Source organism: Electrona antarctica (genome assembly GCF_951216825.1).
Source record: "Electrona antarctica genome assembly, chromosome: 3".
NCBI lineage: Eukaryota > Metazoa > Chordata > Actinopteri > Myctophiformes > Myctophidae > Electrona > Electrona antarctica.
Genome location: NC_136808.1, coordinates 41060513 through 41348870, shown reverse-complemented (window position 1 = coordinate 41348870; position 288358 = coordinate 41060513). Strand labels below are relative to the sequence as shown.

The 288358-nt window shown below is 43.0% G+C and overlaps 1 protein-coding gene across 1 annotated transcript; it reads left to right on the top strand.

Annotated features, from left to right (window-relative positions):
- Positions 1 to 62713: 62713 nt before the first annotated feature.
- On the top strand, positions 62714 to 286565 carry chst8 (carbohydrate (N-acetylgalactosamine 4-0) sulfotransferase 8; the record flags this gene model as incomplete). The annotated part of the gene is made up of 3 exons (XM_079496470.1): positions 62714 to 62873; positions 282623 to 282660; positions 285414 to 286565. The coding sequence occupies 3 exons, from the start codon at positions 62714 to 62716 to the stop codon at positions 286563 to 286565; spliced, it is 1350 nt and encodes a 449-aa protein (XP_079352596.1).
- Between the last annotated feature and the right edge of the window lie 1793 nt (positions 286566 to 288358).

Here is a 288358-nt window from a genome sequence, read left to right as displayed (position 1 = left end):
CTGGCCCAAATATGTCTAAAAAAAACACTTAACCACTTAAACTCATTATACTAGCTTGAATGGGGTCCCCCAGGGCTCTGTAACAGGCCACTTGCTTTTCCCTCTCTACACACCAAATGTTTGTTATTGTGACATGTTTATATGAGTTTTAAATTGCCCCAAAGGTTTAAAATTATGATGATCTAATCTGTCAATTCAGGAGATACAGAAGAACAATGAAATGCGTGCAACTGCTTTTCTTTTTTTGATGCTTGTCCTTTTCCTCCCTTTTTCTGCCTGATTTTAGTCGTTATGCCAATTACTTCCTGCACACACACACACACACACACACACACACACACACACACACACCCACACACACACACACACACACACACACACACACACACACACACACACACACACACACACACACACACACACACACACACACACACACACACACACACACACACACACACACACACATTTCTGTGTTCTTACCTAACAGTGAGGAGCCCCCACCGGGAAGACTTAGAGCCTTCGTTCTGCTCATCCTGCCCAACACTCCCTTAATTCTAACTCTAGGTGCTGCCCCAGCTCGTAGGAGTCATGCAGAGACACCCTCCCCGCCCGGCTTCCCTCACCTGAACACGGATCAATTTTGTTCATATATTTTGTTCGTATAGACAAGCACCGCGGTGTGGATTCGAACCCACAAGCTCCGCAGTGGTGGGTGGGTGCAAATGCTTTTCATCCCACAAACAGCAGTGATAGACTATAGCGTGTTTGGTGGCGAATAATATGAACTGTCTGTTTTGCTTGGAGCAGGCATCAGAGCCCATTATTGATTGTGACTGACACCAGATGCCAGAAGTTGATGAGCGATGAGCAGTGAGAGGATGGTATTGATGAATGTGCCTGGAGGGGATAGTCTGTCTTTAGGCCAACGAAATGGTGTCAGGATTCTGAAACCCTGACATCCATCAGAATCAAGTTGGCCAACAGAGTACATGTTCATTAACACACATTAGAAGCTGTGGGCACTTTCCCTCGAGAGGGCTGGTCAAATATCTGGTCGATCGAGGTGTTTGCTGCCGAGTAAAGTTTGCTGTCCGTCTCAAAAACAAGTTGAAATGGAAAACAACAATATTTCTAATGATGCAGTTTACCGACCCGCATCTGGAAACCTAAGGGATCCCCAAAAGCAAAGATTTCCGTTAAAAATGTTCACTTAAAAAACAAAAAAGAAATGAAAAGATTTGCACAAAAAAAATTGCAGATCTACAAGCTTATTACGGCACAAAGTGATCGACGCGGTATGCGCTTGTAGATCTAGAAGCTAGAAGTATAAAATATGGTTAAAGTGGTTAAAATGATTGAATACATTCATACATTAACCAATTTAGCTAGGGACCCCCTGGAACCCCCCCAAGGACCCCTGGGGGTCCCCAGAACACACTTTGAGAACTTATGATCTCAAGAGAATGAGTGAGCTATAGTCAGCTAGTCATGCTCAAGAACATTGACAGGACCCATGATGACGACCGGTGTTGCTAAGTGTGGCAGTGTTTTCTTTTTACAGCGTTTGCGGCAATTGTAGAGGAAAATGTAAAAATAATAATAATAATAATAACTGCTTGGGGGTCCTTGACATGCAAAGGTTTAGGAATCTCTGTAGTACTGGTATGGTACGTCATGGTATCAATATTCAACTTGGTATCTTGGTCATAACAAAACCCTGTGAATAACAGAAATATTGACCCAACGTATTACTTCTGTCTATGTGGTGCTGAACATGAGAAAATTACACATTGTTTTTTCGTACAATTTTAGGACAAGTCCTAAGTCGGGCCATCAAGGAGTTATCCAGACTGGCAGAGTGGAGTAGCCAGTGGTTCTGGCTGAAAAGGAAAGACCCTAGCTGGTCTCCCAAATAAGCAGGCTGGGCAGATTCTGGGATGCCAGAATGCACTGCTGAGCCTACTGGAGATGTCGTGGGGTTTAATCAGCGAAACGTTGGTGAAAGTAGGACCCCACTTGACAACCCCTGTGAAGTGTCTTTCCAGCTGTCTCGACATCACAGTGCTCAAGTCTTCGATCCTTCTTAGGTATGCGGTCAAGTGCAAGCCTGGCTCAGGGAGTAGGACGCCCCTGCCTTGCAGAGTCCCTATAGGCACTTTGGACTTAACATCATGTCCTGTGTTTTCAAAATCATGAAAGTCCTGCTTCATCTGTGACATCATCAAATTCTCACATAGTCATGCAAGTGAAAGAAAACTGCTTACAAAGGTTCCCTCTTAGCTCACTGATGCAAAAACAGGCACTGCCTGGCTGGTATTTTTAGCATGATTTTCCCACTCCTTACGCTGGTTAAGAGTAGATACTGCACACACATGCACTGTCCATGGTCCCTTCAGAGACACTGCAGCTGCTGCTCCATTAGTGTGTGTAAGCTGTTCAGCACTTGGGCTATGTTTTGCCCCAGTTACAGAACAGCCTTGTGGAAAAAAAGGGAGACAAAAAAAACTCCTCTGCACAATAACACACGTCCCATGCATGTGGTGCTGCTGCTATAGCATACTGTAACACTAAAGCTTCCACATGCAGGCACTTAATGAGCATGACTGAGAGTTGGCGTTGAACCTGCCTGCTGCCAAACAGTACTGTCTCAAACCAGTAGAGGGTGTGAGAGAGTAGGGCTCAAGTGTGGATGGAAGCCTAGCTGTTTCCTGTCAACCACACCCCGAGGAGACGCTATAGGGGCTTATTAACCATTTTGTATCAGCAATCAAGCAATCCCATTAATATAAACATTACATAATACCAACATCATATAATACATCTAGCCTAGTCCTAGTCCAGGGTATTGCATTTAGCGTGTTTGTCATAATTTCTTTTTCAATGAGATAGAGAGGAACAGAAGAACAGAAGGTTTTTATGTTCTCAGTAAGTATAGACCATCACCAGTCCATTCTGAAGTCTAGTGGCTTCACATCATAGTTCCACAAAGAAATGCTGCAGCCCAGAAAACCACTTAGAACATAATAGACACATTGCCTTATATTAGCTGCAATTGAGCAGCCTCTCTCATATTCATTTATTATATCTTTTTGGTTCTTTTTATCACAAAATGTTAATAATGTGTACTTTCAGACATTTAACAACTTAAACCCTACTGTAAAAGTATAGTAAATAATGTCCATATCATACAAAGATTTGGCAACCCGCCTGCAATATCTCTGAGGACCGCCCCGGACCCCTATGTTGAAGGCTCCGTATTTGACCCCTACCTATATATTTACCCAGCTGTGTATTTATTTCTTGGGAGACAGTGACCGGGTCAAAATCCCTTTCAAATCATTGCAAGCGCACACATAGCTTAAAGTGCAGGCTTATATGTGGAACAAAAATAAGGCCTATAGGAAGTGCTCACAGCCAGGGTCATGGATGAATAACTGCAGCATAACATTGGCAGTCTCCCAAGAGACACCTTGGGAGACACCTGTCTCCCGAGCAGTGAACCACGACCATAAATAGGGAGCGAGGTGGTTTTTAATAGGGTTATGAAACAAAAATAACTTGAATGATACTTTAAATGAATCAGGCTACTTAATTTGCTGATATAGCAGGTCCTATATATGGAAGCCAACCTATAGAAGAAGCACTTCAGTTTAATTAATTAAACACTAAAACAAGAGCAGACATGTGTTTCTGCAAACAAACTGTTAATACGTTATGCAATCAATCAATCAATCAATCAATCAATCAATCAATCAACCAATCAACCAATCAATCAACCAATCAATCAATCAATCAATCAATCAATCAAACAATCAATCAATCAATCAAAAAACATATTTATTTTTATACTTATTTTGCAAACTGTTTAGTTCTTAATTATACCTGCAATGTAGGCTAGTTAACGCTATATTAATGGGCCAATCCAAATATGATATAAACTATAGAGACATGCGATGCAGCCTGCAAATAGCATCAGCAGCAAGGTGCACACAGCCTACTGTACTTGCATTCTGTAAGACTAATAATAACGCGCAGGCAGCGCGAGTGTGCTCTCGCAGTTTGGAAGAAGAAGCAGTTTGTTTCCGTGAGGAGAGACACGGTAATCTGATCTCATTCCCATTTGAGTCCTTTAATTAACTTAGAAACGGCACTCCCGGTGTGCACCGAATCAGCATAATACATTTGCTTATCTATCTTGGTGATCGCTTGGTGATCTCCCCCCGTAGCCTATGCACTGTACCACGCGTGGATCTCGGTTTAATAGCGTCGGGAATTCACACGCCTCGTCTTATCGCGAGCCAAATCGCCTGCTACAAGACAAGGACTGCAAATAAGATGGTCCCAAATGTAGTGAGTATAGCAGCAGCAAAAAGGTTTACCAAAAGAGGTACAGCGTGTGAGTGAGAGGGACACACACGCACCACACCTTCCTTGGAGTTTTCGGAATGCAAGGCACAATGCACAATATGCGCGAGTGAAGGAGGACTCTTGCCGGACATATCTGCATTACTCTATAATACATTTGTATCATACAGCCTCAGCCAGGATCATCACAGAGATATCAAACTTGGGAGAGACCTTCCCTTCTCGGTTGCGGTCCGTTCATTCCAAGAGCCGTATCATCTTCCCAAAGAGGCGGACACGCTTTCCGTGGTGCTGAAAATAAGAAGACTTGGCTGTACTGATCAACTAGTGAAGACACAGAGCCCGCACAGAGGTTTGTGTTGTATGTGCTGTACTGTAGTATGTATTGTCAATTGCACAGGGAGGTTAGATTCCTGAAGCTTTCTGCTTTTGTGCTATAGCTCAAATGTGGAGTGGGGGGAACTCCGCATTTATACCTTAAACAGTCATTATAAATAATAATGCTTTAATATTCTGAGGAAACGGCTGTTTTGCTGACATTTGTAGTTGAACAGTAAGCTGTAATGACTAATTTATTGTTAGGACTACAATCTAAAATCCTGCGTAAATGTATCCATTTGTTTCTGGGAGTTTAAAAACGTAAATGGAGGGTCATTACAGGATCATCACAGGGTCATACCAGTACAGGATCAGTACAGGGTGCATCATTCTGTAGACACTCTCACACAGTTGTAGTGTGTTAACATGTTGCTGTCACACAGGTTTGGTGATTAGTGCCATTAAGTTATATGCTTATTTCCATATGCTCCCTGTGTGATGACAATAATGGGAAAGTATGCCTACTATTGTGCTGAATGGCACACTTTGGCTTTTTAAGTCCCTCTGTGGCCCCTTTGTTTGTCTGTAGCTGGTGTTAATTCTCAACAGATTTAAAAGTTGTTTTTACGGTCTTCCTTTCATTAGCACCATAGGATTTAATGGGAAACCAAAAAAGGGTTATCTTGGTCTTTAAGCTTTCCACTCACTGGCACTACATGTTCTGCTTGGTTTTTATTCAGTTTGCTTTGTTGGACATTAAGATTATAGCACTGCTCTTCCCTCACCATGGAGTCAACCTTGTAGAATCAGAGGAAGTTTGAGTGGGCCACTCATTTGAATACATTAGGCTACATCTCAGTTTTTAGCTTTTTTCCAGCGGGACTTAATTAGTGTGATTGTAGAATATTTGCTGAAATAGGCTATATACGAAAAGGTAGCCTGCAAGCATTCTCAGCCTCGTGATCCAATAGACTAATGTTTTATCAACTTAAACGGCTGAGTATTCAGAACGCCAAAGTTATTATATATTTAGACTGAGTTGTTAAGTGGCTTATGGGAATTTAGGTTTTATGTGATGAGAAATAAATCCTCACAATTATATTTCTATTCAGTTTGTAGTGTTTTATTTATTTTTATTTTCTTGTGCCAAAAAATGCAAACGGACATGCAAACAATACGCAGACTCTTACTAAATGAGTAAAGTAATTAAATGTCACTTCAGCATTTTAAACAAAACGTATGCAAATTAAAAACTTAACGAAGGGAAGTATGTTAAGTTATACAGTTCATATTATGCACAGTATTTGTGTATAGGCTATATTTGTTTCTGTGCCTCTTAACATGCAATTCCATGCCCGCACAACAAACTGATGATAGATTTGTGTGGCATTCAGTACTTTTTTCTGTTAGTTTTTTCTGTACCCACATATATCTAAACCAGAAGAGAACATAATAAGCTTACACATCCTTCTTGAGGAGGGTGGCGCTGCAGTGGTCGTGTGTGCTTTGATGGGGAGACTGGATGGATGAGGCTGGAGACCTTCATATTGTCTCTGTCGGGTGGAAACCTCATTATGCCCAAAAGTAGTGAGATTCAAATAAAACAACAGCAGATCTACAATCTCAAAACGAGCTTTCGACATCTGCTACTTTTGATGCGTTTGTGTGACGCTGTAGTATGATCAAGTATTAATTTATGGGGGAAAAAACACACAAAAACCTATTATATAGAATATGGAGATAAGAGGTTTCTCCCCGACGGCAATGATATTGCAAATGATTGCCGTTTTCTTACAGAAGTGTCTGGCACTCATTCGCTGGCCTTGTAGCCTCTTGTGCGAGATGTCATTTTTATCGTCATCACAGTACAGGTTTCTGCAGGAGCTAGAACTCAAAACACATGTTCTTCCACTCCAGTGGTATTCAGCAGGTTTCAATAGTATAGCGTGGATGCCAATTAAGCCTGATATACTCGTTGCTCAACTGTGTTTCTCACCGAAAATGAGCGTTGTACCGTTGTGAAACAAAATGTGACATTAGACCTGAGCTTGTGTGCCATGTCATTTACTTGCTCTCTGCAATTTCCTTAATAAAGAAGACAAGGAGGAAATGTTATTTTAAATGTTAAAAATGAATTTGTCTCAAATCCACCCTCCAAAAAAACGATGGTCTTTTTTTCGTAACTATTGTTGCATTACAGTAGTTGTGAAGTAAAACTTCAGGAGGTAATGATACCATGATTATTTTATAAAATATTTTTTGGAACAGTTTAATGATCACACTTTTGCATCTAGTCTATACAGACTGCTCTGCAGATTTTTCTACTATGCCCCTGAATGATGACATTACTGTAGCTGGATAGCCATACATGATCGGCATATATGGAGCCGGCCAGCAACTCTATATCTGACCCCAAACCTCAAACCCTTAGATCTCCATATAATCATTCCATATGTTGATCATTCCCCACCCGTCCTTCCTCTTCGATGTCTCCCCTTTGACTGATACCTGTCCATTCAAACTCTAGACGGGCCTGACAATTTGCCCTAATGGGCAAATTACTGGTATAATACCAAAACAGAAATATTATATTGTGTATTATTTTTATTTTTATTTACATCATACATCATGCATTTTGGTGGTTAATATGGTTTTAATCAATTATACCTAACTGTCACCCTCCATTCGGTGGGAGCAAGCGCAGGTGTTATCAAAGCAGAGCAAAGTCTCCTTTGAGGTGGAAGCCATGTGCCAGTGAATGGCTTCACTCAGCTGGGTCATTGGACACAGTGGAGCTTTGACGGCGTACAAATCGTGCTTGAAGAAGCTGTGTTCACCCCGGGAGTCTTAACGGCTGGCACAGGACCAGTGGAGCAGGGACATGGCATGGGCAGATGGCCCCAGAGAGTCCCTCGGTTCCAGGGAACTGAGGAAGAGAGCTGGCCAAGGCCAGCTGGGAGTCAGGGAAGCTGGACTGCCGTTAGCAGAGTGTGATGGTGCACCGCACATGGATAGTGCGAGAAAGGAGAGAACGAAACTAGTGGTATAGTGGTCCTGTATGCCAGGATTTGATTCTCGCTGCTAAAAGTCTACACCTTCATTTAATTGTTAAGCATTTGGAAAAGTTGACAACAGCCTTAAGCAACAGCATGTATGTTGTTTGAGTACCACCACCTGCCAGCATTATTCTATTATAGCTATGGGCTGGTAAAGTAGACAATCGATAGACTATCATTTTTTTATCAACAGTATTGCTTTACAACTGCGGCCGCCACAGTGTGAAATAAGTATTTCCACCCGATCCCCGCCATATACAGTCTTGTATGAGAGCCATGGGAGGTGCTTGATGTTCTGTATGTTCTTCATGGTGCAGTGGCTTATAGTTACATGATACCCTGCTGTGAGCAGAGATCCTTTTTTGATATTCACTCCTTGCTTTGATTGAAAGGACTGTGGTATGCCAGAGAGACCATGGTGGCTTATGTGACATCAATGGTCTCTCTCTCTCTCTCTCTCTCTCTCTCTCTCTCTCTCTCTCTCTCTCTCTCTCTCTCTCTCTCTCTCTCTCAAGAAGGAGCAAGCCACCTGAGAGCCTAATGTAGAACCCATGACGACAAACACACTGTGGCTTCAAAAAGATAACCTTTGCCTCACTCGTTTCCATTTGGGAAGCCACCAGAGACCAAAAACGAAGTGAGGGAGAAACAGAGACTTGGAGACTAAAGAGAAGTGAGTGAGAGGAAGAGCAAAGAGCAAAGGGCAGAGAGAGAGAGAGAGAGAGAGAGAGAGAGAGAGAGAGAGAGAGAGAGAGAGAGAGAGAGCAAGGGTATAGGTACATGTTAGAGACAGAGAGATGGGGGGGGGGGAACATTTCATTCCACCACATCTGGTCTGTGATGGAATGGAGCTTGATCTGCACTCTGATCACAATAAATTATTCCTTTCCTGGCAATAAATATGGCATGTGCTCTCTCTCTCTCTCTCTCTCTCTCTCTCTCTCTCTCTCTCTCTCTCTCTCTCTCTCTCTCTCTCTCTCTCTCTCTCTCTCTCGTCTGTGACTTCATCCATCATCTGTGTAATTTTGGGTTAATCCCCAAGCGACAATTGTAGGTCTCACCAGATTGAGGTGACAGAGAGAGAGAGAGAGAGAGAGAGTGGCTCCAGCCTGTAGTCAGAGGTAGCGTTGTAGCTTCTATTTTGCATGAGAGCCAATCCCAGCAAATGTGTGGATCGAAGTTGGCATTGCAATGTCAAATAGATAGAGAGGAAATACCCCATCACAGTGGTCCTCAAACATTGTCATGTCAATAACCCACAAATTGATAGGTATTAGGCCATATACATTAGTGCCCCCCCACCCATGACAAAACAGATTGATAGGTATTAGGCCATATACATTAGTGCCCCCCACCCATGACAAAACAGATTGATAGGTATTAGGCCATATACATTAGTGCCCCCCCACCCATGACAAAACAGATTGATAGGTATTAGGCCATATACATGAGTGCCCCCCCCACCCATGACAAAACAGATTGATAGGTATTAGGCCATATATAATAGTGCCCCCCACCCATGACAAAACAGATTGATAGGTATTAGGCCATATATATTAGTTCCCCCCACCCATGACAAAACAGATTGATAGGTATTAGGCCATATATAATAGTGCCCCCCACCCATGACAAAACAGATTGATAGGTATTAGGCCATATATATTAGTTCCCCCCACCCATGACAAAACAGATTGATAGGTATTAGGCCATATATATTAGTGCCCCCCACCCATGACAAAACGTTCCTGGGGAGCACAAAAACTGATCCTATAGTTGCAGGCATAGGCCTGAATACATCGTCCCTGCGCAAGCACCACCAAGGGTTAATCCGGCCCTGTTCACCGCCCTACCTCACATCATTAAGACTAAGCTGACCACTAAAAGCTGTTTGCAGAGAAGACAGTGACCCCACATGACCAACACCCATTTCATATTCAATCCAGTGCACTGAGGACATTGAATCGTAGATGCTTATGTGTTCTTGCTCAAATGTGAATCTCGATTTTCCTTTTCTCCATTGCAAATCTCGATTTGCAAATCTCGATTTGCAGCACTAATGCTTATTGTAATGCAAAAGAGAGGAATTTAATACAAATAAGGTGTAGTGGAGGATGCATTCAACAGAGCAACGATGCCTTTCCTTCACAGAAATCACTGCCAGGTGCCGGACTGAGAGTTTAGTGGTGATTTCAGAGGACTTATGCCTATTCGTGCGCCGTATATATGTATTTTGTCGTCGTCGAACATAATATGAATACAAATTACATTTCTGCTTGGCTTTTAGGCTTTGAAGTTACAGTTCAGATATGGCAAATAACAAAGAAATGACTGACATATGATATTAAATTGTATACAAAACAAATTCACAGTGGAAATAGCCAATCTTTAAGCTCACAAAGTGTCAAATCGTGACACGCTGTGAGCTTGTAGATCTGCTATTTCCACTATTTAATAACATGGAAAAGATTATGACAATTATACAAAATAATTGCGATGATCGCGATGATCTCAAATAATTGCGTTTAGGCGATCATGTAATCCTTGTGGGTGTGACAGGTCTAATCACATGTCACATCCCGCAATGTGTTGTGATCGTGCGCTTGTGGATCAGCTATTTCCGGCATGCAACGCCATCGTACGATGAAGTATATAAATCAGGCTTTAATGTGCTCTGTGACGGCTCCACACGTTCGTTCCTTCGTTCGAGCCTCACCCAGGAAGAATCAGCTAGCGCTATCAGCCTACATCCCCTCTAATGGGTACAAAAGGTCACCCCTTAATTATTCATCAGGGATGTCAAACAATCCTCCGCCGTCTGTTATTTAGGGGCTGGAGGAGATCCGTTGAATAATTCAGAGCGGGGATTCTCTTTCCTCCGAAAGCGGCAGGGTGGTTCAGATGTACCTGTGGCCCCCTATCTGCACGCTCACAGCCCCTCTGTCACCAGCGCCTGACCTTGGCTGTCATCATCGTCACTAAGTTGGACAGGGCAGGAGGTGGCCGGGATGCTTGTGTTGCATGTATTTCTCTCCTGGGAGCACACACACACACACACACACACACACACACACACACACACACACACACACGCACACACACACACACACATGCACCCACGCACACTGGGCCATCTCCCCAGGTATCTGTTTACTGGTACAGTATGCGCCACGCTGTGCGGAGCCAAGTGCCAAAGTGGAAAACATAAAAAGCATATAATTATATTCACACACACACACACGCACGCACGCACGCACGCACGCACGCACGCAAGCTCGCACGCAAGCTCGCACGCACGCACGCACGCACGCACGCACGCACGCACGCACGCACGCACGCACGCACGCACGCACGCACGCACACACGCACACACTCACACACTCACACACTCACACACACACACACACACACACACACACACACACACACACACACACACACACAATTCCTCCTTTTCACCCGAGGTATGGTTCTGCTTTGGTGGACTAGTCATGTCAATTGCTCTTAAACAGCTTTCTCGAGATGTATCGGGTGTTTATTGCGGCTGAGGAGGCAAAAATAAGATAATAATGTTATTAAAGTGTATTAAACTGAAGAATGCTGTAATGTGAGTCACTTCAGTGGGAGGATTAGAGGGAGCGAGCAAGGAGCATTCTAAAGAGAGAGAGAGAGAGAGAGAGAGAGAGAGCGAGAGAGAGAGAGAGAAGGAGAGAGAGAGAGAGAGAGAGAGAGAGACTGAAAATGTTCCCTTTGTTGTTCGAGTCAGGATGGGAGAGAGAGGGAGGAGTGAGAAGGAGGGACGTGGGAAGAGAGTCTGTGTACGTGCGTGCATTCATACTGTACGTGCATGTGTGCGTACGTGCGGACTAATAATATAATACTATTAATGGATTTTATTTATAATGCAATTTACATTCAGGAAAATCTCAAAGTGCGCAAAGTGGGCATAGAGCCTAGAGTACCAGTAAAGAACCAGTGTAGCAAAAAATAAATGCTTTGTTAAAAAGGTAGGTCCTTAGTCCTCTCTTAAGAGTCTTAAAAAGAGCGTATTGTACATGTGTGCATGCGCACTGTACATGTGTGTGTGTGCATACTGTACGTGCGTGTGTGCATGAGTTCATGGGTGTGCCTGCCTGCCATGTCTATCATCTGATGTGAACAATAAAAGAGAGACCAAGGCAGAGATATGTGACTTATCGGGGAACACAGGAAATGGGCCTGCCTGAGCAGCATAGAGGAATGAAGAGGGCGAGGCATCTTTGTCATTGTAAATGTAATCAATAGAGGAGCCCTACTTTCTTGCACAGCTATAGAATCATACTGGCCTTTGTACTATATTGAATCCATGATGGTAATCTAATATCTGTGCAAGAAGCAATACTGGGGCGGGGGACAGAGTCAGAACATCCCATTGCTTTAAGATGGCAGACAAATAACAGCGATCAGTGATTCTGCATTAGGCTACTATCTATCAATAAGGCCTTTAAAACAGGGTTGTACCGATCGGATCTGGTGATCGGAAAAAGGGGCCGATCACGACATTTTCAAATGATCGGAATCGGATCGGGAGCCAAAAAACGTGATCGGAACATCCCTACTCATTATTATATCCATATCATGATATTAGACTGGATATTGTCTGTGATTTGGGATATTATTATATTGGCATAAATGTGTTCTATAAAACATAAATATCGGATCAGGAAAAATCGGTATCGGCAGATGCTCAAAATCAAATTATCGGAATTGGATCAGGAGCAAAAAAACGTGATCGGGACATCCCTAATTTAAATCTTTAATAGGAATGCGTTATGACTGCATTAACAGGGACTTCTGTTGAGTCTGATCTTGGGGTTGTGTGCAGCTGTCATCCAACCGAACTAATCTTATCGAGCACCATTATAACAGGGCGTGCTCCCTGGGGGCAGATTGAAATCATAATAGGGACAGTGGTTTGCTTATATGTTTACTTCTGCAATGTCTGCTTTACTTCATCGTGTCAGAGCACATGTCTGTTTGTGTTGTATCAATGTTAGGTGCACAATAAAAGATCCAAAATTACCCCCCATTGCTTTTCTGAAAATATACGTTTTACACCTCCTTTTATTGATGATTTCTTGTATAGTATTGTATGTCTCTATGTCTAGATAGAATACACAAGAACACAATGAAAACAAGCCCTTAGGGCTTTTTGTGTTATCCTTTTATCATTATTGTAATATTGTATAAGTACCTCTGTACTTTGCAAACTGATAAGTATTCAATTAGTAAACTAATTGCATTATAATCTAACAAGTCCATACCTGGGGATGCACAAACCCAAACTATGTGCATACTTGGGGGGGCAACCGTGCCTATTGATCCTACAACCCGTGGCTAATAAACATGCAGCTTAAATCAGTGGCTGCCAACAACCCCATCTGGTGTCTGAAAAAGGTACTCCAGGGCCGCCAACCAGTCTATTAATACGGTGAAAGAGTTTGAAAGCCGAGAGTCAGGAAGTGAATTGTCAGTATGTAACGGGTGCTTCGATTGTTATTTAAATCACCCAAAACATACATTTTGTACCCGAGCCTGAGGATCAGCCGCAGGTCTAGCTTGTTGTATGCCAAAAATAATTATCCGAAATGTTACGATAATAAAAACTGCGTCCCCATAGACAGCATAAGCCATCGGTTTCATCGTACCGCTACCGTAGTGTTATGAGCGGGCACAGGACACAGTGACAGTTGTGAACGTAATCAAAAGGTGAACTCGGCGCAGAGGGCGTTTGGCCCGGGAGGCGTCAAAAGGCGAATACGGCACCGAATTAGTTAAATGTGTGACAACTTCCCTGCATTTGTCAGCCTTCTGATTGGTCCCTGACTGACTAACCAGCAGCCTCTTTCTGCCTTGTTTATGTTGAATTTGCTAAAACACCATTTTTGGAAAAAACTAGAAACAAACATGATATGCCCAGTCACCATGCTGCACCTGTGATGTTCCTTTTTACTGACACCAAGTTTAAAATAACAATTGAATGTACAGCATATCAATATGAAGCAACTGAAAAACCTGTTATATCAATGGTAATGGATGAAGAGAAAGGATTTTCGTCCAATCACGAAACGGCAACCAATGGGTGCGAAGAGGGGCACAGCCATGGGCGGGACTTGACAAAAGGTGAGAAGCTTAATAAATCCCCATCTGCCGATTGGAGTTATGCCACTGTTGCGTAATGCTGAGTGCTATTGTGGTTTCTTGCAAACACAATTGACGAAACAGTTATATTAAAGCGTATGTACTTTATTGACTACACACACACACACACACACACACACACACACACACACACACACACACACACACACACACACACACACACACACACACACACACACACACACACACACACACACACACCTCTACATGATTGAACAACTATAGCTTGCCAGCTCTGCTATATACTTGCATTTAAAACAACGTCCATTATAACTTTGCACCATTGAGCCAGCCCTCGTGAGTACAAAAACTGCTTCCTGACTCCCTGCATATACCAATGCCCATATGCAAGTTCAGATCAACTGTTCAACCCACAGCGGAGGAAAAGTGGACAGCCAGAAGGACATTGTTTTCATAGTACAGTAGGACAGTATTCTAGGATATCCAAGGTCTATGGTGTTCAATAAGTTGTCCCAAGCAATTGGGGCATTGCTGGGAAGAGAAGTGGCACAGTGATTTAATTTGTTGCACATGATGCAAGAACAAGATGCTGCATACATAGTGTGGTGTACAGAGAGTGCATGCAGGCCATGTCACATCTACATATAAACACTGATGCTGTTAAGCCGCGTTCAGACCTGAATATACAGTATATACAGTATATTCGCCTTGGTAACCATCCAAGTCTGAACGCATCTTAAGAGCAGCCTGGCATACTGTGTGTAGTGGTCTATGGCTGCAGCAGTAAAGCCAAAGCAGCAGTGGCCTACAGACCTGGCGAAAGGCCCCAGTGCAGATATTTTGTTTAAGGCCCCCCAGGGTCTTGATGCGGTGCATCTCGCATCTTATCATTGTACCAAAACGTGGAAGATAGTTGTTATGACATTGGCATTATAACAACAACGATAGGATGATTACAAATGTTATGTCTGTAGGAGTGCAGGGCTGCAGTCTGCAGGCTATCAGAAATGAGTTTGGATAGATGGAAAACACTTTAGTTAAACTTGTGACGGATTACTTTACCTGGCCATCTTCTGATAGTTGTATACTTGAATGTTGACGTGAAATAATAATCCTGCCTTTCAGATTAGCGCAAACGCAGAACGCCATAACAAAATAGGCTACAGCTGAGCGTTGATCATCTAGACACACGGGTTGAAACAGACTTGAAGTTACCAGTAAGACGCCTGAGGGCGAGAAGCGACCTCGACCTAAAGGACAAGGTCGTGTGCAAGCATCCGTCTGGGTAACAGCAGACGGCTGGGCTTGGGTTTGATGAGGTCAGATCAACATTATGGAATGTCAGAACAGGTCAGCTCCATATATGGAGATCTAAGGGTGGCAGCTGGGTCAGTATCTTGAGTGTACAGGGTTTGATGAGGGCCCGGTAGGGCTGGGCCTTAATTTTAAGGCCTGTTTGAAAACTCTAGTTTTCGCCGACTGTCGGGCGTGGCTGCACTAATAATTTTGGGGCAGGCCTGTCTAGAGTTTAAATGGACAGGTATCAGTCAAAAGGGAGACATCGAAGAGGAATGATGTATGGGTCAGCTCCATGATATATGGATATCTAAGGGTTTGAGGTTTGAGGTGCACTGCTGCACCTTGCTGGCCAATATTGATGACATCAGGGATCTCCATATATGGGCTTAATATTGATGACATCACGTGATGTCATATAATGGCATGACCATATACTGTATGGGGGCGTGACTGAATGACTGGCGGGAAATGCACGATTTCATAGTTAACCTGTGGTCGCAATAAACGCAATAAACGAGTCAGTCATGTTAAAAACGTGAGGTTTGTTTTGTATTGTATTTTATGTTGTGTAATCCCTGCTTGTTGTTTCCTTGGTCTAGTAAAAAAACAAAAGAAGATGTGCATCTGAATGGGACTCAGTGACCCACCTAGTTAACACGATGGACGCCAGATCGCCTCGCAACCCGTCAGATGATGGGTTAAGATTTAACCCTAGAGGTCGCCAAACCCTTCAGATGGCGTGTAGTAAGGGTTATATTAGTACCATGCAGCCGAAGCTCAACACTAACCTTCCGTGCTGCCCAGGCTGCTAGACAGCGCCCACGTTCTTCCCATCGTGAGGAACAATGAGCACGCCTCCCATAAGGATCCACTCATTGTCGTTTCTTTGTTGCTTGTTTTCTCCAAAAAATACTCCAAAGTTGTTGTTTTAGTCCAAACCGCCCCGCATTCAGATGTAAACAGTGATTTCTGATCGCATCGCGCCAGCCATGTTACTGCTTGTGGTGAAACCTGAGACATGTCGGTTGCTGCTCGAAAAGGTTTTTGCGCCTCTACTCGTTGTATAGAGCACCGAAGTCCTGACGTCACTGTCAGTAGAGGGCGCCAGTCCACAGGTTTGTGTACTTTTTATTTGCATTGAAATCCCCATAGCAACCAATCACCTTTTCACTCATATGGATATGAAGCATCGACTGAAGGTGGAAATGTACAAATATACCCAAAGAGAAGCATTGGAGACCCAGACGTTTTTATTTCCAAGGAGGAAAAAAAAAGTCTGGGACCAAGTCCACTTCAATTCGGCATAGAGTAGGGCAAACGTCGATCACTCTGCTGAATTCTGATCGTCTGCACCTTTGTTAAATTGACGCACACACGCACACCCGTACACACACACACTCCTCTTTCTCTCTGTCGCTCTAATGAATTAGTCTCATGTCGCGCAGGTGCGTCTAGATTCTCCCGGCGGATCCTGCCGGGAGCTGCCTATGCCATAGAAAGCATAGGTGGACCCCATGATGCTACCCAAAGAGTAACACAATAAGCGCTAGAAACAAGTCAAACAACCCAGAGACTACATTTCCGGGTAGGCGGGGTGGCTGCAGCTGCCCGTCGCACAACAGAAACTGACATGTTAAATAAAAGGTGAAATAACAAACCAATAGCCCCCCCAAAAAGGCTGCGTCTCCTGAGAACAGCTGTTTGGAATTAATAGGCAATTCCTTTCCTGGAAGAAGGACTTTGGGACCTGTGACTGATGAATTGGGGGAATGAAAGCTGGATTTTATTTGGGGACACTGATGCTCAGAGGTTGGTTTGTGGTGTCAGTATTTCTTTGAAAGATACTGCCCTTATTGCCACTGTTTGAGTTGCCATGTGCTCAGCGGTGACATTGCTCATTTATCTTGGAGCTGAAATAAAGGTGAGGGATAGTGGGTTGCATAGGGAGTATAGCTCTAAAGAACTATAGGGTGGAATGTGGATGGTGCCAAAGAAAATGACTGTGTTGTCAGGGGTGGGTAGTTGGGGTGGCCAGGGTTCATCTTCAGACCAGGCCAGGTCATACCTTTGGAGGCTCACAACAACTATGGCGCTGTGCCTTGAGCCTCTGACTAATAGACATCAAATGGGGGAAATTTGTCAACACTGTTCTTTGCAATTGATCAGATCAGATTTGTTATTCAGGCAACTGTTTGCCCTGCCCTGCTTTTGGTGTTACCGGCTTTTACTTCCTTATACAGAGTTTAGACATTGTTTTCCTCTGGCACTGCACCCATCAACTTCTTAAACACCTTCCTCCCATACTTACTTATACTTACTCCTCTTTGTCCCCTATGGGACATAAGGCTTCAATGAGCGCTCTCCATTGCATCCGATCCCTGGCAGCATGGTGCGCCCCTCCCCAGGACAGGTTCATCTGTCCTTCCTCCCATGCTGTGAGATATATGCTGGTTCCTGTAGAATCTTTTAAGCTTTGTCTGTATTGAGACATGTAAAATACCCAGTACCCAGACGTGTAATTTATCACGAGAATCCTTCTCACTGACACTTTCTGGATTTGACATTGTTGTGTGTCACATTGCGAGTGATGTATAGCAAGGGGTTTTCAACCTTTGTCAATCATCATTACAACCTTTCAGGGCCTGAGGTCGTTTATAAACTTGCTTGGCTTCTATTGTCTCATTTACTAATTTATGAAGTGCTAAAACCCAGTACGTACTTAATTGATTTAACTTAAACCTAATCTTAATGATTATTCAATCACTGGTGCTTGTTTTGTAAATGCCCCCTCTCTAGGGTTTAAATGCCTCCCATAATTGTGGGATTATGCTTTCAGACAACTTTTGTCTTTTTATGAGGAACAGTATTGTTGTTTGTTTTATTCTATATACTACTTCTCCATATCACCACAAACTTGAATAGTTGAACAATCTCCCTGCAGCTTCGTGTCCTGATGGCTTTACCTCATGGCTGAAACAGCCCTGGCTAGGCAACCAAGCCTGGCGAAGATCTATACACTCCAAAGCATGCACTTTTCTAGATTTTCTATTCAAATTTGATAAAAGCAAAGCCAAAAAATGAACATAGACTTAGCACCGTGAGCAGGTATATCTTTGTTCAATTTCTGCTCCATACAGAAATAGAACATACATGCCCACTCAGTCTCCGACTCTCCCCAGCAGGGCTCTTAAAACTTTAACTCCATGTGTTGGGGGACTCCACATGCCACTGTGCCAGAGTGTTGATCAATTAGGCCACAGTGTTGTGGCCTTCAGTAAATTACACTCATTTATTTTGCCACTGCTTGACAGTAGCTGGCAAAGCATTCAGGTCTTAAATTCTGGGCATTCAGTATAGCTTTGGCATTCAGTCATACCCCAGCTGAGGAGGCTAGTTCCTTGATAGAGCCATCAGAAGTGTTTTAGTAGCTCCTAAGACCAATTAGAAGGTAAATATTCAAGGGTTTAAGACAAGAGCTGCTAATTATATCGCTTGAACATATTTGAATTGCCATCATTGTTGCAATGGGAAATGTATACAAACCATATTAGTGTGGCTGTGTGTCTTGGAAGGCATTTGCGGTGAGGTATTCAAAGTTCGGTATTCAAAGTACCACAAATAAAATCTAAATCTCTCTAGGTCTACTTTGACATAGAGGCTTCATTCAGACTTCATACTTTTCGTGGATTTAAATGTTTACAATTTAAACGTTTTAGGTTATGATGTCCGTCATGATGCTACTGTATGTCGTCCGCCGCAAAAATGGACTTTGGATTGGCTTGGATTTATCCAATAGATGATGTCATCAGTTTTTACACGGAACATCCTGTGTCAGACTGACTGTGTCAGACACAGATCATCCTGTTTCTCCATGGAACAGTAAACAGTGTAGTTAATTATGTTTTATCACTTTTTCGCCCACAGTTAAGTTTAAATTCATGTCCAATTTCACGTGGGAATCAATACAAACTCAGCACCAAGAAAGCACAAAAATCCAAGGACAGATCACGACGATTCTTTATGAAACATAGATGGTTAACTGATCAATATCCCACCTTGCCCCAATTAAAGCTCAGCAGTCCCCATCCATCCAAGAGCATTAATTCCTTCTCTCTGCTGTGATTAAACAGTGACTAGAGGCTCATTAAATTAGCACTTCATTCAGTAGATTTAATTACCGCCAATCCCTGCCCTCTGTGACTCCACAGACGGCAACATACCGTATGACTGCATGAGGAGTGAGGAGGAGTAAGCTACACATACCTGATATTAACCCTGGCCCGGAAACAATGGAGGGGATTGACTGTCATCACATATCCACTCATTTCAAAACAATCTATAGTGAAGATTAAAGCTTCTACTAAGAGATGGGTGTGTGCATCGACCTCAGCCTCAGTCCACTCTCTACTAAAGGCCCCTGTGATGCATGCTGCCAGCTGCCCACCTCCATACTCACGTGGGCCTCTTTGATGTGCCGGTAGCCTAGACACACCCTCCTGTCTGTTGTATGCCCCTATAACACCCTTGGAGACAGATGCTGTTCTACCTCACTTGGAGTAAAACAAAGCTTGAACTGTACAGAGGTCAGAGACAGCGAGAACTCACGAGAGACTTCGCATACTGGACCAATCAAATTAAGTCAATATTGCTAAAGTTCTTTCTTTTTTCTTTTTCCTTCTTTTTGACAGAGCAAGGTTACCGCAAAAAAGAACCAACCAAACAAACAAACAAATTCCCCTTTCTGTATCGTGAAAGGACTTTCACACATTTTCAACCGGTTTTCGTATAAATGGATCTCACTAATGCTCATTATAATATGGTACCATTTTTGTCTGTGTCTCATATCCGTGTGGTGACATCATCAATGGGGGGAATTCAAGCTAATAGAAGCTACAAGCTTTTTATTACCGGAAAGTTAGCATGCTATATAAGCCATTCTTCTTTCGTGTATCATCATCGCATGTCCAGATCAATATGTTGTGCAGCCACGCCCTCGTCAGGTCCCACATCAAAGAGGCCGGCCTCCGATGGTGGTGTATAGAGGACAGGTGTGGATTATGTGATCGAAGCCATTGTTATCGCATTAATACAACATAAAATAAAACATGTGAAATTTGATATGACCAAACCTGCCTTCACTGTCACTGTATAAATGACGCATCACCAAATTCTCTAAAGCCCTAACCACACCAAAGGGTCACCATGCAACTCCTTGGGTCAAAACGGTAGCAAGGAGTTAAGGCTAAAACCGTCTTGACCCTTTGGTGTGGTTTGTGCCAATGAATTCCATGCGTTGAATCACTAGGGTCAACGTGGGTCAACATGCAACAAGACATATCACACCGCAGGGACAATGTTAAAACCACATTGACCCTTTCTTTGGTGTGGTTAGGGCTTAAGTTTTATGTGAAATAATCACATAAAACGTTATCATATCATTTATTCGCATGACCTTGTGTGCAGCTACACCTTTATGGATGTGACTTTTAGACTTTACAATGTTTCTATTCAAAATGTCATGATCATTCGCTGACCTGAGACTCCCGCATAGGCTACATGAGGACAAAAGGAGGGAAGAAAGTGCTTGAATCTAGAGGGTAATTAACGGCTCTTGGTTTTGTGCTAAATAAGGATGTTTTTGTTCCATCAAATAATCTGTTTGGCTTTAGCATTAAGTTAGTTTTTTTGCTCTTTATTTCTGTTACCAAGTAACCAAACCCAGCAGTTCAATTTCTGTAGGACCGTGGCACTCTCAGGCATAGATATCATTTGACCTTTCAATTGTGTGAATGTGTTGCTTTAGTATAAACAATAGTTTCTTGGGGAAGGTAGCCAGCCACCTGAATTAATCTCTTGTGTCTTGTTATGATATGGACAAACAGTTTAGTGCATTATTCACAAGAATTTTTCCCCTTGAGTAGGTGCCTTGCATTCAAATTTAATGAAGGATGACTATTAATATTTAAAATCAACTATTCAACCATTTATGTCAAATGTAAGCTTGACGCTAATACCTTCAAAGAGAGAGAGAGAGAGAGAGAGAGAGAGAGAGAGAGAGAGAGAGAGAGAGAGAGAGAGAGAGAGAGAGAGAGAGAGAGAGAGAGAATCAGACTCTGTGAGACAGTATAGGGGAAATAACATTATCCCCTGAATGTAGCCATAATTCATATCTTGCTAAAGTAAAGCATGACCACTCGTGCACCAGGTATATATCTACTGTATATCTGGTTTATTGCGAAACAGTGCAGGATTTTTAGGAGTCTGCATGTTTTATTTTGACAGCCTGTTCCCGACCGCAGGCATTTAAATACCACCCGCGGCCTTTCATAGAGATTTCATGTGCAGGGATCTTATTAGTACCATCCTACCCCCCCACCGCCCACGTTGACCAAAAACTGTCCTGAGGACACCAAACCTGGTTGTAATAAAGTGTTGACCCGGCCCATGTACAGTATTGATGTGCAGGCCGACCTGTACCTGAGGGACGGGATGAATCGAGTCAAGACATTTTCACTTTATTGGCGAGGCGGGTTGGTTGCGGGTCAAATAATGGAATGGAATTTTTACAAATGATTGTTGTTGCCACTTGTCCTCCGAGGAAGTTTGGTAAACATAATGACGATAAAGAACACCCTTGAGTGTAATATTGCAATTATACTATATAATGACAGATTTATCCACTGCGACTACAAATGTCCCAAGAAACTCGCTAGCCTAGCCAGTAGCCAGTCTGCTGCATTCTGGGAGAACAGAGCAGCTGATTTCTTTGTTTTGATTAGGTGTTCCTATACTGTCGTTTAAGCACGGCTAGAATGCTGTTTCAACCAATCAGATTGCTTCCTTGAAACAACCTGTTGTATAATGACTAATTGACTATATCCTATTAAGACCGTTTACAAGTGCACCTTAAAGAATAAAAGCCGTATTCAAAGACATATGTTGACGTGTATTTAATGTTGGCGGGTTAAGGCGGGGTGGTGGTGCGGTGGTGCGGGGCTGGCTGGCCGGGGCCAAGTCAAATTATTAATACATGCGGGACCCTGGGTCATAAAAAACCCTGACCATGGGTCATCACTACTGCACAGGCCGCACATGCCACCAGCAGGACTGGTTACCAGAGAGGAGGGAGAAAAGTGCTGATGACTCTTTTTTTTTTCTTTTTTTTGCTTTTGCCTTTATTTTATATTTTTTTATGGAGGGACAGACAGTAGGCTGACATGAAATGGGGAGAGAGATGGGGGGATGACATGCAGTAAAGGCCGTCGGGATCGGGAGTCGAACCCACGGCACACTGCCAGACTGGATTGCCAGCCAAGGTGCCTGGACCGCTGAGCCACGGCCCAGGCCGTGCTGATGACTCTTGATGCCTCATCTAATTTTAAATGCTCCTTAAAGTGGCAGCAAGTGTGTCTGTTTCATTCATAAATAAACCAGTTGCTTGCACTATACGCACACAGTGTTTTGTTGTGCCCCCAGTGTTTGGCTGGCCCAGGAGGCTGCCTGTATGCCAGAGCAGTTTGAGAGGGAACAGTGCTGGGCTGAAAGATGGAGTTTACCCAGGTCCACTGTCAAATCGTGATTGTTACTTTACAATTTACTGTTTAGGGTAACCACATACAGTACATCAAATGCTATTATAGGTGCTAAGGCGGAGTTTGAAGATGTGAGTCTTCAGATTACGGGGAGTAAGTCTGCAGTTCTAACTGCACTGGGGAGTTTGTTCCACAGTTTGGGAGCCAGAAGGGAGACGTTTTGTCATGTGGAGCGTTGTCCCACATGTTTTAGGCAGTGGTGGAAGAAGTACTCACATTTTGTACTTAAGTATGGTAACATTGGCGGAACAAGTCAATACCGCGCCGGTGCGGCAGAGTGCACGATCGGGCCCCCTGAACCGGCATCGCCCCATGCTTGAGTAACAGTATTTGCATTCAAAAATACTTAACCGGCGAATTAATGAATTATGCTGGCAGAGAAGGTGGTTAAGTACTGAAAGTAAATTTGTTAATTAAATCTGTTTCTAGCTCAACAACGCAACTTTGGCACGTCCTGTTGGTACCCTAAACATAGGGACATACTGTACAGACATAGGGAGGGACATATGAGGGATGGACATTGTTATTCCTTGGAGTGGCTGCACCACTCAAAAACATGAAACATGAAAAATGGTGCAGGAAAAGATCAAAACCTAAAAGTTTTCTCGCCTCTGATCAAAGTCAGGCACCCTATTGCATCAAAGTGGCTGTGAAACTGCATTCCTTTGAAATCCTGTCATGCCTGTAATCGATCACTCATCATACGTATCCGTTTTGACTCTCAAGGGTATTAATATTTGTCCATTGTTCCATTTAATTGGCATACCTTTAATCACACCTACGCATGGTCTAGGACTCATCAACATCGAATAGAGGGTATGCGCATGCATAAAGTGAATGGAAAATCGAGTGGCAAAGTGAATTTAATGTCGTTTAACATCATTTAATGCAATCAGATCTTTTCTGCTTGGACAGAAAGTATTTTTTTTGCCATTAAGTAGCTGTTCCCGCATAACTTCCGGGTATGATGATAATGTCACGCGCATACCCTATATAGCCTACCTATTCACATTAATGGAAACCACAACTATGGACTATATGAACACGGCTGCCATCTGCCAGCAAGGTGCTAACTATAGGTGCAACTTCCCATTGACAGCCTATTCATCCAAACAGAAAATTCCTATCTAATTGTATTAAACAACGTCAAACTCACCAACATTGCAGCTGTACAAAAAGCTTGGATTATCCTCTTTCAGTCTGTAACGTTTTTGTTTCATAAAAATCCACCATGTTATGTGCTACTTCCTGTCAAGAAATTCATTGCAGGTGATTTCTTTTTCAAAGTGTTTGGAAGTGCTCGTTGTACAGTACAGCTCATCACTCAACAGCCCTCCGTACCACCTGTTTTGAATTTGCACATAATGCAGGAGGCAGCACGAGGTTGCTTTACTGATAGCGGGCGCTTCCAAGCGGACGCTTCCAAACACAGACACTTTTCTGACAGGAAGTAGCTCATAACATGTCTACGGTGTTTTCTTACATTTTCTCTGGGGAGTTGTTAACCCATGTAGACTTTCAAGCACCAAACTGAATGTGTCCATATTTGTATATTATTTTTGTATTTTATTTTTTGGTTCGATGTAGGGTATATGTATATGTGGGTATAACTGGGTATAGTGTGTATAACTGTGTCCTTTGTTCCACAACACTTCTGAGCTGAGCTGTCTGTGTTTTTTCTTTTTTTTCTTCTGTCTTGTCTTTGTCATAAAATGTCTACGGTGGATCTTTATGAAACAAACACTTTTCAGATAGAAAGCGGATAATTCAAGCTTTTCGTACAGCTGCAATGTTGGTGATTTTGATGTTGTTTAATACAATTAGATAAGACTTCTGTTTGGATGAATGGGCTGTCAATGGGAAGTTGCACCTAGTTAGCACCTTGCTGGCAAGATGGCAGCCGTGTGCATAAGGTCAATTGAACATAAGTACTTAGTTTGTTTTATTTAAGTACAATTATCAGTATTACAATGTAGAAATCTGACTAAAAAAAGCCTTGTCAAATTCAAACTCATGGTCCCATTGACCATGACTTCCATGAGAGCATTTCAGGCGACGTGCTCTGTGCTGAGTGCTTATTGCTGCAGCGCAGCAGGCCACAAAACCTACAGCTCTATGGCAGGAAGGTTTAAGAACAGTGATTGCTGAAAACCCTGGGTGGGAAGCTGAGAAGCAGCAGCCTGGCTTTGAGGTGGTGATTTAAATGTCCCAGTCTTTGCATAGCTTTTGGCAGACACAATCTTCATAACTTAAAAGGTTATTTATTTATTTATTGTTTCCATCTCTTTTCTCTTTTTTTAAACAGCAGGAGGAGAAATAGGCGATGATTGATTTAAATTATCGCAAACCTGGAGTTGCTGCAGTCTCTGCATGAATCAAATATTCACACTGGTGTGTGTGTGTGTGTGTGTATGTGTGTGTGTGTGTGTGTGTGTGTGTGTGTGCGCGTGCGTGCGTGCGTGCGTTCGTGCGTGCGTGCGTGCGTGCTACTGTATACCCCACAAGTATAGTAGAATTTGAGAAATAGACATTGTGAGGACCATTTTCCTGCTTACTGGACAACTAAATGAAATGCTTCAACGGTCCCCACTTCAAATCAGATTATTTTGTGAGGTCGTAGCCTGAAATTGAGAACCACTGTTTTAGTAGGCTGCCTGTTTGCCAGGCTACAGTAGCAGGACATTCTTGCTTCAGGAAAGGAGGGGTTGTGTGTGGCCGTGTATATGTAGCTATACTGTTGATTCTGTATGTTTGGTGACTCTGGTCACAGACGTTGGTAGTAGCAGATATGTCACTGCCAGTTGTATTGATATTGATCTGCTGCTTATAGGTTGGATTGTGCACACCTAACCTAAGTCAAGCTATCAAACTGGGCGTGTGTAGCCGGGGGGTTATTATCAGTGCCTAACAGGTTTTCAAGAGAGACGGAATTTTGCAGGGGACTTTTAACACTTAAAAATCAGGTGATTTGCAGAGCGGGGCCTGTCCAGTTGGCCAATTTGGCTTATTACTCCAGTTCTAACCTGTGAGTCTAGGCTCTAGACCACTGCCCTAAACTCTAGGGCAGTGCTTCTCAACTTGTGGGTCTCGGCCAAATTGTCACATTATTTAAGAATGAGGCAAACTATTGCGAAAATAACCGATCTACAAGTTTGTGAGCTTGTAGAGCATGTAGATCAACTATTTTTGGTGTAAAGTATACTGCTAAAAATGAATTGTCACAGTATAACACCAAGTCCCAGGTATACATCAGGGGTATATAATTTGTCCAATGTAGGAAGCACAAATGCATCAATCAATGCACAATCCATTTAATCTGCTTTGGTGGAAATTAAAATGACAACATGTCAGAGCGAGGTCAAACAGAAACGCAAAAGAAAAACAACAATATTACAAATCCAAAATCCCAGTCAGACTATATTATATCTAGTCTCACACTGTATCCTGATTGATATATATCGCCCAGCTCTACACTATGGAATCTGAACTGACAGGAGATGAAAGGCATGAATAACGATGAGGCAAAAAGAGGGAAAGTGTTCATTTTGACTTCTGATTAAAGCCCTCGATATTTCCACTCAATAATTCATCTAATGTGGTGAGCTGAATTCCGAGACGGGTTCGTGCCGAACCTACAGAGCATCTGTAGGCTGGAGCAGTGTTGATTTCGTCAACTAAAGCTACGACGAAAAATGTTCATCGACTACCTTTTTTCACAGACGAAAGCTAAATAAAAACTAAGCTACGATGACTAAAACTAAGACTATAGACGCCTTAACAGACGACGTCACACTGATAAGCAACAGCATGTGCGGATTGTGCGCGCATACCGGCAGCACAAGAACCCTGCCTCTCATAAGATGCAATGGAAAAGTTCTAACTGCACTCATGTGTAAAAAAGAATGATTATTTATTGTGATCTCTCGCCCTTGAAATATATAATCCTTGGTTTCTGTTGTGTTTGAACAATAATAGCAATTCAAAGCAGTTGTCCTCAAGACCACACCTCCAGTCGCTGTCATAAGAACGGGAGGTGCGCTCATGATCACGGCAGCAGAGCCTATTTGTGCACGGCTGCACGCGCACCTGCAGCCCATCAAGTATAATTTATGCTTCGTCCCGCGATGGTGTCGCGCACGCAGACCTCTACGCTCACAACAGTCGCATCCGCGATGCGATGTGAGCTTGTATATCAGCTGTTCTCTGTGTGCAACACTGTTGCGCTTTGAAGTATAAATGTTTCCTAGGCCCTAGGGTGCACCTTACTAACCTCACTAACCTAACACACAAGAGGAGGTTGAATGGACTGAAACCAGTGGTCCCCAAAACAACAGGTTTGGAGATCTGTTGGGAATTGATTACATGAAATAGTCACCCGTGCGGCGTGCGCCCAGTCCCAATGTTTGTAAACAAATAATTGGTCTATAGGCCTACTGACAATTTCGTCAACAAATATAACCTAGACTAAAATGTTAGGGAAACTAGCAGAGAAGAGATCCAGCAGAACTAATAAAAGAAAAAAGACAAGTCATTTTATGCTTGGTCGTTTTGTCTAAAGTGGCAAAGACCTTTAAGACCTATTTAATACCTCTAAAATGCCAATGACCATTACTGCGTAAAAAGTAAACAACAAACTACTCAAATTGTTGTCATGTACATTAGATCGGCTATTTTCTCAGTTTTTGCCAGGTGTTAAACCTGGCCTACAGTCACTAGTGGTTCTAGTAGAGACCTAGCAGACATTTTTTCATGATTGGCTGCCTGATCCTCTAATTCAATGGGAGACTTACCTATAGGGTTACCATATTCTGAATTATACCATGTGCACGTGCACATTGTGCGTGCATGTGTCCAAGTACAAATGGAACCAAATGGACCATTTTATAACTTTTAACTCTGATACTGTACAAATGGAATCAAATGGGACTCTTTATGGGTCCATATGGTTTTACTCTCAGAGTTATGGGGTCCTTGAAATTAAAAGGTTTGAGAATCTGTATGCAATGGCTTATCTCTTATAAAAAGAGAGACCAGACTATTCTCCAAACCATCATATCCTATGCTTTGCTAGGTTTTACAAAATAATATGCGGTCAATTTAATTTGCAGAAGGAAAACTCACCTCGCGCACAGCTGCCTTGTCTGTGTTGTTGACATGGGCGTGCACGCCGTGCAGGACAGAACTTTTATTTATGACAGATACATAGTTCCTTTGCAGACAATACAATCTGCTTCTCATTGGTCAGTCACAAAGCTAAGAAAACAGTATCCTACTTTTTCTGCATATCAATGGTTAGATAGTTCTTTGGCATTTCAAGCGCTCCTCGCGGAGAGCAAGAGGAGACAACAGTCTATCTGCAGACAGCGGCCGCAGCGAGCCTTTCTGAGTGCATGCAGAGTTATGAATAATACACATTCCGGTCTGCCTATCACAGTGTTTTTCCACTACGAACCATTGAACGTGCATTGTAATACACATTCTTGAATGGTCTGTGAGCGTACAGATACGTGTAAAACCCCGGACATTCGAAGGAATTTATAAAAAAAACCCGGACAGCCCCCCCAAAGAGGACTTGTCCGGGCAAAAGAGGACGTATGGTAACCCTAAGTCTTACCCATAGTCTGAACACCACAACGTGAAGCCGTATTGGCGTAAGGGTAGGCCTAACACCAGTGACGTTTGCCAGCGAATGGCAACAGAAGTGTTAACACAGGACGTATGGTAACCCTAAGTCTTACCCATAGTCTGAACACCACAACGTGAAGCCGTATTGGCGTAAGGGTAGGCCTAACACCAGTGACGTTTGCCAGCGAATGGCAACAGAAGTGTTAACACATTCTCTCCCATTAACATAGGCAGTAACATGAGGCTAGTGCCAGAGAAATGCGCAACATAAGCAAAGAAGAAGAGCCCTCATCCGGCCATCCTGGAAGTGATTGCCCTCCATTGTCGTGCCAGGCTCGCTCACGGCCATAATCTGCCGATCGAACTATTATTATGCATAGCGTGATCTCGAATTAATGTTTTATTAAGCTCTAAACATTGTTCTTTATCTCAATCTGAGCCCTAAAATGCTTTAGATCGTGTGCACGAGGAGATTTGGGATATTCGATGACTACACACCATGGGAGCAAAGGGAGGCTAACGATGGTTAGGGGGGTACCCAGATTAATATCTCAAAAACAGAAAGAAAGAAAAGAAAAGAAAAAGAAAGACCATTCCTGCATGGCTGCATCAAAAGTAATCAAAAAACTATGCTATAAAAATGGGTCAAACATTGGCCAAATTGTAAAATTCTATAAGAATGCAAGAACTGCAAACAATTGTGAGCTTGTAGAGGTTGTAGGCTACCTCATCTTTGAATTCTCCATGAAATTAAGCATTGCATGCATAGCCAACTTGCATTCAAATCGTAATATCTACTATGATATTAAATATTAAAATAAGAATTAGAACATACATTTATTCTACATTCCTGAGATAAAAGTAGAAGTCTATTTGTGTGTGGAGAACCACAGATCATAAATCTCATAAGACGCTGCGTATATCCACCCAAGCCCTGGTCTTCTCGGCAGCGGAATACTGCGCCCCAGTCTGGAGCAGAAGCCCCCATGCAAGAAAGGTCGATGTGGCAATCAACAACGCCCTCCGGATCATAACGGGATGCCTGAAGCCCACCCCTGTGTCTCACTTGCCAGTCCTTGCTGGAATAGCTCCGGCCGGCCTCCGACGGGAGGCTGCCACCCTCGTCCTGGCCAGGAAAGCCCAAAAGTAGGACTGGCACATCCTGCATGGCACCACCACAACTCCAGCGCCTCCAAGCAGACTCAGGTCTCGTCACCCCTACAACAGGGCAGCACAGGAGATGCTCAACTCCACCTCTGAGGACATCTCCAGAGATGCATGGCTGGCAGCAGCGTGGAAGCAGGAGTGGGAGTCAGCCGGGCCCTCCCGCATGCATCGGTACATCTGGGAACCAGGAGATGGTGCCATAGGAGGAGATGACCTACCTCGCCGGCAATGGACCACACTAAACCGCTTAAGAACTGGGGTTGGGCGCTTCAATGCATCAATGCAGAAGTGGGGATTGGCGGACAGTGCAGCATGCGAGTGCGGTGACCCTGAGCAGACCGCCGACCATATCATATACACCTGGCCCTTATACAGACCACCCTCGGAAGCCAGCCTCTTTGACCTGGGACCAGAGATGCGGGCGTGGCTCCACGACACCGAGTTGGACCTCTGACGTTAATAAATCTCACACAGGATATCATTGGTGGTTTATCAGATAAGAGTAATAAACCAAAGAAACTATCCAAAGCTATATTCTGCTCCCAAAAGGTTGCAGTGGACTAGTTCCAAGAGGTGTGTATTTTATGTTAAACCACACACATAATGTCTGATGATCCGAGAGAGAGGGAGAGAGAGAGAGAGAGATCATCCAAAAGCCATGTCCTCAAGTGGCATATATATACATAATATATCAATAAATCACACCCGTGTGAAGTAAGTGGATGCAACTCCGTGTGGGGGGGGGGGAGCCGCCCCGCGTCCGAAACGGTTGAGAAATGACAGAGTTACCGTGTGGGGGTCCCTCTACTGTACCCTTCACTGTACTGTACTGTACTGTCACTGTACTGTACTGGCACACCTGAAATCACCATATATACAGTTAATATGTGCGTGTGTGTTTGTGTGTGTGTGTTAGGTTGCGCACAGGTGGTGAAAAACAACCATGCTGTTTTCGTGCTCAGACGCACCCACCCAGCCAGCCACCCACCCAGCCAGCCACACACTTGAGGAAGTGGTTGCACCACTTACAAAACACGTATGTGTGTGTGTGTGTGTGTGTGTGTGTGTGTGTGTGTGTGTGTGTGTGTGTGTGTGTGTGTGTGTGTGTGCGTGCGTGCGTGCGTGCGTGCGTGCGTGCGTGCGTGCGTGCGTGCATGCAAACCTACACATGACACAAACCTAGCCTTTCACAAACGGGTATAAATTGTCTGTTTTGTTTCTCTTTTCCTCCGTGTCCTCTATGTTCCTGTTTTTTCTTTTATATTTTTGGGGCTTTTTCTTCCTTTATTGATAGATTGATAGTAGACTGACAGAAAATGGGGAGAGAGATGGGGGAAGACACGCGGCAAAGGCTGTCGGGATTGGGAGTCGAACCCGCGGCACGCCGTCAGGCTGGCTCAGCAGCCTAGGTGCCTAGATTGAGCTAACCGCCAACTGCGCCCAGGCCACCTCTATGTTCCTGTTTGTGCTGCATTGAACTAAACATTTAAACAAACTGTAGGTGAAACAGAATTCCATTTGATCCTGCTCTTTACTGGATTACCCAAATGTGTCTGGACACATTTACCTGTCTGTTCCACCAAGCAATAAAGCATAGTAAGAAAATATGGTCAACGACAATATGTCACTCAAGTAATAAAACCTTAGCAATTTTATTGAATCCTGCATGTTCTCTCAGAAAACGCTGTTCCAAATGCTTCATACAATGGCTGGTGCAGTGAGTGACATGCAAAAAATTACCTTCATATTTGACCAACTAATTAGCATGAAAGAAAGAAAGAAAGAAAGAAAGAAAGAAAGAAAGAAAGGAGGCTACCCTACATTACAAGACATTAATTCATGCTTTGGCCCCGCCTCGCTCAATAACTTAAAAATGAAAAATGTAATCAGTGTATGCAAGTTCATTATAGACATGCTAACCTCAGAAGGCATGGTCATGAAACAGAAGTGAAGTAATTAAATCGAGAAAAGAATAATTTACAGCTCTTGCAGATGAGATTTTCAAACAATCAATCGGTTAGCACGCTACCATAATGTATTACCATTGTTACAAGATACCTTTCAGGGGGTTTCAGTTTATGCATTTTTACTCGAACCAATCATATACTGCCACAGTGTCACCTGTTGCTATGATGTCTTTCTTCAGAAGAGAAGATGTGAATTTACTAGTTTCCAATCTGGTGATTTTTTTGTTCCAGTCACACTATTAATCCCGTGTTTAATACAACCCACTGCAACTCCCCAAGCTAGGGAGAAGAAATTGCTTTGTGAAAAATGCTCATCACCACTCCTTTGAAAAAAAGGTGAAAAAAATCAGAACACGTATGCTCCAGTAAACAACCCACAATCCCTGATTTGTTTCTGGGTATTTTCATCTGTTGAGCAGAAATAGGATATCGGCTGAGAAAGTTATTGTGCAATTCAAGAAGAACAAGAACAAAAAAATAATAATAATAAAAAGAAAGAAAAGCTGTGGCACCCAGTAGGCATTATATGGGCATGGTTAGAAATTATGCCTACTGTACACTAATTAATAAACAAAGAGAGACACAGATAAATAAGCAGACACATTTTCAGTGCAAGTTGAGGGAGCAGGTTATGGGAGTCGGGAGTGTGATTACAAAGCTTCAGACTTCCATGAAAACCAATTCCCACTTTGTAGTAGTTTCTGTAACCATAGTGCGCACCGAGTCACAGTCTTGAAAAACAAGCCTGAAGCCCAAATATTTAACAATTAATTATGTATCATTTATATATTGCATGGTGACACGTGAGTTTGTAGATCAAATTTAATTTCGGGGACCCGACTCCGTATAAATCAGTTAATCATAAGTATAAATCAGGCTTAGCGCTTTTAACATCAACTTCTCCAAACGGTATGGAATGACTAGCTGACATTGAACTGAGCTAGCTATATATAACTATCTGTAAAAGATGCCCCGAAAAATCTTAAGACACAAGTATTACATGGAGATTCAGCAAATGATTAACAATGGGGAATGTACTGTAAATTAAATTATAATTTTAAGATCAGAAATGGTTCACTCATGTAAACCTTAGACTTCACACTATGATCTTGAGTTCCATCGAGTTGATGATTGATGTAGTTGTGGTTGCTTTGAGCAGAGGGTACATTTCTGTCAGCATGTCAATTAAAAGCATAGGGGCTCAGTACAATACAATAAAATATGAGCCCTTTCAGCAAGGTATAAAATGCAGATTTATCGACTGCCCTTTCCACTAAGAATATCAATGTCCATTAATCCAGCATTAAGTAATCCCAGGTGGTTTTGAGTTTTTAATGTCAGATGAGTAACTAATTCACAGCCGGCAGTTTAGCAGTGAAATAAATTAAATAATAGTGGTTACAGACATTCTCCATCTCACATGGGCAACACCTCAAGGTTTCTGGCAAACGTTGTGAATGTCTCTGACTGACTGACCAAGTCACTGAGTGATGAAGTAAGTTACACCATTGGTCTAACACCAAAATCAACCCTCTATCTGCTAGAGGGTTGATGCCCTAGGTGGGCCCCAACTGGGCGTTTTTATGTGGGACCTGGGCTTGCCCATGTGGGTTTTAAGTGGGTTCTACCTGGGCCCTAGGTGGGCCCAACGTGGGCGTTTTTATGTGGGACCTGGGCTTGCCCATGTGGGTTTTAAGTGGGTTCTACCTGGGTCCTAGGTGGGCCCAATGTGGAAAATTTCTGTGGGGCTTACATGGGTCCCATATGGTTTCAAGATGGGCTGAACTATATGGGCCTCAAGTTGGTCCCATATGGTTTAGAGGTGGGCTAACTATATATATATATCACACACACACACACACACACACACACACACACACACACACACACACACACACACACACACACACACACACACACACACACACACACACACACACACACACACACACACATGGTTATAGCAGTGACTGAGGCAGCGTGAGCACGCGTTGTGCCCACATAAAGTGACCTTTTGACCAATGTGGCCCTCACCCCAAGTTGAGTTCGACAGGCCTGCTCTAGCAGCAATACCCAGAAAGGATGATTGCTGGGTAATGTTGTTCAATATAGTGTCTCAGACAAGTGACACAGCATGCATGCATGAGCCGTATACAGTTCCTGTACCTAGAGCCTGTAAACTGCTTATTTACTAGTGTGTCGTTGCGTGTGGAAGGTAATACAAATGTCCTACATTTAATGTTTGTTTTAGAAGTGTACTGGTTTTAAATAGCTGACAGTAATGTGAGGTATTTTATCATGTGTTTTATCAAGTACACGTGTGCAATCTACAGTCCGTTTGCTATTTACTGCTGTGCTCTATAAGCACCACTGAAAGTTTTGTGATGTGTTGAGTGCAGTTCTTGGTTTCGGAGCAGAGGACGGCCAGTGGAGTGCTATAGTGTTTGATTTCAGCCATTCCAGCAATCGACGCTGGCTGGCTTCTACCCATTTTGTAGCTCTCAATCACATTTAGCATGGCCTGTCAGGAGAATTCTGTCACTTTTTAGCTGGTTCGCTATCTTGTTTCCTGTGTCAAGCAGCATTTAGTCAGTGTTGTCTCTTTTACTGAACAGAACCGTGAACATATAACCAAGGGCTAAATTATGAAAATGATTGATACAAATGTTTTGCTTGTGTGATTAGTAGGGCCATCCTGGGATGTGTGAGTGAATAGTCGAGACAGTGCACGACAGAGAGGAAATGGGCTAAAAGATAACGGAGAATGTATAAAAATAACTCAAGAAATAAACGAGGACAGGGATAGGCCCATTAATGGACCATTTGAGTGATAAAATGCTGTAAACGAGCTGGGTTTTCATTTCCCCTTTCCATGGTGTGAATAATGAATATGTATCATTTTAATTTGGAGAGAGACTTACTGTACTGCTTTTCTGTTATGCACATGATCACCTCGTTTTGGTTTGAACAAGTTATTCAAATCATTATTTGATACACGTTTCTCATTCATTCTCAGAATTATTCACTGACATCATTGACTCCCCCTTCTCCCAGACCTATGTAACGTCATTTCATCATTATTATTATACCCTCTGCCTGCCGACAGCCATTCCCGGAGGCATTATGTTTTCGGGTTGTCCCTCTGTCCGTCCCTCCATAATGTACTTAATGTACATATGTACGTACAGTATGTACGCACGTCTGTCACAACCAATTGTGAAGGCCTTGAGAGAATTCACCCTTTGTCAGCCTTCTGATTGGTCCCTGACTGACTAACCAGCAGGCTCTTTCTGCCTTGTTCCACCCTGGTTCCGCCTTGTTTATGTTGAATTTGCTAAAACATATTTTTTGGATAAAACTAAAAACAAACCCAGTCACAATGCTGCATCTGTGATGTTCCCTTTTTACTGACAACAAGTTTAAAATAAGAATTGAGTGCACAGAATATCAATATGAAGCAACTGAAAAACATGTTATTTCAATGGTAGTGGATGGAGAGAGAGGATTTTTGTCCAACCACGAAACGGCAACCAATGGGTGCGAAGAGGGGCACAACCACGGGTGGGACATGACAAAGGGTGAATTACATGACATTTGTCACAAAGCGTCCACTTGGACTCAAGGTTGAACTGATTGGATGTAATGATCAAAGGTCAAAGGGCAAGGTGGTCACTGTGATGTCACAAACATGTAGAATATGTAGATTCCTTCTAGTCTTCACTATGTACAGTATGACTCTGAACTGACACCAAACATGGCATTCAAAGAAGAATGGAAAGAGCTCTATATGCACTCATTCTACCCCGTTTCAGTGGTGGAAAAAGTAAAAAATAAAATAAAAAATGCTAGTAAAAAAAGTACTAGTATATCAATACTGCAATGTAGAAATAATCTGTTACAAGTCAAAGTTTGGAATAACATTTTTACTTCAGTAAAAGTACAAAAGTATTGGTATGAAAATGTACTTAAAGTACCAAAAGTTGAAAGTACTCATTACGGGTTTTCACAAGTTTTCAAATGTATGAAATGTATTAAAATATTTTGAAAATAGCAGATCTACAATTTCACAATGTGTCGAATGACAATGAGCTTGTAGATCAGCTAATTTCAAATGGCCGAAATTTATATAGAGCTGAAGTGGTTAATACATGTTTTGTAATAATCAAAATCTACAAAGTAACTATAGTAACTATTAACAAAAGTTTTCATATAATTGTAGTGGAGCAAAAGTACAATTTGCTTCTGAGATGTAGTGGAGTAAAAAAACAATAACTTTACACCCCTGCCTGGTTTCATTAATGTAAAAGCCATTGTAACTTATCTGTCCACAGTCTATCTATTGATTGCCACTATGAGGTAATAATAATCACGCACTGTAACCTCTTTCCCCAATCTATTATTATCCCTTCTCTAATCTCTCATTTTGACTCATTTTTCGAGTCGAACCCACGGCACACTGCCAGACTGGATTACCAGCCAAGGTGCCTGGACCGCTGAGCCACGACCCAGGCAATCAGATGCTATTTTCTTGTTGCTCTATATGTCTATGGCTATTATTATAGGTCTACAATTTATTGCCCAGTATTTGTTGTTTCCGGAGGTTCGATAACCAAGAATGCCCGCTTATATTCTATTCGATATCACACTCAGACTGAGGATAAGTAAATTATATTGCACAAATATTAGGCTTTGAGTAAAACATATTACAGTAAGCCTCTGTATGTCTCTTTCTTTCCTCTATTCTCAGTGGTTCACATTTGGCAGTAGAAGACATATTTCATTTTATTTCATTACTCCCTTGCTCATATCTGTGGCATTCCTGCTCCATTCACCATCTTAGTCTCACCACATTTGTATAATACGGTACTTCGCACAAGCCCTATCTGCCAAACCAATCTCAGGGAATTCTCTCATCCAAATTTTGTCAGTGAGGTGCACGCTGTCCTGCCTCTAGTATGAGTAATGGCAGCACAAATGCATCTGGCAATGAGATTGGCAGACGTCCAGCCTGTTTTTATTAAGGCAAAGGTTGTCTACTCTTCCCTAAGTGGCACTCCAGAACCTTGGGTTTACAGCTCCTCTTGTTCATTTAACTTAAATTGAGGCAGCCATTGAGACATGAATATTACCAACATTGAACGGTCGTCACAAAAATTTCTGAGCTGACAGGAAAATTAATGTGTTTTAGTCAATGGGATTCAGACGCTATTTCTATGTGTCTAGTCCTCAATGAGGGGGGTGTGCGTGTGCGTGTGCGTGTGCGCGTGCGTGTAAACTGGAAACACATTTACTGAAGTACAGTACTTGAGTAAATGTACTTACTTTACAACACTGTGTGGGTGTGTGTGTGTGTGTGTGTGTGTGTGTGTGTGTGTGTGTGTGTGTGTGTGTGTGTGTGTGCGTGCGCGTGTGCGCCTGCGTGCGTATATTTCAATGCAGGTACTGACAATATATTGTATGCACATGTCATATTTTCTGGGTCCTATCCTGTCTTATATCTGACGCAGGTGCGTGTGTGGAAATACCCCATTGGTTTTCACTCAGTAAGCCTCTTACAGTATACCTAGATCTCTGCTGAATATAATAGAAATACTGTATCAAATATCACTTCTGTCTTTTTTCATCTTCCTGATGGGTGGTGTCATTTGTTGTCTGTCTGGGTGAGCTACTGCAAGTCACAGCATTTTGTTTCAGTTTGCAGCAGAAATGGGATGTCTGACTGGGCTGCAAGTGGCAAGGTGTTTTATTTATGACATAAAAAGTCTGTCCGCTGTCTAACTGATGTGAACATTTTGAGAAAAGAGCACATTACCTCTTGCCTTGGACACAGGCCCATGTTAAACTGGGCACAGTGTGGCTGTATAGAAATGATAATTATAGTCAAAGAATACAGTATAATTCCCACACATAGTACTGTATGCCATACTTTATGGGAATTAGAAAGATGCAATCATGCGGAATTGTGAGTGCGGTTGGCGGTTGCCTATCTCTATAGGAATATTGTTAAATTATAAGAGTTGAGTTGGGTATGTCACCGTATACTGTCCAATCAGATGAGGGCAAAGCTCACAAATGCCTTGGGAAGAGTTCCGAATCGCTGGCCAATCAGAGGGGAGAATAGCAAGTTAGTTATTGCAAAAATAACTGCTGCATTTTTATCAATTTAAGCACTAGTAACAATAGTCTGCTTGCCTATAGGCAATCTATCACCTATCCAATCAGCCTGATTGGAATGTAATTTTGACTGCCTTGAACTACTCGTTGTATAATAAAACAATAGTATGTTAAGGATTTTGTATACATATACAGTACACTGTAAACTGAGGTTGAATAGTTATTTGAATAAGACCACCAAATCTCTGCACCTGAAATAGTTGATCTACAAGCTCAAACATGAACCCTAGTGCCCCCAGAACAAGGATGCTAGGGTTCATGTTGTTAATAATCCTGTATTATTAATACAGGATCAATGGCGGATCAATAAATGAAGGGGGTAGTTTACAATGGCTACCACCGTAGGGTTACTGTCCAAGGACACAATGACAGGGACGGGCACAGGCTTTTTTCAGGGACCTTTCTAGAATGACGTGACTGCTCGTCTCTCCCAGGACATTATGAGTGACATCTAGAGAATACAGCCGTTTTATACAGTATAGTACTCACATATTATTGTGAATTTGTGACCCTTGCCAATCATGTCACGTTTACAGGAGAGGAGAGCAGAAATTGCTTTGCCAAATAATCACCTTTTGTATAGTGCACTGTGCCAACCAATCTACCAATCCCAATATCACTGAAAACAACAAAGTAGCCACATACACATTTAGCTATGCAGGTCGCCGCCCCATGTGGCTTTATCTTTCTTTGCGTCTAATATTGGCACTTAAGCCATGGGTGCTATGCGGTCACTTTAAAAAAAAAATGTTACAGTACTTAAACCCAGATTAAGTAGAGGGTATGCGCATGCATAAAGTGAGTGGCAAATCGTCAAGGCCAGAAAGTAGTAATTTGTCACTCAGTAGGTGTTCCACGAATAACTTCCGAGTATGTTGAGGATGTCACACGCATACCCTCTATAAAGTCAGAGCTGAAATTGGTGTATAAATATAATGTAAAAAATATATAAATATAAAAAATAAATATATAAAAATGAATGTATTAATATTATATAAATTAATGTATTAATATCAACTCATGTAAGTCGCCCATTATTATATTGCATGGCCGTGTAAAAGGCTGTCTTTCATACTTCCCGAAATACCTCTAATTGAGACTCATCCTTGTGACTGAGTATGATTAAATACTAGATTTCTCTTTTTCCCCTGAAAATATCAATTTCAAATTCATGCAGACCTCGGATTAATTGGTTTCAGTTTCATCATGACAAAGTCAGATTGGTGTATGGCAAGTTAAGAACTATGACTGAAATCATCACTCTAGAATCTAAAGTTTTAGTCAGAGTACCAAATATAGGGGAGCTATACGAGGAGCTCGATCGGCTCACCTGAAAGAGACTTGAGTTTCTCAGGAAGACTCAGGAAGACTCATTTGAGAAATCTAGGCTGAGAAAGTAGGCCGATTTTGGTCTTGTTGTTTTGTGTCTTGACAAAAGAAATCTCCTGTGTATTCAGGATAAAAAACTAATAGTATAGCACTTTATTCACATATAGCAATTTGCAATAAGCTATGTTTAATAAAGAAATATGTTTATACGGTATATGTGACATACAGTACAGCTCAAACTAAAGTTTGCTGACAACACCACCATCACTAGCCTGATTATGGATGAGGACGTGTGATTCCTGCAGACATCATGGTGTCAGGATAACAACATCCATCTTAACGTCAGCAAAACAAAAAAAGATGAAGTCCTGTTTACATCCTCAGGAATGCAGTGGAGAAAGTCAGCAGCCTCAGCCAGGTTACTCATGGTTCACAGGCCTGGTTACATCATGTGGGTGTTAACACCTAGGATTTGAACCCAGGTGTCCCGTGTGGAAAGCCAACATCTTATCCACTAGCCTAAAGGGGAATTCCGCTCTTGGTCATCAGGCAGAGCCTCTAAGCATAGTTGCTACATTCACTCTCCCGTTTTGATCTCCCCCCACCGGGAAACCTGATCCAGGTCACGGCACCGATATAGTGCCCAGGATTTGAACCCAGGTCTCCCGCGTGGAAAGCCGATATCTTATCCACTAGCCTAAAGGAGAATTCCCCCTTGGCCGGGGGAGATATTAGGCTTTTGGTCATCAGGCAGAGGCTCTGAGCCAATACGCCAGAGCCAATACGCCAGTCGCCACATGGGCAACAACAGCGTCATGGTGGCAGTGGCTTTGCAGCTTCATGCAGGCTGAAGAGGTTGGACTCACTGCAACTTCTACAGCAAAACTTGTAGAGAACATGCAGGACCTCTACACCAGCGGTTCCCAAATGTTTTGCTCGAGAAAGAGAAATGCATGTGATGTCTCCCTGGGACACTCAAACTGGTGACAATTAGGCTCGCAATGCCACACGTAGGGAGCTTGTAGATCTGTTTTTTAGTTTTTTTTTCTTAGGGTTAGGGTTTTAATTTAATTTTTGGAAAATCTTTTGAAATATATATACTTTTATTTGTAGGAAACAGAAAAAAGGGATTTACTCGCAACCCATGGATTCACGAACCAATAATAGGTCCTTGATCCATTGCTTGCGGAAATAAATCACACTTGTGTGAAGTGAGGGGCGCTCTTATCATCATACTTCATCACATCATATTCCGTGCTCAGCCAATCAAATCATTTCAAATTTGGCACACACAAAGCTGGGCATTGGAAGGGCCAGCGCCCCTCAAAAACCACACCCCAGTATGAAGTGAGCGGTGCCTTTGAGTTGCTCTTGTGCACCAAGTATTTAATGATGACGTATGATGATGATGTCTGATGATGATGCAATGGCCACATTGCATCATCATCACATGATAGACGTCTATATGATAGTTTATTTTGCCATTGACTTAAATGGGAATTGGGGGCGGAACACATACACAAAGACATGATGTTGGAGTGGTAGGCACCACTCCAAAACTAAAAAAACAACTGCACTAAACCCAGAGGAGCAGGTTGAAGACCCAGACTATCATTATGCCAAGGATCGTAGTCAACACAGCAGTGGACTGTTCCCTCCATCTGACTAACAGTAGCAGAACAACAGGTCTTTACAGTTTATCCAGCAGGCTCAGGCTCCCTTTCTATCCTCAGGCCATAAAACGTTTGAACTCAAAACAGCAACTGAATTCACAACTGAGACTCGCATATCCCCATGCACGCGCACACGCATGAACGCATGCACGTACGCACACACACAATTTCCCCCCAAAACACACACCCCCACACAGTATTCATGCAGCTGTTGTGATGCAATATTCACTTGAATTCCTGATGATTAGGATGCAGAGTCAGACACTGTGTGCCTTCACACACACACACACACACACACACACACACACACACACACACACACACACACACACACACACACACACACACACACACACACACACACACACACACACACACACACACACACACACACACACACACACACACAATAATACAGGTTAATATAACCAAGCTTGACAATCTTATGCAAAGGTACTGTAGGTAGGTTCATTTGTAGACCTGGCATAATCTATAACTATATGTACAGATTAATTCGTTTTGGATATTATACTGTTTAGACTGATGCTATAGGTTCTTGGTTTACCTATTATCCTAGTTTGCTGAAGCACTAACACTCTCTCTGCATTTGATGTAGCTTCTTCATTACTGTCTGTAAGTCGCTCTGAATAAACCTAAATTGTAAAATGTTCAGAGATTCTCTGACCTACTTTTATTCCTGATTATCCCCCCCCCCCCCCCCCCCCCCCAATGTATTTATTTATTTATTTGTGGTTTCATGTCTCCTCCAATACACACCAGCTGTCTCTTTTCATCTGACAGCGATGCGTTTCACTGCCGTGTATAGTGTAGAGGTACATCTCCATCAGCTCCGCTCGCTGTTGAAGAGGCGCCCCAGCCGCCAGTTTGATGTGTAAGCTTAAGGGTCCATATTAGTTCAAAAGCTTCCATATTAAATGTACAGATCATATTTAGATACTCTAGGGGCATGTGGTAAACAAGACTACAGTACACATAATTAGCTGGGCCGTGTACAGTAGCAAACACAATTTGAAACGATGGATACGGCAAACGGTGACACTCATCAGTGTTATCATAGCTTAGTCCTGTAACTTAATCAGTCAGTGATGTACTATATCCAATAATTTGTTTACAAACATTGGGACTGGGCACACGGGTGACTGTTTCATGTAATCAATTCCCAAAAGATCTCCAAACCGGTTGTTTTGAGGAGCGCTGGTTTCAGTCTATTCAACCTCCTCTTGTGTGTCGGCTAGTGAGGTGCACCCTAGGAGACATTTATACTTCATTGCGCAACAGTATTGCGCACAGAGAACAGCTGATATACAAGCTCACATCGCGTCGCGGACATGACTGTTATGAGTTTAGAGGTCTTCGTGCGCAACACCATCGCGGGACGGAGTATAAATTATACTTGATGGGCTGCAGGTGCGCATGCACAAACAGGCTCTGCTGCCACACCTCCCGTTCTTGTGACAGCGACTGGAGGTGTGGTTTTGAGGACAACTGTTTTGAATTGCTATTATTCTTCACACACAACAGAAACCAAGGATTATAAATTTCAAGGGCGAGAGATCACAATAAAAATCCTAATCATTCTTCCTCCACACTGGGAGAAAAACAGCATCTGAAAGTTTTTTTTTTTTTTTTTACACGTGAGTGCAGTGAGAACTTTTCCATTGCATCTTATGAGAGGCAGGGTTCTTGTGCGGCCTGCGAGCGCATGCTGGTGCTTATCAGTGTGACGTTGTCTGTTAAGGCGTCTATAGTAAAGGTTTTTGTTCCATCCCCGTAGAGGTATTTGGACATGCCGGCCAGCTCCAGGCTGACTGGAACTAAGGGTTGGAGATTATTGACCATGTCCATGCTAGCAGCACAATCCCGCCAACAAAATGATAAGAAAACCATATTAGAAATTTCCAGTCCAGCCACAATCTAATACTACCAATCCACCAAATACCAGCCCAAACATACATGATCTTGCCATAAAACAGACAAACTGTTGCAATGTTTCCATTGTTGCGGCCTCAATGTCTGTCTGTCTGTCTGTCTTTCTGTGACACACACACACACACACACGCACGCACGCACGTGACAAGACAGTTCTTGTCTAAAATGTGGCACATGGACAGACTTGAATACAACTGCATTTTGAATTTACTTTCCCCATCTCATCTTGTAAGATATCAGACAAATCATATAGCCCTACTGCATGCATCGATTGCAAGTTGCAATCGATGCATGCATTAGGGCTATATGATTTGTCTGATATCTTGCAACACAGCTGTTGTCAGCGGTACAGCACAACTTTGTATGCTTGATACACGTATAGTATGGAAGCATAAAGCTGCCAAAATTCAAATGAAATGCGTTAATGACTTGAAAATGAAAAAGCATTTCTCTTATTTCAATTGACTTTTCGTATTTGCCATTTAATTAGAATTTTGGCAGCATTATGCTTCCATAGTACAGCAGGACTTGCAGGACTCACTACATATTTTTGCACTGGCCTCACTCAAGCATGGTGAATAATGTTATTTACTGACTGTCCAATGCAACTAACAGTAACAGTGTGGTAGCTTAGGGCAAAATTGCTAAAACCACACCAACAATACCTGATAGGCCATGACAGCAAATCAAATGCATTATGAATGATAGACTATATCCCTTAGCCTAGTGGGACAATTGCTCTCCAATCGGCTACAGTAGTTAATTATTAGGCCAGCCGGTTGACCAACACTAACAGTGTTGCCATGTCTGCTTAGAAACGACTTTTGGCTAATGTAAAGTCACTTTTAAATATTGGTATTTGTGGGTTGTGTTTTTTTGGGGCTGGTTACTTAAGTGTAGTTGTTAATTTGGTCTTCCTTCTTAATGCTGTTTAAACCATGCAGTGGTTGTGAAACATTGTTATCTCAAGGACCATTTGTCTGCATACCCTCAACTGAAAATAATAATAATAATTTTGTGCCAGGGACGTAGATCTATATGAGCTCTTGTAGATCGGCTCTTTTCAAATAGCCAATGTATATAGGTTCAAAAGTGCTCTTGGTGTATAGGGTTGCTTCTTTTGGGCTTGTTTTCATAGACCTGCTTGCTTATTTCTCTCACAAAATCTGGCAACACTGCTGACCAATGGCGTCTACATCCCATAGCCTGTGGTGATGACCCGCTCGTCAAAGTGCAAAGTTACGGTTTTACGTAATCACTAGCAATAAATTGCATCACTCTATCATCACCAGCTCATGCATGAGCAGCTGTGTTGTATGTCGACAAGTCGCGGTGTAGCTGTCTCTCACATGGGCATGCTTTAACTTTTAGCTGTCGCCTGTGGGCATTGCTGTCTGTCGGTTACCATTATGACTCTGGAATAATGACTCAAATAGTTGTTCACTTATTTTACATGAATTTGCATAATTACATTTGGATATCATTTGGATATGTCAAATATGACAGGAAAATGTCAGCGTCCCGTGTTTCCTCTTTATGGATGACAAAAAACACCACAGACACATGACAGTGCTGGACAGCAGTGAAGCTCCATCCAGCTTTGACAGGCACAAACGCCTTCGCCCAGTAAAGCAAAATACCTCTAACATGTTTTGAGTGCAGTGTTTCATAGTTCTATGTTTCCATTCTACTGTATAGCTACTGTACAACACAAACAAGTGTTCTAGTTTTTTTTTCTTTCTTTTTTATGAAAAAGGCAGTGGAGGCCTGGGCCATGGCTCAGCGGTCCAGGCACCTTGGCTGTTAATCCAGTCTGGCAATGTGCCGCGGGTTCGACTCCCGATCCCGACGGCCCCCACTGCACATCCACAAAATCCTTTCAAATGGGGGTCTGTGGCCAAAAACATATCAATTTGGAGGTCCTTCGCGTGAAAATGTTTGAGAACCACAGCATTCCAATAAACATGTTGGCAGTGGGCGCGGGTGGGAAGCCAGCAGGGGATTGTGGTCTTTGTTGCTGCACTAGCAGCGTCTCCTATACTGGCTGGTCGGGGTACTGTACTGGGAGTGGAACCGGAGAGTGCCACACCACAGGCTATCCTGATGAAGCTCCTCACTGTCAGGTGAAAAGAAGCAGCAGGCAACTCCATGTGTATGAGGAGAGGCATGTTCCTTCCCTAGGAACTGGCGGTTGGTAGTGACAGGGACCACAGTGCACACATGTGGAATTGGCAGTGACTTAATTGGGAAGAAAACCAAAACAATGAAACCGGTTAGACCGTACGACGTGTGGGAACTAATCCAACCGACGGGTTGCTAGGACGTGTACACACGTGTATGTGTACACACGTCCTAGCGCATTTTCATTGATATCAAACGATAGAAAAATATTCTTATTTTTTATTTTTTTTACCATACTCCTGTGCTCTTCGCACATCTGCGGTCCCGTTCACCGCTGCAGAAAGAATCCCTCGTATCTCCTCGTATCTCCTAACCTATCGTAACGATAGCAAGGTAAGCAAGCAAAAATATGTCTCCCGATTTTTGTCCGGAACGGAAGGGGGGGGGGGGGGGGGGGGCTTTACAGAGTAAAAGTGGCCATATCTTCCCGGCACCCCGAGCTTCCATTTTGAAAGAAATCCCGGTGCTGATTGTGTTAACATGGAAAAGAAGGTGTTCCACCCGACAGAGACGATATCTTTTTTGCGATAACGTATGAAATGTAAGTCGTCAAAATTCATTGCGTATAGCAGCTAGCAGTCAAAACAGTTTTTTCCAACATTATCATACAAATGTCATCTATGGACGGGGACACAATTAATGACCAGAAAATTCCCGATGTTGGCTAAACTTCCCGATGTTGGCTGGAATTTTCTCATGGCCTGACCATGCTGGTCAATAACAGAAAAAACAGAAGGAAATGGATATTGGCACAGTGGATTACAGCTCCTGCCAATACTTTATTGATTAGTACGTTTCAACTCAATAGGGTCTCCATCTCTTCACATCTACTTTTATCCTACACCTGGCTGGCTTAAACAGGCTGGATGTGCAGTGCACTACAGCTACTGTACTGTGTAGAAACAACACACCATCTGTGGCTGATCCAGATAGGATTAATATCCCTAAGTAGCACCGTAAATAATGTAATTACAGAACCTCACATACCCTGGAGAAATTAATCCTGTCCAAACAGAGCTTTTATTTCAGATTACATTGTAGAGGGTATAAGGAACTAGTTTTATGGTGGTACTGTAGTATATACAGTACCAGCCAGGTCATTACACAGTCAAATCTAGTTGAGTGCATGGCAGCGAGTGGTCACACACAGGACAACTAGTTAACTAGTTGAATTCATGGCGATCTCCCCATGTTTACAGTACAGGTTTGTGCTCTCTACCGTAGGTAGTTTTCCCTAAGGTATAGTTTTTCGTCACTGTCGGGTGGAATGTCCAAACCTGTTTCAGGATTCTGATTTAAAAATAGCAAAGATGTCACAGAAATTGCTTTCTCAGGGTGGGACAATGTCGATCTGTGCTCTAAAGTGTATCGAGACAACTTGTTGTGGTTTGGCACTTTAATACAATGGAAATGGAGTGACACCGTTGTACGACAAAGTATAAATAAGGCTTTAAAGAAACATGTTTGAGCTGGAGTGAGTGAAAAATGCTGCTTTGTGCAGTTTCAGCAGTTTCAACATTCATATTCATATTTGGTTTTGTGGTTATTCTGTAGTATGTTAATGATTCCCCGGTGATTTATCTTATACAAGTAACTTTTGCTACATCAAACAAACACCATTCCACAAGATTTCTGTTTTTAGCTGTGGTTGTTAATAGATGTGTGCCCCTCTGTTTGCTAATGAATACAGTGTAGAAATTAAACACAATTCATATAAATGCAGCGCAGCTATAGTTTATTATGACATGGAAGGCAGGATACTTCTTTTTTATATTTTTCCCCCACGATTTTGCAAACAATTTTTTCACCCAGTGTCAATTATCTACACTTCCTCTGCCAACCTGGGGAGAGCAACGGACTGACCTCATGCTTCCTTCTATGCATGAGGAGTTCAAGCCGCTTCTCTTCAAGGGGAATTTCACCCGGTCGGACGTAAACGGCCTTAAATTGTGCAGAGAAAGCAGGTAGGGATGTAGCTCTGGTCCATAGCCTTACTCATGGACCAGAGTTACATCCCTACCTGCTTTCTCTGCACCATTTAAGGCCGTTTTTTTAACATGTAATGTCGTCACGTCAACACCATTAGCTCAGAAAAGGGGGCGGGGAAGGGCTGTGAGATAGGCCTATACTGTACCGTACTGTACTATACTGTGCCACACTGTACCATACTGTGCTGTACTGCTGTGCCCTGCGTGCGTGCGTGCGTGCGTGCGTGCGTGCGTGAGTTCCGGCTCTGAGGCGCGTGTCACAATTGAAGGCACAATTTTCCCGAGATTCCTTGCAAAGCATTTGCCTTCAATGAGCAGCTTCCGCGTGCATAGCATAAGTCCCTGAAAAGACGCGCTGTGATTGGCCAGTAGTCACTTGAGTGACAGCGAGAGACATGGAGGAGTCGCATGAGTGACGTCACTTGGGCAGCGACGCAGCGTGCCTTCAGCAAATGCCTTCAGCACTTCTAAATAAGAAAGCTGCGGAGAACTGTTGCTTTGTGTTCACTCTTTAATGTTTTCTGTTAGTAATCTAATCCCAACTGGCTCTGACACTGCACTTGGGATATACGTCGCTCCAATGAACTGCAAGGCATCTATAGATGCCTCTGTGAGGCATCTATTTTTTACATGTTCTAAACTACATTTCTGTCACTCATGATTCCCCTCCCCTCTCGGTTGAGGCCGAGAGGGGAGGGGAAGATCTGTGCCAAAAGTACTTTGAAACTTTTTGGCACCTGAAAGTGAGCAAAGTGAGAAGCGAAAAAAACCCCACCTGAAACCAAAAAAATATGATTTGAATCTGTAAAAATAGGATCTGAATGAAAAAAAAAAGATCTGAATGAAAAAAATAAAATCTGAAACTGAAAAAAATAATATATGCTATACATATATATTAAATGTATACGCATATGTATATTCAAGTTAAAAATTAAACTGAACTTTTGAATAAAAAGCAACGTTTGAATACATTTTCAAGTTCAAGAAAAGAAATAAGAGACATTCAGGTTACATTTTTACTTTTCAACTTCAATTAATTCTTTTTTCGATGGAACTGTTTCTGTAAAATGATCAAACGTTTGGCACGATTCTGCCCCCATACACATGACTATAGAGATACTGTGTACAACGATTTGCGGGATTTTTGGACAGAATCTGGAGGAGTAATATCAAAAAATCTGTTTTACAAAAGTCAGCCTCCTGGCCGTTCTGGAAAATGTGGGGCAGAGGTTCATTGTTGGCATCCAGGGAGTGTGTGTGCAAAATTTGGCATCGACCGCGTTAACGGTGCCGGAGATTAGCTGTTAACAGACGGACGGACACACACACACACACACGCACACACACTCACACACGGACGGAGTGCAAAACATACTCTCTCCCCATGCCTTCGGCCTGGTGGAGACAGTAATATATCTTTTGCATTTTCAACATTAGCAGTCCCACCCCCCCTCCCCCCTATTCTGCAGTGTTTATTTAACTCTGCAAAGTGTACTGTATAGTGTACACATGCTGATGGGTCCATTTGTATACACTCATTTGAATTAAATGAACACTATGGTCCTCATTCACAACGAAAATGTACGCCTCTGTGTAAAGGAGATGCGTAATGATATCGTATTTATCCGTCCGATCAAGCTGCGACAATCTCCCGTGTCATTCAAAGGTGGTGTAATGAGTTAATTTGTGCGGTTCGCCCGGTTTACCTTTTCCGCCTCTTTCCCAAGCGATTCGCCTGGTGTCGCCTGGTTTAATGGAACATCCATGCCCATTCCACACCATAGGCTATAAGGCAACAGGAAATATCGAAATACGTCATCATAGCCTGCACAGATCCGGGATTCCCATGTGCAAGCTTTAAGTTATACACAACAGTGAACCGCGATGAGCTAGAGCTGTTCATTTTGACAGGCAGGTCTCTGCACGGACAGATCTTCAAGCAAACAGCGAGAGTTATGTATATAATTATAAACGAAACTTGTCAACTTGGCACACATTGCTTCACTCCTTGTTAAATGTCAGAACGTTAATAAGTTAACTGATGTTACAGTTACTTTCACATAATGCGAAAGAAGTTAGTTCACCACACGACCAAATGCTATATTAAAACTCTGCAATGATAAAAGCCTTTACTGATGAATTGCCATGCACTGCAGGGGTTATAAAATCTGATTCATTGATTACTGGGGTGATTAATTCCCTGCCCTGCACTGTCGGATTTGGAAAGCAAATATATGGACATGCATGGCCATGGACACAGGACATATTTAATCCACCGGACCATGCGGTTTTGCATGCTTTTCTTTTCTTCCTTTTTTTCTTGTGGGATTAATCAGTTTTTGGACTCGAAAAGGCTATATTTAATCCGATCCAAATACATTGTATGTTTCCTCATCAAGCCTGATCAAGGTAAGAGTTGGCTATTCTGTGTGTGGGGTCCGCATGTGATCAATATACATTATAAATTAAATTAATACCACGACGCAAATGGAGGCAGATAGGTGCTTGCAGCACAGGCATTAGGCCTACGTGAAACTTTAATTGGCTGAGTCTCTGTCAACATACTGATCAGCGAGTTACAGTAGGTAGTAATGATCATCATCAACTGCCTTTTTTATGTCTGTCTGTCCGTCATGTTTGTGAACAAGCGCGAGTGGAGGTGAGCTGGCTTAAAACTACTGGCCGACTTTCAAACACGCTGCCATTCAGTAATGTGGTCTTCTATTTTGTATATACTGTAGCCGACGGCCGCAGTAACCCTCGATTTTGCTTGCAGGGGGGAGATGGGGGAGATGCCCGGCACCTCCAGTCAGCCCGCCGACATGTCCACCTTGTCCAAGCACAATCGTGCATGCTAGAAATATCCTAATAAATAAATAAAAAGGTGTCGGGCTTGCGGGGGCAGTTTCTGTATGGGACTCTAGGCTAACTTGACCAATGCTGCCTCTAGAATGCATGCATATAGGCATACAAGTGATACTCTGCTTTTATATGGGCTATAATTTTTTTATGTGCTGACCAATGTTGGGGACACATGCCTACATATTTTATCTGAGGTTTGGGAACTATTTATTGATTCAGCATGAAGACTAAAGCCTTGTAAATAAATATACGCAAGCCGTATGCCCTATACACCACCCTGGAGCAGAGGTCGTATGAGCGGAGTTTACGACCAAGGGCCGTCAAAGTCAAGTTCAAGTTCATGTCCATGAATTCCCATGTAATGTGGGAATCCTCGTAAATGCCCGTCCGCTCACGCTCCGCTCACGATATGAGCGTAAACGCTGTTGTGAATGAGGTCCATGACTTTTACTATATGAATTCATAAATTACAGACTAAATGAAAAGCACACCTGGGCTCAAAATCATAATGAAACGCAATATTTGAACAACTTCTGTTGTTTATTAAAGCAAACAAAGTGCTATAGCTGCTTTTTTTTGGTGCTGGTGTCTCCTCCACCTCCATGTTTAGTTTGTTTACTTCTCTTGCAGTCTACCACGAGTCACACACTAATTTGTTGTTCCGCGTTCCGGACAGGTTAAGGCCCGCCCTTCTGCATCCGATACTTCACACGTACTAGTCTCACGAGGTCGCTTCTCGCCCTCAGGCGTCTTACTGGTGTTAAGTAGTCTATAAAACCAACACATCTCACTTGAATAATGTTGATAAAACCGTGTCGGAATCTACATTGCAGCGCAAACATTTGGACAATGTCTGTGTGTGCAGCACGCGCGTGTGTATGTGTGTGCGCGCGTGCACGTGCACACGTGCGTGCGTGTGCACATACGGAGAGAGAGATGCAGAGAGACAGAGAATTTATTTTATGAAAATCAAGATTTTGCCGTTAAATCAGACAGGAGCAAAATGTTTGCGTCCTGTCTGCTCTACATTTTGCCCTGTGTATTGTGTGTGCGCGCAGAGAGCCTAACGGGTCTAGATCACATCTTGGCATATTGTTGTTGTTATGCGGCGTTTGCTCCCACCGCTGCCCCAGCACCGCCGGTGGGTGGTTAATGCGAATGCAGTGATTGCGAATGCAATGATTGCGAATGCAATGAGCCATTACTATGTAACCCAGGCAGAACTGTCTGTCTGTCTGTCACGCTGTGACACCACCCGCCCGCCACCAGAGGGCGCAGCTGTATCACACACAAAAAACACACACACAGTAGAAACTTTAAAAAAATATATTAAAAAATAATTTAAAAAAAAATCTTAAAAAAATAATTATAATAAGAGTACGTAATTTATTCTAATTGTTGTTATTGCAATTTACGAGCTGCGTTCGCTTCCCGCGTTTGCGTGTCTTACTTGTTACTAGTTCTGTTCCCCATGGGGGGGTTGTTATTGTATCTACTATCCCTGCTCTTAATGTTTAATGATGACTGATAATTGTGCTGAGCAGGAAGATAAAATGTAGCAGGGCTGAACACCAAGATGAAATATTATATTCTCATTCTATAATAAATATTGGTTCAATCTATTCGTGAGTTATCTGACTGAACTCAAATAGCCGTACCTGTGAATGGAGGTGCTAATGAAACATATATCAATCATTCTGTATGGTTAATCACAATCATACTGATTTAAATGCAGCGGTTAAAAGCAGATTAAAAAAATAATTTTTAGTTCTGCAATTATATCATTTGAGACTGAGAGCAGAGAGCACAAAAAATTGAACAATGGCGCAGCGCTTGATACCTCCGTGCTAAAGAATTAATAGTTGGCCAGCAGAGACTAGGCTGTAAGAACAGAATATCCTCAAAGAAAAAGATCAAGTCACAAAGTGTAGATTCCTGCTGTCTGTACCCGTTTCCTTCAATATAACAAAAACGAAAAACAAGAAATGTACCAGATGCTTAAAATGTAAATGGCAGCTACGTGCTGACAATTTCTAGTGTCACACAAACATTTCAAAGACAGTTAACAGAAAGCCTTTTGTAATAGTTGTTTGCATGTTCTTTGAAATGGATTACTTGCTGTGCTTCCTAATGGTTCCTCCACAGTGCTGGAGCAAAGAATTTCAACTACAAATAAACGATGGATGATAGTGACAGACAGCAGGTATGGATAATACTGAGCTTCCATAATTAATAAATAATAATCAACCCCATATACTGTAGGTGTATTGAATCTTAATTAAAAATATACTATCTTATTTAGCAATTTACCAAGATTTTACCAGGCATTATTGGGAGTTTCCAGTTAAAATAAATACTTTATTCAAAGACCTAGTGTTCCTAATATTTTGCACAACTTATATCATGTTATAAAACTATAGCATTCAAGCTTTCTGTGGCATCTGAATTTAGTTCACCTGGAGAGACAAAATCAGATACAATACACAGCCGGCTGTGCTGTGCTGCGGTGAATACAAGGACTTTAATAGAATCCAGCTGAATGATGTGTGAGCTCACCACTCTGCCCGCATTGAGCACACAGGGTCGTCATGAAAGAAGGCAGTGAAAAGTGATAATGATTCATGGGGCCTGAGGCTGCATGGGTGGCCCCAGTATTAAAGTCATCATCAGTATATGTTTTATACTGCAAGGCGCCCGCCGCCTTATCGGTCATGAGCCCCTAGAATTCCTGGCAATTCCCCTGATGGTGGTGGAGACAGCCGTCGGCGATTTAGAACACGGAGAGAGAACATGAGTGGGGTCAGTCAGTGCAGTTGCAGCGTTATTGCTGTGTTTTTGTGCTCGACAGTGGGTCTGGTGTTTGGCAGTGATGGGAGAAGTACTCACCTTTCTTTACTTAAGTAAAAGTATCAATGCCCTGTTGGAGAAATAGTATGTTACTATTAAGTACAAGTTCGGTATTAAAAATGTACTTGAGTAAAAGTACAAAAGCATTGGTGTCAAAATGTATACTTAAAGTAAAAGTAAAAGTACTCATGCAGAAGCTAATCTCACCTAGCGACACGTTTTTCTAATTTGTACGGTAATAAGTAGGCTACCACAAGATTTTACTAAAGTACAGTACTTGAGTAAATGCACTAGTTATTTTCCACCACTGGTGGGTGGGTGAGTAGGTACAGTAGACAGAGATGACATCTGGATATCTAGAGCAGTCGCGAACGACTCATTCCCAAACTGTGTGCCACTGCCTCGGCACACAGCGGAGTGCCGCGAGACAAGTCCGTGCTTTGGGATTCGGTGACAACCACTTTTCTCCTCAATACGTACTTTGCTCAGCCAACCAAATCATCAAAAATGCTTAATTGGGGAGCCAGGCAGTTTAATACCTGGTACAACAGGACAGTAGGACTGAAAGAAGTTTAGGGTTCTCCGGAACGGAACTGAAGTCAACAACCAGTGTCAGACATATTCCTGTTAGATTTTTTTTTTCTCCAAAAATCTGTATGGCATACTCACTCAGCACCTCCACTGCATGACAAAACTTGATTATGGGAGTGTAATCCTAATCCACAGGCAGGCAGGCATGTGTGGACACAATTGTGCTACTGCCCCACTCAGGGGTACATATGTAACATTCATGATCCAATCATGTACCCCCCTGTGGTGTCTGCCAGCAGGGAATATCACACCTTCCTAGTGAGCACGAGAAGTAGCCTACATTTTGATTGTTTAGTTTGTACACCCCTCCAGTATTGACTTAGGTCAGTCATGCACCGAGCTGGAATGCTTCATTACACACCAGCAGTGTCGATGTTTACAGTGCAAACATTGGCAAAAATGCAAAAAATTGTGCATGATCGAGATTATGACACCCGCAGAAATTACACACACACACACACACACACACACACACACACACACACACACACACACACACACACACACACACACACACACACACACACACACACACACACACACACACACACACACACTTATTTGTACACTCTTCCATCTTCCAAATGGACAAATTAACTGAACTGCTCATTTTACTTTAACAAGCTCATAGCGCCATCTGAGCTTGTAGATCTGCTATTTGACAAATCGTGAACATTTTTGCAAATCTTTGAATACCTATGTTTTTTAAAGATTATGGGGGTCCCCGGAACAACATATTTTGAGATGGGGGTCCGCTGCAAAGTACATGTAGTTTTGGGGGTCCTTGTCATGAAAAGGGTTTGCGCACTACTGAATTATAGTAGGTTTTTTTTAGAAAAAAAAGGGGTAAAACCTATAGTTTCTTCTTAAATACATGAGTGCTGCTGCTGTAGTGAGAAAACAGTTAGCAAATGAGCATTCATTTTGTTGACCTGCTTCCACAATAAATGTGGAACAATGTTGCCTAGACACAGTCTAGACAAGAGAGAAAGCAAACATTGCTTTCATTGTTGTTTTTGTTCACACTATGCTAAAAAGAAAAACTAAAAATAGCAGTGATCAAGTACACCATGAGACTGAAAGAAATGGATGACAGTGACACTGTTACTGGAACTGAGGAGAATTCATGACATGGCTGTCGTGCAGAAATTATTTGTGCAAAACAGGAAAACAGGAAATGATCCTATGGATCCGATGTAGTTATTATTTCACAAGCCCTATATTGGTAAAATATTTATAAAACCCACTTAACCACTTTACTTCCCCCTTAGGGGACATATTGGGTAGATATTTTTCAGGGGTAGGTAAAAAAAAAAAAAACAGTGGGTAGAACGATAGGTAAAACGAATATGTGGGTATATATTTTTTCAAGGGTAGGAAAAAAAAGGGGGGGGGTGAAATTATGTTTTCAGGGGATGACATTTTTGTTTGTCTTGGACTTCAGTACAGAACAGATGAGGGTAGAGAGGAGGGAGGACGTGCAACACCGCTGGAATCAATGGGGCAGCTATGTTGTTGAAGGGCACACAAGGTCGAGCAGTGTGCCTTTCTTTATCAATCCATAGGTAAACTGCTCTCATAAATTCTCAAATAAATAGATAAGTAAGTAAGTAAGTAAAAGTAACGTAAGTAAGCAACAAGAATGCTTCAGTATACAGTGGGCAGTCTATAGGCACAAACAAACATTGTTCGATCTAAATATCAACATGAACAATCCTGAAATAATGTGTGCCAAAGGAGCTCATTTTAAAGTAACAAGAGGGGTAAAGGTTATGCTGATTATACCTGAGAAATGCAGAACAGCATCTGTACACACAGTGCTCCTGTGGAAGTGTGTGTGTGTGTGTGTGTGTGTGTGTGTGTGTGTGTGTGTGTGTGTGTGTGTGTGTGTGTGTGTGTCTCACCTGTCTCAGAGCTCACATTGCACTTTTCCCACAGAAGCTGGTTTGCTCCCCTTAATCCTCGACTTCCTGGCCGGTAATCCCCCCTCCCCCCACCAACCCCAACCCCATGCTCTCTCATCATCATAGTCAATTATCCAACTCTCGCAGACACCGAGTGCATCAAATATTTAAGACCGCCATGCTAATATTGACTTTGCTCTTCATTACTCCTTCAATGAAGAGAATTGATTTAATAACGGAAACCAATAGGTGATCATAGCCTTGGCCTTGAGTTCACCTGGTCAGTCTGTGTCTTGGGATAAGAGCAGGTGGTCCAATAATGGTTTACACACACAAACACACGAAGCATCCTGCAGGAGTGAGCCAAACTGCACGGTTGGTATCAGGGCCACGCAGTACTACAATGAGCTCATTAAATATAATTATGGTTATTTAGCCTTTTAAGATATTCAGCAGCCAATCTGTATTCATAGTGCAATCTAAATTGTTTTCCCGGCGGATCATTTGTCTGACATATAAGGGCCATGTACTATAAAAGGATTTACTTCATTATATTTCAACTAGCCAGTCCAGGTTTCTTTCAGGTTCAGAGTTTCATCAAGGGTTTCTCTGGTAAATTTAGAGCTGTTTTGTGAGGACAGACAGACGACAGACAGACAGACAGACAGACAGACAGACAGACAGACAGACAGACAGACAGACAGACAGACAGACAGACAGACAGACAGACAGACAGACAGACAGACAGACAGACAGACAGACAGACAGACAGACAGACAGACCTGTGTGTATGCCTGTCTGTCTGTGTGCGTGCCTACGTGCGTGTGAGTCTGTGTCTTTATTGATCATAAAATGCCCTCACACAAACGGCTGGCTCTTTTCCAAAGTGCTGTCTTCTAAAACTAAAGGTAAGTAAATACATGCTTCAGGATATCAAAGGAGAACATGACCCAGGTTGTACCCCAGTTATCATTGTTCTAATATAAACATGAAAAAACCCTGACATAATTCATGCAAGAGAGGCAATTTTTAATCCTGAGGTCGTTTCTACAAACAGGTCTACAAATATCAGCACTTGCACAGAAGCCTGGAGGAAGAACTTTTTCCAAAAAGTGTACAGTATTTGTTAAAATCATGCTTTTATGTGGACACGCCCACCAGTTCATTAAGTATGCCTGGTTTGCCTGGTGGGTGGTGATGGGTGGTGATCCACCTGAACTGAAGCCACACCCACAGCTGTAGTTGTATGATAAAGGTGGAGGGGTTATAGGAGGGGCTGATAGTGTGATATTACTGTTTATTTAATTTGACTGTCAAGGGTACAGCCTCCAGGAAGAAACCCTAAATACAAAGTGAATACACCATTGCACATAAAAACGACTTGAGGGTGTCTAATGAAGTACTGTCACCTCATAGACACTGGAAAAAATACAAAAATTGTGGCACTCCCTCTTTAATGCTGCACTATATGTAACTTTTATTTTGTTTGCTTTTAAAATATATATTCAAAGATTTGCATACGATGTATTTTTAAATAGCAGATCTACAAGCATAGCACACCACTTAGTGCCGTGCTATGACCTTATAGCCAACCAATGTGCTGTAGAGCTGGGGCGGCAGTGGCTCAGAGGTAGAGTGGCTGGATGGTAACCGCAAGGTTGCCTGTTCAAACCCAGGCTCCCCCAGAGTCAGTGTCGAAGTGTCCTTGAGCAAGACACTGAACCCCAAATTGCTCCTGATGTGCTGGCTAGTGCCTTGCATGGTTTCTGCCACCATCGGTGTATGAATGTGTGTGTGAATGGGTGAATTGATGCACAATCTATGTAAAGCGCCTTGGATAAAGGCACTATATAAATGCACCATTTACCAGAGCTAAAATTAAAAATATTACATAGATGCTTTCCCGGGTTTAAGGAAAAATAATAGAAACTAGAAAAAGTGGCCCTCGGGGCACAGGATAATAGCGTTTGTGTTGTTTGGACAAAATGTGTAGGAGTAATATATGAAAAATCTAACAGATCTGTGTTGAACACATGTCTATAGACATAGACAGATTTGCATGATGTATGGATAAAATCTGTACGAGTAATATAAAGCAATGTGTGGAAAATGCAGGGCAAAGGTTTTTCCTTGGCCTCTGGGGAGTGTGCATACACAGATCGGTGCAGTTAGGTGAAAACATGATTTGGCCTGTTATAGCGCCACCATGAGGCTGATTTGAATTTGTGTCATGTCATTTCTTCCTCAGCCTAATGGGAATGTGTGTGCATAATGTCACGGAAATTGCACGTTGCCTGCAAACTTTGGAAGGCAATCTTAGCTAATCGGGATGGAATATGCAAAAGCAGAAAAACAGATCCGTGTTGATTCACACTATGGGAGATACGGTATACCGATTTGCATAATGTATGGATAAAATGTGTACGAGTAACATACAGGATTGGCGTCATGGTGGCACTATAACAGGCCGTGAAATTGGGGCAGAGGTTCGTCGTTGGCATCCAGGGAGTGTTTGTGCACAGTTTGGCATCGACCGGGCCAATGGTGCTGGAGATTAGCTGTACGCAGACGAACGGACGGGGACACACCCAGACGGACAGAGTGCAAAACATACTCCCCCCATGCCTTCGGCCTGGTGGAGACAAAAAGGAAGAAAACGTCATCAATGGAAAAAAATGCTGAGAAAAAGTCTGTCATTGGCAGAAACTAAGGCTCTGTCGATGGCCTTTGTAGTTTGTACACTGTTGTCACTGCACTTGGCTACCTCAAACCGTTTGATTTCTGTCCCTTTAATGAATGGATTTTCTATCCATGCCATCTGTAAATATTAGTATGACGTCATGTTACGAACTGTTAAAGTCTAGGCGTTTTACTGCCCGTAACAAGTATGAAAGAACAACATGGCTCATAAAAGAGTATCTGCTTTAATACTCAGTTCAACAAATTACCACACAGTGGCTTTAGTGCATGACGAAATGATAGACAGAATGGCTCTGTGAGCCCAAAATGAGTAGTATGACTTACATGACTGAAGGAACAAACGACACAACCTAACACACAGACAAATGGAACTAAACCTGACACACATTTGTAGTCGGCTGGAGGGAAGGCCACACGCAGCAGTGTCCCCACACCACACGCAGCAGTGTTCCCACCCCGAAGTCCAAGCAGAGAGTGAGCTTTATAGTCCAGGTAGCAAGGCCTGAGCTGCCACAGGACCAATCCGAGGGCTGATCAGGCTCCAAGCCAGGCCCTCCTCAGGACGGCAACACATTAGGGACACAATGCTCAGCACCTGCAGGGGACAGAAGCAACAACCAGTACCAGGCAACATAATAGGCGCTCCTCCATAACCTAGTACCTGCTAAACAAGCCTACTAATAAATACATGGTATAATATATAAAAAGTATAATAGCATTAGTCCCATATATATTCATCACCACTAATCAAAACATAATAAAAAAACAGCCAACGGCTGTTACATGTGAACTGACAGTTTATCTGTTTGCCGCCATAACGTCGCAGGACAAGAAAATCTTAAATATTGACTAAGTACTTGATGGCATTAGTGATTTATTCAGCCACATTTAAAACTGGTTGCTATGGCTGACGACGATCAATGTGGAGCTGAATAATAAACATACATTTCTCTCTTTAAACGTAAGGAAGGATGTATTACCGTGTATTGTTGGCTGATCATGGAACCGCTGTGACAGGCCTAAGTGTATAAATAGAATACACTAGAAATAGATATGGCAGACATGTGCTGTCGTGCACGGGAGAGGAAAGCACTTGGCAGGTACTGTATTGGGGGCTGATGTGATATGATGCGGCCCTGGACCTATTGTATTAATTGAAGCATGTCTGAGCATGTGTTCAAGAGCTGTTGTTCCATCTGCCTGAGCTGGTAATGTCACTGTTCTGACGACACAATCAGGCTTACTGATCGACCGACTATACATGGTTTTTCAGTGGCCGATATATAAAATAAATACAACATTAATAATATGAAACAGTAGCTAACAACCAACACATAAGTGAAAACAACAAGGTGAGTGAGCCACGGGTGAGTTTTAACCAGCAATGCATACCGGGAGCCACAGGTGAGTCTTACCATGCAGCCAAGCATTTGTCGGACTAATTCCTGATCGGACCAACGTATGCACCCACTTCTAAATCAGTAGTTCTCACACTTTCAAGATTTTTCCAAAATGTTCAAAAATAGCAGATGTAAAGTACAAGCTTACACACGGCATGAATTGACATGTAGTGCCAACGCAAAAATTACACAGATGCTTTCCCGTTTTTTATGAGTTAACAGTAATTCACAAAGGACTGCTTTTGCAAAATGATTGCATATCTAAAATCCTCAGAAGATTTAATAGGACAAAATAATAATGCATGGTTTTGTATGTCCTACATGAAAAATCAACGTTGAATCCCATAATAAATTATTGAACATCTCTGAGCATTTATTTTATGCCGTGTGAGCATTTCTGAAGATCATTCGGCTCATCTTGAACTGCTAAAGTGATCTGCAGGACTAGTCAGGGCTAGTAATGGTAAAACGGTAAATGGTCTGCATTTCTATGGCGCCTTCATCCAAATACAACGTGCGTTTCACCCATTCGCACACAGATGTTGAAGGAAACCACTGAAGATACCACCATCGTTGGTAGCAGTTAGGGGTTCATTGTCTTGCACAAGGATACAGTACATACATTGTTGATATAAAATCACATCAAAATAGGCAAACCTTTGGCACAAATAGGTGATCTACGATACAAAATCACAACTGAGCTTGTACACTATTTTCAACAAAGAAGGCTAATAAATTGACAGGGACCAAGACTAGACCTGGAAGACTCCATCAATGAAGTAAAAATGTATTGACTGTTACATTTTGAATTTAACGTAAAAAACAACATACTTCTATCCCTCTGACCGTATAAGAAACCAAGCTTTAGCTGATAACAGGGCGGTGATTCTATCTCCCTCTCACGGCTAGTCTCCATCCCAGCGCTCGGAAGAGCACATTAATTCAGATAGGGGAGATGGGCATATAAATAAATAAATAAATAAAGACAATTAGCTGCGCTTTGAACACAATTTTACTGGCTCCCACTTCACCCGCTGTCAAATTCCGCTCTCATAGGTAATTATTAATTAATGAAACAAGCCCACCAATGGTGCCGGCATCTCTTTGTTTATCAGCCAGTGTTGTTCCTTTCCAACTAGGATTCAAGGAGCAGTAGATATGCATGATATTCATAAAATCTGCCTCATCTTTCTAGGGCACCTGTTCTCAGCAGTTTGTTGTTAAGGGAAGAAGCCGCTGATTGCATATGCAGTGAGATAATGAAGAGGGTTTTTATGCATTCTGTGCCATAAGGGGCGAGCTCCAAAAGTGGTCTTTGGTATACCTCTCTACAAAAAGTGTTATACCACTTTTAAAAGTGATACCACTTTTAAAAAGTGCTATACCGTTTTGAAAAAGTGGTATACCACTTTTAAAAGTGGTGTAAAAGTGACAGGGTATTAAGCTGTCTCTGATGTCTTGGTATAGTGGGCAGGTGGGCAGAAAGTGTAGCTCTATTTCAACTGCATTTTATGTGCAGTGGGTTCATAGTCTGTCTTCCCTTGGGAGCGGGGTCTGTCTGTGGTGGCCTCTCTCTATTGCAAAGCTGTGTTCACTGAGCCTGTACCTAGTCATGGCTTTCCTTAGTTTTAGGTCAGGTATTCTGACAATATATTCTCTATTTAGGGCTAGGTAGCATTCCATTTTGCTTTGGTTTTAGGTTGTCTCTTTTCAGTATGTCAGGTAGCTTTTTTGTTTTCTTATAATACATTAACATTACTAGCAACAATGAATGCCCCTAGTGAAATAAATCGTATAGTCCCATCGAAATTCAATAGAATGTGGTGAGAGACTGAGAGTTGGCTCATCTTGTCCAAACAATTGGGCCTGGATAAACTCCTGTGTTTTGTCACCTGTGAATTCTATACTAAATTATTCGGTTTGGTTGAAGTGGTAAATGTCTGTTCTTTTCATACTGGATTGGACAAAGAATGTATGAGAGAATGAGTTCAAGTATTCTAGTATACTATTTCTCATATTAAAATATTATGACCTTCAGAATACTGCAGGACTCTTATTGCACTCTATGTGCGTTTGTCGTGGATTGCCTTTGTGAGTTCCAGCACATGTAATTGTAAATGATTCTGCAATGTGGAACAAAGCCTCTGAGGACTGTCTTATTGAGTTCAAACTCCTGTGTATTCATTCCAATGTATGTGAGTTATAATAATTCATTAGCATTTTGTATTCAAATTAGTGGGATAAAATGGGGTCATCCCTGATTCCCTATGTTCCCCGGCCGGGTTCCTTGATTAGGGTTTAGGGTTAGGCCGGGATTAGGTTTTAGGGTTAGGTTTATTGTTGTAAGCGGGGAACACAGAACATTTTTAGCCGGGGTAAGTGGGGAACATATAGGTACGGTCCCAATAAAACCCTACCCATGGGGACACAGAAGTATGCTGACAGCCTACCTATTCAGTTGCTGTCAGGCAGAAACCTCTTATCTCCATATTCAAACTTTTTGCTCAAATTTACATTCCTCATGTTGGACTAAAGGTATAGCTCTCCACCAAACAGACTAGGCCTAATTCAGACTGGCAGTGGAATAAAGTCAGGAGATCAGTCGGTTGGAACTTGGAAGGTGTATACCGGTATATATTTTTTTGCTGAATGCACCTGAGAGGCGACAACTGACAGAGATTTCGATGGTGCTAAAAATAGCCTATGGATTGATGTCTTTTTCAACAACAAGCCTGCTTCTATGCAATGGTCGAAAAACCTTCAGTGCTTTTCTACAACTTTCGACCCAACATGACAGTTCGACCCAACGTGACAGTGTACCCACTACCCAGCGCCCATTGAACCGCAGATATTCGGCAACAGGCACACTTACCGACGACGGTGAGGTGGAGAGCTACCTTTAAGGAAATAAAGTTGTGCACCTCAACTTCAATTATCAATACCATAAGAACCCGCCCCTAAGCCCCCCAGTCCCCCCCCGTGCGTGTGCGTGCAACTAATAACTATGCATGATCTGCGGCTTTTATAAAGGTTACACACACCGGGACATTCTGGGAGCGGTGACAACATTTCGCGGTGGACCTTTATTTACCAGTATTTATTAAACTCTAAAACATATATATATGGCATCTTTTAGTGTTGTTGTCAGGCCTGGCTCCAGATGTATCACTTCACTCCATTCACTATCAGCGTCATCTGTATAGTATCAGTCAAGCTAATGTCCGTCTGACTGCAAGGTGTCATTCTCACTCTGATCTTCTGCTATTGTATCGCCATTGGTAGCGCCATTGCTCACCCTGGCCCTCATTCATGAAGTCATCACAATTTATCAAAAGTAAAAGATTCAAAATGTCACTTGAGTAACATTTTGAATCTTTTACTTTTATAGCATAATAGCATCAAATATACTTAAAGAAATAGCCTATTGTTGTTTATTCTAGGCTACTCTAAAAGGTCAGTACAAAAAAATATGTGGATAAAACATTATTATGAACACTTCTCTACCCCCCTCATTCCCCTCTCAGATCTTCCCGTGTTGGTCCTGTACTGTACTGTGCTGCACCATGCTGTGGATGGAGTGGAGGGTGGTGGTGGACTCCCTGCGCGGGCGGAGGAGGATGCTGCCCTGCACCTTCTGGTTCCTGTTGCTGTTCGCCGCTGGCGGCCTGGTTCTCTTCATCCACCTGCAGGACCTGTCTGAGATGGTCCAGCAACAAGGACCAGGTTGGTGTGTCTGCCTGCATTCTACATAATACTAGCAAAGATGGTTCATTTATGAGCCTCCTATTGGAGTCGCTATAGAGGCTATATAAATGGTCTCCTAAGTGGGCAATAGCACCCAGATCTCGTGAAAGTCCGATGTTTACTGGTGCTAGATCTCGCGAGAGTGTGTTTGCTGAGACAGAAGAATTGATTGTCTCCTGATTTATCGCTCTGAAAAAAGTCATTTTTAGTGTGACAATCTTGGGAAGGTTGTGTGGCTTGTGACGATCAGTTCCGATATTTGGTTTAGTGACCATGATGGGGCTGAAGTATATAGTTCAGAAGCTGTGTTCACGTTCACTCTTCCATTGGAAATAATAGACTCCAACCTGCTTCCGGTCTTGTGAAAAGGCAGCCACCTACGTCATGCGGATATGGGAAGAAAACCTAGTAGCAACCTAGACCATATTCACACGGCAGCCATCTTGCCATTAACTCATTCCCTCTCAATGTGGTCACCCCCTCATTAGAGTCACATCTTGTTGTGCCTCTGAAGTTACATTGCTACGCTTGAGTTGGCTGCTCCGTTTAATACACCTTCATGTCTGCTTTTCACCTTTTAGACACTGAGCTGACACTCAATCCAAGCGCAACGAAGAGTCAGAAGTTAGCAATAGTAACACGTGCAAAGGGTCAGAGCCTAGTGGTTCTCAAACTTCTTCATGTCATCTACTTGGCCACGGACCCCCAAATCAAAATATTTTGACTATACTGTCCAAAGCGAAGAGTTGTCAAAAATGTTCGCTTGATTTTTTATTTAACTAAAAAATATACAAGATTTTTGGTAAAATAGCCGACCTACAAGCTCAAAGTGCCTGACAAAGTGACACTCTGTGAGCTTGTAGATCTGCTATTTTTGAATCACTAATTGCGTACACAATTATCACCCCACACAAGCACAGAAATGGGCAACAAAATCTAAGGCATCCATGGAGACAGTGGCGTAGTGATGCAAATGCACACATGGATGCATACAAGCACACATGGCACTCCAGAGAAGCTGGCTAATGGACTCCAAACCACACACATGCACTCAAGTGCACTAATACATGCATATTCACACACACACACACACACACACACACACACACACACACACACACACACACACACACACACACACACACACACACACACACACACACACACACACACACACACACACACACACACACACACACACACACACACACACACACACACACACACACACCATTACAGTAGGATTGGAAAAACAGTCGCCCCTCCCGTGAAACTATAGAAATGGTGTCTCGGAGGTACCGAGACTTGGAGGGGGATTCTGTCCCTATCGATACATAACTCGGAGGACGAGTCGACTTAAGGTTATACTTCCCAATGGCCTAAGCTCGCTCGGCAGTGCCTCACGTGGCTCAAGTCACGCTACGCCTCCGAGTGCTCACAACGCCACTGGGTGGTAGAGCGGCTGACTCATGGGAGCCTTGTGCGTCTTCTTGTCGTCGTGTCCTTGAGCAACAAACTGAACCCATAACTGCTCCCTGCCGATGAGCAGGCTGGTGTCTTGCATAATGGTTTCTCCTGCGTGTGTGAATGTGTGCGTGAATGAATGTAATGGCACATAGTAAAGTGCTTCGGATAAAAGGCACTATAGGAAAGCCAGCTCCATTTATTTACTTTATTGATCCCTGTGGGGAAATGTATTCTCGTTTGACCTGATCCTACTTATTAGGAGCCATTGAAGCAACCACTGAGCAGTGCCTGGGGACCAGAACAGGTGTGAGGCCAGGAGTACAGTACCGGTATGTCCCCAAACGTACATGCATTGTGTTGGAGGAAAGCCACATGTAAGTACAGCTCATGAGCCTAGTTAGTGGTGGGTGAACTAGGCAACTTTAGCACGGGTGCCAACATTGGCACAGTGGAGGGTAGCCTTATACTGGCACATGCAGGTAGCCTAAGTGTGAGAGAGAGGATTTTTATTTTAAAATAAAATATTCTTTTAAAATGTGGTCTATTAAATTAAGTCCCCTGGCTCCCACATCTGTAGGAAAATTAAACCCTGCACATAATTCTACATTCATAGAAACTTTGAACGCTGACTGGGGAGAGAGTCTGAGAGATGGGTAATTGCTCTGAATCTAATGGTCATTACAATGTCCTGATATGAAAGAAAATAATGGAAATCAAGGCAGTGGTAAAGTCCCACTGCCGTTGTGGGTTCAAATCTACCTTTCTTCCCCTTGGCTTGTATACAGTAACCAATAACCATACAACCTTATCATTGCCACCAGAGGAAACAATCCGTTTTCACATTTTTAAGTAGAACTACTTTACTGAAAGTGAGCTAGTTTCATGGGCTTGGGCTCCTTTCAGCTGCAGTGATAGACTTGTTCTTTTACATCCCTTAAAATAGAACTTTTTGGACATGCATTGGTTTTAACCTGTAGCAAACATTCAACTTCAACAAGAGATATTGCTTAGAGGTTCTACTTTAAAATTCCTCGCTGTCAATTTGAAAGCAGAAATGTTGCGTGTCTTCGCGTCGCCCGTCTATAATTCTCTGCAGGTCCTCCTCTCTGACCTGTCAGATTTGGCTTCCCCCATTACCAGACTCAAATTGTTTCCCTCCTTTATCGCTTCCTCCATGCTGTAGTTAACTGTCACGCTGAGAAGCAGGAGTAATTGGCCGTGAACTGTGGCGAGTGTGAAACAGTTGGGAGTCAGTGAGTCTGAAATGAACTCCTGCACACCTGCTGCTCTCGGAGGACAGACAGACACTAACGAAACGCCTCAATCAGAATAATCAGAAGCAATGACACAATCACAGCAGGTATCGATTCGTATCGTGTATATACGTAACTAATAACGTTCATTGGCCATGTTGTAATTCAAGGAATTTGGTGTTGCTGTTGCTCACATTAAACATTAATCTGAACATGGCAACATTAAATAAATGAATTGGGAGGGATACAAATTACTGTAGGCAGCTGGGATTTGGATCTCCTCTGCATATTATGCACATAATCTTGGTAAAAACTAGACTGATTATACTGATTATTTATGCAAAATATTTACAAACGATGTACGCTACTGCAGCACACTGAGACTGAAAGCTCTACATGGGAGGGAGGGAAAGAGAGGAAGACAGAGACAGATAAGCCTGAGTAATATTTAGTTGCGTGGGTGAAAATAGGAAATCTACTACTAAGATCTGTGATTTTCGTTGTGTTACACCAGCATGCAACCGTGTATAAATCAGGAGAGTTATTTATTTTATTTTTTTTACAGTGGGTAACATCACAACGCGTTTTTTTTATTTATTATTTATTTAAATTATTATTTTTCATTTTAAATACTTGACATTGGATATTCTTCATCGGCCACTACTTCTGTACCTTTAATCAAGTAAACTTTGAATACAAAACTTTTACTTGTAAACAGAGCATTTCCACATTGTGGTATTGGTACAGTAGCCTACTTTTACTTAAGTAAAAAAAAAAAGGTTTTAGGGCCATTGAGGCTCCGGCCTTGTCCACTGCTGAGTGTCACAGGCAGCTGTGCTATGAGTCCTCATTTCTATTGGCACCGTGTTGGCCTCTCTGCCAATAAGAGCCACTCCGCCATAGAGTACAGACTCTCCGCAGGCCTACAATTATACTGATTGTCAAGATACGTTTTCTAATCGTCTCACCCAACAATCTGTTTTCACAGGCAGGCATCCAACACACACACACACACACACACACACACACACACACACACACACACACACACACACACACACACACACACACACACACGTGGGGCACACCTACTTTCTGCTACGAAGGCACATCCTTTCATCCAGTTTGCTGTACTGCAGCTGATAAGTGTATTGAGGTAAATGTGGCAGTACTGAATCATGTAAGAGAGTGAGAGACACAAGAGAGAGAGAGAGAGAGAGAGAGAGAGAGAGAGTGCTGTGTGCAGAAAACAGTTGCTATTAGTACCATGAAGGCACCAGGCACAGTGAGAGAGTAAATTTGCCTTAAGCTATGGCGCTTCAGCCCAACAAAAGCTCATATCTAATAGAGTTGAGGTTTAATACATTGTGTGTCAGCTTTGATCTGCCTCTCTCTCATTCTCCTCCTCTTTATTTGCGCTATAGCAGTGCAACAAAGCGATCCAGAACCCCGACGTGGTTGAAGACAGCATCACATACAGTGAAAATGGCCTGCAGTTTAGCCGACAACAGACTTTGGCCCCCTTGATCTCAGTCACACACTTACAGGAGTAATTGCTTAAGAACATTTTGAGAGTCAACCCAAAGAGCCAGTAGTTCAGATAAATTGCCGGCACAAATGTTCATCCCCGGAGCAGCACTCTTCTGATACTAATGTGACTGAGCTGCAGGTGATGACTGCAAGGTCTGGTTTTGTGTCACCTCACTGAAGCTTAAAAAGTGGGTGGAAAGTGTCTCCCACTCTGGCTCCAGAATGCTATACTGTACCAGTGATTCTCAAACGTTTTCGTGCCAAGGACCCCCAAATGGAGCATAGAGTTGTCACAATGGGGACTGCAGTGCCAATAAGTCGAACATCCCGTTAGTCAGACCTGCGTGGCCGCACTGGCCGGTTAAGACTCATGCGTGCTGCGGGTTAAAAATCACCAGTGGCTTCCTGTGAGGTTATAGGGTTTACAGTGTATTTTAACAGTGGGCGAGCATCGGCCGACACATCGCCCAATCGCCTGAAAAGATTAATTATTTATTTATTTATTATCTTTTCGGGCGACGTTCCTCCGCCCACCTTTCGACCATCGCCTGTTCACCTGCTATTAGGGGTGTGCTGAAATATCGATATTGTGATATATATCGATACGTCCTCCCGCGATAAATAATCGATATTGATTATTAAAATATCCATATAAAAAAAATATATAATAGTAATAATAATAATTTTAAATAAAATAATGTTGTTCATAATGAAGTGATGAACAACATGTTTAGAAAAGGAGGAAATGACAGCTAAAATAAAGCAAATCCCACTATCACATTCCACAGCAACCAGAAGTACTGAATTACTGGATGGTGATTTGTCCAAACAGCTTTGTGGGAATACAAAATGCAGAGTGCCATTATCACTGACACCAGTGATAATGGTCAGTTGGTGGTGTTTGTGAGGTATTATGATGATACCAGTGATAATGGTCAGTTGGTGGTGTTTGTGAGGCATTATGATGATACCAGTGATAATGGTCAGTTGGTGGTGTTTGTGAGGCATTATGATGATACCAGTGATAATGGTCAGTTGGTAGTGTTTGTGAGGTATTATGATGAGGGTATGAGTCAAAGGGGGAGTTCATTGAGTATTAATTTAGTGTTTGAGTGGTGCAACCACTCCTATAGACAGCATGTGTGTGTCCCTCCCTGTGTCCGAGCACGAAAATAGAGTTTTTTTGTATGTATTTTGTAGTTGCAGATATCGTGATATATCGTTGATGAAATTTCATACAATATATCGATATATCACAAATATCGCAATATATCGAATATCGTGATATTATCGTTATCGAGGGCCTAATATCGCGATATATATCGTATCGTGAGGTACCCATATCGTCCCACCCCTACCTGCTATCGCCGGTAGTCGCCGGGTCCCATAGACAAATAATGCACTTCCGGAAAATCCACCTGGCTGTCGCCCGCTGTTAAAACGTGCTGTTAGGGTTAGGTTAGTAATGGTCTGACTAACGGGAGGCCGGACCAATGACATGTTACCGTCACGACGGTCACGATTACAAATTTAAGTTAACGATTATCTTAGAAATAATTGCGATTAACAATTTAATTGTGTTTTTGGCGTTGAAAATTGGACAACATAATGAATAAAAATGTAATTTCAGATTAAGGCTTTGTAATAGAAAAATTGCACAGGGTAGATATGACAAATAACTTAGATATATAAGAAATTACTGACATATTTAATCCTTTTATACTAAACAAATGTAAAAATGTTGGAACTAGCTTATCTACAAGCTTACAATGCGTCACTTTAAGCTTGTAGATCTGCTATTTCTTCTTTTTTTATTCATTCAAATCACTTCCAGCTAGATAGCTTTAAAAGCGAACAGCAGCACACAATTGAAAATATGCTTCAGGTACATTTCATTGCACTTTCTCCTGATTAGCTTAATGCTGCCACGCCCACTGGCGGCAGACATTTTAACCATGAATCATTTTCATTTTGATTACATTTTATGCCTGTGTTTTTTTTGAGAAATGCTTTTGTGTGTAATTCAATAAATGTATTATGCACCAGGACACACACACACACACACACACACACACACACACACACACACACACACACACACACACACACACACACACACACACACACACACACACACACACACACACACACACACACACACACACACACACACACACACACACACTTCTTATTCAGAGGCTTTTCCCATGTATTAGATACAGTTAACGAACTCAGCTGGAGGAATTTGTTATAAAAAGGAGCATTTGCTCCTCATAATAATGAACTGGAAAATTTGCCTATTATGTGGCGAGACATAACATTCTTTTAGCGTTTTGGTTCTATATAGTTCACCAGTTCAGTAGTTCATGGCACACAAAACACTGCCTGGAGATTATATTCCCTGTGAAGGGCAGTGGTTAGTAGTAGTACACATCATCTGGACAATGCTTTTTAATTTAATTTTTTCAACCAAGGTTCATGTTTTAGGTTATTAGAGATTGTAAAAGATGAGTTCATTTTTTTTTCATTTGCTGCTTTCTTTTGTTTTAGCGATTTTCACAATTTCTTGACAGGCAGCGGGGGAATTCAGACTTTAGTCCTGTTTTCTGTGTGTCTCAACGGACAACTGGATAATAGGGGTCTGCCATACTGTGTGTTGTAGGCTCCTCAGTTTGTCACCTCCCCCTTCACATTCAATAGATCCCGTATCTTTTGTGGCCAGATTATATACTTTCCTGGGGACTATAGTAGGCTATATAAAAATAAAGAAATCGCCATACAATTTTGTAAAAAACGAAATACATATTTAGCCACTTTCAATCGCGAAAATCGCTAAAACGAAAGCAAGCAGTAAATGAAAAAAAAAAAACATTAAATATTTTACTTTCTCTTATAACAACCTAAAACATGGACCTTGGTTGAAAGAAACAAAGTTGTCCTTTAAAGGGATATTTGTTTTTTGAAAATGAAAAAAACACATCCCCTCACATATTAGAAGGACAATATCAGTCATCAGAACCAAGGACGGGCGTTTTCATTGAATCTAATATGGTTAAAAAAGTGTTTGACAGAGTTGACGGGTTTGTAGCTGACGTGGGGATATTAGCTGAACCGACGATTAGATTGAAGATCAGAGGTGACCGCGCCTTCTCTGTCGCTGCCCCCAAGCTGTACAACAGCATTCCCTTCTCCATTCTGTGCCCTCCGTTGAATCTTTTAAATTTGTTGTTTCCATATTATAGCACTTCTTCTGGCCAAGCAGGGATCATGTCTCGACAAAGTGGTTAAGGTTAAAATCCCCGGTAAGACATTACGGATTGCAGCTTTAAGGGGGAAAAAAGGCATTACTATTACTAACTGTGGAATGTAAGACCATGTTAAAACGTCTCTAGTAGACGTCGTCGGCATGCCATCGGTGCAGTCAATTTCAGAGTAAACATGCCACAGGCTTTCACAAATGAAATGGCTGATGTGTACTTTTCCACCCGTTACACTTGTAGGATTATGAATGTTCTTGTTGTGGGGTGAACATTCATTCTAACTCCTCTTTCACTTTGCATCTCGTCTCAGGATATCATCTGATTATCGTGATTATTCACTGCACAGTATACTACCTCTGCATGTACTATGCCTAATTTCCACGCGCCAAAAACAGATGATCTACAAGTTCATAATGCTTTGCATTAAGCCCTATTTTCCACGTTGTTGTGTGATGGTGTCGCACATGCAGGCAAAAATAAATCCAGTGCAGCTTGTAGATGCAACATTTTCACACAAAAATGTTTCAAAATGTCTACCTATAATGGCAAATTGAATGCATTGCTTTGAAAGGAAAAATACATACAGCAACAACAACAAAATTCTCATTCTACTGCTCTGCCACCAAGATGTGGAATGCTCTGACACCATCCATTAAAGGAGGACTTTCTGTCAACATTGGTCTGAAAAAAGGCCAATCAGGAGACCACAAGGGGAGGTAAATGCATGTTCCCATGCATCCAAAGGAGGTGTCATTCACCGCTGCCGTTTTTCCTTTTTCTCCTTTGCACATAGTGTTTTTGTATTCATTGATGACATGTACAGTATCTTTCGTTACCGTTTTAATGCTTCGTTGATTAATTAAATACATACACACAATGGAATGTCTGACTACCATGTTCCATTTGCATTTCTGACTATTAAAGTATTCAATCAACCAATCCTCAGCCGTGATATCACCAATATTTTTCAAATCAACTCTCATCTTGGCTTTTCCATGAGCAGACTCCCTCCCTCCATCCATCCCTGCCAGGGACTGCGTGGGCATATTGTTTCTCTCTGGAGGTAGAATTTGATCTCCCAGCCAGAGGTCCCGTAATCCCCCTAAGCCCTGTCTGTTTGCAGAGTCTAATTTAGCTGTCTCCTAATGTAATTAAATTGTGCCGATGACCCCTGGAGTGGGGTGGGGTGGGGTGGGGTGGGGTGGGGGGGCTGCACAATATTTCTATGCAAATCCCACCATTGGATGATAGTCGTAGTGATGGAGGTGGAGGTGGTGGCAGCAGGGTGGAGTGACAGGATGTTATTTTACCCTTTTTATTTTTTTCATCCTCTTTGACTGTGACCACAAAGCTGCTTTAAACAAAGCCGTCTTTCTTGTGTAGTGCTGGCACTGTCCCCTGCATTGGGCACAAGGCACAAGGGAGAGCATTGGAAAGCAATACTTGGCACGGCTCACTCCATCGCAGTCATTTTACACAACCCCTTAAGTGCAAAACAAGGGAGAGCTTGTGTCTCGGGGGAACCGGTTACGATAACAGACCTTGATTGGAATGTTGCGAACAGCATTGGTGGTGGGGAGTATTAGGGGGTCCGCTCTGCTATATAGCCTGCTTCTGTGTTCGGCTTGGATGACCACCTGGACCGGTATCCCCGGCAACTGGGCACCTCGGGGAGCAAGGGCGACTGAGGATACCTTAGCTCTAGGGAGGCTTCTGGGATCTCCTGAAAAGAAGGAGGGGAAGAAATGGATTGCCAACGGGGAAGTAAAACCCTGTATTCTTCCTCCGTGCAGGCAGTGTGCTGTGTGGGTATCAGATGGCTACATCACACTGCCTTAGTGCCATTTCCAGACCGGGGCTATCAGGAATTGGATTTGAGAACAACTCATGGCAAATGTGAGATCACCCATGTGGTGTTCCATTTACATTAAATCCGTGGGTTATTCCATGGGCTCTCCCAGCGTAATAAGATTTTCCCTGCAATCTGATCTTCCCATCAGTGGCACATATCACAGTAAAATCCTCACCGCTAATTTAATACTGAGAGCGTACAAATGTAACCATAATGGACCCCATTTGTACTGTTGTACACGCACTTCTGGTTGCATTTGCAGACTCAGTCACTCACAGACACAAAAGTGGATGAATAAACATGGAGGATTTTATAGTGTATAATACGCTGTCAAATAATGGGTTTGTATTTGCCTTCTGCATCTCTACTACGAGCAAGTCTATCATGGAAAAATAAAAAATATCTAAAATGTAAAACAGTGAGGCAACAAAAAAAAGTAGTTAAAGATATGTTTGATAGAATAATCCCACCAAACCAAGGATTTATATGGTTTCTGTCGAGTGGACGTTCTGTCCAAAACTGTGGATTCAAATTTGTGTGTACTGTATATGTATGATCAAGCAGTGTATTATTATTTTTTCAAGCAGCGACAAGGCAGGACCAAGCAGGAAGGCAATAAGCAATAAGAATAATATGCACAATAAGAAACATGGAAGAGTGAACAAAGACCATGTAATTGTGACAGGGTCAGTTTTAATCGTGTGTGTGCTGTCTGCTACACTCACCTCCCTTTTGACCTCCTCCTACGGGGAAACCCGACCCGGGTCACAGCACCAATGTAACGCCACATTGCCCAGGATTCGAACTCGGGCCTCCCGCGTGAAAGTCCAACATCTTAACCACTAGACCATGTGGTCTACACGACATTGTTCTATTGTTAACAGCAGCATCATTCAGTGTTTGTGATGACAATTATGTGTGTCCTGGTCCATTATTCATTACTACAGTGTGTTCGCTTTTCATGTTTTTTTAAGGCTGGTTTCAGTGCTATTTGGCATGACCCTCTACCATACTGTAAAGTTGCAAAAGCATATGACGCTGCATGTATTAGGGACAAAAGAAGAATTTTCACAAAACGGCAATTTTCATTGGCTCATAAAACTTAAAAAAACGTACTATACTTTCCCATGTCCGTATAGGTCCAAAGTTCACGTGTAGAACTTTTCGTGCATTTTGATCAAAGATCCTGGGAGGAGATGTATTTTAATTGATTTTCATATAATTCAAAATGGCGGGTGATCTAGAGGTCAGAGGTCAAAAGTAAGAGCACGTTACTTGTTCAGCATGAGGAGACGCATATGTGTATCGAAGTTTCATTGCCGCCGGTCAAACGGTTCATGAGCTATGCGTGGTCAAAGTTAGCATTTTCAATTGAGTGCTATAGCGCCACCCTTTGGCCACTGGTTGTGTTTGGCATGGCCCTCTATCTCCAAATTTCGCGAAAACCAACTGCACGGTTCAGCCAGAACTGCTATTTTTTGGCGGAAGGAGAAGGAGAAGAAGAAAAAAAATAGCAATAACAATAAAGGACCAAGTCCTTTCAGGACTGCTTGGACGTTTAATTAATAAGAGGTTTATTCTGCCTTAATTCATGCCACGTTGAAAACAGTTGGCCGCAACTCAGGAAGCTACATTAGAATCAGAACTGGAAGAAATAATTTCACCTGACAGGAAATGCCGTACTGTTTTACAGTAACTATTTATCAAATATATTACATATGTGTGAAACTTGTGGATAGTGCAGGTTTTTTTAAGGGAAAGATTTATGGATATAAATAAGTAAACACTGTGATTATCTGGCAAATAGATGGACATTGTAGGCCTACCGGTATTTGAACACATATGGACAAACCCACACCCGACATGAACACAGAGAATACACACATTTTTTGATAAACCAATAGCTATATGGAATGGAAAAGTAATTAAACCCATCTTTTTATTTTTTATTTCTAAAGTACTTATATTGATTATTTCCATTGCAAAACGATACGATACAAAGTCAAACGATACGATACTTGCTGTTTACATCGATATACTTCGATTTTCTCGATATTCGATAGTTACTATATCGTTACACCCCTAATATATACTGTGTGTTGTGTGTATAGTATATATATATATATATATATATATATATATATATATATACGCGCGCACACACACACACACACACACACACACACACACACACACACACACACACACACACACACACACACACACACACTGTAGGAGAGTCCAAAGGGAATCATGGGTCACAGCCACAAATCACATTAGTGTGGAGCTGAAGCTTGGGCATTATACTCTTTCTCAACTATTCTTCACTTCTCTGACATGAAAGAAACCTTTAAAAGAGCTGATGGGGGTAATAGAGAGAGCCAGGAAGCATCAAATTCAGCACAGAAAATAAATGCGTACACGGTGTGTACGCATTTCTTTTCTCTGCTGAAAGAAGCTACATTTGTGATTTTCAACCGAGCACAGACTAGAGGCAGCAAGCAGGGAGTGATGTACATGTAGGCTACTCAAGTACTGTACTTAAGTACAATTTTAAGGTGTGTGTTTTTTCTTTTTTTAACTTTACTGGAGTATTTCAAATTTCAAATACTTTTACTTCTACTCTAACTTTAGTTAGGCCTACTAGTTATTTTGATTATTATTACAAAACATACATTAACCAATTCAGTATACATTTTGGCCATTTGAGACGTGTTGTGAGCTTGTAGTTCTGCTATTTTTAAAGATGGAGTGCCATGATTTTTTTCCACCCTAAAACATGCTCATCAGGTATTATTATAATATAAAGAGGTATAGTATAGGTATAGAGGTACAGTATTTGTTAAAATCATGCTTTTATGTGGACAAGCCCACCAGTTAATTAAGTATGCCTGGTTTGCCTGGTGGGTGGTGATGGGTGGTGATCCATCTGAACTGAAGCCGCACGCACAGCTGTAGTCCAGGGTGTCTAATGAAGTACTGTCACCTGCATAGACACATGAAAAACTGGAAAAATACAAAAATTGTGGCACTCCATCTTTAAAGAATTTGTATGCATTTTAAAACGTGTGAAATGGGACGTTCTGCAATAATGAGTATAAGTAGATTTTGATACAAACACTCTTGTACTTTCTTGAATACCGAGTACTTCTTCCGCCAATGGGGAGGGGTATAGGACACCCCGCTGACGCAGGGAGCAGTAGAGTAGAGAGGGACCTGGGTGGATGGTTGGGTGGGTGGTTGGTCGTGGTATAGTGGGACTGTGAGGTTTGCCCTTTTCACTAACACCATGCTGGGCTGCATTAAAAAACTCCAAAGGAAATCAAAACAGGATAGTGGAGGGGGGGGGCATGCAGGTGGAAACGCAATAGAGAGGCTGCCCCCCTTTTTATTTTTTAGATGAAAGTCTTTGAAGGCTGTAATCAGGGGAGTGTGCCACTCAGCTGCTCCCAAGCCTAACCCCCCATGCAGGTCACTGAGTGGTGTAGCTGCTGGAACAGTACAGTGGCCTTTACTGCAGCAACAAAGGGAGAGAACACCTTCATGGATAGACCCAATCGAAATGCAAAGTCTGACGACCTCTGTCTGTCAGTCTATCAGTCAGTCTATCAGTCAGTCAGTCAGTCAGTCAGTCAGTCAGTCAGTCAGTCAGTCAGTCGGAGCAGGACAAGTCAAGCATGAAACAAAATAAAACATTGATTAAAAAATTAAATAAAAAATAACATATTTTGAGGACATGATCCAATAGCCAGCAAAATGTGCACAATATACATTTAGCTTGCTCATTTTCATATAATTGGTGAGGATCTTATGTTTTGTTCCTTTGCTTTTCATTTGTTCATTTAAAGCACAGAATAAATGTAGAATAGGCTAAATGTTACACACACCCACACACGCCCCTGCTCTCTCTGCTTTCCTGCCCCTCATCATGCACCATCAGTTGTTCACTTGCTTGGGTGTGGTATAAGCGTTAATCATGCAGGCTCCCTCTGGGGAATCAAACTCTCATTTCCACCATGTTCGCCATGAATGAACACGTATGAACATACGTAACATGCTTTTAAAGGTTATTATGGCAGACAGACACTCAAATGAGAAATTACCCATGGCTACAAGCATCTCTCACATGCAGCGTGCTCTCCTCTTGAGAGAGAGAGAGAGAGAGAGAGAGAGAGAGAGAGAGAGAGAGAGAGAGAGAGAGAGAGAGAGAGAGAGAGGGAGAGAGGGAGAGAGGGGGAGAGAGAAAGAGAAAGAGAAAAAAAGAAAGAGAGAGAGAGAAAAGAGAGAGAGAGAGAGAGAGAGAGAGAGAGAGAGAGAGAGAGGGGGAGGGAGGGAGGGAGGGAGAGAGGAGAGAGAGAGAGAGAGAGAGAGAGAGAGAGGGAGGGAGGGAGGGAGGGAGGGAGAGGGAGAACAGTATTGATCAGAACAAAGTTTCTGATAGATTTGGAAAGATTATATTTTATTTGTAGGCTTGGTGCAGTGGGGGATTTGTAAATAGAAGAAGTACAACTTTCCAAATTGATTTCTTTCATAATAAATATGCCAAATTCCATTTCAAAAACTATAATGTTCTACTGGAACTGCAGTTATTTTGCGAATGCTGCTTGCCTTGGGAATCCAATAAACAAAGTTGTTTATTACTTGTATCAGCACTATTTTCCTATTGCATAATAGTCAAGGTAGAGTTTGTACTGTTTTACTATAATATGACTGACGTTCACAATTTTACCTATATCGTGGTTATAGGGTTGTGTATATTATTTTCAAGTAGGTAAAGGCAAGCTGTGCGTGCCCTCTGTGGGTGGTGGTGGCCCTCTCTCTGGCTGGCTGGGGTTCGGAGTGTTGAGAGCCCCACGTACGAGGCCAGGGTGTAGCATGGCCCCGACTGGGCTTTTCCCACCGGATCGTATACTGTAGTAACTTTGGCGATGCCCCCTTCTATCACTGATGCGGAACTGCTTTTCCCCTAGTAGTAGTCATGCATGCGTCACATTCCAGGAGGACTGGACAGCACTGCACCGCACTGCCCGGCTTCCTCCGTGGTGCCTATTCCCATTTATGACCTGAGGGTGATTCTACAAAATGCCTTTTAAATCAGTGGTTTTCAAACTTTTTCGTGCTAAGGATGCCCATGTAGATTAGCCAGGAGCCCACAGAAGAAAAGATTTGTGTTAAAAAATTCTAAATTATTTGAGATTTACTTAGCCAATGCTAAAATCTAAAATGGCACATGCTTTACCAGTTTTAATGGGTTAAAAGACGGCCCAAAAGATGACATGGTCAGTGTGTTCCTCTGTATTCTTGCATCTGATCTTCACAGTTGATGAGCTCCCATTTTGTCATTAGCTTGTATCACTTCACAATAGTGACACATCTTTTGAACGTATCCTAGGTGATGAACATGGGCTAGCCAACAACAGAGTGCTGCATTGCCTAGGCGACACTTATTAAAGTTGACACGCTTCTTTCTTATTGGCTATGACAGATATGGACCCTGATCAGTGCACCAATCATACTCATACACCATCTGTACAACGCTGTCCAACAACAAATCCTCATCTTTCTCTGGGAAAACAAATCTGTCTGCACCGCAGGTTCACCAATAAATCAAGTCTGGATCGGTTTTCAAAGGGCCTTTAATTAGCCGCAACATGGCTGTAATGTAACGTGTTTCTCAGAGTCAAAACTGACGTCTCTGCAATGTCTTCAACGAAATTGTTTCTCTTAACCAGAAATTGGAGAGTTTCAAGGAGAATAATAAACATTGCACTATATATTATATCCCCTATTTGTTTTGTTCCTCGTTCTTGCTTTTGAAAGCTTGGTAAAAAAAAAAAAAAAAAGTAATCAAAGCTGAGAACAGCAGAGTGATTTTGAGACAGGGCGTAACTAGCCTGGGATCAATACCATTTCCAGGTTTCTGGAACGGAAATAACTTCACGTCATCAGGTGGCCAGAACACACAACCTTCTAACTGGTGGTGCGATGACTATAAAGGGGCGATTCACACTATGGTCCCAGGTGCGCACTCGGGACCACTTGGCAGATGTTGTGGTAGTGTGAATAATGCGTACCGTTCCCAGGAGCGGATTGCCCAACCGTCCCCGGGACCGCATGGGGGGCGGGTCTCTGGACCGTTGAAGTGTATTCGGATACGGATCGTTCCAATGTGAATGCATGCGTACCTAAAGAAGGAAGTGGACTTTTTTTTAAGAACGTGACATAATCTCTAGTCGACGAGCCAAGCGTCAACAAAAAAAACACACAGACTCTGCACAACGCGTAACACTAGCACATTTCTCAACGCCGCCCGTCTCAAAAAATAAATAATAATAATGCTAAAGTAGAATCCATAGCAAACTAAACACTGGAGCACAGAACTGACTGACACAGTGAATAGCAGGCAGGCTGACAGTGAAGTAGTATAACGGCAAAGAGCCAAAGAGGCAATGCAATGCAGTGTGTCTGGATTTATTGGAGACAATGTCGCAGAGTTGATGGTCAGTGTCCGAGTGCGCCAGCCATCAAGCACACCGCCACCTGTAGGATCAAAGTGTGTTATGCAAGTGTACCCGGGTGAGCTGTTGAATCTCGGGCAATGTGAATCATGGCCAGCGGGGACCAGGCCACCGTATTCGGAAACGGTTCGAATGAAACAGACTCAGTCCGTCTCAGTGTGAATCCCCTATTAGACTATAAACTCATTGATTTGTGCATTATATGGGTTGAACAAAAACAATGAACACACCACCGGAACACAACTCTTTCCCCCTTATTTCTAAACCGGATCACATTCACATGGCTCAGTTTTAGAATAAATACCAGGCTTTCCTCCGTGGTGGCGCAAGGTTAGGGCATGGCAGATGGTTTCCTGGTATCCCTGTCACCCTATATGAGCCTGCCTGCCCATCCTTATCAAACGTTGGTCCCTGTCAGAGCACTTGTCTTTGCTGTCGCACACACTTCAAAAAGTAAGCTCTGTTGCCAACTTTTAGCACATCACGATTCGCGCTACATGGTTGACACGACACATGGATGATATTCATTAATTTATATAGCGATACGATACAATGATTTAAAATCGATACATGAGCCAAAAATGATTACGTTGGTTCTTTGCAAGTCACACAATACAATATTTTAATGTTTACTAATCAATATAGTTGATCATTGATTCGTTGGGCAGGAGGAGTAGGACGAAGGCTCTACTGTACGTCCTAATGGGTGCTCCTCACTGGCAGGTGAGTCAAGTCAGTAGGATACAACAGCAGTGAAAGCTTATAGAAATGTGTGTGGGGAGGAATCAATTAAATTGGGGAGAAAAGAGGGTAAAAAGCAAAAAAAAACGAAATGGAAAAATACAGAGATAGAGACGGACTGACAAACCCTGTTCTAGGCGGCTGAACTTTTCTACGCCACTATGTGAAAATAGCTTGCTAGATGCAGGGCAATGTAGGGCAAGTTGACATAGTAACCAAAGCATTTTGATGTTTTTCTTTGTGGGAACCATGGAGTCTGTTGACTATCGATAAACTGTGTACACTGTTCTATTCTCCCTATAGTTCCCTAGGTCATTTCAGAAAAAAACTCACCCCCTCGTCTGGGAAAACCGAGAATAGCATAGTATCTGATTTCTTGTACAGTCTCAGAACAAAGACTGAGCCCCTCCATCTGCCAACAACCCCCCCCCCCCCACCCCCAAAATCTCATTATAGTCACAGAGACCCATTTTTGACTGAGATTCCAAAATGCGCAATAAAGTTATACAATATTGCTCCCTGGAGACGAGAAACCTGACCATGTGATATACGTCACCGGCAGACAGGAAGCCAGAGAAGGACGCTGCTCATCACTGATCTCCCCCCGTCTGCGAGGTGAGCCATGCAGAATGTGAGATCACTGTGCTCCGCTGAGGTTTCCATCACTGTAATCCCTCCACAAAGTGGCCGGGTCCGGTCTTAAGACGGGAGATGAAAAGAGAGGAGAGAGGGAGCCCTATTCACTGAGTTGTGTGTCGCCACAGAGGGATTAAAAAAGAAAAAGGAAAAACAGAGTAGATTGTCGCACGCACACCACACACACACACACACACACACACACACACACACACACACACACACACACACACACACACACACACACACACACACACACACACACACACACACACACACACACACACACACACACACACACCTCCCACAAGAAAAGAACAAAAGATAAAGCCGTCCTGCCATCCACAGTGATAACAAGCTGTCAACTTCTAAAATGTAATCGGCTGACTCTGGGAGGAAGTGTCAGTGTCAGTGGAGAGGGTCGCCACAGGATGATGCTTATCACCTGAATGGCACACTGTGATGGAGATGGAGAGGGGGGGGGGGGGGGATACACAGACCCACTGTCTGTCTGTCCTCCCTCCTCTCCTCATGGAAGATGGACCACAGAAATACATCAAACGCCACAACTGCTGGTTGGATCCTTTTCTTTTATGTAAAGTGACTTTGGGTATTTAGAAGAGCTATATAAATAATAATAATAATAATAATAAACATATTATTATATAATAATAAATATAAACATAAATAAACAACAACAATAATAATCATTATTATTATAGTTATAATTATTATAGTTATTATTATTATAATTATAATTATTATTATTTGCATTTCATTCAATCTGACCAGAAGAAAACATATCCCCACCAGCTATAATAAAATAAAGACCAGAAGTGGAATATTAAAAGCAAAGTCAAGCAAATCGAACCCTGCATAATTATACTGTACATACCTCCCTCCTAACACGCCCACTTCAGACCTGCAGATACAAAACATGAATGGCCAATAGAGTGAGGGGACAGTAAGCCATCACCCCTGACAATGCTGACAAGTGATGGGAGGCTCTCTTCTGTCAATGTCGCTCCTTCGCTTCCACCGGACCATTCCCATCGGAGTCCTCCTGATTGTTAAATGTGAAAAAAACATTATTGCTGCTCACACAGAGAATCTAATGTGCAGGTTGCAGTATGGGAGTTGTCACAAGCCTGTAGCCCAGTAAATCAATCCAACATGGGTATTATTGCAGGTCTTTAACAAGGATCCCAATGGAGTATAATTGACCCTATACCTGCCTCGAGAAGAACTTACCTCAAGCTCTCAGCTTTTCTCTCAACTGTCAAAACATTGCTTGAAAGTACCCAATGCAGTGGCAGCTGATAAAGTACGCCTTTCATCGTTGAGTGTAACAGCCATGAACATTGACAAGCCATATAATCTCTGTGGTGTTGCGTCTCTAAAAAGGTGAGTCCATTTACAATACCGCGTGGCAGCGGCACAAAGGCATGTTAGTCACAGCGAGGCCATTTGAGGCCGGGGGTGTTTATTTCAGACTGGAGTCAATGGGGGGTGGGGTTGGGAATCCAAAGTGGATACGGGAGCTATTGGTCCTGTTCATGCGATACGAAATTGATACGCTTAGTTATGTAGAGCCCGCTGCGACAGAAATGGATGGCTGAAACTCTGGGTGTCCGAGAGTTACCTCGTACAATACAAGACGTAACTGGTTCTAAATAGACAGATAAAGCCCCGAACTCAACGCTAGACACCATGCTCATGTAAAGGTATTGGCTGGGTTTCCCAAACGCATATGGTGTAAGACTTGTAGTGCTGCACATGCTCAGATGCCCTCTAGGCCGCACACAGAAGCCTGTGAACATAGACATTCCGTGCATAGATGTGCCACGCAATGGTAGGCCTCAGGCCTCAGGCCTGGTATGGTAGGCCTCAGGTCTACCATTCTGAAATTTAATTTAATAATATTTGGACTGCTGGACAGCTGACAGTAGGCTCTCTTTACTCTTAAATAATAATAATAATAATAATAATATATATATACACACACACACACACACACACACACACACACACACACACACACACACACACACACACACACACACACACACACACACATAAATAGACCTGAGGCCTACCATTGCGTAAAAAATATGGCTTTATGCTGCATTGTATTAATGAATCGTTAATTTCATGTCAGAATTCATTTCATGGCTGTGTACAATAGGCTGCAGGGGAATGTGATGTAATATCATGATCATTTATCATCCTATTATAAATGTGTGAAATCTCTGTCCGGCCTTCCATCTGTCCATCTCTCTGTGCATCGGTAGTTCACGTATCTCGAGAACAGTCCGACTGGATGATTTCAAACTTGTCGCGTGTGTCGCCGACAACCAGAGGGAACGCTGTGCCTGGCATCGAGCCGGTCGTCCAGAACCGTCGATCCAACCGCTATATGCCTGAGTGACAGGGACAAACCAACAAGACATCAGATAATTTCGGGGTCGGTGCAAGAGATTCTTTGTTTTCCTGGTTCACAACAAGTGATTGTAAACTTCTCCGGTAAACACTGAAATACAACAGTTTGTTGTATTTCCCTTGAGATCCAACTATTGGTGCTGAGTGACGTGGCAGCACACCCACCACTGGCAGGCCAACAGAGTGCATGAATACTAGTAATAAAAGCAATGACTGCCAAGTCTAGTGGGAAATTAACAGCAGGCACAAGCTGACTGCTGGTATATTAGGTAGTGGTATGGCATGGTAGTCTATTCTAGGCACAAAAACAGCCAATGTCTTGACGTTCTCTCCTCCATTGCTATTGACAATTTTACAAATTGGGTATTTACTGGACACTCTTCCGACTTCCAAAGTGCAATTTGAGAGCATGCATGCTCCACGAACACTATATAGTCTTCCAACACTCCACAGAAAGGAATTAGAATACTAAAATAGGTATGTGCTACGTAAGGAGAGCCGTAATCAGAATCAGAATCAACTGGGTGAAATTGTGCATAGTTCCCATTGTGTAGGCCTATGTTAAGAAAAAAAGAAAGGAAGAGAAGAAGATGGGTGGGGGTGGGGGTTAGGGGGGCAAGGAGATCAAAGCAGGAAGAAAAAGTTAAGTTTGAAGCTTTTTCCACAAGTCGTACAAAAAAAGGCTTCCCCAAAGAGTTTAAGTTCTGACTGCAGACTCCAATGTCCGAGGAACTGAATAAAAATTATTTGTACTACGTCCTGCCTGGTACCAAGGACTGTCTAAGAAGGACGAGACGCGAAGACAACATGGCGTCGCCATGTTGCTCCATGGAAGGAAAGAAACATGCGCAATGGGCTATATGCAGCCAACACTTCCGCGTTCAGCTTCCTTGGTCTCAACTGCGCATGTTTCTTTCCTTCCATGGAGCACTATTAGCAACATGGCGTCGCCCGTACGGTCTTCGCGTCTCGTCCTTCTTAGACAGTCCTTGCCTGGTACACGGGACTTAGGGCTGGGCGATATGACTTCAAATCAAGATCGCTATTTCTGCACACTACCATTGTACAACAAATTATAAAACGGGTAGGCATTGGCACGGGTGCCAACATTGGTACATGGGAGTGTGTTCTCTGGCATCCTGGCATAAGTGTGAGAGAAAATTAAACATTTTAAAACATTTAGTATAGATTCAATGACATCTGTATGCAAATTACATCCTGCACATAATTCTACATACATTCAAACTTTGAACTCTGACTGGGGAGGGTGTTTGGGAGATAGGTGGATTATTGCGTGGATTATTGCGTCTAATGATCATTCCAATGTCCAAATTCCAATGTGAAAGAAATTATTTCGAAAGAAGAAAAATAAGTCAAAATCTGTTGGAAATGTTTTTTTCATGATGTGTCATAATTAAACATAATATGGAACACTGACCATCAAGAAAATAAAAACATGGCAATTCATGTCAAAAAGGTTGCAGACCCCTTGATATACGTAGGTTAGTCTTCTTCTAGTGTTCTAGTCTTCTTTGTCTTGTCCTATATGTTTTTTTCTTTTTTCTCTCAGTCTTATAGCGCACTACACATACTGTACCAAACCTATGAACCTAATCAGACTAATCAATTTAGATTGGATTATTCGATGAATCTACATGAGCAAGATTAAGTCGATTATTGGTTCTAAATTTCAGTCAATTGCCCAGTCCAGTACAAAACATAACAAAGAATCTTGAAACATGAACCTTGAACCTTGAGTATTGACTGTGGGGGGAGCGGAGGACATTCCACATCCACTTTGGATCCAGGAGGGAGAAGAATCTCCCTGGAGCCCTGGCCAGGGTGTCGTAGGGAAGGGAGGCATCGTGTGTTTGCTGATCGTAGTGTGTAGGAAGGGCAGGTAACCATGCATGGTGCATGGTAACCATCAAGAGCCACTGTGTATGAAATAGTAACTTTCCTGGCCTGTTGCGAGGGAATTGGCAAGGTGCTGCCTGGCTGTTATAATAAGGTGTTGTTCAATAATAAGTGAGACAGACATGAACAGGGGGGGGTGACTGACATAGACCCAGACTCCTGCAGTTTCTTCTTTCTCTGCAGATGAGGATGATGATGCATGGTGATGATGGCAGGAATTCAGCAGAATGAACCCTGCTGGCCTGTCAGGCACATATTCACAATTAAGTAGAGAAATGAGAACTATGCTATGTACTGTACTGTATGTACAGTGATCTGGATGTCACATCCCGAACCTTGATGGTTTCAATGTGTGTGTCTTCACTACCTCATTCTCACTAGCCCTCTCTCTCTGTCATCCTTTTGGAACTGGAAAGGCAACCGCCTGCCATAAACGCATTCAAGTGCAACTTTGCAATTAGAGAACATATGTTTTACATCAATTACTATCTCGCACAGATGCATCAAAGCACACACAGGACGGCACTTCTTATCCTCTGCATCTCCCCACCCTGTCTCAGCTAGCTGTCTAAAGCCACTTCCGTTTTGGCTTAATGACATTGAGCCTCTCTCTGTGGGAAGCCATTAGTATAGCATTGGGGTTGCTGCCAGTGTTGCCAGATTCTGCAAGAAAAGAAGACTATATAGGCCACATGAGAGCCACAAACCTATATTCATCGGCTATTTGAAAATAGCCAATCTGCAAGCTCACAAACAAACAAGCCCCCCCAAAAAACGCAACCTGCAACTACCACTGAATTTACGAGCAACTTTACAGAAAAAGATCAGCCCAAAGTTGCTCATACAGTTGGAGGCCATCGATATTGTCCTTTTCTTTTTGCTGAGGTTTGCGTGATCTGCGCAAAAGGACAGTTAACCCATTTTGGGCGGGAACCCCTTTGTGTTTTAAACATTGTTATAATTTAGCTATTGAAAAATAGCAGATCTACAAGCTCATAGCGCGCCACCAAGTGGCGCGCTACGAGCTTGTAGGTCTGCTATTTTTGAAAAATCATGAAAATATTTATTTCAGAAAACTGGAGGATTTAGAAGGATTTTTTAAAATGTTGAGGTCAGGCCTAAATGGGTCAAATGATAAGGGACAATATCGGTGGCACCCAACTGTATAATAAGTAGACATGGCAACACTGGTTGCTGCTAAATCTTTATAAGCATGTATCACATATGCATTTAAGCACATATTTATTTTCCATCCCCTCTCCATCACTGAAAGCATGAACTCATACATTACAATAAGTTTGCAAGTTTGCAGGCATCACGAGACTCACTAATAGTCACAGTCACATGGTTTTCTTTGACAGCAATGTCTTTTGTTAGACATACTGTACGTGTGGGTCCTTTTAACGTCACATGCAGTTAAAATTGAAAAGCTGTTAGACATCTGCCATGGAGGGAGTTGTAGATGTTTTCCTCATACGAATCATACGCATGTATTTGTTGTTATTCCTCCCCAACTCCCCCCCTCCCCCACTCCCCCGCATTAGACTGATCAGCACAAGCCATTCATACAGCAACATCCCATTTAAAATCTGAAATCTGCAGGATTTGTTTCAGCCTCTACCATAAAACAGCCACTGTTTTATATGATAAGAATTGATTTAGTGAGGCAGAGGAATGAATGGCTTAACTTACAAGGCACGGGACTGTCCTTCATTTCTCAACTTAGTTGTCACTGGTGTTGCTAGATAATTGCTACACGGTACTGTACTCTATATGTCCCATGGCCTTTTGGCTTATCGGGATCTTCAGAAATAAAAGCCATGGCAGAAAATAACATAATCCACACACCCATGCTCGCTCGCACGCACGCACACACAAACACTCATCCCCTCATCTATCGATTGTGAATATGATTTCATGATGAGAGCTGGATAATGTTATGATTTCACCAGATGGACCAGGGGTTGTGATTATTGGTGTAGTGATGAAAGTAGCGGTGGTTTGTCATACCAAACAGCCTAACAGGCAAGGCATTTCAATAATGGAGAGATCAAGTTGTTGCAAACAAATGTATGTGAAGCATCCCCGCAAAAAAGTCAAATTAAATTAAATTGAGAGAGAGAGAACTTCACGTCTAGAGCTACATGAGAGTTGCTGGCAAGGTGCAAAAACATTTGGGCTTTTATTGTTTTTTTGAGTGGTGCAACCACTCCTATAGAGGGTATGCGCATGACATCATCGTACCTGAGTGGCAAAAAACTACTTTCTGGCCTTGACAGCCCATTCATCCAAACAGAAAAGTCCTGTCTGATTGCATTAAACAATGTTAAACTCGCCAACATTGCAGCTGAACGAAAAGCTTGAATTATCCTCTTTCTATCTGCAAAGTTTTTGTTTCATGAAAATCCATCATAGAAACGTTATGCGCTACTTTCTGTCAAGAAATGCCCTGCATTTGATTATCTACTGGTACTGTAGATCGTAATCTACCTTTTGGGCACCCCCTGCGTCTACTTTCTATTTGAAGATCTGGATTCGGATCCATGGATCCAGTCCGGGGTTTCTTCCTAATAAAAATGGCAAAATGGCAAAATCAACAGGAAGTTAATTTTTAGAAAAATAAATAGAAGTTCGAGTTTTGGTGATGTTCTATTGTCTGAATCAACTTTGTGTTTGTTTCCGGTCTAAAAGAGTGACTTTGAGAGCGTACAATGTAAGTCAATGAGGAGCATATTTTGAATTATCAATTTCTAATCACTGGAGCAATTATTTTCTTTTTCTTGTCCACATTTGGAGTTACATCATGGCAAGGTAACTACATCAACCCCGACCTCTACCAAAGTGGCCTTGCCCTTGGAGACCACCCCCTGGCCTCAAGGACCGGACCACTGGTTGAGAACCACTGGTGTAGACGCAGACAAAGATGGTTGCATAACAGTGGATTTGAACAACCTCTGTGGTGGTGGGCAGGGATTTTACCACTGCACCACCCGAGCACCTATAGGATCTGCTACTTTTGATACTTTTGTGTGACACTGTAGTATGATCAAGTAGTAGGGCGTTCATTTACGACAAAACACAAAAAGCTAAAATATGGAGTTTCTGCCCAACAGTACCCATTATCACCGTGGCCTTCTGGAGGTCAGTCTGTCATCAGTATACCTTAGTGTCATATTGCTGACATCAGAGGTGGTCATAATGGACACGTAATGATACCAGATCACATTACGTTCATGTTTGTGATTGACAGCTCATTTGTTTCATTGTTTTATTTATTATTCTCTTTTTCTTTTGTTGAATTGTTTTGATGTAATGCAATGGCTTGCAAAAGAGTTTCTGTTTTTCATTACATATTCAAAATAATCAACCAAATAAAAAAAGTACAAGGTAATGAAGGCTGCTGTGCAACTGCTCAGGCAGCACTCATGCTGAACGACACCCAAACCATTAGTGCAGACAATTCCAAAATGAATTAGCCAATTTGGATAACAGGACCAGATTGGAGCGGGCTCTTGATATCCGGCCCTATTCATGATGCAACGTGTCTTATTTTTATGGGAGAACTTCATTGTGGGCGTTTATGTGAAAAGAGGATTCCAGGGGATCCATGAGAAATGGTAGAATCGCTGTTAAGAAATAAGCCCACTTCAATGGAGGGATTTGCCAGGCCCACTCAGACAGTGGGAGGGAGCCCTTTCAAAGCTGCCCCTGTTCCAAGGCTGTTTCAAATTGGAACTGTCCACACACAGTGACTGGCACAACTCAGCATGTTTCTGAGTCTTTCCACCACTAATGGTGGAAGTGATTTAGTTTTCAAATATAAAAAAATATAATATTTGCATCTGAGATGTAGTGGAATAGCATTTTGTTTTTTAAATCTTAGAAATAGTCCAATACAGTAAATTTTTTACAGTATTTGAGTAGATGTTACTTTACACCACTGCTCTCCACCAGCTCAGAAATGTAATTGGCTCTTCAGCACAGTAAACAGTGTTAATTTAACTCCAAGAGTGTACAGATACCAAATTGAATCCTATGTGTCAATTTAGCAAATTTGTACACTCAGAGATACAAATTAACACTGTAGAGTTTACTATGAAAGCTCTGTCATACCCTGCACTATTAGATCGCAATCTTCTTCAATGACCAGTACCATTATTTGTAGTATTGAGTATTCTATTCAAAGGTATTGTATCTTATCAAAATGGATACACAAATCACTACGGCGTTCAACATGTTCATTGTCATTTGAAATCCTCTTAAAGTTTCCAGTTTTACCTTTGGTCATCCACAAGTTCAGCTTGACAGCGGCTTTCAATATTTCTGAGAACGTGACTAGCTTGTAATTCCACCAACAGATCAATGTAGGCTTAGAACTGACAAATATGTGCATGCCGCTGTCTGCTGCCTGTCCCCGTCATAGTGCCACTGACCCCTAAATGGCAAATCTATCAATTGTGTGTCAAGCTCCCCACCCTCCCCATGAGAGGGAGTGAGGCAGCATTAATTATGAGCCTTTGAGCTACAAGGGACAGTTAATCTTTGTCATTTTGCTCCAGGAGACATTTGGATCTGCCACCGAGATTGGAGCCAGGTCGCAGCTCTTGACCCCTACTAGCTGGTGATCTGAATTCTGTTCACGATCCTGTCAGAGACTAGTGATCATTTGCCTTATCCCCGGCCTACATGGTTTCAAGGCTTTTAAAAGTCTGTGGATTAATGTGTGGCCCCACCACTTTCCAGGGGAAAGTTTTGAATCACCTTAAGCAAGTTCTTCTAGTGGGTAAAAAAGATCTTCATCAGATTAAGAGCCCATGGAGTGTGAGAAATACTGGAAACTGCACTTTTTAGTTGGGTCGTTTACGCAGTTCAGTGACCGTGGAGAGCAAAGGTCTGTTTCTCAATGGATTTGTCATCTAGGAGGGTTATTAAACAGTTATTAAACACGTAAATCGCAAAAATGCAGGGAAATTTGATGAGAGCCCCAAATCCATAGCCACCTTGGGCTAAAAACGGCCATAGCCACTTTTGTGATGACGGCTATGGCTGTTTTTAGCCCAAGGAGTGTTTTTCGTGCAAAACTAATGCTTGGAATGGATTCAGAATCATGAAAACCCCCTAGTTTGACACGTCACAGGCTACTGAAAGCAGAATGAATTTTAAGTAATTTTGCCTTATTGTGCCTTAACAGGTTTTTGATGGTGGCCATATGGATTTGGGGCTCTCATGAATTTTCCCCGCATTTTTGCGATTTACATGGGGGCTCAATTTGTTTAATAACCCTCCTAGATGACAAATCCATTGAGAAACGGACCTTTGCTCTCCGCGGTCACAGAACTCCTGAACGCATTTGGTATTTGGTAAACTGTAAAATCCTTTGTGGGCTTTCAGAGTTAAACTCGTATTGTTTGCATCAGTGTATCATCGAACTGGTTATCACCCAAAGCTATAGGAGACATTTTAAAATTGGTTGCTTTTCATTTTCAAATGTTTTTACTTTAATTATCCAACATGCAAAAAATGTTTTAGAGCCATATTTACATCAACATAATATGTTGATGTAAATATGCATCATAAATATTCTCTTGGACATACTCAACACATTGTTTCCAGCATTTCTAAAGAAATTGGGAGACGTGCTTTTAGGTTCAAAGCACCATATCAGACAGGAACAACCTGCCCTTGTCACTTAGATCAATTTCTTCTTTTAATGCTTTACAATTCTTCTTTGCTGGTTCACCTTACATCTAAGCTGTTCCTGTTTCTGATTGTATTTATTTACTACTTTAGTAGTAAATAAAAAAAGGGCTATCTACTTTATTTTTAAGATGATCCAATATTGCCATCATGTTTGTTTATTTGCATTTAAATTGTTGTTAATTTACATTAACAATACTGATGTAGCTGGGTTTGAGATGGTGGAAGAGGCTTTTTGTGTATAGACAAATCCATGGAGTGGTGCCCTGTAGGCCAGGTGTATGCAATCAATGCTGAGGTGTCAAGCTGCACTTAATGGTACACCTGACCTCAGCTATGGCTGTGCCCAGGGCACTATCCTTGATTTGTTTTTGTTCTGTGTGGACTGTTTTCTTGTTTTGTTTTGTGTTGTGTTGTGCTCTGAGGACCCCCCAAAAAACTAGAAGCTGAACCTCAAGGGGCTTATTTATCCTCTAGTGAAATGTCTATAATAAATTGTGTACTATTTGTCCATTAGAAAACTCTTACAGCATCAGCTTTTAAAATATGGTTATTTGACCAACAAGGCCAACATTAGCATTTGTTTTCAATCCTGATAAACATTTTTGAGCACACGTCAGATCATGCATTATACATTTGGAAAAAGCTCTTTACATAATGAGCTCTCGCCATTATAAAGGGACCGTTCATGCTCGATCGTGTCTAGTCTGCGAGGCTCATTGTTTGGCTTATTATCATTTGCAGATTGACATTGAAGAGACAGAGCATTCAAGTCAAGCAGCCATCTTGAGTAGGTAAAAGACTCGAGGAAGTTATCATAAACCAGGTGTAGATAATTAACCGATTGATTCACATGGGCAAACCAGACAACAATGCAATAGAGAGAAACAGAAAACTGTGGGAACATTTTGAAAGAATTGGGGCATCTTCTATCTACATTCTTGGTGCAGTGCCCCTTTTGTATGTGCTTAATATCTTCAGAAGCGGGGCAGGTCTCACGTCAATACAGAAAGATGATACTAATAAATACCTCTATATTCACCACAGGCATGTGGTGAATAGTCCAGATAGTCGCATGGGGCTAAGCCTCATGTGCATGCATACATTATAGTCTGGCAGTAATTGGCAGGCTGAGAGGATGCAAACTCACTGCCTCGTGAGTGTATAAGCACAGCAGTAGTATGCAGGGCCATGGGCGCAGGTGTTCATGGCAATAAAAAAGAGGTGTGCTGCTTAAGCTGTTAATTCCACGAATGCAAAATTGGTTGGTTTTAATTCAAACACACGTCCTTATTTGCCTTTCAGCTGCTCCCTGCCATGACACACAGCACAAATCATTGCTGTCTTCATATACCGTCTCCATGTTTCAAATGTTCATGTTGTTTTTCCTGTGAATTAACGCCCTACTTCATCCTAAGAGTGTGTCACACAAAAGTATTGACAATTTCACTTATTATTCAAAAATATATATTCTAATAACCAATAAAGTATTACAAGAGCTTGTGACTAAATCATAACTACATTGGATCCATTGGAGTGCAGGTTATTTTTTCCCGTCCTGAAAAGTAACACTTTTGAACAAATACGTGGTTTCTGCCCAGCAGCAATGAAATGTTGAGTAGCATCCTCCAGAGAATATGCCACCCAATAAGATGGGCAGGCACACGCAGAGCAAGGCAACTCTTTGACTCCTGGTGCTATGAAGATTAATGTGACACTGGGTGTTGTGTCAGTTTTAGGCCACTGCCACCTGAAAGAGGAGCGTGGCTTCTTTGCAGAAAGAGACCCCGCTGTGGCACATGTGTCCCGCCTTGAGTGCACGCGTCCTTCTTATCTGGGACAGAATGGGGGGGCTGGTCTAGGGGGGCTTGATGGAGCGACACAGTGGGGGGGATGGGACAAGAATGCCTCAGCTGTGTAAAGCAGTGTGTTTCTCAAAGTGGCGTCTGATCGATGGAGAATCTTTGAGTGGATTCGAAGGGGTCCCCTGGCAAAATAAGGGAGAGTTCAAACACTATATTATTTTTCAGTTATTCGAAAAAAGCTCTTCTACAACTTACAACTTGGACATTTGGCACAGTGGTTCTCAAACGTTTTTGTGCCAAGGACTGAAGGACCCCCGAATTGGTATATTGGCCAAGGACGCCCATCTGAAAAAGTGTTGTGCCAGCCACCCCCAGAAGAGAATATTTATGTTTTTAAAAAAAATCTAAATGACGATGCGATATTTTTCAAAAGTGGTAAAGTGATTGTGATGCTGCATTAACTACTTTTGCTGGGGTACCTGGCCGGGTACCCCCTCGGTACAACATCAAATGCATAGAAACAGCTAGTGTAGTGCCTTAGTAATCTAGGATCATACAGTTTAAATTACATCGTAAACTAAGAACATAGCATCAGTCTAAACAGTATAATATCACAAAATAATTATATGTACATTGAAACTTTAGAAACTATATTGAATGCCAGGTCTACAAATTAACCTGGCATCTGTCTAAATAACATGCTATCTAAATTGCATTTTTAACCTTTGCATGAGACTGATATGGCCGTCAAGGCTATAGTCAAGTGCTACGCGTTGAAGTGTCAAGAGGTGCAGTCTGCAGATTACGGTGAAAGTGTTTTCACAAACTTCTCTTATGGGGGTCCCTGGCGCAAAATCCTTTTCAGATGGGGGTTCGTGGCCAAAATCCTTGACATGATGAACATGTTTGAGAACCACTGGTGTATAGAGTTAAAAGACGTCATTGCCTTCATCAGAGGCATGAAGCTGCCCCGCCCTCCCACCCCCCACCAGCTGTTCCATCTGGATGCCCAGCATCCCACCTTCAGCGTCTCCACATTAACGCCCTGGGAGTGGCATGGCCTGGCGTTTGACAGATGAGGTTGATGGATGATGGATGCCCCCCAACCAGCTAACACAATCACGCGCACACACACACACACACACACACACACACACACACACACACACACACACACACACACACACACACACACACACACACACACACACACACACACACACACACACACACACACACACACACACAGGAGGAGTTTAGAGTTAGGGGTCCTTTAGCTTTGCGGCAGGCACGTTCATGTTGGTATAATCCGATCCTTGATTAGCAGATTCTCGGGCAACTGGTGCACTTGAACCCCTGTCCTGATGCGGCTGCGGTAGAGGTCTGGGTGGGTTGGTCACCGTTTCGGCGAGCACGTTTGTGCATTGCAGCTGTCTGCCTGATGTTGCTGAGCTTCACAGCAGCTACGTTTACAGCAGAGCGCCAAGAGTTTTTGTCAGTGGCAGTGGACTCCCACGTTTTCGCTTGTAAGCCTGCTACCGTAAGTTGGTATTTGAGCTGGTCTTTGAAACGTTTACAAGGTCCGCTTCTGTCCCGCTTCCCCTAACACAGCTCACTGTAAAGGACTGCTTTTGGCAGCCTGGTGTCCTCCATGCGTGAGACGTGCCCAGTCCAGCGCAGCTGACGAACCAGCAGTGTGGCTTCTATGCTGGGTAACTGAGCTCTCTCCAGGACTTCAATGTTGGTAATGCGATCCTGCCATCTGATGTTTAAGATAGAACGCAGGCAACGTTGATGGAAGCACTCAAGCAGCCTCAGCTGCTTCCTGTAGAGGACCTATGATTCTGAGCCATACAGTAGCATACAACAGCCCTGTAAACTTGAATTGTGGTGGTCAGACGCAGTGAGTGGTTGTCCCACACCCGTTTGCGGAGCCTACCAAATGCACAGTTTGCTTTGGAGAGTCTATTGTCAATGTCTTTTGTGATTGAAGCATCATTTGAAATGACACTGCCCAAGTATGTGAACTGCTTCACTGCACTTAGACAGTTAGTATCAATGGTGATGGATGGTGGGTTGTACTCTCCACGGGGTGGGGACTGGTAGAGTACTTCTGTTTTCTTGAGGCTTATAGTGAGTTCATATGCCTTTGCTGCTGCAGAGAAGCGGTTCACGATGAGCTGCAGTGCCTCCTCTGTGTGTGCTAAGAGGGCACAATCGTCTGCAAAGAGTAGTTCTGTGATGTGTAAGTCAGTGGTTTTCGCCTTTGCCTGTAGACGGCGTAGATTGAAAATACCACCATCAGTTCGGTATCTAATGTAGAGGCCTTCTGTTGCATCTGCTGTGGCCTCTTGAAGCATCATGCTAAAAAATATAGCAAATAGGGTTGGTGCAAGCATGCACCCTTGCTTCACCCCGTTGTTTACGGGAAAGGACTCTGAGATGCTGCCAGAGTGTTTGACCTGGCCTTTCTGCCCTAGCCTGGCTAATAAGCCAGACTCAAATCACACTGTCGTGTGGTATTTGAGTCTGGAGATGCTGTGTATGGATCTTGTTTCCCGGTGGGCGGGTTCAAACATTTTCTCTTTGACGCAATTGGTCAGAGCTATACTGTCAGTCAAAGGTCTCAAGCATTGAACGTCACTGTACCAAATCCCGCCCATATTGCATACCGTGTCCCGATTGGCCACACCAGTTCTCTGGTGTAGGAAATGGGCGTACAATTGAGCCTCTCCAGACCGTAATCCGCCGGCAGGCAATTTTTTTTTTGCCAACGGCTGATTCGGTCTGGCTTATTAGCCAGGCTATTTCTGCCCTACATGGAGTTGTTGAAGAATGGTGAGGAATTTGGGGGACAGCCGAGTTTAACACACACACACACACACACACACACACACACACAGACACACACACACACACACACACACACACACACACACACACACACACACACACACACACACACACACACACACACACACACACACACACACACACACACACATGTTATTCTTTCCCCTTAATGCACCATGCCACCGTCCAATTAGATTACCATAGTTTCCAGTGCCTTCCACTGGATGCATGCTCATGGATTATAGTGGTGGAAAGTAACCAAGTACATTTACCCAAACACTGTACAAGTGTCATGTTGAGGTACATTTGACTTTACTGGAGTACTTGGAGTACGTGTCGCAAAGCGACTCGTTGTGAGCTTGTAAATCGACTATTGAAACGGGACATTCTGCACAATGAGTATTCACTTTTGGTACTTTACTTTGTCTGTGAGGTCTTTCTGACCCATTTTGAGATTTTTAAGTTGATTATCTTTCCCTGTGAATTGATTGATTGAATATTTTATTAGACAACAAACAAATGCAAACAGCACAATGTACAGTCAAGCATCTTGTCCAAAAGGACTTCCCCGAAGAAAGACTTTGCGGTCTTGTTTACATTCGGGTCCCATACACTCACACACAATCATGACATGAACAACAATCCAGAACAGCAACAACAATAAATAATAACAATCACAAAACAATAACACCATATGAAATTTCTCTAAACATGAGATATATGGCATGTACAGGTTGGGAAGGAAGTACAGTAAAGGGGAAGGGGATAATCAGGATAAGGTGGTGGGGGCGATCACCTCCTCTCCCTTTGACCTGCTGACAGGTGAATTTTTAGGTCTGTCTTGAAGGAAGCCAGTGATTTGCTTGTTTTGAGGGAAGGGGGGATGGCATTCCACGCCTGAGTAGCAGTGCTGTGGAAGGTGAATTTTCCCATATTTGTTTTATATTTGGGTGCATGGCACCAGATCGTTGTTCACGCTCCCTCTAGTATCGTGGCTGTGGGTGTTGCTCACCTTTTTTAAGTAATTTGTCAAGTAAGTGGGTACTGAGGGCATGGAGGATAAAGTTGCATTTACAATTTTGAATTTCAGGCCCATCTTCAATTGCTTGACTCTATCTTCTACTCTGAGCCAGCCTATGCTGTCAAAATGCTCTGCATAGAGGTGGTTCATGGGCCCTAGGTGTAGAAGAAGTCGGTTTAGTTTGTTTTGGGAAGTTTGGAGCTTAGTTTTCTATGCCATTGATATGTTTGAGAACCAGGACATACAAGCATAATACAAAATGGGCAGTATGAGGGCTCCAGCTAAGGTCCTGAGGGCCCTTTTGTTAACAAAGGAGGAGATTCTGCCCAAGAATCTTGTCCTTTGATTTACTTTTTTGATCACCCTTGTTGCCATGCCCTCACCCGTCAGTTTATTGTCAAGGATACATCCTAGATATGTGACCTCTTCTTAGCTGGAGATTACTATGTCATCAACTCTGTCCTGTTCAAAAATGAAATAACTAAAGTCTTGGTGTGTGCGACCCACTACCGTTATTTTGATCGACTCAGACCTTTAAATCATTTACATTTGTCCTACTGAGGGAATGGTTGGACCCAAAAATAATTGATTCCGTTCTGTACTGAGAGCCTCCTCAACCTGTGTTTTGTTTTCTCCCAATATCAGGAGTGCTGAGTCGTCAGCAAACAAGAACAATTTGCAATTACATGCAGTTTCTGGAGACAGTAGTCAATAACATCACAGGAAAAATAATATCTTTGACATGAATTCAGCTTGTGCGGTAGGTGGCTTTCTTCAGTGTTAACTATACCTTTTGATGCCAATATTTGGTACATTTTGAATACTGAACTTGTACTTGTGAGTACTTGTGAGTACTTCTTCCATCACTGATTATCCATTCCCTCCAGAAATAGATTAAGCGTGGGTGGTGGTTGGTGTGGCGGCCGGGTGGACGGGTTCTTGCAATGATTTTCTTTATGTTGTCAGCAGCACAGAAGTGTTAATGGTATTTCTTATCTGCGATTGATGAAATGATGCATTCAGGGATAAGGTATCATTATTATTAGTATTCACAGATTAGGTCTATCGACTGTATGGAATACTTTTTCTTCCCCTCAGCAGCGTAAATAATAAATAAATAAATAAATTAGGCCATCAGGTGTGAACACACACACACACACACACACACACACACACACACACACACACACACACACACACCAGCACACGCCACACAGACGCACGTGTACGCGCATTGCGTGATGATCTCATTCATTATGACTTAGTGCATTCGATGCGTATGACAGTGCGTAAAATGAGCTGCATGCAGCCAGGTGCCATTAGAGCTTCCTAATTTGCATTCTCTAATATTTGAAGAGGGTTCCGTCAATATGGAAAGAAGTATTTGCCTAGAGTGGCAATACATTAGGTTCGGGGGTGGTTCAAACAGAGATTGCCTCACATTAACTTTGCAGATGCATGGTCTCATGGTCATGGCGCGGATGATTCCTTACCCATTCCCAGCATCATTGAGGTCATTACCATGTCCATATTTAAACAGGTTGATGAGGCACATTTTTCTGTTTACGACGATCTAGAGGCAAAGGACACAGTGTCTCCTTCCAATTCTTAGCTGTTGATTATCGTATATACAATAAGTAAGGATTTTGAATGTACAGTGAAAAGTTACAAAGGTCATGGAATCATCGAATGCTGCCGAAAAAAGAACAGTCAGTCTGCTTGGTGTAGATACAAATTGCACCCGCTGGCCATGCATGCAGGAGGATCCATGGCACTATAGAGCACTTCATGGTGAACGCCCCAACAGTTTTCTGAATAACTTGCATTGCTATGTCATTGGTTCTTCTCACGTATTAGACCCCCATCTCAAAATATTTTGTCCCAGGAACCCAGAAGCAAAGATTTGAGTAAAAGATGTTTGCTTTAAAAAAAATCACACCCGTGTGAACTGAGTGGTGTAAGGTCTTATATAGACTGATCAGCTGTGGTCTGACGTAATAAAATCATGTCTGACGTAATGAAATCACACCCGGATGAACTGGGTGAACATAGCAACCATGCTCATTTTTTCAGCACAGACAGACAGACAGACAGACAGACAGACAGACAAACAAAGCCAGTCGTAGGAGTGGTTTACACCACTCAAAAATATATATAGATTTATAGATAGATAGCAGATAGCTCATAGCGCTGCACAAAGTGACCTGCCATGAGCTAATATATCTGCTTTTTTTGAATACCCAAAGTATAAAATAATGGTTAAAGTGGTTAAATTCTAAAATGACACAGATGCTGGATGTTTCTAAATCTAAACCAATAATGAAACATCGTGCAATGCATCAGAGATATGCATGACATTGATGGCACCCAGCAGGTATATTTAGCATTCCCTGAGCTTTGCAACTCAGTGCTGCACTAAAATACTGAGAAGACAGCCCACCATATCAATCAGAATGCAGAGGAAAGGGTGTGTGACAGAGAGTGATTACATAAGGAAACATGCTGCATGGGAAGCATTTAAGAGTTTAGTGTTATATTCTTATATTCTTGTGTCTGTTGATAAAATGAGTTGTAGACCTGGGTTGTAGATATGGATGGAGCGTGCTCACAATCATATATTTTTGAAGATTGACTGCAAAATCATTTTACCACAGATTCCTGGAGGGAGGTAGTCTGTGACCATTATTTATTGCATTTATTTGCTTAAAGTTAATAAGCAAATATTATATTTTGTGGATATTCCACAACACATTAAAAGTATGTTGAAGAAGAAAAAAAATATTCCAAAAATCATGGCATAATGTATAGTTCTGCTGCAAAGTTGATTGCCTCTAAATCCTATTAAATTTGGAGGGCTTAAAATCAGCTGCCAGAGTCGCCTATGTGTAAAATACAAAAGAAAAAAGAAAAATAAGTTGCTGTGAATCAATCAGGTCCAATCAGATATTTAATCATGTCAGTTCAGTGCCATCTAAGAAATACAACACGTTATATTACTGAGGCTCACCTCATCCTATTTGTCACTGTCCTTGGGGAGACAAAGTTATCTGCGGGAGAAGATTAATCTCTCTTTTCACTTGGCTTTTCTCTCTTTCAGTGTGAACCTACCCGGAGTGAGATCTTTTATTTCAACCCATTTCAAATTAAGACCCCTGGGTCTGCCACCACCTGCACCCCTGCTGGCCTGCATGGACAAATCACGTCAGTGGCCTCTACTGTCTCCCCTCCGACGTGTCCCTCTCAGGGTTAACTTCTCCTAACGAATTGCGTACATTCCCAAAGGTTTGAACTACGTGCCCATGTACCATCCTTGGGAAAAATGAGAAAATCTCATTTTGAGCAGGTTGGAGAGGATAGGGGAAGAGGGATCTGGTCTCCCTGCATGGCCAAGCTCAACTAATGAATCTTCTTAGCATATATTTGGCCCCTGTGCTGGGTCTCTTACTGGTCCCCTGTTAAAAAAAGGCCAGAGGGGTCGATGTGCTCAATATCCCTCCTGTTTAATTACTCACCTCATTACCACACAGCTGTGCAGATTGACGATCAGCACCTCTGCCCAGTGTGGCGTGCACTGCACCGGCCATATAGTGACTAGCCACTCAAAATACAACCCCAATCGATTGGTCTCTCTTGTTACAGCTGTTAACAGTATTGACACCATCAAAAAACAAGATGACCAGGTTGAGCCAGACAGGGTTTCCACAGAAAACATTTGACAGGGCAATTTGCGAGTTGAGTATGACTGAAGGGTTTCATTCCTTTTGAAAAATGAGACCTCATAGATTTGATAGTGGAAAACAAGATATAGATATGTTTTGAAGGACTGTAGGTAACTTAAGCCTTCGGTTGACCACAACATCGTACTCGGTATAGAGCTAAGATCTGCCAAGGTAGCAGTTATGTATATTCCCCACTGACACGCCCCCGCCCAATTAGCATAACCACTTTCAACCTGGCGTCCATACTTTGGGCATTAAGAATGTAAAAATAGCACTCGTGGAAAGTGAGGGGCTGGAAATTAACTAATTATTTCTCTGTTGGTCTTCTTCCGTAAACAAGGTAACGAATGTCTACATCTGCAGAGTAAAACGACCTGAAAGTCAATTTCGGTGTAATTCCTTATCCTTGAGAAAAATAATCAACTTTAACATGCGTTGCCAACTTGCCACCGACTTCCCAAACAGTCACATTCTGTGCCATGTCAGATATTCAAACTAAATGAAACATCTGAGTAGAGGGTCGTTTCACTTGGACCTTTGCAGACGAAGCGGAGCCCTTAAGCGTTTCCCCATGCCTCCCAATCCTAAACAGGCAGATTAAAAAGGGTTTGAATAATGCATGGGCACAAACTCCATTCAGGGTTCAGCAGCCTCTCGGCTGACCAGCGATAAATCACGCTCGTATTATCACCCCTGCAAAAGTTAAGAAAACGATAAGCAAGGTCCCAGTGACACAATGATAAATTCTCATTCTTTCCCATGGAGATGGAGATGGAGGGGATTTTCGGATCCGCTAGGCCCTATCCTGAGATTTGGGGTTATTGATTCTCTTTCTTTTTAGCACTGCCTTTGCTTAACCCATTAAAACTGGAGAGTCGTTTTTCATAATTTTACATCACAATCTTTTAACCACTTTCTTTAACCATATTTTATACCTTGGCTATTCAAAAATAGTAGACATGCAAGTTCCTAGCGCGGCACAAATGAGCTTGTAAATCTGCTATTTTTTAAAAATCTTGAAAATAATGTGCAAATCTTTGAATATTCTTTTAAAGCGACAAAATACATATCAATTTGGGGGTCCTTGTCATGAAAAGGTATGGGCACCACTGATATAACAACATACAGTAAGCATTTTCAGAAAACTGGATTTAGAAGACATTGTAGAATCGGTCTAAATGGGTTAAATCTGTAATTTGATTAATTCCGTAGGTAATTTGTACGTCTTGGCTGAATTTGAATGATTCCCTTTAGTACAGCATCACAGTGCCTTATTGCTTCATGTTATCAAGTGGAAAAATGCAGCTGTTTCCGTAGACTAAAGGAATCCACCTATTTCATGGACTGAATTTAAATTCAAAGCCTTACTATTTATTTGTTTTCTTGGGCTTTTCCCACCGGGGATATATCCAGCATGTGCTGATCTGTTTGCAACAATCTGCTTTATATTCATAGAGCTATAAACATTCACATTCTGGGAGCAGCTCAGTTGTCAAACCTTTTAGTCACTGATCAGCTATAGGTTCCCAAACCATTCAGAATTATCCCCCAAAATGTTCTTGAACTGGGGACGCCCCAAAATAATCATATTTGAACTGTGGACGCCCCAAAATAATCATATTTGAACTGGGGATGCCCCAAAATAATCATATTTGAACTGGGGTTGCCCCAAAATAATCATATTTGAACTGGAGACCCCCCCAAAATAAAATTATGAACTGGGGAGCCACACTCTGACAAGCACTTGGTAGGCATTACATTTAGGTTGACTTGGTTCCACAGATAAACTTTTGCCTCTTTCTTACGTAATATTTGACAATTTGGTCAATGTGGTATTAACTTACTTACTTATCCTCTTCGTCCCGGTTGGGGCATAAGGCCGCAATCATACACTGCCACTGAATCCTGCCTCGTGCTTTGGCCTGTGCTTCGTCCCAGTGTAAGACCCATCTCCTCCATCATCACTGTCCTTCGCCTTGGGTAACCTTTCGTTGGGCATCCTCAATACATGCCCGAGCCATCTTAGTCTGCATCTCTTTATCTCAAGCTGCCCGTCTTCTTCTAAAGTTCGTCATTTGAGATTTTATTTGGCCAGAAGATGTTGCAGATTTTGTGTAAGCAGCTAAGATGTCAACCTTTCTCATATCCTCTTTCGTTTCTCTCCAGCACTCAGAGCCGTATAGCAGGACAGCCTTAACATTGCTGTTGTAGAGCCTGAGCTTGGTTTTGAGGCTATATTGTTTGGACTTCCAGATGTTGTGGTTGGCTGAAAGCACCTCTTGCTTTTTTTAGACGCGTCTTGATGTCTTTTTGCGTTCCACTTTCTCTGCCAAGGTATGTAAAGTCTTTAACACATTCCAATGTAATGTCTCTCCATCGATGGTGATTGGAGGTGCTGTTGCTGTGTTGATGCACATCACCTGGGTATTTTTCTGGTTGATGTACAGACCAGTTCGCTTTGCATAATTGCATAGCCGGTCAGACTTTTCCTGGAGGTGGCTACGAGTGGATGCCATGTCGTCTGCAAAGTCAAGGTCTTCCATAAAAGAGAACAGGGTTCATATATATCCTGTATAGACCGGTGTTGGTTTGTTTACTGTTGAGGTAGAAAACAATGTTGCACAGTAAGCTAATCATTTGGGGACCACCGTGGGGTTCCGACCCACAGTTTGAGAACTACTGCTCTAGGGCAGTTGCGGCTAGTGTCTCATCCCTTAACCTGATTTTATCCGTTGTTGAGAGATTTGGGACTCTACTGACACCAGCCTCCACTGTACTCTAATAAAAATGTATCACAGGTCGATTCAAACTCACTAAACACATCAGTATATCAAAGTGAAATATAGAGACATACACCCCTAAAATTTGTATACACGCTAAAATCCAGAGAGTGTACATTTACAGTGTACCTGCCTCAGAAAGACCTGCAGTTGCCACAGTAGCACCTACAAGGCAATGAGGCATAGTGATGTCTAATGCAGTGACATATCACTCACATGAAGTTCCACCATTTATTTGTTCCATCTCTTAACTCTGCAGTTATTGCATCCATTTGTTTGTCGTAGAGCTCCCTTTATAATAGTTACAGTTACGGTATGAATATGAGAGGCCTGCTCGCATTCCCTCTCCCCTTCCGCTTCACTGCAGGTTTGACGTGATTAATATTGTCACAGACGATATTAATGCAAGTCTATTTTTAAACGCTGACAAAGGCACGGCTTTCTCTCACACCAATAATACTGCTGATTGAGAGCATCTGCTTTTTTTCTTGCTTTTTTTTTTTTACATAAGAGAAAATGAATGTACGCAATAATTCCTCAGCACATGTTGGTGTGTTTTGGTCTATATTTAAGTACTGCGATTGCAAAATAGTACAGTATGTGCGAGGAAGAACAGCAGTGTTCTTTGGGGGTAGGGGGGTGGCGGGGCTGGGGCAGCTGGGGATTCATCCCAGAGTGGTGAGATATTGAGTGTAAGCTCATTTGTGTTTATAAGGGGGTGATATTAATAGCTCGTCGATAATGGGATATTTCAAAACTCTAAAATTATAACTCGCGGAATAATTAAGCTGGCGAGAAATTCACTGATTAAAGACGACAGTTTGATAGTCCTGGGAGATCAGAGGGATTTCTAATGCTTCTCCATCTACCTCTTCCCCTTAATAGATTACCACTGATCTAGTTGGGAATTGAAATAGTGTATAAGTGAGGGGAATGATGCTCCATCAGTGTTACGATGGTGGTATCTGTACAACGTAATGTATATCATGTGATTCCCATTGCACTGTACAAGCTGAGATCATATGTGACCAGATTTGACTGAGAGCCTGCCATCGCGCAAATTCCAGCTTTTCACCAGGAGGAGAAAAACCTTTTTTTTCCTTTTTTTTCCCAAAATCAGTTCACAGGCAGACTCTTCACATACTAGAGCATGTCTGAAATAAGTGTCAGAGCTGAAATCGACATGTAAATATGAAATAAATGCTTAAACATGTAGCTAGGTGTAATGTTAGAGACCACAGAAGTGAACCTTTCAAGCCTGTTTTCTCAACTCGCTGTTTTATGCAAGACATTACTCTATAAGCCATATCTCCAAAACTGGTGGGCCAAACTGAACAACCAATATGTCAATTTGAAGCTATGATTCCCTGCTTTCATGAGACATGAAAAAACGAAAATTCAAAAACATCCAATGGCAGTCCCTCAGTCAAATTTAGTCACATATTGTCTTTACGCATGTAGGACAACTCTCCCGCCGGATCAGAAACCGTTAGAAGAAGGGCAGGCACACTCAACTCAAGGGGAGTCTTGAGGAATAATCTCTTGGTTGCTGGGTGCATGCAGATTCTTGAAGATGTACAGAGAAAGGAATATCCGCACTCCCTTGAGTAGTTTCTTATGAACTTGGTTTATTGAAGAACAATTGAAACAACAATTGGCCTTCCTCAGCGTTTCAAAAAGAGCTGAGGAAGGCAGACGTGCTGACTCGAAGAGTCTCCTACTTTGAGTACGAGACACTTTGAGTCGGTCATCAAATTATTGGTTTAGGAATGCGACAAAAAAAAAAAAAAATCTCATTGAATTCAAGGCTTCATGGGATGTGAATTGATAGAAAATATGTACGTTTTTTGTGGTTTAGTGGATATGTTGGCAAGATATGTGTCAGCACCCACACCATCAAGACTAAATCTGTAGTTTGGCAAACAAACTTGCTGAATTTGAGTCACACTTATAATTATGTTTGCTCTTGCTGCAATATAGCATGTTTTTCAAAAGCTTTATTAATGACCGGGGACATTGTGGGAATTCACTGTTAATTACTGTCAGGGTACAGCATGCGTGTACATGTAATTATGTGCATTGCAGGCGTGTATTATACCGTACCTGAGTTGTACACATACATCGTACTCCTCGATTGTAAATCGACAACCTCTTCCAAGCGTACCAGCGCACGGATCACCGTACCGCACCCGGGTACACAGTGATGGAAGTTGTAGCCTCATATTTCTTACCCCAATATAGAAATACTCACTGTAAAAGTGTGGTATTCATAAACATAATTTACTTGAGTATAGGCACAAATTTAAAAAGTTCTCATTATGCAGAATGTTCAATTTTAATCTTCAAGCTCACATGTCAACTTAGATTGGCTATTTTCAAATAGTCAAAGTATAGGGCTGAAGTGGTTAATGTGTTTTGTAATAATCAAAATCTACAGTAGTAACTAATTGCAGTGGAGCAAAGGTACAGTATTGAAAATAGTAAAGTACATTACTTTACTATTTCCAATTTTCAATACTTATACTTCCACCACTGCGGGTACGGTATGCAGTGTTTACAGTATACTAATCAAAAGATTTGGTGAACCTTGACCTAGTTTTGACGACCATGCAGACTTAATTATGCAATTTAGATGTAATTTAGATAGCAGGTTATTCTGACAGATGCTACGCTCAATGTGCACCTGATCAAACTTAATCAACTGATCAACTTAATATAATAATAATATAATACTTTATACGCACACACTAAAAAAACATACCAAAACACGCACAACAAAACGTATACAGTATGTAAAACGTATGGTTGCGCAACTGGTATCCTAGTTTCAATGCACAGAATATTATTTTTGTTTAAATTGATGCTAGGTTAGGTTTACCTAGGCTGTTATCCTATAGTTTACAGAGGCACTACACTGTCTCTCTGCTTTTGATGTGTTTACCATGCGTATTGTAGGCTAAGTCTCTGGATAAGAGCGTCTGCTAAATAAAATGCCTAAATTGTAATTTTCCCTGAATGTGCTATTTGCGTGCATCACCCACTCTTGCTGATTGGACGGGCACGAGGGCCAATGAAATCGAGTGCTGCCCTCAGAAGCATTCCAAGGCATATAAGTCATCTGCGTATTGCTCATAGAGTTTCAATGGAAGTTGCTCAGTGGCGTTTGAAGCACCCGGTAGCACTCTACAGTACCCTACTTCCGCATTTCCGTGATTTGGGCACCAAAATTTGATGCCCAAAATGCGGAAGTGCTAACCTCCATGAATGTGCCTGAATCGATTCATGAACAAGCGCTCTGTGTTGAACCCCTCTTTTGCTCATCTATGTACTTCGCCTGCCTGCCGTTCTAGCTTTGGCCAGTAGGGTGGGGCGGCTACAATGTGTCCCATCCGCTCTGGGGGCTTGGTACATGCATTTGAGTGCATGCATGCATACAGTAGCCTACAGTATAGTCATAATACAGAGAGCAGCTGAGCTTATTAACCAGATGTGCACAAGCCTGATTCAGACGCCATTCATAGAGAATCACATAGACACAGAGCTTGTAGATCTGTTATTTTCAGCATGCGACACCACTGTGCATTAACAACACATGAACCCTATAGCATCCTTACAGCCGGGCTACACTGGGCGCGGACTTTGCTCCATTCCGTTCAAGGAGCGGAGTCCGCTATCAATGGAACCGGGCTACACCGAGCGTGGCTGCGGTGCGCAAGTTGTGCTCCGCACGCAAATCATTTTTTACGCAAGTGCTCTATTTTTTCATGTGTACGTGGGGGTTATGCAGCCCTTCGCCTCGCCTTCAGAGGAAAGAAACTCAGTAAATACACCCACGGTACGGTACGGTTCCGTTCCGTCCCCAGTGTAGCCCCCCCCGTTATTCTGACCATGGCATAATAGGCAAGGCAAACATTCTGCAAAATTGGTAGATACAAGCTTGCAATGCATTGCGTCGTGAGCTTGGGGCGGCGGTGGCTCAGGGGTAGAGTTTCCAGATGGTAACCGCAAGGTCGCCAGTTCGAACCCGGGCTCCCCCAGAGTTAGTGTCGAAGTGTCCTTGAGCAAGACACTGAACCCCTAATTGCTCCTGATGTGCTGGTTGGTACCTTGCATGGTTTCCGCCGCCATCAGTGTATGAATGTGTGTGTGAATGGGTGAATGTAATGCACAATCTATGTAAAGCGCCTTGGATAAAGGCGCTATATAAATGCACCATTTACCATTTATTTACCATTTACTTGTAGATCAGTTATTTTTGGTTAATACATTTGGTGTAGAGGGGAGAAAGGTACAGAGCCCTGTGGGACCCCAGTCAACAAAGTCGGGTTTAAGTGGATAAGCGTCAGTCTAGCTAGCCCCACAAATCTACTACCCTGATGGAACAGACCACAGCAAATCAGCAGCCATTAGAGGTTGGACAGTAAAAACAAAACTAATGTTTTTCTAGCCAGGGCTCCTTCTCAAGTATGAATGCACTGTCAACCAAACATCTGTCTTAATAATGTGGTGTGGTCTGGGACAAAATGCAATAAAACCACTCACGGATAGTGAGTGCTGCTATTTTCCACTAAGCACAATCCACCGAATAACTGGCACATTGCATTATTGTTCACTCAACCCGATCCATATGGAGGCACAAAACACTGAGATTTCATTCAAGGCTGGAAAATGTGCACCTGTCCGATATTACCTCCCAATTCAAAGCTGAAACAGTTACAGCAGTGCAGTCCGGGTTCACTCACATGGCACAGCGATGCAGTTGGTCCCCCAAAACAAAGTATCACTGTTGAAAAAAATAAAAGAATAAAAAATAATATTTATATGGACCTTGATGTGCATCAACCTCTCACACACCTGAAACACCTGAAAGTCAGATAGTCTACCTACAACATGATCATGGCACCTTTCAGTTTAACTAAAAGCTAAAATGGCTAAAAGTTCCAATTACATGGCTGTTCTTTATCTGGCAAAAATAATATTGATAAAGAAAGAGCCTATACGGAAGCATGCTTTGTACTGTAGGGAATATTAAATGTGGCATTGTGTGTGTGTGTGTGTGTGTGTGTGTGTGTGTGTGTGTGTGTGTGTGTGTGTGTGTGTGTGTGTGTGTGTGTGTGTGTGTGTGTGTGTGTGTGTGTGTGTGTCACTTACACAGAGTGCACTGGACCATTGCACTACTGTATTCCTGGGACTTCACCACAACAATGAGAGGGCACAACATTCAAATTGTTCCCGTGTGACCAGGGGCATTTCGGGTCATTCGGGTTTCTAGATTGTTGACAGACGGAGTAGCTGTGAGAATGTTGACCAGCTGATTTGCCTATGCCTAATGCTATATGACATCTAAGCCACTGGTTCTCAAACCGTTTCATGTCAAACACCACCAAATGTGTTTGGCCACGGACCCCCATCTGAAAATTGTGTTGTGCCACAGAACCCTACAAGAGAAGATTTGTCTTTCGAAATCAAAATTATTCAAAAATGTCCCAAGATTTTCGACTGCGCTGCGAGTTTGTACATTTTTGAATAGCCAACATGTAAATGGATTCAATGATTGTGATGCTGTATTAACACATTTTGCTGCGGACAGCAAAGGACCCCTGGCCCACTTTGAAAACCAATGATCATGTTGATCATGATGTGTAGATCATGTTCAATACTAGTTCTACAACACTACTGCTGCTGCTATTATTACTAAATTATTACTATATTACTTCTAGAACTACATGGCCTAGCCTTGTGTCCGGGTATCTTAGTCAGTAGTATTCTTGCCTTTGGACCACAAGGTTCTGGGTTTAACTTTGATCCCGGGCACCAGCAGCTGTGTATGGCACAGCACAGCTTCAGTAGCTCATGCATTATTACTGGGAACTGATGATATGGTGCTGCACTCTACCTCAGCTCTACTGCATTTAAAAGGGGATAGACACGCTCGTTCTGGGCTAATACGGACAATCCGACCCACTTACTTATATTCCTTACTTTATGACTACTACTAAAATTATTACTATACCGACTATTATAGCCACTAAAGCAATTATTGTAAATCTACTTATACTACTTTATTCTGTTGCCTTTCCTGTCGTTTGGTCTTTGTGGATGGTCTATTATATGAGTTTAACCTTTTTGCCTGCTTCCCTAGTGCCCTACATGTACTGTAAGTGTATTATCACGCGTCTGTATAAAAATACCCTTTAAATAATCTTTAATTCAGTGTTAAGGGGGGGGAAGGCAACAATCTGTTTGTGTGCTCTGTGCAGCCGTACCAGTCCGCCTGGGCATTGGCCTGGCTTGTGATAGTAGCATGCCTGGTTTGCTGTGCATCCGTCCGTTCATGTGTGCACTTACATGCCCTGCTTACCGGTTGAACACAGTCAAAATAGCCACTACACCAATCCACGAGGCATTTATTTTGTCTGTCCCACTGGGCAGGGACGGGAAAGCTGTTTTTTCAGGCTAACAATTAGGACGCAGAAAAGGCCAAATTGTGCCTTGTGCAAACTCACAAAGGATTTGCAAATCAGGGTTAATTATGAGTCAAACTGGCCTTGCAGGGGCAACAGCAACACTTGCAGACGGGCTGTAGCAATGCAGGATGGAATATCATATTTACATACAGTACAAATATAAACAGATAAACTACTTTTTAAAATCACTGTACATACTGTACCTTTGTTGATTTGTTTGTTTGTTTTGTATTGTCAGAGCACTTCATTTACACCATTACACACTGTGCAATTAGTAGGCTATTATGTTTCTTCCCCCTTCCCCGTGGGACTCACATAGTACAAAACCGGTGTTGTAGATCACGGCCGGCATTTATAAAGACAGAATATTGTATTTAACATTATCTGACCCAGATTCGGTCTTACTACTTTTAACAACTCTTGCGTTGCTACAGCACTTTAAAGTCTAATTAGGAGATTTTTTTCCATGGCATATTCCCCTGACACATTCATTTCATCAGACGGGGTAAAGAACACAGAGGAGCACAGGAACAGAGCAAGTAGATGTGGGTGTGTTGACACGTTATTAAGGGGTTCAAACCTGTGTCTTCTGCTTCATGGCACTGTGTGCAGTATTTACCAGACCATTCTGTTGGCCAAAGCACGGTGCAAATATCACATTTAATGATCTTCTGTATCTGGTCCCGTTACTAGTCATGGTCTAGTTTCAGTTGTAGATCAGGGGTCTTCAACATATGGCAAGGACCCCTGAGAGAAAGATGAAGCAGGGACCCCTGCTCTACATATTGTATAAAATGATGTTGCAGATTAAAGGGATATTACACTTTCAATGTTATCGCCTACTCAGACTCATGCACCCCAGACAGTTTTTAAGTATTTTTTTATAGGCCTATACTGTATATACGTATTTTGTTTTTTGTTTTGTATGGAGCCTTGTTCTTTCCTTATTCTAAGGATAATCCTAAAGTAATAGCCAAAAAAAAAACCTCACGTATTAGGAAGGCAGTATGAGTCACCAGAAAAAGGACAGGTTTTCGATGAATCTAACTGGTTAAAATGGATTTTGAAGTTACAATGGGTTTGTTGTTGCATGTGAGCTTGTGGATCTGCTATTTTCAGCTAATGTTCCCCTCAGAATGGAAGCTGCTCTGAGGACACCCTAGGGGTCCTGGACACCCTGTTGAAGACCACTGCTGTACAGCAGATGACTAAACAAAGCACAGACAGGTCCTTGCGGACTCTACCTCAAGGTCCTCCACAATCTTATTATAATTCACCACGACTAATGACTTCCCCTCTCTTCTTCTGAAGTTGGAACAGGAAGGGTTTAGTTCTCAAATAGGTTACTAGAGGCTTATAGGCGCTAGCAGGCTATACCAAAAGGTTTATGATTGACATTTCACTGTGATTGAGTTCTAGGAGTGTATTAGGATGATAGGATCTTTATTAGCATCAGCTAATCTCCCTGGAGTCCACAGCCCACGGGAAGATGAAATATGCACGTTACAACAAAAGGGTTAATACTGTTCTAATGTTATGGCTCTACGTGACTTCATATTCAACTATTTCAAGCTGAATCACATTTAAATAGCCATTTTCGCTTTATTTTCCATAATTGCGACCAAAGGTCGCAGTTAACTATCGAATCATGCATTTCCCGTCAGTGTATTGGTTGGTTGGTCACCCCGCCTCGTGACATCACGTGACATCATCAGGGATGATGTCATCAATATTAAGCCCATACTGTATATGAAGATCCCTGATGTCATCAATATTGGCCAGCAACTCTACATCTGACCTCAAACCTCAAAACCTTAGATTTCCATATATGGAACTGACCTGTTCTGACATTCCATATGTTGATCCTTCCCCATCCGTCCTTCCTCTTCGATGTCTCCCTTTTGACTGATACCTGTCCATTTAAACTCTAGACGGGCCTGCCCGGAAATTCATTCCATATGTTGATCTGACCACCCATGCCAAAGCGCCAGCACTCGCCCAGCAGTCTGCTGTCACCCAGGCGGATATGTTGATCTGACCCCCTATTCCAAAGCGCCAGTGCTCGCCCAGCAGTCTGCTGCCCATGCGGATGAATATACCTTGCTGTGCTTTATGTATAGATCTATCGCGCCAGACAGCTCTCTTATAAGGTTAATGTGAATGGGCTCCTCCTAATGAGTATAATACAAATATGTAATTGCATTGTAGTGACTTGTTACTCGAGTGGACTTAGTGGGAGAAGAGTCCCAAGTCCCTTGGCCCGAGACAGAGTCAAGTCCAAGTCAAATTAAGGGCGAGACCGAGACTAGACCGAGTAAATGAAAATGTGGACTCGAGACCGGACTCGAGACGAGTCAAGGACTCGAGTACTATAACACTAGCTTGTAGATCGGCAATTTTCGGAAAATAGCCCTGACACTTAAGTATAATGGGTGGTTAAATTCTCCTCATTTAATTCACACTTGTTTAGCATCACACTCCATTTGGTTGGGATGCCGCTCATGTGCATGCCACGGCACGCATCAATATCATGTTTGCATTTCGGACGGCTTACTTGTCTCTCACTTTAACAAGCGCATGATCCCGGTGTATTCTGGGCATAATTAATAATTCACATGCTCCAGGAGTGTCAGCTGATGATGGGTCATCCCGCAGTGCTCCCACCTTGTGCTTTGTCTCATTAAAATGGTAATCTGAACCACTGACCCACCCTGTTGGTGAGGAGGACTCATAATGATTGACCATGCAGCCATTCCCCTGGCTCTCTTCCTAGCTCTCGCCCCCTAAGGACCCTACCCTGGGCTGCTAACACGTACGGGGCTTCCCAGGTGCCAAAGCAGGGAGCTCTTCACAGTCAATAAGAACACGTTGGTTTGGTGCGGCAAGAAACATTGTATCTCCATTAGGGCTGTCACCATTATGACATTTTACTTGACTATTAACGTGAGCTTGTAGATTACCTATTTCTACTATTTTACTAAAATGTATGAACATATTTTTCAACATGCAAATGATCATGAAGATTATATGCAAAATATTATTGTGATTATCTCAAATAATTTAAATTACGTCGCGCCGCCGATCCCACCAATTTGTCTGATTCACAGCATGACGGGGGGTTGTACCTGTTTGTCTGTGTCCCTTTCATGCCCATATGGAGTGCCCAGATCAGTATATATGTCCATAATGCCCATATATTGGCATGAAAATGATGGGCATATCCAAGTATGGAGCTGACTGATTTGTTTGAGCCTGATGTCACGTTGAGGTTAGGCAACAGTGCAAGCTTGTAACTTGTATATGGCTATTTTCGGGGCACATGGCAAAGTATAAATCAGGCATTACGATGGCATCAAGGCCTGCCAAATTACATTTGAGTAGACAAAAGGCCCATGCATACTCCAATTTTAGGTGAACCACCTTTTCGGTGGTTAGTAAAAACAACGAGACTTGTTGGGGTGAGCGGTGAGTCGCTTATCACTGTGGCTCAGTGACGTCATGTTGTAGTTTTCCGAACCGCCGCAGTGAGACGGTTATCACCGAAAAACTGGAGTATGCATGAGCCTTAAATCAACTGTACATGTAGTTGTCTAAAATATTTAGTCAACTAAAACTAGACAAATCTTTCAGATTACTAAATGTGTGTACTAAAAGTGTAATTTTAGACAAAAGACAACGCTTTTGGGCATACAAGGTTTCCACCCGACAGTGGCAATAATATAAGTAGCTATTCAGTAAGCTATTCATTTATTCCACTGTGCTCCCCTGCTGCTGCCATGGAAACCAAGGCCTCATTAACCAAATGTGATTTCCTTGTTTTTCTTTCTTTCTTTTTCCCCCCTCCTTCTCTCCTTTAAAATACCCGGTAGCTCTTTTCACTTCTGTCACCTAGCATATACCATACTCGGCAGGGGTGAAGGGTCTGTGTTCAGGGAGAAGCTGCGACCGCAGAGATTATGAAGTGCTGAAGACTCATTTGTCAGTCACAGAACAGTGGGATTCTGGGATATGAGATGGAAAAGAGGAGGGGGTCCTATGGGGTTTAGGGAGGCTCCTCCGGTCCCAGGTCTATTAAATCTGGGGAAATTATTTTTTGCAATTTGATCTCTGATTATTTGCAGGGTCATATCTGCCGATACAGATTCTGACCGATTCCGATATTATACTGAGGTCCACAATGGAAACTAGAAAAAGTGCCCTTCTGGGCACAGGTCTCCACCAGGAGAGTGTGTGTGTGTGTGTGTGTGTGTGTGTGTGTGTGTGTGTGTGTGTGTGTGTGTGTGTGTGTGTGTGTGTGTGTGTGTGAGTGAGACACGGCTTTGCCTGTTGTAGCGCCACCATGAGGCTGATTTGAAAACTGGCATTTCTTCCTCAGCCCAGTGGGAATATGCCTGCACAGTTTCACCGCAATCGGACGCTGCGTTGAGTAGTTGTGGCGATTTGTACAAAACGGGTACAAAGCGTGCTACTCCTGAAAAGTTTAGATGCCAATCGTAGGCAATGAAGGTGGATTATGAGAAATCAAACAAACCCGTCTTGATCACATGACTATGGAGATTTGTGTACCGATTTGTGTGAAATTTGGATAACATCTGAAGGAGTAATATTAGAAAATGTGTTTTACATATGTCGGCCTCCTGGTGGCGCTATAAAGAGCAGATGTGAAAAATTCCAGGCAAAGGTTTTTCCTTGGCCTCTAGGGAGTTGGCATACAAAGTTATCCACAAATCCGTGCAATTGGAGGTAAAAACACTTTTCGGCCAGTTATAGCGCCACCATGAGGCTGAGTTGAAAATGTTCACATGGCATTTCTTCCTCGGCCTAGTGGGAATGTGCGTGCGCAATTTCACGGAAATCACACGATGTGTTCATGATTTGCAGCATTTTGTTTGAAACTGAGCACTCTAGCTGTTCACAGACGGACGGACACACGGACGGACGGACACACGGACACACGGACGGACGGACGGAGTGCAAAACATACCTTCGGCCTGGTGGAGACAACAAGCCTAGGCCCTATAGGCCTATAAGGGCTTGGCCCAAAGCCTGTAAATAAAGTATTCAATCAATCAATCAATCAATCAATCAATCAATCAATCAATCAATATACTCTTTTTCCAAGTGTCTGTTTTCACTACTGAATGACTACAGAATGAGATGAGTAGGCCTATACTGTTCTAGACTAGAGGTACTACAGAAAAATCCTCTGCTGTCTTCAAACATTAGAAATACAGAAACAAAAGTGACAGAAAGGCGGACTGGTTGCTCTGTGAGTACAAAGCTATTGACGGTTACATTATTATTGCGTCATCTGTGAAAATAATCTGGATACAGATATGGCATTTTGAGGGGCACCAGCCCATCCTATACACAGGTTTAATGTTTGTCTTTAGTTCAATGTTTGTTTTGTAAACGCCATTGACAATGAAGGGAAAATGTACGTCATAATGTGCCTCATTACGTCATACTGTCTCTTTATTGTTAATGGCGTTTAATGTTTGTGTTTGCACCGTTTGTTTTACATCACCTAATCAACATGAGTTAGACTTTAATATATTAGTGCCCCTCACTTCACTCGGGTGCGATATGGCTGATTTCGATATGCTACCGATTGTATCGTGCATCACTATTTTTTTACAGATTAATTGGGGGGGGGGGGGTAGTTTTAGTTTCAGTGCACTGGTCACCACAAATCTTAGAATATTCTGATTACAAATTGGCTATTTGGGGAAAAAACAACAGAATAAACCTTAATTTAATCTCTAAAAACCAGTATAGGCCCTATATGCTTTGTTGAACAAAGTCCCCCGGGCTTCTACACTTAGCCTCCTCCTCCATCTTTCCAAATCTCTTCGCCGAAAATAGCCGATCTACCTGCTTGATGAGCTTGTAGCTATTGTGCTTGTGCTATTTTATAGTATCCAAATATAGTATAGTATTCAAAAGCATTTTTTGTCAGTTAGTAGTACAGACAAATCAACGTGTTTTTGGGATAGAACGCAGTGTGAAATTGGTCACACTGTGCACAGGCTCACCAGCCAAGTTAGTCAAAAGTTTTGCATTAGGCCCCTGAAATAGGACATCATCTGGTATTAGTCTAAATACAGTATAATCATAATTGACTGCGGTGCTCAGTGGCGAGGAATTGTCTGATTCATTTCCATCCACTTGTTTTACATTCTTGTCTCTCTGTCAATTTTAAAATCAATCTTTTCAAGGCTGTGTACTGTACTGTACTGTACTGTACTGTACTGTACTGTACTGTACTGTACTTGTTGGCAGTCACAGTTGCCAGAGACTTTGGTGTACTAGCTGCTGTCTATACGTACTGTAGTACCCGTACTGTACCGCACTGTACTATAGGGCAGGCTACTGTAATACTCGGACTGTACAGTACAGTGCTGTACTTTACTGCAGTGTTCGTACTGTTACCGTAGTGTACTGTACTGTACTACTCGTACTGTACAGTACTGTACAGTAGTACTTGTACTCTACCATACTGTACTATACTGTACTACTGACTCTGACTGCACAGTACTGTACTGTACTGTACTGTACTGTACTGTACTGTACTGTACTGTACTGTACTGTACTGTACTGTACTGTACTATTCATACTGTACCGTACTTTACTGTACTGTAGAATTTGCACTGTACTGTACTACTCGAACTGTACTGTAAAATACTGCACGGTACTGCACTTTGTACTGTAGTCTGTGCTGTATTGTACTGTACACTGTGTTGTATACTCTGTAGGCCTACTGTACTCTGTACTGTACGTGCTGTAGTCTGGACTGGACTGCACTGTAGTAACATTGATGCTGCAGTGGTGAATGGGTGAATGGGTGTGTTGCAGTACTGAAGTGGACATGCATACATGGAGTGGTTAGGCACCGGAGTGGTTGGAGTTGGCACAGAACTAAAAAAGTTCAGTTCAGGAAGTAGCCAGCGGAGTAATTGCAGTGTTATGTTTATTGTACATGGAGGAAGTCCAGTAAGGCTGAAGAAAGTGTCTATAGTATACAGACTACGGAGGAAGATTTATTTCCTTAGAATTATTTGGAGCATGCGTGTTGCCGTGTGCGAGGAGACCCCGGCGTAATACTCCTCCGGATGTTGTCAATTATTATTGTAGCAGGATCATGTGCATGCATTGTGCGTGCGTGCGTGCGTGCGTGCGTGCGTGCGTGCGTGCGTGCGTGCGTGCGTGCGTGCGTGCGTGCGTGCGTGGCGTGTGCATGTGCATCTGTGTCAAAAAGGTCTGACTGATACCTGATACTGAAATAAGAGTGTAGATCAAACAGAAATGCTATATGTGTGAACTAACATGCATTAGGTTACGGTTTGTACCCTGATTCTGCATCTTTGCTTTTAGGCTGCCTTTCAAGACCTATCCACATGCATTTTTACTTTGTACTGAACCTTTTGTTTGTTACCTACTGTATAATGCACAAGGCTGTTTTCTACCATGTTTCTACACCAGAAGGTCAGAGTGCCGTGTTATGCAGCAGATACCCTGTGTGTGGTTCGCATGAAAGATCTTAGGCCTACTGGCTAAAGAGCAATCCATGCCAAGCACTACAACTAACTATAACAACTACTATAAATGTTGTTCATGCACCACTGTCGTTATCTCCACCAGGCCGGAATAGCCCGGGGCAGGGAATCAGGGATCAGGGGCAGGGATTATGTGTTCACCCTCGTAAGTATGTGAGTCAGTCTGTCTGTCTGACACTGTCTGTCTGTCTGCTTTTTCTGGTTTTATCCTCGTAGCAGTTTTTGTATTGACAAACTACAAACTGTCAGTAAAATTTCCAATCAATCAATCAATCAATCAATCAATCAATCAATCACTCAATCAATGTCACAATTCCCCGCCACACGAAAAAGCAGAGGTGCCAAGTGCCTTATCTGGCAAATAGAGAGATGTTGAAAGGTACAGCATACTGTGTAAACATTGCTTTGTAGAGCTACGATTTTATACTTTACATTCAGCTTTCTCATTCCTTACAGTTTTGAGCAATATTATGTAATTTCTTTATTACATTTTCTTGTCTATCCCCACTTCCCAAATACTGTGGAGAAAGAAAAATAAATGTCACTGCGGCAGTTTGCAGCTAACTGGCATTTACTTTGTGAAAAGCTTCACTTAAATTTTGATGTGTGTCACAGGCTCTGTCTGGTGGTGCCAAGGCCAGCCATTCTAATTGACAGGCAGTGCTAGCTTAACTGGTTTAGCCGAGTTTTATTTAATAATGCATTGGATGCCTCAGACGTTAAAATGAGGTATGATAAATTAGGCTTAATCTAGAGTTTTAAAAATATTTATTACCTTGATTTAGCTTTGGTCGCTAGCCACTACTAGCTTCAGTAACAGCCAAAATCCCTGTGTGCACGCGTGCACGCCGTCTTTAGTGACATTATGGCTCAAAATGAGATGTACCAATGATCGGAGCCTAATTAAAACATTAATTTGAGCTCCCGCTAAACAAAACAATGGCTCAGAGGCTAGTAGGCCTCTGAGCCTCAGTAGACCAGGGGGTATACGTACTTTCAGTTTCAGGCACAACAAGAACTTTTCTTCTCTGCTCATGTTGCACGTTTAGCTGGCACTCGGCACCTACCGCCCCCTATGGGTCTAAAGTCTTAATAGAAGGGCTTTACGTGCTGCAGCACAGGGCACCACCAAACATAAGGAAGAAAGTCACAGAAGACTCAACTATTGCCGCAAGAGCACCGAAATTTAGAAGCAAAGGCTGCTGAACATGGGCATGGGCATGGGCCAAAGTCCTAAGAGCTTTCTACAGAGGCACCACAGAGAGCATTCTGACTGGCTGCTTCACGGCCTGGTATGGCAGCTGCACCGACCTCAACCGCAAAGCAATGCAGAGAGGGTTGTGTGAACAGCTGAACGCATCAGCGGATGTGATCTCTCCCCCATTGAAGCCCTGTACTACGATTGTTGTGTCAGCAAAGCTTGTGGAATTATGAAAGACCCAAGCCATCCCAACCACAGACTGTTTGAGATGCTGCCGCATGGAAAACGTTTTCGCAGTCTCGAAGCCACTGGAAACAGACTGCAAAAAAGCTTCTTTCCCCGAACAATCAGATACATGAACGAACTGATAAGAACCAGAGCGAAACCGGGCAAAAGAAAACGCTAGACACCCCCCCCCCCCCCCCCCTTCAGGCTGTAATTGCACCTTTTAAACTAAATTTGCTGTATATACGGAACATAACCTCAAATTGCACCTTCTTAAACTAAATTGTGTTGTATTTGGAACATAACCTACCGTGAAGCTGTTCACATAAAGTTTACCTAACTTTGCTACTACATTGAAAACATGCACAGTATGTAGGCTACTACGTATATGTTACTATTTTCTTTTCTTTTTTTACTCTTTGAATGCTCTTTCTTACACTCTTATTCTATCCCTGTGTTTGCTGTGCTTGCTGTGTTTTGTTGTTTGAATGTTAAGTACAACCTTGAACCTTTAACCTTGAACGAGAAGGAGCCAAAACGCCAATTGTCCATGCTGCACGCCCCCGCCCGTTGACAGGGTGTGGATGCCTTTCTTTCTAATGTGTGATTTTTGAGATCTATAGGACAGGGAGGCTGGGAGGCTGCATGGGGATGAATGTAAATGATGCGGTAATGTGTACTTTGGCTAGACGCCTAGCCAGTCACACCTGCTGTTACAAGATGTGGAAAGCAAGATCTTATCAGCACACCAGTGCATCTAACAATGACCGCAGGCGCAGATATAGAATAGTGTCCTGGTTGGTTGGAGAGGTTCACAAGCAGGTCAGGAAGACTTTTTATAATTGTCTACAAATGTCTGTCCTTCCGTCAGTCCGTCCGTCCGTCCGTCCATGAACGAGCTTGATCACTGCCAAACTATGCACACACTCCCTCGATGCCAGAGCAGAACCTCTGCCCCAAAGGTAAAGATTTTATCCTCATTTAGACCTGAGCATAACTTTGGTTTCTTCTGATCTAAGTGCAGTGGCTCTCAAACGTTTTTGTGCCAAGGACCCCCAAAATGTATTTTGCTTTTGGCTGTAGACATCCCATCTGAAAATATTTTGTGCGACTCTTTTTGGGACCCCAAAAAGATAATATTTGTGTAAAAAGGTTTTCAAATGTATTCAAACATTTTCAAAATTATTCAAACACTTTCAAGATTTCAAAAATGATCCAAAATAGCAGATGTACAAGCTTGCAGCGCGGGACAAAGTGATGCACTGTGAGCTTGTATATCTGCTATTTGTAAATAGCCATGGTAACTAATTTAGCTGGGGACCTCTTCCAAAGACCCCTGGGGGTCCCGGACCCCAGAACCACTGGTATAGAGATCAAAGCAGTCCAGTTATATTTCTGGTAAATCGTATTGGAGAGTAATTTCAGTCTGTCGTATCAGTGTTTTGGCTTGTAACACATCATAAGTTGTAAACATTGTTTTAGTAATGCTAGAGGGCTATGGAATGGATCCAAAAAGTCAAGATGATGAAAATTCCTGTTAAACACAGAGACCTGCTGTAAGTTCACCAGCAAGTGAATGCATGCAGAAATGAGAATAGAAGAATATATTATATGTATTCAGGACAGTGTGTGTCATTGCTGCAGCATGGTTATTTTAGTAGAAGCACTACTATACCTTAATCTATAACCTGCCCAGATCAACTACAGTGCATGGATACCGCTAGAGGCAGAATGGTAGAAACGTTCACTCTTCCATTAGAAATAATAGACTCCGGTCTCCTAAAAAGGCGTCCTACTGTATCTACTTACTGATCAAGTAAACCAGAGATGGCATGTCTTTCTATTTGTGTGTGTGTGTGTGTGTGTGTGTGTGTGTGTGTGTGTGTGTGTGTGTGTGTGTGTGTGTGTGTGTGTGTGTGTGTGTGTGTGTGTGTGTGTGTGTGTGTGTGTGTGTGTGTGTGTGTGTGTGTGTGTGGTGTGTGTATGTCCTAGCCCCCCTGCTCCCCCTCACTTGTATGGAAGCATAAAGCTTCCATAAAGCATTTTCATTTTCAGCACATTTCTTGGGGAAAAAATAAATCTAAAATGCAATAGCATTTACATTTAATCTACACATGTGCTCATTCTATGACACAATTCAAATTATAAATAAAATATCATTTGTATTTCAATTTTCAAAAAATGCCAGCAAATTAGTGGTCAATATTAAAATGAAAATGCAATTTAGAAGATTCAAATGAAATAAGAGAAATGCTTTTTAACCTTCAGATAATGAACGCATTTAAGTGAATATATAATGCAATAGCATTTACATTTCATCTCCAGGTGTGCTCATTCTATGATAGAATGAGCACACATGCATTTTGCACACAGACATCGACCATCGTGTTATGCAGCTCACCACAAAGCCCTTTTTCCAAATTAACAAACTGAACACTGTTTATTTGCGTTTATTTGCATTTTCCCACAGTTACACCGGCATGCGTAGTTTCCACAGCATCACCCTTACGCATGCGTAAGGGTGATGACTCTCTACAAGCGCAGAGAGTCCATTTCAGGGCACGTGGTGCCAGTGCGCGCCTATTTAAGCATCACTGGTACACTCCACGGCACAGCTAAAGCTAAAGTTTGAACAATGCTCAGGCTGGTAGTGTATACATGTAATTACCACTGAGGGACTGTGCTTAGTGTTTGATGGCACCGTTGGCACGCAGCCTGCCCTGTGCTTTCTTAATTACCCTAATTATGCTGATGATTGTTTTTGCCGCTTCTCTTCTCGATACTTCCTGGGGCGGGGAAAGGCCTGGGGCACACAAACTGTACACAAGATTTTTACGGAGGAATTCTCAAATAACTGTTTGGTTATCATGTTAAGGAGCTGATGTACTGTCTGTAGATAGATACTGCATTGCATGTTTGACACCTGTAAATGTGCTGGTTGGTGATACATCTAATGGTTTGCTCACGCTTTTGATGCTCCATGGGAAAAGATATCTTATACGGTATGTTCTTCCCTCAAGACATTTTTAGTAACAACCATACATTTCTGGAAATGGCAGTAATATCATCTTACGCTGTACATCTGAAAGAAATGTATAGTCATCTCTTTGAGCACAATTTGCATTGTCTTGTCTGTCATCTTTGTGGACTAATGCAGGGGTCTTCAACAGGGGGTCCACGATCCCTAAGGGGTCCTCAGTACCAGGGGGACTGCCAAACCCATATGATAGGAACCTGTTTTTCAGATACAGAGAGCTCCATACATGGCCATATTAGCATGACCATATGTGGGCATTTACTGATGACATCAGGGATCTCTGTAAAAGGGACAAGGACTGACAGATACAGAGATCTACATATATGATCATATCAGTCGGGTCAGCGGTGCAACGTAGATATATACCTCTAGTTTTCATAAAAATCAGACAACAATGTAAAACCTTCTCAGGACATGAACTCTGATAAGCCACTATATATGCTTATGTGGATAACAAGAGGACATGTGATGCAGCATTAGTTCAGGATAATGAACTCATAGTGGCTGATACCAGGACATCTGGCAAAGTGACTGTTCTGTGCATCCATAACAAGAGAGCCCACTGAGAAACAAGGCTGGTGGCAGCCAAATCTTCTAATTAACTCCCAGATTTGCATCATGCTGCAACACCCCTCAGTAGATAATCAAATTTGAACAAAAAAACTACACAAAAGTGTTTATTTATTGGTTTGTTTATTCTTTGCCAGAAGTAAAACTAGTGTGCCATAGCCATCTTGGATGTCAACAGATATCGGTTTGTTATGAGGGGGCACGCTGGGTATTTTATTTCCTCCAGCTTGTGTAAAATAAATTCCCAAATAATCATGGAAAGGGCCTCTCTGTTCCTCAGCAGAGATTTATACACCACTCATTTGGAAAATGGTATGTGTGCGCGTGTGTGCGTGCGTGTGTGCGTGTGTACGTGTCTGTGTGTCTGTGTGTGTGTGTGGGGGGGCATACGAATAAGAAAAAATAAAGAAAGTCTGCAGGGCAGCTGAAGACTTTCCGGAGAGAGAGAGAGAGAGAGAGAGAGAGAGAGAGAGAGAGAGAGAGAGAGAGAGAATTATATTTTGGCATGGGAGACAATATGGACGGCAACGACGGCTACGGCAGGCAACCGAAAATGGATCAGTGCTCGATACATAAACCTGCTTGCCGTCGCAGCCCTTTCTACTACGGCAGAACCTACCTACACTTACACATAGTGTCTACAACGCCATGTCATAACCATGTTTATTGAAATTAGCTGTCATACATTTACTTTGATTGCTCCATCACCTCTCTTATGCTGTGTAATGTGTTGGCATGCTCTGAATGAAGAAATAACACTAATACACTAAATAATACATACATGTCATATAATAGGTCTGAAGTGGTTTTGTAATAATTATCAAAATCTACAGTAGTAACTAAGTTTTCTAATAATTGTAGTGGGGTAAAAGTACAATATTTGTACTCCAGTTAAGTTAAAAAAAATGTACTCTACGTGCAGTACTTGAGTAAATCTACTTATATCACATGTTTCATGAGTAAGGAGCACCTCTGTCAGATCAATGTGTGAATTGATGCTTGGATTCTGAAACATTACACATCCCTTTCCTTTCCTCTTTCCCAATTAAAATTACAGTTTGACAAACTTTTGCAACCTGAATGTAGAAAGCCTTTGATATGAATTCTAAGTGAAGAGAGAGAGTTGCTCTGACATGCAGCCTTACACTTGATTCTATTTATATGTGACTTACTTTGTGCACTATATGTGTTACATGTGTTATAAATCACAGTTATGTATACTACATTAAAAGCACACTTTTGTATTATTGCTGCTATAGGAAGCAGAAGTGAGAAAAGAGTCAAAATGGATACAATATATTCACATTATGAATAGTAAATGCATGGGGGTACTTTTATCTCTACATTCAGCATCAGCATTCTACATCAGCCATTTGTTCACAATGCGTCACTCACATCGCAAAATATTTTGTAGGCCTATATTTATGTTTTAAACGACACTAACTCTGGGGGAGCCTGGGTTCAAACTGGCAACCTTGCGGTTGCCGTCCAGCCACTCTACCCCTGAGCCACCGCCGCCCCTACAAACCATGGCAAGCCCAAATAAGCAATAAGGGCCTTTCTTGGCCCCACCCTTCTCCCATGTGTTTAGTTTCCAAGATGGCCGCAGCACCAGGAGGGGGTGGGGTGGAGGTGAGTGGGTGGGGTCGACATATGCCCTTACTGGGCTGCATTCAAGACACTTGCCTTGTGTCTGACACCTGACTTGTGTCTGAACACAGCTTTGATGGATGTGTTCTGCCCCCCTCCTCCCCATCAAACAAAATGTTTGGTCAAACCATATGGGCTTCCATTGGAAATGCATTGGAGCAGCCATTAAACACAGACACAAGACAAACACAAGACAGGTGTCTTGAATGTGTGAACGCAGCCCATTAAGGGCATATGTTGACCCCACCCGCTCAACTCCGCCCCACCCCCTCCTGGTGCTGCGGCCATCTTGGATCCTAAACACAATATAAACAAATGGTAGAGGGGTGGGGCAGAGAAAGGCCCTTATTACACTTTAGAAAGAAAACAGAAAAACACAACCCGCAACTATACCAATGTTTGCGAGTGACTTTACAGAAAAACAAGCGCAATAATGTTGGTTATAATAAGCAGACATGGCAATACTGGTAAACAGAAAAACCCTTGATCCTCCCTTTCCCCCTCTCCCATGATGGGCTTGGCCAGGAATAAGGTGAACAGTGACTAACGGTGTTTTGTAAGAAAAAGCTATATAGCTAAGAACTAGGACCCCTCATGGACAGGCGTGCCGTTCTGCAGACGGAAATCAAGATGGTAAGATATAAACCAATCTGCATGTAGCAGGCAGATTGAATTATCCAATCTGACCCCCTGCTCTGAGAGAGAAGAGAAGAAGAAGGAACCAGACAGGCAGATGGGAGCCCAATCCCAATCATTTAAACAGACTCCCCACAGTTGCGAGTTGGCGTCTAGCCTGTGAGCCAAGGCAGAAAATAACACCTTCTAAATAATGGAACAAGCCTTCGTTTAATGAAAGATTCAGGCTCTGCGTTCTCCTTTCCCACATTAAAATGAATGGAAGGCCTCGGAATACTGACTCTGACATTACTATGGCTTTCTCTCCTCAGTGCCAAAGCCATTCATTTCCAGGCTATCTTACCCTACTTACCTGATGCCTGTGTGTGTGTGTGTGTGTGTGTGTGTGTGTGTGTGTGTGTGTGTGTGTGTGTGTGTGTGTGTGTGTGTGTGTGTGTGTGTGTGTGTGTGTGTGTGTGTGTGTGTGTGTGTGTGTGTGTGTGTGTGTGTGTGTGTGTGTGTGTGTGCGTGCGCGCGTGCGTGCGTGCGTGCGTGTGTGCGTGCGTGCGTGCGTGCGTGCGTGCGTGCGTGCGTGCGTGTTTTAGATGGAGTAGTCTAGTAGAGTAGTATCTTGGAGGCATGGCAGAAAGCCCCATTAACCCGTAATTTTTTATTACAGTATACTGTAACCAATTAGCCATCACCATGCCTTCACCCACAGTCTGAAGAATATATGTCACGTTAACATTCCACTGTCTCTGGGAGGAGGAGGTTCAAATGTCTCATGTTTAATGTTAAGTAAAAAAGCCACTATCACGGCACAGCAGTAGCAGTTTACACAGCGCTTCTATGTTGCTGCTTGCATACAAAATAATGTTTCATAATGAACATAATGTGATTTAACACCACTTAAAGGAGTAGTTCACCCAAAAAATGACTTATTTTCTATCAATTACACACCCCATCAAGTGCTGAATGGGGGATCAGATCAACATATACGCCTGGGTGACAGCAGACTGCTGGGCGAGTGCTGGCGCTTTGGCATGGGGGCCTGAGGGGTCAGCCCGTCTAGACTTTAAATGGACAGGTATATCAGTCAAAAGGGAGACATTGAAGAGGAAGGATGGATGGGGAAGGATCAACATATGGAATGTCAGAACAGGTCAGCTCCATATATGGAGATAATGGGCTGTATTTTGCTTGTCTCAAGTACCAGGTCTTATTACTTAACTTAAGACCTGGAGGCGTGGTCAATGCTCTTTGGCCACTCAGAATAGCCAAATGGCATTGATCACGTCTCTATGTCTTAAATTATGTAAGAAGACCTGGTACTTAATTAAGACACGCAAAATACAGCCCATAAGGTTTGAGGTGAGATGTAGAGTTGCTGGCCAATATTGATGACATCAGGGATCTCCATATATGGGTTTAATATTGATGATATCACGTGATGTCACGAGGCATGACCATATATGTGGCATGACCAACTGATGGGAAATACACGATTTCATAGTTAACTGCGACCTGTGGTCGCAATAAGTGTATACAATACCAAATTGGCCAAATTGTCAAATATTCTATAAGAAAGAAGCAAACATTGTGAAAATCTGCGATATGTTGTGAGCTCATATAGATCTGCCATGTTCAGCCCTCGGAGTAGGAATACTAGGGTTAGTTTCTATCACACAAACATTTGACGGCCCCCCCTGTAGTAAGGACCCCCTGTTGATGAACCATGATATACTGTAGACCAAAGCCCTGTTACAGTATTTCTGTGGGCTGATTGAGATTACACTTCCGCATTGACATTAGACTTAGGCTAATTAACATTGCTAATGTGTTATAAATGTGCACCTTCAAATATTTGACCTTTAACCCCCAGGGTTAGTATAAGTGTTTCTGTCTCTTTGTCTAAAGTTGGAGGTCCGTGGGATGAGAGCTATACAGTACATACTTGCACCACTGGCCTTGATTAACGTCAGTAAGGTTCATAATAAACATTACATAATACAACCATGTAATATTGCAAGCTTGTAGATCTGCTATTTCTAGTGCGACAATCAAGTATAAATGAAGCATGAGTGTCTGAATGAGTAGCAGTGAGAGAAGCGCTGGGGAGACGAGCAAGAGGGGAGACTGGGTTTGCGAAACACTTTCTCCTCGCTAATGGGATTACTGATGAGGCTAAGAAGTGCCCTATTCTCCTGAGTGTGTGTGGGGCAAAAACTTACAAGCTGCTAAGTAATTAACCAGTTAAAACCGGGAAGGCAACTGTGTCATTTTACGTTGTAGCTATATAGCTAACATAATATTTTAGACTTTGGTTATTCAAATGTTTGAGAAATTGTGAACATTTGTGCAAATCTTTGAATATATATGCGAACAAAATGCCCCTGCCCCCTTATGACAGGGGGGCAGGGGCATTGTCCCAGGGACCTGGGGGTCCATGGGACAAAATGTTTTGAGATGGGGGGGTCGGCGGGCAAATACATATACTGTACATGTGGGGGCCCTTTAAGTTCTAATTTTAGAAGACATTTCACATTTTGTAGAATCGGCCTCAGGTCTTAATGGGTTAAGCCTGTGGCGACGGTGGAGACCGGGGGATATCCCATATGAGGAGCTAGTGGCCGTGGGAGCAACCACTACAATCCTGAAGCGCTCTGTGATAATAGTTCGAGGTTCAAATGCCATGCACAGACCATTTCAGGAGGCAAGGACAGTCTGTCTGTAGCCACATGTATGGCTGACTATAGTGGCAGTTGTCAGAGCACTGTGTGACTTTGGCGCCATGTTGGATGGCATGCTCCTTAAGTTCCTAAACTAGGGTTGTCACAATTACAAAATTTAGTTTAGAAATTTAGAATAGAAAATTTAGACGATTAATTGTCATACAAATTAGTGTGATTAATGATTTAATTGTGTCATGGCATTGAACATTGGAAACATAAGAATACAATTTTCAGTTTGTGGCTTAGTAATAAAAAATGGCAAAGGGCATATGCTAAATTAACTCAGTCACTGCCAGGGAAAGGAACAGGTTGGAATAACGTGTTCCTTCCACGCGCTGCGTCCTACTGTGTAAACTCCCCCTGTCAGGTGATACGAATCGGCCTGCTCACTCCTCCTCATTTACATGCATTGAAGGAAGCATGAGCTCAGTTCGGGGCTCTCCCCAGGTTGGCAGAGGGAGAGTAGCGCCCAGGATTACAGTTTAGGCAATTGGCACTGGGTGAAAAAAAAACCCAAATATTACAGGGTTAAACAAAAACACTGAATGAAGGAGAGAGAGAGAGAGCACGTGAACAAGAAAGACAGAGAGACAGAGAGAGAAATAGATACGGCCATTATCCATTAATAGCACAGCGACAAATTGATCACTGTTATGGGCTACCATTACAGGGCCACTTCACCTCTTTTGCAACTAGATCCTAGATCCTAGACCCTGGACTACATATTGTCTCAGTAAAACATCCCTCCCCCTCTCCACAAGGTGTGGTGAGTGCAACAAAGCATTATGGTCATTGTACTGTAGTAATCCAGCAATCTAGTCAAACCCTATAGTCAAACACACAGACTACATTATTTTTCTGGCCATAGAGTAAAAATTTCAAATTGTGCTACTGTTATATCTAGGCGTACTACCAGTACGATGTCTAAGAGCGAGAAGCACGCATCTGCCTCGTTGACAGCAGACTGCTGGGCGAGTGCTGGCGCTTTGGCATGGGGGGTCAGATCAACATGGAAATAATTCTGTACTGGCCATATAAGGAGCGGGTACAGGCTTTACTTTAGACATACTATTGGTCCGACTGTCAGTAGACCGACAACGAGCGCCCATTGTGGGTGCTGGGGGGCGTGTTCCCTCCTCCGCATCATCAGTGCCCATACCCGAGGTGGGATTGGCGAAAGGGCCTTTCTGTGTGGAGTTTGCATGTTCTCCCCGTGTCTCCTAGGGTAGGTACCCTCACAAAAACATGCAGTAATCCTGGTCTCTAAAACTACCTCCCCCTGGCCAGCCAGGGCGCCTGATGGAGGGGAAAATAACTGGTCCGAATAACGTGTTCCTTCCACGCGCTACGTCCGGCCAGGGAAATTCCCCCCTGTCAGGTGAAAAGAAGCAGCTTGGACTCCTCATGCATATAGAAGGAGGCATATGAGGTCAGTCCGCTGCCCCCCCAGGTTGGCAGAGGAAGTGTAGCGCCCAGGATTACATTAGATAATTGGCACTGGGTGAAAAAACTGGGTTGCAAAATCGTGGAATAAAAATTTAGAAAAAAAGAAAAAAAAAAGGAAAATGGTATTGATCCCAGGCTAGGCTGCCATACCATAACTTAATGCTTAGAGAAACATGCCATGTTTCAGTGCCTCTACAACAAAAGCATAATCATCTTTCCTTCTTTAGTGGCCTATATATTTTGATTTGTCGCAAGCTGAGCCCAATCACTGTTATTATTCTTCTGAGGATTATTCTGAAGTGTGTATTTCTGCCACAGCCACTGCATGCTCATTATTCTGGACTGAGAAAATGTGTTGTAATAACAATGCTGCAATCATGCAGAATTATGCACGCATGCCACGCACTCAAATAGTTTTCAATCAATCAACAATTTGAATCCAAAATATAATGCTGTAAAATGATATTGATGTGGCCACTCACACTGAAGCTATGATTGTAGTGATTGTAGTTTTTATTTTATTTTTCTAAGCCCAGCAGTGTACATTTGAGGATTTTTTTGTTTTTACTTGTGTGTATTTTTAGCAACAAGCTACAAGCACACAACATATATATTTTTCTTAAATACATTTTAGACATAATTATCAGTGTTGGAAAAGTTACTCAAAAATGGTAATTATATTACCTATTAGGCTATTACTAGTTATATTTTACAAAAGTAATAGTATTACTTTACATATTACCTGCCAAAAATTACTTTACTTTACTTTTTTCGACTCGCACCCAGTAATATTGTCCGCAAAAGTGTCACACTATCAAGTTTGTTCCGGGACCTGCCCTTCCGCATCCGATACTTCACACGTACAGACAAGTGCACATTGTTTCTGTGTCCGCTCTAGAGTCTAGATCTAGACAGGATCAGCAGCCTGAAAAGCAACTCCATCCCAACCCAGTCTACCAGTATAAATAAACACTCCAAGGCTGAAAATAGTACATTTTGGAAAATGGTAAAATATATTATTACTCAAAAAGTACTAATTATATTAGTAGTTACTGGAAAAGGGTAATAATATTACTTTAAGTAATACGTTACTTTAGTTACTTTCCAACAGGGATGATAACTTAATATTCTGCATAATGACTACTTTTACTTTTGGTATACTGTAAGCTTATTTTGATGCCAATACTTTTGTACTCAAGCACATTTTGAATACCTGATTTCTACTTACAAGAGAGTGTTTCTACATTCACATTTTGAATACATGACTTCTACTTATAAGTAACAGAGTGTTTCTACATTGTGGAAATCATACTTTTCCTTTAAGGACCTATAACATAAAACTCAACTTTTTCAATTTTTTTGTGTTTTTGGGGCTGCACTGTGTATGCCTTGATCCCGCCTCTAGCTGCCGCTGATTGGCCAGGCCGTTTTGTGGCCGGAGCATCAAGTCTGCCTGAGAGTTCCCAGCAGGAGGGGGGAACCCAGTGTACTCTCTGCTGCCCCAACAGCTCAACTGATTTTGTCCTCATCGTGATGTCATCAATGTCACCCTGCTTTGTATAATTCCTCCTCTTCAGTTCCACATTTGCATTTCCACTTTGTTTACAATGTCCGCCATTGTTGATTTTCCAAGCTGGCATGAAATGGAAGCAAGCCTGGGTTTATCTAGCGTCAGTATTATAATAGCCTGGAACTCACCTATGCTTTTTATGGCATAGGCAGCTCCCGGCAGGATCCGCCGGGAGAAACTATGCGCAGCTGCGTGACATGAGACTAATTACTTAGAGCGACAGAGAGAGAGAGGAGTGTGTGTGTCAATTTAACAAAGGTGCAGACGATCAGAAATCAGCAGAGAGTGAGAGATGTTTGCGCTACTCTATGCCGAATTGAAGTGGACTCGGACCCAGCCTTTTTTTTCTCCCTGGAAAAAAAATCGTCTGGGTTTCCGAGGCTAGTATTATAATGACTCAAATATTAAATAAGTTGCATATCAGCACCCCCACAGAACAAGAACAAGCGGAGAACAAGCGGGACTGCTTCAATGATGCCAACATGATGCCCTGTATGTCTCCATAACCACTCCAACATGATGCCCTGTCTCCATGATGATGCCCTGTCTCCATGATGATGCCCTGTCTCTATGATGATGCCCTGTCTCCATGATGATGCCCTGTCTCCATGATGATGCCCTGTCTCCGTAACCACCCCAGCTTATAATTCTCCACTTTGGTTTTCTTGGGATGCCGTAGAGAGGGCTTCAATAAATGGTGCATATAGTAAATGGTGCATTTATATAGCGCCTTCATCCAAGGCGCTTTACATAGATTGTGCATCAATTCACCCATTCACACACACATTCATACACCGATGGCGGTGGAAACCATGCAAGGCACCAACCACCAGCACATCATGAGCAATTAGGGGTTCAGTTTCTTGCTCAATGACACTTCGACACAAACTCTGGGGGAGCCCGGGTTCGAACAGGCAACATTGCGGTTACCATCCAGCCACTCTACCGCTGAACCACCACCGCCACCACCGCGACATTGTGGTACTGCAGCTATAACTGCTTTCAAAGTCCAGAAAGACATAACAAGAGCTGGTTATATCGGAGTGGTGATTGAGGCTCAAACCATTAGAAATAACTTTGAGGGACATAGACAATATAATATTAAATATTAAAAGCAGTTTTAAAATGCATGTTATTTACGCTAAAAAGAAAGTAAAGTAAAGTAAAGAAAAATTAAAAAAGTGAGTTTCCACCACCATCGGTGTATGAATGTGTGTGTGAATGGGTGAATGTAATGCACCTATCTAAAGCGCTTTGGATGAAAGCGCTATAAATGCACCATTTACTATATGCACCATTTATTGAAGCCTTCTCTACGGCATCCCAAGAAAACCAAAGTGGAGAATTATAAGCTGGAGTGGTTACGGAGACAGGGCATCATGTTGGCATCATTGAAGCAGTCCCGCTTGTTCTCCAAGTGGGTGGCACACCCATTGTCCAAGTCCTGAAAGAAACACAGTGAATTAGGTCACCAAAGCGGGATGAGTATGTCCGCTGCCATCCATGACTGGAGGTTCTATTTGCAAACCCTTTCTAGTGGTATAAGACCGTTCACAAAGCTGGACATGAACCATGCCTACCAGCAGCTATTATTAGACAATGATTCAAAACGGTTGTCACCACCAACTGACACAAGGGTCTGCTCAAGTGGTAACCAAGTGGTTTGGGGCAGCGTCCAGCTTCCACAGGACAATGGACCATTGGCTGCAAGACATCCTCCTACATGTGGCCAGCTACTTGGACAGTTCCTTTGTGCATGTCCTTTTGACTCCCTTCCTTCCCTCCGTTATGCTCGGTGCCTGTGAGTTAGTTTGTTACTACTATTATTCTGTGAACTTAATCATTTGATTTTTGATTTTGGGCGAGCATATTCACACACTAATATTTGAGGTTGAAGGAGGCCAACCTCACATTGTAGACTTCTATGTTCAGCTGTGCCAGGGTGTGTCTCTCATTGCAGCCTTATCTTTGATAGCATGTGGGGAGAAGTTTTCTTTTAGAAATGTTATGGGCAGCTATATTAGTATTTTTGTAATTATATCAGTATTACTGCTGAAGTCAGAGCTCACATGTAAACCACTGACCAAGGGCAAGATTTATGTATGTTAAAGTGCAACTTTATTGTCACATCACATGATTACTGGCGTAAAAGAGTGTGTGAAATATTTTTTTTGATGCAAGGACACAGAAGAAGGAAACAGACAGAACATATGAGTCAATAAGAGAAAGGCACACTCAAATCAAACAAAGTACAATAATGCATAAGGTGCAGGATTAAAACATTGTAATGGGTAGATGGGACAAGAGAAGTGCCGACATGCCTCTTTTGCAGGTGGAAAATATACCCAGCATAATACAAATAGCAGCAGGCATTGAACATTCGGAGTAGAGTTGGACTGGTGGAATTTAACTCAAGTAGAAACACAACAGCTAAATTGAGTGATGCTGAAATTGATTGAAAGCTTCTCCAACTGTGAGAAGAATAATTTGGGAAACTATTTAAAAAACAACAACACAATAACAATTCCTGAAAACAGATGGCAAAACAAGGACTTGGTGCTTTGTTAGAGATTACTTGAACAGTCACTGTGTGTTTCCTATTTCTGGAAATGTGTTTTCTCAGTTTATTGTGTTGAATATCATACTGTGGGGAACTTACAGTATGTTTCTGTCTGTGTAAAAACAGCACATTCTCCAGCGACAGTGGATGTGTGCAATGCTATGGTGCAAGGAGCTTGGCTATTTCCAGAAGGGAACAATCGTGTGGGAAGTTCACAGTTTCTGCAGCTGTTTAAGTTGTAAAACCTTTGAAAATCTTTGCCTGTTAACTTATGGGTCTGCTATTCTCGGCCCTTCTTGGTGTGCTGCGAAGCATAAATTAGGCTTAAATGCTGACACCGATATCAACAAATAATGGCCGATACATCAGCCATATAACTGATATGGGTCAGGCTCTGAAAAAGGCCTCATTTCCTGACCAGATCACATCAGTGGGGGTCAGACGCCTGTGAGTGTGAACGTTGCTCTTCCATGATTGGATTATTCTGCCACTCAAGCAGAAGCAGAGCTTGACACACAGATGTAAAGTGAGAAAATGCAATGTGCAAAGCCCAGATGAGATGTTAATAGAAGAAAAGAATCACCCTCCGAACAAAAAAATGCAGAGTTGGGGAGGCATTGTGAATAAGATATTTTGAGACTGATGTGGCGAGGCTGATATATCTAATGCTTTTCCAAGTCGGCCAGCTTCGACGGGAAAAGATGAGTCCCGGAGAAATATAATATAGACGCCCCCGTAATCCCCTCTGCTGCCTTCTCCCACACAGCCATTGTCGGTGTGCTAGCTAGCCAGTTAGCCGCAGCCGAGCACCAGCTGATGAGTGCTCAGAATCTACTGATGGCCGGGTAGTGTTCCCATATCAATTATTATACTTTTTTTTCGATACATAAACTTTGCAGAGTTACATTTTCTGCAATTATCTTTTTTTTTCCTTTCTTTTCTTTTCTTTTCTGTTTTAAAACAGAATGTCAGAACTTCAGTCTTTGTTGCCTTAAACCAGAGGTGGGCAACTTTGACAATGGTGAGGGCCAATATATTTCCACCCTCACTCCAGAGGGCCACAGTTCATATTACGTAGCAAAAATAGCCGATCTACAAGCTCAAAACGCGTCGCAATGCGACGCGTTTTGAGCTTGTAGATCAGCTATTTTTGCTATATTTGAATTGAAAACCTGAATAATGTTTTGATATTTTTTAATTGGAATCCTGAAAAGTAACCTTTTTATTGAATTTCAAATGCATTTAGTTATAGTTATGTTAACGTTATGAACTGGTAACATAACTACATTGGACACAAAAAAAGACAATAACATTAAGTAGGCTACGAGTCATTTAATACTATAGTCATGAAGTAATTAAAACAGGTTTGGAATTGTAACAGCTGAAATCAATATTATATCAGTATTCTGATACTAACATGCGGGCCGCATTAAGTGAAGGTGGGGGCCGCATGTGGCCCCCGGGCCGCCAGTTGCCCACCCCTGCCTTAAACAATTCAGACTGCTTTTTTGTAATGTTGTGTTGTGGTGTGGCGGAGTACATTAAAGAGATAGTGACCGGGCAAAATGCCAATGTAATGGGAAGAGAGAGAGAGAAACTACAGTAAACCACTTCTGTCTTCAGGAACATTAGAAAAGCAGACTTGGCCTATTGGAGTTTTTCTGTGTTGTCAGTTGTAGTATTTATTTGACATTCAACCTCATATTACAGACCGGGAACGAGTACTTTCGTACCTGGGATCCTCAAAGGGCCTCTTCTTTCCCTCTATGCCTAATCCAAAAATAGCCTGTAGATCTGCCACTTTGCTACTTTTGAATTTTAATCCTGAAAAGTAGGCTATTACTTTTGGGCATTATGATATGAGCTAGTTTCCACCCGACAGAGACGATAGGCTATACAGTGCTGTGCATTGTGTAACATTTATTGATAAATCCAGGAGAAAACATGTTATCTGTACCAAAGAGTTGTATTTTCTGACAACCTGGGTCATCCCTACTGTGGACATTTATAAAAGGAATTGCCAAGTATGCCGGTGGAGAAACTGCTCAGTCAGTTTTGATGCTCGGAGCTACGGATGTGATTCAGTCGGTGCTCAAAAAGTATCCTGACAACACGCACACATGCACATGCACATGCACATGCACACGCACACGCACACGCACACGCACACGCACACGCACACATGCACATGCACACGTGCGCGCACACACACACACACACACACACACACACACACACACACACACACACACACACACACACACACAGTTTACCTATACAGTATGTACATATAGCAACATACTGTATGTTTTTCAGAAAACTCTTAGGATTTAGAACAGTGGTTCCCATTATTCAATATGATATTCAAGCTCACATCGTATAGCTGCTATTTTTGGAAAATATGTGTTTTTTTAATTTTTGAACACAAATCTTCTCTTCTGGGGGTCCTGGCACAAAACATTGTCAGATGGGGGGGTGTTCGTGGCTAAATATATACCATTTTGGCACGAGAGAGTTTGAGAACTACTGATTTGAATTTGTAGAATATTCAGACTCAGGTCGTAATGGGTTAAAATACAAATCATGTCTGGAAGCAAACATGCTTTCAATCATGCATCCATGCACACATGCACTTCACATGCACACCACCCACACAATGACAAGGAATCAGCTGGTCCATTAGGCAATGCAGGTTTTCCACTCATCTAAACAACACACACCTGTGTGTGTGTGTGTGTGTGTGTGTGTGTGTGTGTGTGTGTGTGTGTGTGTGTGTGTGTGTGCGTGCGTGCGTGCGTGCGTGCGTGCGTGCGTGCGTGCGTGCGTGTATTGTACTCTCTAGACTCACACACACACACACACACACACAAACACAATTCAATTCAATTCAATTCAATTCAATTCAATTCAATTCAATTCAATTCAATTCAATTCAATTCAATTCAATTCAATTCAATTCAATTCAATTGGCTTTATTGGCATGAGAAAACATACGTTTACATTGCCAAAGCAGAAAGCACAATACAACAATACAGCAATACAATCAAAACAAAAATGATGTACATTTGAAAGTCAGAATCTTCAATATCAATTTCTATGTACCAAGATCACTGGATGAAGGTATAGTGCAGGAATATACACAATGATTAGTCTTTAGGGTGGTTGTGTTCCGTTTGATATCCTTCTCCTATCACAGCAACTCACACACACACTCTCACACTCTCTCTCACACACACACACACACACACACACACACACACACACACACACACACACACACACACACACACACACACACACACACACACACACAAAACAGGGACCCTCTGGAGCTAATGGCTTTTTCTTTGTTATGGCCAACACTCTGATTGATGATAGAAGTCCAACAGTATATATAATGTGAAAGCACACAATGCACTGTGAACTTCTAAGAACTTTCACCATAAGGGAACTCCTTTCTGAAGGACATTCCTGGAGGTTGGATATGGCCCTAAATGGACCTGGATCTGATTTGTGTGTGGCGGTGTGTATGTGTGTACTGTATGCGTACGTGCTTGTGAATGAAAGCATGTACCGTATGTGGGTATGTACGGGAAATTGTGTGTAAAGCAAGATGGAGAGATCTAGTCGTGCGTGCGTGCGTGCGTGCGTGCGTGCGTGCGTGCACACACACACACACACACACACACACACACACACACACACACACACACACACACACACACACACCTGTAACTACCAGAAACACCAGTCCACCTGACCCCCCCACTCCCTCCCTCAGGTGGCCACCTTTAATTAGCCAATGGAACCAAAGCCCTTTTCATGCAGGAAAAGCTGCTCCTCTGGCTAAATGAGCCTGTCGATCACAGCCCCATTCCCCAGACTCCCTCCCACATCCCTGTGCTGCTGATTAATGGCGTGAAGTGAATTCATCAATGTGCCATATATATCCAGCATGCAATTCATTACGCCTTGATTTATACCGTGGTTGTGCGTCAAAAATAGCCAATCTATACGAGCTCACGGTGTGTGGCGCCGCAGCATGTTGTGAGCTTGTAGATCAGCTGGTGCAAGACATGGTGCAAAACCAAGTTTAACTGATTAAAACCGGGAAAGCAGCTGTGTCATTTTAGATTTTAACCACTCTAACCATTATTTTATACTTTTACTATTAAAAAGCATATACAAACTCATGCATCAATTTGTGCTGTATAGATCTGCTAATTTTGAAAAAACGTGAACATGTGTGCAAATCTTTGAACATAGATTTTTAAAGCTATTGGGGGTCCCTGGAACAAAACATTTTGAGATGGGGTCCGCGAAACATGAAAAACATATGTTTTTTCAGAAGATATTTTCAGATATTTTGCAGAATCAACCTCTGGTCTTAATGGGATAAATCCAGTTTTACCCTATAGCTCATCTCAGGGATTCAATAGGAAACAAAAAGCCTCTCTCCTGCCCCCCCCCCACATACACACACACACACACACACACACACACACACACACACACACACACACACACACACACACACACACACACACACACACACACACACACACACACACACACACACACACACACACACACACACACACACACACACACACACACATACTGTACACACACCTTGTTAGTATGCTAATTCAAATATCAAGCACAGCTACGAGTAAACTTGCAATGAGTCAAGCCCCCCGAAACATGCATGCATGCATTTGCGTACACACGCACGCACACACGCACGCACGCACGCACGCACGCACGCACGCACGCACGCACGCACGCACGCACGCACGCACGCACGCACACACACACACACACACACCCACACACACACACACACACACACACACACACACACACATGGTTGGCAGGTATTATGGAAGAGGCAAACTGAAAAGAAGGGCGGTCATTAATCAAATCATCCACAGCCAACAATTTAAAAGCATCAGTCTGGCTGGCTACTGTAAGTATGGAAAAGGCCGAAGGGCAAATACTTACAAGGCTGCTGCAAATACATAAATTAGGCGGCAGAGTTAATTCCCCACCGGTGCTTCAAAATGATTGTTTCATGGCCTCGGTGAGCGCAAGGGGCTCACTGATCGTGTCTTATGCAGCTCATGTCATGCCTGTCTATCAATCTTTGTGTCTTTCTTGTTTCCCCATGTGCGTCGTCCGTACATGCTCGCAGGTTCCATCACCTGCCATTTTTTACAAAGAAATCTCCAAATGAAGAGGTCTGGGGAAACATGCACAGGCCAGCCCATACACCCCCCCCCCCCCCCCCCCCCCCCCCCTATGATTTATTCGATCACATGTCCACGCTAATTAAACCAAAATGTCACGCTAATTTAAGAGGAGAAATGATTCTCTGAATCATCTGACCAAAGCGCTCACTGTACAAATGAGCCTGTGAGTTATTGATAGCTTCCATGCTGAGCTTTACTGTGCGCTTATTAATCTCATATTAACTAAATCAGCGTGGAGAAAAGAAGAAAAAAAACACGTTTGTTTGCGTTCCAATAATCCACGGTTGACTGGATTTTTTTTATTACATGACATTTTAATTAACAGGGCTCAGCTGTATATTCTCAATATACGGTGCAGTGCACCTTACTGGAGTGTCTCGCATATCATATCATCCATACAAGCTTGAACATCTGCAATTTCTGAACATTTTGGAAACATTTTAACACAAATCGTATCTTCTGGTGGCTCTCTGGCCAATAAATAAAAAAGATATAAACAATCACGTGGGGGGTCTTGGGCCAAATATAATTTATATCAATTAGAGGGTCCTTGACACGAAAAATGTTAAAGCAGTGGTTCCCAAAGTGGGGTCTGGGGACCCCTAGGGTTCCTTGAGGGAGTTCCAGAGGGTCCCCAGCTAAGTGATAGTTAGGAACCAAATGGACCTATGGGTCTGTAACTCAGAAAGTGTAGTAGTTAAATTAACTGAGTTAACTGAGTTAAATTAACAGTGATTTTACAATATACTGTACATTGGGGGTCCCAGAGATAGAAATGCCATTAAATGGGGGGGCCGTAGCCTAATTCAGGTCGAACCGGGGGGTCCATAAAATGAAAATTATAGAAAATCACTGCTAGAGCCGTAAACATTCTTCTCTTATGGGGGTCCTTGGCATATATTTTCAAATGGGGGTCCGCGGGTTAATGAGTATCATTTTGGAGGTCCTTGACATGAAATAGTTCACTGCGTTAGAGAACCACTGCTCTAACTAAATAGCTTCCGTTTCGTTTCGTTCCGTTTTCATCCTCCTCAAGTCTGGAGGTTTTATGGTGTCTGTCTGTTTGATGACATCCATATAAAGCTCCTTTGGGAAGGCCTTAATGAGACATGATGTGGAGAAAGCAGTTCCAAGGTGTGGTGTGGAACAGCAATAGGCCGGCAGCAACGTAAAGGAACCATGGGAAATCAGGATGTGTCTCTGATTGCCTGGATGTGCTGGGCCGTTCTTTTACCGCACAAAGCCTATAATCATAAGAAAAGTTTGATTCGGGTGTCATATTGTTTCATGCATGGGTCATGTCATGTGCATATGATTTTTTTCTTTTTGTGTGGGATTCCTTCATTGTACACCAATGGGTGAAATGGGGAAATTAAAATTGATGCATCGATGCAGTTAACTGTAGAATGGCCACTTGCCCAAATGTGATGACCTCATCACATTTGTGAAGACGGCTATATGGCCGTTTTAAGCCCAAGGAGTGTTTTTAGTGCAAAACAAATACTTGCAATTGATTCAGAATCATGAATAACCCCTAGTTTGACATGTGCTACTTAAAGCATAATTCAGATTAGACATTCGCACAGTGTTACCCTAAGTTTACAGTCATGTCAAACATGCTTGTCAAACCTCAATAAAGGCAGAAGCTGCAGATCTAAGTTCAAACCTTGAGCTTGTGGATCTGCTACTTTTGATGCTTTTGTGTGGCACTGTGGTGTAGATGATCAAGTATATGGCATTAATTTACGGAAAAACACAAAAGGTTAGAATATGCATTGCATATGAGAGGTTTCTGCCCGACACCAACCATATCGAAGATGACAGGTCGCAGAAGAACAGCGACCCAGAAATGTCAGAGAAGCTGTAAGCGCAGCAGTCTTGGCCGCACCTATGAGGACGGCAGGAGCTGTGAATATAGAAGCCCAACCACAGCTCAAGCAGCCTTGAGACGCAGACCAATGGTTATGGATGATGCAGAGGGTCACTTGGAAGACACGAAGGCCATGTTCGCAGGTACTGCAGCACAACATGGAAGTATAGGGATGGAAATTACACGATTAAAGGCCGTTTCAGAAGGTGGAGTGAGTGACACGCCTTTAGTCATTCATGTTCAATGAGAGGCGGGCCATTTTTTGGGACGCACAGAGAAGTTGAGGGGCAGAGAGGCAAGTGGGACGCGTGCTTGTTTCATGCGGGCAGCAAGAGATTGAGGATTATGGTCAGCTTTTTTTCCCATGCTACACGTCTGCACATGAGACCGCGGGGCAATCCCTGCTGATCCAAGCAAGAATAGTCCCCGTATGAAATGGCCTATTCCGTGGCAAAAATGAACAGCGATTATTTTGTCACAATAATCAAAATTGTTAAATACAACTTTAAAAGCACATACCTATTCTGTGGGGGGGGGGGGGGGGGGAGACGTTCGCCCCAAATTGCAGATACATGCTAATGACGCATTATGTTGCAATGCATTGTGAGCTTGTAGATCTGTTATTTTCGGCGAATCTACTTGTGTAGAGTGAATTACGAGCGTACCAAATGTTCTTCTCACAGGTCCGTTTTGTCAAGTGTAGAGGGTCAAGTGAAGTGGCACTGAGTTTGTAGCTCAACTTTTGGAATGTTAAAATGTCTGAATGCAAATCGAAAAAAGAGAGTGAATTACCCACACTCATGAACCCATAAAAAGATTACAATGACAGCATTTTATCGATACAAGAAGCGAATAGAACTGAACTTGTGAAAGTGAGAGGTAATATTTTATCATTGCCTGGGTAGTCACTTTTTGAGCCTGAGCAGGCAAATAGGATTCCGGGGGGAAAAAAAGGAAAAGAAAGAAAAAGACGATGGGTCTTTTATGACACTGAAGATGAAATTGAATGCTGCCTTTCAAAGCTTTAATGGAAAGTGGCTGCAATTTACAGGACTTGAAAGAGTGAATGTACCGGTGACAGAGGGCATGCAAAACAGACACAAAACGAAGAGAAAAAGATCCGAGCAGAATCATAAGCTTTTAATGTGCTTTCGGCTAAACCTTTCCTTGTGTATTTAGCCGCGGATTTGAGGAGAGACTGAACGGGACCCTTGCAACCAATCTAGTGTAGAATAACTTGAATAACTCTCTGAATGGAATTCAGAGAGCAGGCCGTTTGGCTTGGTGTTGGGACACAGGGTTTTTGAATTGCAGCTATTTAAATTGAGCGCATCAGCTATAATGTTTTCATGCCAGAGAATATAGATTGCACATTATAAAATGACCAGTCATACACGTCTGTGTGAGACATCTGAGAAAGCCATAATTGTGGGCATTAAAAAGTACTTTATCATTCAATCTAATCACGACAGCTACTTCGTTATCACGCAGAACTGTGATCGGTTTGCAATACTGGTACCTGCTACGATGATAATTCAATCACTTCGTTGTAGATCTACCAAACGGTAGCATTTCCTCAGGCCAAATATCAGAAAACCATTATATGCCCCAATAAAGAGAGCATAGATCCATTTCTGACAGCAGGGCAGCTAAGGAGAATGGTTTTAGGATTGCCCTGCTAGACAATTTGGTCATTGGGTAGAAAGGCTTGCATTAAAATGCTGACGAGCAGAATGCCCAGACATTCTATTAGTGTGTCACGGACGTACAATTTTCTCCTCCAGACGAAAGAGACGAGATACACTTTTGCACTGTTGCAAAGGGCTACAAAGACCAAGTACAGTACTTTAAGATTTCAAAGAACATGAAGGAGATGAAGATTTTAGCACAAGACTTCATTAGAGGCGATGACACGAATTGCAGCAGTCACAGCACAGCACAGTAGAGCAAGACAATAGAACAGCAGTAAGCCTGTATGATTACATGGCACATCATCAAGCAGAATGAGCCATGGGAAGAAAAATCATCATAATCACCTGAAGGTAGACTTTGATTCTATGATGATTCTTTCACTTCCAATTGAGTCATATTTGACCAAGCTGCTGTCTGGAAGAAACCACCATTTCTCCATTTCCACCACTCCATTTTGGAGGTTTTAGATTTTTGAGTGGTGCAACCATAGGGTGCAGCCACTCAATGCCCAGCTATGTCTGTCCCACATGTATGTCCCTATGTATGTATACTGTATGTTTAGGGTATGTACTGTATGTATGTTTAGGGTACCAACAGGTGACAAAGTGGCGCTGTTGAGCTTCACACTGTGACAGTACAGTAGAGTACAGTAGAGGGACCCCCTGGCGACCCCCACATGGTAACTCCGTCATTTCTCAACTGTTTCAGACGCAGGGCGGCTTGCCGGAAAAGGGCCAGCCCCCTGGGCGCGTTCCTGGGGGTCTGGATGTTCCGGGGACCCCCTGGGGACCCCACACAGAGTTGCACCACTCACTTCACACGGGTGTGATTTTTTTCCCATACATCAATGCTATTGAACACCCTTTGCAAATATATTGAACCAATGAAAAGTATTAAAAAGCACAAAAAACCTCCTAACTCCACTTGAGTTTGTTTTTTCTTCCTGGAAAATGAACATGTTGGAGCTACAGTATGTGGTTTCTTCCAGACAGCAGAGATATACTACTTTGTCCCCATACGGCTATTCATACACCAACTGTGCCTGTAGATCCGAACTGGAACCGATAAATACTAGCGACAACTTTATTATAACTTTAGTATTTGTCTGGGAATTAATGCAGATTGTAACCGTGTGTGTGTGTGTGTGTGTGTGTGTGTGTGTGTGTGTGTGTGTGTGTGCGCGCTTCTCCATTATCCGACTCATCAAAAAGGTTATCGATATAATAAACACTAGGGAAATAATCGCCATTCCACCATGTGACCCCATGAGCTTTGCTCCATTGGTATATCACAGATCCCACACTGTGCTCGTCCCAGCAGGGCGAAGTGCCACTCTGTAGCTTAATGTCTACACATCCTATTTGTTTCCTTCAATGACGAATACAACAGCAATGAACCATGGGGGAAATTACATTGAATTACAGGCTGTCTACACCTCCTAATAGCGGTACGTGTTTGGGTATATTGGTGCTATTACTGTCACGGAATTGTGCATCATGATGTCTGGTGGATTCCTCTTTTGGCAGCTATTACTTCTTATTCAATTTGCATGTGAAATGACTCAGCTATTGACCCCTCTCCCTCGCTCAGCAGTCTATTATACTAGGGTGGTTATTGCACACATATATGCATACTGTATGGCTGAGTGTGTGTGTGTGAGTGAGTGCGTGCGTGCGTGCGTGCGTGCGTGCGTGCGTGCGTGCGTGCGTGCGTGCGTGTTTTCGGTCCAGTAAATGTATTGTACAGCAAAGATGGTCTTGGAGAAAGTGATGGCAGGCCATACATCTTCAGTTCATCAGTCCACTATCTATAAATGATGAAGTGGTGAGATCTTGCTGTTGCAAAACTGCAAGATAGTCTCCACTGGTGGATATCAACACCAGAGAGTTTGTCAGTATACTGCATGCCGCCACTGTACCCCTTTAACCACTTAGACTCTATACTGCTCTACCCATGTACTGTAACCACTTATAATCTATTAAAGCAATAGGCCACAAGAGGTGTGAGGTTAGTTACCTTGTATTTTATAATGGCTGAGAGGCGTGGTGAGGCACGAGACGTAGTCGAGTGCCTCCAACTACTTGGAACCGAATTTCGGTACCCACCCCTAGTCACCACTCACCATGCGCGGGCGGTGCTTAGAAGCCTGCATGCACGAGATCAATACTCCGGCCGGGCATACAAAGAGCATACAGCCCCATTTCAAAGACATTTCTCATGGACAGGTCACATGACAAGGACATAGCAAGGGCATGACAAAAATGACTGCTGTAGCTGTATGGACCTACTAGGTGGACGTTTGTCCACATAGTTTATTTGGTGAGTAGGAATTGGGTTTATGAACTTGGACTTCCCACTGAGAAACACTTTCTCATGGACACCGGCCAGATGTAATTTCAGATGTTATTTTCTCCCAAGATAATTAATTCCTCATGATCGCTTGGTGATCTGTTTGGGGTGCCATATTATTTGACGACTCCGCAACTTCCTACTAGGGACAACACAACAGCTTGCTCTTGGGAGAAATGTATAGTTTCCAAGGCTTCTTCTTCCATCACACTGTGGAAATGACCAGTACACCATCAAGCTGAATGTGCACTACACTGCTCTTAAAGGTAATCAAAAGTCACCATTTGATTCGTCATGACTCAATCCACCTGCGGCACAGTATACACCACTCAGCCTATAATCCAATCCACCTCACCACTTCACTACACCCTTCTCCAGTCAGCAACAACAACCACACCACTGAATGCACTTCACTACACCCATCTCCAGTCAGGAAAATACCAAACGTGTGTCACCAACAACAACCACACCACTGAATGCACTTCACGCAGCTTCAACTTGGACTGAAGTCGAGAAAAATGTGTTGGCTCATTTTACCAGTAATATGATGATACCAATGCTGATTGTGGCTATGTACTGTATGTTCATATATAGTATATATATGGGCCTGTGGGTGCATGTATACAGCATGTCTTCTTGGTGAGTGTATGCCTGCACGTGTGCATGCATGTGTGTGTGTGTGTGTGTGTGTGTGTGTGTGTGTGTGTGTGTGTGTGTGTGTGTGTGTGTGTGTGTGTGTGTGTGTGTGTGTGTGTGTGTGCGTGCGTGCGTGCGTGCGTGCGTGCGTGCGTGCGTGCGTGCGTGCGTGCGTGCGTGCGTGCGTGCAGAGTGCGTTATCCAGTTAATCAGACATCCAGGTTGACTGCAGGCTCCTATATGATGAAAAGAGACATCTCGCGTTAGAATCAATGCGAGGACGTCACCGTGATGAATTCATTTTCCAACTGGATTCAGTGTTGGGGGAACACACACACTGCACATTATCCCATGTTGAAGACCTGGCTTGCATACTCCTCATGAATACCAAAAGCCCTTTTACACTGAACGCAGCTTTTGAATTGCATGAGAGTGATGATGAAGCTCTAAGACGTGTATGGGGCCCATTGTACAAATGCCTATGAAATCAGTAATTCTCACACTTTCAAGATTTTTCAAAAGACGCTCGCAGCGTGGCATGAGGTGACGCGCTTTGAGCTTGTACATTTTTAATTTTAATAGCCAAAGCAAAAATCTAAAATGACATTCCCGGTATTAATGGGTTAACCACTTGAACCCCTAGTAGTATTTATAGCAGACATTGCATGCTGCGTTCATGATTTGAGGCATTTTGTTAAAAACAGACAAATCCTGCAAACTTTGGAAGGCAATGTTAGCCAAAACATACCGGTAGTCTCGGCCAGGCCAAATGACATACAGCTGGGAGCAAACAGAAATGTAGAACCAAGAAAAGTAGACCAGGTAACAAAACATAATCTGTGACTTTGACACACCCTGTTCTATAGACTGCTCATCCATATGGGCCTAGGAGATACGCCGATCCACGCCCACCGCCCATATTTTATTTTACTTGTTCACTTGCATAGTCTTGGGCAGAATGCCATCTGGAGAGAAATTATACAGTGAGGAGCGTCGATTGCAATTCATGGCAACGTGCTGTTGGGTGGGGGAGGAGAGGAGGGAATGGGGAAAGTCGATTCATCAAACTCTCAAGTAACTGCCTATTTGCAACACCAAAACAACAGGATAGCAATTTTCCTCCAGCAAGGGCGAAATCCAAAAGACTGACGCGGCGGTCGGGTCTTTTGGATTTCGCCCTTCCTCAAGGTTTGTTCTCTCCTGGGCCCTCCGGGGAACATCTGCATGATTTCTTAAAATCAGGTCAGACACAGACACAGCAGGAGGTATTACGGACCATCATTTCAAGTGATCTGTCAGTGTGTCTGCGATCTGCAAGGCCTTAAAGCAGAGGTATTCAACTATATTAGGCAGGGGGCTGTAGAATGATTGTGTGTATGTGTGTATGTGTGTGTGTGGGGGGGGGGGGGGGGGGGGGGGGGGGGTACGAAAAATGCATCTTGTGCTCAAACACGAACATTTATCTATACATTTGTGCACAGTAATGAGCAGGATATATGTATATATGCTACCTTATAGATGTATACCTATTTGACAGTGCATAAACATAATTGCCTGGACATTAACGATCAACAACGAGCATCAGCTGGACACACACACGCGCACACACACGTGCCCGCGCGCGTGCGCACACACACACACACACACACACACACACACACACACACACACACACACACACACACACACACACACACACACACACACACACACACACACACACACACACACACACCCTCTGCAGTGCTCTAGTCCAGGGGTTCCCAAACTGTGGTGCGTGCACCCCTTGTTGTGCGCGAACACCCTCTGTGCGTGACAAGGGTAATGGCGGTAATAGCGGTTTTATGGTGTTATTTAGCACATACGGCAAAATCCCGGTAAACCACTGTTGTAAGGAGATGTACATGTATAGAGCAGCTGCGGGAGTATACAGCAGCTGCATGTCACTAAGTGCAGTGACATTCTGTGATAATTTTCGGCTAAATACAACAAGACTTTCTTATCATTGGGGGGTGTGTCAGCTGTAGGTCAGGACGTAACAGGGGGTGCATGGCCAAAAAGGTTTGGGGACCGCTGCGTCTAGTCTAAAGTGACTGCATGGAGTCGGTCTCATTTCTTAACAAAAGCCCCTTGAATATGATGGAATATGATTAAGGATTAATGTGATTATGGTAATATCACACACATATGGCACACACCTTACCTGTAACTTTCATTATCCCACCCAAAACCTTTATTGAGTGGTGTAAACCACTCCTACAACTGGCTTTGTTTGTTAGTCTGTCTGTCTGTCTGTCTGTCTGTCTGTCTGTCTGTCTGTCAGAAATAGAAATGAGCATGGTTGATGCTGATTGGTTGATGCTGATTTCATTACGTCAGACATTACGTCAGACCACAGCTGATCAGGCTATATAATACCTTACACCACTCAGTTCACACGGGTGTGATTTTTTTTATATATATATAAATTGCTCCAGGGGCCACAAGAAAGGTCCCTGCGGGCCACAATTGGCCCACCGGCTGCCAGATGAATATCCCTGCCTTAAAGGTTGGTTAACTAGAGTTTCTCTGTTCTGTTGAAAACTCTGTTGCAGTTGCAGAGCAATTTGTTCACTGGCACTGACATGCCATTTAATATGTTAGGCACTGTCCAGAGGAATCTAGGACATGTCCAGAGTGACTGTGTTCATATCACTTTTGTAGGGGAGTGTACAAATGTAAAATAGAAATACTACGGTACATTTGTAGACTTTGAGTTAAGGCCAGCAAAGAGCACAGTTGGTTCTCAACATAAAAACAAAACAAAACAGTTTGATATGCATTAGAAAAGAAACCGGACACCCATTATAGGATTTATATCTCTGGGACACACTAAACTATGCAGTAATATTGTCAGTGTTAATTGAATCCTGGTTCCATTTGTACACTCTCTGAGTTACAGACTGATAAGGTTCTATTTTGTATCAAATCAGTACTGTAGATGGCCTGGCGCCCCCCTGGCCAGCTGGCCTGGACTCGCCCTCAAGGACTCCTGCCTGGGGATCAGTGTGTCCTCCCGGACACACTGAGAACCAGTATAGAGCCATGCTCAAAGACATTTTTGTAACAAGCCACATGATGGCCATTAACAGGCAAACCTATGGCTTTTTGGTTACAAGAGTCTCTTTATTAAAATGGCCAGGCCCTGTCTTTCTCCAAACCGCAATGCCGTCCTAATGGCACAGAAAATAACTCATATAAAAGGGCTTATATATACGGTTTCAAAGATCCACACATGAATGACACCAGAGGTTTGGTATAGCCCCCATTAAAATAACACTATACGAAGCGCTCCATAACTCTCACGCCACTGAAGCTGTTCCCACATTGACCCATCGCCGGCTTGATTGGGCACTTCTGTCAAAAGCCCTAGCATCACCATAGGAGATCTTTACGATGCGCAGCCAGAGAGGGCATGTTGATTTTATGACATACTCTTCAAATAAAATAAGAGAGTGGGAGGAGGGGGGGTGTTGGGGGAGAGAGAGAGAGAGAGAGAGAGAGAGAGAGAGACACGAGCAATAGGCTACCATTAATTTCACTGTGTGGGCTGTAAAATGTTTTTCTCGTTTGCGTGTTGTGTGGAGGTTCCTTCACACTCTTCGATTCCGACATGTCATATAATTCAGTGCCGGGGCAGGGCTGACGCATCCCATTCTGGATAACTTCCTCACGGTGGAACGCACCGATGAACTGTAGAACACACTGACACCTGATTTATACTTGGGTTGTGGGTCGTGTCGTGCACCGATATACAACTCACGACGCGCCGCAGCTGCATCGCGTTGTGAGCTTGCAGATCGGCTGTTTTCGGTGCGTGATGACGCAACCAAGTAAATCAGGCATGACTGCACTTCCCCAACCAGCTGTTAATACATACACATGTGTAGTGGTGTGATATGTGTACGGTTTGCTGTCAAAATAGCTGATCTACAAGCTGGAAACGCAGCGCGAAGCAACGCATTTCGACATACTGACAACGTGACTTCAATAAATACTGTAAAGAAATAGAGTAAGTCTTACACCATTTCTTTACAGTATGTGTTGAAGTCACCCCCCCCCCCCCCCCCCACCAGGAAAAAGCTACGATATATAGCAACATACATTTTTCAGAAAACTGTTTTTAGAAGATTTTTATTTTATTTTCTTCTTCTTTTTTTGACTATGTATGTAAATTATGAGTTTATGTCCCCGCACCGGTGTCACAAGTGAATGTGACTGTTTAGCATCACAGGCTAGACATGTACTGTAAGACTCCCCGTTTTCTGATCATAGAGGTAGCCAGTGGATTCTCTTGTTACAAAGCACAGGCCTGGAAAAAGAAGACAGGTGCAATAGAAGCTAAATAAAGTGCCCCTCGCACAGGTCTCCACCAGGGCAGGTCAGGTTGTGGCCTCCTGGTGGCGCTATAACAGGCCAATGTGAAAAGGGTGGGATATATTCCTCAGCCTACTAGTAGGAAAGTCTGTGAAAGATTTCACGTAAATTGCACGCTGCATTTTTGTGAAAAACGGGCCAATCCTGCAAACTTTGAAAACCAATGTTAGCCAATTCGAATGGAATATGAAATATCGGACAGATCCGTCTTGAACACATGACTATAGAGATAGTGTGTAACGATTTGCGGGATTTTTGGATAGAATCTGGAGGAGTAATATCCAAAAATGTGTTTTTCAAAAGTCAGCCTCCTAGTGGCGCTATAACAGGCCGTTCTGGAAAATTTGGGGCAGAGGTTCATCGTCGGCATCCAGGGAGTGTGTGTGCAAAATTTGGCATCGACTGGGTTAACGGTGCCGGAGATTAGCTATACACAGACACACACACACACACACATTCAGACACACACACACGGACGGAGTGCAAAACATACTCTCTCCCTATGCCTTCGGCCTGGTGGAGACAATGAACTGCAGGATGCTGTTCATTTCTATTGCATCTGTCGGCAGCCTTCTTTTTGGGAAAATGCATGATTTTCCCCACCCTGCTGCTTTTTCCAGTCTATTGAATTTGTTGTTGTTTTTCTGCAGTAAAGCCAAATAACTCCATTGTTAGACGAACTGAAAGCATAAAGCAGATTATTGACCACTGTTTGGAACCATGCCAATTGGGTATTGTTTGTTCTGCCTCATTTGTTTGTTGTTGGACAGTGTCATCTATTTATGATCATATTAATGATATTAATTAATTAATTAACAAAGATTGTAACCACTTTCATACCTAAATTTCAGCATTATAGGCAAACTTTATTTTTTAGCAAAAGGCCGATGCACACCTCAGAAGGCTAGTGACAGGTGCGTAGGGCAATAGAGCATACATTAAAAAGGGTATCTTTGAAAAACAAAGAAAAAGGTCCCGCACACTGTCAGACACTTGCCAAAATGTTGCTCTTTATTAGGTCGACGTTTCGGTCGATTAAACCTTCATCAGGACGGTCGATTATACCTTCATCAGGACAGACATTGTCTGTCCTGATGAAGGTCTAATCGACTGAAACGTCGACCTAATAAAGAGCAACATTTTGGCAAGTGTCTGGCAGTGTGCGGGACCTTTCTTTGTTTTTTAAAGCATTATAGGCAAAGAAATCTCCAGTCTTTGATTTTCAAAACCTTAGTTTAAAAGAACGTTTTCCCTATTTCATTCATTCATTCATTCATTCATTCATTCATTCATTCATTCATTTATGAAAGTAGCATATCTATAAGCCTTTCTATTTTTGCTATACAACCGTATACAACCATCAAGCTCCAAGGTTCCTCTCTGCATCATTGTAGACGTCACAGCTCTCTTATTGTCACCGTGCTGACCTTGAAGTGAGGGGGGAAAAATCCATGTGTTTACATGCAGGAAGCTTCTGACTGTGAACCCACAAAGGGCCACTATGTTTTAAAAGAGGCCATTAGATCTAACATCTAATTTGATTAGAATTTTGCTTAGAACTGCTGTGATTAACCTGTTTTGTAATTAGTCCCAGAAGCAATCAACTGTGATTCCAATAGCAACTATCATCGTATGATTAGGATTTGTCAGGAACCATAGACTAGTATACTGTGATTACCATTTATTGTAATTGTCTCCACCAGGCCGAAGGCATGGGGAGAGAGTATGTTTTGCACTCCGTCCGTGTGTGTGTGTGTGTGTGTCCGTGTGTCCGTGTGTGTGTCCTTCCGTCCGTCTGTTACCAGCTAATCTCCGGCACCGTTAACCCGGTCGATGCCAAACTTTGCACACACACTCCCTGGATGCCAACGATGAACCTCTGCCCCACATTTTCCAGAACGGCCTGTTATAGCGCCACCAGGAGGCCGCTTTGTGCAAAACAAGTTTTTGGACAGTACACCTACAGATTTTGTCCAAACATCACACAAATTGGTACACAGTCTCTCTAGAGCCATTCAACGAAACAGGTCTTTCAGATTTCTCAGACTCCATCCTGATTGGCTAAGATTGGCTTCCAAAGTTTGCAGGAGTGCTCAGTTTCAAACAAAATGCTGCAAATCATGAACACATCATGTGATTTCCGTGAAATTGTGCACGCACATTCCCACTAGGCCGAGGAAGAAATGCCACATGAACATTTTCAACTCAGCCTCATGGTGGCGCTATAACTGGCCGAAAAGTGTTTTTACCTCTAACTGCATGGATCTGTGGATAACTTTGTATGCCAACTCCCTAGAGGCCAAGGAAAAACATTTGCCTGGAATTTTTCACATCTGCTCTTTATAGCGCCACCAGGAGGCCGACATATGTAAAACACATTTTCTAATATTACTCCTTCAGATTTTATCCAAATTTCACGCAAATCAGTACACATGTTCTCCATAGTCATGTGATCAAGACGGGTTTGTTTGATTTATCATAATCCACCCTCATTGGCTACGATTGGCTTCTAAACTTTTCAGGAGTAGCCTGCTTTGTACCCGTTTTGTACAAATCGCCACAACTACTCAACGCAGTGTCCGATTGCGGTGAAACTGTGCATGCATATTCCCACTAGGCTGAGGAAGAAATGCCACTTGACAGTTTTCGAATCAGCCTCATGGTGGCGCTACAACAGGCCAAGCCGCGTCTCACACACACACACACACACACACACACACACACACACACACACACACACACACACACACACACGTTTATATATTACTCCTACACATTTTGCCAAACATCACACACACTGGTGGAGACCTGTGCCCGGAAGGGCACTTTTTCTAGTTAAATTACTGTAATCCAATTAAATGTACTGTTAATGTACGTATAAGCCTGGACATTCCCATGGCCGTTAAACTGTAGCCTGGCTAATAAGCCAGACTCAAATCACACTGTATTTTTTTTTTGCCAACGGCTGATTCGGTCTGGCTTATTAGCCAGGCTAGTTAAACTGTACAATGAAGCATTGGGGAAGAGAGGAGGGGGAGATGAGGGGGTTGGCCAGAGATAATTTATAATTATAGCTTTGTTTTGTAACTGTGTTGTTGTTTTACTTTGGATTTTTAACTTGTTATATAACTTATAGTTTTTCCACTGCATTCTATTTCCATTGATGTAATGCATTTTAGATATGCATCATACTTCTCTTATTGACAATCTGTATGAATGTATTGCATTTGCAACTGGAGCTGCTGAACAGAACAAATTTCCTTCGGGTTTAATAAAGTTGATCACAAAGCTCGGTTGAATGCTTGATTCTGATTGGTCAATCAGTATCGGTATAATGACCGATAAGCTCAATAACAGACCATGCTGTCTAATCAAAGCCTCAGAGCACCTGCTGCACTGCTTGATTTTATGCAGTATCCAACATGGCAGCCATGATGTAAACAAACGCACAGCTAAACATTGCTCTCAAGAATGTTCCAAGCGAGAAATAGACAATGCAGTAAGCCTAACCGAAAATGTATTCTATTCGATCAACACTGTGCTGGACGGACGGTCAGCCCAACACTTGAATGGAATACATTCATTACCATCCGTAAGCAAGGAAATACTTTGTTTTGTTGTTACTTTTGGGTCAATTTATTAATGTATTTATTAAGTACCGGGTAAGTAGTCACAACAGGATGATTAAACACCTCGGCTTCACCTTTAATCGTGTCGGGAGTTCGTTCGTTCGTTCCTTTGTTCTTTCAAATCTATCAATCAAATCAATCGTACATCAGATGCCATATTATCAGGGGAGTTGTGGTTCCCAAACCTTTTAGCTCAAGACCCAAAAGATGCATAGAGTTTAGTTGGCGGGCAGTGAAAATACTAAAATAGCAGATCTACAAGTTCACAATGCTTCATGCCTCGTTGTGATACATTTACTATAGCAACCCATACAAATTGGTCTGTGACCCAAAGATGGGTCCCGACCTACGGTTTGGGAAACATGATATAGACTACAGCACAGTCACACAAGTAAAGACATTAGAACCACGGTGTGATTAAAGTCCATTAGGCGGATTTATGGTTTTCTATGAGGATGCTGATTTCAACCAAACAGCCATTTCATATTTGCAATGAGTCATGCTCCATTAAATTCACGAGTTTAAAGATGGAGAATATTATTAAGCCGAGAGGGAATTAATTAAAGTAGGTTAGGCTACTACTTTCTCAATTCGTTGAATGTCAGACGTTTGTAGCAGGGATATTGTATAGTAAATCTGGATTTATATCAAAGTCAGGATGGCCTTGAGGTTAGCTTTATTGGACAAACATGTTTACTCATTGAAGGTATATCACTTGAGGTGGCTCGCAGGTCTCATTAAACATAACAAGGCACAGAGACTAATGCAGCTGGACAGGGACAAAAACGTGGCCCTGGGCATTTAGGCTAATGCCTTGACCTGCCCACATCTGATGTGAGGAGAGTGGGTGGGGGTACTGGCTCAATGTTATTTTCATCCCTTGTGCTCATCAACAATGCATTCCAGCATCAATTCATTAACAGTAACAGACTCTAATGCGCAATGGCGCACACAGCCTCTCTCACACATGGCTGATACAGAGGGTCTCAGCCCTCAGTGTGTTCTCCGAGAACTAAATAAAGGTTGAAATGAAATGAAAATGAAAACAGTATAGTCGGGCGGCAGTGGTTCAGGGGTAGAGTGGCCGGATGGTAACCACAAGGCTGCCAGGTCGAACGCGCGCGCGGGCTCCCCCAGAGTTAGTGTCGAAATGTCCTTGAGCAAGACACTGAACCCAGAATTGCTCCTGATGTGCTGGTTGGTGCCTTGCATGGTTTCCGCCGCCATCTGTGTGTGAATGTAATGCACAATCTATGTAAAGCGCCTTGGATAAAGGTGCTATATAAATGCACCATTTACCATTTATTTTAGTCCAAGGTTGTTGTCACAGCTTGCTTATCAAATCAAGTAGATTGACAAATTAGCCTAAACCCAAATCTAGTCACTCAGGGCTGCCCACAGAAATGACTCCAGGGCTCTATACTTGTTCTGCGCCTTTTATTTCCCACCCCATCACACCAAATCTCTCTGCTGAAAATGGCCTTGTAGATCTGCTATTTAAAATGAGTGTTCACCCCAGAATAGGGACACAAGGGTTTAGCTCCATTATGATCTTGCAACAACAAGACATCTGACTCAGGATCCTACACTCTCCACACACAACGCCACCAAGACCAAGCATATAGCAGAAACAGAGAAATGGGTAGACGAGAGAGTCTGGGTGAAAGGGAAACTCACTCACACAGGCAATTATATCCCTCTGAAGTTCTCGACAGCGGCCCAGGAGACATTTTTCTCAATGTCAACATTCATTTGAGTCAGACACTTTTGCTACTGTAGGTTTAGGGTTCTGAAATAGAATGTGGTCTATACACACTTAGTCAGTTTGAGGTTTGAAAGGATTTTATTGATTCTGAATTAGGATCTGATTACACTTATGAAATTTTGAATTGTTAGTGGACAGAGGAAGGAAAATATTTCTGTTGTACTGTATGTGTGAGCATACGCTGGATTAGGCGAGAGGTGCCAACAAATTCCATGAAATGATTCATCAAATCTGAAAAATCTGCCTACTTGGAACTGGTTCCAAATTGGAACCGCTATGGACCCATCTTGAAATGCTTTTCATAGGACCCATCTTCTAAATCCCTGCAACCCCGAAAGGAAATTGCAGAACACAATGAAATCACTATTTTCTCAATGGCTTAAATCTTATATAATAATGGAGACCTCACAATAAAGCCTGATTTTTTTTCCAATGCTGTCTAGAATGCTCTCAAGTAAAGTTGTGCTCACTCTGGTTCCTGTTTAAATTGTAATCGTGTGCCTACGGTATGTAGTTGGCTGTTTAAAAGGGACAGCTATATAGGCCTAGGTGGGATCTAGGGACATCTGGGGCACATCGAAAAATAAGATTTTAGAAATGGTCTCAAATATTTATCATTTAACTTCTTGTTAATGCCCCAAAATGACTGGATATACAGGTTTTGTATAGCCATTTGTAGCAATTGTAGAAATATTATACCTAAATTATTGAATGTTTAAGCATGTTCTAATCAAGTATACTTTACTTCCTGTGTTTCTATGTGACAGTCTATTAGTCATTTCTGTCTCATGATCATATAACTGGTAAAATGAGCCGACACACTGGCCTGATGCAAGTATCAACTATCAAGTCTGTCAGAGAAGTCTCAATTGGAGTCACACGTTTTTCTCGTGCATTCAGTGGTGTGGTTGTTGTTGGTGACCCACATTTGATATTTTCCTGACTGGAGGTGGGTGTAGTGAAGTGGTGAGGTGGATTGGATTATAGGCTGAGTGGTGGATTGAGTCGTGACGATTCAAATGGTCACTTTTGATTACCTTTAAGAGCAGTGTAGTGCACATTCAGCGCAGTGTATAGTGCACATAAAATGCAGCGCAGATCTGCCTTTTATGCATAAAAGGCTACTCGTCTACTAGTTAAGTAGGCCAATTAAGTAACTTGGTCATGTTTTACGGACGCTATACGCTGTTGTAATCTCTAAATACTGGACCCTCGTCTGGTTCTGACAGACAGGTAGTGTGTGCAGGCTGGGTGGTGTGTGACAATCCTGTTGAAGTATTCCTTTGGTACGGCGACTGCGGCGGCGGGCCCGGGAGAACAAATTAACGGACACGAGACAGTATCACGCTAAGGTTCACCAAGTTTATTACACAAACAGGAAACATATATAGTGCTGGATCATAATGACGTGACAATAAGATATGAGACAGAAGAACGTGCCTACTGCAGCAAGGCTGACCTTGCTGCCGCTGAGATGTCTCTCGTAGCCTATCGATACAGTACAGGCAGTACACAATACATATCAAGTACACTGTATATCAAGTTCAAGTACATAGACTAAGATGTACTGTGCATGGGCTAATATCATAACATACGCGATTTCCTACGCTACACAATTTCCTCCCGGAATTATCCCCCGTTAAGGACGCTCCGCAACCCGTTTTTCCTCCCGGATTTTATCGATATTTGCCGGTGGCGTATCGATATATATCGCAATATCGATATTTCAGCTCACCCCTACTATTTATAAATACTGTACAATTTACAATTTAGGCATTTAGCAGACGCTCTTAATCCAGAGCGATTTACATTAAGCAATAACAAAAACAAATAACAAAAGCATGGCATACATCACATATATAAAAAGTAGTTATCATGACTCAAGCGTAAACTAAGAACGTAACAGTGGAGTATCTATGTAAACTATACATACTATACTATATGTAGCCCTAGGCTACTAAATAGCCCTAGGCCACTAAATATATTGAATATATATTGTTTTGTTCAGAGTGCACTTAGGAATGTATTAACTTGTTCACTTCAATACAACATTGTCCTGTCACTTTAAATAAGTTTTCTACAGGTGCTGAACTGTGCAGATAAGAGTACAACCTATGTTGAGTATTTTGGTGAAATGTAATTGGTTGTTTAAGAGTCATGTCACTTTTACTGCATGGTGATTTGCTGTTGAAGGAGAGGGAGGCGGGACAAGGAGAGATGGGGAGAAGGACTTGAGAGAGTGGCCAGAAGAAAGAGGAGAGTTCTGCAGAGAGAAGGAGAGAAACCTCATGTGGAAATAAATGTGATGTACAAGTTTTCAATGCTGTACAATATTAGAGTATAAGGAAGACTACAATTCATGAGTGACTTTATGTGACTGTGCACAGATACTGTGAGAAGGGCAGCTATCAACACAGTTTGTTGACATTGTGTATGAAGTTAGCTACAGTAGCCTCTCCAGTTAGCCTAGCCATTCAGTCTAAACAGATAGCTTCTCCAGTTAGCCAGCTTGGCTAATTGGCCTAGAGAGATCTTCAAGACTTCCCAGACCTGCGCTCCCGGCTCCCAGGATACCGGGTAGTTCCTCTGGCAATGAGGGAGAAAGAAGATTTGGCCTTCCAGTCCCCCTAGTAGTTAGTCACCAGCTCCAGTTACTCCACCCAGCTTGTGGGGTACACCTACAGACCCTGTGACTTGAACTCTGATATTGTGAGTACTCCAACGCTCCCCAGCATCGACCAGGCCTGCAACGGGGGTGTGTGTGACGTGTGTGTATGTGTGTGTGGTGGGCCCACAAAGTAATTTAGGTTAAAGGTTATTCTAAAAGGTTTACACTTTGAAAGGACATTTTGTATTTGTTGTGTGAACATCTTATTTTTGCATATTGTTTTTGGTATTTGTGTTTCCTAAAGGGTCAAAGGCCCTTGAAGTACATTTTTGACTGCTACATTTTAATTTCTACAACCTTTTATTTTTTATTTTGCTTATGGTTCTTACCCCTCAATTTCTCATTTTTCCTCTAGTTCATTAAATTGCCAGACAATTTTGAGGAAATACTTTTGTGGTTTATTTTGGAGTTGGGAATTAAATATGAACACAGGGCGCTACCTATGGTCAAGGTATAGAAGCGTTACATAAAATGGAGGCACTGCTGAGATGAATCATTCCCACTCTATCCTTTAATGTTTGACCCGTAAACGAAAGAAAAAAAAAAAAAACGAGCATCATAACAGCTGTGGCAGTATGTCTACTCAGAACGTTTCTCATATAGCAGCAGAGCTACATAGCTGGTGCAATTTAGAAATAATAGATCCAAAACATGCCTTTGCACTGACTGACGTTCCCGCTGACATTGACAATTCAATCATTGAGGAGGCTGCTCATGCAGTGAAGGCATTTGGAAGAATAAAAGTGAGAGAAGTTCAAAGTGACTCTCAGACCGGCAAGAGCACAGTGTTTTGTGAATGCACTGAAAAGGTAGACACAGACAATTTCCCTCTCTACCTGCATCCACTGAATGGAGACCCAGCATGGAAAATATCTCTCTGTGATGAACCTGCAAATTCTGCTGATGACTTCTTAACCAAGCTCAACAAATTAATGTCAGAAGCAGGAAAAACAGCAAAGGATGTTCATTCCCTGCTACCTACAACCGTTCCCCAGGGGACCTCACCTGAGTCGATCATCAGAGCAGTCGGTGACCTGCTAGGACAAACCATGAGACCTACCAATGAGAACAACGCCTTTCGACGCCTACGGATGTTCTCTGGTAATATGCCCACTCCTGCAGGTGAGGAGAGCCTTGAACAATGGCTGGAGCAAGCCTGCCTAATGATTGAAGAGTGTGACTGCTCTGGGCGAGAGAAGCGAAAGAGAATAGTAGAGAGTCTAAAGGGCCCTGCATTGGAAATAGCTCAGGCTGTACGGCTTAATGACCCAGATGCTACACCTGATTGCTATATTGAGGCCCTGGAAAGTGCCTTTGGAACCCCTGAATCTGGTGAAGACTTGTATTTTGCCTTCAGGAGTTTACACCAACAGACAGGTGAAAAGCTGTCTGACTTCTTGAGAAGGTTAGAGCGCTCCCTGACAAAAGCAGTGAAAAAGGGGGGCCTCCCTAGCCACAGAGCCGATCGTGCGCGAATCGATCAACTCATAAGAGGTGCTACTCAGTCTGATATGATGTTGTTACACTTGAGGCTGAGAGAAAGAAGAGATAAACCTCCCACATTCTTAAAACTACTAAATGAGATACGTGAGGAAGAAGAATACGAGACAGCACGGCGCAAATTAAACACCACAGTAAGACAAGTAAAAGTCAGTGAAGAAACCAAAGCCAAGACTACAGAAGTTCAAGAGCTTAAAGCAGAAATCCAAGAATTGCGCACTGAACTTACTGAATTAATGAACAAGCGGCAAGATGCCCACACCGAGCCAGAGGCAAAATCAACCAAGAGAAACACGGATACAGCGACAGAAGGTGAGATCCAGAACTTAAGGCAGCAGGTGCAACAGTTACAACAACAGCTAACCGTAATGGCCATATCACACAGCTCAGCCATGGCAGAGCCTAAAAAGAGAGATGCGAAAGCCAGACCCAGCAGAACTGCAAATCCCAATATTGCAAAAGACTCTGAAAGCTATTTCTGTTACAGATGTGGAGAAAATGGCCACATTGCCACACGCTGCATGGCTCCTGAAAACCCTGGAAAAGTGATCCAGAAGTTACTTGGTGCTCTTCGCAAGAGTAAGGAGGAGCAAGGGGTACCTAGAAGCTCAGCTGAGTCGGAATCCAATGTTGGCTGTAGGCAAGGTTCAGTCCACACCCCTAAGCCATGTGGTTTGCCAGAAGGGCTGATTGGTCCCTCCATGATGTCCACTGTTAAACTAGAAGGACAACCTTGTAGAGTCCTTTTAGACAGCGGCTCCAGAGTCACCATCATATTTGAGAGCTGGTACTCCCGTTTCCTCTCCCATGTGCCTATTCTCCCACTCACAGACCTTGCCATTTGGGGCTTGAGTGATTCCAACTACCCCTATAAGGGATATGTAGCCATTGAGTTGGGGCTTCCCGCTAACAACAAAGGAGTGGAAGAGACAGTCTCTGTGTTGGCTCTAGTATGCCCCGATTCAAAGAGCCCTGACCCAGTTCCTGCCATTATCGGCACAAACTCAAAGAAACTGCGGTCCCTGCTAAAACACTGTGAGGACCTTGAAAGTGACAATGACATTCATGCTCTAAGAATCTCTACCCTTTTTCCAAAACAGTCTCCAGTACAGTTCAGCCCCCAAATGGATGCCATAGGCCAAGTGAAGTGGCAAGGCCCTGGGCTTCTCACGATCTCACCAGGAAGTGCACACTACGCTACCTGCCAAGTGGAACAGCAGCAGCATGCGCACCAAAGTATCCTGATATTGGAGGCTGATGGAGATACCAACCTCCCTGCCGGCATACTGGTTCCACCAGTTGTTCTACCACCTTCGGCCATGGATGCCAATAGTCTCACAGTTCTGTTGAGAAATGAAACCCAAAAAGAGACTGCGCTCCCTCCTGGCACAGTGGTGGCCCAATTATATCCTGTGGACACTGTTACCGAGTTAAGAAAAAGCTATGCCCCAACAAAGTCCATTGACCCCAGTCTGTTCAAGTTTGGGGATTCATCCATCCCTGAAGAGTGGAAATCCAGGCTAGCTACAAAGTTAGCACAGAGAACGAATGTGTTCTCATTGGAAGAATGGGATGTCGGCCTAGCAAGAGGTGTGACACATCAAATAAGACTAAGAGACTCTAGACCTTTCAGAGAGAGATCTCGCAGAATTGCACCAGCCGACATTGAGGATGTTCGGCGCCACATCCAAGAACTCTTGGCAGCTGGAATAATCAAAGAGTCCCGTAGTCCCTATGCATCCCCAATTGTCATAGTGAGGAAGAAAAATGGCAAGGTAAGGATGTGTATTGACTATCGTTTACTGAATTCTCGAACTGTTCCAGACCAGTACACCATGCCGCGCATAGACGATGTGCTTGACAGTCTGGCAGGGAGCAGATGGTTTTCTGTGCTGGATCTGAGAAGTGGGTACTACCAAGTGGAAATGTCTGAGACAGACAAGGAAAAGACTGCCTTCATTTGTCCCCTCGGGTTTTTCCAGTTCGAGAGGATGCCTCAAGGGATCACTGGTGCTCCTGCAACCTTTCAAAGGTTAATGGAGAAAGCCATCGGGGACATGAATCTGATGCAGGTCCTTGTGTACCTTGATGATGTTATAGTGTTTGGAAAGACACTAGAGGAGCATGAGGACCGTCTCCTAAAAGTTTTGGACCGACTGGAAGAATGTGGTCTCAAAGTATCCATCGACAAATGCCAACTTTGCCAATCACAAGTGAAGTTCTTGGGGCACATAGTCTCTGCATCTGGTGTCGCCACTGATCCTGAGAAAGTGAGTGCAGTAAACCACTGGAAGAAACCTGCTGATCTGAAGTCCCTGAGGTCGTTTCTGGGATTTAGTGGATACTACAGGCGTTTCATTGAGAACTATTCTGCTATTGTTCGCCCTTTGACAGAACTAACTAAGGGGTACCCCCCTGCTCAGTGCAAACAGAAAGACATCATAAAAGAAAAAAAAGAGAGCTATTATAAGGTATCAGAACCTTTCGGCGAGCGTTGGACTTCAGCTTGTGACGACGCCTTCCATCACATCATCTACAAGCTCACACATGCACCAGTATTGGCCTTTGCTGACCCTACAAGGCCTTACATCCTGCATGTCGATGCAAGTCTGAACGGATTGGGAGCTGTACTGAATCAAGAATATCCTGAGGGGTTACGTCCAGTTGCTTTTGCCAGCCGCAAGTTAAACCAGGCAGAGCGAAACTATCATATCCACCAGCTGGAATTTCTAGCGTTAAAATGGGCGGTAGTGGATAAGTTCCACGACTACTTATATGGCGCCAGGTTCACGGTGAGAACGGATAATAACCCACTCACCTATGTCTTGACAACGGCCAAGCTTAATGCTGTAGGCCACAGGTGGCTAGCTGCACTCTCCACTTATGAGTTCAGCATTCAGTATAAGCCCGGCCGGGAAAACATTGATGCTGATCTGCTGTCCAGAAATCTGCCGGAGACAGAAGATAGATGGATGGATGTTCCACCCTCTGGGGTAAAAGCTCTTTGTAGTAAGATTACTGCAATTGGCTCCTACAAAGTCATTACCCGATTGGTTGACCAACTGGGTGTTCCTCCTGATGCCGTTCCTGATGTCTATGCCTACTTCACCCAGATAGGCGTGAGTCCACTGGAGCAACTGAGTCCTAAAGAGTTAATAGCAGCTCAAAAGTCAGACCCAGTCATCGGACTGGTGCTGCAGCAAGTTAAGATGGGTCAAAGTGTCGCGGCTCATAAGCATGCAAATCCTGATGTTAGACTGCTCCAGCGAGAGAGCTCCAAACTTACAATAAAGCATGGCCTCCTGCACAGAGTCACCAGAAGACCCTCTGGGAGAGACGTGAGTCAGCTTGTCTTACCTGCTCAATACCGGCCAATGGTATTGAAATCATTGCATGATGATACTGGCCACCTTGGCATAGAACGAACAACAGACCTCATCAAGGACCGGTTTTACTGGCCCAGAATGGCCCCTGAAATTGTGAGGTACATTCAGAACTGTGGAAGGTGCATAGCAAGGAAGACGCTCCCACAAAGAGCTGCCCCATTACGACAGATCACAAGTAATGGTCCTCTGGACTTAGTGTGCATAGATTTTCTTTCCATTGAACCTGACTCCAAAGGCATAGCCAATGTACTGATTGTTACAGATCATTTTACCAGGTATGCTCAAGCATACCCAACTAAAGATCAGAAAGCCCTGACTGTTGCCAAAGTCCTCTTTGAGAAGTTCTTTGTACATTACGGGCTGCCAGCCCGCATCCACTCGGATCAGGGACGTGATTTTGAGAGCAAGATCATAAAAGAGCTCCTGAATATGCTTGGCATTCGCAAATCAAGGACTACCCCATACCACCCTCAGGGTGACCCACAACCGGAGCGATTCAATCGCACCCTTCTGTCCATGCTTGGTACTCTCGATCCTGCCCAAAAGCCAAAATGGAGCCAGCATATAAGTCAGCTAGTGCATGCTTACAATAGCACAAGAAACGACGCCACAGGGTACTCGCCATATCTGCTAATGTTTGGCAGGGAGGCGCGGCTTCCAGTGGATCTGTGTTTCGGCATTGGATCAGATGAGGAGGATGGCCTAAAGCATCACCAGTATGTGGCCAACATGAAAAAAGAGCTACAGAAAGCCTACCAGCTAGAAGTTGATGCAGCTTCCAAGAATCATGCACGGAACAAAAGACTGTATGATGCAAGAGTCAGGAACCAGGAACTGGGAGAAGGTGACCGAGTACTAGTTCGCAATCTTGCCATCACGGGGAAACACAAATTGCAGGACAAATGGAATTCGCTACCGTATGAAGTGGTTGCCAAGTTACCCAATCTCCCGGTGTATCGTGTAAAACCAGAGAGGGGAACTGGTGTGGTGAAAACACTACATAGGGACCACTTGCTGCCTATCGGTTACTTGGTGCGGATGCCTGTACCATCAGACGGGAAAGCACCCCCAAATAAGCCACTGACGAGGGCACAGAAAGCAAGGAAGGAAAGTCAGAGACCAAGCCCAGAGCACAGGAGCCAAGGAGACTGGACCTCCGAATCTGAAGAGGAAGGTTATTATGACTTGCCTCATTTAAACTTTGGGGGCGGTCACGAAAACGAAGGTCCGGCAGCTGAGCCCGGAGATGTCCTGGTCTCATATGAAACAGTTGGTGCTAATTCTAATGATCAGGACTCACCTGGAGAGGATCAGGACTCACCTGGAGAGGATTGTGATTCCCCTGAAGAGGAAGGACAAGCGGAGGAACTGCCAGCAGCAGACGAGCAGTTTGGAGAACCTCAACACCCTCACAGAGACTTTGTGGCAGACACAGAGCTAGAAGAGGTGGGGGCCTCAACCTCTGGCACTTCGGCTGTGGGTGCAGACTCTCCCCAAGAACTCAGACCAAGGAGGACATTGAAACCTGTCCTGCGCCTCAGTTATGACCAACCTGGAGAGCCTACTGACAGACCTGTGACTATAGTTTACAGAGGCATGGTAATTCAGATTAGCTATGAACCAGAAACTAAAGATGATTGTGCACTATTGCCACTTAGTGTTTGAAGGTAGCTTAAACAGTTGCTAACCTAACGGGTCTAATGAGGACATCTAGACTTTTAGAAGGGGGAGGGTGTAGCCCTAGGCTACTAAATAGCCCTAGGCCACTAAATATATTGAATATATATTGTTTTGTTCAGAGTGCACTTAGGAATGTATTAACTTGTTCACTTCAATACAACATTGTCCTGTCACTTTAAATAAGTTTTCTACAGGTGCTGAACTGTGCAGATAAGAGTACAACCTATGTTGAGTATTTTGGTGAAATGTAATTGGTTGTTTAAGAGTCATGTCACTTTTACTGCATGGTGATTTGCTGTTGAAGGAGAGGGAGGCGGGACAAGGAGAGATGGGGAGAAGGACTTGAGAGAGTGGCCAGAAGAAAGAGGAGAGTTCTGCAGAGAGAAGGAGAGAAACCTCATGTGGAAATAAATGTGATGTACAAGTTTTCAATGCTGTACAATATTAGAGTATAAGGAAGACTACAATTCATGAGTGACTTTATGTGACTGTGCACAGATACTGTGAGAAGGGCAGCTATCAACACAGTTTGTTGACATTGTGTATGAAGTTAGCTACAGTAGCCTCTCCAGTTAGCCTAGCCATTCAGTCTAAACAGATAGCTTCTCCAGTTAGCCAGCTTGGCTAATTGGCCTAGAGAGATCTTCAAGACTTCCCAGACCTGCGCTCCCGGCTCCCAGGATACCGGGTAGTTCCTCTGGCAATGAGGGAGAAAGAAGATTTGGCCTTCCAGTCCCCCTAGTAGTTAGTCACCAGCTCCAGTTACTCCACCCAGCTTGTGGGGTACACCTACAGACCCTGTGACTTGAACTCTGATATTGTGAGTACTCCAACGCTCCCCAGCATCGACCAGGCCTGCAACGGGGGTGTGTGTGACGTGTGTGTATGTGTGTGTGGTGGGCCCACAAAGTAATTTAGGTTAAAGGTTATTCTAAAAGGTTTACACTTTGAAAGGACATTTTGTATTTGTTGTGTGAACATCTTATTTTTGCATATTGTTTTTGGTATTTGTGTTTCCTAAAGGGTCAAAGGCCCTTGAAGTACATTTTTGACTGCTACATTTTAATTTCTACAACCTTTTATTTTTTATTTTGCTTATGGTTCTTACCCCTCAATTTCTCATTTTTCCTCTAGTTCATTAAATTGCCAGACAATTTTGAGGAAATACTTTTGTGGTTTATTTTGGAGTTGGGAATTAAATATGAACACAGGGCGCTACCTATGGTCAAGGTATAGAAGCGTTACATATATTATATATTATACATGTGTACTATAAAGTGCTATGACTACATAAAAATGCAATTCTAGTGCTGTCTACGTAACAAGCTATAAGTCTGTTTAAAATACTACCTAAGTCTACATAAAGTGCTATCTAAGGGGCTAGGCTAGGGCAAGTGCTACGGACCATGGTGGAGTCTGAAGAGGTGGGTTTTCAGACTACGGCGGAAGATTGGGAGTGAGGCTGCAGTTCTGACTGTGACTGACTGTGACTGTGACTGTGACTGTGACTGTAACTTGAAACAGAACAGAACAGCACAAAAGCCTCTGCCCAGGCTCTGGACAGGGCCCCTGCCCGGGCTCTGGACAGGGCCCAAATTTGCCAATTGATCAAACCTGATGATTGGCAAATTTCTCATGGAGCTGGCCTGTTCTGACATCTGCATAGACTCCATACTTTAGGCATGCCTGTCAAGGAACTCCATATGGGCATAAAAGGGACACAGACATAAGCATGCCCATTGGCCAGTGCCCAACGGGCCCCGCTCTAGTAAAAGGGACATTTCACAGCTGGAAGAAACTGCAGTCACTCAATGTTAATAGTATTTGTAGTAGAAAACAATGGTAAAAATATCAGCACTCCCTGTTTAAATGTAGCCTACAGGTCCTGACATAGCAAGGACATTCACTCCAGTAGTTTAGATCAGTATTGTTGATATTGTTATTCTTGTACAGTATTGTAGCAGAAATCTATTATCTCCATATTTTACCTTTTTGTGTGTGTTCTTTCCTATATACAGGTTTGTTTTTAGTTCAATGTTTGTTTTAAAAACGCCATTGACAATGAAGGGAAAATTTACGTCATATTGTCCCTCATTACGTCATATTGTCTCTTTATTGTTAATGGCATTTAATGTTTGTGTTGGCACCGTTTGTTTTACATCACCATTACATCACCTAATCAACATGAGTTAGACTTTAATATATTAGCGCCCCTCACTTCACACGGGTGCATTTTTTAAAATGAATTCCCTACTTGATCATACTACAGCGTCACACAAAATATCAAAAGTAACAGCTTTTGATTTTCAATCCTGAAAAGTAACAGTTTTGGACATATGAGGTTCCCACCCGTCAGGTCAGAGACGATACAGACGACACAGTGCTGTATGGTTACACCAAATTGGGTCAGATTCTGTAGGCCCAATTTATTTCCAATATGGCTTCTGTGCATATATAGCCTATATTTTAATTTTATTCCAAACATGTTAAAAATATACAGTAAATGAGGAAAGACAAAGGATCAGCCAGTGTGTCTTTGAGCAATGCCCTAAAACCTCTTACCCATTGCAAGTCTCTTGCATAAGCATGCAGACCAGCTAAATGGCTTGAAATGTTGATGTATTTACAGGATCGCTCAAGTCTCATGTGACACGATATATATGTCACATGTCTAATACACACACAACCGGAGTGGGTGGAGGGTTAAACCGTTAAGACCTGAGGCTGATTCTAAAAATGTTAATGTCTTTTTGAATAAAACGCATGTTGCTATATCAGTGGTTCATGTCAAGGACCCCCGAAATGATATGGCCACCGACAACCCCATATTTTAATTGTTTTTATTGTGACACACTTATAGCTCAAATCTAAAATGAAACAGAAGCTTTCCCGGTTTTAACGGGTTAAGGGATCAGAGTGAAGTCCTCTGTTCTAAAGCTGTGTATGCATGTGTCAGACACCAGAGCATGAACCACAGTATTGCAAAGTGGCCCAATGGCATTCTCAGAGAGTACACATTGGAGCATTGGCTATACAGAACGGGATTTGCCATGGTTACTTAGCTTCACTACCGCTGTTGATACAAATATGTCTTCTTGAGCATTCTGTTCCCGTTTGACAGCATTTGATTCGTATCAACATAAAAAACGAAAAACATAATCCTTGGCATACTGCATCATTTTCATGTAACTGTGGGTGGTCTGTAAATGCTCATTCAGGCCTAAGTGGTGGGTGACATGCAAACAGGGAATAGGCTACAATTTTCCCCTGCATGCTTTATTACGGTATCTTCAATATCATGTCATGTTAACTTTTACATGATGCTACTGTATCTGATTTGTACCTTAAAATGGTATCATGCTGTTATATGTTGCATCTTCTGTAGTCTATTCCACAATCTCCAAATGCTATATAAAGTCTGGAACTACACCTCCCAAAAGCCGTCATCTGTTCGTCATTTCCATTCACGAAGATATATTTAAAAATATCTTTACATTTTATTTTAGATTTTACATTTCTGATAAGTAGCATATTGCTTAGATGATTTATATTTATATTTAAATTTGCACAACTGTAAAGGCGAAGCAGAAGCAGGGAGGACTAGGCGTCACATCTGCTTTATCGCTTGATCATTTTCAGAGCTTCCGTTGCTCCAGACTGTATGATGGAAGCATTTGAAAATTGTGGGAGGCAACAGTCTGGCTCACGAGATTACACATCGTCTGAGTCATGAGTTTATTGTTTATGTACGAGTTCCCAAATGATGTGTCAAGTATCCTTACACAAGTGCAAGTGCATAGCGACAGACTGTAGATTACTTGTACGGCGTATTCAAATGTGCAGTACAAAAGCGTTAACATTTCATTTCCAGTCAGGAAATATGAAGTGACTGTTTAAATATAAAGTCGCTGAAGCATAAACGGCTGCACAAATAAGGAATGGAAACATACTGTGTTCAGGTTATTTCACAATATGATGTATAATAAAGTGACTGATGCATAGTGAAAGAGTTTAATATAATATTGGAGAGTGTCTCCCCAGTGTTTCCAGAAGGGAACTGTTGAATTATCGTACCTGAGGCTTATGATTTTAAAGAAAACTATATGGTGTACAGCCAAAAATATATATAAATCACAGGTGTAAATATGTAATTTCATAGCCAAATATAATAGATAAATCACAGGTGTAAATATGTAATTTCACAGAGGTGGGTGGGCATTGGCACTGCCCTCACAATTCAATTTGATTACGATTCACCAGGTAACAATTGGATTTGATTCTACAATGCATTGCAATGCATCACACTTTTCTATATTACTGCACAACATGGCAATTTTTGTATCAGTCAATACAAGCAGTCAGTTATACTGAACAACATATTTTATATAGAATTATATTATATATAGTATTATAATTATATATTATACTAGAGCGGTGCCGGTTGGGCACTGGCCTACTTGGAACGATGCAAGTTGGAAATGCATGCTCACCCAGTTATTATGTGTGTCTCTCTTTTATGCCCATACGTATATGGATATTTCTGTATCTCTCTCTCTCCTGTCCCTTTATTCCTATGTATGGAGTTCTGTGTCAGGCATGCCCAAATATGAAGTGTTGTGATGTCAGAACAGGCCAGGTCCATATGGAGATATAGGGGTGATCAGGTCCAGAGCCCAGGCAGAGGCCTCTTTGGCGGTTCTGGACAACCGTGGGATTTGGTGCATTTAGAAGATACAATTATAGTTAGGCTTCGATTATTGATTATGTCACATTGCTGCATTGCATTGCATCGCTGTACAGCCCAATCGCTATGCATTGCTGAATCAATTATTTTTGACACCGCTACAATTTCACAAAATAGCGGGTTTACTGCAATAAATCAGATGTGCTGCGTTATTGATCGTACATCCCACAGAGGGTCAAGGGTTATTGTACAAATATGATGATTATCGTACAACTGGCAACACTGCTTGTTTTTTTGTCATTGCTCACAGTATAGAAGTGTTACTTTATTCCTAAAGAAGAAGTTTGGATATGTCTTGACAATTCTTCTGAACTACAGTACAACCATGTAGTGGAGATGTTTTGAAGGTTCCGGGCTAATAGCCTTTCCAGAATATTACTATCAGCAATGACAGTGTGACTGTAAGGCATAGTACATAACTACAGCATTATCCTGCTCTTCTCTGCCTGCAGCCGAGAAGTATTATCAGTTGGTCCAGTGCAGGCCATAATCATAAACCAATTTATATTTTAATGAGTGTGACATTAGATGGAAGTTAGTGTGGAATAAGCGGTGTGCAACCATGCCAAACAACAGCAGGAGCACAGGGGGGTGGAATGGCCACGGATGAGACTTCAACTCCCAGTGGTGAAAAACGGTACTCAATTTATTTACTTAAGTACAATTATCATTCAATACTACAAAATAGAAATACTCTTTTACAAGTAAGGTCGCATTCACACCTAATACTTCGGTAGACTTGATCCGAATGGGCGGAGAAGTTGGGATTCTTGCATATTTAATTTGCTGCGGTTTGCTTTCACACTGTCATCTGCAGCAATTGAAAACGCAGCAGGGAACTTCATCAAATGTGTTCCATTCATAAACTACACAGTGAAATCTATGGTGTTAAAATAATACTTATAACGTTAGTTAGGACGTAAAATTAGAATGTAGAATGCGGTTCTTTGATGCGCATTAGGATTCGAATGAGGCTTCACACCTGCCAAACGAAGCGCACTTTCCGACAATGTGCAGCAGGATTCGTTTTAATCGCAGTAAAGCTTTCTGGTGTGAAGGCAACCTAAAAGTCCTGTATTCAACATTTACTTGAATAAACGTGCAAAAGTATTGACATCAAAATATACTTAACAAACCAAAGGAAAAAGTGCTCATTATGTAGATTGTAGAATGTCAGTTTCACAAGTTTTCAAAAATGTATTCAAATCTTTTGAAAATAGCTACAAGCTCACAACTGTTGTGAGCTTGTTGGCTATTTCCCAAAGCCAACAGTATAAAATTGGACTTAGGTGGTTAATGCATGGATAATAATCTCACTCTATAAAGTAACTAAAGTTCTCAAATTGTAATGGAGTAAAAGTTCAATATTTGCCTCTGAGATGTAGTGGAGTATTAAGTATTTAAAATTGGAAATACTCAAGTAAAGTAAAAGTAACTCAAATTTGTATTTAAGTATAGTACTTAGTTACTTTACAACTTTGTCGACTGTTGTAAGGAGAGGTATAGGACTGGGTGACTTTGATTTGTGGAAATTGGCAATGGGTGCTGCTCGATTCCCAAAGCAGCAAAAAAAATACAACAAATAATTGGGTTCATTACTTTTCCCACACAAAGCACAGTGCAATCAATCCCAATCAGACAGCTTCAGTCACTCACAAAGTTATTATGACGTTTGAATGTAACGCCTAATTATTTTTTTGTGGACTGGAGTATGGCCACTTTCACATAATGAGCTGCTATATGGATGTTTTCAGTTGAATTCATTAGACCATTGCAGCTAAAAAGCAGCAGAAATGGAAAGGAACAAAAGATTGCAAGAGTTTATGGTGATATAGATGGCAATTATTACTGACTACGACCATCATTGATTTTTGCCATGACACTTAAAGCCCTTGTAATTATTTCCATCCGGAGATAATGCGTGTATCCCTGTGTGCGTGCGTGCGTGCGTGCGTGCGTGCGTGCGTGCGTGCGTGTCCACAGCTAAGCTTCCACAGTACTAGGCCTTGCTGACATCATGCCAATTTACCAATTATAAGGACCTCAATTCTTTGAATCTGTCAAAAACAAAGCAATTTTTTTAAATAATCGCAGATCAATCATCCATTCAGGATATGGGAGAAGCATCCTGCCTGGCTGTGGACCGGAGCTAATCGCAGACACGCAGACCAACCCCCCCTCACATTCAAATCCATGATTGAAAGTGAATGTTTTTGTCTGAACGGTGAGCTGGATGTTTCGTTTTGCAACTAATGACAGAGGAGTTGAGTGTCATTAACTAACTACCAACAGAACCCATTCAAACTAATGGCGGTGGTCGGTGGAGTTGAGTGTCATTAACAAACTACCACCAGAACCCATTCAAACCGGGAAAGCACGCACGTGTCATTTTAGATTTTAGCGCTGGCTATTCAAAGAATAACATATGTACAGTACAAGCTCTCAGTGCAACACTTTGTTCCAAGATTCGTGCTTGTAGATCTGCTAATCTTGAAAGTTTGAGAACTACTAATTTAGGTGACCTTCACACCAGAAAGCTTTACTGCGATTAAAACGAATCGGAAAGTTCACTTTGTTTGGCAGGTGTGAAGGCTCAATCGAATCCTAATGCGCATCAAAGAACCGCATTCTACTCCGACCAAAAACGGGGGTTTCGCTTCGCTTCCAATCACACTTGATTACGATTCGGTGCAGGTGGGAATGCAATCCGCAGCAAATAAAGGAAATGAAGCAAACAATGTGGCGGGTGAGGAGCTAAACACAGTTGGAGACGGAGAAGGCATATTTTACGCAGCGCAAAGATGTCCCGTTACCGTGGATAGACGTGGTCGAATGAGGAGACCGAAGCCCTGGTCGAAATGAGGACGAGTACATTAATCAATTGCTTAAGGAAACACATACAAACACTGCAGTGTAGCCTACAGAATATTCTGTCTGTCTGTCTGTCTGTCTGTCTGTCTGTCTGTCTGTCTGTGCGTAAACATGGAGTACTGTCACTGTGTGCAGAGTGTGCAGAGTAGGGACTTAAGTCTGTCTGTGCTTAATCTGAGTTCCCAGAAGTTTTATTTTTCGCCACTCGGGGGGCGAGAAAGAAGTCTGTGCTCAGTGCGCCTCTATGCCCAAAGGAACAGTGCGTGCGGACTGCGGAGGGAGAGAGAGAGAGAGAGAGAGAGGGAGAGGGAGAGAGAGATAGAGAGAGAGGTCCAGTCCCCGACGGCATGACACATGCACGTTATGAGTAGGCCTATAATTTTAACACCATAGATTTCACTGTGTAGGGTAGGCTATAGTTTATGAATTGAACACATTGATAAAGGTCCCTGTTGCGGATGACAGCGCAGTGTGAAGTGCTGAAGGCTGATGCGTCCTATAGTTCAAAAGGTTATCTGATCAATAAACAGGCTGTAAACAAGTCATGGAATAATAAGAACTGGCATATTTTATTGCCCGGGATACTTATCCCAAAATGAATAGTCATGTGATATGCATATGAACAGCAAAGACATAGATGAAAGCAAATACGACCTGTTACATCACTAATTAGATTCTATCATATCAGTCCGTTGGTCGGGGCGCCCCTTCCCTTGAAGTGCAGGCCAGAGGGGTCGTCTGTCCTGGAGAATTCTGACGTGTCTCTACTTTTTCAGACACTATATGGTAGAAATCTGTAAAACTCTGTGACCTTGCTTGAGCACAGCTAGGGTGCACACTCTTATAAGTAATGGTAACTGTTTAAAATGTCTATTTTATCCCACCAAGGCAAACCGCAACAAATTAAATATGCAAGAATCCCAACTTCTCCGCCCATTCGCATTGAGTCTACCGAAGTATTAGGTTAGAAGGCATTCACTATTGCGTGACTAAGTGGGTGAATGAAGATGCTTGCCGGATTGTATATCAAAATGTGTGTATTCATTCATGCAGCAAACTGATCCAGTGGGGGTGGGGGGTAATTCTAGTAACTCTTCCTGTTATTAACTGACATACAGCCAGGACATGGAGACGTTGATATTGACCCTTAATTGATGCAGAGCCTGGTCCATTTTTTTTAACCATTACTATCTATACCAGCCAAAGGCCGGGGACAGAGATTCTGTTTTCATCCCTGTGTGTGCGTGTACGTGTGCGCGTGTGCGTGTGCGTGTGTGTGTGTGTGCGCCTGTGTGCGAATCCAGAGCTAATCTTGCAAACCGCAGGATCTATTAGCAAACACTTTGTGTAGTATTCAGGAGGGCAAGGGTGTAGTCGCTGGAACGAGAATGAGCCTAAATATCGTCTCTGTCAGGTGGAAATCTCATATGTCCAAAACGGTTACGTTTCAGGATTCAAATTCAAAAGTAGCAAAAGTATAAAGATCGACACGCCACGCTTCAAGCCTGTGGATCTGGTACTTTTTTTTTTAAAGATTTGTTATGGGGATTTTTATTATAGTGAACTGTACTATATAAACAGGAAAGGGGGAGAGAGATGGGGAGTGACACGCGCCAAAGGCCGTCGGGCTCGGGAGTCAAACCCGCGGCACGCCGCCTGGCTGGCTTGGCAGCCTTAGCCTAGGTGCCCAGACGGTTGAGCTAACCGGGCCTTGGATCTGGTACTTGTGGTGCTTTTATGTGACACTACTATAGTATGATCAAGTAGGGCGTTCATTTATGGAAAAAAGAGACGTTATGCTGGACACCCGTGATGCATTGTGTTGCAGCAGCTTTCGTTTAAATATAAGCTTAGAAAGTGGCAGATTTGATGGGCTGTGTGATGTGGTGGAACAGTAAGGTCAGTGCATCTGTCGGTGCACCCACTGATGAGACAGTGACAACTAAACCAAACAACATGTGCCTTAGTTGCATTAGTGTAGACTGGCCTTATAAACACATCTTTTGCCAGGAACCGGTAGAATATACATCTTTGACCTTGTGTCTCTCTCTGCTGCCTGCGGCTACTGTAGGAACGAGGCCTGTCTAAATTGCCCCCAACATTTCCTGGCAGTATGAGAGATAATGGCAGAAGCAACACTGAAGACACTAGTTATTAATATGCTCCGTTTCTGATCAGTATATGTTTAACCATGAGGCCGATCCTACAAAATGCCTTCTAATTCTTTAGTTATCAAACTTTCTCGTGCCAAGGATCCCCAAATGTATGTATTTGACTGCATCTGAAAATGTTGAGCCAGCCTGCCCTGTTAAAAAAATGCAAAATGATTTGAGATATAGTAGAACAAACATTGGGGCGCCACTGGCCTAGTGGTTAAGCCACATAAAAAAATATGTAGCTTGTACATTTCTTTTTTTTTTTTTATGTATGTTGCTATAATGACACGGATGCCTTCCCAGTTTTAATGTGTTAAAAATGATAAATGCAGTGCATTTATCATTCAGCTGCATGCCTGGTGGCTATCTACATTAACACATAGCCAAACTATATTAAACGTAGATTAATTGCCAAGGTGAAATGCATAATTTAATAAAACGTAATATCCCTAATGTTTTATTTAGCAATTATGTATAATTAATTAAATCGCCATCAACCTATTAAGGAGCAGTAGCAGAGGGTAGTCAAGAGTGAATATAGGATTAAGACATGTGACATGTGACCACCCACCATCAATCTCTCTCTCCAATGCTGTCTGGAATCAGTCATAAAATCTGAGTTGTGGCCAGACCTGCACATGAACACATTTATGACAATACACGAATGATAAGGTCTGTCTTTATACTTTGTCTTGGGGGTTATTCTTGTTTTTAGTTTTTTTTGCTGACCACATATCCCAGTGGTCATATCTATCCCATAGAAGCATTTTCTGTCCTTCCCGATTCTCTTTCTCCACTGTGCTTTCAAACAAAGCCAGAAAAATAATCTTTGGGGGATAAAGAGAACTGCATCACCAGCCAGCCTGTGTTTATTTCTTGTGCAGTTTCCACTATAGGCTATATCTCTTTTAGGCAAACAGATTGGGAGGATTCGGCCTCAACTTCCGAAGCATTTATAGCTCCCCCAATTTCTGTCAATAATCCAGACCCTCCCTCGGTGGTCCTGATGTGATCCTGTTATGTATTGATGTTGAAATGAGTTGCCAGTTGCCACGAGCAATGCCTCAGTAGTGAGATGTCCTTTGTGTCGCCTTGCTGGAGGCCAGTGGAGGGGGTCTGAGTGGCCGGAGGACCAGCTCACCTTAAGGCCGTTTGAGGGCTGTTCAGTTCGGAGCCTGACTAATCTCCAACCAGTTGCTCCTATTGCTCCTATGCCACTAAAATGTGGAACGCCCTACAAACAGCCATTACGAAATGTGAATCCCTTGACTCCTTCAAAACCGCTCTCAAAGAGCACAGATCTACGGACGGCCACAATCCACCCCACCACCCCTTTTCCCATACTGTACATGTTTTTATCATTTTTGTCTCCACCAGCCGAAGGCATGGGGAGAGTATGTTTTGCACTCCGTGCGTGCGTGCGTGCGTGCGTGCCCGTCTCCGTACAGCTAATCTCCGGCACCGTTGGCCCGGTCGATGCCAAACTGTGCACACACACTCCCTGGATGCCAATGACGAACCTCTGCCTCAATTTTTCCATAACGGCCTATTATAGCACCACCATGAGGCAGATTATTGCAAAACACATTTCTTTATATTACTCGTTTACTTAGTTTACATAGAAGTGTATAATTTGTTCTGATAAATTGACCCTGTAAACATTTCTTAGTGCTTTTCATGGTTTCGTCCTCAAAGTAGCAGTTTTTGTATTGACTTTTGTACCAGTTCTACATACTGTGAAATAAGAAATTCAATCCATTTCAATCAATTCTGTGCTTTTCCACAACAGAACAACAGAACCAGCTCTTGGCCAGGTATTGGCTGGTCTAGAATCATACTTCTACATGAATAAATGCATTTCTTTAGTTATAATAGGAAAGAAAACACATACAGCAGACACAATATCCCTGAGGATAAAAAACACAATAAAGCCCTCAGGCTTTATTTCCATTGTGGCCTCAAACATCTAAAAAAATAGTGCTGAGGCGGGATTGTCGAGCTTCAGCTAGGACAGCATTCAAAGGAATAGGGCGACAGAAAAGAACACATCCATTGAGTTCAATGGAGAAGTGGCGCCATGTTATATTCAGTTCCACTTTCTCTATTGGCAACCAAGATTATGGTTGACTTGCCATAATCTTTTTTTAGGGTAGTTTTTGGGTGCTTTTTTGCCTTTATTGATAGATTTACAGTAGTTTGACAGAAAAGGGGGAGAGAAATGGGGGGAAGACACGCAGCAAAGGTTGTTGGGACCGTGACTGGAAGCCGCGACACACTGTCAGGCTGGATTACCAGCCTAGGTGCCTGGACTGCTCGGCCGATTATCTAAAACTTTATGGCCATTAAAAACAAAACAACAGTGTTTCAACATGGACATACAAACCAAAAAGTATCATTCTAAACAACAGAGTATAGTGTTTACTGTTTGGATAGCCTCGCAAAAACCCAGGAGCAACATAACCTCATGAACCCTAGCCTCCCTATTCTGGTCATGTCATAATAGGCGAACATTTGGTGGGAAATAGGCAAACATGAACTGAAAACAGTCAATCCACAGGTCACACCACATTCGCTATTTGACGTACAAGTACTGTGTATGCGTTTAAGTGGTTAAAAAGATGCATGGTAATCTGAAATGACTGGTTGTTGAGCCTTTAAGTTGGCGCTGATCGCCAGCCCAGAACCACAACAAGGTTTGCGTTGGTGGGAATGGGGGTAAAAATGGATGCCCGTAGGCTAATGGCTGTGGGCAAGCATAGAACAGAGAAGTGGGCAGATTAAAGGCTAGCAAGTGTGTGTGTGTGTGTGTGTGTGCGTGTGTGCGTGCGTGCGTGCGTGCGTGCGTGTGTGCGTGCGTGGAGGGGGCGGGGGGGGGAGTTGGGGTCAGTGAGAATTAGCTTTCAGGAGAGAGAGGGAGGTCTGTGGGGATTGTTTTTGCTACTAGATGCACTCAGGAATTCTTTCTCTTCTTGTCAGTGGGAGAACGATTCCTCATGTGATCTCCAACGGCCTGAATCGAAACGCACGTTATTTATATGCCGCACCACTACGGACATGTATGTGCAGCATGGTCTTTAATGCACTTCTCTTGTTCCTCTGAAAGGAAAGGAAAAGTGCTTTTGTCTTCTCTCATACATATGCACATGTTACACATACTGTACATGCAAACACATTACACAAATCGTCTCTCTGTCGGGTGGAAACCTCATATGTCCAAAACTGTTACTTTTTAGGATTCAAACTCAAAAATAGCGAAAGTAGCAGATCGGCAAGCTCAAAATGCGGCGCTTCACGACGCGTTTTGAGCTCGCAGATCTGCTACTTTTGCAACAAAATGGTCAAATTGGGCATTCAGGTGTCAAATGTCTACACGCAGTGTATATTTTTTACCCATCTACGTATTTGCTGGGGGGATTGGGTGAAATGTCATGCCTCTACTTTTGTCCGGTGGGGATAATTACGTTTCATCCCCTGCTTCTGGCCATGCAGACTGAATTAAAATACATGCATTTTCCTTTTGAGAAATGTGTGTGTGTGATGTGTTTGAAATGTTTATTTGATAATCACAATTTAAATTTAAAAACAAAATCATGTCCCATTAAGACTGATTCTGCAAATGCCTTCTAAAGCAGTAGTTCTCCGTGCCAAATTGAATTGACAATTTTTGAATAGCCAACTCTAATGACAATGATGATTTCCTGGTTTTAAAGGGTTAACCCTGGTCTCCTGATTCGGAAAAAAGGAGCCCAATCCATGTTCCCTATGTACTTGTACAGAAAAAGTATACTTAACCGTTTCCGCACCATTGCCGTAGATCTAGGTCAATTGAAGCCTATTATTTAATACTACGCTTACCGCAATTGCCGTTGATCAATGGCAATTGCGCCTTTATAGCACTTTCGATCGATCAAGCCATAATGCTACTTGCGTTAGCATTGGGTAGCTACCTGTTGTTCCGCCTGTATCTCCTATCCCTTGTCCCAGATGGCATTTTTGATCAAAACAACGTTTCTTTGATGGCACAGAGCTGACGCTGTGGAGGCCTCCAGTGCCCCGGCATAGATCCATCTTGTAAACAACAGTTGAACGAGACCTGTTAAACTTACTAGGATATGACTACTTCCGGAAGTCTGGAAATGTGGCTTTTCAAAATAAGAGTTCAACTGGGAAAAATGCTGGCGTGAATTAGATCCTAATTTTTCAATAAATGCTAGCGGGCTAAGTGTTAAGAAGCCCCCACTCTGTTTTTTTCTTTACTAATGGAAGCCTGAATCTGAATGTTGTTTTGTTGTACAGTAGATGTGTGGTTCCTGTCTTACTATCTTCTTGCAGGTGCTCAGAATATTAATGCTCCCCAATGTGTTTTTTTATTAACTTTTTTCAAAGAGGCCGTTATGTTGGATATAAATTGCCTCACTCTTTTTCTCTCTCTCCCTCTCTGCCCTCCCTTTTCATCTCCAACCGTGACTTGTCTGTATGGCCATTCATCCGTCCACATTTGCATCATCATCTAACAGGTAAGCACAAATCTCACTATTAATGTTATCACATCGCACCAAGCAGGGGGAAGCACAATGCTTACAGTCGCTGAACTTTCAAAGGACCTTCCCAACTATTGATTTGATTTCTTATCACTTCTCCAGCTCAGGATTATCACTTTGAGACTGACACTTCTCGTTATCTTCTCTCGAGTGTGCATAATGGTTATGCAAGCATTATGCGTGAAACGAGCCACGCACAACTTAGTTTGGAAGACAGAATGCAGCCTTAATGAGCGCTTATCGTCTTTTCCAAACGATGCCTATTGACTTATCCAACAGTACAGTAAGCAAACTATAACAATAAGCCGCCCACCCCCCCAAACACACACACACACACACACACACACACACACACGCACGCGCACGCACACGCACACGCACACGCACACGCACACACACGTACACACGTACACACGTACACACACACACACACACACACACACACACACACACACACACACACACACACACACACACACACTCACACAGAGCCCGAGGAGGTGACATGCTGTAGGCATTCCTCTTTGGCAGGGTTAAAAACTATACGCCGAGCTGACTGAAAAGGAACATAAAGCAGATTTCAGACGAGTTGCGCAAGGTTGCTTGTTCGCAGAGAAGAGTGCATAATAGATATGCAAAGTGCATCCCTATGCACAGCGCAGCATAGCAGAAAAACATTTCAGCAGAGCTTGCATGCCTTGCATTCGTTTGAAGACATCAAGGCTATTGTTTTCCCCCCTGGAGGAATTTAGTTTGTTGAAGAAGGGACATTTATTTATTTATTTTCATATTATTATTGTATTCTATTTTGAGGTGGCTGCTTAAGATGTGTACAATCACAATGTGTCAGTTTATGAGCATCAAGATGAGAATAATAACCTTAGCAAATTGAACATAACTGATATGAATTCACAACCTGCTGAGAGCCTGAAGGCCTTTTGCAATTTGCATTAATACATCCATCACTTTGTCGGTTCAAAACCATATATGAAAGAACCCAGTTCAACTCCATGCTGAAGTTCTCCTCGACTCTGACATTAGGCATGCACTGCTTTTCAACACACAAACTGCTTTTAGTTCTTACCGCTTAAACATTGTATCGACTCAAATTTAAAAATAAATAGCTGATCGGCAAGCTCAAGCTGCTTTTGATGTTTTTGTGTGATGCTGTATGATCAAGTATAGTGCGTTGAAAAAACTAAAAGTTGGAATATGGAGATAGGAGGTTTCTGCCGACAGCGACAATATACTTTGTGAGGGTCCCCCAGCGGTGCTACTTGGTCCCCCAGCGGTGCTACTTGGTCCCCGTCTGTACTTTGTGAGGGTCCCCCAGCGGTGCTACTTGGTCCCCGTCTGTACTTTGTGAGGGTCCCCCAACGGTGCTACTTGGTCCCCCAGCGGTGCTACTTGGTCCCCGTCTGTACTTTGTGAGGGTCCCCCAGCGGTGCTACTTGGTCCCCGTCTGTACTTTGTGAGGGTCCCCCAGCGGTGCTACTTGGTCCCCGTCTGTACTTTGTGAGGGTCCCCCAGCGGTGCTACTTGGTCCCCGTCTGTACTTTGTGAGGGTCCCCCAGCGGTGCTACTTGGTCCCCGTCTGTTGAGGGTCCCCCAGCGGTGCTACTTGGTCCCCGTCTGTTGAGGGTCCCCCAGCGGTGCTACTTGGTCCCCGTCTGTACTTTGTGAGGGTCCCCCAGCGGTGCTACTTGGTCCCCGTCTGTACTTTGTGAGGGTCCCCCAGCGGTGCTACTTGGTCCCCGTCTGTACTTTGTGAGGGTCCCCCAGCGGTGCTACTTGGTCCCCGTCTGTACTTTGTGAGGGTCCCCCAGCGGTGCTACTTGGTCCCCGTCTGTACTTTGTGAGGGTCCCCCAGCGGTGCTACTTGGTCCCCGTCTGTTGAGGGTCCCCCAGCGGTGCTACTTGGTCCCCGTCTGTTGAGGGTCCCCCAGCGGTGCTACTTGGTCCCCGTCTGTTGAGGGTCCCCCAGCGGTGCTACTTGGTCCCCGTCTGTTGAGGGTCCCCCAGCGGTGCTACTTGGTCCCCGTCTGTTGAGGGTACCCCAGCGGTGCTACTTGGTCCCCGTCTGTTGAGGGTCCCCCAGCGGTGCTACTTGGTCCCCGTCTGTTGAGGGTCCCCCAGCGGTGCTACTTGGTCCCCGTCTGTTGAGGGTCCCCCAGCGGTGCTACTTGGTCCCCGTCTGTTGAGGGTCCCCCAGCGGTGCTACTTGGTCCCCCAGCGGTGCTACTTGGTCCCCCTCTTTTTGTTGCAAGGTAATCCATTATTAGTTGTTGTTGAGCCTGAAGTTGGTGCTTATCACCAGCCAAGAACCACAACTGGGTTTGCGTTGGTGGGAATGGGGGTAAAAAACTGATGCCTGTGGGCTGATGGCTGTGGGCAAGAATAGAACAGAGAAGTGGACACATTAAAGGCTGGTAAACAGCATTTATGTTGCGATTGTGTGTTTCTGTAAGCGGAGAATGTGCCGTGTGTGTGTGTGTGTGTGTGTGTGTGTGTGTGTGTGTGTGTGTGTGTGTGTGTGTGTGTGTGTGTGTGTGTGTGTGTGTGTGTGTGTGTGCGTGCGTGCGTGCGTGCGTGCGTGCGTGCGTGCGTGCGTGCGTGCGCGCGCGCGCGCGTGTGCATGCGTGCGTGCGTGCGTGCGTGCGTGCGTGCGTGCGTGCGTGCGTGCGTGCGTGCGTGCGTGCGTGCGTGCGTGCGTGCGTGCGCGTGTGCATGCGTGTGTGTGTGCGTGTGCGTGTGCACAACACTATAGGGTTCATATGATTAAATATGTGTTCTTTGCAGCACTTGTTACAGTAACGTTTCAAGTATCGCTTCAGGCATTGCTACTGTATATTTTGGTGAATGATACACTGAATCCCCACCTAGATACACAGAGTTATAGAAAAACAACTGCACTTCCTCACAGTTTTGAAGACAATGCACATTGTATTAATCAGAAGCATAGCAGTATACTGCATGAGCTGTTTGTTGGCCTAGTTTGAATAATGAAACCATGCTGGGGATCAAATGAGGTCAGCTCTTCTTGAGGAGAGCAGCAGTTTATTTTGCAGTGTGATTTCTTTATCAGAAGACAATCATGGAATGATCTGGAACCAGGATCTCAACAGGATTATAAAGAAGCATCAACATATTTGCACATGCGCACGCCCGCACGCACACACGCCCACACGCACACACGCACACACACCCCTCTGTATGCCAACCTTTGACAGAACATTTCTCCACAATGTCGTCAGCCGTATACAGTAGCTTAATTATCCCTCCTTATTTCCCCACACGACGGCTTCATGATCCATCAGCTGCCACACAAGTTTGTCAGTAAAGTGAAACTTTGTTTTCCGTTTGCTGCTCAGCTCTTTGTGCAGCTCTAGCTAAAATCTTAATTTAACTCAGTCTACTGTACATTAAGTACATACATAATATATAATATTTGGCCCGATACCATCAGCACGCCACTACAAAACGGCCTCACAGTTGCTGGAGATTTATCAGGGTCAGCATCTCTCTGCGGAGTGCCAAGTAGCCAGACATGCCTCTTAATCCTCCTCCGTTTCATGGGTGCGGTCAGTCCGCTCACGGATTCAACCATGACAGTACAAGGCAAGCCAATGCTGGAGCGATGTGATGTACTGTATGTGAGCTTATAGATCGTCTATTTTCAGCATGCAAAACTGTCATGTTTTGTCTAATAATACTTTTGTTGCTTAATCCATACCCCTTTTATATAGCGTTATGCAACAAAATATGAATCAGGCTGTGTGTGTGCACAGGCACCTCAGTTAGGGTGTGAAGGGGTATTTTATTTTTGCAAGCCCACAACACGTCGGAGCGCTCTGCATGTTGAGGGCTCCAGAGCCACATGACACCTTCCCTCCACCCTGTGCGTGCGTGCGTGCGTGCGTGCGTGCGTGCGTGCGTGCGTGCGTGCGTGCGTCATATGCATGCATACGTACACAACACACTATGAGCTTTTTGTTATAGATTTGTGTGTGAATGTGACGTGTGTTCATGTATCTAGTATGCACGCACTGTACGTGTATGTATACAGTTGCATAAGTGTGCATACCATATACTGTATATATACTATACATACTGTACATACAGTTATTTCATATACTGTGCGCGTGTGTGCCCTGCTGTCTGTATGTGTGCACACGCTGTATAGTACATAATCACCTGGGCATTTGTCCATCACGTGCCTATCGTCCACACCACGTTGTGAGCTTGTACTGTAGATCAGCTATTTTCGGTGTGTGACTTCACAGCCCACGTACGGTTGAAAGCGATATGCTGCCCGCACAAAGTTTACAATGGCTCTTTGACTGACACAATTTCACAAACTTAAGCCACGCACGGAGGAACACGGATATCTGTGAGCGACCCCAGACCTGGCTGCAAGTACTGTACTGTAGCCTACTACATCATAACTTTGCGCGACGGCGCATGCTTAAAAAGGAACAGATCTACAAGCTAACATCCTGTTCCACACAGTGTTGATTGTAAAGCTGTTCTTTTTGCACATTTGACAACCGTTCTACTCTGCCATTGAAATGCTACACGGATCTGAATGCTGACACCGCCGGCTCATAGGCAATGATAGAGGGAGGCTGCTTTTTATCTCGGTCAGAAACAAAAACAAATCACGTTCATTGTAATGAATACAGCAGTATTACTGTTTTGGCAGCTCTAATAAGTTACACTACTTGTTACTGGGTAAATTAATATTACAGTATAATAAATAACGTGCTCAACACTACTGCATGGGGACCCCCGGGAAACTCCTTGAGGACCCACTTTGAGAACCAATGCTCTAATAGAAACTTTAAGCAAATCATGTATTTATTTTCAAATTGATTTAACGATTTTGACTTTTTAGTCTAAAACTGTCCAATCGGGATCACACTGGATCCAAAACTGATGAATTTAATACATAAGACCACAATGAGAAAATAATAATTGTTTTGTGTTATCCTTTTAGCCTTAATGTCTTACTGCACCACGTGCTGCTTACATTTCAACTAATAAAGTATTCAGTCAATAAGAAAGAAAGAAAGAAAGAAAGAAAGAAAGAAAGAAAGACTCTTAGATGGTCTACTTAAACAAAACGCCTGCAGTCTCCGAGGCAAGGCTCTTACTTTCTTTGTCTGCCGTCCATTATCACATGCAACAAAAACAACAGCTCTGAGGCCATTGGCAGAATGCACAGTATAGCTCCATACCCCAATCAGGACTGCCAACCACCCTGGATCCTGCAGGAGTCTCCTACTGGATTTGGGGGAGTCGTCCCAAAACTTGGATTCTCACAGACCAATGTTGGCAGCCCTGATACTACCCCAATGATGATCAAAAATACATTTGATTAATTAATCCCCCATGGGGTGTGATAATCATAATCACCACCTCTGCAACAGGAGAATATGAATCAGATCTATCAAAGCCCGTTGTGTGTGAGTCAACGCTGAAGTAAAGAAAAGCCCTTTCCCGCACACAGGCTCTGCCGTCCTCATAATTAAATGCAGCCCATTGAACCCCTGCATTAATGCTTCTTGCGAGCAGGTCTGACGAACAGCTACTGCAAACACAGGCCTAAATTCAATACAATACCATTATTGATGTATGTCATACACCTCTCCACATTATTTCCATTATTGCTGTAGGTCATACAACTCTCCACATTATTCCATTATTGCTGTAGGTCATACACCTCTCCACATTATTTCCATTATTGCTGTATGCCATACACCTCTCCACATTATTCCATTATTGCTGTAGGTCATACACCTCTCCACATTATTCCATTATTGCTGTATGCCATACACCTCTCCACATTATTTCCATTATTGCTGTAGGTCATACACCTCTCCACATTATTTCCATTATTGCTGTATGTCATACACCTCTCCACATTATTTCCAGTGTGGTTTCAACAAATGGGCGAGGGTTATAGCTCTCTATGGCAGAGAGAGCCCTTATTATGCAAGTTGAGAGGTGCAAATAAATCATGACTTTGTGCATAACAAAATCCCCCAACCCGGTGTGGAGGACTTAGCTCCAGGGCCTATCTGGTCTTCCTGGCTGCAGGTCTGAAATTCAATTACCCAGTGCCGTGGGTTACTGCTCGCCTGGAAGCAAATCATGGATCTCCGCTCACGTTTAATGGATTCAAAATATAATTTGCTTCTGGCTTTGGCTCCTGAGAGACAGGTCACCATTACCTGTAACCACATTAGGGGTAATCAGAGATTCTCCTGAATTCGTTACCGAGACATGAAGCAAGACACCTTGAGTGTTCCATGCTGTTGTTTTTTTTTATGCTCTGAAGGACAGGGGGGAAAAAAGAATAAAAAGAAACCCCATGGACATAAATCATGCACGTTTTGAATGTGGATGAATCCTGAAAAACATCACGTAACCAACAGTACAGTTTGTTTCCTTCATAGTACTGTAAATTGCCAATGTACAGGGGTGTAAAGTAACTAAGTACATTTACTCAAGTACTGAACTGATTTTGAGGTAGTTTACTTGAGTATTTCCAATTTCCAATACTTTTGCTTCTACTCCACTACATCTCAGATCCAAATATTGTACTTTTACTCCATTACATTTTATTATCATCCTGCTGATGAAAATGTTTTGGCTGTTTGGTTTTATTCATCCATCCATTTGCTTTCTTTCTTTCTTTCTTTCTTTCTTTCTTTCTTTCTTTCTTTCTTTCTTTCTTTCTTTCTTTCTTTCTGATTGATTGATTGATTGATTGATTGATTGATTGATTCTTTATAAGTCAGAAATGTAAACACCATGTGGTAAGACATTACAGCTAAAGGGATAACACAAAAAGCTCATGGGGACTTGTTTTCATTCTGGTCCTTTGTATTCAATTATGCAACATCTCATACAAAAGTAACACAATAATACATATCATGAAACACTACGTACAAAAGAGATGGTGAAATTACATTTACCTCCCCTTGTGGTATTGTGATAGATTAAGGCCAATTTTTAAAGGAACCAGTGTTACACATCCTATAATGGGTGGTTTCTTTTTTTCTTTCTTTCTTTCTTTCTTTCTTTCCGTAACAGGCAGAGTTCCCCCTCCCTCCCTCCCCTCCCTCCCTCCCCTCCCCTCCCCTCTAAAGACACCTATTATATCCTGTTTAATCAGAGACCTGGGAGGTACATGTAGCAGGCACTTCTCAGACTCCTCGGATGACAAATGCATTGGCAGTTTAGAAAAATGGAACCAAATTCATCCACTCTTGGAATTTCTGTTCCATATCCAGGCATTCTTCTTCCAGAATAATGGATGGTGTGCAGCAGGGAGGGTGTTGGAGGCGTGGCCCGGAATGCCAATAAATAGTTCATGTTGTGAAAAGAATACTGCTTCCTAGCACTACTGTATTGGTTTTCTAGATAGTTTCAATGCTTGCCTTGCGTTCTGGTTAAAGTCAAATAGCGCAAGCTATTGCAAGAATTAAACAACAGAGAACAAACGCACTCTCCATACTCTCCCGTTTGTTGCCCAAGTGAGAAAATATTTATTAAAGAAAGGAGTACAACCACTGAGAGACACGGCAGATTATCTGTGAGAGGCTGATAGTGTTTCTGTACTTAAAGCTCTCCTTTGCATGAAGCAGCCCTCACTCTAATCTATTTTAAAAATCCTTTTGCCTTGCCGTTTCTCCTCTGTCACTGAAACCAGCTGCATGCATGTCACCATTTCAACTTCATCCCATAACAATACAAGCTATACTTCAAGATGTCAAACATAATGAGTGTAATATTGGTAATAATTGGCTGCTACTGTATTTGATGTGCTTGTGTGTCTGTTACAACTACCACACATACTGTACATCCAAGCACACCATGACCAGGTTTTCCATTAACCCATTAAGACCTGATTCTACAATGTCAATATTAACACAATATAACAAAACTTTTGCGTGTCAACCCAGCTAGCAAAGATCCACCGAGCGGCGCCAGCACCAGCCTGGGGCTGTCGTATGACTATCAGCGTTACGCTGTCCTCACGACGGAGAGGTCTCGCTCAGTGGAATGGGTGGGGGTGAACGCGTTGCTGTCTAGCCTGACACCAGCCTCACGTCAGACAGCCACGCCATCTACATTTGAGATCATTAATTTTACATTTGAATGCATAGCTACTCAATGTAGATTAGACTGCATTAGCATCAGATTGTCTTTACTCTTCTAGAAATTATTCTCTAGATCTGACAACATTTTAGGACATCACTATGGATTAATTGGATTTATTTATTTTTCATAATTTTTGCCATTTTCACTCTGAACCTGTATTAAAGCTTAATATTTAGTGTGCAAAACAAAAGGTGACCTCAGTAATAATAATGATATGTATTTGGCCACAGAACCCCATCTCAAAATATTTTGTTCCAGGAACCTCCAGAAGCAAATAGTAAAAAAAGGTTTGCTTTAAAAGTATAGACCTATTCAAAGATTTGCACACATTTTCGTGGCAAAAAAAGCTCTACAAGCTGGTATATCTGCTATTGTTGAATAGCCAAAGCATAAGATATGGCTGAAATGTCAACTGACACAGATGCTTTCTATTCCCAGTTTTAATGAGTTAAGTGCATTTATATCAGGCAAAGCACCTCACTTTGATTCTGACCAGATACTTACATTACGATTACGAATATTCACAATAGCATTGAGCATGGCTGATGAACCTGCTGTTTTCAAATTTATGCACTGTATGCAAACAGCTGAATGTAAACACTAGCTGGGATTTGTATTGCTCCCCTGCAGCGAGAAGTGGACTGTTTCAATGATTGAATATGCTGTATGCTGCAGTGGGGCGCTAAATTTAAAACGAAATAGCTATCACGTCGCGAGTTTTTCAGAAGGCATTCATATTGTCATGCATCAGAGCATTTTTATTGCATTAATCAGTAACAACAACATTGCTTATCAAGTTTTATGCAAAACAAAATATGCAGAAAATTAACTGCAATGTGCCCAGGCTTTGCCACAAGTTGGGGGAAAAGTGAAACAATTTGATATAAATGCATAGCGGTTTCTCTAGCGTGCAAAAGTGTTTGCTAAATATTACATCATTGCACGTGTGCGCGCAGCCGTGCACGCACAGACACACACGCACGCACGCACAGACACGCACAGACACGCACGCACGCACGCACGCACACACACACACGCACACGTTTTAACACAAATCTTCTCCTCTTCTGGGGGGGGGGTGTCTTACCTGGCACAACACCTTTTCAGCTGGGGGTCCGTGGCTGAGCACAAAAATGTTTGAGAGCTACTGATTTTGATGGCATTTAGTAGAATAAGTTTAAAAAGCAGGTGGCTTGCGCACATCCAGTTCTTGGCTGGTGCTGGACAAAGGTAGATACATACAGTGAAGAAGTGGTCCGCACACAGGCTTTGCTCCAACAGTGTTTATTTATATTAAAACACCATTTTAAAATGGTGTTTTAAAACACCATTTTAAAATGGTGTGCGGACTACTTCTTCACTGCATTTAGTAGAATAAGCCTCGGGTCTTAACGGGTTAAGTGTTTGATGGCATGGAGAAGGGGACACAGGGCGGAGCAGCCCAGAGGTGACCTTGTTCTTGCCACATGTTCACAGAAAGTCTTCCTCCAGTGACAGTCTCAGATGTGTGCCCTGCCTCTTTCATGGTCTCGCACGTACACATGCATGCACACACGCACGCACGCGCGCACACGCACGCACGCACGCACGCACGCACACGCACACATGCACAAACACACACACACACACACACACACACACACACACGCACAAACACACACACACACACACACACACACACACACACACGCACACACACACACACACACACACACACACACACACACACACTCAGCTCAACTTTCCTTCTGTTTTCTGTAGTTTCAAATGACACCACCGAAACGTTATTTTAAATAATACCTAATACTATTGTATATCAATTTAGCTTTGATATTGAATTATATTATGAACTATTTCAGTGAACTTGCATTGAAGGGCCAGGTAACATAAACACGATAATGTATTAGTTACTGGAGTTATGACATTAGACGGTGAAATAGCATATGATGTAAATATTGCAATATGATAGTAGGCTCTCATTATAACTGGCGTGTATGCTGCTATAAGTGAAACCTGACTGATTTGTCAATAGCAGAGAATGGAATGCAGTATATTATTTGATCATAGTCCACTAGACCACTACACAGATGGAATGCACACAGTTATATTATTTTAATATACAGATGGGAACGCAACATTTTGGATGTTGATTGTTTTAAAATGGACCACGATGGAAACAAGCTTTGGCCTTTTTGTTATTTATGGTGATACTAAACTTTAAGATAATAAAGTATTCTATTCTATGAAATGGCAACTATAAAAACAGACATCCTTGTTAATGATGTATATATTGTTGTAGTTTTTTTCACTATACTATATTGTACATACTGTCAGAACAGTAAAACAGTTAGTAATATCAACAGATTTCACCAAGACACATTTCTGAATATTTTGTTTGTTTGTTTGTGCTCAGCAATCAGAATCATTGTGGTTTTGAGTTATGCCTTCTCGAGCTCACAGCAGCTGTTACAGAGAAACCCACTGCTGTCATTGAAGGCACTGAATTCTGTTTGATCACTTTTGCTGGCTCGCCATACAGAAGCACCACAGAAGCTCAACCCAAGAACAGCTGCCCAGGGGCTTGAAGTTGTCCAAATAGCACATACAAATTGCAAGAGTTTGAACATTCACGGCGCACAGCTTTCATCTTTTAGATGATTGCCACGTGCCCTGTTTACAAGTGGATGGAAACGCGTCACCAACGTGTAATCATAAATAAGACAGTGGACATTTAAGCGGATGAGAAGCAGGACAGCAGCGTTTGGAAGCCAACACAGATCTTGCCATCTCAACATCAAAACTGTCATTCCCAAAGGTCCTATTCTATTCCCTTTCATCTGACAGCTTCCTAATACGCTCCCCTTCCTTCTCCCAGACAAACAGGCTCTGATAAAGTAATACCAGCCGATAGATTGCATTTCAGACAAATTTCACAGGCGCCCGATTGTCATTCAGTGTCCATTGCTGTGGATGTTATATAGACTTACAAAGGACACAAGAGAGACAGAACGAGAGAGAGGGAGGAGAAGATGGCTGTCTAGTATGATTATGCACCATATTTTACTGAACATAAACCTTTAAGAGGCTTGGAGCGCTCTTAAAAGATAACGGAGATAGAATGTCACCGTTTTGTCATTGTAACTGACAAACTTTGTGTTGATTTGGGTGAGCATTAAAAAATAAAACCAACATGCTATAACAGCCTGTCTCAGGCTTGCTCTTTGAGTACAGAAAGCCCAGAAAGAATTAGATTTGTCACGGCATGTCGCCGGTCTTTGATGTGCCACAATGTGCCAGTAAGAGCCAGTCATCAGGTTCAGGAATTCACTATAGACAGACACTGACGGCAAAGACTCTAAAATGTCTCCACCTCTGCCTCAGCTGCCCTCATTTTAATGTTTCAAAACATGGCCCAGTGTGCTCAAGGCATAAATCAAAGGCCCAGCAGCCATCGCTTGCACCAAACTAATACCATTATCAGCATTCCTGGGGCCAAGGAGGGAGGAAGCAACTAATTCATTTAATTTTCTTTTTTATAATGAACTCGCACATTAAACTCACTTTGAGCGTCTGGCTGAAACAAGATAACGGGTTCATAATGGAAAGTGGGCTTGACTCCCCTCTTTAATGAGACTAAAGGTCTGCAGAACTCATTTAATGAGCTTATGTCCAAGACCACAAACACACGACAGAGGGAGGAAAGAAGATAAATAAATACAATTATATATCATATCTGTCGGGTGGAAACCTCATATGTCCAAAACTGTTACCTTTCAGGATTCAAATTCAAGGAGGAAAAGTAGCAGATCTACAAGCTCAAAACGTGTTGCTACTTTTTTTGCTTTTCTGTGATGCTGTGGAGGATTAAGTAGGGCACCAAGTAGGGCACCAATTCACAGAAAAAAACACAAAAAATGGAGATAAGGGGTTGCTGCCTTTGATATATATATATATACACACACACACACACACACACACACACACACACACACACACACACACACACACACACACACACACACACACACACACACACACACACACACACACACACACACACACACACACACACACACACACACACACACACACACACATTTAGAGGGGCAGGTGCTCAAGTGCTTTTTTTTAAAGGGCACATTGCTGTCCAGAGGGAAGGGCAGGGGTGCTCTACCCCCTAGTGTCTAACTGTGCACGCCACTGCGCACACACACACACACACACACACACACACACACACACACACACACACACACACACACACACACACACACACACACACACACACACACACACACAGTATATAACTAGAAAAAGTGCCCTTCTGGGCACAGGTCTCCACCAGGAGGATAGGACTGTGTGAGATGTTTGGCAAAATGTTTAGGATTAATATAAACATGTTTTTGAGGCATTTTGTTCCAAAAATGTGTTTTGCAAAAATCAACCTGTTGGTGGCGCTATAACAGGCCAATGTGAAAAGGGTGGGATATATTCCTGTAAGAAAATGTGTGAAAGATTTCACGTAAATTGCATGCTGCGTTCATGATTTGACGCTTTTGTTCAAAACGGGGCAATCTTGCAAACTGTGAAAGCTAATTATAGCCAATAAGGATGGAATATGAAATATCGGACAGATCCGACTTGAGCACATGACCATAGAGTGTTTAACGATTTGGACATTTGGACAGAATCTGGAGGAGTAATATCAAAAAATGTGTTTTACAAAAGTCGGCCTCCTGGTGGCGCTATAAAAGGCAAAAAATGCAGGTCAACGGTTTGTCCTTGGCCTCTAGGGAGTGTGCATGCAACGTTTCACGCAGATCGGTGCAGTTTTAGGTAAAAAATGTGAAAATCTGCCTCATGGTGGCGCTATAACAGGCCGTTCTGGAAAATGTGGGGCAGAGGTTCATCGTTGGCATCCAGGGAGTGTGTGTGCAAAGTTTGGCATGGACCGGGTTAACGGTGCCGGAGATTAGCTGGTAACAGACGGACGGAAGGACGGACGGACACACACACACACACACACACGGACGGAGTGCAAAACATACTCTCTCCCCATGCCTTCGGCCTGGTGGAGACAATAAATGTCCTATATGTTAAACTTCACTACTTCAGTGAGGAAGACGGAATACCAGTGGTCCTGTTGTATAGGGCTCCGCTGTACACACAGTTGCAGCCGTTGGTCAGGTAATAAGACTGTGGTTGAAGCCCAGGCTCTGAGTAATCATTACGGGGCCCGTTGGGGCTGGCAAGTAATGCCCGTGTGATTCTCCATCCTCCAGCAATTTGCCAGCTGCATGAGGATGGCACTGAGGCAGAGGCAGGGAGAATAATCAATGCTGTGAGTGTGAACCTACAAAACAAATAATTACAAGGATGGAGAAACTTTTTCTGAACTCAATGGCAGGATGCATTTTTCCCACTCAGGTAAATAAAGGTACCGTATGCCGTGACCAGCCAAAATAATCCTATTTTAGCGGTGGACGGCCACCCTGACAAGCACTTGGAATGGAGTTGAGGCATTTCATTAAAACCAAAAATGAATGCCTCAACTCAGAGATGCTTTAGGGAAATAAAGAATGGAGTGGAGCTCAATGATAGTTTAGGTGTGTGACTTTGAACACGAAGCCAAAGCATTGTGATTGCATGCTTCCGTGTGTGAGCACTGGTAGCTGTCCCAGTTGTCGATCAATGACTGTCCGACTGTCTTGATGTATCTGACAGCTCAGAGAAGGACAGAGAGAGATAGAGAGAGAGAGAGAGAGAGAGAGAGAGAGAGAGAGAGAGAGAGAGAGAGAGACGGAGGCCGACATCGCTTTTGTAATTGACAAAATGATGAAAGGATCCGAGGCCAAGCCCCTGAGTGACACATGGGAGATGGTAGCTTCTAATCCATTGTGCTGCCAGTGGAACACACAGCCTTGGCCTGAGCTAAATGCCATCTCTCCTCTCTGAAGAATGACTGTATAGGCCTGAGTTCTTCACACCTTTAATTGGGGATCCAGGTAAGGTGAAGCATTTTTTGTACGTATACCTGTATTATGAGGTCACCGGTAGGCCTTGGATTTTCAGTGAAGCTATAGCTGTCAGAAACACATCAGACAGCCAAGTCAACATAACACATTATTCATTTAAATCCATCAAAAGAGAGATTTCAAAAATAATAAAAATAAAAATCTCTGTTAATTTAACTGAGAGTTACAAATGAATAAGATTAAGTGCTGAGAATTTAACTGTGTATATAGAGGACGGTTCTCATTCTTTGTTTCCCCATATAATGCAATCAAAATGTGGAATCGTCTACGATTTCAAGTGGAAAAACATCTGAAACAACAAATATTTCAACGGAGAGGAGAAATAGGCGAACAAACAACAAAACAAGGCTATAAATGTGATGCATGATGTGCACATGCATTTCTCCCAATCGCAATAAAAATAGCACAGATTAATATTTAATGCTATATCTTATTGTCGGTTCTCATCAAAACAGTCAAACGGGAGTCCTTCTCACTGCTGGTAAATCGATTCCAAAGCAAGATTGGCTTTCATGTTTTTAAAGGTAATCCTGCTTTAACCGATACAGCGGAGACAGGACAGACAGAAACAGAGAAAGGAGACGACATACATATTTATAATATTATCTGAAACCACATTGTTACGGTAAGGACTGTGCCTTTGTTGTCCCTTAGGGCAAATTCTCCAATAAGTGAAAGTCTTCCAAAAAAAGGATAAAAATCTTGAATGTTAAATCATTAAATAATAACAATAACAATGATTTTAAAACTGTTGCGCAGGTCTCTGTCAGGCGGGGTTGCCTACCCCATACCCAGGTACACGCTCCCTGCAAGCTTGTACATCTGCCATTTTTTTAAATATTTGACAAATATCACAATATTTTCAGACGGGGGTCCATGGCCAAATACATATCAATTTGGGGGCCCTTGCCATGAAAATGTTAAGATTAACAAGAGCTCTCTCTATGTATGTAACTGTTATTTCTGTTTGTGTTATGTCAAATATATGTGTTGCATACAAGGCCGCTGGGTCACAAGACAAATTTCAGTGCAAACTGACAATAAAGTACTATATCATATCATATCAGCTTGTGACTAAATAATGACTACACTGGATCCATTGGAAGAAAAAAGTTATTTTTTCTTCTCCATTTTCTTAAGAGTACCGTTTTTAGATTAATTACCTAAAAAGGTTTCCCATGTATTCAATTCATCAACAGTCATTGGCGCCAAAAAGGTGCATAAGGTGCATTAGCAGTTCAACAAGTGTTGAGTAAAAAACATGATACTGCTCCAATGGCTACAGTACATCTTATACACCAGCAGAAACCCCCCCTGATCAATTGAAAGTGTTTGCTTGTCTACCCTGATTGTTTGACTGGGAGGTTGAGACCGCGTCTCGCGGGGGAGGAGAGCAGAGAAGGACGGCTGCTGCTGATGTGTTTATTTATAGAGAATAATGAGCCTAATTGGTAAATTGGTCTGATGATTGATTCACTATCGAGTTTGGTGTCGTCTGTCTGGCCTCCGTGGTGAGGGATGTCTTTAAATAGCATGGATGACAGCCAGGCAGAAAGGAGAGCCAATGCGTACAGTCCCAGAGAGCGAGATCCTCTGTCTCTCTCAATCTCACTACCCAAGCACCTCCACGAGAGCTTATCTCAAATATCAGCAATTAGACAGAGAAAGGTTACGGCCCCTCTGTCTGCTTGTCGTGATGTTGAAGGAAGACAGTGACACATTGCTTTTCTGTACCCACTGGACTGGAACTTTGCAGTCTGGGAACCCATTTGGTAAAAAAAGAAGAAACGATCAAGTATTTTCCCCCCTTTATTTTGGACTCTGCAGGCAGGAACTCGGATTTTGCAACCCATTTTTTCACCCAGTGTCAATCATCTAATGTAATCCTGGGCGCTACACTTCCTCTGCCAAACTGGGGGGGCAGCGGACTGACCTCATGCTTCCTTCTATGCATGAGGAGTCCAAGCTGCTTCTTTTCACCTGACAGGGGAGAGTTTCCCTAGCCTGGTTAATAAACCAGACCGAATCAGCCGTTGGCAAAAAAAAATTGCCTACCAGCGGATTACGGTCTGGCGAGGCTCAGTAGCACGCCTCTTTCCTACAACCGAGAACAGGTCGGACCAATCGGGACACGGTATGCAATATGGGCGGGCTTTGGTACAGTGACGTTCAATGCTTGAGACTTTTGACTGACAGTAGCTCTGACCAATTGCGTCAAAGAGAAAATGTTTGAACCCGCCCCCCGGGAAATGAAATCCAAGTGGAGCCAGCCCAGACTAATATACCGCGACAGTGTTGTGTGATATTAGTCTGGCTTATTAGCCAGGCTAGAGTTTCCCCGGCTGGACGCAGCACGTGGAAGTAACACATTATTCCGACCATGCAGTTCCTTTCCCCTCCATCATGGGGCCCCGGCCTTCCAGGGGGAGGTAGTTTAGAGACCAGGATTACTGCATGTTTTTTGTGAGGGTACCTACCCTAGGGGACATGGGGAGAACATGCAAACTCCACACAGAAAGGCTCTTTCGCCAACCGGGTATGGGCACTGATGGATAATTTTGAGTTATTAGATCTGTAGATCTGTTATTTTGTGGGATTTGGTTACATGTTCTCAATAACTTTGTATCCTATGCCCTGTGTGCCACTGAGTTACATCTCATTTCTGCCCAACGTTTAGATAAGTATTAATTCTTCCCCCCCAGCTGGCATGTAGATAAAGGATTGTTTTCTCCTGTTTGCCATAACATTATCTACCCCTCGGTAACAACATGTTGTTGCCCATGTTATTTGACCTTGTAGCTAAGCAGACAGCTAGGCTCCCTTGCTCTCCTATTTACGTCTTAAAGACATTATATTAGTCGGCACGGCCGTCAAAGGTAGGGTGCCAAGTACACCTCCCAGCTATAGGTGCCGCTATTATTCACTTTTGGTTACCCTCTGAACTCCAATTGAGTACTTCCCATGTCATGAGATGTTTTGATTTCATGTAGTATAAAATATGGTCACTGATGATGTGTCAGTGAGAGATCGTTTTAACGCTGTACGGACCTGCCATTTCTCTCCCGATGTGATTGGTAATATATATTGAATGGAAAATCCTTATAGCTCTGGGGTGTGGACTCCTCTTTCTTCCGTGTCTGGTGTCAAACTCATTCTAAGGTATTCTGGTATATTCGGATACTTTTACTCTGCCTAATTCTCTCCTTTTAGTATTGTAGTTTTCCTCTAAAGTATTTATCCTTAAAAGGTATTAATATAGAATTTCAGTTTAACATTATAACATTAAAGATAAAGTTTAATATGCTTAATTAAAATAAAAATGTTACCGAGAAGCATCGATGGGTCTTACAGGGTTAAAAGGTTTACAGTCCTTAATTCTGACTTGAGTATTTGTACTCTATTACATTCTTACAAGTTCTCCTCCACGGTACTCCTCCAGAGTCCAGATGATTGATTGGTCTTCGATGCTTCCCTTATCTTAAATTTATACATCAGGCACTAATGGCGCGGAGGAGAGAACACGCCCCCAGTGCCCACAGTGTCCCCAGCGGGAATCGAAGCAGGACCTTCTAGCTGTGAGGCGACAGCACTACCGCCCCTATACTACACATAGTTGCCACTTTGTGAACTTGTAAATCAGCTATTTTCGCTACCTTTGTCATACTGTACAACAAGCCACAACACGTTATGCCTCAAAACCTGTATTATCGAGACACAAGATTTCTGCCCGACAATATAATAATTTCCTTCTAGTCTATCCAAGAAACTACCTTTGTTTGTCACACGGTGGCAGCAAAGGGTAGGTAAGCCATGCCAAGGCATTTTCGTTATATACTGTAGGGGTAGGGCTTTCATTCCTGGAGACCGCCATTGTAAGGAACGGCTAATGTTAGCATTAGCTCACAATGTTTATCTTCATCAGAAACTTTAACATGTCAGGTGCGATGCGATGAAAAATCACATATCACATCCGAACCTCGGATTTTTAGAGATAACAGCCAAAGAAGAGCCTATACTTGTAATGGGACCCTATGGGGTGCGCACGCAAGCATCCTGGGACTGGGGGTATGCAAAGCGTTGCCTTAAAAGTTGATTTTCAGCTAAACTGTTTCATATTTGATATAAAGCTTTATCTACAAGATATCTCGTAGTTGGCATACAACTGGTGTAGCAGTAAACTACGAGAAATCTCGTAGTTGGCACACAAATAATTAATTGTCTGTAGTTGTAATACAGGGTCTTACCGGTATTCTACTACTAGTGTACTTCATGTTAAGATTCACTCACCCTCCGATCAATTCATCTTCATACACTTTAAATGAAGCAGTTCAATTGCAAGCGCTTTGAAATTGTCTGAATTGAATGTGAATTAATCAAAATATTATTAAGGGAACAAAACTGTCCATACAAAAAATGTTGAGATAAAGATCAAACCTAGCCCCTTGTGACACTTGGATACTTATTACGCATTTGCATAATCTGAGTGTAATGAATGTTTAATAGCCGTCTATACAGAAGAACACAGTGTACAGTACGCCTCCAATCATGAATGTTTCATGGCTTCTTCCCCAAAGGTTCATTATCACTTCATATTAACAAATTAATACAACCCCAAGAGAGGAAGATATTTAAAAAAAAGAATGGTGTCCGCCTAAAATGAGCGTGGGTTAGTTACTCAGGTCTAAATCATAACGTTTAAAAAATTGGGGGGAAATTGGGAACGCCATAGTCAACGTTTCAAGAGCCTGTTTTATAATTCATAGCGGAGGCAGAGAGGAGGCACTTGGCACCATCTCCTCCCCTGGATGTCTACCTGCATTCTCTCAGGCTCCTGGTTGGAGCTGCCTTATATACTGTATTGCTGCTCAGCCTGCCAAAGATTCAAGATCGTCCAAACCTCCTGTCACCGCACAGAGAAAAACATTTCACTCACACTGAAGGCTCATGTCAATAGCTCCTCCAAGACAAACACGAGCATTTTAAAATAAACTGTCAAGACGGCCAAGCTATGAGCGTCGAGAAACATATCTACAAATATTTCTGCTATTGTACAGTATGTCTATCTGTCCACTGAAGGCATGAACTTGCACAGAGATATAACGTCATCTTGAACGAGAGTCAATTTATTCGCAGAGCAAACCTACATGTGTAACAACCAAACGCAACAAAAGTTACAAGAGTGTGTCTGGGTGGCATTTGATTTGTGCAACGGCAAATGCAATAGCACCGTGCACTGACTGACACAGGTGTTGAAGGCCTCGCATACTGTACAGTACAGTGTGATATAGTAGAGATGTTTGAGGGTTTTGCAGTCATGACATTGTGACACAATGTGACAGGCAGAGTATAAGCGCAAGTGCTTGGTTTTGAATCAATGTGACTGGATTCTAAGCATTCCCAAAAAAGCTAAATCTTTCATTGAATAAAAGGAAAAAAAACTATGATTTTTTTCCAGTAATTTCATGAAGAAATAAAACAAATTCCATGAATTAGAAAACAAATGTAGAATTGAAAATAGCCGATCTACAAGCTCATAGCTCGTTGTGTGGCATTTTCACTAGTTTGGGTCCCGGGCAAACGACTAAGTTGTCTTTTGGGTCTTGAGCTAAAAAGTTTGGGAACCACTTAACTGCTCTATTGTGTCTTGAGTTTTTGGAAGAGTGCCCCGGGGGTGCCCCCAAGTTGAAAAGAATTGCACTCAAAGCAGTAAAGTGAAAATGGCGCTGTGAGCTACTCTGCTTTGTAGACTGCATGAAAAAAAAGTCAGTGCGTCACTGCCGTGTGTTTTGCAGCCTGAAAAACACATCCCGTCTGATTGGGGCCTTAGTGGGTTTTATGAATTTGTGCAGTGAGCCTTGAACTCTCCGAGCAAAGTGCAACAAACAAAAGAGAAAATGCATTTTATCAATATTCCATCAGAGAGGGGTCTCGGCCCAAGTTATTATAGTGGTCACACATGGCACAGCATCAACCCAGAAGACCATACAATTGAGACACTGCACTCGGTCTGCACTCTGCACTGCACTGAGGCAGCTGCCTGGCTCATGGGACCATGTTGAATTAAATGGACCGCCACTGGTCATGTCTCTCTGTTGACAGGCATGCGTTTTGTTGTCAAATGTATTGACTGTGATTTTGTTTTTGTGCTTTTCGTCTCTCCATTCAAGCCTGGGCAGTTAAAAAAGAAAGGATTCGTTCTGTCACTCTCACTTGGGACTTGGGACTGGGGACTGGGAGTGTCAGTGTATACAAGCTAGAACTCCCAAGCCACATAGATCAGAAAGGAAGGAAAAGATTGTCGTGCTAAGAAAGTTACAATATAAGTTCTCCCTAATATAATTTCTACATTGGACTGTCAGACATTCCTACAGTAGCTAACACATTTCTGCATAACCCATTAAAACCTGAGGCAGACTCTACAAATGCCTTCAAAACCAGTAGTTCTCAAATGTTTTCGTATACCGAGGACCCCCAAATTGATCATTATGTATAGGCCACGCCCACGGGCCATGATCAACTGGGCTCGTACTGGGCTCGTACACTGAAAGGAAAACTGAGGCTCTGCAGATGCATTTTTGAGTGGCGCTAGCCCCTCCTATAAAGTGTAGATTCTGTCTGAACACAAACATTACTAATAATGAATGGAGAATGGAGAATGTGTCTGAGCAAATCAGTATGCGGGTGGGAACCCTTGGCCAATAAGGGACCACCCCTATCAAATATATTATTTGATTATTATTGAAAATACCCTTGACCTTAGTGTCAGTTGGGGCCGGCTATACCCAGGGAGGGCAGTGCTGGGCTGGAGGCTGTGAGTTTCAACTGCTGGGGGGCTGGAGGCCATGCCAGTGGTGGGGTAGCTGGCACATCAGCATGGCTGCTTGCCCCATAGCTCTGTAGTGGCTGGGGGTAGCCATGAGTGTTGGTGCCTGTTCCATGCCCAATGGCCATGTGCTTCCGGCTCTCGAAGGACCATGAAAGAATATGTAGGTTGCGGGTTATTGTTTTTAGCACACGGGCATTGGAATACCGGTCAGGATATTAGGACCAGGCTCAGATTGTTTAAAAGCTGTCATTTATTTGCTTGGATGCATACAACAGGAACAGATATGGTGGTGATGATGATGATGTTAAAGTCAAATAATGCATCAAAGGGAACACAGGAAAACCAAATACAGGAACAAACTATAGGTTAAATAAGGAACCGAAAGGGATAACAGCATGTCTCTTACAATTTACAATTTACAATTTAGGCATTTAGCAGACGCTCTTAATCCAGAGCGACTCTCTTCTCACGAGGGCACCAAGTGAGTGCATTTTCAAGGCTTTCTGCAATCTTTGCAGGTGTGACTCACTAATTCTACTCTAATTCTAACTAACTCTAATTCTAGTGTGTTGAGATACCCAGTCTGGCTCCTCCCGCCTGGGTGGGAGCATGAGGGGATTTTCTACAATTCTTGATGAGAGACCCTACCCTGAGAGACCCTGACCCTGTTTTCTACATGAATATAACCACATTATAACCATATAAAATGAAATGGGAGTTAAATGCTGCAATTTGTAAAAATGGCAAAATATGACTCCTAACTAACGTCGTTGAAGTGGGACTCATAAAATGTCCCTGGGACTCATTTCTAAAAGACCATCCCTGCATCCCGGGACTCATTACATTGAAAACCTATTCATCAGTGAAAAGAGAGTGACGTAATATACATAATAGGCATTCATATATAGGCATTTATAGGCATTCAGTGTTGGGTGGATTAAAGGTAATGCCTCTACATGTATGTAATCTGAAACCTTTATTACGTCACCATCGAGAGCCAGTTATACCCTTTAGATCATGTATATTTTAACAAATATGAAAATACCCTGAAGAAGACAACCTGGTTGTCGAAATGTTGGTCAAATAAAACGTTTTTTAGGCATAGGGACTACGAGTTTGTGCGACCTCTCCTTTCCTTTTTAACAAATATGAAAATACCATTACAAACATTGAAGTTAGAGACACCTATTTCTCAGACCATGATTTAGTATTGATATCACTAAAATCCTAAATTAAGTAAAATTAAAGGAAGGTCATTGAAGGTTTAAAATAAATAATATTATACTATAAAAAAAAAAATCAACTTTTTTTCATCTGATATCCATGTTTTATTTTGGACTACAAGTGGATCCTGGACACTTCTAAACCGATGGGACTGCATTTATTTTATAGATAGAAGCTTTTACCATACTTCAAAATACTATTTTTGAGTGGTGCAAACCACTCCAACAACCAGCTTTGTCTGTGTCTATGTATGTGTGTACCTGTACGTGTGTGTACCTGTACGTGGGACCCAAAAGAATGAGCATGGTTACTATGGTCACTGACATTACGTCAGACCACAGCTGATCAGGCTATATAAGACCTTGCACCACTCAGTTCACACGGGTGTGATTTTTTTTACCTCCAATGACTATAGGTACGTAGCACATAGCTAGACCTAATAACTCCATATTGAAACTAATATTTAACAGAGAGGCTGAGATTTGAAAGTTCGTAGCGGCTGACAGTACTTGCACGCTCTGCTTGCGCACTAGTAGGTGTGCAACACTACACACTACTTGTGTGCAACGCGCAAGTAGGCACTCGACAGAGTGCAGTTCTAGTTTCTGATATATATCTTAGGTTATATTACTCATACCCCCATGAGGGACCTCTGTGACAATCTTGAAGAGTAAACTGATACATTAAAAGTGGATTGCCAGTGCAGGGTTATAACTAAACCACTTTAGGCCTATATATCCACAATGCCAGGACTATGAAGAGAGCGCTATTTATCTCTTGAGTGATGTTTGGGAGATAAATGTTAATGAAAGAAAAAACATAAACGAGAGGCGTACAGCCGTACACCTAGACAGGAGTGTAATGAAGTGCATGCATAGTAGGAGACAAACGGCATAGGAGGTGTAATTTGAGGAGGAGAGAGAGGTTGGTTGGGTGGGGAAGTGCGTGTGTGTGGGGGGGGTGGGGGGGGAGTGACTGTGCTCTCCTGACCGGGGCAGGAATCATGTGGAGACTTAGTAGTCGACATTAACATTTCACTCGGCACGCAGGAGCCGTTTATTCTCCATGACAGTGTGGAGGGGGATATCCCACTTAATGCACAGAGGAAATTGATTTCAGAAGACACAGAGGCTCATTATACAAAACGGCCATGTCCTGCAGACTAACAAAGCAGCCGCTTCTGGGTTTAAAGGTCAACAGCTTGGGAAAACAAGCATGCAAGGGTAGTTCGGTACGACATACTACATGTTTTGAATCATGGAATACGCATCCTTTTTACCCTCCCAGTGACAACATGGTGAATTTGTTATTTATTGCTCAGATAGGCCTAAATAAAAAACAAACCCTCTGCGATTGTTATTGATTTCAGCCTCCATGGCGGCTGATTAATTAGCCGTGAGTCAGACAAGCAAGTCTGACTCACGGCATCATACTGGCAATTCAACCGTATTCTCTACAGCAGAACGCAGACAGACCTCCCCTCAGTATATCTAACGAGGAGAATCTCTATACAGCACAATGACCCATTTCCTTCTGCGGGAGGGTTGTATCTTTGTCCTGCTGAGATGGAGGAGGGAGGGCGTGCTAGAGGGAGGGACAGAAAGGCGAGGCGTTGTGAAGGGGGCTGCATCTGTGTGGGTTGTCACTTGCCACTGTGGATTATGATATTCATCACATGGCGCTATGCCATTAGCCCTGGTGTGGTAATCCAAACAGCCCTCAGTGATAAGTAGACAGTGCGGCGGATGATTGCAGCCCCGAGGAGAGGGGGAGTTTGAGGTGTTGAACCGAAGCCAAGCCGGCTCCTTCATCGTCAGCCAAGGGAAGGTGTCACAGCCCTGGCAGCCCACGCCGGGCTGAGCGCCACTCTTCAACAACCATCAGAAAAACAAATGCTTCTATGACCTCGGGGTGGAACGCACATTAGAGCCATCCATGATCACAGTGATTCAGCATTAATGCACATTGTCGGGAGCCTTAGCCCGAAGTGGCCCTTGTGGTGGGAAAAAAAACATGCTTTATTTAAGAGCAGTAAATCAGCCCTTTACGACAGTAGGAAGGTTAAAAGTATAGACAACAATTTATAGTTCATCACTCAATGAATACAATTTGAGCCTTAAGATAGCATGAAGGAATCATGGAAAAGATGGCAGTGGTAAAGTTCCTGCCCACCACCACGTAGGCTGTGGGTTCGAATCCACCGCCGTGCATCCGGCTTTGTCGAGCGTCTATAAGAAACACAATTGACCTGTGTTCAGGGTAGAGAAGTCGGGCAGGGAGTGTGACACATAATGTGTGTGGGGATCGAGGAATCAATTGGCATAACGATTAAAATCGTTATAAAATGTTTCAAACTGGGGCCATGTCATCATCCCGTTGCTAGAAACGTTTATTGAAAGCCTGTTGCATGCATGGCTTTTCATTTGCAGACATTTTACACCTCATCATCCTGTCCTGGCAAAACCAAATGCACGCAGCTTGGTGCATGACCCGCAAAAGGAAAGCTCGAGAACCGAGACCCTCTGAGGGGAATGTGTGCAGAAGAAGACAGCACATAATTTTGCTGGCTGCATCCCGGCTCATGGAAAATGAGGAGGTTTGATGGAGAGTGCTGGCGTGCCCAGGCAGGCAGAATGCTTCCTAATGCTCAGGCTAGTTCTAATGAGGCGGCTTGATGTAGCAACCAGGCCCAGTGGGCCCAGCGAGTACCAGATGCCGGCTGTACACTCGCTCGCTCTCCCTCCAGCACAGCCCACATTTACCACTCAGGCCATCTGCTGCCATGCGGCACAGTCAATATTTAGCCGTTGGGGGAAAGGGACAGGCAGCAGGCTGCACCTACATCATTACAGTGCCTTTTTATTTCTCTCGATCTCTTTTTCTTCTAGTCAAACTAAGAACAGAATGTATGTCTTTCAGCCCACACAACCTGACCGCTGTGCTCGCTGCACGGTAAAAATCCCCCATGTTAATTTAACTCTGAGAACGTACAAGTGCAACCAAAAGGACCCTTCCATTTGGTTTGTGGATAATGAAGTGGATAAATGAAGACTGAAGATTTTACTGTGTGGCCTCTTGAAGTTGCTCATTGTCTCTGTCGGGTGGAAACCTCATATGTCCAAAATTCATACTTTTCAGGATTCAAATTCCAAAGTAGCATATTAAGTATAATGCACAATCTCAAAACGTGTCGCGACTGCGAGCTTGCAGATATGCTACTTTTGACGCATTCGTGTGAAGCTGTAGTATGATCAAGTAGGGCCATTAATTTACGAAAGAAAACACAAAAAATAAAATGGAGATAAGAGGTTTCTGCCCGACAGCCACGCCATACCGTATTTCCTTCTTGTCACCTGTGCGACATCGACATGTGCTAATGAAGTGTTTTCACTGTTCACGCTATACGGCAGATCCTTCTGTCCAGCTGCAGCCGAATTGGCGTCCACACCACACAGCACACGTTGAGTGACTCACAGGTTGCTCGGCAAACTTGACATGCAATATGCCAGTTCTCCTCGCTCTGCAGTAGAGCGAGCTGTTGTTGAACATTAAGAAGTAAAGAAGTAAAGAGCGGCACAAGATGACTCTTTGAGAAAATTGTCATACTGTAACTTTTCCCGGTGTCAAACTTAGTTAACCCGTTGAAACCGGGAAAGCATCCGTGTCACTTTAGATTTTAGCTATACTGTATTAGCACATTGGTTGGCTATTAAAAAATGGCAGGAACATCTTTTTTTTTTAACCTTGAAAATTTGTGACAAATTTTGAATATTATATAAGTGAACATTTTAACCCAAATATTTGCTTCTGGGGGTCCCTGGAGCCAAATATTTTGAGATGTGGGTCCATGGCTAAATACATAAAAGTTTGGGGGTCCTTGACATGGAAAATGTTTGAGCACCACTCACATACGTTTTTCAGAAAAGGGTTAGGATTTAGAAGATATTTTTAGAATCGGAATCAGGTCTTAATGGGTTAAATGTCTCATACAGTATATATATTATTCTCACTTTAGACCGTTAGGGGGTGCATACATAGACTACATGATGAACATTTAATAATTGTTTGAGTAGAGGTGGAAAAATCGGATGAAACCTTTCTTTTACGGCATCATTGTAAATGCTTACATACTGTAAAATGGTAAATAAACGGTGTATTTCTATAGCGACTTCATCCAATATGTGCTTCACAACGTGCATTACATTCACCCATTCACATGCACAATCACACACCAATGGCGAGGGCAACCATGCAAGGCCAACTCGCTAATTGGGAGCAGTTTGGGTTTATAGTGTCTTGCTCAAGGACAATTCAACACAAAGCCGCAGGAGGAGCTGGGATTGAATATAGAGAGAACCTTCAGATTCCCAAGTGGATGATTGCTAGTGAGCAGTTTGAACAAGTATCTATCTAGACAGGACTCTTGCATTGGTGTGTCGCCATGGCCAGGTTGCGCCTAAACCCTAACCTTTAACCGAATCTGTGCCAGCATGAGATAATCTCGTGAATAGCTATTGTATCCAACTGTGCCATTCACAAGATTACGAGATTTGATTAGTAATCATTAATCCAGCATTCAAAATAATATATTTTATTTATTTTTTTGTTTTGTTTTTTGGATTTTATTTACTCGCATGGTAGAAACACCTACATCACCTACAATCCTCAGTGTTACTTTATCCAGTTGTAGGTACTCTCTCAGAGTTAAATTAACACAGGATTTTCCTGTGTAAGTTTTCGATCGTGAAAATAACTTCACTGCCGCTGTTTTTCACTAGCTTTTGAAGAATCACCCAGGCATGAAGGTATCTCCATTTCACGATCGTCCGCAAACAATATGGTCACTTTTCCTATTGTCGGGTGATATCCCACAAGTGCACTCGATAACAACACAGAGAAACACATCGTCCATTGCCAAGAGGATTGCATTGAGACTAGATTTCCCAGCAGCCCTGAAAAGTGAGCGTTAGTAGTTTTGTTGTCTTCATCAATTAGTACGGGAAAGTCAGGTTCAGCAGTCAAAATACAAATGTACATTTGATAGTGAGGGAAAGGGTGGGAAACACGAGGAAAAAGAGTTGCACTGTAAAATCCAGTGTGTACAAATGTACCCAAAAATGGACAGTTTAACACTGAGACTGTGTAGCTAGTCTCCCTTCATTTTCAAATGCTTCTGTGATACAGTCTGGAGCAACGGAAGCTCTGAAAACGATCAAGCAATAAAGCGGATGTGACGCCTCCTACCCACTTCCTTTTTACAGTCGAGCAATGGTGTCCTACGGTAATATAGGCTAAATTAAAATAATCGAAGCATAGCTTGCTGCTTATCAGAAATTAACATTTTCAAATAAATGTAAAGATATTTTCGTGAACGGAAATGACAAACACATGACAGCTTCCATTCTTGTATTTCAGGAGGTGTATAGTTCCAGACTCTATACATTCAGGAATTAGCCGTCTGGCTATATACTGTAAGACTATACTGTGTAGCCAAAGGGACCAGCACAGTGGTGCTGGTCCCAGGACTCACCACAACTGAATATGATGAAGTCAGAAATGAGTGAAAGAATTGACTGCATCCAGGCTTTTACGGATGAGCTGCTGATTTCACACTCACTCAGAGTGCACGGCTCAGTCCTTACAACACAAAAGCCATCAGGCCGTGACGATCTGTTTGAGGCACAGCCTTCCTTGTCTGATCACCACTACATCCTGAGTTGGCATAGTTTGCTGGGCACTATGGTAATTAACAGCACTGTTGGAATACATCTATAATATAGCTTAGCTTAGCTTACCTTATGTGCAAGCACCTGTTGCATATAAGATTTAACATGGGTTAACGTGCACACTCAGTTGTTAAACAGCACTGTAAAGTTTGTTTCCATGCATATTATTGCTTCAATATGAAGGAATAGTTTTAAGTGAGGCAAGAACACCGTCACTCACAGTGCAGTAGAGCCTAAAGCTGGATTCATAGCCGAACTACAAGCTCACAATGTGTCACGTATACAACACTTGTAGTTCTGCTATTCTCGGACGGCGGTGGATCATGTATGATGGTCTTGACTTGGACTCGCTTTAGGTGGATTTGACTAAAACACTAAGACCGAGGGAGGGCGAGTCTGAGTCAAGACCGAGTCTGGGAGGGATCGAGTCCGTTTCGAGACCGAGACTGCCGCAAGGCGAGACCGTGTACAGAAAACAATCTTGATCTGAAACACTGCAATTATTTTTTTAAAAGCTCAACATTGGGTATACTACAGGCTGGCCAGTTCTATTAAGCTTGGCCTACTATAATGAACTCCATTAAAAAAGTGCATGTTATATCCAAAACTTGACCACTGGAGCAGGCAAGCAGAATTTTATTCAAATTGGCTACTATGCCTGCCTATGAATTCCACAGGCCTGGATAGACAACCTGGCCTGGCGGGGATATGCGGACCCTGCTCACAGCAGCACTCCGCCTCCCGACATTATATTTAAGCTTGATATCGATTCATAGAGATAGTGACTCGTCTCGTCACTCTCGTGACTCGAGTGGACTCGGTGGGAGAAGAGTCCTGAGTCAATTGGGGAACAAAAAAGAGTGACCAAGAATAGACCCCTGGGGGTCAATGAAGAATACAGGGTTAAAATTGTTCAACTCAAGGTCAGAATCAAGTTGATTGTCACATCACAGGTCTGAAACAAAAGTTGGTGAGATTAGTTTCTGTTTGTTTTTGTCATAAATCCTGGCATGTGTGGCTGTTTGTGCAGTTGTGCACTGTGCAGTGCACTGTGCTTTGGATGGACGTATGCCATCTTTGGTTTGAGCATGTACAGTACATGTCTTCCCCCCACCCCCATCTCCACATTCTGCTCCATGATTTGAAATCAAATCAAATCTCTGCAAGGCAAGGCAACCTGCTGAAAAATACGGAAAACAACATCCCTTGTTTGCTCTTCTTCTCGGTGTGGTGGTGCGTTGTGGCGAGGCACTCCTGTGGGGTGGAAGTGTATTTCATATTCATAGCACTGCGTGTTTTTGTCTGAGAGCAGCCCCACTCCACTTGCATGTCGTCTCTGACGCGAGGGAAACCGCATATCTCCAAAAGTATTACTTTTCAGGATTTTTTTATCTACAAGCTCAAAACGTGTGGCTTCGCGTTGTATTTCTATCTTGTGGATTTTCTACTTCTGATGCTGTTGTGTGACACTGTAGTGATAAAGTAGGGCTTTAAATTACGAAAACGTGAATATGGAGAGAGGTTTCTGCCCCAACAGCAACGATGTATAACTTGAAAGGATGTAGTTCTTGTCAACTTACTGCCTCAGCTTCTGCATGGGCTAAAAGCGGGATGCAGTGTTTTTTTCCCCCCTGACTCATTCTCACAGCTGTGAATTGGATCCTGTCATTTATACTCTGTGTGGTTCTGAACGGAAGACCACTGGGAGTTTAATTTGCATACCATGAAACAGAGCATTGCGCCGGTTCTTCTGCTTATTATGATAATGACGGTTAATAAGCAGCCAGTGTTTGAAACTCTGCTATAATAAAGTTGAAGAAATGTCTGCTAAAATATTTAACATCCCCTCTGTGGTTTCTTCTATCACAAGGAGGGAGAGAGAGAGAGACAGAGAGAGAGAGAGAGAGAGAGAGAGAGAGACTTCTCTGTTTCCTGGGATGGAAGTGAATATATATGGAAGGATTTCATCATTTTATTCAAAGTTGGATATATTTTAAGATAACTTTTAAGAATTACACTACTTCATTAAGTGCTAACTAATCAGAAACAAAAAGTCTGCCATATCAAGGTTCTCAGTAATACCTCATGTATTGACTAGAATTATTTGGACAGTCTAGAGTTGACAACATGGAGAGTATACAGTATGCAGTCAAGGAACATATTGACACAGCAGTTCATCCCAATCCCCTTTGTTTTAGGACAAGGGTTCCCAAACTTTTCAGGCCACCCACGACCCCTCAAAATAATCATATTTGAAGTGGGGACCCCCACCCCGACAAGCACTTGCAATCGTAGGCATTACATTTAGTTTGATTCATTTCCACAGATCACATATTGTGATTGCTCTTCTACTGTGTCAAAGAAGGTCATGTTTCACCTAGACACAGGATCTGACACAAATTTTTACCTGAAGGTCAAGATTCAATTTATCCCCTGAGCAAGCAGGCAGGCTCTATTTGCTCAATGATAAAAAAACGTCAGCACTTGCACAGGGAAACGCTTTAAATCCAGGGTAGAAGAGAAAAGTTACTTAGTGCAGCTTTAACTAAACTGGGGTCAGCTTAGCCTCGGTCCCAGGCTTAATCATCTGTGAAGAGAAAAGCCTGGTCACAATATAAGGCAGAGAGTGCATAGCCGGAAGTGTCGGCCCGGAACATCCGTCAGATGTATATCCCCCATTCCCCCGGATGTATATCCCCCGGATAAGATGTTTTTTTGACCAATCACAACACTTGTTTCATTCACGGAGAATGTAAACATATTATAAAGCGTCAACATAATTTCCTTGAGCGGTACTTCCGCCAAAATCCCGCTACCTCTGCCAAATTTCAGCAATGCACAATGAACTCCACTCAGTCCACTGCATGTCGAGAAGTAACGGCAGACGAGTGAGACGACACAAGAAGCAGAATTAAGTAGCCAGGTGCCAGGTCCTTCATGTTTCATAATAACGTTCGCTGTTGTCATACCGTAAATGTATAATTATACGTTTCTCAAAAATAACTTTCAAGTGAACTTCATGGGAACTTTAGGGAGAAGTATTTCTTGCCTAACTGCCGTTTACAAACATGTGTCCAGATTGCGACCGACACGGGCACACACAACACAGACAAAGTCAGAAAGTGACTTTCTGTGTGTGCAATGTGCACTGAATGTACTCAAACTTTGTTGATCATGCATGCCGTGATGAAAGCAATTAGAAAAAAACAAATACATTGTAGCAGCTGTGTGGTGGTGGTGTGTGTGTGTGTGTGTGTGTGTGTGTGTGTGTGTGTGTGTGTGTGTGTGTGTGTGTGGAAAAAGTGTGTATATATATATATATATATATATATATATATACAACCCCCCCACCACCCGTATATCTAGGTGTGCCCTGGGATTTTTTGGCTATGAAAAGTGTGCTCTGGCAGAAAAAAGGTTGGGAAACACAGCTCTACAGCGTATATTGTGCCCACCGTGGCGTCAGCTACAGTATGTAGACTACTGTTGCAAGGCATTATGGAAAAATGCAAAACCACTGAATGAGAATGACCTAACACACCACCCCATCTGCTGTTGTCTTATCAATATTTTATGAGGCAGTGAGCAGAGACCTTTATTCTTGATGGCAGTATGGAGACAAATTGGAAGTTCAGGGATAATGCTATCAACGGAACTACATCAAATGATGTCTACACTGTTTTGTTGAGTAGAAGCAATTGAAAAAACTTGGTGGTAAGCAATAAATATTGAAACTATTAAACAAAGTGGAAATCTTAGCTATTATGCGGTAGCAAGATGAGTACGGTTTATATTCAAGGCAGCAGCCTAACAAAGCTCACAATCGGGCCAGTGTAGCAAATCCTATCCACAAGATATTTTCAACAAATATTTACAAGTGATGAGAATAACCTTGGATACTGCGAGTGAAAATATATAATCTTTGTCGATAATCTTTACAATACATGCACCACGTCTCTGTACTGTATGTGTGTATACGTGTGTACGTCTGTAATCCACGTAACTCGAGAACCGTTTGCCCCACCGACTTCAAATTCGCCACACGCATTCCACACCACCACAGGGAGTGCAGTGCCCAGCTAGTGTCGAGTCTGTCGGATAGCCGGTTGTCCAGAACCGGCACTAAAGGCTATGCCCAGGCTCTGGACAGGGCCCAAATGAGCCAATAACACCTGTCCAGCCAATGTCCAGGCTCTGCCATGAGCCAAATGATTGCCATGGCAACCCCAGCCTTATTCCCCACACCTGCCGGCTGCCATTTGATTAGTCTGGGTCTCAGCCTGATTCACTGCGTTCCGTGGATTTGTTTTGTCACTCGTTTCACTACTCAGTCTGGAAAGGGTCCCATCTCCAAGGTAGACGGGACATGTAAAAGGTAGAAATCGACCCCGTGGCTTCTGATTGGTCTGTGGTGCGAGTTGGGACAAAAACACCAGTTTGACATCGTATCAATGCGCACTGCGCAGCTACTGCTGCGCAGTATCATTCGCCAAACTCTCCACACAGCCGTCAGTTTCTTTTGTACTATTGAATCTGACAGTGGACTACTGAATCAAATGAGTGTTTACTTTCTTACCGTAGGTTTTACTCTCGAGTCTCGAACTGGCGCTATTTTTTTCAAAAGTGAGAAGCATGGACAGAGTGGCACTGACTGATGACGTATCAGCAACAACGTGGCTGGCTACGTAACAGGTGACGGGTGTTGGCCAGATTGAGTAGCGACTAGCGAGTGACTAAAACAAAACAAATCCACTGAACACAGCGAATCAGGTTGGAACCCAGGCTACCATTTGATTACTTAGTCAGTCCACTGTCCACAGTCAGTTTTCTCTTCAGACATTCTATATAAATTCTCCACAGACGTTTACCACTGCACAAGGACTTACACAGACAGACAGGTAGACAGTTAAAACGGGTGCTATGACAATGGATATAACAGGTATTGCATACTAGGGCTGGGTATGTATTCCCGATTTTCATTGTTCCCAAATTGCATCATTCCCAAATAGGCCGGTAGGCACAAGTCTAGTAGATATAATTCAATATATGGCTGAAGCAGTGTTCATTTTGTCGACTAAAATAAATGTTCATCGACTAACTTTTTTCACTGACTAAAGCAAAATAAAAACTAAATAAAGTGAAAATCAGGCATTACCATGCCAAACTAAATCAAATGTACCGCAGTCGCCTGAAATATAAAAATATATTATGATATTAAATATAAGATTTCAGTTGACTAAATCTACATTACTTACAACTAAAACTAGACATTTCAGATGACTAAAATGTGACGAAAACAAAATGGAATTAAAACTAAATAAATATTTGCTGTCAACAGCAGCGTGGATCAATCAATCAAATGGACATTTGACAGACTAATGACACGCAGCAGGTGGTGGAGACAGTGGGGAGTCCTCCTCCACCCCCTGCCAGATAAGAGACATGGGCATGCCAGTCAAATGTTTATGACTGGCATGTATGTCACTGTCAAGGCGGAATACAGCAGTGGTTCTCAAACGTTTTCATGTCAAGGACCCCAAAATTGACACCCATTTGAAAAGCTATGCCAGGGACCCCCATAAGAGAAGAATTTTACGGCTCTAGCAGTGACTCTCAACCATTTTAATTTCAATGACCCCCAGTTTGACCTGCATTAGGCTACGGACCCCCATTTAATGGTATTTCTATCTCTGGGACCCCAATTTATATTGTCAAATCATTGTTAATTTAACTCTGAGAGTGTGAGTTACGGTCCCATAAGAGTCCATTTGGTTCCTAACTATCATTTAGCTGCATGGGGACCCCCTGGAACCCCCTCAAGGATCCCTGGACCCCACTTTGGGAACCACAAGAATACATCATAAAGTGCCTGAGTCAGTGCAAGACTGCAAGTATACACAGCCCAGATGTGAGTCTAATTACAAGCCCTTCACCACCTCAGTCATCACACAAAGCGTTGTGTTATGGCCTGCAGTGTTCAGCTCAATACATTGTAAGCATTGCATGGACTGCATGTGCACCAGGCCATCCATGAACTCATTACTGCATCATGTCATTGGCTATAGCGTCTATAATGGGGGCTCTTATGGGCCAATGCGTCTTGAGGGCAATATTGCCCTTTTCACTTCACAGCTTCATAATGTCATTAACATTGCGCTAACACAGATTATATATATATATATATATATATACACACACATACACATTTTATTTTTATTTTTCAACAATGTATTTATTGATTTTCCTTTTTTCACACAAATGTCAATACAATACAAATATACAAAAAACAACAATGAACGACTTTGACTTTGACTTTTGAATTGTTTGTACTGTGTGTTACTCTGTGTTTTGTGTGTGTGTGTGTGTGTGTGAGTGCGTGCGTGCGTGCGTGCGTGCGTGCGTGCGTGCGTGCCTGCCTGCCTGCCTGCCTGCCTGCCTGCCTGCGACGGATCTGTCCGATATTTCATGTTCCATCCTAATTGGCTAACATTGGCTTTCAAAGTTTGCAGGATTGGCCCGTTTTGAACAAAAAGCCTCAAATCATGAACGCAGTGTGCAATTTACGTGAAATCTTTCATGGACTTTCCTACTGGGCTGAGGCTGTCAATGCCTATTGGGTCAGTTTTGGCACATGCCAAGGTAGGACTGTAAGCACTTTGGCGCCATCAAGTGGTTTGGAGAATAAATTACATTAATTTGAAAAAGCAGGAAGTGGAGACGACAGAACATGGCTCTAGGCTGCCAGTGTATGACTTACTGCCCAAATCTGAGATTAGTTGTGCAACTTGTGCTAAAATAAAAATACAAACCAGCTAACTCGATGACTCAACTATAGAAATATTGAAGTAGATTACATTTGACCTCACTTTTGTCTGAGATATTTGGCAATGTCTGTTTGGGACTAGACTGGAACTCACCTATGCTTTTTATGGCATAGGCATGGCATAGGCAGCACAGTGGGGATGTGTGTGTGTGTGTGTGTGTGTGTGTGTGTGTGTGTGTGTGTGTGTGTGTGTGTGTGTGTGTGTGTGTGTGTGTGTGTGTGTGTGTGTGTGTGTGTGCGTCAATTTAACAAAGGTGCAGACGATCAGAAATCAGCAGAGAGTGAGCGACGTTTGCGCTACTACCGAATAGAAGTGGACTCGGCCCCATGGCTTTTTTTTCTCCTTGGAAATAAAGACGTCTGGGTTTGCATGTGGGCAAATACATATCAATGTGAGGGTCCTTGACATGACAATTATTGAAAACCAATTGGAGTAGCCTATCGTCAACGGTTGACGGCCCTCCCATCAGGCAGAACAGGCAGTTGCCTAAGGGGGCCATAGTCATTTTTCAAGGGGGCATCACGAAAAATCCTGCCTAGGGCACCAAATTGCTCAGGGCCGGCACTGCGTCAACCGTTACACTATGATAGCAAACCAATAAAGCTCTATCCCTCTTCAAGTACCTGCAACACTTAAGCTTCGAGATGCATTGTGTGTCTGTATTATCCTTGTTCAGAGTCTGGTCAATAGTTTTGGTGTTAAAGCAGTGCCCTCGGGCTGTCTTATCTTTTCCGTTGTTCCAGGAGTTTGAACCTTTCAAATGACGAGCATACTAAATGACATGACCTCTAAGCTTGTAAACACAGGATGATAAGGCAGGGAAACCTCCCTAATCTCTTCTGAGTCCTACTTCCCACTGCTCTGCAGACACACATTACAGTGATTACACACAGCACAAGGCGGGCAGTGGCTCAGGAGGTAGAGCAGGCAATCCTGGAACTGGAAGGTTCCCGTTCTGCCAGCTCCTCTAGGCTGCGTGTCCTCGAGCAAGACAATTAACCCCAAACTGCTCCCGATGAGCAGACCATGGTGCCTTGCATGTTTTTGTCATGCCATTGTGTGCGTGACGTGTGTGAATAGGTGAATGTACTGTAATGCACATTGTAACGTACGCTATATAAACGCAACGTTTACGATTTTACAATCCACTTAAGAATGGATTTATATTCAGATCCTGTACCATATTTCAGAGAGTTCTTACAGGGTTTTTGGTCAAATTAATCAAATGTGACACGTGTTCATTTTCTTTGAAAATACCCTCAATGTAGTCATCTGATAAGATATCACACATTAGATCAAATTGATGACATGGAGATGGGAATGCAAATAGAACAACATATTGTGTGACGTCAGTCTCCATCTCTCTCAGAAAGGACAGCATGTGGAGGACTGACACGAAGACTAACATAAAATCCAACACGACCCAATTACTGAAGTCAAGTTTCCAGGTTTTCTTCGGAATATGTATGATTGACACTTATTTACTACGACACTATGTATGGCACATTAGGAGTCCAATAGTGATTATCACACGTTTTATTTGCAAGGACGGCCCTGAACTCTGAGAGAGTACAAATGGAACCGTTCCATTTGAATACTCTCAGAGTTACAGACCTGTTATGATCATTCAGGGCTATCTCTTTATATGTGTTTCTGGTAATATACTGTATTATTGTCCACTTATTTTGTATATGTCTGTGGCAACATTTTTATTTTGACAAAAATGTCTACCACAAGCCAACATGGCGATGAACCCTGATTATGAATTGGTTGATTTGGCAATTATAAAAACATAATTTGAATATGAAACTTACAAAGAATTGTCAAAAATGAATGGATATAATATAAATATTCACTAACAAAATAATGGATAGTTGCAGCCCTACTCATGTCCTTTCTAAACACATTCACCCTCCCATGTTGCCACCACCAAGATTCATACCCACCATCTCCAGCCAGACTTTTAGCCTACAATTTACAAACCGCCTCAAACAATCTTCACTTGAATTGGCTCATGACCTTTTGGGTGACACTTGATGTTGAATAGCCATCATAGCAAATGATGTCTCATTTGAAGCTTTGCCAGGGAGGATTGTACTCACTACGCAGTGTCTGCCAAAAAAAGGAGCTCTCCCTTCCTTTCCTATTTAATAAAATCAGTCTCTTGGGCATGGAAGACTAAACCAGTGTTTCTCAAACCTTTTCATGTCGACTCTCAAATTGAAAAGTATTTGGACGTGGACCCCCATTTGAAAATCATTTGTACCACAGTGACACATAAGAGAAGATGTGTGTTAGAAATGCAAAGGTTAATTATTATATTATATCATATTTATTATTATATTATATTTTGACATTTACTTTGGCAATGTAAACATACCCATACGTTTTCTCATGCCAATAAAGCTCCCTTGAATTTACATTACAATACATTTTCGATCTTTCAAAGATTTTTGAATATAGCCAAAATGGATAAAGTGGTTAAAATGATTGACTACGGATTCACTACTTTTGATGGGGACCTCCAGGATCCAGTCCCAAAGACCCGGACCCCACTTTGAGAAACAATGGACCAAATGGAAGCATTGTTTGCCAATACATCAGTTAAAAGATAACAAACTTCTATTGTGGAATAACATCAGTCACAGTGGTAGGAAGAAGACAAGCTTAAATAACATATGGTGTTTGCTGAAGTATTGCAGGCTCATAGTTTCTCAGTGCACCAAAGTCTATCAAAGTCTGCATGTGGAATAGCTAGGCCTTGGTGGCCAGCTGTGTTCTTGAGCCCAAGTTGACCAGCAGCAACCTTCAACCAACAGATGTTCCCTTTTCATCTGTTTAAAAAAAAAGAAGAAGAAGGGCTTAATTACTACAGTGTGCATTTATTATTTGACGGGGTGGAAAAACTGTCTCCATTTCGTAATATCACACAGCATCTACATTAACACAAGGCTCTGTGTTCACCAATGAACTAAAATAGCTGGACATGCTGTGAAAGTTTGTGAACATTCTCCGAAAATGCGTTGCGACATCTTGCGTGAGATTGTAGATTTGCTATTTTCGGCAAAGACATGGTAGAGGCTAAAAAGGCCCCTGGAGGACCTCAGTAAACTCAAGTACACAGAAGAATGATTGTTCTTTAAGGTGCTCTTATTACAAAGATATTATTCTCCGAAATGGTTGTCATGAGCAGAGAAATGGCATTACTTTGGGGGTAGAATATATGTCAGAAAAAAGTGGAAAAGAACAAAATTGTTCTTCTCTCTGGTGTTAAGACTTGAAAGGAAACAACTCTCAGTGGGCTGTGGAACATAATTCTGCATGGGATTCTTTTGTTGTAGAAACGCATGAGAAGAAACAAGGTGAGGGCTCATCTTCAGCACTCGGCTGCAAAATAAACATTTTTTTACATTAAGTAAAGGTATCAATATTGCAATGTAGAAATACTCGGTTACAAGTGAAAGTCAAGAATTCAAAATGTAATTGAGTAAAAGTGTTTTGGTGTATTGGTCTTGAAATAATTATACCTAAAGTAGGCCTACAAGCTCACAATGTGCTGCATTGCGATGCATTGTGAGCTTGTAGATCTATTTTCAAATGGCCAAAATGAATATACAGTATGGCTGAAGTGGTTAATGTATGTTTTTTAATCATAATCTAAATCTACAAAGCAACTAGTAACAAAATAAATCTAATAATAGTGTCAAATATTGTACAAGTACAAAGTACAAGTAAAGTATTGAAAATTGGAAATACTCAAGTAAAGTAAAAATGCCTAGGCTCAACATTATACTTAAGTATACAGTACTTAAGTATAACTGATTTCTACTCAACCTGGTGAGGGCTCCCATCCATGAGAAGACCACACCTATCACACTACTCTATGTTCTCAGATTACCATGATGTATTCAGTGTGTAGACAATCGTATTACTCGCCGCCACAAAGGCCCCACTGTACGCTCTGTGGTTTTGCACAAGCGCAGCACTTTGCATTGGCACTTTTGGCACTTTTGTGCATGGTTGTGTATATGGTATGGCATTTTTACAGTTCATCTCACTCTGTGATTGGACATGTTCCTCCTGGCCTTAATTTGTCCCAACCCGCCATGTCAGCATGATGCACTTGGGAGGACCTCTCCCACAGCACACATCCCCAGGCTGTTAAGAGGGGATATTGCTCATGGGCAATGGAGGAGGAGACTGAGATTAATCTTCTACAGCATGAATCAATCCAGAAAAAGAGGTTTTATATCAGGGAGGATGATGCTTTTGTTCTCTGTTCTGGCTTCATCCCTCCCCACAGTTAGTCCTAGGTCACTGGTTTTCTAACGTTGGGTGGCCCATTTTAGTTCTACAACAAATGCCTTCGAAATCAGTAGCTCTAGCCCTTTTTCATGCCAAGGACAAAAGACCAATATGGATGCCTGTATTTGGCCATGGAGCCGCATCTGACAATGTTTTGTGCCACAGGGAAACCCCCAAAAATAGCACACAGCACGGCACGGAGTGACACGCTGCAAGCTTGTATATCTGTTATTTTTGAGAACCACTTTGTTCTAAATCCTAAAGGTTTTCTGAAAAACGTACGTTGATCAGGTTAAGAATCACCACTTTACAGGTCATCCTCACTGCTCTGAGCACGGAAACAACGTTGTCTTATAGCAAAGGCGTTTGTATCCGCTGTCATTCCTGTAGATCGATAATCATGCAGTGTCTGTGGGCCCTAGAGCTTGGAGGCTGGCTGCAGGGGCTATTTATACAGTGGAAGGCGTAGGCATAGACTCTGCACTGACGCACACATCTCTGCAAATCTCTAACACTTCAAACTAGCTAGAGTAACAGGCCCCTGGAGTTAAGTAAGTCACAGCAAAGACTGTGGCGGACGGCACTGTAAATCTTTAGCATTAGACTATAGGAGTGAGGAAATAAGGTCAGTGGCACTTCTCCCTTCAGCGACACTGGTGGAAATAAGCTGCCTTCTCATTCTTCGCACGGCGTGAACAAATCCCCAAACTGCAATATTAAACCCTCATGGAGCAAATCATCTATTAGTGGCTAAATAAATTGGATGGCAGCCCAGCCCAGCAGAGAGGCATGGACAGCTGATGACATTTTCATCATGGTGAAATACACAGGCAAAGGATTCTGCAACTCTGCCCAGACAGGTGACAGATGGAGGAGTATGGCACTATAGGAGACAGGTTGAACCAAATATATTATTTAAAGAAAGGGACAGGTGTGAATGTTTTTGTTTGGAAACTTATTTTTTAAGTATTATTAAAAAAGGTGATGAAACTGAGAAAAGTAGTTGTATTGTAGTAAAGCTGCTGATTAGGTAGACTTCGACCCAATGTAGCATAAATATAATTTATATAATTAAATACTGTATAATATTTTTTCTGCCCCTATCCAGACAAATCAAAGTGTCTAGAGGAGTTTTTGCACCGAACATGTGCATATTGTGTGCAGCATGAGACTAGCAGCGCTGCATAAATGTTGCAGCGGCACTGGCAACACTTCAGCCACAAACTATTACTGCAGAGAGAAATCCGCAAAACAGGCGCAGCAGTCTGTATAGTCTCTGTACCCTGATGTATCAGTCAGAAAAATGCTGCGTTATTTGAATAAAATAAAAATTAAATAAATACAATTTAAAATGAGGGAGAAGAACAGACAGAGACAGACCATTCACGCAGGCTCAGCGATCCCTGCAGCACAAGGAGATGGACCCCTCCCTTTTTCACATAACAAAACTTTCATAACAGATAAAAGTTTATATGTAAGGAAACTTTGCAAATTAATATTGTACATGAAACAGTGGCTCTTACAGCCTGTGGACGGTGGATGGAACAATGTGGTGGATGCATCCTGCTGTTGGTAAGATATTAAGATCTATAAAAAGATATCACACACCTAACACCGGGGGTGTTAGCCTAACACCCAACAATGTCAACTTCGACCCGCAAGTGAGAAGCTCACAGTGGACAAGTTGATGCTGTGCAAAATTGATCAGCCCTATGTGTCTGAGGTTCTGACGCACAAAAGTGAGGTTCTGACGTCAGTGAAAAACTAAAATTAAACCAGACACCCAAATCACATTGATATCTGTGGAGTTTTCGGTGCCACACACACAAACGTGTGCACCTGAAAACCTTTGCCTACTAATTACCTAAATATTCTGTATTGTGACTGTGCTTTTACTGAAATATTAACTTAGAAAACATGGATTGATTTTTTTATTCAGATTTCCATTACTTTGCACATATTCAGAAATGCAACTGGCGACCCCTCAAAAATGTTGGTTACCCCTCTGGGGCTGATCTAAAGATTCTAAGAAGGCATTTACTTCAAGGATTAATGCATTTAAGGATTATTATGATACCTTGATAAATATTATGATTCCTTGCCACTTTGCTAGAAGTCTTTGCATAACTGTTATGTGTTCTGCCCTCACATTAGTGTGAATGGTTAGAATGACTTAAAAATCATCAAAGCCCTGGAGCCCTGATATGCCCGGATGGAATCGTGAGGACCCATGTCATTACTGTTGTGAGCTTGTAGATCAGCATTTTTTGCCATCTGTCATACAGCAAAGTAGATACTGTAGGGCTTAACTAACTACAGAGAGAGAGAGAGAGAGATAGAGAGAGAGAGAGAGAGAGAGGCGTCCGGGGACCCCCAGGTGTTTTCAGACCAGGGTTCGCAGCAGTAAGATAAAGGGAAGAGACAGAACAACAAGATTGCAGATTGCAGATGGTTTAACACTGGGCTCCCATCCAGTGAGGATGAGGATGATGAGGATGATGATGAGATACAGGGAGGAGCAGTTGGCAGCCAATAGGTGGAGCCTGGCTGGAACAGGACACAAAAACAGCATACACAGAGCAGACAGAAGGCCACGTCCAGGAGGAAGGGAAGGATGAGCAGAGGGGGGGTAAGAGGGGGAGGGTGTGTGTGTGTGTGTGTGTGTGTGTGTGTGTGTGTGTGTGTGTGTGTGTGTGTGTGTGTGTGTGTGTGTGTGTGTGTGTGTGTGTGTGTGTGTGTGTGTGTGTGTGTGTGTGTGTGTGTGTGTGTGTGTGTGTGTGTGTGTGTGTGTGTGTGTGCGTGCGCGCGCGCGTGCGTGCGTGCGTGCGTGCGTGCGTGCGTGCGTGCGTGCGTGCGTGCGTGCGTGCGTGCGTGCGCTGGACACTGTGTCCGAGAGAACAGCCTGTGGTCAGTGTGTTGATGTCCTGTGGGTTCATTTGGGGAAAGGAAAAGAAAAACATGGCACGAAAAATAAATATAGACTGTAGCATACTGTGTGTTGTAGTATGTATAATTATTTATATATATTATATATAAATAATTACAATAATAATATATTATAATATGCATATGTCTTCCTGGTGTATTCCTGGCATCTTCCTGAAAGCTGAAAGCCTTTGAGTCAAAAAGCCAAAATCAGCCAATCCTCTTATTATCATACAACAGCCACAGGCGTAGCTTAAGACTATAAGAGGTCCACGTATTGTATCTCTTGAGTATTGCACAATCGTTATGCGATGCTCAACCAATGGCACATCTCCCACCCAATCACGCCGGCCAATCCCAATTTCCGTCCTCACTTTTGTCTTCAATGTTTGCCGTTACAGTGCTTACACAAACAGTTACTACACAAACCTGGAATCCTGGGCATAGGAGAGGAAAAAACAGTACATTAGAATGTACCCCCCTCTTAACTCTGTCATAAGCATCAGTAACCATACATCAAATCAGGAACTACTGTAGTGTTGATATTGTTTTGTGTTTTTGTTTTCAACACTGCAGGTATCTAGTCTCCCCTCAGCACTTGATGTGCTAAATAGGCTTGGCAGTTTGTACTTACAGTGCTGTCTAATTGTCTATAGAAATAATGTTAATGGATTCTCCCCAGTCCGTATGGTATCTACAAGCGGACAGGTAAGAAAGTAAGAGGGTGACAGGTGTTCTCTAGATGACACATCTCATTGTGTAACTCCACCTCCTCCTCCTCTGCAAAGCTGTCATGGAAGAGATGCTAATGGAAGCAAATGGAGGCTCATTGAAGCATCAAAGTATATTTTCCATGTTGGAGATGGAGGTGATGTGATAGTCGGTGTACAATGCGTTCTGTGGTGTGGCTGATGGGAGGAGACAGCTCCACTGTATAATGAGCTAAACTTCTGACCGGAGTGGAGGAAGTTATTGGAGAGGACCGCTTCCTGTTTAGGGTGATGGTCAGTGCACGACAGTTTTACTCACTGTGAGCTATGACACATCCAACCACATGTTGTACTGTAACACCATTCTAGAAGTATGTCCCTTTGCATTTGACATTCATTGTATTTATTTATTTATTTTACCTTGCATTACCGCTGACAATTCTTTATTGATTGTTATTATGTTAGAACAAATACATGCAGTTCATCCCTTGTGATGCTGTAGTGGAAAATACATCGTATTGCTGTCGGGCAGAAGCCATCACTGTTTTTTGTTTTTTTTAACATAACAGTGTCACGCAAAGTAGAGAAAATGTATTTTTTGGGCCTATAATTGACATGCTCCCATGTTGGGACGCCAGGTTCATAGTGGTTAAGTTTGTCTGTGGGAATTATAAATATTTTACCGAGATTGTGTCAAAATAACTACATTTGAACCAATTTCCTGAGGTTTCCGACCGACAGTCACGGTTGTCTTCCGTGCACACGCGCGCACACACACAGACACACACACTTTGACTTTGAACCACCCACTATGACTCAAGTACCGTATTGTACCAAATAGAAGACTACCCCCATTTTTGTAACCCATTTTTCACCCCTATGTCAATTATCTATTGTGATCCTCGGCTCTACACACCCTCCGCCAACCTGGGGAGAGCAACGGACTTGAACTAATGCTTCCTTCATGCATGAGTGTCCAAGTTGCTCCTTTACACCTGACAGGGGGGAGTTTCCCTGGTTGGACGTAGACCGTGGAAGGAACATGTTATTCCAACCAGTTCCTTTCCCCTCCATCAGGCCCCCCAGCTGGCCAGGGGGAGGCAGTTTAGAGACCAGGATTACTGCATGTTTTTGTGAGGGTACCTACCCTAGGGGACACGGGGAGAACATACAAACTCCACACAGAAGGGCCCTTTCGCCAACCCCGCCTCGGGTATGGGCACTGATGACGCGGAGGAGAGGGCACCCCGCCAGGACCCACATGCAGCGTTCCCAGTGGGAATCTAACCCAGGACCTTCTAGCTGTGAGGCGACAGCACTACCAACTGTGCCACCGTGCCCCCACGACCCCCATTTTTCAAGACTCATTTGTGGAAAAAGAACATTGAATGTCAAATGTCCCCGATTTTAATACGACGCAGTTTTTTTTTTCCATTGAACAAAAAACGTAATCTTATATTCAGACCAATGTGGTATTTTAGTTTACCTTAAATTGATATTTTACTTTCAAATAAAATAAAAAAATAAAAATATATATTTTTAAAAAGTGAAAAAGGTTAAAGAAAAAATAGCCCATCATACATTAGAAGGACAATATCAGTCACTAGAACCAAGGACAGGGGTTTTCAATGAATCTATCATGGTTAAACTGAAATATCCTTAAGTCTTAAAGGCTATCGCCCCAGATACAAATAATTTGGACCTTTTTATTACCATCCACCCACAAGCCAAAGAACCAATGTAAGGAAAAGGCCTCTGGCTATATCTCGTAATGAGGAAGAAGATCAGGAGGATGAAGTCTTCTGGCTCCTGGTTCCATGCTTCCTGCTCTCCCCTCCAGCTGGAGGGAGCAGCTACTGTATAGGAGCTGAGATGGGAGCTCTCATTTCATTAGCAGCTGGGCTCTGCCAGCAGCAACAGGCTGCACAATACAGCTTGTAGAGCACAGTCCCCCAGGAGTGTCCAGAGGAGCTCGGGCCAAAAGTAGGAAATGAATCCGCTTCACTCCCCCTGTAATCCCTGCCACTGCGATCGCACGGGAAGACGGAAGAGATTAAGGCCTGCTTGGAGGCTCACGTCTTGATGAAGGAACAATAAGAAAATAATAGCTGGCGCTCCGAATTCCTTCTGGTGCTTTTTTAATTAATTTAAGGCACGGACATGGACATACATGGACGCGTTTTCTACGGCAAGCCTGCGGTGAGCCGTGCACCCGGTAAATTGCTTTTATATAACTCGTTTAAGTTTCTACTTGATGAAGGAACACGCACAACAGATATTTCCACACGTATATGCCCGTCCCCAGGCCATTCATGCTCAATACCATGAGCATTCTGGGTTTACGGCTTCTTGCCTTCCTCAAACAATGACCATTCCATCCCCCTTCCCCCTTCCCCCTCACTGACTCCAGAAGTAATAGTCACTCACCATTAACCCTGGTCTAATCACCAAGCGTGCTACTATCTACCACTAATGGAGTGACAGTCAGGGATGCAGTATAGGAGAGACTGACACACACTGCCTTGCTTGACTGGGCTCTGTATTGGGTCACCACTGTGGAGAGAGTGTTGTTTAGTGCATTGTGTGATCTAATGAGATATCAAGACATGTTGTTGGCGAGGGAAAAGGGAGCTCTTCCTGAATGGCAAGCTCGGTACATACCAATCCCACTCGGGAGAGAGATACACAAACACTGCTCACCCAAATACTTTGCTCGGGTATATGGCTGACTGTGCTGTTGCTACAGGGCATCTAGTATGTCTTATTTGTGCATTAAGAGATGTTCCCGTGTCTCAGCAGATTGAAAGTAACATTACAATTTAAGGATTACGGACATGTGCAAGTGAACATGGAGGGGGAGCAGTTAGGGGTTAAGCGACGTACTCAGGGACATTAAAGGGGAATTCCACTCATTTTCAACATTTTACTATGTGATTAATATACCTTAGAGCTGTTGTGTGGAAATAATAAAAAGTCCCCCCATTCTGTGTTTCCTAGAACTGAAGGTCTGAAAAAAATCATTAACATGGTGAAGTACATATTGATGAGATCATCAAGATGTACTTCACCATGTTAGGGCGGGTGCTCAGATTGGTGAACCAATTTCTGATCTAGAGGGGGCGGGTGCTGGTCAAAAACAGGTGGTGGATCCACCTGTTTTTGACCAGCACCCGCCCCCTCTAGATCAGAAATCATACAGGCTGGGCCAGGCTAAACTGTGATTGACTTTGTTTTGAAAAGACACAAGATGGCCTGGGCCGTGGCTCAGCGGTCCAGGCACCTTGGCTGGTAATCCAGTCTGGCAGTGTGCCGCGGGTTCGACTCCCGATCCCGACGGCCTTTACTGCATGTCTTCCCCCCATCTCTCTCCCCATTTCCTGTCAGCCTACTGTCTGTCCCTCCATAAAATATATATGAAATAAAGGCGAAAGCCACAAAAAAAAACATTAAAAAAAAAAAAAGACACAAGATGAACGTTTAGAATGCAGAGTGAGTGGTGCTGGGTTTCTTCCCAACAGAAGCTGATTGCTACGACTGTGACCATTCCCCGATATATAACAGAAGAAATTGTTACAAAACTTGCACTTTAAAACGTCTATAGCTAATACAAAATAGATCCTTTACTTTGCTTCACTGACACACTAATCATAAAATATGGTTGGTTAGTGGGTCCTCGGCTGCCAGAGGCCCTCAAACATGTCTGTCTGATTTTATGGTTTATGTTTATGAGGATTTATGTCCCACTGGGTCCCAGCATCAGGTAGAGAATAGGTAATATAGAGCAATGTTTCTCAAACGTGTTTTTGGCCGCGGACACCCATCTTAAAGTGTTTTATTAGAAGATAACCCAATGTTATTCTCCATAGATCAAATACTTCTGTGAACATGGTGATGAACAAGTGACGTCAGGACTTCGATACTCTATATAGAATATGAACAATCTGACAGATACATCTTGACCACAGAGATAACGTGTAGCAATCCAACGTGTGAGAATTTGTGGCAAAAAGGCACAAAAGCTTGCCAGGCAGAAATGGGCTTGGCCTATAGGGAGTTGTAGGAATGCAGGGGATTTTTATTTTTATTGCACAACCTGTGGTTCCAGAGTTGTGTGCCAAATCTGCATCTGGCCATTTACACTACATTGGCCATACCTTACTGTAAGACCCTGGGTTTAAATCCAGCTCAAGGCCCCAACTGTACAGTATGTTCTCTCCACCTCTTTTTTTTATCTCGATACTAGCTAGACACGTGTCTGACTTAAATATGGCTTGGAGTGTGGCATGAATCTGCTATGGTCCTATGGAGAATGATGAAATGTTCCACATGCTTGTTTCAGGGTACAGCTGCATGCTTTGTACAGGCTCAGGAGGATGGTGCATGCATGTGTCCAAGACATTTCTGATGTACAGTATGCAGTCAGGCCTGCTCCCTCATGTCAGAGATTGATTCAGCTCCGAGCCCCTGCATGTCAATAATTGAAACGTTCTCTCCAAGGCACCTGTTCCAAAACATGCCCACGGCAGTGAGCTCTACAGGAGAGGAAATGGAGTGTGTGCCGTGGAATTCTGTCTCCCTCTCCTGATACAGATTCCGATACCCATAACTTGTGAATTGATCGATTGAGTAGCGATCCGATACCAGTGTGTAATTTAAACAAATAATAGGACAGCGGTTCTGAAAGTAGGGTCCAGGGCATGCGCGGCTGGAATGTTCCACAGGCCCTAATGCAAGATTGACAGCCAGGGCCCCCCACACCTCCCTTATTAAAAATCCCCCCCCGCATCACGGTGAACGCCGAACGGGACCGTAAATACCACTTCAGACTAAAACCCTCAACGTGGCTCAGTTGCAGCATACATGAGGCATATACAAAATGTATAGGCTCACAGGTTGCATATCGAAAATCACGTTACATGTCGAAACCATTCGTAACGAAGCTAAGCCGTAACCAAGCTACTAAGCCGTAGCCGTAACCATCCCTAACGAAGCTAATCAAATACTGTAGGGTGTAGGCTGCTACTCACATATAGTTGTGCCTGCCGTCTGTGGCTGTGATGAATGGGACTCGGAAAGTTGATTAAATAGTCTCTTAATTTTTCAATTCAAGTGGTAAAGTTAACGTGGGCATGTGTCCATCTTTATGATTACCGTTGTTGTCTTGGTATTCCTTTCACCGGCATGCGACTTCACTCACCTCCACTCCACTCAGTGTGGATGTGAGCTGTTGTGGTTCCAATTCCACCTTTACTCCATCTATCTTGCCCTCTCTTTTGAAAGTGTCTGTGGTAATTTTATGTCTTGTTTTGACTGTTCAAAGAAACAAAACTCAACTTTACCAGGTGATTGCAGAGTCTGCAGTGCTAAAACTGCAGACGGGCGGCTGTGGCTCAGGAGGTAGAGCAGGTCGTCCAATGATCCATGGGTCGGCGGTTCGAATCCCGGCTCCTCCTGTCCACATGTCGAAGTGTCCTTGGGCAAGACACTGAACCCTACATTGCCTCCAATGAGTCGGTCGGTGTGAGCTTGCCACCATTGGTCAGCGGCGAACAGTCGACGCCAGCGTCCTCACTTCCCACATTCACACACCAATGATTGGTGTGTGAATGTGGGAAGTGAGGACGCTGGCGTCGACTGTTCGCCGCTTCACCTCCCAATGTATGAATGAATGAACCATTGTAAGCGCTTTGAGTAGGCACGTAGTGCATAGAAAAGCGCCATAAAAATGCAATTCATGATTATAAAACTGTTTACAGCAACACCGGGCAGACCGGAGCAAATACGTCTGTAGCCTACTCTTAACGTGCACCAGTAAGCAGCCCAGTCTTAGTCGCGGTAACTTAACAGCGTGTGGGAGAGAGAGCCAGAGAGAGAGTTTACAGTTTACTACCAAGCATCAGAGCGGCCGGCCGGCCGGGCCCTTCCCCCTGCGGGCCCCGATGCGACTGCATCTGCTGCTTCTACTATATCTCCGTGCCTGGTCCAGGGACTATCTGTGTTCCTTGAGAGGGTTCCAAATGGACCCTTACAGGTCTGTAACTCTGAATTTGTACACTCTCAGAGTTAAGGGGGTCGTTAATAAATAAATCAAAGTTCAATTAAAAAATGTTAAGCTACAAGTTAGATACCAGCATTTTAAGCAATATTGGCAGCTTTTCCAATACCGGCATCGGTATCGAAACAACTGTACTCTCTGTGCACACTGCCCAGCAACATGCAATGGACTGGTCGGTGTGTCTGTTGTTGTGTCGAACCCGGGACCTATGTATCTGAAAGGCGCATACGTTACCAGACGGCTAAAGAGCCTGGGCCAATAGCGATAAGCAACACGGCACCCTATAGCCTACAGTCGTCTCCGCCTACCTGGAAGGGACTCAACCAATGTTGCCTCCGGCAACATTGGTTGCCGGAGGCAATCCGGGACCTATAAATCCGAAAGGTGCATACGTTACTAGTCGGCTAAAGAGCTAGGCTCAATAGCGAGCAGCAACGCAGCACCCTATAGTCTACAATACATGAAGTACTGTGTGTCAGTTTTGCAGTGGTTATGATGATGAATGGAAGTGCCTTCCTCTTCACTCCTATCTCCTTGACTCAGCAAACAGGCTCCGAAGGCCCCATTACTAATATACAGCAGGAATACATTTCATGATCTTGTCTCAGATATGATTAATTTCTCTGTACAGTTACTATAGGGAGTGATATCCTTTTAACAATGCAATAGAAAAGATAAAAGTTTCCAGGTGTAGCCTGACCTATACCCACACTGCTGTGTATATTGAGTCTCATTTTGGTAGTCTGCATTTGGTAGGAAAGTATAGTATTACTAGGTAGATAGATAGGGTAAGGCTGTCGCTATTACAAAATTGAAGTTGACAATTAATTGTCACACACATAATTGCAATTAACAATTTAATTGTGTTTTTGACATTGAACATTATAACATAAATCTTTCATTTCCTTTTGGCTTTTAGGCTTTGTAAAAGAAAATTGCACAGGGGCAGATATGACAAATAAAGAGATTACAATATAAAGCCAGAGAGCGTGAATGAAGAAAGAGGACTTAGCAGTGGATGGTGAGAGGGAGAGAATACAGAGAGAGAGAGTGAATGAAGAAAGAGGACTTAGCAGTGGATGGTGAGGGAGAGAATACAGAGAGAGAGAGAGAGAGTGAATGAAGAAAGAGGACTTAGTCTTGGATGGTGAGATGGAGAGAAGACAGAGAGAGTGAATGAAAGCGAGACAGAGAGAGAGAGAGGTCATCTGATTGGCCAGTCTTTCAGCTGTACTTTGACGTGTTCATTCAGCTCTGAGGGTTTCAGAGTTGGCAGGCAGACACAAGGCATACCGGCTCAGAGGAGAGAGAGAGTGATGGTCAAAGTCGGATGAAATGTTGAAGAGAAAGTAGGAGTTTGCGGAGTCAGTTAGGTGGTGGGGGAGGGGGGGTTGTGAGAAGAAAGGAGAGGATAGAAGACAAGAGGGAGTTAGATACCCCAGATTCCATCAAGTGGTCACATGCGTTTCCATAAAGCCGTTTCTTTGCGCATTAAGGCTCTTGCGCAAAATCTCCTGGATGGAAACACATCAACATGCGAATAAGTCTCCATTTTTCGCAAAAACACTTTTTCGCTTGGAGGTTGCGGATTTAGGCTTTTTCGAAAAAAGGGAAATGCGCAAATAGTGTATGGAAACACTTGCGGAAAAGGTTTTTAATTAGAAAGCATTGAACTTGCATTATATCGCTTTTGAACAGTTGGAAAATAAAATAAAACAACGATGGGGAGGCAGTGGAGTGAACGGTGCATGGGATGGTGGACAGAGAGGGAGAGGGAGTGTCGGAGTGATGTTGTGGATACATATAAGGTCCCAATTTACTACTACCCGACCCGTCCGATTAATAATTGTGTAGCGTGTTCAAAGATCCCATATGAAGTCTGAATCCTCCCGAGTTGATCGGGGCGCTCCGATCATTTTGATATCTGGATCGCTACTGTATGGATGCAAGACACACACACACACACACACACATGCACACACACACACACACACACGTGGCCTACGAGTAGTGTAGTAGACTAAACTTTTATATAACCTAGCTGCCTGGGTCCCTACTCCCTGCAGGCTATTCGATTTCGATCCATGCATATGCTTCATCTATTCTTATTTATTTAATATTTATATTCATTGCATAAGATAAGCAACCTAAACGTGTAGGCTATAGGCTATATAGCCGATGAAACAAGTTATTCACAACTGTTTGCAGCTGCAATCAATCAATTTACAGTATAAACGACCAGTATGCTCCAATTGAGTCCCGTGACATATAGGCTACATGTGCCCCGAATATATTAAGACAAGCATTACACAACAAATCGTTCTTTGTACGTTCTTTGACTGTAGGTGTCGTCAATACTGTGAAAGCAGCAGACGGTCGGTCAGCCGCTGACCAGGGATCAGATTACAGCGCAGTATATGGGGTCCCGTCCGTTAAACTGAGATACATACAGCATACAGCATACATACAGCGCATCAAATCAATGGTGTGAACATCGATTAGGACTACTTTACATGAGCCTCACTTTACGGGCAAAACAGTGCAACCTACTGCACATTTCATGAACTTATTGCATATGCACATTTTATCAGTTTAATGGAAACACCGACAATTCGCTTTTCTTTTTTCGACTTAATGAACATACGCTTCCTTTTTTCGCAAAGGCTTAATGGAACCGCACCTACAGCCAGGACAACAAAATAAAGACATGATGGCATCTCCGGTTTGTGTGTGTGTGACGTGGGTGGCCGCCTTTTTAGGAGACCGAAAGCAGATTGAAGAGTGAACGTGAACACAACTTCTGAACCATTCTTTAGCCCCATGGTCACTGGGACCCGATCGTCATAAGCCACACAATCTTTCCAAGATTTTCATACTAAAATGGCTTTTTTCAGGAGAAAATGTATTATCAACCTTTCTATGTCCTCACTCTCCAGCTACATACTAGCCTTGCGTTGCGATACTAATATACCACTGTGCTGCACTATATGCATATGCAATAGGGGCGGATGAAGTCTGGCTGCGCCAGGCTAGCTACATACTCTCGTAGGATCTGGCATCAGTAAACATTGGGCGTTCGCAAGATCAGCCAGCGACCATTTGCAGGATTTGTGTACCAATTTGGGTCCAATTGGGATGGCGTACTGTATCTTTAATAATTGAATATCTTTGACTGAAGTAACCCAGTGGAACGAGAGTGGAATGTAGTTGATAAGAATATCCAGCGATTCAAGGAATTCATCAAAAATAGCATAATATGCCAATATGATTTTCTCACATCAACAAACAGGAGCCACTAAAACCACCCTTTCTAGAGATTCACATAGTTTTGACCACAAAACTTGTGGGTCGGTTTGTGTTTTTGTATAGTCTTTGTATAGACTTTCATTTGAAAGTAATTTGCTACAATGTTACTGGTATTACAATGATATTTTAGGAATATACCAGTAAGATGCCCTGAGGCCGAGATGCGTGCGGGTGGATGTGTGCACGAGCCTGCATGGGTGACGGCAGACTGCTGGGCAAGCGCTGGCGCTTTGGCATGGGGGATCAGATCAACATATGAAATTCTGTACTTGCCATTATATGGAGCGTGCTTGAGGGTACAGGGTTTGATGAGGTCAGATCAACATATGGAATGTCAGAACAGGAAGGACGGGTGGGGAGGGATCAACATATGGAATGTCAGAACAGGTCAGCTCCATACAGTATATGGAGATCTAAGGGTTTGAGGTCACTGGCCGGCTCCATATATGCAGATCTAGGTGATGATCCAGTCTTCTCCATATATGGTTATCCAGGGTTAGATGAGGTCTGTGTCATGATCTTGGCCATATATGGTGGCGTGACGTGTCACGAGGCGTGACCATATATGGAGGCATGGGTGACGGACGGACGGGAGATGCAGGCTTTCATATTAAATGCAACCTAGGGTCACAACAATTATTTTAAAGCCATGATGAAACAACTCGGTAGCACTGCTGTTTGTGTGAATATGATATATGAGTTTGTGAATATGACTGCTGCCCAACTATTGCAGACCACTGGTTGGAGAAACGCATATTTTTCAGAGAATCCATATAAGCCTATCCAATTTGCTTTGCATTTCACTTGTCATGGTTTCCACTTTCCAAATCATCATTACTGGCTCAGCGCATCTGTCTGCTTTGTTTACATACTCTATACTCCATCCTTCTGGTGCTGTTAAGTATGCACTTAAAGGACCACTTCACCCGTTTTCAAGCTATCTCCATATAATTGGTCCTCACTAATGGTCATCATAAGATATGGCACTATGTCTGTCTACTCTCCCTTTTGTCTCAGAGTGAGTAGACAGAAAGTGAGTAGACCGAAATAGCGGCATCTTATAGTGACCATTAGAGGAGTATGGACCAATTATATAATAAGAAAATAAATTAAAACTGGGTAAAGTGGTCTGTTAATAGCACAGTGATGATTTCCTCATTCTCAGCAAAATATGGCTAAATAGGCTTTAAAAAGAGGTTCAAAAGTGTCCTGTCCGCCCATGCTCATTCTTGCATCTTATCGATCCTGTAGGTTTACACTCCATAACATTCGAAGGATCATAGTTGGGTCATTTCTGATACTTCCCTGACCATGGAGAGCGAAGGCCCGTTCTCAGTGGATGTGCCATCTATGAAGGTTAAATAACAAAATTGCAAGCAAAATTTGTGAGAGCCCCAAATCCATATGGCCACCATTGACAACCTAAATAAGGCAAACATTTCTAAATTTCATTCTGCTTTAAGTAGCGTAGTATGTGACGTGTCAAACATGATTCTGAATCCATTCCAAGCATTACTTTTGCACAAAAAACACTCCTTGGGCTAAAAACGGCCATAGCCGTCTTCACAAATGGCTGAATGTGTTTTTCGTGCAAAACTAATGCTTGGAATGGATGCAGAATCATGAAAGCCCCCTAGTTTGACATGTCACATGCTACTTCGAGCAGAATTAAATTTAGAAAATGTCAATGGTGGCCAACTGGCCATATATGGATTTGGGGCTCTCACGAATTTAGATGATAAATAAACTGAGAAATGGACCTTCGCTCGCTGCGGTCACGGACATATCAGAAATGCTCCAACTATCAGACCCTTTCTCAATCCTAACCCAGGTGAGTCATATCAAAACATGACTACTGTAACTCGCTCCTTACTGGCCTCCCACTGTCCCACTGTCCGAATGGTTCCGAATAGTGAATACCCAGTTTATAGTCAAATCGACGCAATGTTGTTTATCTATCGGGATTGGATGAGGAGCTTCCCATGTTGGTGATCCGCTGGCGGTGACCCACGTGGAGTAGAGCCTTGGCCACCTCGGATTGGCCCAACAAAGTGAAGATGATGGTGGCGTAGTGACGTCAATGGGAAGTCCTGCAGACTCCCATACAGTTGAATGCGTTGCCCTGACAACCTGTAGATAATGCCCTGACTTCTGTGAACTCTCAACAGTCAGCTCGTGTTTTTGCTGTCTCCCGTTTAGTAACGAGGTCACGCTATCTCAAATGGCTGATAAAGGGGCAGCTGCCTGGCAGACTGAATTAAAACACTGTCCTGTAGCCGGTTTGCTCAACAGTTTCGTTTGATCTTTCTAAATACACTGTTTTGAGATTTAGCAGTGGGGAAGGGGTGTTCCCCCACTAAAGTTGGTATTTTGGTTACCTGTCTAAATCCCTAAAACACCTCCGTTACCCGTTATATTATGCATAGGTGTGGTTTGGGCGTTACAATAATTACACCAATCACCAGTCCACGTGCCATTGCCTTTAAGAGATCCCATATCCGTTGCCCAGTTCTATATTGCTTCATAGCCTTACCGTACGGTCTATAGCCCATGGAAGAGTGATGTGCTGTTGCCTTGAAGTCTCACTTGTGATGCGCCCTGCAAAAAAAACATTGTCCTGTAATATTCAGGTTAACTGGCTGGGGAAAAGTCAGTAAGGGCTGTATAGACAGTATGGCGACAGATATGTATATTATAAATGATGATAAGGCCAGGAAATATTTGTTATGAATAACAAAGTCACAAACGGGAATAGGCTATAGAGTTAGGGACAGGGACCTATCTAGGACAAACCAGACAAACAGATATGGTGACCAGCTGTCCAACTTGAAATGGTGTGTAAACAACATAAATGTATTCATCAGTCTCCCCCCTTCTCTGCTCCCTCTATTGGCTCCCGGTCGCTGCCCGCAGAGTTCAAAACACTGATGTTGGCTTACAAAGCAACCAAAGGCCCACAGAGTTCAAAACATTGATGTTGGCTTACAAAGCAACGAAAGGTATGTCACCCCCATATCTAAAGCCTGATCCAACCTAGTTGGATGCTACTGTATATAGTAGTGCTGAGTGCTGACCCCAAAAAATCTAATATTCGAAGCTTCGTTCGATGGCACGGGATTCGAACATAAAACGCATTGCAGCATGACAAGTTGAGATCGTGTAGATCTGCAGCCCAAACTCCCCAAAGCCATGTGACCTTGTTGTTTTTACTCCACCCCCATCTGCACGCACGCACGCACGCACGCACGCATGCACGCACGCACGCACGCACGTGCGCGCACACACACACTCGCACACTCGCACACACACACACACACACACACACACACACACACACACACACACACACACACACACACACACACACACACACACACGCACACAGCTGCCATTAATTAGTGCTGTTGCCTATGCTATGTAGGCAGAGTGTAGTGCCTCCTGACCAGGGCAGGAATTTCACGACGGCCACGGCGGCCATGACCGCCGTTGACCCTCTCTTTGGCCGTGTGCCCTCGAAAAATGATATGCCCAAACGGCCACAGTGGCCGTGGTGCCCATGTGCCCCGAACGGCGCCCACAACAGTTCATTTTACCGTTTTTCCTCTGCGTTTTTTCCTCTTTCTAATAACTACCCCCGCTGGTCGTCATGACACGCACGCGCACACACACACACACACACGTCACAGTGCTGCTATTCTGCTGTTATTTCATAACAAACATGAAGGGAGATGATGGCTGACGAGATTCAGAGCGGGGTAATACTAATACCCTTCACTGTTATAAATGCAGGTTTCATGTTGGGTTAAATTGATAAACTGCGTGAGCCGCATGTTTTACACAGTTGAACAATTGAGCTTGTCAGGTACAAACGTAGTCTTCTACCTCTTTCCTCTTACCTGTGCAGTCGTCCTGCTGCGTGTCTTCTTGTTTTATTGTTCCAAATAAATTGTTCCATCTGAAAAGTCCTTAATTCAGCAACAGCTTCCAACAACAACAACAACACAAGACGTCGCTAATTGAAGTTGTGATCATGTTAAAAAATATTAAAAAAAATAAAAACATCCACTCGTCTCAAACCATGCACAGCTGGGCATGGAGCGTTGATGACACGTTGTCTCTCACTCTATCGCCTGTAGTCAATTAAAAAATGTTAAGCTTCCCAACGTGTTTAACAAACTATACAACAACTACAACAGAAAGTGTAACATTTTGGATCTCTATACAGAGCTTAAAATTGAACTGAAACAACTGTAGCAGTGAGTGACATTTGTTTTTTCCTTAGACAATTGAATGCAGACATAGGCCTGTACTTGGTCGCTCCAACAAACTGACATAGGCCTGAGACAGGTCGCTCCAACAAACTGCAGTGACCAATGAGGCATCTATAGTTTTAAATATCTATGTGCCTGACTAACCGTGTGTGTAGACTATAGGGGGAGGAAGGCGTGGTTAAGCTGTCTTTAAAGTACACCTTGTCACTGGGCCAAATTGTCGACCCCCGTATACATCTGTACAGGATTCTAATTCCAACAAAGTTTAGAATTGAAAGGAATGTAAATCCACGTGTTGATTTATTGTAAAATAAATGTAACATGGCTGACTTTACAGTCGAGTCCATAGTCAGAATGACATGACATGAATCAAACTGACTCATAATACCCGCACACCCGCAGTTGGCAGATGAGAACGCTCCCAACGAACTCAAGTAAAAACCCGGTAAAGCTTGATAATAAAGGTCTGGGTCTGAGGCTAGATACATATGAACAGATAACCACGTAAAACAATGTATGATATAAAAGGGACACAAAGAAAATGACTAGTGGAAGTCAAGACCAAGAAGAGAGGCGGGGCCATGCAGGAGATTTAGAGGAAGACCTTTAACCACACCAAGGGAGAGGAGCAACAGGTGGAGGAGACATTAAACATGGTAAATTTAACAATACTCATTTTACTTTGTTACATAGTTACTGAAAGTAAATATTACATAACGCATGACTTATGCAACACATTACCCCAGCACTGTGTGTGTGTAGTGTGTGTGTGTGTGTGTGTGTGTGTGTGTGTGTGTGTGTGTGTGTGTGTGTGTGTGTGTGTGTGTGTGTGTGTGTCAGTTGTGAGCTGTGTTTGGGGCAGGTGGCACCCACTGAAGTTGTACCTTCTCAGGCTGCTTGCCAGGCTTAAATATTAATGCACTGGGTGGCCGAGGGCCTGTCAATGTGCATCCACATGAACAGCCCGCACGTGACAACCACAGTCACATACCCTGAGGACTATGCCCTGTCGTAGTCCATGGAGGTGAGCATAACCAGTTGAACAAAACAAAACAAGACAGGGGTAGAGGAGAGCTGGGCATCCTTGTTGCAGCCCTATAGCAACAGTCCTTTGCTCTCACCGTGACAAACAGAAAGAAATGGCAATTGGATTGTTTTATTTTTTTAAGTTACACAAGGCAATTAAATGTTGATCAACATCTCTCTTAATTATCTCCCTCTCTTTATCGCCTTGCATCACCTCTACAAAAACGCTGTGCTAGTATTCTGTGTCTTGCTCAAGGGCCCTATGAAAGTTTTAGTGGTGGGTACGGTATGACAGCAACGAAACCCTCCACCCTCCAGATGGAAGCAATCAGAAAACACAAACCTGTCAGAGCAGGAGGTCAACCTGCAACACTTTAGATAATATTTATTAGTCTACTGGCCTTTGTACATCAAGGTCAATCTATCTTCTTGCCTTTTGCTTCAGGCTATGACAGCGCTCTGTGTGTGTGTGTGTGCGTGTGTGCGTGTGTGCGTGTTAAGTAGGAATTAAAATCCCATTAAATCAAATGGGTTGTTGACCTTAACTCTGTTGGGGTAAATTATGCAGGCGGTGAACTCTTAAAATTACTAAGCACAAAAATAAAAAAATAAAAGTCACTGCCATGCAATTTTCAAGAGCAACTCAACCGCAAATATTAATCATAACCCAGCCCACCATGTGTAGATAGCAAAGGTAGGCTAAATATATCTTTACAGTACATCACCATCATGACATCATCATTTATAGCTGGAGATGTATAGCCATTGCTACAACGCATTAGGATTTGATTGGAGGAATCAAGATTGTGTTGCTGTCGGGCAGAAACCTCTCATCTCCATATTTTAACTTACTGTAACGCCCGACTTGACCATACTACAGCGTCACACAAAACTATCCAAAATAGCAGATCTACAAGCTTGAAACGTGGTGTGAAGTGGTGCGTTTTGAGTCGATCTGCTAATTTGGCCATTTTTTAATTAGAATTTTGAAAAGTAACAGTGTTGGACATATGAGCTTTCCCACCCGACACAGAGTATTTGCAATCTGTTCAGAATGTTCATTCTGGGCATGGCACAATAGGAGCGCATTCTGTGACAATTGCAGATCTACAAGCTCACAATGTCTCATGTTGTGAGCTTGTAGATAATACTATTTTCGAGATTTGGTGTAGAGGGAAACCAGGAGGGGGCCAAGTACAAACTCCGGGAGACCCCTGTCCACCAAGTAAATAATTTTTAAGACAATTTGACTGTAGGATAAATTCATGGACTGGGTAATTGATAATTTGCTGTCTGTGTTGATGTTCCATCAACACAGACAGCAATGTTCGCAGGAACATGGCAGTCACCGAATATGAAAGGCATAAAATGTTTGCAGACACAGAGCGATAAAAATGAAACCTGCGGTGGATATTAAATTATAAGGATATTAAAACGGCTCCTCGTGGGAGCCTCACTAGGTGCCGTCTATATGGCCCACAGGATTTTAATAACAATAAAATATTGCTTTGGATATTCATAATAGAAACGGCATTGCTCTTTATTTCAGGCTCCTTTCTTTCATTTTGAGAATCATTTATTTATTGGCTTCCTTCCGGCCCATACCCGGCTCAATGAAGTGAGATTTTGAAAACCAGGTTACTCTTCGTTTAATAGCCGACTATGAAGCCGGGGAGAGCAATTTACATGCAGAGAATGGCTGTCGTTGCTGCTGTAGGAAGTTGGGAACCCAGGCGATATTACAGCCTGTGTGTGTACACTGGCTGACTTTTCACATGGTGCATTCATACAAGGCATTCTAATGGTTTGGATTCTCTGAACCGTTTCAATTTCTCACAAGGTGACTAGCGTATACAGTACTGAAGATCCGACGTCGGTCCCACGTACCCCTGTGTCACTGAGTTATGTTTTGTATTGGAATCTTAAGTCTTACAGTAGATTGTGTCATATACTGTAAGAACTGTGTTCCAAAAATAAACAAATCACACTAGCGATGTCGTTTATGATTTTGAGTTAGATTTGATAACGTCTGTGTTTGGAGAAAAATATATAATAATCTATATTACTAATTCATTAGTACTTACTACTTTTACAGCCTTCCAGGCTGTAGAATTCAATAACCATTCCTCGATGTGTTCCCCACAGTGAGAATACTGCCAGTGCGTATAAAATAAGGCTTAACTGATAGCAAACAAGAAATATCAATATGTCATATTAGTTAAGAGTGTCCACCCTGAGATTGGGAGGTCGGGGTTTGATATCTGGCCAAGTCATACTAACGACTATAAAAATGGGATGAATCCCTGCTTGGCACTCAGCAACAAGGGGGTTAAGTCCCTGTGCCATATACTAGCGTCATGTCCAGGGGATGAACTGTACATCAAGCTGCCTCACGCTACAGAAACCTATGGGCCACAGACTTACTTATGACATTATGATATTGTGAAGTAATTTGAAATCCATATTGATGACAACCTTACATATTTTTTTATTCCGTTTCATGTAGCTACACAAATGACAAAGCATTCACAGTAGCTGCTCAGTTAGACCTTTGTAAATGTACAATAGAGAACAGGGTTCTCTTGATTCACTTCAAAGGTTGGCTCCCAAAGCAGAACTTGCCACTGCAATATAATTCATGATTGAATTTCACAGCTTCACATGGTACTATTACAAGGGCTGATCATGTTTATTACACAGACTTGATCATGTCCATGCCACGGCATGTTTATTCCTCAGATCCATTATGAGACAGCCACAACTGCAAATTCTATCCGCAAAAAAAACAGGTATGAAATAACAACACGGCTCATAAATGAGTATCTGCTTTAATAGCCTACTCAGTTCAATAATAATTTACAAAGTGGCTTAAGTGCATGACAAAATGATAGACAGAATGGCTCTGTGAGCCCAGAATGAATATGGAATGACTTACATGAACGGAATGAACAAACGACACAACCTAACACACAGACAACTAAACCTGACATGAAACGCATAAGCAGTCGGCTGGAGGGAAGGCCACACGCAGCAGTATTCCCACACCACACGCAGCAGTGTTCCCACCCCGAAGTCCAAGCAGAGAGTGAGCTTTATAGTCCAGGTAGCGAGGCCTGAGCTGCCACAGGACCAATCCGAGGGCTGATCAGGCTCCAAGCCCGGCCCTCCTCAGGACGGCAACACATTAGGGACACAATGCTCAGCACCTGCAGGGGGCAGAAGCAACAAAGTACCAGGCATTAGGCAACATAATAGGCGCTCCTCCTATAACCTAGTACCTGCTAAACAAGCCTACTAATAAATATATATATGATAGCATCAGCTCTATGTATATTTATCACCATTAATCAAAACCACAAAAACAGCCAGCGGCTGTTACATATGGGAGGACTGGTACAGTCGCATCATCAGTTACAGTAGCTTTTACAACACCTGGTGGTAATGCTCGTGTCTAGTTTTGCCAACATTGCTTGTTAGTCCACGGGAAGATGAATGAACGCTCTATGCTGCTCTATGCCAAGTCAAATGACAGATATAGCCATGAGAATATGTCTTACATTTGTTTATGCATTCATACATCAAGCATATAAGCCCGCCTCAGATCACACCTACAGTATGTTAACTTCCACAATTTGCCATAAATAGTGGTCAAAATGACAGGCTAACTGGCGATGGATTGTTTGTTTGGTATAATGTGGGCTGAAGATGAGAGGAGTGCAGTGAAGAGGGGATGTTTCAGGCAGATTGGATTAGACTGTATTATTAGTGGGTGTGTTGCAAGTGGATTCAATCATAATGACCAATCAAATGATCGCATTTCATTACCATTGCGCACTCACTCGGCATACAGTAATTGCACACTGGGAATTTTCATGGTACCGTGGAAGCAAAGCCTCCCGAGAGAAAAAAAAAATGTCTCCTCAAAAAGACCACCCTAGAGCAGTCCCTCTACCGCTGGGTAGTATAGACTGGAACTGTGTTCCAAAAATAAACGAATCACCATGGTCATTCTGTCAGGTAGCCTAAGTGACTCTGCGTCGTTACTGATTAAGAAAGAAAATATTAGTCTTTGGATAAATTAGTACTCCCTCACTTTTTCACCGGCAGTTGATGCTTCATATCCATACGGCCCGGGTATAATCGCCGGGTGGTTGTTTTTATTTTTGGAACACAGTTCTTAGAATATAAATATATAAAAATATAAAAATTCCCCATAGATAAATCTTAGATTGCATCATATTACGCTGCAATCTAAGATTTATCTATGGGGAATTTGTATGAGAGAAATAATCTGTGATCCAGGGGGGTAGTGCCCTCTAGTGCCTGTAACGTCAGACCTTGATTGCTCTAATAAATTGCCCGGAGACACAAACACTCCACAGATGTCCAATGTGGACCCTGAGCAGACATTTGTCTGCCTTGTGTGTGTAGTAAGTAGTAAGTAGTAAGTAGTAAGTAAGTAAAAGTCTGGAATTCAAAAATGTACTTGAATAAAAGACAAGTACAAAAGTATTGGCATCAAAATGTACTATACCAAAGGTAAAAGTACTAATTTCTCCAATATGCAGAATGTCCCATTTCAAGTTTTCAAATTATTAAAAAATATTTAGAAAATAGCAGATCTACAAGCTCACAATGCATCACATCAGGCCCACTCATTCATTACCTCTACAGTACATCTCTTTGACAACAATAGCCTCACAACGCATCGCAACGCAACACATTGTGAGCTTGTAGATCGGCTACTTTTGGCGAATGTGCGTCCTCAGAATAGGGACACTACTGTACTACTGTATGTGGTTAAACACAACATAATATAACATTTCAATGATGTCTGGCGATGAGCCCAACAGAAACTAGTAATCTAATCTAGTTGACCAATCAGTAACGACACTCTACCCCAAACCCTTACCCTAACCATAACCGCAAGCACGACGCAACGCATGGCATCAGCCGCGGAACACCCGCGGCAAGCGGCAGTATTTCTCGACGGCATCAGTACGACCCTCTACCCCCCAAACCCTTACGCTAACCATAACCGCAAGCATGACACAACGCATGTCGGAAGCTTGCGGCAGTCGAGTGTCATAATCCCCCCAGTTTCCCCGGCAGCTGCCGTCCCTTCTCCCGGGACGGCTGTTACCGGCAGTTGCTGCGTGAAGCAGCGGCCACGAGATGGAGCGGCAGTGGAGTGACATAATCCCCCGGCACATGCCGCCCCTTCCCCTGGCAGCGCCGCGGCTGTTACCGCCAGTTTACCGGCAGTTGCGGCGGCTGGAGCGTGGCTGCCGAACGTACAGACAGAGCAGCGGAACGGAGCTGTCATACTCCATCCACCTACTCCGGCAGTACCTGTCCTCCCTCAGTGCTGCGTCTCATGCCGTTGCCGGATTATGCACTCGCTGCTTCTGACAGAAAGGAATGGAAAACAATGGCTTCCTCAAAGACCAAGCAAACCTTTGTTAAAAGGTTTGTTGAAAATGGTCGGCAATAATATGTCACGATTACGGTCAGTCATAGTCAATGTAAAGGTCAAGTTAAGCATGCCCCCTGTCCTTTTAGCTTTACCCACTTACCATCTATTCTACAATGTGTCACAATGTACCACCACATCTCTCCAAAATGTGCAGCCTGCCTAAGAATAGAGTGGTGGGTGCCTGGGTGGTAGGAGTTAGTCTCCGGAAACCACATAAAACTGCCAGTGTGAAATCATTTGCTTAATGCTTTACAAGTGTTTTTAGTCTTGCCATGCCAGGCTAGCCTGTCTCAGCAAGACACACGTGCCCACACCATAGTGCTCCTTGTGAGCACAAGGGTCATGTCCTGCACGCCTCTCCTCTCTCTACCCTTGCTTTCCTGTGTCTCTACTACACTGACCTATCTGAAATAAAGCATAACAATACCCAAAAGTAAACCTGAAAAAAAAGAAGAAAAAAAAGAAGTAGAAATGTGTGGATGTAAACACAATTCCCATGTCAAGTTATTTTTTAGACAAGAGAAACTGGCATACACAGTTTTTTTGTCCCATTTTGTGTGCGTGCAGCATTTATGACTGAGGCTCTTGATCATTCATATACTGTCAGACACAGCGGTTCTCAGAGTGGGGTCTGGGGATACCCAGGGGTCCGTGAGGGGGTTCCAGGGGGTTCCAGGGGGTCCACACCCAGCAAAATGTGGAACAGCTGAGCTGTATTATATTTTCCGGCCAATTGACACTAGCTTATCTACAACCTCACAACGTGTCGCAATGACAGTGAGGCGTCGAACTTGTAGAACCTATAGCCTGTATGGAATCCAGTCTGACTGACTGTTCTGCGCGCGTGATTTCTTTATACGTCCGTGATTAGACATGGTAACGCCCCGCCTGCCTCTGATTGGTCTACTGACACTGCCTGTCTTGCCTGTCCTCCGAGATGCAAGGGTACTCCGTGGTGGGAAATAATACAAGAGAATGGCAAGTACAAGAGAATGGCAACACGCGACAGTAACTTGTAACTTTAATTTTTGTAGAAGAGGCAAACCAATATTGTTTGTACCGTTTGCTTTGATTTAATAATTGATTGAACAACTATGATTTGATTTGGCTGTCTAATAGTACTAATACTAAAAAGATAAAGATCAAGGGAAAAGAGACCTTTTTACAGTACAATAATGTTTCAAGTTTACACATGTAGATGTATGCAAATAAACAGGCCAGCGGCATAAACAATATTAGTTTGCCTCTTCTACAAAAAAATAAAAGTTACTGTTGCCAACTGTTGTCATTCTCTTGTATTATTTATTTATTTCTTCGCCTCGCCTCACCTCACCCAGGCTTTCCACCACCTCAGAGGCAGGCGGGGCATTACCATGTCTAATCACGGACGTAGAAAGAAATCACGCGTTCTGCGCCGAACGGAGCAAATCAGTCTGGATTCAGGCTATGTACGTAGATCTATCTATTTTTAAAAAATGTTGTGAAATATTAACAAATCTTCTCTTTTTTTTCCAAATTGAGTTCAAACATGACAAAATACATTTGGGGGTCGCTCGTTATGTTAACATGAAAATGTTTGAGAACCACGTACTGAGAACCAGGCACCAACATTTTCTTCTTCTTTGTGAATTGTGACTGTGTGCTTGTACCGGTCGGCCTTTCCCCTCTTTGTGTGGGTGCCTGATGTGTGCATGCAGGTCTGTGTGTACATGCCATGTCGGGATCTCTATGTGTGTGTTTTATTTGTGTGTGTGTGAATGTGTGCTTGTGATTTGAATAATCTGTGTTACTGTGCGTGTGTGTGGGTGGGTAGTGGGGGACCAAGCTGACCTTTGCCTGATGGATTGTTTTGTCCCAAACGGAGACGTGAAGGAGCTGTGTGTGTGTGTGTGTGTGTGTGTGTGTGTGTGTGTGTGTGTGTGTGTGTGTGTGGGGGGGGGGGGGGGGGGGGGGGCAGGAGGAGGAGGAGAGATGAGCCTCTGCTCTGCCGTGTAATTATGTCCTCCTCTCTCACCTCTTGCTGCCACCTTCCTCATTCTCCTCTCCTCTCTCTCTCACACGACCCTCATTCCCTCAGCCAGCTCCCAGCTGAGCCGCAGGTGGCTCCAATCTCTGTCCACACACACACACACGCGCGCACACACACACACACACACACACACACACACACACACACACACACACACACACACACACACACACACACACACACACACACACACACACACACACACACACACACACACACACACACACACACACACACACACACACGCCTGCCGGGCTGAAAACACAGGGAATATAATATGGGTTTACATTACCGGCGGTGCAGACATGCTCGCACACGTACACTCTCACTGTACGTCACATATAGACACAAATGGCAATGTGTGGGAGCAAAGGAGGACACGTGCACACGCACACATCCCCACACACAAAGCCATCATCAATTGCATCTGCATGCCACGCATGATTATGCATACATGCTCCCGCGTTTCCCCGACACGCAATGTACATTTGCATGCTTACACAATGGGAAGATGGCCGCGAGCCGTTTAATATTTAATTTCTCTGGGAAGGAAATATCTATAGGTGGCCCTTATATTTTCCTGCATGCGCTCATTTTCTTGTTCCTCATATCCTTCATCCATTATCCTAAATCGTGCCACCAAGGAAAAATACAGAGTAAAATCCAGTGTTTAACTGTTAAAGTCACTCTGAGTTAAATTAACACTGAGGATTTTACTCATGGTTTCTTTCTGTCACCCCCCCCAACCCCCCCCCCCCCCCCCCCCCCCCCCCACTCTGCCCTGTTGATCTCTCTCGTGTGTTGTATGGATTTCTGTCTGTATCTGGCTCTTTGTCTCTATTTCGCCCTCAGTCCTGATTTCTCTCTCTGTCCCTGTCTTGAGGTATAGCCTGGGCACCATTTCATTTCGCGTATATGATCCGGGCGGGAGCGGATGATATCGTTAAGTTATGTTGTAGTATTGTTTTGTAGTCGACAGGAACAATCAAACGGAACTTCCTTTTCCCTCAAACCGATTTTTCTCAATAAAAGCTGCAGGCAACGAGAGCTTTAATTGTTATTCTTCCGGTTTGAGGGAAAAGGAAGTTCCGTTTGATTGTTCCTGCCTGTCGACTACAAAACAATACTACACCATGACGTAACGATATCATCCGCTCCCGAGCGGATCATATACCCGAAATGAAACAGAGACCAGGCTTTCCTCCGAGGTGGAAAGCCTGGTGAGGCGAGGTTAGTCTTGAGGTGGGAATATCTATCTTTCTCCATCTCTAAGCACGGATCCCCTCCTTTTGTTTGTCTTCTACGATCAGAGTTGTTTATTTTGTCAAGGGGGGCTTGGGGGGTGGATTGGGGGGGCGGGGGGTTGTGTTTGGGTGCTTTAATTCACTAATCAAAACGGTGCTGCAATTATTCATCTCCTGCTCCCTGGGGGTGGTAATTTATTGCTAAAGTTTAAACACATGCGTCGCTGTAGCCCGAGAAACACGAGGTGGCAAGTAAAATTAAATTAAATAGCGCGCTATGAAGGCCACGTACACCAGAGTACTACTAATATATCTTGCCATGTATATCCAGTGGTGGAAAAAGTACTCTACTCAAGTACTTTCTAGATTAAGTAAAACAAACGTATCAATACTGCAATGTAGAAATACTAGTAAAAGTAAGTACAAAAGTATTTAAAGTACCAAAAGTAGAAAGTGCTCATAGTGCAGAATGCACCGAGATCTCTGTATCAGTCAGTCCTTGTCCCTATATGGAGATCGATGACGTGAGTGATCAGTATGTATATGGGCATATGCCCCCCTTTGTGCCCATATGGAGCTAACTGATTTGTTTGCGCTTGATGCCATGACGAGTCAACACATTGAGGTCAGACAACACACTCCCATTAGTAACTCCTTATATGGTTATGGTCCTTATATGGTTGTGGCTTATATAATGTGGTCCACCTGCCCGCCCATCCTCCCTTTAAGCCAATTTTAATATTGGATTGAAATGTCATGTTCTCTTTGCGCCTCTTGCTGACTTTGACACATGTAAACAGAAAGGAAGAGACAGAGACAGCAGAATACTCTCGTAATTTGTCTGTGAAATTAATTTGCAGTCGTACACTGGTAATAATGTGTAATTTTCTGCACCAAGTGGCCATGTTCACAAGCAATGTTTTGTAACAGAATAAAATCAAACATTTCAGAGCGCCAATTACATAGTGTGTAATTACAAATGCATGCCTGCAGTCACATTAAAGGGATAGTTCACCCCAAAAATTTCTTTCGATTATTCACCCAATGGTGACTTGAATTCATGGATATTGTTTTGTTTTTGTCACATTAGGCCAATAATTTGAAGAACAGCAGTGGTTCCCTAGGGCAACTATTCCGTTAAGGCTGCAGAATGTCATAAAAGTGAAACAAGAAAAAAGAAAATGTAATATTGTTTGTTTGTTTAGTTCAAGGTGTATGTTGGAGGCCATACACAGCTTTTGAGGACAAATTAAATATTGAGTAACCCAACAACCACATCCCCACTCAAACTCCACCAACAAGCCAGCGGCTTAAGTGAGATGCCCCTGGAGAGGAAAACAGAGAGAGAGAGAGAGACCTTTTATTTCGTTGACCCATACCTCTATTGATTGAGAGTTATTGTCTCAAGCTTCTTTAATCACTTCATCGGATCTCCTCAATCAGCAGGCTTTACATGAGAGCCCACGGACTGAAGAACCCCCCCCCCCCCCCCCCCCCCTCCGCCACTCCAATCCCCCAAAAATAGCACGCACGCCACTACAGGAATCCTTTTGAAAAACCAGCGAATATATACCGTGCATCTGAGAATACCACAGAGGACGTTGGGAATCAATGAGCACTGACACGAAGGAGCTATTTTCCAGGTTCCCCACATGATTTTTATTTTTTGAGGGGGACAGTAAAGTGACAATTTCATTTTATTACTTAGTTTTAAGACCAATAAAAAGGCCATTACTGCATCTAACTATACTATTAAAAGTAAAACTGGTCAAACATTGGCCAGATTGTCAAATAATATAAGAAAGAGGTAAAAATTGTGAAAATGGCTGATCTATCAGCTATTTTATTTCACAACTTTTATCTGTATAATAAATGTAAGGCCTCAAGTCCTACAAGTGCTTGTCAGAGTGGGGGATTCTCAGTTAAAACTCTGATTATTTTGGGGGGTGACGGCCTACAAAGGTTGAGGAACACTGTCCTAGATATTGCGGTATTATTGAGGTTGCTCCTCATGTCCTCCAACCATCCCCTGAATCCACCCCATCTCAACCAAACCTTTTAGCATCAAGCCAAACCAGAATGAGAGCGTAGCATTTCTCTGCCGGTTGAAGAAGCGACGGTTGGGGCTTTTTATAGTGATGCGCATGTTTATGAATATTTGAACACTCCTTTGTGAGAGAGAGAGAGAGTGGCATTTATCTGGCTCTTGCACAATGAGCCCTCATCCCCCCCTTCAAATCCATTTATGACGGGAAGCAGGGACGGGACAGCCAGCCACACTGAGCATCATCGTCTGTCTGTGGTGAAATGCGAGCAGTTGCACATGTGCGCCCTGCGCTCCACCATACAGATCACACAACCACTTAGGCTATGGCTTTACCCTTTTCAACTTTAACACAAAGTCAATGTATAATTGATATGCAGTCATGCAAGGCATTTCACAGTCATGCAAGGCATTTCACAGTCATACAAGGCACAGAATAATCAAAGTTGTATGAAACACTCCATTTAAATATAGTTCCAAGTAATATGATGAGCAACTGCAGTTGGGTAACCATGCCGACTCGGACTCGATATTAAACACACCTGGATGGATGCCGTGAAAGCCTTTGTAACATATAATCTGGAACAATCATGTCATTGTCATAGCAGCCACAAATTCAAAGCTTTTATGAATGTATTATTTTTCTCGCTGGATGATATCACATTTCCATCTGCATCTTGTATTTTTAGCTATTATAAGTCACTCGATCAGTAAGTCTCTCTGCTCAGAATGGTTGTATAGTTTTTTATAGAAACATTTACAAAGTGTGTACATCACGTACACATAAACATTGGCATCTCTAACAATTGCACCTGAGTTTTAAGTGCTTTGCAAATCAATACATTTTTTATAAGGTAAAAGAGATCACTAATCTCAAGTGTTATGCCTAATTCACGCTCTGTTGCTCGTGTTGCATTCATGGCATAATGGAGCTTAATAGATTAGCTATTTTTTGGACGATGACACTGTCAATTGTCGTAATTCGGTTCTAAGCACAGTTGAACCGAATCCAAATTGCAGGCAGGTATGAAGGTATCCTTCATTTGTCCTTTATTCGTCTGCCATGTGCACGCAGCAATGTGCGAGCAAAGAGAGACTGAGAGACAGAGACAGACAGATCAAGCAGAGAGAGACTGAGACGGACAGATCAAGTGAACAAGAGCAGATAAGTGGCAGGGATGGCCGCTGGGCAGCAGGTCATAAGTGCCACATCCACTAACACTTTCCATACAGTGCCATTGTCCCCAAGGGTGAAAACACAGCTGACCTTTTCCAGCATTCAGTTCCACAGGATCTACAAGGATTATGAAAGGCCACTTGATTTTTATTATGCTAGGATATTGCTGCCTGCACCCAGATGGAACTCTTATATATAGGTCTATTTGGGTCAATTAGTACACTGTCAAAGTTACACAATCAAACCACCGCACACACGCACACGCGCGCGCGCACGCACGCACGCACGCACGCACGCACGCACGCACGCACGCACGCACGCACGCACGCACGCACGCACGCACGCACGCACGCACGCACGCACGCACGCACGCACGCACGCACACACACACACACACACACACACACACACACACACACACACACACACACACACACACACACACATATGAAGCAGGTCAAGGCCATACTATACTGTCTGGTACTCAACAATTCACCATTGATCAAAATGCTTGGCGACAGCAGCAAGGAAATAAAACTCCCCTTTAACGGATGTAGCATGTAGCAGAACCTGGCTGGCTCTAGGTGGGGAGCCATCTGTCTTGACTAGTTGGGTTGAGATGAGAGAGATGTAGAAAAAGAGAATCAAGAGTAGTTTAAAAAATGTCTAATTACAACTACCTTTAGAAAATTTAAATAGCGGTGCGTTCAAGCTTGCAGATCTGCTACTTTTTATGCTTTTGTGTGATGCTGTAGTACAATCAAGTAGGGCGTTAATTTACAAAAAAAACACACAAAAAGTTACAATATGGAGATAGGAGGCAACGATATAGTAAGTTAGCCTGGCATAGCCGAGATATTAGTCTGGAATCTCCGTGTGGATCCTACATTTCCAAGGGGTGAATTCTAAAAATGCCTCTGGTAATAAAACCCGCCACATATTTGCACACTGGCCGCTGATTGGTCCCTCACTACTTCAGCGGGAGTGAAGTCCCAAATCTGCCGAGGGCTATTTATTTTTTGCACTGGTAGATTCATCTGGTTTTCAGGCTGATAGTATGTCACTGTTTTACTTTACAATAATAACATTATAACACTGTACGTACTACTTGGTAAAGGTCACTTTGTCAGTGCACAGTACACAGTTGCTGTGTAGGGATCTATCTAACCTACCTATACCTACAGTGCCTAACAGTTACAGTCTATTATACACCAGACTGTCTAGCTGTACCAATAAAGGACTACAGGATGATTTATATTGTGAAAAGATGGATATGAAAAGCTGTCCATCACACGGCAGACCGCCTGCTGCTTTTAATATTCTCCCCTCTTATCAGCCTCACATTTCATCAGACAAAGCAAAAGGCATGCACCGACATTGAAGCTGATCGCGTTTTCAGCATCTTTTGATCACAACACGATCTGTTCTAATCTTCTCCCCCTGGGACATGACATAACTTTCTCTTGTATTCAGGCAAAACTTTTGATTTATTAATAAATAAAATAAACTAAACTGTGAAGATGCTGTGTGTCCCGTCCTCCTGAGGATGTAATCCAAATACTGGCATGAAACAAGCCATTAGCCCTGGGGTGAAGTCATCTTCGCCAACTCAGATAATGCCAACTTGGAGATTGGCAATTATGAAAAGGGGGGAAAAAAAGAGGAGAGAGAGGATAAAAACAATAATATTTCCCTCACACCCACTGCTTATCTGCTGCATCATATTTGAAAAGGCCACTTCAGTAGCATGTGGAAACTTCTCGTCAAGGTTTCAGCATGACCTTTTCCTCCACGCACCATAAAGCGACTGAATTTAACTTGGGAGACAATCTACATTATCATTGGGAGGGATCGAGCGAAAGGGAATGTTGAGGAATTGGAAAGGAAAACCCATATGTAGAAGGAAAGAAAACAAAAATCTAGAAAATCCCAACAATGAATAAAAACGGCACCGTGCGTGCTGTGATGTTTGTCACACACTGAATCATCCCCATGGTGCTCTTGTGGCTATAATGAACAATGCCTCCCAGGTTTCTTAAGCGATTAAGGTTAATTAGTAGATGTACAGTCGCCAGCTGTAATGTTCTACGGCTGTGAAGTTATGAGGGCAGTAGAAAAACACCCCATATCTGGCACTGAACACACACTGGAGGTGAGCTAATGGGTAGCTGCAGTAATTAGCTGACGTTCTCCCTCAACAATGTTTAGCAAGGTGCCAAAAATGTCCCATCACTCAGTGTTGGAAAGGCTTCATATACTGTATACTCAGACAGAGAGAGAAGAGGAGAGGGAGGCTTTGATGGTAAACTGAGTAGTTAAAGTCATACTGTGATTAGGGTTGTGTGGTTTTACGGTTTAATGCGGTTTTATGAAATCTTGACGGTCTCGTCGGCCAAACCGTGTCATGTGACATGTGCGTGGGGTGCCCATGATTGTTACGGAAGCAGTAGAGAGAATGGCAGCGTCAAATAACAACTAAAGAGACTGGACTCAAACTAAGTAATTCGACACCACCACTATGGGAAGACTTTGGATTTCTACTAAGGTTGGGTGAAATGCCAAAATATTCCTATCAGCCACTGCCAGCCGCAAACTCAGCGATCGTGCTGAAATAAGGTCATGTGAGAACAGCTCCGCTCCCAAGCTGGAGTTATAGCTCACCGTACAACGGACTGTGTGCAGAAAATAGCAGATCTACAAGCTTGTAGATCTGCAAGCTTGTAGATCTGCTACAAGTCCTTCATTGTTTATGCATGCACTTTTAAGTTTGTTCTTGACTCGTTTCCGACACCTGCATGTCAGATACTTGTGTAATGTGTAAAATCACTGAGATCCACAAGCATATCAGACGTGTTATTGAGAGTGGAGCAGAACAACACTACGCCAGGCACAGAGGGACAATCTTGATCTGCGATTCTGACTGCAAAAGCAGTTCTGGATGGATCTATATATTTCATCTTTTTTTTTGTCAGGTGAAAACTGACTAATGAAAGCTCATGAAATGTAGACGACTAGATGACCACGTAGTCATACTGACGACCTAGCCTGATTGGCTGCCTCCTCTGGCCAATCCATGCACACACGCACCTCTGGCCAATGGGACATGGACAGCAAGCAACGACATGCCAACGGCATCCATGCACACACGCACAGCGCACACACTCGAGTCGAGACTCGCAGTGAGATGAATCCGCAGCATGGCAGGCAACGCTGAAGCGGCACAACAAGCGTTCTGCTAAATAATATAGATATATGTAGGTCCAGTGCTGGTTGATGTGTTTGTAAAGTGTTATACTATTAGGATTTATTATAGAGCGCCGAAGTCCTGCCGTCACTCGCTCATCCCCTGAGCGAGTTTTTCTCTATGGAGAATAACATGGGGTCATCTTAGAGGGGTGATTGAAGAAAAAGGTTGCGAGACACGGCCAAAGCATTTCCGGGGGTCCCCAGCCAAAAACGTTGAGAACCCCTGGTTTATTGGATGTAATAATACACCATTAAACCACCAAACCAACAACCTGAAAGCAAATTCTACCTGCCCGAAAGTTGTATTTACCTAGCAGGGGCAGGTGGGCAACCCTTAGTGTCAATGCCCATTTACTTGTTGTTGAAACAAAATTCATTTAAACTTTGTTACAATGTAGTTTCAATTTAATTCAAATATGCACATTTTTGTGCTCACCTACCTTCTTCAATGTGGCTATAAATAGGCTATTTTCTAAGGATAGGGTGTGCATCAGCACAGTTAGGATGCAGAAAGGGGTGCCTAAAAAGTCTCGGAACCGCTGCTTTAAATGTTTGAACATTTATGAAGATCATAAATGAAATGTCCAAAATAGGGATGCCAGGTTGAAAGTAGCTAAGTTAAGTTGTATAAATATTTAACCATTAGGCTATTATATTTCTGTTAACTAGAGCTTGTGACTAAATAATAAATACATTGGTTCCATTGGAACACTGTTACTTTTCAGGAAAGTAAAAGTGTTTGAGAGTGATGATAAACTGGCATCCTTTTATGCGTGTATCCCATTGGTTCTCAAAGTGGGGTCCGGGGATCCCCAGGGGTCCTTGGGGGGGTCTGCAGCAAAAGTATAACATAGCATATCCATTTATACATTTATTCAAAGATAGCAGATCTGTTTGGAGCAGCAGATGGGTTCAGCTTATAGTACAACATCAAGACAAGTTAAACTATCAAGAGAAGTTGACAAATACAGAAACACAGTAAAATTACGTGAAAATGTATGAATCCTATATTTGGACTTTTGTTAACTTTAAGTAGAGTCACTCAAACAATGCAAGATATTTCCTAATCTGATCAAGATATGGTACTCTCTAAGTCTAAGGTCCGTTGAGAGACTAGTGTACATAGACATACATTTGTTTTCATATCCGCTACTGATACAGTGTATATATTTGTTCATATTCATTGATAAACCATGCATATACTATATCAAAATGCACTTGTACATACTTAATTTGTAAATACATTGGCAGTAGATGTTTTCATGACTGCTGCTGTATTAATTTATATTTAACCGACTTCACATACATATGTTAACATTTCCAGTGCATGTGTGTGGAGAAGTCTTGAGCACTTAACCCATTTAGTCGGAGTCCCAGTGCAGGTGTGTAGTGCAGTATCAAGGTTCACCAAGTATTTTATTTGTATTTTGGTTTGGTTCATGACTTTTACTCTTACCAGTATCTCTCCTGTCCAGGAGATGGTGTTTATATTCAAATGAAGCAGCAACTTGCCTTAACATCCACTATGATGTAAACCAGGGGTAACCAACCAGGGGTTCGGGAGCTACCAGTAGCTCGCACGAGCCATTCAAGTAGATCCCGGAGTGAGCGGGTGTCAGACTGACAGGCAGCCAGTATACCAATACACAGAACGTGGATTTAGAATAGCTTGCAGTGATGGCCCCAGACATGTGTATCGGGCCATCAACTGCAGAGTTTGTTTGTTCTCTTGTTTGACCGCTCGGGGGGCGTTGTGATGCACAACTTGACTTGTGCATAATAGTCATGCATATCAGAACAGAACTATGGTATAAAAACCCACAGAGCTAAACAGCCTCTCACTCACTACTATACCTACACAGGCAAGCAGTGACTACTCTACTCTGACTATGGAAAAATACATTTGTCTTAATATTGTGGCATTGATTATATAACTATCAGTATTTATTCTTATTTAAACTATAGTCTTTGTGTGGATGTGTGCACATGCATTGAGCCTGTCAGAAATCGCAAAGAAAAAGTGTTTTTTTAAACAGCCTATTTTAGTGGTAGATCATGGCTTACAATTGGGAATAAAATGGGCTCTTGGGCTTGAAAAGGTTGGTTACCACTGATGTAAACCCTTGATGGGAGGCGGTGGCACGGCTCTGGTGGGTGGTGCAATAAATTACAATGCATGATACATCACTCTCAGAGTGCTTGAGAACAACTCAACACCCACAACACTCAACATTTTCAATGTTGAGCTTTATTGCTGCCGAGTGTGACTTTTAGCTACTCTTGACATATTAATTACGGATGTGGTGATAACTGCTAGAAGAGAAGGTCACTATGGCTTTAATCGCAGGTTGACGGTTCAAAGATTCCGGACGGTGGAAATCTGGTTTGGAGAATGTGACCGAATACTTCTCACTTGCATAATTTCTCATTTGGTTCAAGCTAAAATATGCTGATTATTGCTTTAAATTTGTTTCGGGTCTCGCGAACAGCATACCCCTCAGTTGCGGGTGACCCAGTAGCTATACCCTCGATTAGACCCACTAGGGAAAGACCAGGGCCACACAATCCGTTGGAACCACTCCGGAACTACTTTGCCGGGACTGGGAGGCACAATTCTGGCATGTGGAGGGACTAGGGCGGGCTCTGTGGGTTGACTCCTGTCCGGGCCCCTACGTCTTACCAGGTCCACTCCTGCTCTCACCAGGTGCACCAGGACCTGTGCGTTGCACCAGACACTTCATTCAGGTGTAGTGGATTCTTGAGGCGCAATGGTTCAGAGATTGCCGAATGCACTTTATTGACTAGTTGCACTTTATCAAGGGAATGTGTGCAATATCTCTGTTTTGTATGTTGGGTGTTTCATGGTGTTTTTCCTTTTCTTATGTGAACGTGTATGTTATTTGTATGCAGCTGTGACTCTGTCTCCAAGACAACTTTCTCCCAAGGGAGACACATAAAGACAACCTTGAAACTTGAATTGTTCTGCAGGCTCCACCTGGGCAACGGTAGTACTGCAGGATCCACTTGCGGCTCAAATGGCCCTCCTAAAGGCCTCACCGAAGGTTTTTTGGGCTTCCTCCTCACAGAGGATGCAGGCTAGGCCGCCAACCCATACTGCTCCCGGGGTGCCGTCTACATTCCGGCTGTCACCTGTCTCTCCAGACTATACCTGGTTGTCACATAGTCTATTCCTATGAGTCACTATACTCACTATAAATAGAATACCTCAGAACGAAAATACATCGCATGGATGCACCTGTCACGTATCCTCAGTGATGTGTAAACAATTGAATTCATTCATTCATTCATTCATTCATTCATTCATGCATCTCCCACCAAACAACCCTCATATACATGTGCCTTCTTTTAGTGGTACTTTCGTTTGAACTGTTACTGTACCCCTTCAGCAAACTGTGAATACAATTTTCAATCAATCAATCAAAGATACAAGGTTTCTGCATGACACCAATTACATGAAATAGAAGCACTGTTAAACTTGGTCCATAAACGTTGGCCGGATAAATAAGACAGAAGAGGAAAGGATAAAAAAAAAGAATGGGGTCTGGGGAACTCATTACATCCCTAAGCAAATGTGACGGGAAGGACGACCTGTGGCTCCGTTCCACATTTAGATCCATGGAGAGAAAATCCCCACGCATCAATTCTCCCGTTGAAGCCTAAGCTAAGATTAATGACAGGTATTAAGTCAATGAATATAGCCATGTCATATCTCAGCTGCTTTAGTTAAATTGAACATAAAAATTGGCTTGGGGGGAGGGGGTAACATTTGCATATTGCAGCGGAAACCACACCTAGGCTATTCTGTCACATGCATTCACTGACAGCCATGACTGCAACTTCACTGCATACGGTATGCCTCGTGCGCGTGTGTGTGTGTGTGTGAGTGTGAGTGTGAGTGTGAGTGTGTGTGTGTGTGTATGTGTGTGTGTGTGTGTGTGTGTGTGTGTGTGTGTGTGTGTGTGTGTGTGTGTGTGGTGACCGATTAACCGTTCCGTGATTATAAACTCCCTCTCTTTCCGCCCCACCTGCCCGGTGTCTATGTGTGGCGCTACATTATATTTCCGCGGCACAGCCAAGCATGTCATTTATTCATTACCTGGCCTCGGCCCCTCAGGGCTCTACCTCAGAGCTGTCAAGCGTTGCCCACGAGCCGGGGCCGTAATAAGGCTTTAAGTGGCTGTCATTAATAACGCAGAGCTGTCATGGCGGACGGCAGATCTATTGCCGGGTATGTGGGTTTGTGGGCCAGCAGCTGCCGTCGATGTATGGTTTAGTTGGCACACGTGCGAGCATGCGCCGCGCGCGCATGAGCGATAGGCACCCCCAGTTTAACTCGCCCTGTTGCTGAAAGCAGCCACTGTGAAGTCGTCGGCGAGTGTGTCAATAACCAGAGTGACAGCTCGTCACAACTCGCAGTGTTGTTTCCTTCAGGGCGGCGGTTTGAAGGCTTCATGTTAGCATGGCAGACGTGTAGGCATGGGAGAGTACAGCACAGAGAGAGAGATGAATGACCCAAACGGGCAGAACAAGCTCACACACACACACACACACACACACACACACACACACACACACACACACACACACCTGGAATTCAGCCTGCCTATATTCATCCACTCTTAATATATCATTGCTGTTGTGCAGAAACTTGTATCTCCATATTTATTATTTATATTTCCGTAAGTGTCCTACAAAAGATGCTCATCATGATGAAGGGAGGACCAGGTGGCTCTGAACACCGCCATACAGAGCTGGGTTCAGTCCCTGGCAGCAGTGGCATGGCTGGGCGCTCCAACAAAAGACAATCGTCCGCTTCACTGACAGACAATGACTCTCTACTGGCCACGGTTTGTCTCTCCAGAGCCACACTGAGGTTCTGTTTCAAACAGACATACAGGCAAGATGGTGTTGTTGTACTTTTAAGTTATTACTAGTGTTACTACTGTGTTACGACTGAAGTAGGCTACATGTGTGTAATATATTTTATTTTATTATACAACAGGTAGTTCCGACCAAGCAATCTGATTGGTTGAAATCGGATTTCTACTCATGCTTAAACCAGCATGATGGAACACATATCCCTGGGACTAATCACATGAATAAAGTCACTCCACAGTCCGCACCTGATCACAGGTCCAAAATAATTGCCCGCCTCTGCTTGAAAATGTACCAAGGCGCGTCAGTCGCTTCCTGTCTGAAACGACCTTTAGAAGGCATTTTTAGAATCTGCCTCATGTCTTAATGGGTTAACACAGCTTTAGGAGTATAGAGGTTTTGCGGGAAAGCAAGCCCATACACCCAAACAGAAAAGTCCTATCTGATTGCATTAAACGACTTTAAATTATGTTTTTATGTCTTTGCCACTCGATTTGCCACTCACTTTATGCATGGACCCTGGATAGTGTGTACCAGGGGAGGATCCACGGGGTGGACCCATGGGTATAGGACCAGGCCCAGCCAAACTGAATCTCGGTCGACCCACACTCTGCATGCTAAATGTTTTTAACATGCCGCTAACAGAAAGCAGCCATGCATAGCCTCCACTGGTCATTACGATATCCAAGCATAAAATAAAACACAGGCACACCCAGATTTTCTGTATATTTGGGAGAAGCTACAGTATACGGAGGATGTTGTCAACACTAGCACGTACAGACACACTTGGCTTTGTGTTTCAGTTCAGTGTCATATTTGGAACACACTGTGTACCTTTGGAGCTCATATAATATTGTCCCTTGCACTCTCCTCTCCCTCACTCGTTCTCTCCGTCACCTTATTCTTCGTCTCTCTCTCTCTCTCTCTCTCTCTCTCTCTCTCTCTCTCTCTCTCTCTCTCTCTCTCTCTCTCTCTCTCTCTTTTCTCCTACTCTTCCCTCTTTTGTGACAATGTTAAGAACCTGCTTGCCATTCCTCATGTCCTCTCCTCCTGTTCATTTCCAAGGTATAATAAGCACACTAAACACTTGTTAGGAGTCCATTGTTGGAGCGCGGTGTGGGGCGGACATTCAAATCCTGTCCCTCACCACTCACCAGAGAGAGAAATATTCAATACCACATCCAGTAAAAGCTTATTCTACACAATATCAGCCAGTGGTTTGCACAGAATGGGGTATTTTTAGCACTGTACATTAGTGCGTGCTTGAAATGTGTTCCCTGCGTTTACCTATTTACTATTAATACAGTGCAGAGGGAGCAGTTAGTGGTCTTGTGTAATATGTTGTTATGTATCATTATGATCACAATTCATGTGGGGTCAGTTTAACTGCAAATTGACATTTTCCGATGTCTTGAACATTGCAGAGATCAAGCAGAACTTCGCTCCTTTGGCTCTAATTATGGCTGTCAGCTCAATTAGGCCTATTTAAAGCTAATTCTGCCTAATTTGGTTTTATTGATTCCTGTTAAGGTTTTTTTCAAATGAATAACTTAGATTTAATTGAATTTAAGTTAATCATCTGAAACAGACATTTTCTCTGGTGTTTAAATCCAATAATTTTAACGAAAGGCAATATTTGGTTTGTAAGGAAGCCCATTTCCCCTAGAGATGTGACGTTCGTGAACGAGTCGGATCATTTGAACGGCTCTTTGAAAGGAACGATGGGATCCGGTTCACAGTAGGGAGCCGTTCCTTTTTAGAGGAGGAGGGGGGCAGTCCCCCCCCCCCCCCCCCCATCGGGAACGTCGTTCAAAAGAGCCAGTCTTTTGAACGACTCTTTGCAAGGAACGGATCCCAGAGATCCGGCTCCCTTCAAAGAGCCATAAATCCCATCTCTAATTTCCCCCACTGAGTAAAAATAAAATGGTTAAGTTTGACTTAATCTCTGAATATTTCCTTGCAATTGCATATCTTAAAATTGTGAGAAAAAAATCTCTTGATCTTCTGAGATACAACGCCCTTCAAACTGAGAATGGCGGAAATGGGCTTCGATAGTTTTGGCTGCCATTGTAATATTTTTGGTCCGTAACATATCGGGAAATCCCACACAATTTTCTTGTTTATGATGTGGAGCCTACAAAATGTAAGGTCAGATATATGTTTTTGTCTCTGTTGGGTGGAAACCTATGGCGCTGTGATGCTGTAGTATGATCAAGTAAGTCATTAATGCCTGACAGAAATGTTTTGTTTAATTTAGTTCTATGAAGACGTATAGGCTAGCCGCTAGATAGTGCTTTGCATCTTGTGGTAAAATGTGCCAACAGTAGGCTACTGGATGTAGCTTTTGGCTAAGATTTCCACTTCACCTCCCCATAACAAAGGATGTGCGGTCATGACAGGGCTGTGACAGAGAGGCCTCCTCGTCGTAACGCACCAGCAGACAAGCTCAGCTCCGAGGCTCTGCCAAGGGATCCTTCCTCACACAAAGCTGTTATTTATGCAACGCCAGAGCCATCAGACATGTGGCCCGGTGAGGAAATACACACAGCGGCCATGGCACTTCTCTTTAGTGCATCACACTAAAACAAAAAGGATTGTGTGTAGAGCCATGCAGGAGAGTTATGTTGCATGTGAAAGAGGTGTTCTACACCGAATGCAACAGCAGAATAACAATGTGACAAGACACAACGCACACCGTGACGTGACGCCCCAGCTATTTGACACCTACGTTTGCATCTTTAAAGTATCCCTGCCTCTTCCTCTGCTGCAAAACCTGCAACATGCTTTGTTTTCCAATTTCCAAATAACAATTTTGTATTTAATAGTCCTTACATTTTAAAAGTAATTTGAGGAATAGGTCTGGTCCGAATATAAACTATCTATTTTGCCTTTTTTTCCCCCTTTGTTTGTTGCTGCGCAGCAGTTGAGGAGAACGCAACTATGCATTCCTTTAAGCAACACAACTTGTGCAGGTGCACCATATGTTTAGAATTTGCATCAAAGCCCAATAAACAACGATACCGAAGGAGCAGCGCTATCGGCTATATTATGCTATGCTAGTATAGACTATGTCCCAACTCAACTGTCTGCAGTTGAGTCCGTAATTAACGGGACGCACGTTACTCCATGGTATTTTAAGGTCGGGTCGGGGAATAAATACGAATGATGAATGATATGGTCTGGGAAGCTCAGAGCTTGAGTCGCGATGAGCATGAGTCGAAAATCTTTACATCCCTACATACTTAATCCGTGCAGCATATTCCTTGTAAATGAGGTTGAAAAGAGAGCAAAAGTTAGAACTGCATGTCCGACTAGCAATTCCGTTGGGTAGAGCCAACGTAAAAAGTTGAATGGCCCCATCTGTGGTGAGGACCACATGGAGTATCAGTGTTGTGTTGACGAATCTGTGTGGTACAGATGGCAAAAGAGAGGCCCTTTCCCTCAGGTACACACACACACACACACACACACACACACACACACACACACACACACACACACACACACACACACACACACACACACACACACACACACACACACACACACAGTGACAGAAGGTCTGAATGCCTTTATACTACTCTCTCTCTCTCTCTCTCTCTCACCTTCACTCTGTCTAAAGCCCACTCCGCACCAATGATTCGCCATGCAACTCCTTGCAACATGCGACTACTTGCAACTACAGTTGCAAGGAGTTGCATTGGTGCGACTGACCTTAAAATGTTTTGTTGCAAGGAGTTGCGACTAGTTGCATTGGTGCGGTTTGGCCTAAACTATTTCACCTTCTCTTCATGTGTCTCCCTCTCTTGCTCTGCCTATTCCCGCTTTGCTCGTGTCTCTTTTGATTAATGGATTCCACTAAGGTTATAGGAAGACCCACCCATGGGCTCGCCCTACCCCCTGGCAGGCATAGTTTTACTGAGGTTAGCGTTATATGGTTAAGCTTAGGTTTAGGCATAGTTGCAAAAACACTAGGTATAGGAAGAGCTGCCAATCACAGTGACTACTGGTCAATCACTTCCTAGCACTGCGGTGGGAACCATAAGCACCCCCCAGAAACCCCCCCCCCACCCACCCACCCAACTCTCACATTTTATTTCCCACTCCTTCCCCTGCCACATTCATGCCCTCTGTCTATCACATCTCCTCTCTCTTTCTCTGTCTCTCTCTCTCTGATGTGAACCAGGCCAGTGTCCTCATTGGGGACAACAGTATAGTGCAGATAGGAACAGCACCTCAGGCCCCAGCCTTCCTTTCTTAGCCTTATCTTTGTCCCCTTCAACACACGCACGCACGCACGCACGCACGCACGCACGCACGCACGCACGCACACGGCCATACATTTAAAGTCCAGACAAATACAGGCCAACTCATTTATAATGAGTTGGCCTCCATGTTGAGTTGCAGCCCGGAAGCTTTGTAACTTCTCTAAATCCACCTCAATGCTCAAAATATATGCTACAGTTAAAGCAGAAGCCAGTCATGTGTCCGTAGGTGACGTGGACAAAATGTGTACAAACACAAGCCTGCAGGCACATGCTCAAATACAAACCGGCACACACTCTCAGCCTCATACACTATAACACACCTTTAACAGTTCACAGCAGTGGTCTGGATCCAGGCAAGGCTAAAACACTAATACATAATGACAGCGGGAGATTGAGCTAAATTACTCCAGACATCACAGCCAGTGAATAGAAAAAACAGTCCCTGTGGGAATAAACTCTGTAATTCACACAAAAGGAACACAATTCCTTTGATGGCACAGTTATCACTGCCACTCTCCCTCAAATTTGCCTGTGCTCATTATGGACAAAATGAGGTGAGATAAGATGACATGAAAGAAAAGGTACGTGAGATAAAATGATGAGTTTTGTTGTTGCCCATGCAGTGTAGAGAGGGAGCACACAGACAGACAGTGTAGAGAGCACACAGACAGTCAGGACATACATTTTGTTTTGTTAAAATACGTGTTAAGTTAAATAGTTCCATATTTTTCTGATATACATGTAGTACTCCATGTTATAGCGTGTTTGTTCAGTAACCAGAATGTCTTTCCAGTTCTTTAATAAACAGCAAATGCCTTTTCTAGTTTTTATTGGTACAGTAGATGAAATTTCCAGTATATTTAATCATAGTTTTAGTCATATAGTATTTTATTTCGTTTTCATCAGTAGAAAAGGGTCGTCATAACTCTGGCCAACGTCAGTTAGTTCTTCACACCATGGCGATCTAGGCCAGAATGAAGAAAATACTTGTAGAATTGCAACAGCATTTTCCTGCATGGCCTTCAATATATACAAGCAGCTCTGACCAAAGGCCAGCCTGCGAGTTTTGTCTCATTAACGCTCTTCTGCTCTGGCTTGTCAAATCTACACCGAACCGACCAACAAACAAGTTACAACCACTGTACATCCCGCTCCCAGGCTTCAGTCAGACCCGTTTCCACCCCATAATGCTTGATTTATACTCGTTGCTCACCGAGAACAGCAGATCTAGAAGCTCATGTCATCGACATATAATCAGGCTTAAGTCTCGGGCCGTTTCCGTCAGTGACACACTGACACGTAAATCCAAAACTCCAATTATTCTACTGCTCGCTGTCAAATTAGTAGAGCCTTGGAGCTCAGCGTGGCTCTACGGCGTCTTTCTGGCATTTTCACTTGACAGGGAGTCAAAAGGAACCGTAGAGAGAGAGAGACAGACAGACAGACAGACAGACAGACAGACAGACAGACAGACAGACAGACAGACAGACAGACAGACAGACAGACAGACAGACAGACAGACAGACAGACAGACAGGCGATAAAAAGGGTGGACATGTACAGTATAATGTATGTGGAAGAGAGCCAGGGGGATTGAGCTGTTTAAATGCTATTCAGAAGAATGGTATCCCTATTTGGGGCATTATGAGAAAAAGCATTAAAAAAAAGTTATTCATTTTTCAAAATAGTTTTTGCTATTCATCATATGATGAAGTATATAGTGCTTAAAGGTTTCATGACATCAAAAGAAATTCAAAGAAAAGTGCTGTTATTGGCCCGTGGACTTTGACGTCATAGTCCATTTATCTGGAGCTTGTAGATCTGCTATTTTCACAGTTCATCCCCATAATATATAAGGCTGTGGTTAATGTGCTAATTAACAGAATTAATCTAGCAAAGTTAATTTACTCAGAAGAAGATTTTCAGGATGTTTCCTCAGTCAGGTCCTTGATCTGAGAAATGATACATAGCCAATCTAAATTATGTATTACACAATCTTCAAAAGAAAGTCAAACTGGCTTGGCACTCTGTTTCACTTTCCTGATTACGTTCCCTAATTTCTTTTTTCCTGATGAAATATGGACAGAAAAGTTTTAATTAATGAACATAATATATTATGAGAAGTTACCTCAGAATTCCCTGGAATTGTAAAATCCAAGCAGCTGTGTGCAGAACCCAATGCATCACACCTCATCTCAAGTGTTGTTGCTGAAATGTTGTATTCTGACCTTGGTCTTTGACCTTTTCAACCCTCTTAGGGGAAGCCTACTGATCATTCCCTCCAATTAATAAACTTATGGAGGTTCTGCCTATGAGGGGTTCATACAGTACTGTATGTCCATATGCTGTAATAACTATCTTTAGGCTCAGATACGGGAGTTATGATATCAGAGTTTGTGTAATGCAGATTTAACAGCAGTCCAACTCTGCTTGTTACAAGTAGGGATGGAGCTCGATAACTGATACCCGACAAAATCCGATAAGCTTATTGAGTTCACGTTATCAATAAGCTTTGGGCTTATCAGGCCCAGCTGTTATCGAGCATAGGGGCCCATGACGTCATGTATAAACAATCAAGACAAGAGGCGATCAAGAAATAAATGTAATCATCAGTGGTGTGGTGATTTTTTTTCCGTCACATGCACGCGCGATGCACACAGAACAGCTGCATAGCCTAAAACACACGCTGCTGCATCATGTATCTGTCTTTCTTAAAACAAACTAATCATAAACACACTGATTTCAGAGACTAGACCATGAATATAAACAAGACAATAATGAAACTCACCAATAGACGAAGCAAAATGTAGCACGGCACAGCACAATGGCGTTCACCATGTATGTGGATCTGTTGAAATTTCGCTTTGCGTTGACTTTCTGCGTGGATTGAGTCATTTCGGAGTCATCCATACATGTCTTTATAATCCCCAAAATAACCAGGTCTTTCTGGTCCTTTGAAACGCAAATGCCCCACACACACACACACACACACACACACACACACACACACACACACACACACACACACACACACACACACACACACACACACACACACACACACACAAACTGTTATTATTAAAACATATTTTCACAAATATCATTGTGGCTGTTGCAGATCGGCTGATGATAGATTCTGCAGCGAGATCATGGGTGTTAACGCTCCAGTCAAGGAGGACCACAGCTGGTGTGCTTGTTGCTTCGTTGCGGTTGTTATCAACAGTTTTGTTTGGAGGCTGTGGGTCACTGGGCCAGAGGTTACATGCCTCAGAGGTAGAGAGGTGGATGGATGGAATAAAAGACTAGGCTACAGAGTGGGAGGAAAACGAGGTTTGAGACCAGAGGTATGGGAAGAAGAAGCAAACAGGAAAGAGCTAGAGGCTATATATATACGGTACGTACTGTACATTTACTACCACGGCCGGGTGCGCTCATGCTTGGTAGGAGATTTGAAGCACAGAGGCGAGATCTCAGGGCTGTTCTCAGACACTAAAGTATGGAATGCCATTATAATGTGTGCAAAGAGCAGTTCTTGTTGTTATTACCCATTAAAACCGGGAAAGCATCTGTCATTTTAGCTATATACTGTATATAGCAACATGATTTTCAGAAAACTCTTAGCATTTTTTAACAATGGTTCTCAAAAATAGCAAATATACAAGCTCACAGCACGTCACTTGCGGGGGGGGGGGGGGGGGGTCACTGGCACAAAACATTTGAGAATTACTGATTTAGAAAGCAAGTATCGGCTATTGGACTTAATGTTCCGAATCTTGTCGTCTGCAGTCAAAAGTACTGAGGCAGCTTGAAGGAGTTCAAGCTAACAACGTTTTTATTCCGACTCCCACACAAGCCAAGGAGAAGCATCTTCCCTTTGACAGCTAGTCAATTGGTATTGTATGCACTTCAGATTCAGTGAGCAAGGTGCTCTGGCGCTATAGCTTTTCACAACCGTTGTGATCTGTTTCTCCTTTAGTTGTCAGAGTCTAGCTAGGATGCTTGACCAGTTGGAGGAGAGGACCAAAGACCCCTTTTTTCTTGTTTTCTCTCTCTCGGTGGAAGGTACCCCTGTGGCTTACTGCCATATACCATGGAGGATTAATGACCCGGATACTGAACTCCAGACAGTGGGCGAGTATCGAACCTGCTGATCTGCAAACACATGCGAGGGCGGCCAGTCCACCCTCCCTTGAAATCCACTTAGCATTCAGCCGGCGTCCGCCGTGCTTTACTCACCCGTCCCAGTTCATCACGGCCCTGCTGTATTCAGTGGTAACGTGACAGGAAAACGAGGAGTGCATGAGGGAACGTGGAAGTTTGCTCAAAGGGGAAGGTGTAGGTAAACAGTGACAGGGCCAATTCCAGTTCCCAATCTCACAGCAAATAGGGGTGGCCACGAGGACACGTCCGCTTAACGAAGACGCAGCGGTGCAGAGCATTTCAAGCGATCACAAGCAACCCCCGGCAGACCGCATGCACACACACAGGTTACAATAAAAGGATCTGCCATTGCTTTTTAACTCAAGTGATAGAAAAACGGTGAGAGAGTAGCCATTAACAGACCAATTTAAATCCTAAAGCAAAATATGGCACAATGACAGGTTTATAATTGGGGATAATGCAAATAAAGATCATTTTATGTATAATCACTATTGGCCCGGTTTCCCAAAGGACACTGTTCGGATATTTGGCGATGTTGTGCCCGGCTCCGACCAGCCCATGCAGTAGGCAGAGTTAAAGGACTAACACGCACAGTTGAACTAAATGCTCCCAATGATAGCTTATATTTGATGAACTCAGACGTGCATTTTATAGGGTTTTTATTAATTCATATTAATTAAACACTTACACTCATACATTCACACGTTCTGTTCACACTTCCCCTAACTTCCCCCAACACAAGATGAATTCAGTATCCCGGATTCTGGGTTACAGTCCTATTGGTACAGTTCTATCTGCTCTGTCGGTAGGAGTTCTATCATTGGAACACTCTAAAACTCCCAGATTATGGTACAGTTTAGCTTGTCATTGTTGTTTCTCAGACTTAGTTATTAATCATGTGGTTTTAATTCTACCTTATCGTTAATCAGATGGTAATTGATCAACGATGGGGAGACAAGAACACAGATGACATTTGGTTACCATCTAAACATCATATTACATCAATTATTAATAATGTACAATTATATCGCATAATACATTATAGCATATCATTTATAGCAGATACATACCGCTGGTCTCTGCCTAGACATGTTCACGTTCGATGGTATTGGGTGAATCTAACTCACTTTGTGCCATACAGCATATAGTCAATGCAGCCTTCTGACTGATCCCACCTCCATATTAACACTTTCAGCCAATCAGATCCCACAGACCATCCAGCCAGCACCTCTGGCTGCTGTGGCCAGCTCCTGTTACAGTCCCTGTAATGCCCAACTAAACTGTTTAGACTATTACAGGTATTTATCATTTAGCCTTTTTACCAACCCAATATATTGGTAGGTTATTAGAACACATTTAAACAATTGAAGAGGAATTAAAGATTGGTTACTTCATCCCCCATTTTCCATGTTCTATTTGTGTGAGTTGACACTGCCCTGAGAGGTCCCATAAACTATTAGACCCTTCACAGCTGGAATGCGGGCCAACAGCCAACCCCCCAGCAAGGAAGTGGCCTGGCATTTACGACCTCTTAGGCTCTCCTTAACTCACCAATTGCTGTAATTCTCTCTTCTTAGGGAACACACCTAGACACCATAATCTATATATATTTTCTTCCCCAATATCTGAGAATACATCTCGCACACCCATAATTAACCAAACACCCCTCACGTTTCAGTTATGAAAATTGATATGGTTATTCATTTTCCATAAACTGAAAGATTATTTTTGATATTAATTTTTTTCGGAAATATTATTTTTTGATATTTGGGCGTATGCCATTTTTAGTAATTTCGGAACCTGTTAAATAATACTGGATCCACATACTGAAGTTATAACATTATACAACTTTGAAAAACACATTAAAATAAACACAACCCATTAACTGCATAAATCAATAAACAATGAAAATAATAAAAGGTTTACATGCGTCGATATCGTGGACATTTTTTTTTATTATCCCAACGCACCCTTAAGTATTAAATTCAGTTACAGCTAATCAAACTTATGTATACTTGTAGTAATAATGTGATACAGTGCATCTCCACTTTGTAGGAGAGTTGCTGTTTCTGTCATGTCAGTTAGGGGTTACCTAACTGACATGAACTTTTGGTCACCTCTGTCCGTTTAATCTTTATGGCTGTTTGCCCGGACAAAGCTTCAGACTTATCTAAACAACCCCCTTGTTTAAGAAGACAGTTTATTTCCACACAAGACTGGTTCCTTATCTTAAGAAACATTCTTCCTGCGCTCCCCCCACCTGAAACGACTCTTTTGGTTGCAGAATGGGGCCCAGTTGGTAAACACATGTTCAAACAATGCAGTTTATTACCCCTGGTTGTGTTAGGAACCTCAAATTGTGATTTTAACAAAATAACCGATTTTGCATCTCAACAACTTGGTATCATTTGACTTTTTGGATTTTTTACTTTGACTTTTACCAAAAGCAACCCAATTGAAAATTGCAAACCCTTGCAACATTTTAACCACATTATGTGTCTTTCACACATGCAGTCTTTGTGCCTGTGTGTGTGATAGTTTGTGCGCGCGCGCCCACGCGTTCACGCACAAAACCCACTTGCACTTTGATAGACAGTGTTCCCCCCTCCCAATCGAAGGAAACATAATCATTTTACCAGCATTCTTTCACATTTGTCCATTGGGGACTTAATTGGCACAAATTAAATCCACCTATCTGCTAACTTGTTGTCTAGTACAGATATAATGAACCCACATACATCATCACATTTATATGCACTGGTAGACACACATCTCGTGTGTGAGTGTGTGTGTGCGTGCGCGTGCGTGTGTGTGTGTGTGTGTGTGCTGTGTGACTTCTTGTTGTCACTGAAGCCCCAATTGTTCCCTGCTGTAGGAAAAACAAATGGGTAGAGAAGCATTTCACATGCTACTTTTTCTGACCCAGTTCTGATCTCGCTGGCATGAAAGCGCTCACCCACCCCCATCTTTTTCCTTTTCTAGGATCTAAAAGGACAGGAGCCATTGTGGCCTTCTTTTCAGCCGCTTTACACACTCGACACAACAAATGTGTCGACACTGCGGTTTTCTGTACCAGACTGGACTTTGCCATTCCTGGTTTGCCACCCTTCACGGGGGCAATCTTCGGGTGACCCCTCACGAAAGTCACCCCAGGGTGCTTCTCTGGCTCGCCTGGACCCCTCACGAAAGTCACCCCAGGGTGCTTGGCGTGTGTGTCATGCACCTCCCCCACCGCCTCTTGAACGCGTGGACTGGCACCAGTAATGCCACAAATCACGCTCGGCGTTTCTGTGGTGAGAAGGTTTGATGACTCGTCGGCCTTGCCCACGCCGTTTGTGGGCATGGCTCTGCTGATGAACGGTGAGGCGTAGGCAGCCTCCAGCTCCGGAAGGCCGCTCGCCTGTTCCGCTCCCGTTGACAGCTCTGCCTCTGCTGTCGGTTCTGCTTGTCCAACGTCGATGTTCGGCCATTCCTCCTCTGTCGAAGGCTGCGGAAACGTCGTGTGGTTCTCGTCGGTTCCCTCAGCTCTGCCCGCAGCCGCTCTTGGCCTGCTACGGTGCTGACTGAGGGCTTGTCCTGCGTCGTTCGCAGGTGCGACGTCTGCCGCTCGTTGGTTTCCCACTTCGATGTTCGGCCATTCCTCCACTGTCGAAGGCTGCGGAACATCGGGTCCCTCAGCTCTCTGACTGAGGGTTGGTGTAGAGGGCCCTGGGCCCCCTGCATGGTTACTGCAGGAAGCACCAGGCTGTGCCTCCGTTGTGACAGGCTCTATCTGCTCCCAGCCCGGATGACTGGTAGCCCTGTCTCTTCGCCCCTCTGGGGCTGTCCCGGTCCCCGCTGGCACCGTCTCCGCTCCGCCCGTCTCTGCGCTGGCGAAAGGGCCCGTGATGTCACATCTCGTGACGTCTGGTGCTGCGTCTGCGGGCTGGATGCCCCTCTCCTCTGGGGCTCCTATGTTCCTGCTCTCTGCAGGACACTCACAGAGGCCTGCTGTGACGACACCTCTGGCTACCCTGTCATTCTCCTGACAGATAGCAGCCCTGATCACACGGTATCTTTCACTGTTGTACTGTTTAACATATAAATTCAGTAATTCATTTTCTATGTGTGCGAGTCTATCTTCGTTTTGTTCCTGAAGGAATATCTCGTAATCTGATGACGCGTCTATCACATCGTCCATCGCCCTGTCCAGCTCAGCAAAACTTTCAGTTATCTCACTGGATGAACCCCTGTCCATACAAAGATCCACCCTATAGGTTGTGCTATCAAATATAGCTTGAGCCTGTGAGCTTTGTATCTGTAGCTCATTTAAAGAAGCCATTTTTCCACCCCCTCTGTCCCTCCCTTTAACAAACAGTACAGGAACTAATTGGACTGGGTTAGTGGTTTAGTTGACTTCACAAATCATTCATTCACTCAAGTAAATGGTTAGTTTTTTGCCCAGCTTTAATTAGCGGACTCTGTACTCAGAGAAGCCCATACTTCCCTGTTAAATACCTTCACCAAATAAACCTTTTTATACTATAACCTTTTTATATTATATAGATTATATATAATATAAGTATATAGATTTATATTGGCCGTGGGCGGTCAAACTCTATAGCCTTCCGTTAAACCTGGATTACAGGTTTTGCTAGATGCGTCACGCAACAGTTATTATAGACACGCCCTTCCTTTATGCGCACTTCAAAGCGCGCATTCAGCGTTAAACATTATTGACTGGTAAGATTATTACATCGCCTTTAATGCTGAGTTTAAAACCCTATTTTGTTCTAAACATTTATCACCGCTATTAATTACTACTTTGGTAGATTATACCGCATGACAGTAATTACCAGTCCCCCTGCACTGTCTCAGCACATTGGGACATTGCATGACAGAAAGAGGAATTTCCCCCCCCCCTCACATGCACTAAACTGCTGTTCTCCTTGGTGCCCAACACCCAGCAGGAAAACACTTTTATTGTGGTTACTATAAAAAGCACCTCTCTTGGTTTAAACGACCGGTGTCTTATCCGGTCTCAATTAAACCTTATGTTTGGTTACAAATAGTCTTTAATAATCAGTTTCCTAAACTGACCGTCGATTAGAACTTTGCCCTATCGAACAATGACTCCCAAACCATTAGTTAAACCCGCAGTCACTTTTTGTGGCTCACGGTTTTAACTGTCCGTTTCAGCAGATGGCCCCATAACCACACAAAACGGTTTAACGGTGTCGCATTTATTAGTAGCACAAATCAAACGGCATGCCGTCACGGCAGCATTTATAGTTGATTTAATCCTGTGGATACTAACGACTGCGGCATCGCATTCACATCAACGTGCGCTGCTCATCAACGCACGGCTTAAATTTCAGTTAAATAACGTCACACCAGACAACCACAATCAAACGGGGTGCCGTCTTTCGGCCCCAATTCTGTCTGATTTAATCCTGTGGTTATTAGTGTGGCACGATTCAACTCTGTGTGCTGGTCCCAACACACTGTAATTTATTTTTGTTACAAATTGTGGTCACTTTAGTGACTATACACCGATCTACGCTGTTTAATTTAACAGCACGGCAACTGAATAAAGTCAAACCGTCTCAGTTGAACTATATTCTGAATTACAACAACTTTAAATTTCAGATCCCTTTAAGGACTGCTATTTAAAGCCCTTTACAACGCGGTAGCAATTTAAACTGTAATATGTCAAACGGTTTCGGTTCAGACTATATTATATCTTAAATATGCCCGGGCGCGTGTACAGCTGCACGCTGATCCCAGCGGCACTTTCTTTCTGTTCAAACCAGGCATTAGTGGCTCTATGGTTTAAACAGTTCGCACGGCGGCGAATTAACTTTCGCTCGGCGGCGAATTACTATGCACTGATCCCAATGCACAGTACGACTGCCTTTAAATTGTGGTCACTTTAGTGACCACTAATTTAAAGTTCTTTAAACGCGGTAGCGATTGAAACCATAATATGTCCAAACGATCTCAGTTTAGGCTATATTACGCTTCCAACCGCCCGGCCGTGATCTAAGCTGTGCGCTGAGCGCACGGTACAGATCTTGTTTCAAGTCAAGTCACGTCAGTGACACGCTATGAATTAAACTGTGCGCACGGCCACGCAACGAATTAAACTATTCGCTCCGGCCGTACGGTTTCAAACTGTGCACTCTAGTAGCACAGCGCTTTAAACTGGTATATGGTGAACTGTTTAAAGCTAGTCGCTGCACGCAGCGATTTGAAACTAGTAATATGTCTAGATTATAGGCTATATTACGCTTCAAACCCCCAGCAACGATTTAAAACTGTAATATGCCTAGATTATAGGCTATATTACGCTTTAAACCCCCCGCAACGAATTAAAACTGTTCGGATATTTGGCGATGTTGTGCCCGGCTCCGACCAGCCCATGCAGTAGGCAGAGTTAAAGGACTAACACGCACAGTTGAACTAAATGCTCCCAATGATAGCTTATATTTGATGAACTCAGACGTGCATTTTATAGGGTTTTTATTAATTCATATTAATTAAACACTTACACTCATACATTCACACGTTCTGTTCACACTTCCCCTAACTTCCCCCAACACAAGATGAATTCAGTATCCCGGATTCTGGGTTACAGTCCTATTGGTACAGTTCTATCTGCTCTGTCGGTAGGAGTTCTATCATTGGAACACTCTAAAACTCCCAGATTATGGTACAGTTTAGCTTGTCATTGTTGTTTCTCAGACTTAGTTATTAATCATGTGGTTTTAATTCTACCTTATCGTTAATCAGATGGTAATTGATCAACGATGGGGAGACAAGAACACAGATGACATTTGGTTACCATCTAAACATCATATTACATCAATTATTAATAATGTACAATTATATCGCATAATACATTATAGCATATCATTTATAGCAGATACATACCGCTGGTCTCTGCCTAGACATGTTCACGTTCGATGGTATTGGGTGAATCTAACTCACTTTGTGCCATACAGCATATAGTCAATGCAGCCTTCTGACTGATCCCACCTCCATATTAACACTTTCAGCCAATCAGATCCCACAGACCATCCAGCCAGCACCTCTGGCTGCTGTGGCCAGCTCCTGTTACAGTCCCTGTAATGCCCAACTAAACTGTTTAGACTATTACAGGTATTTATCATTTAGCCTTTTTACCAACCCAATATATTGGTAGGTTATTAGAACACATTTAAACAATTGAAGAGGAATTAAAGATTGGTTACTTCATCCCCCATTTTCCATGTTCTATTTGTGTGAGTTGACACTGCCCTGAGAGGTCCCATAAACAATTAGACCCTTCACAGCTGGAATGCGGGCCAACAGCCAACCCCCCAGCAAGGAAGTGGCCTGGCATTTACGACCTCTTAGGCTCTCCTTAACTCACCAATTGCTGTAATTCTCTCTTCTTAGGGAACACACCTAGACACCATAATCTATATATATTTTCTTCCCCAATATCTGAGAATACATCTCGCACACCCATAATTAACCAAACAGACACATGGTGTAAGAGGTATGGTACGCACACACGCACACACGCACACCTACCTTAGTTACGTAATCAAGAATGGTGGTCCCTTATTGGCCGGTAGACAACACAGACATACCCAGCCGATCGCAGTACTTGCGCACCCTGCTTGCACAAGTAACAATTAACTTTGATTTTGTGGGTCTAATGATGCATTGCATGCCACAGCCTCAGGTGTTTCACCAAATCAAAGATTAGTAGCTACTGTCAGAAGAGCCCAAATTAGTGTAAAATTCCCTCTTCTACTGCAGTTTTAGCCTTCAAGAGATTGATTCTAGCATTAATTCTAAATTGGGACAACACTAATGGTTCATTTATACTACTATGGTCTACAATCTACAAACTCACAACGCTTCACATCATGACATGTGAGCTTGTAGATGTGATATAATTTTTGGCAGGCTCAGGCTGCACAGCCAAACCGCAAAGGGAGGGGCCTTCCAAAGTACAGAGTATTAGGCGGAGGCATTTGAAAATTGTGGGAGCCAACATGCCAGAGACTACCAACTTGATAACACTCCATAACATACCAGAGGTTAGCACTCCAAAAACAACTGGGTATATGAAAACATCGTGGGGTGCCAGGTTTGTTGTTCTAAGTAAAAAAGAAAAAAAGGTATCGGCCGATAAAAATAGATAAAATAAAAATCGGTGATCGGGATCGTCCCCCAAAAACATGATCGGACCACCCCTAATTTTAAAGTCTCTAGCATTGACGTTGTTCATTAATGTTATCGCCGTATATACCATTTATTGCAAAGCTATGGAAATACGCTTGCATTGTCGCCCCTTGACTTCTCTGCGCGTACAGAAAAAAAAACTCAAGGTCTCATTGAAAATGAATTACTAGGTTAGTTGCTGCTCGTTTGAAAGGACCTTAAGCTGAACATTCTTTTTCCTTTAACAAAGTAATTTAATTTGTAAACGTTAATCGTTTTTTGTGAGTGAGAGCCCCTGCATACGCTTCACAGAATAAGTCACCTATTCAACACCAAGACAGTATATTTATAAGTGGGACTGTGGCAGCATTCTATCCGTATTATTTGCTGGTGTTGGTGACAGCCTAGGAGGATTTGGGTCCCTTCCTTTGGTAACAGTTGGAGCTTTTTAATGAGGTACCGGTCCATCGCAGAAGCCAACTTCACTGCAGCTGCAGGTGCAAAATGTACCTCTGCCAGGTATTGCAACAGCAGCACTGTTGGTACTGTATGTATGCGTGTGGGTGTTGTGTGGGTGTTGCCCCTCGATCATGTTTTTTAGTAGCATTCTGAGATAATGTAATGGATTATATTTTTGCCCTATGCCCCCCACTAATCTTTCAGTAGACATCGCTCAAAAGGTCTGCCAGAGCAGTAAATGTTAGTGACACATCCATTAAACCACTTTGGGATCACTGACAATCTTTGACTTTGACTTTTATAAGCATCGAGAGCTGAGGGTCTTGTTCTTTCAGAAAAATCTGACCTGTCTGAAGTGAGTGGTGCTGTACTGTAATCGTTCTGTAGTACTGTACTGTACTGTACTGTACTAGGCCTCCTCCCTGGTGTGTGTGTGTGTGTGTGTGTGTGTGTGTGTGTGTGTGTGTGTGTGTGTGTGTGTGTGTGTGTGTGTGTGTGTGTGTGTGTGTGTGTGTGTGTGTGTGTGTGTGTGTGTGTGTGCGCGCGCGTGCGTGCGTGTGTTTAGTTTAGTTTAGTTTAGTTTAGTTTAGTTTAGTTTAGTTTAGTTTAGTTTAGTTTAGTTTATTAAGGATCCCCATTACTGCACCGTAGTGGAGACTATTGTTCCTGGGGTCCAGACTATTCTTCCTGGGGTCCAGTGTGTGTGTGTGTGTGTGTGTGTGTGTGTGTGTGTGTGTGTGTGTGTGTGTGTGTGTGTGTGTGTGTGTGTGTGTGTGTGTGTGTGTGTGTGTGTGTGTGTGTGTGTGTGTGTGTGTGTGTGTGTGTGTGTGTGTGTGTGTTAAGCTGCGCAACGTTGACACTTGGTGGTGAACAAACGCTATAATGCTATTTATAGACGGACAGACCCAGAGACAGACCCAGCCAGGGACACATGCATTGGAGTGGCTGCACCACTCAAAAAGTGCTTCAGTCAGTGTGTGTAGTCGATGTGTGTGTGTGTGTGTGTGTGTGTGTGTGCGTGCGTGCGTGCGTGCGTGCGTGCGTGCGTGCGTGCGTGCGTGCGTGCGTGTGTCTGTTCTCTGCCGAGGTCAAGAGCTGCATCTAAATAAGATGGGTGCCAATTAAAAGCTCCCCGCATCGCAAGTCCTACATGCCACAAATTCAGTTAACCCCCTGGATCTCTGGTGACGGGTAGATTTGTGTTTACACGTCTCCGCTGCCACGCCTCTCCCTCAGCTTTCTCTGCGTGATATTAAAACAACCAACCACACACACACACACACACACACACACACACACACACACACACACACACACACACACACACACACACACACACACACACACACACACACACACACACACACACACACACACACACACACACACACACACACACACACACACGCTTTGCTCTGTTTCCATGGAAATCTGCCGGAGGAAAATGTTGGCGTCTATACACTCCCAACCTTGAAGGTAACTTGTGGAGTGTTGAGATGGAGTACGGTGGAAGTAAAGCTGTTACAAAGCTAACAGAACGGCCTTCCGTTGACACAAAGAACAATTTGTTTGCCGTCTGGGCAGAAACCGTGTATCTCCAAATGTGTTCTTTATTTATTTTGTACTTCATCATAGAGGGTGTCACACAAAAGTAGTGATATTAGCAGATCTACAAGATCACAAGGCGTGTAGATCAGCTAATCACTATTTTAAATTGTTATGTTTTAATAGGAATGGGTTTGGACTCACAAGGTTTCCAGACAAAATATTTGTTCATCCCTAAATTCCGTTGGCTCCTCATCATTGACTAATACATTTTTATGATTGAACTGCAAAATTGGCACTAAAAAAGGTCACCGTTTGTGCACTGCTGTAAAGTAAGTACAGCCAATAACTGCTGTAATGGCAGCCAATCCAGATGTTCTCGGTAGTTCTTCTTTGGCAAGAAAAAATCTCTTGTACTAAGAGAGCCGATGTGCTTATCCTAGAAGTGGAACATAAAGACATTCCTTTATAGTTTTATAAAGAGCTTTTCGTAGTGCTCATACAGTATTTGTTTTTATTATTTCTTTTGAATTTTTTTTATTCATTTTTAACTTTATATCTCTTCCAGTATGTTGTTTTGTTCCTCCTGAAATATTTACGGCATCTTGTTTGGTAAGCACGCTCTGTGGCCTTGATTTGATTAAGTGTTTCATGCAGAAACAGTCCAGAATGGAAAGAAGTATAAATATGTATCAAATAAATACTTGTGCAATCTCTGCAATGTTGAAGAAATCCAAAATTAGCTTCTTGTGGTTTTATGTGGAATTTATGATTGTTTTATATCCCGTGTCAGTAGAACAAAACATTTCGACTACAGTACACCTTTTAACCTTTATATTTATATTTAGCATCACAGATTATTTTTTACTAAACATGTAATTTATTCTGAGCTTATAATGCATTTACATAGATTAATATGAATACTGATAATAACCTGGAACAAGAATAATATTTCTGTGACCAAAAATAAAGCCAAAGAAATCCCCCAAACGAATTAAAGCATGGAGCAGATTATTACCGTGGGTTTTAGTCACGCCTCACTAACAGTTTCTTCTTGCCAATTGTCATCATTAGAACGCAGTTTATTTTGTGGGGACACATAAAACAAGAAAAAGAAAACCCCTTATGAAGAGGCTTCTTTTGGGCCACTTTTATAAGATAATTAATTCATTAACCAAACTAATTTTGGCATGGTTACCAAAGTTGCACAGCACACCAGTCTTTGCGAGGTGCCATCCAACGGATTAAACATTAAATAATAAAGGAATATATCCGCATATCCGCACATCCGCGCAGTGTAGCTGCCGATGCCAATAGTTTATTGTTGACACCGAGGCTGGAGACGATCCGTTTCGCTAGCCTTCTTTCAAATTGTCATAATAGGGATATAATAATATAAAAAAGTATATATATTATACATTTTAAGGCATATTTTAACATAGCAAAAACAGCCGATCTACAACTACTTGTAGATCAGCATTTTTCGATACGTTTGCGTATAAAATAAGACTTAAGGTGGACGACTTCACTTCACCCATTTTCAAACTATCTTCATATAATCGGTCCTCACTAACGCTGATGAGAAACTGGTATAAACCCGCCTACCAGTGACATCATCGTTATTTAGTTGTTGTTTTTTTAACACAAGAACAATGGCTTCCATTATACTATAGCATGACAACTTTCCAGGAATAGAAAGCCTGCCGTTTCTATTAGCTTGGATTTCCCATCAATGATGTCACCGTTAGACCGAGTAGACAAAAATGGTACCATATAATATTGTTCACAGAGAAGATTGTGTGCACATGGTATATTTAGGCCAGGTGTTTGACATCAATAACCTGACTTCGCCAGATTGAAGAAGCTTGCTTCACACTTTCACAAGCTACTTCCATCTGAGATCTCTGTAGTCTGATAGCATTAGGTTTAACACAAAAACTAACTATCATGTCAGATGTATAGGTCATGTCTTCGCTTGCTTCCAAGAATAGAAGACGATTTTCCAATTTTAAGGCAATAGGAAATAGAATTGCAACAGACGCTTCTCAATGCCGCCACACCTGGTCTCGCAAAGATCCAGCCCGTAGCTGCCGCTGATTGGTACGCCTTGGCGTGGGTCAACGCCAATCCCTGCGCAATCCCAGATGGAGGCTATGTTGTGAATTTGTGAACTCAGAGTCAGGTTAGGACATCAAGGCATCAAGGTGATAATCAAGGAGAAGATACAGTAAAACTTCCTCCACACTGTTCCTAAGCTGAAAAACGTACTTTTAATGCGCAACGTTTCGACCTTGTAGATCTTCAAGGACCGAAACGTTGGATCTTAAAAACAGTGTGCGGATGTTTTATCTTCCCCATATTATATTGAGCATTACTGAGGACCAAATATATGAAGATAGGTTGAAAATGGGTGAAGTCATCCTTTAAGCACTGACTTGATGTTGACGAGACACCCAACATTCATGGCAACTCACCACAGTAGAAAAACAAAAATAAATACTGCCATGGATGGACCCACATGACAAACAACCCCTTCGCCATGATGCTCAGGATTTTATCTGCATGGTCCCAATATTGATGTCGTCGGCAAGAATTATGAGCCGAACCAATGTTTAATTTATCTATTATGAAAAGGTGAGCAGATTTAATGTGCTGGTAGTGGGGGAGGTTGTTGTAAGATCCGCGGTTCCCCGCCCCCCCCCTCCTCCTGTGAATTCCAACTAATAAGAGCACGTGAGATCAAGGATTTATGGTTCTGTCCAATTGTTGACCTTCATATGGGGTCAGGGGTCGCGAGGCGAAGCTTGCGTGGCATCATGAATAAGATATAATTTATGTGCTGCACTAATCACTCTATCAACTCTACCCCACCCGCCCCACCCGCCCTCAGGTGCTGTAAATTGGCTACGAGGCAGCTCAGAGTTAAATTTAGTAATAGGTCACAGGGATTACGGTGACAAAGTGGGTTCCGTTGTGGTGGTTGAACGGGTTTCATTTGATTGGATAACTTTACAGGTTCAGACTAGAGCTCCACTTGATCCATCTGTATCCTCATCCTGACAATTCCCATCCATTATGTTGAATGATAGTTATTATGTTATTCGGGTCGCTACTAGTACTTTCGCCAGTCCCATACTGGAACACAGGGTTGACGGTTCAATTAGATGGGGATTTTGATAATACCTGCCCCACCCCCTCTATGGACGGTGGGGATACAGTATAATTAGCATCTCTGCTTCTGGTCTACTAGATAATGCATTTCCTGTTGGGGTCTGTCTTGATACGTTTGAAATTTATGTTTGATGATATCAAATGCATGATAACCACATTAATGCTTGTTGCTTGCGTCCTTTGGGGCAAATTATTGGTCAATCAATAGATCACATTGTGTGTTATGAGCTTTTAGGACAACAATGGAAACAAGTCCTTATGCCTTTTTGTGTTATCCTTTTAACAATCATTGTAAAATAGTACCACTGTACTGTTTAAAAACCGTTAATAAAGCATTCAATCAATCAATCAATTAGATTGGCTATTTTGACTATTTGTCCTATTGGGTGGTTAAGAAAATATCCTCCACTTGTTTTTTTTCCCTATTTTTCCACCCAAAACCCGGTTTCTCCGTTAGGTTCTCCTATAAAGACTAGACTCGTCTTTAGGTGTGGAAGACTCGTCTTTAGTATTGAAACGCTGTCAGTGTTCAAACTAAAAGTCAACCTGAGTGAGTGAACGTGGGGAGGTGGGGGAGGGAGGAAGAGAATCTCCAGGCCTGTAAGTCGTCATGTAAACAGTAGCAGGGTGACAGTATTTCAACAACTATTATAGATATAGCCTTTTAGGAGGCTCTGCCAGCAGTAAGCCGTCAGCCCAGAGCAATCAATTGCCTATCCCCGGCTCTGCTCGCGGTGTCACACATCCAGCCATCAAACTTGTGGTATACGTTGTTCCCTCAGCCTCTCCTATACCCACCACACCCCACCTGGCAGGCTTTCACCCCCAGCAACTGCTGAATGCCTCAATGCCATTTATCTCCCAATATAACAACCTGAGACTAGGCTTAAGAGCATAATACCTCTGTTCTCAAGCATTTTCCTCTCTGATGAACCAGCACACACACTAGAAGCCAGGGCTCCCTATTCCCATGAACAACCAGGCTGAGAAGCATTTGTACTGTCAGTGGGGGATTTTTCTAGAATAGATGGTGGTAGGAGGGTGTGGTAAAATATATCACAACATATGCGGACCACGCCCATCTTGCCAGCAAGGTGGCAACTAGGTGCAATTTCCCAAATCCAAATAGAAAAGTCCTATCTGACTGTATTAAACAACGTCAAACTCACCAACATTGCAGCTGTACAAAAAGCTTGAATTATCCTCTTTCTATCTGCAAAGTGTTTGTTTAGGCTAATAAAAATCCACCGTAGACATGACTATGAGCTACTTCCTTGCAGATGATCATTGTTCAAGTGTGAGTTTGCTAGCGCTCGTTATCAGTAAAGCAACCTCCTGCATCACGTGCAAATTCAAAACAGGTGGTACGCAGGTCTGTTGAGTGATATCTAACGAGCACTTCCAAACTCCAACACCAAGAAATCACCTGCAAACACTTGAAAAAAAAGTTCAAGCTTTTCATACAGCTGTAATGTTGGTGAGTTTGACGTTGTTTAATATAATCAGGTTAGGACTTTTCTATTTGGATGAATGTCAATGGGAAATTGAACCTAGTTACCACCTTCCTGGCAAGATGGACACAGTCTGCATATGGTCAATAGATGGTATGCACATTGCACATGCATAAAGTGAGTGGCAAATCAAGTTGCAAAGTGAGTTTACGTTGTTTAACGTTGTTTAATGCAATCAGATTTTCTGTTTGGATGTATGGGCTGTTAAGGCCAGAAAGTCGTTTTTTTGCCACCCAGTAGGCATTCCCGCATAATTTCCAGGATATATGATGATGTCACGCGCATACCCTCTATCTATATCATTAAGATATCATATCCATAAATTGCCCAGCCCCAGTTCGGGGTCAGTCACTTGGATGTGTTGAATGACTATTTATGAAAGTTAGTTCTCCTCACAACACGTTGTGTCATTGCGAACTGCCCTGCCAATTCCACCCACTCCTGCACTTAAATTCTAGCCTTGACCAGAACAGAAATGTTATAAGTCCTCCCATAGCTAGAGGATGGCATAATATTATTGTTAATAATCATTGTTTCAGATTGTTACTGTGTCCTCATGCCCCGCCTTGGAGACAGTGGCAGCAGAGCAAAGTGGGTTTGATGTGTGTTGGCGTTGCAGAAGCCCCACTAATGATGTGTGCACCCTTTCAAGCCCTCTCCACAGTCCACACACAGCTCTCTCCCCATAAACACTGACAGTATGAATATTCAGAGGCCTTTGTCAGCAAAGGAGAGGATGTTCAGGACCGAGGCATGAGGAGGAGGACAACCGAGGACAAGGTCAATGAGTCAATTCCACTGTTCAGTCACGTCCTGGTGTCAGCTAAATTACCAACGAGAATGCCAGCAAAACAAAGTGCATAACATACAGTACTTCTCCCTCTCTCTCTCTCTCTCTCTCTCTCTCTCTCTGAAAGCATCCGTGTCATTTTAGATTTATTTAGCTATTACAAAATAGCAGATATACAAGCTCATAGCTATAAACTTGTAGCTCTGCTATTTTTTAAAAATCATAGAACTCTTTGAATATATTTATTTTTTCTTTTTTTCCCCTTTTTTTTAAAGCAAACATTTTCAACTCAAATCTTTGCTTCTAGAGGTCCCTGGAACTAAATATTTTGAGATGGTAAATGGACTGCATGTATAGCGCTTTACATTACAATGTACATCACATTCAACAATTCACACAACGAATGATATGGTGGAATAAACCATGCAAGGCACCAACCTGCTCATCAGGAGCACTTTGCCAGGAGGAGCTGAGAATCAAACCGGGGACCATAGGTTTCCAAGACCTCTACCTACTGAGCCACTGCCGAAATGGAGGTCGGAGGTGGCCAAACACATAATTTTGGGGGTCCCTGACATGAAAAAGTGTGAACACCACTGACATAGCAACATACGTTTTTTCAGAAAACTGTTTTAGAAGACAATAAGACATTTTTAGAATCGGGTCTCAGATCTTAAAGGGGTTAACGTGAGGGAATGTGTGAGGTACATTTGTGAGGTACATTGGTGCAAAAAAAAAAAAGACCTTGTACCAGAGCTCCAAGAGATTAAACCTCTGTTAACAATTCATCACTGCATCACAACACGACAGTGAAAATCAATAGCATTAATACTTACCCTGAATGGAATTGACTGACTGTGAAATTGCAATCAAACAGCAAATATTAGCCGTGACCAAACACGTACTACAGAGATAAATGATGTTTACGAAAACGAAACAAAATTAGATTCAGTTTAATCTCATTACATTACTTGGAATTATTGTCTGTCGAGAAATGCAGAAAGGGCTGATTTAATCAGAAGTCACTTTGTTTCACAAAAAAAATAAATTGCATTTTTCTGATGCAGGCAAATGTTAATCCTACAGTATAACTTGTGTTTTTAGATTGGTGAAGATTGGTGGAGAGTCGGGTCATATTCATTTCTAACACACCTTCGACCTATCTGGTGAACAATAGCAGCGCTAAGCGCTTCACAGAGCAGCTGAGGGGATTGAGGTGGGGATAAAACAAGAGAACAAACCCTTTGTATTTACTTTGTTTGTTATCCAGACTGATTCAGATTGCTCAGCAATCAGACAGAATAGTCTCACTAAGGACTGGCTACATAGTGAAACTTGCTGTGTTAATTAATCCATTTGAGTCAGGAGCACTCTTTATTATAGCAACGGAATACAGTCTACATTGCATTGGTGTGAACTGGCCTTAATGATGTATCCTAAGTAGCAAGACATTTAAAGTCATGCCAACTTGAATGCATTTTAATATTAAAGCCATAGAACATTCATTGAATTCAGTTTAGAGCCGTGCGCACATGAATTTCAGTTTAAATGTTTTGAGAAAATGCAAGACTCTGAACTACAGTATAATGTGGAGGCTGGGGTGGTGGAGGCAGCAGCAGCGTGTGGCAGCAATTGAAAAGCATTGTAGGAGGGCGCTGTATTTAACAGACCGCCTCGTTGAGGGAATGAGGTGTGATTGGTGTGTAGAAAAGCGTATCTGATTGAAAACAATCAGCAGACTGACAGCTGATTACAGCTGAGGCGTATTTGACTCCCGTGCCCTGCATGAACAAACGTGATCCTTCATTGTAACTCTTACAAATGTAACCAAATGAACCCAGAAGGGACCATAATAACGCTGAGGATTTCACAGTGTACTTTGAGTTAAGGTATCCATCTATAAAGTCCAGGGATGTCTGTGTGACTGGCCCTGTTTTTGCCCAAATATGGAGACTCTTGATGCCAGTACTGCCATCATAGACTGCTCTCCAAGTAGCCCGTCTGGGAAGCCAAAGCCCCTAAACCACTCCCCTGTACAAATTTGGCTGCTCACTGCTACTAGTTTTTATAGGATGGGTAAAGGACAAATTTCACATACGGGTATATGCAAATATACAGTGACAAAAACAGTGTACTCGGACAACAGACACTGCACTAAGTATTCTGAACGAATGGGCCTATCGCCACACAGTATCAACAGTCATCTACGTCTGTGACAACATCTTAACAACCTCCTAACGAAAAACAACTCCACGTGGGATCTAATTAGACCTGTGGAGATTTCAATTACCACCTCGATGGGGTTTGTTGGATCAATATCAAAGCGCGTATCTTGGCGGGGATGGCCGAGGCCTAGCAGCGCGGGAGGGAGATGGGGGATGTGTGGCCTCATAACACTCAACGCAGAGAGAGGCTATCGCTCCCGTTGTTCTTGTAGCCTATGTTTTCACGGGGTTCAGTGGTGGCCGGCGTGTGTGTGTTGTGATAAATATTCATGGATTTTATATTTACCAATGTAAACTGACATCAAAGATTCACGGTCCTACGCGGGCTATCATTAGGGTTAGGGGATCAAATGGTGCAGGAGCGAGCCCCGAACAAGATTAGAAAATGTCAAGCGCCAGTGCCGCTGTGCGCCACCCACCCTTGTGTCTCCTCCACTAGAACGGAGGATAATAAATTCTACATGTAGAGAGGGCCAGACACAAACCTTACCCAACACACACACCACTCTCTGGTGCATACTAAACTAAAAAGAACATTGAAACATATCACGGTGGTACAGTGTCTCCCCTCCGACTGTGCTGTTGTGTTTTAAGCTGGAGACGCTGCAAGATCTCATCACTTAGGCAAGGTTGTGGCCCTATACCATCTTCCTGCCCCACCCCACTCCCACCCATCCCTCAATTCATCCTCCCCACCCCATCTCTCCAGGTTCCTATCAATTCCGGCCTCAAATTGGAAGTGACAGGCCACTCAGGCAGAGGTGTACGCCTGCCACCATCAGCGGTCGTGGAGCCCGAGCTTCCAGGCTGTCACTCTGATTACACATCAGTGGGGATGTGGGGGTGAGTGGGTGGGGGGGGGCGGGGTGGTTATGGGGGTCCATGGGGGATAACGGGAAGGGGAGAGGGTGGTAGTGGGGGAGTGGGAAAAGGAGATGTCCAGCCAGCTGGAAGACAGACCACTAAAGACACATCTGGGCTGTCCTGCCGGCTAACATCTGCCAGAGCACAAGCCACCTGTCCTTCCTGCAGTCCTCTGATGGCTGCTGCCGCCCGCCACCAAAACCAATCTATCTGTCACTGGAGCTCTCTCTCCCTCTCTCCCTCCTTCCACCACTAATGACTGTAGGCTGTGGCTCTCATCTTTATTTTTCCAACTCTTTCTCACTCCCCGTCTCTCCTTTCCATCTCCCTCTCTCACTCTCTGTCTTAAGTCGTTACTGTTCACTTGCTCTCGTTCCCTCAAAAATAGAACAGACCCCCCCCCCCCCTCTCTCTCTCTTCCTCCTTCTATTCATTCCTATCTCCCTTCCTCTGCATCTCCCCCCTCTGTGCTTACTACTACTGGCAGCACAAGTCATTTACCAATACTTTCCATGCTTGTGGCAGCTCATTACGCAGATAGAGCTACCTGTCTGTCCCCCCTGTGTACCAAACAGCGCATCAAAAGAAGTGTCAGTGCTCAGTGGTGGGCAAGCTAGCTGATAGGAAGCGTTAAATTGCATCAATGTTTATTTTTTTCTGTCTTGCCAGTTATCTTGCACAGCAATAAACTAAAAACATGTTTACTTATAAAGTGCTTTTTTCCCTCTCTCCTCTCCTTCTCTCCCTGTGCAGGCGTGAAGCTCGGGGGCACCCCGCGGCAGTCCAGAGAGGTGAGTGTTTGCTCCATTTATCCCCCCAAAACAAACATGTGTGCCAACAGTAACACCCCTTATCAGTTTACACAGGGGTTCCCAAAATTTCCATGCCAAGGACCACCAAATAGTGGGGATATATTTAAAGAAAGTGTGAACTGTGAAAAAAGAAATTAGCCGATCTACAAGCTCACAATGTGGCGCGTTGTGATGCGTTGTGAGTTCGATCTGCTATACGTTCGCATTATAATGTTCCTTTTTCCCTCTTCTTTACAATTGGCTCCCCTGGCAGGCCCCACTTTGAAAAGCTGCATGTGTGCCTTATCAGTTTTAACAGTCACTGATACAGTCCCCAGTCAGACTGCTACCCCTCAGCCCAGGCTGATAGCATCAGTGTGCAGAGAGAGGCCAAGCCTTCCCATCGTATAGACTCAGCATGCCCAGAGATACAGGCGGACTAATGGCCACGGTCAAACGCCAGCCTCGCCCTTAGTCTTTCCACATCCCTGGAAAGGAAAGGGCATGGAGGCATGGCGTGTGGGGGAGGAAGGCCTGTTTGTAGGATTAAATACTGCGTTTCTGCCTGGCATCGGTGATGCAGCGTCTGAAGGATGGAAGAGGGAGAGAGAGGTGGGGAGGGGAGCAAAAGCATCACTCTAAAGGCTCACGCATACTCCCGTTTTTACTAGGTGATAACCTAATTCACCACGGTGGTTGGGAAAACTACAACATGACATCACTGAGCCGCGGTGGAAAGCGACTCACTGCCCACCTCTCTGTTTTTACTAACCACCGCGGTGGTTAGGTTATCCCAACTTAAAACCATATATTTTCAAAGTAGGGGCCCAGTTTAACCACTTTCACCTAGCGTCTCGATTGTGGGCATGTCATTAGTGTAACAAAATTAATAAAAAAAGATTCAAACATCGCAAAGCACTTTGGCTATTTTTGCTATTTTGGGGATTTCTAAAAAGCCATTTTCGGAACACAGTGGCTGCAGCCAGAGGCTATAGCTATTTCAGGGTCCTTGGCATGGAAAGGTTTGGGAACCCAAGCGCTACAGCTACACTCTCTGCCAAGAGGCCACGAACTCGGTTGCTACAGTATGTCAGGCACGTCTCCAAGCCGACCCTAGATCACTCGTCTGCTCTGTGAGAATGTACAAATGGAACCAAATGGGACCCTTACAGTAGTAGCTTACGTTTTCGTTTTCGTGGACCCCCGAATATTTTTCATATATATATATATATATATAGATATATATATATAGATATATATATAGATATGGCCATAGACATATGGCCATAGACCCCCATCTGAAAAGTGCCAGGGACCATCAAGGAAGAGAAAGAAGATCTGCACACTAGTTTATCGAGCTCCGAGATGTTCTTTCTCTTCCTTGATGTTTGCCTTGATGCCTGACATCCAGCACCTGGCCTAAATATAGGCATTGAGATGTGCACACAATCTTCTCTGTGATTTGTGCCAGGGACCCCCAGTAGATAAGACCCTCAGAAATAGCAGATGTATAAGCTCATTTAGCTGATATTTTCGTATAAAATATGGATAAAGTGGTTAAAATTATTGTGATTGCTGTATTAACACATTTGTCCAGGGACCCCCTGGACCTTCACCCCTAAGGACCCCTGTGGGTCCACGGGCCCCACTTTGAGATGCACCGCCTTACGAGTCCCTTTGGTTCCATGTTGTACCCTCTCATAGTTAACTGTCACCGAGGCGTTTACAATGTAGATTGCCGTCCCGGAGAAGATAAGAATCGTATCAAATGTGAGTCTGTGGCCTCAATGCAGATCAACCTGGGGGATTAAAAAAGGGCTTGATAATGACCGATTTAATAGAAGGGAGGATGGGAGGATGAGCCAAGATTCATGATGGTCTCATCACCTCGCCTGTTGTAAAACTGAAATTATACATCCAGTCCATTGGCTTTATTACACGATTAGGACTTCTAATTGAAATAAAATGTCACAATACACAGTGGCCCTGGGTGTCATCCGACGGCTATCAGGCAGTAGATGATTCTAATTTAGATTTTCCCATTAAGTGTTTATAATACATTTATATGGTATTACAGCTCCAGTTTATGGATGGGTCGTGGGTGTCATTGTGCGCAGTGCGTGACATTTCAGTTAGAAGCACAAGCAGAGTTCCAGTTTCAATCAGCAAGAGCTGATTTAAGGCAAAGACAAACACTGCCACCAAGTGGTCTGTTCATGCATTGCGGACCATCTGTCTGGACGTGCTGAATTACAGAGAATCGGGTGAATGGGTCCACCCTAACCAAGGACCTATAACCAAGGACACAATTCATTTGTACAATGAAGGAATACAGTCTAAAAGAAAAAAATAACATAATAGTTATATCTGTCTGTCTGTCTGCTGTCCGGGAACCCCCAGGGGTCCTTGGGCAGTTGGGGTTAAAATATGTTAATACAGCACACTCATTTTAACCACTTTATCCATGTATACGTTGGCTATTCAAAAATAACGTTATCTACAAGTTCACAGTGTGGCAAAAAGCTTGGACATCTGCAGTTTTTGAATAAAATTAAAAAAATCTTGATAGTACTGGAACATTTATAAATTAGTATTGGAACGTTTTGAATATTTTTTATATTTTTGGGGGGGTCCTTGGCACAAAACCTTTTCCGACGGGGTCCGCGGCCAATTCCATAATCACATGAGAACCACTGATCTACTGTATCTCTGTGTGTGCATGTCTGTTTAACGTTGTATGGTTTGTGCTCCAGACGCTATGCACTCAGGACAGAGAGGGCCCCAGGCCTCACCCAGAGGAGGGCCAGCTGAGAGCAGCAGAGGGCCTGCACAGCCCCATCCCTCCCATGCAGTTCCCGGACTTCGAGAGGAGCAGACGGCAGACGGCCACTCCCGGGTCTCGAGAGCACGACATGGGCTCCCTCCATGTCACCAAGCGCCACAGGAAGCTGCTGAAGACCAGCCCCATGTTGCTACAGCCGTCCAGCAACAACAACAACAACAACGCGTCTTCGTCTGTGGTTTCCTCTTCCTCCTCCTCTGCCTCGGGCTCCCTCCCGCCGGAAAGCTGGAGCAGACTCTCGGGCGCCCTGGAGGCGCGACAGCAGCTGATGAAGGAGATGTGCGCCAAGTACAAGAGCAGCATCTCCCGGACCATCACGCAGCACCACGTGGCCAACATCTTCGTGGAGGACAAATACAAGCTGTTGTACTGCCAGGTGCCCAAGGCGGGCTGCTCCAACTGGAAGAGGACCCTGATGGTGCTGGCAGGCCAGGCGCCCGACACCCGGAGCATCAAGCACGACACGGTCCACTATGGCAACCACCTCAAGAGGCTGGACGGCTTCGACCGCGACAGCATCATGCACCGCCTGGAGACCTACGCCAAGGTGGTGTTCGTCCGTGAGCCGCTGGAGAGGCTGGTGTCGGCCTACCGGGACAAGTTCGAGAACCCCAACAACTACTACCATTCGCTGTTCGGGAAGCCCATCATCTCCAAGTACAGGGCGAACGCGTCCCGGACGGCCCTCAGCACGGGCAGCGGCGTCACGTTCCAGGAATTTGTGCGCTACCTGCTGGACGTGCACCGGCCCGTGGGCATGGACATTCACTGGGAGCCCGCCAACCAGCTGTGCAACCCCTGCCTGCTGGACTACAACTTCATCGGCAAGTTTGAGAACATGGAGGAGGAGTCCAACTTCCTCCTGAGACGGACTGGGGCGCCACGCAACCTCACGCTGCCAAATTTCAAGGATAGGAACCCTGGCGCTGAGCGGACCTCTGTGCGCCTCACGCAGAAATACTTTGCACAGGTCAGCGCGTGGGAGCGCCAGCGGATCTACGACTTTTACTACATGGACTATCTGATGTTTAATTACTCCAAGCCTTTTAAAGATTTATACTAAACTGACTGAAGACTTTTCTTCAATTAAAAATCAACATTCCTCCATATTTACACCTCATGTCAACCATTCTAACCTGCACAGTACAGAGAGAAATACATAAAATCATAGGAATATATTTTGAAAGGCTAATTATGTCCAAGTATCTAGTCACAAAATGAGGTCCAAGTAAAGTATCTATTGTGAATTGTGTGGCGTGTTGAAGGGAAGCAAGTTTCCCTATATAGTCAGTGTGGAAAATGAGACACTAAATTTGAGATTGTGCCGAGGTCAAACGATCAATCAATTAATGGAATGCATCAGCCACTATGGTTGGCAGACTATTAGGTAATGTTGGAATCTAACAGTCACCTTCCTTTCCAACACAAAATGACCGATTATGGTTCCGTTGTAACACTGTAATACTTTCCTAAAATGTAATGTGCCTGTTGTTGATCCCCACATTGATTACATGGCAAGGTAATGTTGAAATGATTTAATTGTATGCCCCTAAATAGGCTTTATACCATGTTCCAACAGTAGGTGCAAATATAGTCATGTACAATCTACAGTATGTCTATATAATGTTACATACATATACATCAAATGGCCCAGGCCACTGATATTTTTAACAAATTGGATAAACAGCATTTTGTAAATGTGAAAACGTGCATCAACTATTTGAACCGTGGCTGGCATCAATATACCTCAATGTATCAGTGCATACTAAAACATAAATCCATGTGGTTTCAGTCTGCATATACTATAGTAACCTAATGAAGACACTATGTGTGTGTTTAAGTGTGAAGTGCTGCCCAGCTTGAATTTGTATTGCACTCAGTAGCCTTTTGTACCTCCAGATGTCCATAATTCAGTAGACATCTGGATACAGATTACTTGATGCTAGCAGGCTTCCTTTAGGCTTGTTGGCATTACAATCATTCCTTCTCGCTGTACTCTTTTTACAACGAAAAAAGAAATGGGAGACAGTCAGGTACAGTATATGACTAACATCATGACAGATTAACAAAACAAAAAAAATAGATAGTTTGCTTATAAAGTGATTATTACCCTATTTGTGTTTTTCCTCTCAAAAAGGACAAAGCCCTAGTTTTCCATGTTGATCTATTGAATCAGAAACCGTAAGTTCATCTGACCATCAGTTAACAAAAGCTATAGACTTGTCATACCCCATTACTCTTTATATATATCATAACCACCACACAGCACTGTCTTTTGCGCTTTTTCTGACACTGATGTGTAAAACTGTACTGTACATTGGGCATTCAGATGATATATTATATATTTTTCTATGTATTTCTATATGGCTATATCCAGTGATTCATTAATTGTTGATGTCATCAATTGAGTAATACCATGAGAGTATACGAACAAGAATTTTGTTAAAAAATGAGATAGCCATCATTTGAAAACAAAATCAAATAATGTACTTTAAAGATGATTGACAAAAGGGGGAGCTGCAGAGATGGTGTAGATAAACTTCACTTGGCCTTCTTTATCACAATGGCTAATAACAACATATACCCTCATAGCCTAATTCATACTTTCCACTGCCATGTCACACTTCAATGTATGAATCAAGAAAGCTATAGTATCTCCATTCACACTCACTCACAGAACCTCATTTAAATCATTTTAGATTTTAGCTTTTAGATGTACCTGTGCACTTGTACATCTGTGCTCGCGGGCACACACACACACACACACACACACACACACACACACACACACACACACACACACACACACACACACACACACACACACACACACACACACACACACACGTGCGCGCA